This window comes from Neopsephotus bourkii, unplaced genomic scaffold, assembly GCF_033783945.1.
Source record: "Neopsephotus bourkii isolate Nb327-2 ecotype Australia unplaced genomic scaffold, CSIRO-AGI_Nbou_v1 NB_1600, whole genome shotgun sequence".
Lineage (NCBI taxonomy): Eukaryota > Metazoa > Chordata > Aves > Psittaciformes > Psittacidae > Neopsephotus > Neopsephotus bourkii.
In genome coordinates, this window is record NW_026902076.1 from 5,615,685 (window position 1) to 5,838,779 (window position 223,095).

The window sequence follows — 223,095 nt, forward strand, 5'->3', positions numbered from 1 at the left end:
CACCCCTCAAGTCCCCTCACAATTTCCCCTCATGGTTGCCCTTCCTGTTCCCTCTCCTCATGACTTCCCCACCTCTCTCCTCATGATCTTCCCTCAAGGCCACCTCTGCTCTCCCCTCACTTTCTCCCTTCACTCCTCATGGCCACCTCTCCTGTCCCCCCATGATCTCGCCCCATGACGGCCCCACTTCTCCCCTCATGATACATATGAAAAGTAGCTCCATAACACTAATGTGTATCATAATTTCTAAACCAGTAATGGTGAAAACACTGGGACTGCAGGTCGTTTGTATTACAGGTAGTGCTAACAATGGCCTAGAAAAAAATATTAGCTGAGCTTTTCTACCACGAAAACATGCAAGACCTGGTTTCTGGACACCATATAAACACTTGCACACATCAAAGCCAGCATTAATAAACCCTGTTGGATTCCCCCAGTGGTCAGAACTACTACGAGCATGCCTGCACTGTATTCCTGCTGACCCTGGTAAGCCCAGGGACACACTGGCAGCTGCAGCAGTGCAACACAACACCACAGCACCTGCCCATCTCCCCTTCCATGGCTGATTTAGAGCCGGGTGCTCTCTGGTCCTCCTTTTAGGTCATGGAATAGTTTGGGCTGGAAGGGACATGAAAGCTCATACAGTTCCAACCTCCTGCCATGGGCAGGGACACCTTCCACTAGACCGGGATGCTCAGCGCCTTGTCCAACCTGGCCTTGAACACTTTTTCCACACCCAAAACTCCTCCTAGGTAGGAGCTGGGCCGCCCCGCAGCCAGGTGTTGGAGTGGGGAAGCTCCACATGAGCCCAGGCGGGCCCGGCCCCTCACTTCTCCGCAGGCAGCTCCACGGCCGCGGCCCCGCTTCGCGCCCGGGGATAGTTTGTCCACCCTCGCTCGCCATAGCGGCTCTACGCGCACGCGCCACCGGGCCGGAAGTGGCTGCAGTCGTCATGGCAGCTGCCTGCGGGAGGCTGTTGCCGCGGAGCGCTGCCTTGTGCGGCAGTGAGCACCCGCCCTGCCCCTTACCCCGCCTGCCCGCTGCCCTCTTTCTTCCCGTCCGTGTCTGTCCCTGTCTCTTTCCATCAGTGTGCTGGAAAGCGGGGCTGAGAGGGGGATGCCCCCGGGGCCTACGGGAGGGGGGTCTGGAGCTGCGCGGCTGTTGGGGGCGGGTCAACTTGAAAACACGGGGTTTGATATTATTTTATCTTTTGCAGGGTATTTTTCTTCCTCGGGGTGTCGAACGGACAGCGATGGAAAACCGGCAAAATTTCAGCCGCCTCCAAAGCCCGTCATTGTTGACAAGCAGAAGCAGCAAGATGAGAGGAGGTAGGGTGTCCTGCGGCATACCGCAGCGGGCGTGTGTTCTGTGGGAGATGGGATTAGTGTGACCACCTCCTTAAAGCTGCAAGGTGTTGCTACACAAAAAGCATGTTCAAAGTTCTGATAAAGACTATTTTTGTTGAAATATGTTTTAAAACACCTTAAAATGCTGTGTTCTAGGGTTCTTGAAAGGTGTGAAACATGAAAAAACTGTATAGCATAACCACTTTTGCAAATTTGGGTTAATGTGTGCGGTTCTGTTAGAGGCATGCAGCCCCTCAGTATTCCACATGGTGGCAGAGACTTGGGTCCTGTGTCAGCCTTTGCCCTAGCGTTTGAGATCAGATGTGAGTACATAACATTGCTGTTTGTGAAATGGACCTGATGTCAGTGGTAAGCCTCCTGATGCATCTTTTGTTCTGAGTGGTTTTATTTTCACCTCAACCAGCTTACATTGCTTTAGATAGCACGGTGGTTAAAACTGCAGTGCTGTGTCTGGAAGGAGAGTGGTAGTACTGTATTGGTCATCTTCCCTTCTTGCCCCCCCAAAAAACACACCGTAGCATGTAGGCAGCCTAGGAGTGGGGAAGGTATTAAAAACCAGACTGCAAAAATTTCCTCACTGTGTTAAGATCTCCTTATGGAAACATCTTTTAAGAAGTGAAGAGTCTGTGTGGCTCCTGTAAAAAATGCAGTGTGTGATGCAGCAGGACAGGCAGTTGCATTTAAATGATGTTTTATTCTTCCAAGATTGTGCAGCTTTGAAGATCATGAGTAGGGTTGAAGTTATTTAGGCAGCAGCACGAACCACAGCCTATGTGCTGCCAAGCAGATTGCCCTTTGCTCCCCCCTGCAGCCCCTATAGGGTTTGTAAGGCAGGTTTGCATTTGTCCTCTTTTCTGTGTTGGGCACTTCTCTTCGGCCAGATCCAGAACTTTTAAGAAACATCTGTGCTAGTGAATTAGATGTGTCCAGCTTCATTCTCGAGCCCTGAGGCCAACTGGTCTTACCATCCAAACCAGAGTGACCACATCCAAATGGTCTGTTGGAAACAGTCCTCAGCCCAGGCCAGTACCATGTCAGGATGTGTGTTCAGCACTTGGATAACTGAGTTGCAGGGCATGAGGAAATTCCTTGGCATTGTTTTAATTTGTTGGAGCAGAAAATAGTTTTGAGAGTCTCTTTTAAGCCTCTCTAACACAAAAGAACATTTATGCGGTGTCTTGTGTAGAATTGGTTTGTAAAAGCTGGTAATATATTGTTCTGTATCTGTTACTATAAAGTCATTAAATGTGTAATTCATGTAATTACAGTTACAGTGACATAACCTATTCCTTAGCTGTGACAGCAGTAACTGAACTTCAGCTCTTTCAGTCAACTTGTGAAGACCAGCATTTGTTACTGTTTTTGAAAAATTGTTTAAAAGAATGAAATAAATGAGCAAAAAAAACCCAACAACAAAACCTCACAAAAAAAAAAAAATTTGGTAACTTCCTGAATGCAGTTTGTATCTCTGAAAAGGCAGCTGGTATCAGTGGTTAACAGGTGGCTAATTTTTAGGCCAAATACTTGAAATTCTCTGATACTTTTTATGGAAATGCTTTTGGTTCATACTTTAAGTTTGAATTTTCTTCAAGGTTCCTGAGCCCTGAATTTATACCTCCTAGAGGAAGAACAGATCCCTTTAAGTACTATATAGAAAGGAAGGATATGATACAGAGAAGAAAAGTCTTCAACATCCCCGAGTTCTATGTTGGTCAGTAACAGCACTAAACCTCTCATCAGTGTTTTATGGTGTGGGGGTGGGTAAAAAGTGTGGTCAGGTTTTGTTAAGTAGTGTCAGGTGTGTTAGATCAACTAGTATGTGTTCCTGTACATGCTACTTCACATTTTAATTTCATATTTACACCTGATTTCCATTAAAAATATAATACTGATGAGTTTCCTTTATGTTTTTTTTCAATCCTGGCACTTTAGCATACGGTTTACCAGTAAGGCTCAAGAAAGGAAAATACATTATTTCTATTCAATTTGGATAGTCAACAGTAAATGATAAAGGGGCAGGTGCAAAGGTGAAGAAGCTTCATAGTTAACCTGCAGAATCACTCTAACATACATTAATTCAGGGCATGTTAGAAGTTTATTCTGATTCTGGCAGTTTTCATGGAAAATAGAACATTTTCAGAACGTAACTGAAGGCATGTACTTTGTCTGACTCTCTTCCCACATTTTGGTATTTATTTGACCAGTCTTCTTTGTTTTCATGTGGTTTTTTTTTGGCAGGCAGCATCCTCGCTGTTACTACTGCAGATCCATATGCCAATAACAAAACCAACCGGTTTGTAGGCATCTGCATTCAAAGAGGAGGAAAAGGACTTGGCGCTACCTTTGTTCTTCGGAATGTTATAGAAGATCAAGGTGGGTTTTTAACTGTGGTAATTATCATGGAACCATAGAATGGTTTGGGTTGGAAGATCATCTAGTTCCAACCCCTCCTTCTGTGGTCAGGGACACCTCCCACTAGAGCAGGTTGCTCCAAGTCCCGTCCAGCCTGGCCCTGAACACTGCGAGTGAGAGGGCAGCAACAGCTTCTCTGGCCAGCCTGTGCCAGGGCCTTGTCACCCTCACAGGGAAGAGCTTCTTCCTACTATCTAATTTAAATCTCTCCTCTTTCAGTTTAAACCCATTACCCCTTGTCCTACTGCTACTACTTATGCTAGAAAGTTAAGCTAAAAAAATGTTGGAGGTGTATGTGAAGCGATACCTGGTGTAGAAATTTAGTCTGTGGAGAAGATGAAAAGAGGATAGTGCAAGTTTAAAACTGTACACACAGCGATGCTGATGTGCTCTATAATTGAAGGCATGGAACTGTGTAGTAATTTTTTTTCTACATTTAGTGATTTATAGATCTGTGTTCTGAAAGACTGAAGGCAATTCACTATGGTTGTGCTTAGATGTGTGGTCTTCTGCTAGCCACGCAAATACTAGCCCAGTTTGAGTGCTGTGTCTTTGCATGAACTGGGGATGTACACGTGAACTGTTTAACAAGCAACAAATTAGCAGCATTTATTGACAGGTTCTTATTCTGGTCTACAACAAAATGGGGGGCAGTGCAAATACTGATGTTTTGAGAATAAATATGCAAGGGGTGGGTGTCTCTTTATACACACTACACATACAGTGAGCTAAGTAATGCCAGCCATAGTAACCAAAAGGAAGTAAAGTTTAAAACCCAAGCTCATCTTCCTTAAATTCAAGCCATCCATGTCTCTTAAGACATTCTGTTATCAAAGACTTGACATGGAAATTGGTATTTGCCTGTGCAGACACAGTCACGTATACAATCACACATGCACACAGCGCTGTATGTTTAATTTTCTGATAAGTAGAAGGAAGTTCTTGAATAATACAGGAACGTGTAACACTGAATAGCGAATTGGTGTTAGTATTTCTAATGAATTTGGTTCATTAAGTCAGACTTTCTCTCTCCAAGGTGTTGAAATACGTTATGAACTGTACAATCCTCGAATCCAGTCGATAGAGGTTCTGAAGCTGGAAAAGAGGCTGGATGACAACCTGATGTACCTGCGAGATGCTCTCCCTGAATATAGTACATTTGATATGAATATGAAACCTGTGTCTCGTTTAGCCCATGAAGAAATCCCTGTAAACAAGGTAAGAGCCATGTGTTTCAGAGGGAAAGTGGAGGATCATTTAGGTAACTTTCATATCTGACTGATACACTGGCAGGCTGTTAACCAGCTCTGTGCTACATTAGTTTACCAGGGTGGCAAAATAAGGCGAGTCTTTATGCCATATCTGTAGTGATGAAATGTTGAAAATATAAATACCTGCCATCCTCCATAATTTCATGGAGTGGTGGCTTCCACATGCCTCTGTATAACAGCGTGCAGAGGGTAAAGCTCTTTCTTACAGAAACATTAGCGGTAATGTGGTTATGGATTTGGGAGTGCAAGGTGCCCAGAAGGAAGGTAAGACGGGAAGTGACACCTAAAATCTGCATTCTGGGAGAAGAGCCAGAAACCAGCAGAGCTTGTTGGAGTGTTGTCTGGTAACTCAGTAGCTTAGAGCAATCATTCCTCCCTTTCCCAGTAGGCTGCTCTTCTTTTTCCTTAATAAGGAGCAGAACTTCAAAAGATGATTTAACTTTACTCAATGTGTCACTCTAAAGACTGTATAATTAATCAAGACAGTTAATTAAAATTTTTCATAAGATACTATGACAATGGTCATGTAGACACAAAAAATTCCCCTTTGGCTAACAGAGTAAAGAAGTAGTTCCCTATAACTGATAAACTGGTCTGTTTTCTCTTATTTCCTTGTTAGGGCAATGGTCTCACCTTTTGCTAAACTCACAATCAAAATTGTGATTAATACCTTTTGGGTTGTTTTAAAATTTGTTAATCTTTCACCCTAGCTGCAGGTACGAATGAAACCTAAGCCATGGTCAAAACGGTGGGAAAGGCCACAGTTCAACATTAAAGGAATAAAGTTCGAGCTACCTGAGGAAAAAATGAAAGAAGCACAGAAGTGGAGCAAGCCCTGGCTGGAGTTTGATATGCTGCGGGAATATGATACCTCAAAAATAGAGGAAAAGATTTGGAAAGAAGTGAGCGAAGAGCTTAAAAAATAGTAATGGCTTTTGCACTTTGGGAATTATGGAGAAATTTAATACTTACTTTGACTTTAGTCTTTAGATTATCAGTTGTCAAGTTGGTTTGTTGTTTTTTTTACAAGCATAGGCAATGTAAGCAATAAAAGCAATGAAGTTAACCTTTCCAGAAGATTTTAAAGCATAGACTCTTGTGGTTGAGCAATGACTTTCTGTTTCTGGAAACAGCCATTCCTTTTGCTGAGCCTCATAGAATCACAGAATGGTTTGAGGTGGAAGGGAGCTTAATCTACTTCCAAAACCCCTGCCCTGGGCAGGGACACCTTCCACTAGACCAGGCTGGCTCAAAGCCCTGTCCAGCCTGGCTTTTAATCTGGCTCCTTTTTAAAATTACGGTTCACAAGATAGATGGGTTTGTATCACCCAGACAAGACAGGTGTATTGTCATTTCCGAATACATCTGCTGCTTCTCTCTTTGCAGACTAGGGAGGGGCCAGTTGTAGAACTGCTTCACTTCAGTAGTAGGCTATAGCGGGGAAGTGGAGATATTTGAGTCAACTGTATACTCTAAGCATAAGCACTGTTTAGTTTTCCCATTAAAAAAAAAAAAGTTTCCTGTTTCTGAGAGATGAGCATTACTGCTCTGCCAACAGAGGAGCAAATACAAATGCTCTGAAACCAGTTCTGAAGAACCAAACCAGATTGGACAGACTATGCTGTTTAAGCTAAATCATGTGAGTTAGTGTAAGGTTCAAGATAAATGCTCACAGAGGGTCAGAGCAGGTTCTCAGTACTGGGACAGCTGATTTCACAAAATTATACATCCACAGCAGAAGCACGCAGGTGTAAACTCTGTTCCTGTGCTTACAAGTCACTGCACAGGATCTTTCTTCCAGAAAGAACCACCTACACAGCTAAATTGTGACAGAACATCTATCACATTTTCATAATAGCATAAGGCTGGTTGCTTCAGGAAAGACAGCTGGGATGAGACAAGAACAAGATAAGCAATGAGGTCAGGAGCTGCTGGATGTTGCTGATGACCTATTGCAATTTTGTTGGCATTCTGAGAAGAAAAACAACAGAAATTCACCATTACTAGAAAGCAGGATGTGGAACATCAGCTCATACCTCCTAGAGGTAATGAAGGCTAATGGTGTCTGAGTTTTTTTTCTGCTTCTAGTAACATTCCTGTCACATGTTGAAGAACTGAATTGTAGGAGTCATTAACACAGCAAAATATTTTTACTTCATTAAAAAAAAAAAACCTTTTAAAAATCACCTTGTCTGTAACACTGATCAAAACTATTTACAGGTAAAACTTTACAAAAATACATTTTTAACTTAAAAAAATACAAAAGAAATCACAGGGATTAAGGCTGTAAGAATTAAAATTCTAGTCCCAAAAGATTATGGAGAAATAGAGTCCCAAGTACACACACAGAATCTGTGATGCACTACACAGTTTCTACAATAAAGCATCCTTCTTACTATCTAACAATATTCAGTGCAAATATACAAAGTTATACAACATTAGAAGTAAAAGGAAGACCTTCCTAGAGCTTCAGTTACTAGAAAGTAACTGACTTGGTTCCTGTGCTTGTCATCAAGGTGTCTGTAATTAAAAGCCTGACAAAACAGGACATCCAACAGCTCTGCCTGTACCACTCTAGCACAAGACCACACCCATCAGATGCTGTCTTCACAACGTCTGCTCTTCCCCAGGTGTTCTCTTGTGCAGGTTTTTCCCTCGCTGATTTACCATCACACTAATCACTGCCCACTGATTTCCCTTGTTTCTGTGTTACAGTCAAAACCCCTGCAACATAACAAATTCTATTTCACCAGGGTTGGCTGGACATTACTCAAAATCACTATGGACCACAGGTTAGAAGAGCTCAATGATGCCAAGTCAGAGTGGTATTTAGCCATTAATACTGAAAATAGCTCGTGAAGTTGTCTGCTGGTGAGCAGTGACAAATTGTACAGGCACTTTTCTCTCTTTTTCAGGAATCCTTCCAAAAAGGATAAATAAAACATTGTTATACATCTTAGAATGCCCAAAACCATCACTTTACTTTGACAACTGTAACTTGTAAAAGGAATCCTTTAACCTAGGAGTAGACAGCAGTAGAAGACACTTGGAAAAGAGACCTCATGTATTTAACAGTAAGACAGCGATTACCACTGCAACTTTGAGTGGGCAGGATTCACTAATTAGATTTCATATTAGAGCTGGTTTAGTGTGACTAGTGGGCTTGTTGCAATATTGGGCCTTCAAAATCTTCTACTTCCCAATCATCGACTTAAGGTGTTCAAGTTTATACTCTTCAATGAAGCCTTCAACAACATCCAGAGCCTTGATTTTCACCAGCAAGAGGAGGACTTCTTTTGTTTCATTGCTACAAAAAAACCCAAGAAAATATTATCTTGCAGCACTTCCATGTGCCTGCCTTAAGCACACTTTAATTTACTCATCTTAAAGAGTAAGGTATCTGTCCTCAGCTCCTTGTCATCAAGTGACCTTGGCTACCCTGATCACTAAGGGTGCCTAACTCTGGCAGCTCAAACTGTCAAACTAGAACTGCAGAAGCACTCCTTTACATTTTGGACTCCATCTTTTGTTTTATGTCTATAGAATACATGCAATGAAAACAACCTTGAAAGTGTCAAATACGTGAGACTTAAGGTATTTAAAGAAGTATTTAACATAAATTATTCAAGGAAGTGCCCAAATCCCCAGGAAAACCTTATCTATTACCTGTGGTTACTCTTGTGCAGCGTACGGGCACACTGGAGCAAGTACTGGCAGAAGTTCTGTAATTCAGGGAGGGTTGACCCACTTTCAAGATCTTGGAACCACCTTTCTGGGAGACACGCAACCACCTGCTCACACCAGAAGTTTATAAGAAGAAAATCTTTCAATATAATCAAGTCCCATCACTTCTGACAGGGATCTTCTGGCACATTTGGTTATTACTAGAAGCATGTGCTTTTTCTTTGAAACCAAGATTGACTATCCCTGCAAGGAGTTATTCATAAGAACCTATGGAGCAATATTTGCCCTAAAATGCTTTTATACACCAAGGTAATTAAAAAAAGTTAAATTTTAAATTATGTTTAAAATCTTTAAATATTTCCTCTTCAGTTTCAACCACTCTTCATAAAAACAACAACAAAACACAAGCTTTTAGCTTAAACCTTCCTCCAATGTACAAGTCACCTTTTACCTTATGACACTTTACTATACTATCAGGCCCCGGTGGTGTGTTTAAGAGGTTCAGAAGAAGGTAACGATTCAGCAACTTGCTCAGTCCCAAATCACGGACCGTATCTTCCTGTACAATTCCATCCCAAAGGAAAACATTGGAGAGCAGCTGCAATAATGAAGAAACAGAGTATGTATACCGGGTGGCTGGAAGCATGCTAAAACACAGTATCACAAGTTTTGTGTAAGATAAAGAACATTATCTTAAATGTATCATTAGACTTATCATAAACATTAAACTTATCATAAATGTATCATTAGACCAGGCTGATCCAAGCCCCATCTAACCTGGCCTTGAACACTGCCAGGGATGGGGCAGCCACAGCTTCTCTGGGCAACCTGTGCCAGTGGCTCACCACCCTCACAGGGAAGAACTTCTTCCTTATAGCTAATCTAAATCTCCCCTCTTTCAGGTTAAAGCCCAAGAATACACACAATGGTTATCCATACCCTAATACAAATGTTTTACTCTCCCAGGAGCCAGACTTGAGTGAAGATATCTTTCCTGAGTGACTATAAAATATTTTTTTCAATAAAATGAACTGCAAATTAAAAAAAAAAAAAAAAAGTATTTCTCTACCTTAGCAGCTGACCAAAACCGCCTGTCTTGAAACTTTGAATGTGGTGATGACCTGTCTTCCATAGTGCTGGTCATGGAAAGAAGGAAAAAAAAGATAACAGGAGGAGTTTGTTTGGTTTTTAAAGGAAGATAAACAGATAATTGAGCTCTTAGATACTGATGAATGTTAATTCTGGAATTGTTTCAGCAGTGACAGCCGCAGCCAGAATAAATGTCTACGGAAACAGCTGCCAATTTGAACTCATTGTAATACCACTACTATGAATTAACTTCCAATAGAAGTAGCAATTGGAAACACCTGTGTCTGCATTTTATGGCTAGGTACCAAAACAGAACTGCTTAGAACCAAACATCCTACCCCATCTTTAGCAAAGCTTCTCTCATAGTTGTATCTTAACCCCACATCTCCCAGACTCTTACTTACTCCCATCTTCGAAACAGTGCCCAGAAATAAGCATCCATCATAAAAAGCCCTATTTTTGGAACAACAGGAGGAAGTCAGGGGACACAGGTACACAATACCAGACAATCTGGACTAAGACAGGCCCTCACACATAAATTGCTATGCTAAAGCTAGACTGTAAATCTCATATATTGAAAAGCTGTCGGTTACAAGAAAAAAGAATTAAGACAGTGGAGTTACCCTTTTAGAAAGGGTTCATGAAGAGGACAAAGGCTTCATAACCTCTGCCATAATAAAACAGTAGAAGGCACGTTTGTTCCATAGGTGTTGATGGATGTTTACAATGCTTCACCTATAGCTGTGGGGGAGAAGGGTAGAGGAATTAAATTTGTATTTTTTTTTTTTTAAAGATTCCCAGAGTCAGCTTACCTTTTAGGATACAGAGGAATAAAGACATCTTCCTCTACTGATTTCTTCATTCTTAGGATAACCACATTCATCAAATCCTATTAAAAAAAGAATTATTAATGTGTCTCACAAGAAAGACTTCCTCTTCCATTTGTAACAACTTCACTGCTTATTTTGTTCATCTAGAAGTGTTGTGTTACAGCTAAGTACAGCTGCCACTTGTATATAAAACACACTGAGAAGTAATATATTAAAAACAGTAGACAAATCACAGCTATAATTACCTACAGGGTTAACCTAGTGTATTTAACTACCATAGCTAGGTTAGGATGTGTTTTTAGGCAACACGCTTTTAGGTGCCACAGATTGCCACCTAACTTTTCTAACATTTAGTTTACTTTCTGTACAACATAGCTAAGGTCAACTGTACCATTTGACTTCAAGTCATGGTTTCAAATCAGCACTTTTGGAAGGCTCAGAAGGGACAAAGATTTTCTTAAAATACTTCTTTTCATACTCAGGGCCTAAATATCCATTCTGTTTCACCAGTTTTATACTAAATGCACCTCCAGATTCACATCAGAGTAAAACCGGAATCAGGCTGAAGGGCATGCTAGAGTAACTATGGGTATAAAAATAATTATTAAAAGATTGCCAAGATTAAGAAGTAGCCTTTCTCCTAGTGAAGTAATTAACCTTTAGGGATTTTCATGTCTTAAAGTTTTATATCTACTTCATAAATAAAAGCTTAAGGAGTTGACCACTGAAACGTTATGAGCATGTAAAGCTCAAACTTGGAAAGATAATTAAATGCAAACATAAATTCTAACCAGTGCCACTGCAGTGAAGCAAGATTAGGTCTACAATCATCTTCTTGGTAGGTACAGGCAGAACTTTTCTAGAACAGAAGCTAATCTCTGCCCTAAGAGTGTCCCATCTCCCACCACCTTCAATAAGGACAGCATGAGAGAGCTGAAAGTTTAACTGTTCAATCTTGTCAAAACGAGCAAGTAATCAGAACCAAACAACTTCAGGACAGTGCCCCTAAGAGCACGCACAGAAAGCACACACAGTGGATGAAAAATTGTTTTGTTTTGTATTTTTACCTCTTTTGCTTGACTGCGCTTATTTTTTGAGAGGACTTGTTTCACAAAGATGTTGTTGCAAAGCTGTACGAGATTCTTTGTCTGTGAAGTAGATAAAGGATCCCACACACTCTCCACAAATGCTGGAAAATAAAGAAATTCATTTCACTCACAATACCCAAGTACATATCTGCTCTAGTTCAAGGCACTGCAACGTAATAGAAGCAAACACGTAAAAAGCTAAGCCTCCCTCACTAATCTTACAAAGTGGTTGCTTTAGTCCCACAGAGTGAGGCTATGTAACTGTTACATCTTGGAGCACCATTACATAACTAACATTATTTGAAAGCTATCGCTTTTATTTAAGGTTTGATTGCCTAGCTCAATGAACATTTTTGAAGACAATCTCACTATACCTGCAATTTTTGGAAGAAAAATTTTTTCAATCACCCTAGGCAAAACTTCTTGATCAGGATTATCATCCCTTGTTGATTCTGATACGGCTTTGGCATCGCTGAATTCTTCTATAGCTTTGAACCAGGGCATCTCTTCCAACTCTGTAAAATTCTGCTGAAAGACCATTCCTGTTAGTATTTCAGCTTGTCAGGCTTAAAAGAAAACCTCCATCCAATGATACCAGAGATTCCCACTTAATTTCAGATCCACCCTCTTCACTGAACAGGCCACAGGGGCAAACCAGGAAAACTACACTTAAGGGTGAAATCTAAAGGTGGGAATTTTAAAGTGTCTTCAAAAACCTCAAGAGAAGAATTCTTTTTACATGGGGCACTGCAAAAGGGTCTGGATGTAAAGGGAAAGGAGAAGGTTAAGAAGACTCCAACCACATGCTTCAGTTTCTGAGACCAACACAGTATCTTTCTATTCATTTCTAATGCACCGTGCTATGTACAGAAAAAGCATCTTAATTTTTCATATTGTGTATTAATACACAAACACGTGTGCAATTTTTGAAGAAAACAGTCAGCTGGTGCACCCACCTCAAGAGGATTCCAATTCATTAACTGAACTCTGATCAGTGGATTTAACAGCTTAGGCAGGCAGAAACTGATGTAAGCATCACAGTAAGAGTCAGGAAGCTTCTCTTTCCATTCCTGGAATTTCAACAGGATTTTTCTGATGTCACAAAAATCTGCATGTACATCTTCAAAGACCTTCCTACTATCCTCTAAAACGTTATCTATGGATAATATTAGTTGGAAATAAAAAGAAACAATCACAGAACTTATTGAAGTATAAGCTGAAGAGTTTATGCATCTACAGGACATGAGAAATATCTGTACGATATTTGTCATTTATCTTTGACACATCTGATACTGAAATGGGTTTTAAAACTGGCTCATTGGAAATCCCAGTTTCATAAAACATACTTTCAGAAGACCAAAACCAGGCAAGTTTCTTCATTATCTACTCCACAGACTTATACAGACACAATGTTTCAAACTTGACAACACTGATAAAACTTGAGACATGCAAACCCTTCTGCGGTTATTTGGGAAAAGGGTATTATGCCTTTGCCTGCTCCTCTTCATTCATTCATTCAAGATAACTAGAACACCAGCCTTTCATTCACACTATCTCCAGGAAACAAACTGATTATACAAAACACATTGTAGCATCACACTGAGTACTGTCAGATTAGCTTTGGCATGATCTAAAAGAGCTTACTTCCAGTTCAACCAGTCATGTGTGATGCCACCACCACAAGTCATACCAAAAGAAATCTACACCCATGCACCTATTCTTCCCGAGTCATTAGTCAGAACTGCCTGACTGCATTTCTTTTCTACAGTGCATAACCAGGAATATGTAACTCACAAGTATTCCTTTACCTTGAATTATTTATTTATTTACCGTTCCTAAAATCATCTAAAAAATATATCGAAAAGATTTTGTTCTTGAACATTACAAGAGTCACCAACCTTTGCTCTTCTGGAACTCATTAATCTCTGCTGGAGTCAGCTCATCGTCACTTGACATGCCTTCATGATGATCTGTTTCTCCTGAACACTCTCTTGCTTGCCGTCTGCAAGTCCTGTATTTTGTAATGAACTTGGGTGAGTGACCCTCTCCCATGTATGCAGAAAATCCATTAAAATGATCACAGAATCATATAATAGGGAATTCCAAGATTCTTGCTGCTTCAAAGTACAGTTATGAATTGAGGCACCAATGCAACTGCAAAGCTTTTAAAACTCCCAATACTTAAAAGAGTTGGTACCAATCCCTGAACACAGTCCTTATACAAAAAAGTAGTAACTGACCTACAGTGATAAGAGTGTAGATGTTGCTTTGCTTTCACTCACCACCAACTCCCAGCAGCAACAATACCACCTATTTTTGCTATCTATACAATGATACAAATATATATTTATGTATGAAGTCATTATTTATTAAAACTCCCCTCATATAGTTTTTCCTCACTTAAGACTTGTTAATTTAAAATAACAAGATCTATAAGCATTCAGATTCAAATCAACATGAACAGAATTATATTAACAAATAGATGGTTTCCAAGTACTTCAAGTTTTGGAAAGCAAGTACGTTATTTTTTGTGTAATCTCATTTAGTAATCCTACAGGTTTACATTAATCACTGAGTGACAGGAAGCGAGTGCACAGTACATTAAATTGGAGTTAAGTGCACCTATACGTAACAGCTACCTTCGACGCTCACACATTTCCAGAAGCTGTGTCTTCTTATGACCTTTTAATCCATCATTACCGGGTTTGTCATTCCCACCTATCAGAAAACAAAAACATACAAAAATAAAATGGTTTGATTTTAAAGTTTCTATTTTTTCAGTCAGGAAACACAGATCCTCCTCCTACCGGTCTTCATTTGGAAAACAGCAAATTAAAGTCAAACCTAATCTCCAGAGTAGTGCACAGTAAGTATTATATTTAACTGCATATAGTCAGATGTGGTTGTTTCCTTATAGCAGTTGATGAAAAGGTGAGTTTCATGACATTCCAGACAACCCTCACTGCTTACTAATCCTGGAAAAGCAACTTAATGTCTTCCATGATAGGTTCTCAGCAGTGTGAAAGGCAAGCATAGGGACTTACCTTCATCCTGTATATCAAAAATGAAACTATGTAATAAATTAAGAGTAACTTTAGATGTTCAGTTCCAACACTGTAATGGAAGTTAAATCCCTGATTTACACTATTCAAAAACCACTGCATTTAGATTTCAAGACTAGTCAGCCCCCCACTGTCTCCTGTTATCTGAGTGGTAACTGACCCCAACTACCCTTACTCTGATTCTTGAGTCTAACACAGAATTATAAACAAGAAGCATTCTCTATTTTGGCCATTCATTCGTAGCCCTATTAGCTACGTGGTATGTGCACAACATGCCAAAACAAGTGTACTACTACTACTGAAGTATTATCGTATATGAAAAGACAGCCCTTCCACTATATTAAATACAACTAGGACCATAAAAAAACAATTACAAGTGCTATTAAACATGCAAGTACAGTCTCATTTGCAATGAGCTTTAAGTAAAACCATTTTAATGCCAACTTATTACAGCACTACCCTTTTCTTCTTAACACCTGCTGTCAGCTTGCTACACCATTTTACAAAATCATACAGGCTGCTAGCTTCCTCTAATCAGCAGTTTATCCTGTGTAGTGAGAAAACTGAACCCATATGATTACTAGTTACCAGAAACTGGTGCATCTGGCCTCCATCTGTTCCCAGCACCTCCAAGCATACTGCTTTTTGCTTCAACTAAGCAGTTTTAAAGGGTTTGGTTTTGGATGCTTGGTTAGGTATTTTTAAATAGGAGCAGATTCATATGGCATACAAACAATACATTTGTGTGGGAAGAAAGTGAGGTAACCACAATAATTTTTTTCTACAGTGACTGAAAAACACCATTTTGGTTTAGATAAAACACAAAGGTGCTTTTTTCTTTATGCCCTTCTCTTCATGTGTCACCTAATATGGAATCTCCATTCTGAGTGCAAATAGCCTTAAAGATGGTCTCATGTAAAAGTGATGCTGCAAGTAAACACCCTGCTTTTCATGTCAGTTGAACACATCTACAGACAATGGAAAGGAGAAAGCAGATAAAAGTAAAAAAGGAACTGCAGAGCTTTACTTCTGCTCAAAGAGCGAATGTTTCAACAAGAAAATAACTTTTAACTTCATACTAACTTGTCAGATGCTGAATATAAGCAGATTCATCTTTCAGTTCATCCTGCCTTCGTTTCAATACTCTCACAGCTCGTTGCTGAAGAAGTACATGCACAGCCAATTCTAGCTCATTAATGGATTTCAGCTGAAATATAATAAATAGCAATCAGGTTTTCAATTAATTAAAATCCCCAAAGAATGGAAAAACCCAACTACTTCCATGGGTTTTCAATATAGCTGGGAAATTAGAACCAAACTGTCATAGATTATAAATAAGTTCCTGGTCATTGGAGTTTTGCAGGCTTTTTTATAAGGCTGAAAAAGCACAAACTAAATGCCAGTTGCTCACCACAGGACTACGTAAGTATCCCTACAAAAGGCTTCAACAGGGCAATATAATTGGTGTGCTTTGTTTGATTTCAGTTTGCCTTTGAGCCACCACCCATTAAAGAAAATGTATTTATTAAACTCATTTTTTCTTATTTAAAGTTACATACAGAAATTCACAATTGCAATGCAACAAAGTGACACAAATTAGATTTGATAGCACAGTCTATAGAGGATAAGAGCAGTTTACTTTCACTGAGGCCAAACTTCAGGTGGCACTTCCCCTTCTCCAAACCTTCATCTTTTTAAATACACAAAGCCTGCAGATCAGGAGACAGTTGCAGCCAATAATGTCCACAAATTCTCACACAGCTCTGCTAACTCAATCCCAACTCAAACCCAACGCAAAATCCTTACCACCTCTGTTATGCAACCCTGAATAGACATTCTGAGATTCCAAAAGTGAACTTAAATGCCACCTCTCATTCAACTTCAGCGCACTCTCATTACTAGACCTGCAGGAAAGTCCCTCCAATAACATTTTGGTTTCATCCAACAGAACCTAGCTGAGACCACATCTCAAGCACACATACCTATACTCGCTTGATCATCACTTGAGGTGAGGGTTGATATTTTTTCCTGCTAGTTTGTTTCCTGTTACATTAAAATTTCTGACAGAACTGATTTTTAACTGGATGGTATCCCTCCATTTCCAAACAAACCCCCCTCATCTTTCATTGACAGAATGCACCTTTATCATCTGTATTAAAAAAAAAAAAAAAGAGAAAAAATACATACTTTTTCATTCAAACAGTTTATCAAGTTTTCCACATATGTTTTCATGGACCTGTAGAATTTGTAATTCAGAGCTGCATCTGAAGACTTCTCTAGCACCTGGACAGTCACCTTGGAACTCTCAATGTCCTCCTTGTATTTCTCATACTCCCTCTGGTGGGCACGGTGCACATTCTGTAGTGATGTTATCCTAAGAGAGGAAAAACAGAAAACTAAACTATTGCCAAGTTAACAGCTGATGCATTTCTAAACATTTTTTCCATTATAATCACATATAAAAATCTTTGCTTCTGCTAGGACTTGCACATAAGCTGGAAGATTTACCCATGCCAGCATTTTCAGAAGTATGGGACTGGACAAGCATCATAGTTTGAAGATTCAAACACCATTTATGTGGTGCTAGTTTTGATATTTGACCTGATTTTTAACTAGATATTTTACCTGATATCTTACCTAAGTTGCTCAATGTACCATACATCCTAAAATCATAAAAAGCCAAATTTCATGGCATCCCATTAATTGAATTTCATCCAACGTAATCTGAGGAAAACTACAGCTCATGTCAGCATGTCAATATGAATATCAGTTCGGTCTAAGTTGCATGGATAGCAGTATCTATCATCATTCACCATGCGCTCGCTACAAAATACAAACCAACTGAGGACTCCTGCTGCTAGTAGTTGAAAAAAAAAAATAGGAACCTGTATCTATAGCTCCAACTATTAGACAGGAATGTTTGTATATATTACAACTCTGCTTCCTTTTTTTCTTCCCCCTTCCCTCCTTACACTTCCCAAGTGTTTGCTCAGCTTGAGCAAACTTCTAACAGAACCAAGAAACAGACCAAAACTTACTTCACCTCTCTGAAGCAGAGAACACTTTTCAATAAAGATAACTGAACTACACTACTGTTCTCTACCATGCTACAATAAAAAATACCCAACCTCATGAAGTTTAACCATGCCAAGTTCAAGGTCCTAGACCTGGGTTGGAGCAATCCAAGGCCCAGCTACGGGCTGGGCAGAGAAGAGATTCAGAGCAGCCCTGCAGAGAAGGACTTGGGGATGTTGGTCGATGAGAAAATGAACATGACCGGCTTCAATGTGCGCTTGCAACCCAGAAAGCCAACCGTATCCTGGGCTGCATCAAAAGGAGCATGACCAGCAGGTCGAAGGAGGTGATCCTGCCCCTCTACTCTGCTCTCCTGAGACCTCACTTGGAGTGCTGTGTGCAGTTCTGGTGTCCTAACATAAAAAGGACATGGAACTGTTGGAACAAGTCCAGAGGAGAGCCACAAGAATGATCAGGGGACTGGAGCATCTCCTGTGTGAAGAGAGGCTGAGAAAGTTGGGGCTGTTCAGCCTGGAGAACAGAAGGCTGCGTCAAGACCTCATAGCAGCCTTCCAGTATCTGAAGGGAGCCTATAGGGATGCTGGGGATGGACTATTCATTAGGGACTCTAGTGATAGGACAAGGGGTAATGGGTTCAAACTTAAACAGGGGAAGTTTAGATTGGATATAAGGAGGAAATTCTTTACTTTTAGGGTGGTGAAGCACTGGAATGGGTTGCCCAAGGAAGTTGTGAATGCTCCATCCCTGGTGGTGTTCAAGGCCAGGTTGGACAGAGCCTTGGGTGACACAGTTTAGTGTGAGGTGTCCCTGCCCATGGCAGGGGCTTGAAACTAGATGATCTTAAGGTCCTTTCCAACCCTAACTATTCTATGGTTTCAGCATTTACCATGTTAAACAGACCTACAAAGCTTACATTAAACAGGTCTCCCCTCCCCTTCTTGCTGTTTTCCAGATGGGTTTCCCACTCTTCATATCTTTATTCTTATTTTTCTTATTTGATTCTGTACCAAAATTCCTACTTCATTTAACTCAATTCCTTTAAAGTGATTATGGCAAAGAGAGCATAAAATTGACAAATATTTAGTCCAATTTAGTTGCAAATTTCTAAAAAAAGCAGGTCAGTGATGGTCTGTAGAAAGCAAAGCATATAGAGAGAGAGCAGAAAGCAAGTTCATAGCAGCTTCTTATGTCTCAGCTGTATAACGTTACTTGTCTAAACTTATCTGAGCAGCTGCTTCCTGATGCTCTGAGATGACAGGCAATGGCTTACCCTGGGACGTCTGACCACAACTGTCCTTTTCACACACCCTCTGGGAGGTTCCAATCTCCATCCCAGGATGCTTCAGCTACCCATATGGCAGCTGAGCTGTTAAAGAAAAGTCACAGCCTGGCTCACAACTAAGAAATATCAAGAAAGGTTCTAGTTTGCCTAAGCAGGCTGTACAGAGTTTACCGCTGCTTTTAGGAAATACTGGTGTAAGAGCCACTGTAAGGGAGCTAGGATTGTCAGCTTCACCTGCCCCACTTGAAGTTTTGCTTGCTGGGCAAACATAGCATTGAACCAATGCTTCTGTCAAATACTAAAAAGCATAAAAAGCTGTTGCCATTTAAATTGAAAGTCCAAATGCTCCCCTACACCAAATCATTGCCACTTAAAATCTAATAGATATTGTAACAGGAATTAGTACACATGAAACAACCCAAAAATCCTCCAATATTCTGGAAAAAACTTCAAACTTGTGTCTCCCATTCTGTGACAAACACTCAAGAGAACTCAAAAGTGAAGTTCATAAGAGCAGGATTTACCTTTCAGTCAGTCGCTTCTTCACAATTTCCAAGTTTACAGGCGGCAGAGAAACAGAGGGATCAAATTTTGCTTTAGCTGATTGTGATTCATACAGGGAAGTATCATCATAAGGTTCCTACAAGAATTTTAAGTGTTAATTTTTAATACACAGCTTACACAAGTCCTCCCTCTGCAGCTCTTCAGATCAACAAGATGTATCATTCCAATACACAAGGCATATGATATAAAGATATGTATTTCAACAATCAAATTAAGTACAGGAAAATGTTGTACAGAAAAGCACAACACAGAGGCAAGGAAAATGAAATACAAAACCCTGCATATGTATGTTGTGTAAAAACATATCGTGCATATACATATAAACAGCACAAAATAATCCACAATTTAGGGTACACCTGAGTTGCTGTTTTGGCCTGAAAATATTAATAGCTTTCAACAGCGCATAATGCAGAGCAGGTGAAAACTTTCTCAAACATTTAAATAGTTGTAGAAGCATTAATGTGCAAAGCACCCTATGTCTATTGGAATTATTATTTTCCATATCCTTTATAAAGCATAAGAAAAGCTCCTGGCAGTTGTGGGGTACTGGTTGGACTTGAGGATCTTACAGGTCTCTTCCAACCCAGCTGATACTGTGATTCTATAATGCTTCTACATTGACAACTGAGACTTCACTGGTATCAAAAGTCTAAATATAGAATGTGGAAATAAACTACAGCCAAGTAGTGATGGCAATACCTGATTTTATTATATCTTGCTCCTTTAAAGCTATTTTAATATATTTATGATTAATTATTTGCCATCTATTAGTCATTTAATAGTCTATTTTCTCATATCAAGCTTTCTGATTCCGCTCCCCTACAAATATGAATGCTATATTGTGACAAAGCCAGTGGTCAAGACGGAGATTCTCCACTCACCACTCAGCTTCACTGGAATTATAACCAAAGAAGGATTCCACTGAGTTTTACCTTGTAAATTAAAAGACATTGTTCTAAAACCATGGAAGGGTGTATATTAAAATCTAGCCAAAACACAGTCCACTCAAGCAAGCAAGTCCGTAACGAACAAAGCCCATTACTAAAAACTGCTGCAGTTCCCTGAACAGCAGAAATTAAGTTTCCCAGAAACAAGTATGAGGACCTAAGAGTACCAATCACACTGAATCTGGAATTCAGCATCAAAAAGGTATAACTTTCTCCCAGTCCTCTAACTGCTCCCATTTAAGAGGCAAAAGTTTCTACAGTTGTCTATTCAGACATAAGGAACTCGTTATTCAGATTTTCCTAATCTGACCCAGAGTAAATGATTCAAGCTAGAAACAAAACTTCCAGCTCATCAGAAGATACAGAGTTTATTTTTGTCAATTATTTACCAGAGAAAAGAAAGAAAACAGAATTCTGCCGAACTGCTGAAGAGAGCTCTCAGATTGCACCCAGCAGGAATTTAGCATAATAAAAGAATAATTTTTGTTTTACAACTTTTTACCATTGCTGCTATTTGAACACTTTTGCTTTCAAGGGTTCAGAATTCTATTCTCTGCTTTTCAGAGTCTTCCACCACATACAGGTACTGGCCTCTGATGTATGCAAGCAACAATGCCCTGCTTCTGAACAGCTATACAGAGATTACAGATTTTCATTATTATCTTCCCATATTTCTAGTCATCTTTTCCCTGAAGAATCAGTGTATAACTTCCCAAATCCTCTCTAGCAAAAGGACAGGAAGGAGACACAGAAGTACTCCACAGAAGCTCTACTGCCTATGAGCAAAAAGCAACTTCCAAGTGTTAGAAAAGCATGCATCACCTGAGAGAGTTTAATGGCTTTCTTTATTTGCTGAACTTCCCACTTAATTTGGGCTTCATCTTCACTTGATTCATCACCCTCAGACACTGAAAGTTGAAATAATCATTAATAGATATAATTACATCCTGTATTTCCCACCCCCACCACCAAGCAACAATGGATCTCCCCATCACTACTACACACAAAAAACAGCACATGAAAAATCTGCAGATGGAGGACTTCCAAACGGAAAGGCAAGGAAGGCTTGGCAATAGCTAGTGGGATCTGTAGCATTTACACCAATATCAATTTCCTCAACATACTGTTTCTCAGACAACTACTGTAGTAAGAGCAGCACAAACATCTTGGTTTAGGACCAAAGGCAAAGCTGTATATAATACACGTATATAAGGTTTAAGTGTAGACTCTAACACAGTGAGTGACATTATGCACAGTAAATCCTTGATTGTTCGAAAACATACACTCTACTAGATACAAAAATCTGATTAACATTAACTAGAATTGCAGAATCAGCTTGTAGTTATGCATTCCTCATAACCCTTCTTCAAATAATAAAGTAAATCCATGCTTCATAAGCAAAACTATAAGCAGCTGTAAGAGGACAAAAGCAATGGAAATGCCAGATATGCTTTGTGTGCAATAAGTTTGTTCACTTTTGAAGCCATGGTGTCAGTGCAGGGAAAGCACTTAGAAGACCAGATTAGATGCAGGAGGCAGGATTTACAGCAACTTTACTCAAGTTAAATGCTGTGACTCTTACAAGGGTTTGGGTTTTGGGCGGTTTGTTTTTTTTTGTTTGTTTGCTTCGGGTATTTTTTTTCTTTTTGCAGCCAGTATGGCCAGAAAATATTTTCTTATATGTGTCTGAAAACATCCTGCACCACATTAGTGAGACCTAAACCAGGATAATGTCCCACAGAAACCTCCAATACCAGCTGTACAGCATTTTGCCAAGAGCCCTGAGGGCCAAAGCCTTGCACTGCACAACCTTACTGGACAAGTCCCACACTATTCCAGACATAAGTAAAATAAAGCCACAACCACTAGCAGAAACAGCACAAACTCACCCATGTGTTCCGTCATCCTCTGCCTAAGAGTTTTCATTTTAGGAACAAAATCAAGATTCTCTGTATCAGACTCATCTTCACTCTCTAAACCACTGCCTTTTCTCCTCTGAGAGACCTTGTGACTGTTGGAAACATCCAGTGGAAGATAATCATCCTGTATCCTAGCTATCTGACGTTTCCTCCGAGCATCCTCAATACAATCTGCACTGAGGATGTGACCTGCGTTGAAGAGAAAAAACATCTAAGCAGAAGACTAAAACCAACACCCCTTATCACTCCTAATGTCAATAACCACCACTGTTCAGGATCACTGTATACAATTCTGAGTATAGGACAGAAGATGTTTACACTGTTTACCATGTTAATATAAGAAGCTGGAAATGAATCCTTGAAAAGTGGTTCTCAGTCTGAAAACAAAGCTCAAACTTTTTTTTCTTTTAAATGAATTGCTGTTAGACTGTCCTCCTTTTTTCCATCTCCCCAGAAAATCAGGGCTACTAAACTCAGAGAGTTACAAAGGAACCAAATGTTTACAAATCAGCACAGGTGGGTTATATTTTAATCTTATGAAGGGAACTTATACCACTGCCAAACAGGAATTTTTTTGCAGCCTTTCTTCTGAAAGCAATGGTCATGATTACTGATCCATTTCCAAAATTAACATGCAAATACAACAAATACCTGCAACCAAAAACTGCCGCTATTCTTTCAGAAGAAGGGTAGTCATAAGTCAGGACAAACAAGATGCTTACACATTACATGTTTTAAGCTGTGTGGGATTCATATCACCCATCCTGTCACGTACTTCAGACAAAAAAGACAAAATGTTTTGTTTTGTTGGGTTTTTTTGCGGTTTTTTTAAGTAACTTCCTTAAAAACAAACAAACAAAAAAAAATCAGGAAATTAACCTGGTGATCTATCCTTCCAACTCTGTGGAGAGCTGGACTCATTTTCAGAGCCTGAGCTGTTGTAGTCCTCACTTAGTGCAGAATGACTTTCATCCTCCTCCTCCCTTTCTTCATAAGGGTCTTTAACGCTGCCAGTTCTAGGCTCCAATGGGCAGATTTCTGTATTAGGGCAAAAAAACTAAGACTCATGATTTCAGTTTCAGCTGCTGGAATCTGATGTGCTATGACTGGTTACCAGTAATTATTTACACCTTGCTGCAGCAAAGACTTATCATGTATCTATTACCACTTGCCCTCATCAAAATACATCAAATTTTCTGATGCTCCAACACAGACATTTACAAGCTAGTTCTTGTCTCAAATCCAAGCATCTGTGATAGGCCTAAACTAAGATGTCATTCTGAGGCAAAGAGCACATATACATGCACAAGAGCAATGATATCAGCTCCCAGATAACAACTGATTAATATCCTAATAGCTCATAGCACATTTGGGTTCACCTTGCTTTATTTTACAAATTATATTGAAAAACTGCCTTATTTTGTAAGCATTAAAAATGAGGGAGTCTTTATTTACACTACAAACATTTATTTATGACTGTTTTGTCTCCAATTATCTTTGAATTCTTTAAGAACATTGAGTTCTCTTTGCTTGTTACTACATCTTCAGTAAATCATCAGATTACTGAACAACAGAACATGTCACATTCCATAAGGGTATGAGGTATAGTTCTATAAGAAGTTACAAAGAAAATTTACCATCTCGTCTGAAGCACAATCTCAAAAGGAATTACAGAATCACAGAATGGTTTGGGTTGGAAGGGACCTTAAAGATCACCTGATTCCAACCTCCCTGCCTTGGGCAGAAACACCTTCCACTAGAGCAGGTTGCTCAAAGCCAAAACATTTCTTAATCTAATTTATTTTAATCTAACAGTATCAATTAGGGTACATCTATGAATTGGTAGAGTTGTCAAAAGGGGATTAGAGGATTTCTGCATAACCAAATCTTCTCAAGAACAGCCTCGAAGTTCTGATACTTTCTACCAAGGTTATATGGAAAATAACTTCAGCACAAAAAGATGAAAATTTTAAACCTTTAAAATTTAAAGTAACATTGTAACTATAATCAGGACTCAATTAGCATGTATAAAACATCTAACGGCAGTATTTGTACATCACTCTTCACTTCTAATTTTTTAATACGTCTTCATATAAGCATTCCATTAAATATTTAACTGAAAAAAGTACTTACTTTTGCTTTCTCCGGTTTCTGTCTGGGCAGGCAGCAGGCTTTCCTTTCGAACTCTAAAGGTTACTTCACTGAAGGATGGCTTTTTAATTTTAAAGCATTCTTCACCTATTTAGGTAAAATTAAATTATTCCAAGTAACATTAACAGATAGCAGTATATGCGCATCCATCCCTGGCAGTGTTCAAGGCCAGGCTGACAAAGCCTTGAGTGACATGGTTTAGCGTGAGGCATCACTGCCCACGGCAAGGTGTTGGAACTAGATGATCTTAAGGTCCTTTGCAACCCTAACTATTTTATGATTCTATACACACACACATTACATGCAAAGTGTGTCCCCTCTCTGTGTGCGCACAGTGTGTTTTTGAAGTTCTGTCTGCATTAAGTCTAACTAAGGCATTTAGTTCCATATTCTAACTAGTTCCATGGCTTTATTGTTCAAGATAACTCCAGCACTTGATTAAAAATTCTGCAGCTCAGTCTCCTCAATACAGCAACACTGTAGTGCTGAAATTGTTATTGCAGTCTGTGTTCATCCAAGTTCATCCAAGTATGCTGCCCTAACCTGTTTTGTGTTATCAGCCACAAAAGCAACAGCCCAGAAAAGTCAACTAAACATTTAAGCTTCAGTTACTTAAATTTCTTCATCATTAAGCAGCCTAATCATGGAATCGTGTACTACACAGCTGAGAGAGCTGGATTTGACCAGCCTTGAGAAAAAAAGGGTCAGCTTATTACCACGTTCCAGTTTTTAAAGGGTGGATACAAGGAAGATGGAGACTAACTTTTCACAAAGTCACATGGAAAAGACATGGAGTAATGGGCACAAGTTACTCCTTGTAACATTCCAAGTGGACACTAGAAGAAATACTTTCACAATGAGAACAATCGGGATTGGAATAATCTCCCCAGGGCAGTGGCGGACTCCCCAGCACTAGACACTTTTAAGATTTGGCTGGGTCCAGACTTTCTTGGTAAAACATGACCTGGAGTACATATCCCAAGAAAGTCTGGACCAGGGTATCCAACCTGGGATTATGCGATTCTATGACACTTTTCTCTGGTTTTCTCCAGCCCTAAGAAGCTCTCAAATGCTTCCCGGCCAAAAGCACATGGCCATACATAATCTTTCAAAATACTTTTATATGGGTTTCGTTTCTAATCCCCACAACAGCCCTATCCCTGACGCAGAATCGCTATTTTTTGCTTACAGAGAAAGAGACGTAATGGTGACTCGCAGCTCCCCGCGCCAAAAGTCTGGCGCTCCGGGAAGCCGCGGACCGAATGCGGGGCGCGGAGGCTAGGCCAGTGCATCCAAGCTCCGGCCCGGTGCGGCTTCGATGGCCCTTAGGATGGTAGGACGCTGCCGGACACTCACCCTCTGGATCCTCCTCACTACCGAAACTCAGCAGCACCTTTCCCCCCCGCGAGGACCCGCTTCCGGCGATGCGCGGCCCTCGGACCGCTGTCGCCTTTCCGCTCTCCTCAGGGCCCCCGGGGTTCCCCACCGGCTCCTCCTCTGGCGGCGGCGGCGGCGGCCCCTCTCCGGGTAACGGTCCCTCCGCCGCGTGCGCCCTGGCTCCCTCCGGGGACGCGGCGGCGCTGCCAGGGCCTTCCTCACCCCCCTCAGGCTCCGCTTCCGGCTCGGAGCAGGAGCTGGAACCGGGGGCTGGTGACGGGGCAACGGCGGGCGCGGGCTCGGGCGCGGGCTCCTCCTCACTGCTGCTGCTGGAGGCTGCACGCCGCCGGCCGCGAAAGTTACGCGGAGGACGCCGGAACATTGCGTCCACCGAGCACCCGCGCAGCCCCACGCACACCTCTTCCCCAACGCGCATGCGCGAAAACCCCCAAAGCACCACCCCTCGCCAAGAGCAAATCCCGCCCCACGGCGAGGGACACGTCCATGGGCGGGGCGCGGAAACAGCCGTCCAATGAGGGCGAGGGGCGTATCTTGCCCTTACCGGCCGAGGGCCCGCCGGGTGGGTGGGGACAGGTGTTGTGAGGGAGTGAGGCGGGAGGTGCCTTACGGTGTTGGGGTCGGAGGCCGGGGACAGGGAGAATAATTACTATAATTAATAACGACCATTTCTATATCAAGTTTTTATAATTATTATACTTAATCATAGAAAGGTTTGGCTTGGAAGAGACCTTAAAGCTCATCCAGTTCCAATCCCCTGCCATGGGCAGGGACACCTTCCACTACAGCAGCTTGCTTCAAGCCCTACCCAACTTGGCCTTGAACACTGCTGGGGAAGGGGCAGCCACAGCTTCTCTGGGAAACCTGGGCCAGTGCCTCACCACCCTCACAGGGAAGAACTTCTTCCTTATAGCTAATCTAAATCTCCCCTTTGTCAGTTTAAATCCACTATGTGAATGAATAATAATATATAACCACTAATGTATAATTATAAAATAGTTAACTTAGAATTATTAATAATACAAACTGAAAATATATAAATATAATTTTGGTAATACATTATTATAATTATAAGGCTTATTGTGTAGCTTGTTCTCAAAAAGTGATCACACATTTTTCTTCTTTTCTCTGGGCTTAGCTCACTAAGGGAATCAGGTGCACGGGGAGGGGAGTGTATGGCTGGGAAGAGAAGGAAGCTGGCGTGTGGTGAATTGAATTGCTTTGCTTAGTGAGGAGTTGCAGCGTAGCTTGTGCCAGCCTCTGATTTCTGCAGTGCTGACCTGAGCTATGTATGGTGGGCTACATTGAAAGAAAGCACATCCACCTTCAAATGGAACCATGACAGTGGGGCAGAGCAAGTCTTTCAAATAAGGCCTTTGTGTCCCAAGAGAAGTATCGAAAATAGAGAATGTTTGTAATGTTCTTGCTGAAACTGTTCCATGTTTCTGTCCTTCATCTGTAAGATGAAGACGCTAATATTAACTTGCCTCAGGAATCTTTTGAAGAAAAAGCTGCATTTGCAAAGCATCCATTACAGTAAAAACAATACAAAAACCCAAGAGAAAAATCAACTAAAATATATTTCTGTTCAGCACTGCTTCTGAATGGTATACATTAAATAAAGCGCAAGGCTATACAATGAATAATCAACCTTAAAAACCTGTAACAGCTCAGTAAGCACTGTTGATCTTCCAAGCATTATTCATCTTCTGCACTGCAAAAGGTTGAAAAAAACTGGTTAATAAATAAAGTAGTTCTGCAAGCACTGGAATGAAACTTCCCTATGGATTTGTGCCTTAAACTGACTAATTGCAAGATCTGATTCAAAGCTGCCTTATTTCTGTGGACCTGATACATGCTTTCCCTTTGTAATTTCTCTGTCTGAATGATGAAGTCAAGAATATGCTGGGGATACAATAGTATATTGAGTTTTTTCATTGTAACCTGGACAATGAAGAGTTTGCTGACATAGATTGGCATGGAATAATCCCCATTAAATTACTTATTTTTGTTTTACCACTCCAGGACTGATCATAGAATGATTTGGGTTGGAAGGGACCTTAAAGATCATTTAGTTCCAACTCTCCTGCCATGGGCAGGGACATCTTCCACTAGGTGGAAGAGAGTCTTATGAGAGCAGAGCAGGGTGGGGAAATCACATCCCTTGACCTGCTGGTCACGCTTCTTTTGATGCGGTCTGATGGAAACTTCATGATGCTAAACAAAGGTTTTGTGAGTTTTACCAAGAACCTGTTGTTATCCTGATGTCCTTGTAACAGTGACAAAGCTCCTTTCCTTTGCTGTATGTATAAAAGAGTTTTTTTCATCTTTAATCTTCCCAATCGAGTGAGTGCTACTTAGGCAAGACTGAGCTGGCTCTTTGTAAGACAAGATGGATTTCACCATGGCAAAAACATGAGACACCACCATTGTATGCTTGCTATTTCTAGCAGGTTGAAACTGCCACGTTTGCAGTTGTCAGTCCAGTTAATATTCTCACTAAGTGCAAAGATATTAATCTAGGCTGTGGCATCCAGTCAAGATGATCCCAGTGCAGAAGAAAAACACATTCAACTGCAGCAATGCAGAACAGTATCCCTTTGGAAGGACTGCCAGTGCCAAGTGCCAATGGATTTATTTTATTAGGCAGTAAAAGCCCTTTCCTGACAATGCTGACATAGGACAAAAAGGTGTTTTTGCCTTGTATTATTTAGAGTTGAAGGTTAAAGGTAACAGGTGAGGATTATTGGTCAGAAATATTAGAATCATTAGTTATTAGACAACTGGTGGTCTTTCAGTGACTCTGTGGTCTACTATTAACATTATTCAGGCAAATGAATTCTAAGAAAGCCTCTGAGGAGATCAGTGAAGTAAACCAGCAAATTGTTGTACATTTCCCTTACCAAAGCAAGAAGCAACATGAAAGCAATATAAACTTTCCAGGAAAAAGTAAGTGAAGCATTAATGGCTGATAGTATGGTCTCTTTTTCACACTCCAGTGATTTCAGCTGTGCCTTGAGCTCTGTTGGTCTTTAATGTCAATGTAAGTTACAAAGTGACTTTCTTGAAAAGACTTCCCACTCTTCAAACACACCTCTCAAGCGCAGAAACCCCTACATCTAAAAGGTCAACTTGGTTTTGGCAAGTCTTCAAAACTAGATCCAGCCACCTGAATGCCACAACTTTAAGCCACAACACAATGTTTTTACTTGCAGCAGCCGGGGGAACACTATGTCTTTGCTTCTGTTTGTCATGGAAAAGTCCAGAGGAATGTCAGGCAGAGGAGGGCAGTAGTGCCTCAGACTGTCAGCATTGCATCTGGCAAGCAAGAGTCACAGTCAGAGCAAACTTCTGCGTTTCTCATCAACACAAAGCTTTTGGTAGACTTCCATAAGCTGTCTTAAAACCGGTGGGATCTGTTTGTCCTGTCAATGAATATATGATTTTATTAATTATGTTATTAACCATACATTTACTGTCTTACACTGTTTCGCCTATCTTATCATACTGCTTATTTTCTCCATACCATGCCTGCATCTTTCCATAAATCTGTGAATCTGTAAAACTTCCCTTTTCACAGCAACTCACAAAACATTCTGAAAGATCTGATAGAATTTATTTCAAAGTTGATTCTTACATCACTCAACCTTTAAAAGCAATATGTAATTCCAAGAGCCAAAAAAATTCGGGTAAGATGAGGTACACTACCTAACAGTACTACTGGTCCCTGGTTTCCAGTCTCACCAGCTGGTGGCACCTGAACATATGACCTTCCAATGCCCCTCCATTTCCCACACTTTTTCTCCCCAGATCACCTAAATCCCTCCCTTTTCCAGCGTTTGGTTCGTCCCTCAAACATTCCATGGTAAATTCTGTGAAACACAAAAATCACAGTTTCATAAAATCACAGAACGGTTTGGGTTGGAAGGGACCTTAAAGACATTTAGTTCCAAGCCCCCTGTCATGGGCAGGGATGCCTCCTACTAGATCAGGTTGCTAAAAGCCTTGTCCAGCCTGGCCTTGAACGCTGCCAGGGATGGGGCAGCCACAGCTTCTGTGCTGGAGGAGAATCACATCCTGAACCTGCTGGTCATGCTCTTTTTGATGCAGCCCAGCACATAGTTGGCTTTCTGGGCTGCAAGTGCACACTGCCGGCTCATGTTGAGCTTCTTCCCCTGCATCCCAACTGGTCTTCCCTTACATGACATAATGTGCAGCACACCCCCAAGGCCCCTTATAGTCCTGGAGGGCTGCTCCGAAATCTCACCTTGATGAGTCTCATACCAGGATGTTGGGACAGCCCTGGGTAAGGCTCAGACAAGGTGTTCACCCCTCAGGAGTCTGTAACTTCGATTGTTACCTGCTCTTGCGCCCACGTCTCCTCTGCATTTGTGGAGATGGATTTTTGATGGTCTTATAGCCCCTGTGATGGGTAGCTGGAACAGGTATCACTTGGTTATCCTCACCAAGTAATTGTCTCTGTGGGCATGCACATGAGCTTTTACCACATAACATAACAATACGTACCCACTGACAGGTTTCTAGCACCAAAACCAGAAAGCTTTGGGGGAAAAAAAATCCCTTATAATAAATGCAGTAGGGATACCATCTTACTGGTATTCAACTGGCTTCTTGGCTTGCATTGAAATGTGAGTGTGGAGAGAAAAATGCATCTGAAATGAACTTGCAACTCTGGCTTACCAAGGTATTATTTACTAATTACAGGATGAATATTGCAAATTGCTACAAATAACCTTGTTTAACTCCATTACTGTGTTATTGTCAGCACTTGAAGCCTGTGAAATTTACATGTACCTGAATGTTTCTGACTGCCTGCACTGCAGTTAGGTTTTGCAAGTAAAAGTCCTGTGTCTGCTCAGCAGCTGGCAAAATTTTATTTGCCATAATTCAGTCTGCATGAGTCAGCACTGCCTTCCTTCAGAACACATTCTGGCCTGTCTGGAAATCTGCTTTCTCTATGGTTACATAGATGTTCTACAAATCCCAAAATAATTCCAACGCAGTAGGCAAAGAAGCCTTTGCAACTCTTTGAGCAAATACCATCCAGCTCTCCATCCCCTACAAAATAACACCTGTGCTTGGCAGGGTACAAAGTTGGGACATGAATATTTTATTTTATACTATATTTTATAGCTATTAAGTAACAGAAAATCCTGCAAATGAATACAGTAGCATGTACCATTTGTTGTTTGAGAAACTGTGAGGGTTTCTGGTTTAGAAACCAAACGAGCATCTGTAGAAGTACTATTTCTGATGCAACATGTGCTTTGTGCCTTTCATACTCTTTGATAAATTATTCCTCAGAACCCACACCAGAAATGCACCACCTCTGTTGTGTTAGGTGTGAAAAATAAATATTAAATTGTCCTTCTGTTTATCCCATTGTGTTTTGTGCCTCCGGGTTTAAATAAACACCTAAGCTAAAGACAGTATCTATCATTTGCTCAAAAGGAAGAAAATGTTTGAATACTGATGTAAAAATGAAACCTGGCAGCAGTATCAAGTGGGGGTTCATTGTCTCTGTATTAGCTGAAGGGAAAAAGGAGGTGGAAAAGAAAATTTAGCATGAATAATAGAGCTGAATCTAATAAAAGATTCAGAGCTGTCAGTCATCAGGTAGGTGTGGCTATTTCTAAGTAGTTCCTTACAGCTGGGACAATAAGCTGGACTCTCCCAGATGAGGAAATGCCTACCATTAGCCAGCAGAATTAAACAGGACACCACATGAGGAATCTGTACACATCACCATCCTGCAACTACTGCTTTTTGACCATTCAGAAATACTCATTGCTTTACTTGACAGTCCTTGATCCGTAACTGTACACAAAGCATGACTTATTCTTGGCAGGAACTGATCTCTGCTGTTCACTTCTGTTCTGCCTTAACTTTATATTGTTTTAAACGTACACTTGCAGAAACACGTCTGTCAACAAGTTTAGGCACTGAGTGGTCAGAGGGTTTGGATAGGGAGAATGAAGAATTCAGTTCTGGTATGTTTTCCTGCAGTACAGCAGAGAAAATAAGCAATATTATGGAGTAAGCTGAGGAAAGGGAGTAAAGTCATATTACCTACTTCCTCTCAGTTCAGGCTAAGCAACTTTTCTAATGATCTCTTTTGCTGTCAGTGAAGATCTTCCCTTATTACTTTGAAGATAACAAAATTGCCTGTAACAGGAAATTGAGGACAGAGTATGGTTAATGATTAAAAAGTAAAGCCTTAATGTGAAAAATAATATTTATTAATTAGCATTTATAGTTTCTCCACCTTTGTTATATCTTTTTGCTGTCATGTGTTGGTTTGGGCTCAGATATGACAAGGAGATGCAGGATAGTACATGATAACATAGTAATACTAGAGGACAAGATATCGCTTAAAGTAAATTCTTCTTTTCTGCTTCTCCCACACTTCTTTTCTACTTCTCCCCATTTCATCTTAATGGGTCTCTTCTGGGTAGCTGCTGTGCTGCAGCCTTGCCCCTACATCTAGAACAAGCCTCTCTGCTATCATACCACAGTTTTCTTCTTTCAGCTGTCTTTCCTATTACTCATCAGTTATTATTAAGTAATTTCCCTTATGTTAATGGCTTTCTGAGACAAATATATTTGTTCCCCTATTTTAAGTTGCTCTGCCACTGTCTACTCCTTGCTAGAAGGGTACTATCTACCACCTGAAGGGACTTTTATTTCACCTGGTACTTGACATCAGCCCCCCCTAACTGCATATTGTAGTTTTAAAAAAAGCACTCTCCCCAGACCCTGACATGCCCAAAAGCAGCATCTGCAACAGTGCCTTTAGAAACTTCACCTTCATAGAAGTGGAGTTTTTTTCTTTTGAACCTACTTTAAGCAGTAGTCAAACTCTGAATTGAAACAAGTTTCATTCCAGCAAACCAGAAGAGAAAATTCTTCATTGTAAAGAAATGGTAATGCAGTTACTAATTAACACAAAGGAAAACAAAAAATTTAGACAAAGTAGATGTGCTTCAGGCATCACTAAAAGAACCCCATATCTGTAAGAGTCTTCTCAGTTTGAGTAAGAGTTCAGCTTCACTTTAAGGCAGCATTTTTTATAGCTCACTAAACTTTAGATTGCTCAGTTGCAGTTCCAAGGAAGAGCAACTGAGCGGCTGCTGCATTCAAATGTGTCTACACAGCAGCCTATGAGTCCTGTTCCTCTTCCTACTAATTAATTAATCTTAGAGATATTTATTGTTCTAATAGCTCTGATTACCTCTGGTTATAGTAATGCAGACAAAACAGCATTCAGTTTGGTTAGAATAAAAATACTTAAAGCTTTGATATGTTGATTTTTTTTAACACAAGGTTTTCTCTCTAAGGACTCAGCTGAATTTTGCATTCTCTCCAACTTCCAGAGAGAGTTCAGTGTTGGACTCTGGTGATAGATATGAATTATTTGGTGAATTATCCATGAATTATCTAGTGTAGGGGGAGTGGAATGTTTAACAGTAAGAACACAAAATGTTAAAATACATAAATAATAGTTGTGAACACTGTTAGGGTATAAAATTGCAGTGTTCTAAGGTGGTATTCAAAGCTAAGATGTTACAGCTTTCATGTGTTGACCTCATTTTCCTGTTGGAGTTTGCAACAGAGGGAATGGAGGTGTCAAAGCAGGTAATGAGAGTCACTAAGAGTCATATTCTAGCTTAGCCATAGGCTTAAGTAGTTGCAGAACTATATATAAAATTAAAATCAACTAAATAAACATTAAAACTCACGCCTTGTATGATTCATCTTCCTTTTTATCATGTGCACAAAATGCATGCTTGGCCCCTGGCACAGCTTCCCAGCTCTCCCTGTTGGCTTTCTGCATGGCTTTTTGACACATGTCACAAAGTACACGTCCCACATCCATTCACTCAGCAGGACCTAGTAGTGACTAACTATAGAAGAGCCATGAGGTCCCTTGAGAAGACGCCTGGTTCAATGTTCAAAGCAGCACCCACTGTATTTACTAACTCCTCATTAGTATCTGTCTAACCCGTTCTTAGAGACATTTGTTGACAGATTTTTTCCTCCTCCTTTCCCAATACTTAACTACTGAAATCAGTAACATGATCTTTTGTCTTCCTATGAGAAGAAATGTGTTTATCTGGCTTACAGTTATCTTAATCCTCTCTACAGTAGACTTTATGAACCTTTAGACTGTTAGGTTTGATGCAAGTGCCTATCTTCACTGCAAAATAGGCTGCAGGTGTTGCCTACACAACAGTCCCATTTAGAACTACACTCTCACTACAATGTGTACTAAATGGATTAAAGGATGCATTTTAAGAGACATTATAAAGTAATTCTAATGAAAAATTTCAGATGAGAGACACTTCAACTGGGCTCCGGAGGAGTCTGTTCTTGACCTGGGGCTGCTCTATTATCTCAGTCAATTATTTGGAATTAAATGAAGTACTGCTCATGGAATCTGCAGATGACTTCAAAGCATCTGAAGGCCACCTGGGCTGGGGGCCACTGAGTCATTTAAATCACAAAGTCAGCAGGTGCTCCTGGAATATGTCTTTTAATTCACCTACATGGCAAATGTCTGCCTCAAAGACAAGTTTGCTGGCTGCGCACAGGAACAAAACCACAGAGTGTGCTTTTGGGCTGGGAGTAAGGAAGGAGAACACTAAAAGCATCGAATCAGATGAGGGCTGAGGATATCCTGAGGGATAAATACATGAGTGTGAGCTGCCAGTGCAACATGGCACCTGTAACAACACATCTAAACGTTAGGTCTCTAGGCAAAAATACTGAAGAGTAGCATGTGCTAGTATGTGACCACCACCAAGGCATGGCACGGTAACATGACCGTTCTGGACTCAATGACTGATAAGATGTGCAACAAACTGGAAAGGCTCATTAAGAGCCCAGAAGAATGAGTCAGTGTAAAAATCTGCTCTCTACAAAGGTGATATATAATTATGTGCACGGCAAAAACATAGCAGAAAGGCGCCGTGATCCTCTGTACATAGCAAGATCCACTCGCTGAAGGAGGCAAACGGCAATGTTTAAAAATGATGGCATTTTCCATGCCTTTTCTTTCAGTAGGTTCTTGAACTTTTTAAAAGATAAATCCCTGAAACCCTCCATATTTCAGAATACTGAATAACGCCTGGTGTGAGCCAAATTTAGCTCCTGGTGCCAGCCTCCTCCTTCCCAGCATCCCAGTGGGACGCATTTCCCATTGGAAGCACCTCCAGGCACTCCCACGGGCACTCTCATCCCGCTGCCGGAGTGTACAGTGAGGAAAAATTAGCTGTATCTGGGAGCTCTGCCCGTGCAGAATGATCAAACCAGAGGCTTTTCAGCTTCCACAGGGAACTATCAGTCTCTGAGATTGTTTTAGAGTTTATTACACCTTTTTTTTCCTAAGTGTATACAGCTGGAAATCTAAAGAAAAAGTAATTCGTGGAGCAGATGGGGAGGCAGAGATTTGAATCAAGATGGAGAAACATTTTAGTAAGAAGGTGATAAATTTTCTGTCAGATGAGGTCTTTCAACAGTAGTTTATTACTTTGCAGACATCACCCTTTGGGGCAAACAACACTGATGAATGGACGGACTGGGCTTTCTGTAACCTGGTCTAGTGGAAGATGCCGCTGCCTGTGGCAGGGATGTTGGAACTGAAGGTCTTAAGGTCCCCTCCAACACAAACCGCTCTGTGATTTCGATGACGGGTGCCGGCAGCACAGCTCACTGCCTCGGGGGATCGCACAGATCCATCCAGGCAGTGGTGCCAGTCCATATCCCCCACCTCCAGACCTCAGCAGTCCTATGTGGGCAGCTCGGGCTGCTGGGAGGCAGCATCCCAGGGCAAGGCGACCCTTCCTTTAGCCTCCCGCCTTGTACTGCGAGTACTGACGACCTCCTCTGCCGGGGGTGCCCGCCAACCTCAGGGCTGCTGTCGATGCCCGCCCGGGGCACGCCGCCAGTCCCACGCCCTCACCCGCAGCTGCCGGGCGCTCAGCGGGCACCCAGCGGCGCCCTCAGCCCGCACCCGGCGGCCCCGGCTCCCTCCCCTTCTTCCTTCCCCGGCGGCCCCCGCCTCCGCCGCCATGTTGTGGGGCTGACGCCGCCGCCGCGGGAGGCGGAGGAGAAGACAGCCCGTGCGGAGCCGCCGCTCACGGGCAGCGCAACAGGTACAAGCGGCGCGGCGGCCTGCGACCCCCCCGCCTTCGGAGGAGCGCGGCCACGACCCGACCCGCGGGGTAGCCTTGTCTCCCGCGGGGCGGCCGGTGTAAGGGAAACGGGGTGCGGGGGGGACGAGCTCCGGCGGCGCGGAGCGAAGCTGTCAGCCTGGCCGTCCCGCGGGGCCTCGCTGCGAGACCGGGGCGGCCTCCGGGCTACCGTGCGGGGAAGTGCCTGCTCCTGCCGCCCTGTGAGCACGGCAGCCGCCCGGGCAGGGGCGGGCGAGGGGAAGAACAGTCGAGGGTTCTATTGCGCCGAGCCGCTCTGTTTATGTTTCCCTCCCGCCTTTAGGCTGGTGGGGTTCTTCGGTTGTTTTGGGTTTTGTTTTCCTTTAAAACAGCGTTTGGGTGCGTTCCGCGCTGCCGGAGCCCGGCTTTCCGCCAGGCTGCGCGGCTCGGCCGCAGGCACTGTCAGGGAGCCGGGCCGGGCTCCCACGCAGCCGCTCCAGCGTTCCGCTGGGAACTGCGCTTCCCGGGGCCGGCTCCCTCCCCGCGCCGTCAAGTCTGGCCGGTGAGCTCCGCTGCTGCGTGCGGGGCGGGGGAGGCGGCAGCAGCTCCTGCTGCTAGCGCGTCTGCTGCTCGCCCTTGCTTTATTACCTCCCTACGAGGAGGAGAAACACCGGTGTCGGTGCCCAAACAGCTCAGTGCCCAAAGGAGCGCCTTGGCGAGGGGAGGCGACTTGGATTTATTCACAGACCCCGGTTTGTGTAATGGTGATTTTGTTTCTCGTAGTTACTGTGAAATCCTGGAGTTTGGGGAAACTGGACTGATTTCTGCAGTTAAAGTTTGTAAAGTGTTTGTAAAGAGACTGGCGTTCCTCGGTCTCGACTTCACACTGCGGCATGTAGTAATTCAGAAAATAAAATGAGGCTGAGATTTCTGTTCCGTAAATATTAAGATGATTTGGTTCCCTAAATATTAAGATACTATTTTGAATGCATGAAATGGCTTTCATAGCAGTTGGCACTTTGACACCTGTCACATTGTAGAGCTTGAAAGTAGATTGTGCTTTAGATAGCACATGTGATCTTTAACATAGGCTTACAGCAGTTCTTTTAAACATTCAGCCTGGAGAAGAGAATGCTCTGGGAAGACCTTAGAGAAGATTCCAGTGCCTAAAGGGGCCGACAGCAACAACTCTGGAGAGGGACTTTTTACAAGGGATGCATGTAAATGCTGTGACAGGGGGTTGGAACTAGGTGAGCTTTAAGGTTCCTTCCAACCCAGACCATCCTATGATGATTCTGTAATTCTGTGATCAGTTGGAAATTCCCCATCTAAAGCTCTGAAACTAGAAGTTACAAGCTGCTTGCCCTTGCGTTCAGGCTGTCTGGTGTATGCATCTCTCGTTAGGGAACAAGAGGGTTTTTAAAGTTGTTTTTGTTCCTGCTTGCCTGTGGTGGCAGCAGCTCCCATGCTTGTATGTACACAGGAAAACGTACAAAGCATGTGAAACAGTATGGCTTTGCTGTGCAGAGTGGGTAACATCAGTGGCACATAAAATGCAGCTTGCTTTCAAGAAGCTTTAATTGTTCATCTGAAATGTGATTGACATTCAAAGGCTATAGCTGTAGCAAGCATCTATATCCACTGATGCAACAGCGATATTTAGAAATAATGAGCATTAGGAACTAATTGGATAAATTAAAACTAGCTGGGCTTCATTATCCAAATAAACTTTGCTCTTTTTTGTTTCCTTGTTTCCACTATACCTTCTTGTTTGGTTTGTCTGTATTTTTTCATTCTGCTTAAGCTGGGAGTGTCATTCACACCACCATACCTCAGGATATTTAGAGAAACCTAACTTCAGACTCTAGGTTCTGTATGATGTTAAGAGAATTGCATACATCCCTGAACATGGATTTAGGCTGCTCCACACTCTCTGCTGTACAGAAGTTTTGGTAAGTTTTGCTTCCTGAGATGCCTAAATTAGATCTAGTGAATCTGCTTATCTTTTTAATTACCATCCTGAGGGAATTTATTTTTTTCTCCTCCATCTGTACAAGATCGAGGGTATGGAATGTGGCTCTCACAGAATTGTCAGCTGCCTCTGTAATATAAACAGAGAGTATGTTCCTTTAGCACTAACAATAGCAAAAATGTGGTACCTATGGCTTGTTTGTGCTAATTGCCATATAGGGTTACCTGCCATAGGTGCTATCAGAGCTTTATAGCTGCTTATTTTTTTCATTGTTCATATGAACAGAGTGAGACAGGTCAAGGCAGAAGTGACCTGTGGGTGATTTTGAGTTGTGCAGTTGAGAAGGCTTTATTTATTGGGATTCAGGTACGACAGTGATTGGGACCACAGCAGTTTATGGTAGTTTTTTTACAGATATTTCTTGTTTAGTCTTTAATATTGAAAAGTGAACTAATTTTATGATATGGCATAGTAACAGCAGTGAGAAATGAAGGTGATGGGGATTCTTTACTGAGCTGCTCATCTGGAGCTGGTGGGGAAAATGGGGCAGCATTTGAATAGTAAAAGGTAATGTACATGCTTCACTTGGAGCAAAAGCTTCATACTCCCTAAAAACAGGTGTCTGTCAGGAAGACCTTGTGATTAGTTCCTGAAGAGCAGTGTAGTCCAGATCACTAGTTCCTGTTGCAATAGCAACAGAAGTTTCTGGTCTGGGAGAGAACTTGTTAATTGATAGTTTACAAATGGAAGTCCCTGCTCTTGTGTCAAAAGACTTAGTTCAATTGGCATGTAAAATTAATGAAAATGGCATTTCATGAGATTTACTTTTAAAGTTGAGATTGTTCTCTTTGGCTTTTTAAAATGGGTTTAAAAGTTGGGTATCTTTACCTTTTATGTTCATTTCTGTCCTATTTTCATTTTAAATGAAATCAGATATTTCCATTTTAGAATACCTTTTAAACTGTTTTCATTTGCTTTTAGTTACCTAAAATGTAGTCATAGAATTATATCGTATTGAAGGAACTTATGGAGGTCATCTAGCCCAACCTTCACAAAAAGCATGACCAGGTTTGATCAGGCTAGAGCCATGTCTGGTTGTGTTTGGACTACCTTCAAAACTCACTGGGCAGCCCTGTCTACTTCGATATCCACACTTGCTCATAGTGAATCCCATCCCATTGCCAGGGAGACCTTAAACTCTACTGTCTGTGATATCAACCCCTGGGGAACATCACTGATTCCATTTGCACTACTGGTCAGAGCCCTTAAGTCTAGTGGTCAAGATAAGTTTTCCACCCAGTTTACAGTCAAGCTATTCAAACTATACTTCACCAGTTTGCCTCTAAGGATACCATGGGAGATCTTGCTGAAAGTCTTCGTAAGTTCAAAACTCTGCTGCACTGCCCGCATCACAGATCCAGTCACCTCAACCTAGAAAGCTGTGAGTTGTCAGGCCTGGTTCATCCTGGCTAGATGCATGCTGACAGTTTTCTATCGCCTTTTTGTTCTTCAAGCATCTGTAGGTGGCTCCCAGGGGGATTTGGGCATAATCTTTCCAGGGACTGAAGTCCAATTTAGCAGCCTTTTGTATCATCCCTCTTGCCCTTCCAGAAGATGGGTGGGATGTTTGCCTTTTCCAGTCATCAGGATCCTTGACCAGTCATCATGACTTTCCAAAAATCATAGAGCTTGGTCTTGCAATGACATCAGCCAGTGTTCCTGGCAGCACTGGTATCATGATTTGTTCCATATATATGTATATGCCACTGCTATACTTCCTTGTTGTCAAGTTACTCTATTAGACTTTCAAAAGCTGCTTTCAGATTCAGTGTAATGCCATATCTCTTGGAAGGATCCATCATCTAATACACCTTGCCATGTTTTTAAGTTTTAGGGGGAAGCTTGATGTAAACATAGTCCTTTTGTAAAAATTGTGAGAGCAGTAGGTTGTTGGTTTGTGAATTTGTGGTGTTACTTTTAGATCACAGGGCTTGTTTCATATGGTTGGATGATGTGGGAAAGTCAAGGACCTTTCCTTACCTTTCCTATGGTTGGTGATTATAAAGATAACAAAGATAATGTAGAGCTAATTAGATAATTCTCCTTTTTTATGACTGGCTGACCTGTTTCAAGCGCTATCACTTATCAGTAGAACACTTCACACAAAGTGTACTTTCAGGTTCAGAGGTTGATCCTAAGTATGGGGAAAAATAGGGTAGTTACTGTATTCTTTTTAGCCTGAAAAGCACATTATCACCCTTGAACTTCACCTTTTAAAATTGTGTTTTTCTTGTGTACCCTGGTTGGTGGTAGATCATCACCTAACATAATGGTACACATTCATAGAGCAGTCTTTCTCATTGGTGGGGGCACTAAATTCGTTAGTGTCTTCTCTGTCTGGTTGCCTGTTTTCATGAATCTTGTAGGCAGTTAAGATCTGTGCAGTTTGGTTCATGTTGAATGATGAAATTCATCAAAGTACTTACTAATTACTCATGTCTCATACCCTTAGAAAGCCAAGCTAAGAACTTAAGCATACTGCTTACTTGGTTACTATACTAGCATGTTACTCCTTTCTTTTATTAACTTGTCTATCAGAATATTTTTTTAATTTTCAGATTTTTTAAAGGATAAGTCTTTCTCGGAAAACAAGATAGGGGTTTTATTTCATGAGGAGTCCTTGATTCTTCTTACCTCCAAGCATATTTGTTTTTGCCCATTGCAAGACTATACAGAGACTGTAGTAACTTGTTTTGCTGGTACTGTTGTGCCGTTAGCACTGAATGTTCAAAAGGTAACGATTAGGTCACATAAAATTCATAAAGTAAAAGTGGAGCTGATGAAATGTCATTGTTTTTCAAATTCAGAATGTTTTAAGACTTTGTCAGGATAGGAACTTGGTTCCCAGAGTTAAAGTAATCAATTGAACATTAATACATGAATGAGCACAGTGTCATATAAGTCTTATTTTCAGAACACCACATGAAATTCAAACGATGTGACATAACAGTAACAGCACAATGTATTACAATTGCCTGATAGAGGACAACTACCTGAGAACTATTTTTAAACATTTTTGCAGTTACAGATACTTGAAAAAAGCATGGTTGATCCAGATAAGTCACAGCTTCTTTGCAAGAGCAGTTCTGAGAGCAGCCAGTTTGACTTGCGACATTTTGATACGGGCTGTTGTTGCTTTAGCTTCTGAAGTAGCAGATAATAATTCTGAGCTGGCTCTTTCAGTGAAAATTTTCAAGGGTGATGCAACTGGAGTTTGTGAAATTCTGTGGCATCTGTGATGAGTGATATCTGCAGTTAGTGATTCAACAACACACACATGAAGTAAGAGAAGAACAGGAAATGGGAGTTACTCTTTGGTGCTAAAAATATTATGATTGGAATGCAAAAAATTACCTCTTATGGCTATACTAATAAATGTATCAGAAAACAGACCTGCCCTAAATAATGCTTTTGGTCTTATCTTTCAAAGGTCAAGAATTTTACTAATTGTAACTCCTGCTGTTTTCACTGCACTCTTAGTGTAGTCATACTAAGTTTGTTAAGATAGGGCTAGTGTCTTTCTAATGGAGAGGTATTTTTGCTCATGGGGACTTTATATGACATTGAGATATTTGTCTAACCCAGATGATAACCGATTCCTTAAGTTTGTGAAGTTGTCATGGTCAAAACATTATTGCTGTGTGCTGTGGAGCGCAGCATTACACGCTAAGAGACCAAATTTTTCAACTGGATGCTTTGAAGGACTGTTCTTGGTAGTATAGCATGGACAGGGCTTGTGGCTGAGAGCAGGGTCAGAAGCAGGAGGTTTCATCTGGGGTAGGTGGGAAGTGCTGTGGCCATGCTGGAGCCTAGGTCCAGCTCAGGACCAGTGTGCCTCACGGGGCTCACGTACTGGTCAGGATCTCCCCACATTCTTCTGTCTCATTTGGGGAATGCATTTTTACCCATCCAGAATAATGCTACCTAGCTTATTTTTAATGTTTTGATTGCCATATGCTGATCTTTGCTTTTTCTCCCATGAGGTTTCCCCGGATTTTGTTTCATCAAAGATAAACTACATTTCTTTGCTTTAAAGGCATCTTGTGGCCTGTCTCCTCTCTGCTTGTCAGCTTACTCAGTTTTGAGAAGTTAAGCCTGCAGTAGTTTTGTGCACCTGCCCAAGTTGAAAGCAGATACTTACGATGCAAATCCAAGTCTTAGCTGAATGTTTTACCTTCATTAGTTTTATAAATAGTGAAAGATTGTTTTCTGCTGAGCATAGAAGACTGCCTGCATTTTCTGTATCTTTTATGCTTAGCTATAGCAATTCATTTCATGTTCTGTATGCTTTGCATTGTTACCTGGAAATGAAAGCTGAGCAACAAGTTAACAGAAGCCCTTGCATTGTAAGAAGTTAACATTAAGAATTCTTCAGTTAGGCTTTTTTTTACTCTGGTAGGAGGCAGATTTTGCTTGTGCTTCTGATGGAAGGATAGGAGTGGGCTCAAAAACGTCCTCTAAGTTGGCAAGATTTGAAAAGGATAAGTTCTTAAGTAATGTGCTCTGAATTTTTCCAGTCACAGTTGAAGTAAGAAAATAACAGAAAAGTCCACATTGACATAAATTAAAAGTCACAATATGTAAGTGAAGAGCTGCAGGTTTCAAGGTTTGTGGACCTCACTGAACAGCATCTTGGGGCTTTTGTACAATGCTTGCAAATAATTAGATGTGAGGACTGATGTGTCTCAAACCAGGATCTAGAAAACACAGCATATGGAGTGGGGACTCATGTGAATTAGAAAGTAGGAAGCAGAAAAGACAAGAGTGTATTTTAAGTTACCACCCATTCAGGAGCAAATGTATCACTCAGCATTCTGGAGGGGTTGTGATATGCAGCCTAGAGTTCCTTCTCTGAGATAGAAGCTCGAAACCTTTTAAAAACGTATCTTATAAATAATTTACTGTCTGCTTTTTGTTTTCTTTTTTTTTTTTTTGCTTTCTTTTCCTTTTTAAGCAATGCAAGCAGAGGTGGTGACTTCTATCTGTGTCTGGGATCAGGTTAGTGAATATATGCTTCCGGGGCGTGACAGAGCTGGGTTCTATTCCCATCTTTTCCTGAGGAAGTTAATGTACACATCTCCTGGAAGAAGGGCCAGGGATCTAAATAGTGGACTTCCTGAAATGGGATTCTTATTCCCTCCTTCAGAGTTTCTTTTTCTTTGCTTCTTTCTCTTCAAAGAAGCAAAGCTGGAGGGGCATGGACAGAGAGGGACCTGTGGCTCTGTGGCTTAATGGTAGATAATTTAATGTAGGAGGTTGAAGTCCTGAGTTAGTGTTACTATTCCAGACACTGGGCATGAGTTTCCTGAAATGACGGTGTAATAAAATGCGGGAAAGCCTCCTCCTGGGAGGAAGGAAAGATCAGTTTCAGTCTCCAGAGACAGAGGGGAGAGTTGAACTGGGTCTTGGTATTTTGAATGGGTGCTTTCACAGCTGAGCAGCTGTGTAAGAAACAGAGTAAACCCATCAATACTGACCACACAATTATGTTTTTTACAGAAACAGAGATTCTTGTATTTCGTGTGGCATCCATTTTGCATGGTCACTATAGTCAGAAAGCCTGTTTAGTTGGGTAAGGTTGGCAGAAGGATATTTGTCAGAAAAAAACATTTTTTGGTGTTCTGTTTTTATTACTGTTTAAAAGCAAATTTCTCTGTAACAGCAAGCAAGGAAGGGACTTTGTACTGCAGGGTTAAGCAGTAAATATTTAACACTTTTTTCCATTGGATTTGCTGTTGGTTTTTTGTGGTGTTTTTTTTTTTTTTTCCCCTAAAACTGTGAAAATAAGGCATGCAGTGCTCTTACCCGTGGAAACAGAGGGGAGCAGGAAGAGCTAGCGTTGTGCTAGCTGCCTGGGTTTGACTTCGTTTTGTTACTGATGTCATTCATTTGCTATAAGTGGGTGGACTTTGTGAGGCTGGCCGCAGTACATTGTGAAAAGGCCAGGTCACTGTGTGTAACCCCACTGCATAAAGGAGGTAAATTGTTGGCTTGCCAAAATGTGTGGTGGGTTTCTTTTATTTTTTAATCAGTAAACTTTTCTACTGGTGTGTCTGAAACAAACAGAAATCCTGGACTGTGCTGGTTTGTAATCCCTTACTGATGCTTATTCTATGATTTTTCAAGAGAGTAATCCAAAAAAAGCACAGAGTAACTACATGGGTTATTACACTGTCACTGTTTGCTTTGCAAACACTAATAATACTCTGTTGTCCACATCTACAGGTGTTGCAGAGAGTAAATTGGTCAAGGAGTACTGCAGTCTCTGTCCTTCCTAACTGGTTCTTACAGTTCTTACATCCATAATGTATCTTCTTTCTGTCTCTGAGAAAAACAAAAGAGTAGTAGTGTGTCCACACAAGGTGCTTCTACGGTATTTGTTTTCTTCCAGTTAAAACTGGTGAGACAGATCCTGATGCACCAGACCTTCATTCCTGCTAAAACTATGTGGCTGTGGTTTTCCTGAGAAGTATTTAGGGGGAAAAAATGGATTCAAGTATAAATATTAACAAAGGTTGTGGTAAGGCTGTTCTTCATAAGATGGCAATATGCCTATGATGGAAAAGAAGCTTTTATTTTCTCTGATGTTGTCTAATGATTTCAGCATAGTTGTAAGGTCCCCCCCTGCTTCTTGAAGTCTTCTCATTTCTTTTCTCAACTTTTACCAACTATAATGAACCCTGAAAGAGGGAACAGAAGTGGCAGCTTGGCAGGTCAGTTTGTGAAAACAATCAGTGCTTGAAGCATTGAAACTAGTCATATGGTTTGTTTACAAGAACTTGGTGTTCTGCTATTTAAATGTGACATCCAAGTTTTCCTGTTTTCACCCTAAATGGCAACAGGGCTTAATGTCATCTGCAGTGTTCACATGTATATTTGATCCTGGTTTATTACAAAGTGGATTTTGTGCTGTGGCAGCCAGGGTTTCTTATGACTGATAACTGAGTTCACCAAGCACCCCTCCTCGAACTTTTCTCAGAAAGAAGTAATTTTCTGTGAGGGATTTTGGTTATGATGGCCATTTTTTCATCTGTATCATCTGTTTGTGATACTGATTATAGTCTCTTCCTGGTTTTTTTTCTCCCATAAGTGTTTTTATATGGCATTGGGTTCCTCTGTAGTACTGTATCATAAGGTTCCTTGGAAACTTACAACTTTCACCTTGATTAATGATTAAAAGTTATCAGAGTCATTAAAAAAAAGTAAGTTTGGCCTAAAGTGAGAATACTTTGCTGAGATGCCCTGTGGTAAATAAATGGTGCACTCCGGTGTCCTAAGGCTGCAAGGTGTTCTTACAGATGGCAACTAGAACAACTTTATTTGGAGTTTGTGGAAATAATGCTGCTTTAAACTTTGGTATATGCATAATGGCCAAGCCTCTAGAGCACACTGTAGAAACGTAGAAGACAAAATACTTGCTGAGGGCAAGCACCATTCTTTGGGAAGGACTGTTTCCACAGACCTTTGAAAAATGTGTGTTGACATTGAATTTACTAGGCTGTTTCCTCCTTCCCTAAAAGAAACGAATGAGGGAAGTTACATTGCAGTGATACTTTTCTTTTTCCTTTTTCTTTTTTTTACCTCTCGGCACAACATCAGAATCTGTCACAAGAGATGCATCGTGTGCATCTGGTGCACCATCTGTAACCTGGTGCCCTATCTGTGCAAAGGATAGGATGGGGTCTTAGTGCTGGTGCACTTAAAATCCTGTAAAAATACTGTTTATGATTCCTGGGTGTTTCTGTATTATTTGCGAGGGTTAATATATGAGGTTTTTGGTGTCCTTCAGGTCTGGTATTTTAAAATATGACAGGATCTGCCTATAGACATAATAGTGAGATGACAGAGCTGAACTGTGATTTAATCTCATCACATTGGTGTAGTATAGTCTCAGTACAGATCTGTTTGGGCAGTTCGTTCTTGGTTTTGGGCCTAAGGTTGGTGCATCTACATGCCTCAGCACCCTCACAGTGAAGAATTTCTATCTTACAGCTAGTCTAAATCTCCCCTCTTTCAGCTTAAAGCCATTCCCCTTTTTCCTATCCCTCCATGCCCTTGTGAAAAGTCCCTTTCCAGATTTGTTGATGGCCCTTTTATAGAGACTGGAAGCTGCTCTAAGGACTCCCCAGAGCCTTCTCGTCTCCAGGCTGAACAAGCTCAACTTTCTCAGCCTGTCTGCATAGCAGAGGTGCTCCAGACCTCTGAGCATCTTTGTGGTCTCCTCTGGCCTTGCTGCAACAGCTCTACATCCTTCTTATGTCAGGGCCCTCAGAGCATGATGTAGTACTGCCGGGGGGGGTCTCACCAAGAGTGGAGTATTGGGGCAGAATCACCTCCCTTGACCTACTGGCCATGCTTCTTTGGATGCAGCGCAGGGATCATTTGTCTTAGAGATCAGGGAAAGATAGATGCCTGTACGCGTAGGTAGCTGTTGGTAAGAGTGGAAGTGGGTATGGCCACAGGCCATGAAGTGTTTGGACAATGCTCTTAGATACACGGTTTAAGTTTTAGGTTGCCCTGTGTGGAGCCTGTGTACCTCCTGATTCTTGTGGGTCCCTTCTAACTTGGGCTATTCTGTGGTTCTGTGATTCTATTATAATTACTTATTTAAAAAAGAATAAAAATCTGAAAATAGAAAATAAAATACATTGGAGAAAAGGGCAAATGTGTAGCCTTTATCCAGTAAGACTGTAATTCCACAGGCAGTTGCATGCAAGTATGTATCTCTTGTCAAAGCAAAGCTCTATTGAGCTTTGTTCTGTTGATTCTGGGGATATTCTTTAGCATCCTCCTTTTGTGTCATGGTTTCAGGCTCTCCCTCCTTGGCAGAACAGCTTTTACAGAGAAACATGCTGTAGAAATGTTTAACAACATTGGAAGTGTTTTTCAGGAAGCCTATATATAGGTTTCAAATGTCTCTTAGTAGGTTGCTGGTAAGGCCTAGGAAGGGATGCTGGAAGCAGACTAAAAATACTCCCATTTCTTTTAGAATTCATGGCCTGGAATAGATCCACACTTCCTTTTTTTCATCTTTCTGCAGCTGATACCTAATGTCACCCTGAGAGACCATTTGGACTTGCCAATCATTCAATTTACTTTTTTTCTTTTTTTAACATATATGTATGCATACACAAATGTGCATGTGTATAAGGTATATAAAAGTCGGGAATGTCAAGTGTCTCAATAGCACTGCTCTGTAATGTGTCAGATTTAAAAGAAGTAAATCAAAACTGAATTGTTCATTCCTCACTGGACAGTTACATAAACAACACTGAGCAAGATAACTTCAGATAAAATACTGTTCATTCATTTGGGGGGGACCTGGTGCATGTATGGTCATGAGATATACAAATAACCCTGGGAAAATGAATAATTTGTGTCCTATTACAATAACATGATCTAAATATTATTTCCAGGATATATTAATAATAGTATAAATAATATAAAAAATAAAATACCATAATGATGATAATGATAAAGAGGGAATTGTTATCAACGGATCCCAGACATTTTATTTTTATTGCAGAAATGTGCAGTAGATAGAAAAAATGCTCTCCTGTCCGCACTTGAAACCAGAGGGCTTTCCAGCTGCTTGATTTTGGTGATGAGGTGTGCAGGAGTTTGCTTGCAGGGAGGGGAGTGGGGGGGTGTGTGATATTTCTGTACTTAATATTAAATCCCTGGTTTTATTGGGAGGTGAAGAGTTTTTTTGGGGGAGAAGGTTTGGTATCTGAAGAGGGAGTGACGGAGGGATCCAAGTTGTGATTTTTATCTCTTTTTAATTAAAATTTAATTTTTATGTCTTCATCCTGATCAGTAGTTTTGCCACATACAGCACAGGATAATGATGTATAAATTTCAGTATTTAACAAAATTATCTGAAGCAAAAGCTGGCGGTGTTATCTTCGCTCTTTTTGTAAAGGGCTGTATATGCTTGCCTCTCAGATGAATACTAGTTAATGTTTTGCTACTCTGCAGGATTAAAAGCATTACTACAGGTACTCTTGAAAGGATGCATACTAGGAAACCAAAATAAGTCTTAGTGCTTTTATATTTATTATGAAAGTAAGTTATTTTGAGACCCCTTTAAATGCTGCTTCTGAGTCTTCATGCAATACCTTAAGAGAAGGAATAACTTCACTGTGCTGGTTATAGAAAACTGGCTGACTACAGATTTTTATTAGGTCAAGTAATTTTCCTTTGGAATACATCTTGTAAGAGTGTTTTCCTTGTAAATAGTGCATGGAGTAGCAGAATGGATGAATTTGAATAATAGTTGTTCTTCCACTCTTCTCTGTAGAAGCATTCTGTTACGGAGATGTGCCTTGGACTTTTCTTATGATATGCATAAATATTTACCAGGGAGAGCTCATACCAGGGTCTGCTAGGACCCTGAGAGCCTCCTCCTGCTAGGAGAGGGCTGTTCTCCACGCCATATGTTCTGACATGTTGTCAACTGTTTGTGTACATTATGCAGCAGTTGCTAAACAGTTGGTACTGTTTTCCTTTAAGAATGTGCCACTAGCTTCAGGACTGCACTGCATACCCTATAAAAAATAATTCCTCCACCTCCTCCCGAATGTAGATTCAGCTTGTTCAGCAGCAGCCTCAAGCCTGGCATTGTTCACTATCAGAAGTGTGAGCTAAAGGGGACAGACATTCCCCCTGCTCAGCGGGAGCACGGAGCTACGTTTTGCCCTTGTTGCATTATTAATGGCACAATGTTTTTATGTTGCAGATGGCTAAGAGCTAGCAAGGCATATTCAGGATCATGATGGCTCAGTTTCCCACAGCCGTGAATGGTGAGTAGCTGGGCTGGGTTTGTTTAGTTGGGGTGGGAGCATTTGGTTTTGGGTTTTTATTTTTAAATGCTGATTTTAGTACCTGCAGCAGCATTATGGTCAGTTTGCAGCAGATTGCTTCCTGTAGCCGAACCTGTACTGTAATACTGGTAGAAATTCAGTAGAAGCATTACTGCAGTGTTATTTGGAGTACAGATATGCTTGGAGCATCTAGTAATCTTGCAGTATTAAAGGGTTGAGGAATGCGTGACTTGTAGTGTGAGCCCTGTCTGACAGCAAGTGGGGAATATGCTAAGTAATAGTTGATTAAACTTGCATACCTTTCCTTTTACGTAATTCAGCACAAAATGTGTTTCATTATAATATACTGTGCTAGTTATTTCAAACCAAAATATTTGAATGTCTTGCTACATTGACAAAAATAATTAGTCTTTGTCAAAATAAAAAAAGTTATGAATTTTCCTCTTGATTCTGTGCCCCATGTGCTATAGAAACTTTTGAATATGTTTCTTGATGATTTCCTGTCAAAGATGTGCGAGAGTAGAAACCTTAAAATTGCCTGTGCATGTATGTATGTGTTTGAGCTCTTTATTTCTAGAGCAGTCTTATTTGTGAAAATACAATTTGCAAATATCTGCTGAGAAATTTGCTGTTGTTGTTGTTTACAGAGCTTGCCAAAACAAAAAGACTTCAGATATTCCACATAGGGAATATTTCTCCTGATAAAAATAGGGAAATAGATATAAGAAGACCTATTTCTTACCCAATGTATCTGTAAAGGTTACTGCAAGAGGTCTTTATTTAACTAATTTAGAAAATCGTCACTGCTGAGACAGTTGGGTGAGTAAGACAACATGGTTGTTTTTTGCAGAACAACAGCATCCAGATTTCAGATTAAACCCGGTTTAGAGTTTCGCGTGTGCATAAACCATTTTGTGAAGAAATGATCAGTGTGATCAGCACCTTTGTTTTTATATTGTCAGCTGCAGCTTCTTCCAGACTTGTTTCACAGACTTAACAGTAAGACATAAGTAAAAGGAATCAATATATTGTATATAATAGGGAAAGACTTAAATACCAGGGGTTTTTTCCCCCCATTTTTTGGACATAATGTGAAGTTTTTTGTTTTTTAATTGCCACATGCTCTTTGCTACTTAGTTTAAAACAAACAGACAGAAGCTCTTGAGGGAGGATACAGGTTAATGTTGTTGGCTGTGGTTGATTTATGCATAAACTATTTGGGTTTGGCTTTTTAGTCCTTGGTTCTGTTGGAGGTCTGCAAGTGTATGAGCACTGAGCATGTACATCACTTGATCTCAAAGTCTTAGTTTGGGAACATGATGCTTTCCTTCATTTGAAATCCTTTGGGAGTACTGTCTGCTGCTCCCAAAAGGAATGGTGCCACAAGATGCAGCCTTTCCCCTCACAGCATTTTTACTGTGTTGAAAAACATAGTAGGAGAATGCAAGTTCCAGGGAACAGTTAAATTATTGCTTCTCACAGAATATTTGAATGACTGAGTGTATCTTTGCATTAATATCTCTTACCAGAATTTATTAAATTTTAAACAAGTAGGTGGGAAAAAAGTAGTTTTAATGTGATTTCTGGATAAATCCTGAATAACCTTTGCTGTTGAAATTGTAGTTCTCTAATCTGTGTTCCTCTTCCCTGCTGCTTACTACCACTGTTGCTTGTATTCAAAGTAGTTCACCTACATTTACCACTCATTGCTCAGTGGAAACCTCTAATTATATTGTTAGCCCTTGGTAGTAACTTCAAGCATGAGATGAAGAATGAGGTTATGCATGAAGCAACTAAACCATTCGGCATTGCTGCAGCCTGGGAGCACTGGCTGATTGCCACACCTTTGTATTAGAAGAGTGTTGACCCTTTTGTTTTGTATCCTACTAGGAGGAACTGGTGGTTTTCCTCTGGGGAAAAAAAACCTGTTACTAAGGTACAATATACTTAGCTTTTTGTTCATTATTAGTGTGAGGCATGAGATAGTTTCTGTTTCAGGACTACTTTTGTCATACAGTGTTAGAGAAAAGTGAATAAATAACATGGAGTAGATGGAAGCTCAAGTGTGTGATTATATGACACAGGGTGACTTGAGCATGATACTCATATAGTCTCAAACCCACACAAGTAGAAAATGCTGCAACGCTTTATTTACTAACCTAAGCAGAGAAAGAGAAGTCCATGCAGGACCTCAAGAAGAAAGGGTAACTGAGTTCTGTGCTTGAGTTCTAGTTGAGAGACGCTACTTCACTGGGGGCACCTTGAGCTCAGAAAGCTCAGAGCAGTCTCCCATGACTGTCCAGCCTCAGCATGTGGCTGATGGCTGAATTGTGTTATACTGAGAACTGGCATAGTCTGCTTGTGTGGCTGCATGTAAACTTCAGCTTGTTGAGGTGTTCGGTGCTCAAGGGGCACATGCTCTTGCTAGGCTGCTTATCTTTCTTCTCTAAAGTCATGGAAGGATGCAGTGAAAAGAAAGGTGGTCGCTTTGACTCTCCATTTCTGTCCAGTGTGACCTTTGTGGATGCCTCACCAACAGGGTGGAAATTTAAAGAGGAAAAGTAAGACTTAAAGAGTGCACGTTGTTTTTTTCTGCAACTCAGGACAGACCTGCTAGTTTTTATAGATTTATCTCCTGTGCAAAATATAAACGTTGTGATGACATTTTTATGAATAGGTGAGGCTGAGTAACATGTTTCTTGTTATGTAGAAAGGCTGCCAAATACAAACCACACACACAGCACCAGATGGAGAGCAGACATTTACCTCTGTGGAGTCCAGTTCTATCAAGAAATGGCTCCAGGCATATCCATCTCTCCAGGCCATAAACAAGATAAAGGATTCCCTACTGAGGATTTAGTTTTATCCTGTAATCATCTGAATATTGATCATTATCTCTGAAACTGGTAAAACGAATGCTGTTTCTGGTAGTTTATGCTCATTACATACAGTTCTCCGTCTGGACAAAACTTTCTTAGGAGCTCATCCCAAGTCTTGCAAAAGCTTTTGCAAATGGCATTTAGTTACACTAAGTAACAAATACCTTCAACAATTGTATTTTAAAGAAGGAGTTAATATATTAACCACAAACAGCAGTGAAAAGGATAAAGGCTGTAATAGACTAAAATGGACTTCCACTTAATTTGTCTCTGTGATTGCTGTCTTTATCACAGAGCAGGAAGAAGTAGCCCTCACTGCCACAGGATTGCCTTCTTTACAACTGGAGAGCAGTTGCAAGATGTTCCTGTTCTCATAACTCTCCTTCTTTTGTAGGCTGTAGAGGCTTTGAGGGTTTAATGGCCATACTGATGCTGCATCTTGGTTTGAGGAGATTTAATCTTGACGATCCAGCTGAAACAAGGAAAGCAGTATTTGCTGATCAGTATCTTTCACACTGTTTCCTTTAATACCATTGGAATTTTTGGCTGTGCATTTTTTTGTTTATATTTTTATTTGTCCTTCCTCTTCCCTCCTACCACCTGTTTCCTTTTGATACATTTTTTTGTGGTGCAGCATGAAAATACCTCTGATAAACTGAGGTGCAAAAAGCAATACTTGTAACTTATTTCACATGCTCCTCAACCTTCATAAGTCAAACTGGATTTTATACTGCTGTGAACAGAATTGAGTTTTGTGTCCCTGCACTGAGGTGTGTTAGAGACTAGGATAGGCATGAATGGGTTGAGTGAAGTCCTGGTTCCACTGATGTCAAGGGTAAACCACTGATGATAAGTTCTGCTGCATCTTCTCCATTAAAAAGTCTGTCTCGAGATCCATGGTCTGGATTTTTTTGAGTTAGGAGGAACCGTGGTCATCGCACTTCAATTAAAACCTACTTGAATGCAACCTGACTCTTAAACGTGTCTGTAGATAAGGAAACTGTACACTTGGGTATCAACAAATGTAGATAAAAATACTAGGCTGAATTAGACCTTGCAAAGAAAATACCAGAACTTATGCTTCCATCTCAAAGAAGGTAAAGGAAAGAAATTCTAAGACAAGAACAAATATTTTCTCTGTCCTTACTTATAAATTAATACTTCCTCTCACTTTTTAGTGAGGACAGTGGTGTCTGTTGGTATAGAGCAAAATTCATGTGCTGTAGTTAGAAGGGTGTCTATCTTCCACTGCCACACCCTGCAAAAAAAATAGATTTCCAACTGTGTGAACTTTATTATGTTTTCCTTGCTCCTAACAAGTCAGAAATAGGGCTATAGGATTACAGAACACAAAGTGACTTATTCATATTTAATTATGAGAATGATATGATTCACACAGAAAATGTAAGTGGAAATCATGGAAGGAAGAAATAATTAGACATGGAGGTAAATGTTAAATTGGAATAAGTTGAACTAAGTTTTTTAGAAAGAAAGGTTTCATCTTATGCCTTCTTCGGTAAGTGAATTCTGTAGACAAAGTATAAACAGATCCCATGTTTGGACTTCATTAGAGAAATAACTGGCTGGAGGGGAGAGAAAGTGCAAATTTTAGGCTGGGATGTTGTCATAGCAATATTCTTCTGGATTTTTAGCTTGAGACCAGTTTTAGTTGTTACTGTTTATGACAACATCATCAGTAAAAAGCAAATGTATGCTGGTTAAATTGATTGATGACACAAACTTAGGAGTAATTTGCCAGCCAGAACTATACAGTAGGAACTACATATCACTGAATTTCATCACACTTCTGTTGTGCTGTCTTCAAATAGCTTTTTAGTCATACCATTATGGGCTAGGAAAATTTTTGCTCTATGCTGGGGTCTCAGCAGTTGACTGTGACTAAGGAGGAAGACAACTGGATGTATTAAATGATCACGTAATAATTACGTGATTTGAGGGAAAAGGAAATGCATCCTAAAATGTGGTGGATGAAATAAGGAGTACTATGTGCTATTGCATAAGGTGCTGGTGAGACATCTTGTGGGATATAGGTTAGAATTTGAGTTATCTGCTTAGGAGGGAAAAAACCCCAGGAAGTGTAATAGGGGCACTAGGCTTCAGTGTTAATCAGAATAAATGAATGAAAAGTGTTGAGAAAGGTTAACAAAGGCAACCCATTTAGTCTATCAAAAGAAAAGCTGAATTTTTATTTTCATTTTGTTGTATTGCTTTACGGTAAATAAATTTGTTCTTTTTTCTTATTAGAGAAACAAGGAGGAAAATGCCTTTTTTAAAGTACATTATTAGCACAAGGTTAAATAGAGATGAATCAGCTCTTGGTACAGTTGGTTTGGAAATGGCAATGGTTCTGTCAGCAGTTACATTCTGGATCATGGTCAAGGAAAAGGTCTGATCACCTTAAGGCAGAGCTTAAATTTTAGGAAGGAATAAATGTGTTAAGAGTTTCTTGGAGTAGCAGCAATCTGGACACGGTGACCTTGGAAGTCCCTTCCAATCCTGTGCTTCTAAAATGTAAAAAATAAGCTAAATATAAAAGTAGGTAATAACATAATAAAGATTAATGTTAGATCTTCATCCATTGACTTAGTTTAAGCCTATAGCTGTTTTGTGTTGCTAAGATTTTATTTTATTAGTATCATATGTTAGCTTTTGTAAGGTAAGATTACACTGAGTGATGGCTTTTATCTGGAGTAATAATACTGTAATGTAAGCTGCTTTCTTCATTTTGATGTCAGTGAGACTTCCTGATGATTTTTCTTCAAAGCATACAAAAGCCTAAATAAAAAACACAAGATGATGTGCAAATACTGCCCCAAAGTGAAGCCACATTACTGAAGTCTTAGCAGAAAGGACTCAGAAACATGAATCTATCACATGGCCAAGCTTCAAAGGGGTTTGACCATTAAAATTTTCATTTTATTGAAAGTTTAGCTCCAGAAGTTTGGGAAGCTTACTAATCTGATAAACCGCTTGGTGTGGTTGTTATAATACATGGTTGATCGGTATTGTGTGAAGTGGTACCATCTTACTTACCATCTACTAAATTCCATGTCATCTGTGATCATCATGGCCACTTTGAACAGGCCATAGATGGTATTAATTAGTACTGGCAGAATGAGTTCAGGTTTAGGCCACTAATTACAATAGGAGGAATAAACACGTTTTTACATACTGTTATCTGTCAAAGGTAATTATATAATGCTGTGTTGCTTTACTTAGAAATCTTGTATGTGCAGGCTTTTCAATGTACTGCATCAGTTCTTTAGGACATCTTGTTTTCCTACAATGGAACAGTGTGGAGTCAGTGTTCTCACAGGAGAATGGATAATTGGTACATAAACTCAGAATAATCCTGAAAGATACAGCAAGGCCATGAGAGGCCCGAGGAAGCTTAAGCAAACAAGATAAGAAGAAGCTGGAATTCACTGAGTTATGAGAACTGTGGGCTGTTGGCAAGCTTTCGAGGTCAAGTTCTCACACCTGTGCTTAACCAATTATATCTTAGTCACTAAGGGTCTTCAAGACATGTATCCAATCATAATATGCCAAATCACTGTAAGTGCATGTAAGAAATAGTATATAAGGAGTTAAGGCTTTGTACTAAATGGCTTTTGTCTGATCATATTGATCTCTTACTGGGTCCATATATTTTCTGCAGCAGAACAGTAACCTTAAACCGTAAGTGAGACAGCTAGAAGGGGTGAAACCCTGGAAAGCTGAAGCAATATCAGTGTTCATGGGACTAGCCTTCTTATCAGGTACCTTCAAGTTATTAAAGTAGCTCAGACATTTGTGGTTTAGTTGGATGTGTAGTTCCTTGTGTGTCTCAAGAACAGGTAAGATGAACTGAGTATCAAGAGCTGTCTTAGTGCTCTTTATTGAAGTAATTTGTTTAAAAGCTATATGTATTAATAATGGTATATTTAAAGCATGTATGAACATTTCCCCTTGCATTTCTTCTCATAGCCATAATCTTGTGTTTAACTGTGATCTCTCTAGTACAGCTGTTTCTTTAGGAAGCACGTATTTCCTGAAAGTCATGGTTTCACTATTATCAAAGAACTCCACACTTGTTACAGCGTGTGTTGATTCTTGCGTGGTAGGATGGAAAAGAGCATGCTTATAATTTTCAAGAGCTTTAAGTAAAATTTCCTGTGCAACAAGTTATAATGCTTTCACAACACTGTATTTCACAAGAAATCTTCAAGTTTGGGGGGAAAAAAATACAGGTGCAAGTTGATGTGTAAACTGTTTCTGGTACAGATGATGTGAGTTGGAAAGCCAGCAGAATTACTTCTCGTATGTCTGATGTTCTCTATCGAGACTGGATTAAGAAGTACACAGAGTACTTTTTAACCGAACCTGAAGATAACTCAACATCCACAAGGCCCACCTTCCTTGAAATTATTCACTCTGCTATTGCCAGCATCTGTTACAGTCAAGGTTTTGGAAAAAGAAATGGGATTAGACACTGGGGATACCTGTGAAAAAAATGGCCAGGAGAGAACGTGGCTTCTGCATTAATGGCGACTAAATGGGTTAGAAATGTTTAGAGAAGAGACAGCTGAGGGTATAATAAAAATCTGTAAAGCCTTAATAGCATAGAAAAGGATGATAAGGGAGAGAATACTGGCTGTTTTTTCATAGATGAAAAGGGAAGCAATACCTAGTGAAACTATTAAACGTAAGGCAGGGAGAAGAAAATGGGTTGTTGGTTGGTTGGTTTTGCATAATGTTCTCTGTAAATTTACAGTTTTGGGGCTCACTGTCTCAAGATCTTTAGGAGCCAAAAGTTCCAAGTACATGGTATCAGAACCCGGGGAGGAAAGATCTATGCCATAGCTATTAAATGGCTGCTTTTCTTTTCTTTCTTTCTTTTTTTTTTTTTGCTCAAGAAGTCTGCCAAATTTCTGATTTCTCACCGCTGAGGAACTGTAACACCCAGGGAAGAGCTCTGTTCCTAACTCTGTTCCATAAGTGGCTCTATGAGCCACTGTGGAGGCAGGATTAGGGACTAAGGTATAAACTATGCCAAAAGTCTTCTGAACATAAATTAGACAGTTTTTAATTCATTATATTTAAAATCAAATCCCCTGGGGCACTCGGAAAGTGGTATTGTATGTGCATTGGATGTAGTTGGCAATTCTGCTAATTAGTAATTTAAAGTTATGAACAGTACTGTTTAAGCAAACTCTTGTTCTTGCTTTTGTCACCTTTGTGTTTTCTTCCAGCCTTTCCTACATGTTTTCTTTCTGTCAGGGCTAGAAATTACAAAGGGGAGGGTAACAAGAGTGATCAAAGATACAGAACAGCTTCCATATGAGGAATATTTGTATTCATTAGGACATTATAGCTTGGAAAAGAAACAGTGAGGATGGTGGATAAGGTAGATGTTGCCTTCTCAAGGTCATTCATCATTTTGTAGGCAAGGGAATTGTAATTAACCTCTGATAACACAAGAATCGAATGAAAATATCATTGGCAGGTATCAAACAAAGCACTTTGCACTGTATCAAATAGTAGGAAGCTGTAGATGACAAAAGGTTACTTAGATGCCTTAAGCAATTAGAGATAGGTGGATTTTCCTTCCATTCCTGAGTTACTGCTTCTGGTTCAGGAGCTGCACTGGGGGCTCAGAAGACATCCTGGGGAAGTACCACCATGTGCTGACCTCAGTCTGTCACTCTGCTGGAAGCTTAGCTGGTCAATATTCAGTCTGTGCTGGCAGATTTGTTACTGAGATTTGTTTCCAAAATTATCTCATAATTTAATTTTCTTCCAGGGATCATTCAGGAAATGGCTCCTCAATTTCCTTCTCTCCCACCCTTCCTGTGTACTTTTTTTTTTTTTTTAAATTTGGTTGTTCTTCTCTTTTCCTCTTTCCTTTCAAGTCTGTTTCCCAATTCTCCATTGTAAATGTAGCACATCAGGCTTCCTCTAGGTCCCTCCTGAAGTCTGAAAACCCAGAAATAGTGGTTTAATGGCCAGATAATGATGAGAACTACAAAAATTACTATAAAAGATCTAATATCCCTTGAACAGAGTTCTGCTCTGATTTTGTTTCAGTGTATGTCTTTATAGGACAGTCATTTCCTTTACTTCACATAATTTCTTAGCTCATTCTCTTGCCTGGCATTTTTCCTGCTTGCACTTCTCCTGATGTAGACAGATTTACTAGCTGCCACAGATGCAAAATCACCTGAATCTTTATTTTTGTGGCGTTCCCCAGAGATTTGCTAGATAATAATTAAATTATCCCTTTGTAAATTTTTAATTAAGTTGTAGGGGTTTTGGTCAATGCTGGTGAGCAGCATCATCATAAAAAAAATCAATTTTCAGAATGAGAAAAGTTTAGTATAACGTCTGGTGGCCTTTTTCCTCAAAGATGGTGACTAAAAACTTTATTTTCCTCATTAAAGACTATGATGCTATACAGGTTGACAGGACTCAAAAAAAAAAAAAGGCTTCTGACTTGTTTAAACTAAAGGGTAAGATTATCTTCCATCTTCTGTGTCATGCTGGAAAGGAAGGCTGTGGAGTCTTGTCAGCTGGAAGTATGCCCACCTTAACAAAGGGAGGCAGGCCTTGCACCTGGTAGTGGAGAATTCGGCAAAGCATGCTTATTTTATGCTTTGATAATATTGCTTACTTTGAACTTTTCACAGCTTCCATTGGAAAGATTCTTGTTGCTGTGACTTTTTTCTTCTCTCTTTTTTCTGTCTTTAAAACCCATCCAGAAGTATTAATTGCAGGATTAGGGCAGTGGTCATCCCCCTGTACTCAGGTCTGGTGAGATTGCACCTTGAAAAGTATGTTCAGTTTTGGGCCCCTCACTACAAGGAAGACTTTGAAGTGGGTCCAATGGAGCAGGTTCAGAGAAGGGCAGTGAAGCTAGTGAAGGGTCTGGAGCGCAGGTCTTGTGAGAACCAGCTGAAGGAACTGGGATTGTTTAGTCTCAACCGAAGGAGGTCCAGGGGGAGACCTTATCGCTCTCTACAACTACTTGAACAGAGGTTGTAGTGATGTGGGGGTTGGTCTCTTCTCCCAAGTAACAAGAGATAGGAAACTGTCTCAAGTTGCTCCAGGGGAGGTTTAGGTTGCATGCCTTCACTTAAGAGGGTCAAGCATTGAAACAGGCTGCCTGGGGAAGTGATTGAGTCACCATCCCTGGAGGTGTTTAAAAGATGTGTAGATGTGCTTAGGGTTGTGGTTCAGTGGTGGACTAGGCAGTATTGGCAGTATTGGGTTAATGGCTGAACTTGATGATCTTGCAGGTCTTTTTCAAGCTGAATGATTGTGTGGTTCTATGATTCTGGGCAAAGTCATGGCTGTGTCATTGGATAGAAGAATGGGCTTGTTTCATGTACTGCATCAGTGTTTGTAACTCAACAACTACAGCTGATTTCAATGGCATTGTTTTTCCAGAATTAGATAGAAAATACTTTTTATATTTGTTGCTAGTGTTGTATCTATGGGGAAGGCTTAGGTTAAGCCAAGTATGTGTACCAACTTTTTTCTGTAAGAAGAGAGAAAGCTAAATTAGCTTTCAAGATTAAACCATGAGTTTACCAACATTGTAGGTTATTGCAGTTGAACTTCTTAATGAAAAATAGAAAACTTGCTTCATTAAAACTTCAGAAGAAACTATTGAATGAGTTGTCATGTAACCTACAGAAAACTCATGTGAAAGGTGGCATGCTAGTATGCAGCTGACAGTACTGTCAGGTTTATACACGTTTCCTAATGTATGTTTTTACATTAGTGGAGCTCTAAAAAAACTTCAGAAAAATCTTTACATATCTTTCAGTAAACTTTGCTTTGATTTTCTATGTCTGTGGGTTTGGTTTGGGTTTGGTTTTTTTTTACTGCTTTGCTTGCTTGGTGTGTTGCTTTATGTTTCAGTGCTGCTTCACAATAATATAATTTAAAAATGAGCTTCTGAAAATGGATAGCCACAATGAGCTAAATGATTCTGTGTCCTCCTGTTACAAACTGATAGTTTAACTGCTTTGGAATCAAATTGTTCTGGAAAATTCACAAAACAAGTGGATCTTTACTGTTAGCATGGACTGGACTATTACGTGTCTCTAAATTGTTTTAGGGATTATACACATTCTAAAAGCAAGGATTATGTTTCTACACTGAGATCATTGCATGGGATGAAAAATGTTAATGTTATTCCTTTACAGATAGATTTTGTGTATAGAAGTAGAGGGATGCCACTGACCGTTATCGGGCAAAATACTGCATCTTACGGAGTTCTGCTCTTTTTAGGAGCAAGTGGTTAGTTTACATGAGCACAGCACTGATTTTAGTGAACTGCTGAACTTAAGGATTCCCAATACACCAAAATATCTAGAAATCCTGTACATAATATAGATATAGGAATTGTACTCTGAAATGCAGGGTTGCTGCTGCTGCCGTGTCCGCATTTCTGTGAGCATGCTTTTCAATTAAGCAAGCATTTCTTGGCCAAATCTGTGAAGCACTGCACTTGCCTGATGCTATTTACAGCCTGTCTGCAAGTAATGGTTATTTTTGGATGGCACATCAGAGACACTTGAAAATCTTTGAAGATTCTCTTGGCTTCAGTGGGCACAATTGTAATTCTAGTGAAAATACAAAAGTGAGGAGGTACGTGTTTCCACGCAGCCTTTAACTGAAGTTACACTGAAGTTGTTAAGCATGGAGATACCCTTTTCTTCTGCCAGTTGCTGTAGTGTTGCTTAATATGCTGAGAGCCTCTGTGGAGCATTTCTGGTAGGGCAAGTAGTATTGGGATGAATGTATGTGTTGTGAAATGAGTGAGGTTGCATGTGTCTCCTGCTGTGGCCAGAATACATGGGAGCTGAGAATAAGAGGTGTGTTCCTTAAGGAAGGGCAAGTGGTACTTTGAGATGGACCCAAAGCCACCACAGTAATAGTTCATAACACCCTTGCACACCTAAATAAGAATAAATGCTTTTTATCGGTGAGCATTTTCTCCCACTTTGATATAAAGAATCAACAACAAAAAAGGGAGGCAAATATTGAAAATAGCAAAAACACTGATAAGGATTCTGGAAATTCCGACTAATGGTAAAATGTTCTGTGTATTTTCAGACTGCTGGAGTGTTTATTCACCACTGAGGAAAAATCAGAAATGTGATTTGCCATCTCAAGCATTAAATATGATCTATAATAAATAATGTGGTAAACTAATCTCTGAACACAGACAGAGAAAGGCTGGAATTATTAGATTTATCCCAGTATTTCATACACCAAGCAAGTCTCTCATGGCTGCTAATGAGAGACAGTAATGTGATTACTGGTTGCATTAAGGAAACCCCCTTGTTGTGCAGCTTGAGGCATGCTGCTGCATGTCTGTGTTGAAATTTCCCCATCTTTAAACACGGGGATAAATATTTATTTAGGGTCATTATGACACTTAATGCTAGATTTTTTGGAGCGTTTAAAAGGTGGTGGTTTAATCACTCATCCTCGTGACTTATGTGTACAAGGAATGTTCTTCCAATTTAGGTTTATTATCTCTGTGGAGTTAATTAATTTTGTAGGTCATAGGAGCATAGTTTTTATTAGGGAAAAGCAGGCAACGCCTGTCAGTGAGAAAACAGTTCTTTGGAGAATGTGAGAAGTGTCTTGTGATTTTCCACAAATTAAAAGTTGCCTTTATCCTTTTCACTAGTAGTACTGCTCTTGGTACAACTACCTTTTGCTGTGGGTAGTGCTAACCAGGGGCAGAGGTCATACAGAGCATTTTCAAGTCCATTTACTTTTCTTCTAGGATTGCACTTTCTTTTCTTCCCTCTTTTTCAATGGCAACTTACGGTTTTAGGGAAAGAACAGTGTTTCCATTTCTGATGTTGGCAGCCCATCAAAGCAAGTCCTTTGTTTTCTTCAGGAGATTATCTGTCTCATGTGGTGCTGTAAAGACATTTCTGGAGCTGTCCTACTAAGTGCTGTGATCCTGCCGTAAACAGACTCACATACACTCTCATAGAAAGATGCCTTTTATTTAAAATGAGCTTGAAGGAACAGAAAATGTTTAATGCCCAGCGTGGTCATTTGCTTCCAACACTATAAAAGTAGTTGCAATTGCTACCACATTGAATTACATGTTGATATCTGTTGCATGAAGGTGAGGTCAGTATGCATTCTGTCATCTTTAGAGAAGTCTTGAAGGTGTGCCAACATGATCTTTAGCACTGTATTGTTCATGTGGATCTTTGTTATTCTGTGCAGACTTTCCACATGTGACTCTGAACTTAGAAGACTGGTTTTGTGACGTGCTTTGTGGAATTGCTAAGACATTTTGATACCCATTGTACAAAGTGTTAATTACAGATAGACCAATGTGGTAATTTTTGTTCGATATTTTGAGGAATCTTAATTTAAATGGCACTTCCTGTACCATTTCTGTAGTTTTTTTCTTTTCTTATTTTCTTATTATAGTTTTTTCTTTTCTTATTTGTATCACCAAATGGTAACATCAAGAGTCATGAGCACGTGGTTACACTAAAAACAAGCGCTTACAGTGCTTTAACCTTCCCTCTTCTGTTCTTTGTTTCTTTTTTGCACTGGAGTAGGTGTTGGAAAAAAAACCGAATCCTTTAATGAAGTAATGTTGGGTGGGCCTTGAATGCTCAGATTGTGAATCCCTCCCATAAATATTGGGTGGGGGTTTTTGAATATTTTTCTTTTAAACAGTTCTGTTTCAAATACTTTCATTATTCAATGGTCATTGACATGTATTCATAAAAGAATGAGCTGTTCTAGTTCAGGCTGAAAATGGCAGACAGCCTCTCTTAAGTGCTGCTAGGTTAAAACTTTCTCTGGGACTTTGATCAGTTGCAGACAAGCACCAAACATCTCACTGTCAGAGATGGGAGAGCTGTGCTGACTGGAAGGTATGCTGTTCTCTGGACCCTAACTCCGGCTAAAAAAACCCACAGCTTTCTACTTCCTAGACTTAGCATCTAAGGGATTGCAGCTTTGGCAGGACTTTGTTTGGATACTGCCTTGCTTGCCCTGTCCCTCCCCCATCTCATTTCTGGTTGGAATTTGGTCAATGTTTTCATTCAACCTTCTAAATTAAAAGATGTTCTGATATCTCCTTTTAAGATGTTTATCTTAAATTTCAGGGTATTATTGAATGTTGGTAAGTGTTAAGAAAGACGTGGCTGCAGTTGTCTGAACTGAATGTATTTTCTTTGAACGTTTATTTACAAAATATGTATATTTTGATATATTTAAAGAAAAACAGTCAAGTGATGTGGGAGAAGGTCTGCTTTGGATTTTAAGGCTTACCAAGTTATTTTCTTGTATGCCTGTAAACCAAACAAACAATGGAGAGTGTTTGGGGTTTTTTGATGGAGGCACCAGGAAAAAAAAAAGAGATTTTCAGTCTCTGTCTTCAGGGGTAGGGAAAATCTGAAACCTTTACCTTTGAAATAAATTATAAGTAGGTTGGTCTTTTTGAGGAATTACATTCAGTTTCCTGAAACATTCACACAATGCACATTTGATAATGTGTGTCCATAGTTGCCACATGCAGCCTACAAGAAAACCCTTTCATTGAGGCTACACTAAAAAAAAACAAAACAGGTATATCCTCAAGAGAGGGAACCAAAACACCAAAATGCAGGTGCGTAAAGGTTGTATCCTAATGCCCTTTCACCTTTTCTGTCATTCATATCCCCCATGAGTTTCTGGTTTGGTTTGGGTGTTTTCTTTAGGATTTCCCTAATGAGAGGGAATTGATTTGAGAGGAGGGTGACAGTCTTAACAGGACTTTCTTAAGAGGAGACATTTAGTCATTTTGGAAAATGTGTCTGCATAGATGGGTAAATGCAGGTGAGAGATGATGAACGTGGTTAGCATGTCTATATTAGCAAGTACGTCAGCGTGCAGTCCCTTTGCTGTGTTGCTGTTTTCTTAAAAACAGTGAAAACTGCTGAAATTTTGTAGATTAAACACTTTGAAATGAGGTTTGTGTAGGAAAAGAGGAAGCATTTTATAGTAACTTCCTTTCAAATTCCTGTGCGTTTTAAAGCAACTTGTTGAATTATGTATTCCCTCAGTTCTTTTAGTGAGCAATACAAATGCTTGAAGAACAGATTAACAGTTCTTTGGAAGTGGTAATGCTTAATAGAATGCATTTTAAAAGTAGTAATCTTTTAATACTGTTTTGGGGGTTTCCATTCAGAATTTTGGCCAGTTCTTGCCGATCTTATAGATTTGAAAAATTAGACACTTGTCAAGAACTTCCCAACTAAAACTTTCTTCCTACTTAAAAAGCAAATCCAGTTATTCCAGCAAGCTGCTTTCCTGACAACGGACGCACACCCTGACCTTTTATCCAGCAGGTTGGAGCATTTCTGAAAGTCACTTTGGTTCTGCCACCTATATCAGCACCGTTCTGTAAATAAGATTATTCCCTGCAGCTTCTCTTTGTTACTTTGAGGGTGTAATGTTTAACACTTTTTTTTTTTAGCCTTGAAAAATAGTAAGTGGAAATTACATGCTGCTTAAAAACTCAAAATGTTACTCCTTTGTCAGACAAACCAACATATTTCTGTAGCAGTCCCTGTTTTGATTTTAAAGTATTGGTAAAATGAAACATGAGACTTTTTGGCAGCTGTAGGGTGTTAGCCCTCTATATGAGAACCTTTAAGTGACTTTGAATGCCATTTGCTCATCAGTGAATCAGGGGAGCATTTGGTTCACACAGGGTATGGTGAGCAATGTGCATCCTGCCCAAGCTGCAGTCAGCAGCAGCAGGAAACTGCATTGCACCAGGTTTGAAGGACGACGGAGCATCTTTGAAAGCTGACTGTAAAGAGATCTAGCTGAGGAATTAATTGTCTCAGCTAGCACTTGCACATCTGGGAAGCAGGTTTGTGTTTCCTAACATCCTTGCCAAACTGGTAGGAGCTGGGTGTGCCTACATCTAATTTTGTCTCTTGAGAAACCAAGCTTTTATTTTGCAAGTGATGTGCTTGATTTTTAAACTTTTTCAGTTGGCTTGGTTGTCAGTGTTTTGTTTTTGCTTTTTGTTTCTTAGGAGGTCCAAATATATGGGCCATCACCTCTGAAGAGCGGGCCAAACATGACAAGCAGTTTGATAGCCTTAAACCCACAGGAGGCTACATTACAGGTTGGTCTGAGATTCTGGACTACACATTAACTTCCGTGTACTCATAAGTATCTTTGTAAAACAGTTTGCAAACTACATCCTATTTCTAGCCCTTTGTTGTGTGACTAATAACCATATTCTTTGGACAAACAGCCACAGGTTATTATTAAACTTATACAAGCTTTCTGCTAAAGCATGGCACAGGAACATTCTTTTATTAACCCTGTGACTTCTGCAGCTAGCAGTTATGTGCAGTCTAGGTTCAAAATCAAAGAGTATCAGGCAAAATCTGTGCTTAGATGGGAGGCTGCCAAGGAGCACTCACAGTAGCTATTATGGCAAGTGACGCCACAGACACCAGAAGTGTCTCTCCTCTGTCTGAACAGTGTTAGAGAATACTGTGCTGTTAGATAGCTTTGTTTTGAAGGAAGAGGCAGGGAGAGAGATGCTGACAGCTTGTCCTTGTTAATGACTGCTTGAAATTTATTAACCCTTGGGCCTTCAGTGAGTTCTGGATAGGCTAATGGCATTTTGCAATGGCCTGCTGTCAGTTTCAGTTGCATTCAGCTGCTTCTCTGAAACAATGGGGTCATGTTGCTGCACATCTCAGAATTTGCAGTTTTTAAGAATCTGCTTGTGATATCAAAAAAAGACTCAAGCTCACTGACAAAAATGCCCCATTCTTAAATCAGGTATGTGCATGGGCGCTAAAGACTACCCATAATTGTTTCTACCTACCTAATTATCTGCTGATGCCCTATCTGGTGACTCCACTGCCTCAGCTTTTCTTCTTTTGGGGCCAAAAAGGACTGAGGAGAAAGTGGGAAGTCATCTGCTTGGAACATGCACACCTTCTGGCTAAGTGACACTTAACTGCTGCTCTGGCCACACACCACTGGGAGGTTGTGTTTACCACTAGCTGAAAAGTATTCAGTCCCAGGCACTGCCTGTAGGCCACATCTAGCTTTTACCTGCACATATGTATGCAGGCTTCATTATTTATTTGGCAACTGCTTGAAATTAAAGGTGGTATATGAATATAAGGGAAGAAAGAGGTGAAAGAATAACCTGAAGTCTTAGCTTGAAGCATCTGTAATTCACTCATAGGTAGGCATTAACACCATTACCCACGTTTTAGTATATGTTTGTTTACAGCATGATCAGTGCCAATTGATTTGGAACTTGATATGAGGTTGCGCAATAGTTCCTGTTCCTTTCCTGAAATACTGAAACAGTGGATGTTCTCTGATGGAGCAGAGTATTACTCAGAATGTGATATTCTCCCAGACTTTCTGGAGAAACAATACTGGCTCAAGTTAGATTGAATAAAGGAGAAGGAAAGAAATAGCATGCTCACTGTTTCCTGTCAAAGCAGTTGGTTCAGGACTAAATTTTCAGTCATTTTTACTTCTCTAAATCTTGCATCTTTAAAACTGTTAGCAGCTGTTGACTTGTGACCTGTTAAAGCTTTTTATAACTATCTGAAATTACTTCTCAGAGCAAAGATTCAGGATTGCAGAATACATGGGTACCTGCCAATCGCTGTCACTAAGGAAGGGGTTAGGTGGTATGAAACTGGAAAGCTTGGTATTTAGCATGCTGGTTCCTTTTTGAAACTTTGATCCCACAAGGGAGTACAGGGGTCTTCTGAAAATCTGTGTCTATAGTGTAATAAAAGTCTGTCTGTCTTTTCTGTTTATCATAGGTGACCAAGCACGTAACTTTTTTATGCAGTCGGGTCTACCAGCTTCAATCCTTGCTGAAATATGGTAAGGTATTGGTTTTTCTAGGAGATGTGTAGTATTCAAATACTATCTTTAGGTAGGGTGTGTTGTCTCAAAGAGGCTTTCAGCAGTTGAAGTAGGGGTGTTGTCTGAATCATTATTTTAATTAAAAAGCAGTATCTTTTTAAATATTTCTCATGATGTTAATTCAGATTGTATCATATTGAAGACAGCCTTTTAAAACTGTACTAAGTGCTTGAAACAAAAACCGATGATAAATTGCAAGACTTTCATAAGAGGAAGTGCCTGGTGGACTGCCACAAAGGTTAAGCCCTATCTTTATATTTTTTATAAATACTTGTAAGAGCAAGTGGTGACAGGACAAGGGGGAATGGCTGTAAGCTGAAAGAGGGGAGATTTAGATCATATATTAGGAAGAAATTCTTTACGGTGAGTGTGCTGAGGCACTGGCACAGGTTGCCCAGAGAAGCTGTGGCTGCCCCATCCCTTGCGGTGTTCAAGGCGAGGTTGGACAGGGCTTCAGTAGCCTGGTCTAGTGGATGGTGTCCCTGCCCATGGCAGGGTGTTGGAACTGGATGATCTTTAAGGTTCCTACCAACCCAAGCCATGCTATGATAGCAGCCAATGCTATAATACAGAAACTAGAAAAACACCTGTTCTTTGCAGCATATATGTGGTGATTGCAATACTTCTCAGTCTTCACTGGAATATTGTGTTCATTTTGGGGTACTTGGTTGTTATGTGCTAAAAGGCACACAGTGGAGGCTCATAATAATTAAGAATAACTCCTTGTGTGGGAGTTGTGAAAGAATATTAACAAAACTAACTAAATGCAAACTTAGTTTCTTCTTCAGACTCTTAAATTGCCTAGAAAAGAATGGTAAAGGATTTTTTCCATAGGGTCTTGGGGTTTTATAATGAATAGTAACAGAATGATAGGCTAAATGTAGCTTAATGCTAAGTCTGATTTACTTTTTTTTCCCTTCCTGATTTTGTTTACACTCCTGTGCCCAGTCCTCACATCTACTAAGATTTCGTATTTTCTGTCTGACCAGAAATTCAGTCTTTTTATGTATGCACTGTTGTATATATTTTCTGTTGTAATTAAGTTTATTTGCAAAAGTGTCAGAGGAAGACACTGTGGATATCGGGCTTAAAAAGCCCTCATGTTTTGTGATTTAATGGAGTTTTCATAGTGGGTATATAGTGCCTTTAGCAGGTTTCTGTATCCTCCTATTTCGGATTCTTGTATTTCTTCCTTACATTACCAGACATAAATTTAAAATAATTAGTTTATCTACTACCACAGAAAATAGTCTAGCAGAGGCAGCAGGTCTATCCACTGAGCAGAGGACTACTGCTTTTCCAAGTGTCTTCCTTCTTTCTCAAGTTTTTAATATGCAGCAACTTTAAAACTGAACTCTGCAGTAGGCGACCAAGTGTGTAGTCACACTTCTGAGGATCTGAATGTTATCAAAAGTAGAAAATCTGTAAATGGTTGCAAGAATTTTCTTGTTTTCTCGTACAAAACCAGTATATAAAACTGATAGAGAAAAGCTTCTCATTAAGTGAAGAAGTTAAATTTACATTTTTTCCTTGTGGGCTTTTCTAATTTTATTTTACTTCGGTTTTAAGGACACTATCGGACTTAAACAAGGATGGAAAAATGGATCAACAGGAGTTCTCTATAGCCATGAAACTCATCAAGCTGAAATTGCAAGGACAGCACTTGCCTGCCGTTCTCCCTCCTGTCATGAAACAAACTCCAGTATTTTCACCGCTAATGTCAGCTCGCTTTGGTACTTATGAATACATAATTACTTAGTGTTCAGAGGTAAAAATCCACAGTTAATTGCAGCCAAATACAAGTGTTAATCTGACCGTGACAGTTGAGTGAATCAGTGAAAAAAAACCGAAGGATATTCTGATTTAGGAAATTCACAAAGTTACTTTCTTGACATTTTTGATAATTTAATTCTTTAAAGACAGTTATTGGTAAACCTTCTATTGAATTTTTGACATGAGGTGCAAGAAGGCCATTCACATCTGTCATCCAACTTACAGGCTCTTATCTTGTACTGATAGTCTTTTTTTGTCTCCCTCCTACTCATCTAGCTATTTATACTTGGGATTTTTAAAGTTAGACTTAGTAAAGGTCAAAGTTTTGGTGGAACACTGACTTTGAATATTTTTTCAGAATTAATCAGCTTGTCTGGTTTGGTTATATGATCAATTGAACAGAATTATTTTAACTTTTTTTCCCCTTTCTGGTGATGCTTTCAGATTCAGTGCATGCCTGTTGGTATTTTGTTGTTTTGTAGAACAAAATATATATGACTTGAGCTGTATTCCAAAATTAATGCATACTTCTATGCTGAAATGTATGCATATATGCACACATGACTTAAAATATCTGCCCATTGCTAAACCCTGTGCTTTTGCATACAAGTGCCTGCATTTATAGACAGCTCTGGTTGGTATATGATTACTTCCTAATAACTTTCTGTCATCTCATCAGCGTACGAGGGTTATCTTCCACAAGGCTCATCCAGAAATTCAAATGCCCTTAATCACTTCAGGCAGCTGCCTGAGAGAAACCATTTGCATGGGTCCCTAAGTAGGGACTTTACACTGGTGTGGATCCTTCCAAGGCCAACGCTTGGAAGAGGCTTAGTTCAGAAACATTATCAGCTTTTCCCTGTAGAGGATTGTCACAGCTTTGTGTAGTTTTTGCCTAGCACAGTGGACCCCATTTCTTGCTGGAGCCTCTGCAATATTAAATCATGAATTGTTGTCTTTTTCTCTAGGAATGGGTAGTATGCCAAATCTGTCCATGCCAACGTCTGTGTCTACGATCACACCATTAGCTAACATGTCCCTGACCTCCATGGCTTCTGTTCCTCCTTTGGTTATGTCGACTCCCCTGGTGCCTTCTGTCAGTATGTCCTCGCTGCCAAATGGAACATCTAACCTTTTACAGCCTTTGTCCATACCTTTCTCTTTAAGTAAGTACAGTGTTGTGGTTTAAGCCCAGCCAGTAACTCAGAACCATGCAGCTGCTCACTCACTCACTCACCCTCTTTTTCTTCCCCCCACTCCTGGAGGGATGGGGAGGAGAATCGAAAGATTGTAACTTCCATGGGCTGAGATAAGAAGAGTCCAGTAACTAAAGTATAACACAAACCACTGCTGGTGCCACCAATAATAATAATAATAAGGGAAGTAACAAGGGAAGAAAACACAACTGCTTGCCACCCACCGACCAATACCCAGCCTGACCCGAGCACTGATCTAGCTTTTCCGGGTAACTGCCCTCAGTTTATAAACTAGGCATGACATGCTGTGGTATAGAATATCTCTTTGGCTAGTTCAGGTCAGGTGTTCTGTTTCTGCTTCCTTCCAACTTCCCCTCCTCCCTGGCAGAGCATGAGACTCAGAAAGTCCTTGGTCAGAGTAAACATTACTGAGCAACAACTAAAAGCATCGGTGGTATCAGCGCTGTTCCCAGGCCGAAAGTCAAAAACACAGCACTGCACCAGCTACTACGGAGAAAAATGACTGCTACTGCTGAACCCAGGACATATAGTAAAGTCCAGTACTTTTTTTCAGAATTGTGAATATTATTTTCTCTATGGCTAATTCCAGACAGGAATGGTAATATTTGAATGCGAGTTTAAGAAAAAGTTACAAAAAGATGTGGTGTTTTTTTTCCCAGAGTTCACATTTGTCAAATTGGTTCTAACTACTTAACAACAAGGCACTGATCAAATTTTCTGATTTCTATCAAAACCTTGAGTGTTTGTTACAAAACATTACTTTATACCAGGTTGTTTTACAGTTTTTGTTTTGTTTTTTTTTGTTGTTGTTGTTTGTTTGTTTCAGCACTGCCTCATACTGGTTCTTTAGGTGCCATGGCAGGAGGGTTTGGTGGCACTAATATGCAGAAGGCACAGTCACTAATCGATTTAGGATCTAGCAGGTATGAAAGTTAAGTTTAAAATGGTTGTATTGTGAGTTGTATATCTTGCAAAACTCATGGAAGATTTCTATTTTCAAAGTATATTAAAAATTAGTCTATTTAATACAACCTGTCAGGTCTGAAAATAGATTGTTTTGATATGCACAATATTATTTTCAGTAGTCTGGCAAATCTGTCAGAAGTAGGAGAGGAGTTCAGATGTGAGAAGGCAGTGCCAAATAGAAGGGAAGGTAGCTCATTAGTAAATAGAAATAAAACTTCCCAAGTGGTTATAAAAGCAATGTTTATGGATTGATGTGCTCATTCATTTTAGAGGGCACCATGTAATGAGCAGGAATGTATGAACAGTATTTGTTATATTTATGCATTAATTTGTTTTATGAATAATACAAGATTATGAATCTTTGTAGTCAGCTGCTCTGCTTCACTGATTTTAGAGCTTTGCCATAGACAAAGTGAGGGATTAGACCTACCTATCCCATTTGGCATCAAGGGAACAGTCTCCCAGAAGGCAGTACTGGGGGCATCTCAGCCCAGCTGAGTTCTGGAAGGGGACTCAGAAAAGGTGCACCTTCATTTCTGTTGATACAAGGCATGTAGGGTGAACACATCTTACTTTGTGCTCCTCACGCAGGCACCTGATGTTAGCAGATGTTCAGTGAGATGATTGTAGACATGGTGTGTGCCTGTAATCATCTCTGAGCTTTTCTTTTCTTTTTTTTTTTTTAACAAAAGCTTTTCTTTGCTGGTGTTGTAGTGTTACAAAGTAGCTCTCCTTCAGTGTTACTATTGATAGCATTTTCACCATGGTGTTACCTAATTCCATGGAAAGGATGTCTGTCCAGCATCAGGCTGGAAAGGCTTTGTTTCTATCAGCATTCTTTATTGCCTTGAATAACACTGCAAATAGGTGGGGTTTTTTTTACTTGACAGAATAGGGGGTGCCTTAAATAAGGCAGGCCTGGTTTTGTCTTATCTTCAAAGATGGGACACTATGAAAATGCTGGGTAGAAGGTTTATAGGTATACTTAAACACTCCATCAGCACTGTTCTGCAGAAATTGAACGAGTTGGAAAACTTCCATTCAGCCTGTCATTGTCACTAATGGAAAGAAGAGATAGAGATGGAATATAGTGACTTTTAACACCATTAGAGGCTGGTTTTTGCGTGTCAGTGTATCAGATAACTTTTTATGCTTATGGTTATTCATTTGCATGCATCTTAAAATTGCTTAGACATCTGCCGAATGCTTCACTGCCCTTGTAAACATTCTTATGAAATTTGAGATGTTTTACTGTGGTTTTCTGTAGTATTATTTTGCAGTGGTGGACTAATGAATTAGGTGGCATTAATGCCTGTGATACTAAGGGAACAGGATCTCGATTTCAAGAGTTTTGGTTTAGATATGTGTCCCTATTTTCACAGTGAAATCCCACGGTAGTGTTGAAAATATTTATAGCACACTGTCAGAGGTGAAACTTTGTGAAAGTTTTTTCATGTTACCAGAATGTACTATATATCTTCTGTTTCAATGCCTGTTTATTAAGCCAAATAACTTAGAATTCTTTCTTTATCTCTTTTTCTTTCCTTTTCTTAAATTCTGTTTCAGTTCAAATTCTTCCTCTAGTGCTTCACTAGCTGGGAATTCACCAAAGATTGTATCCTCGGACTGGGCAGTCCCTCAGGCCTCCAGATTAAAATACAGACAGAAATTTAACAGTCTTGATAAAAGTATGAGTGGATATTTATCAGGTGAGTGTAGCATTTGATACGGAGTGGGAAAACCAGCAGTGTTTTCTGGGGGATGGAATTCCGGCTTGGGGTTTGACATGCATATGAAATAAAAAGCTGAAATCGTTGATATTTAGACCTATGCAGGAGAAAGTGGGCTTCAGCTGCTGGTTCCAATAAGGCAAGAAATGAAAATTTACTGGCTTGGACTCAGTGTTAGACCTGGAGGAGTCTAAGGAGACAGAAGTCTCCTCAGGTTGACTGAAGCTACAGCAGCTGTCAAGGGGAAGTCGATAAGAGTAGTAATAGTGGGATCTAACTAAAAGGGCCAGAGAACCAGACTGGGGAATTTAGCTACATGAAGTCAGCAGTCATTTTCCAAGCATCACTCTTTGGACTGAGACTCTTTCTTACGACTTTATAGAATGGAGGACATCTCACAATCATTTTTTGTGCCATGTGCTCCTATGTATGCATATTAGTAACTGCTTAGATACTTGGGCTCTATCTTTCCAAAGAAAGCAGTCTGGGGAAGACACTGGTACTGCAGCCATTCATTGGTACTTTTGAAAGGTAATTTAAGGGAGTCATTCCTTGCTGATTTTCAGTGACGTTTGTGCTGTGCCGCAGCATTATGGTCATTTTGGAAGACTCCACACAAAGTTAATATAAGAGTAGAGTTTTGTTAAAAGTCCTGATAAAACCAAATTACTCAGTGCAGAGTAGAGCACTTATGTAGAATTTAGTAGGTGTAAAGTCAGTGTGTATGTCTGCAGCTGACTACATTTCCTATTTTAAATAAACCCTTACCAAGCAAGGGACTCAGTGCTTTTTTATCTTATTCAGTTGATTTTGGGCTCAAGGTTTCCTTGACCTGCCCAGAAAGGTATATGGTTCTTTACTATCAAAGGAAGGCTTTCACGTGTGCTAGCTCAAGATCAGGTAGACAGTCAGCTGTGCTTTTTAAACAGCTGTGGAGATTACCATAAATACCAGTTTTTCATGTCAGCTTTTCTGTTAGGTGCTCGAGTGAAAAAACCCACAAATATTTACATCTTCATTGTGTTCAGGTTGTAAAGCCTGTTGTTAAGCCTGGAAGTAAAGCCAACTGTCAGCCACTGATGAAAGTGGATTAGATTAATATTAAAAATAACATGCCCCAGTTAATGACCCATTTTTTGCTACATGTGAATCTTTGTTCAAAGTGTTTATTTTTATTAAAATTCTACATTTTCACTAAGGATTTCAAGCAAGGAATGCCCTTCTGCAGTCAAACCTTTCACAGACTCAGTTGGCTACTATTTGGTAAGTTTAGTTACGGATTATGAATTCAGTGTGTTTATGGTGTTAAGAGAGGAAATGTACTGTATTAAATAAGAAATTACAGAGGGAAACCGTAGATTTAAAATCATAAACTGAAACTAAGCTGTTACTAAAACTAGTTTTTGAATTAGTTCTGTTTCAAAAGATACCTTGACTCTATATTTTTTCATTCTTTTTGTTTGTTAAACTCCATCTAATAGTGCTGATACTAATTTCAGGTTTTGATTCAGTGGTGTGCTAGTTTAACTGAGATGAGGGTCTGTTCATTTTAGAAGGATTCAGAAGTCAGGCTTGTCCGTTTTAAAACATGGAGGAAGATTTAAAATGAAGTTACCTTTCAGCTTTTAAGAATTTTACTGAGGTTCTTACAAAGATATCTGCATATTACATGTTCGTTAAGACTTGTCTTTACTGTGGTGGTGGAAGTGTTTACAGTTGTCTGAAAGCTTGAATAATCCACTCTGCTGGATTATGCCTTCAGACATAACTCAGATGTTACACATAAAATACACTGGCCGAGCAGACTTCACAATAGCTTGGTGCATTACATCCCTTTCTGAGTTCCCTTTCTTCTTCCTCTTTATCTCAGGACGGTCATTTGTTTGTGTCTAGCAGCAGCAAGATGAGATATTCCTTATATTTGTTCAGCTTGTTTGATTATATGTTGTGAAAGTAAAGATGGAATGTCAGGTTGTATTCCTCTACTCTGGAGTATGGGGAAATGAAACAGCTGTATAATGACTGTTTCCCTCCTGGGTGCCTAGCCTGAAGATATCAGTAACTCATGTGAGGAGGTCTGTGTACCCCTGTAGAGAAGATTAACAGCCCAAGTTTCAGTTTTGCCCAAAGTAAGGAATTACCAATATTTCTACTGGGGTGCTATATTCATGGTGATTACTGTAATGGTATTGTTACATGTGAATAGTGCTGGTCTGTGAACATAATAAAAATCCCATTTCATCATCTCCTGCTTTTGTTTTTCACTGTGGTGTGTGTGTGTTGGGTGTTTTGTTGTTTCCTTTTTGATTTTAGCAGGGTTTGGTGGTTTTTTTAGCTGCCCTTTTATTTTCTTTTTTTTTAACAAGCAGTTATTTTACTAAGTGTTAAACTTCAGTGAGCTCTAAGGACACATTCCTGCAATTGTATCGTCACATACAGTTCCTTGAGAAAGGTTCTTGCCTTTTGGCAGGACAAGGTTCGTTTTCTTTCCTACAGCTCTGGAAACATTTCACTGGTTTACCCCCAGTACACACACCACCCCAGCTGTGTGGAAAGCATTTTGTAGGCTAATCATACGATTGTGTGGTTTGTCCTCTCCTTAAAGAGGGTAGGTAAACTTTTCCTCACTCATTGCAAGGTACTCTGGGGCAGCTCACATCTTCCCTGTGCTGTTGAGAAGGTACAAAAGGAAAAAAAGAACTCTATGCAAAGTTTCCTGTTGTAGAATTTGCTGTAATTTTATGTAAATTTTTTTTATTTTGTTTAATTAAAAAAATTATGGAAAAGTGGTTTCTAGCATTTTGAGCTCTTTAAGAACAATGCTGGATTTTCTTCCCAGTTTGTCTCCTAGTGATGCAGTAAATCAAGAGATGTCTCTTAACCTTTCCTATCCTTTTGGTGTATTTTATGAAAACATGTGGATAGCAGTACATTATTTAAAAAAAATAGTATCTGCCTTCATGAAGTATTCATGTTATTAATTGTAATTATTTTTACCAGGAAATTTCACAGGAATTGCTCTATTTTAAAACTAATTTTTAGAGTAAATAGTTTCAGCTGTCATTTGTGAATGATTGTGATGCTTGGTTCTAATCATTATTGTTCTTAAAACTGTGCAGGTCACTAGCTGATATTGATGGAGATGGACAGCTGAAAGCTGATGAGTTTGTTTTAGCCATGCACCTAACAGATATGGCCAAAGCTGGGCAACCTCTGCCTCTGACTCTGCCTTTTGAACTGGTACCACCTTCTTTCAGGTATATCACTGAGGGCAGTGAAACATAATACGTGTTCAATTAAATTTTTTATTTATACAAAGAAGAGAACTGTGTTATTTCTCTAACAATGGTGGGCTGGTTTCTTTTTTCATCCAGGAGTGCAAAAAATACTGAAAATATAAATGGAACTCTGCCTTCTTACCAGCCTGTGCAAGAGGAGGAGCCACAGAAAAAACAACCCGGTAAAATAGGGTTCGCATTCTTAATGTATAAGGCTGTCTTTGAAGGGTATTGAAACATTTAGAAAGTGGAAGACACAATCAAATCGCTAGGGAGCTACCTTTCGGAAGATAGATCCTTTTTAACTTGGATGGTAGGAGGGTTGTTAAGTGGAAATAGACAGCCTATTGCATCTAATAGGATTGAGAAGGCAGAAATAAGGGCTGTTTTTAGCTGCAGGGAAGGAAAAGTGTGCTGATTAATAATGTATTTTAGATAAGAAATGCTTTATGGCCAAATACTGCCATGCTACTGCAAAATGTTTTTTCCAGTTTAAAGTTCCAGACATTACTTTGTTCTGAACATTTTGGAAGCAGGGGGTCCCAATGTAGATTAATTTTCTGGAAACTAGGTGCAACTTGCAGGTAACATAGTTTCTACTGTTGACTCCCTGATTCTACCAGCAAAGGTCTCTTACTTGCACACTGCAAGACATGACTTGCCTCTCTTTTTGGAAGGGTGATTGCTGGGAGCCTAAACCATTCCTTTGTATCTCTTTTATCCTATGCTGCAGTAATTGAACTTGATCCTGTTTTTTTTTCTGCTGTTTTTAACTCCAGGAACTCTTACAGGGAACACCCTTAAAAACTAAGCACTTTGCATTAATGTTTCTTGCACAGTTGAAAACCTTTTTAACAGAATATAGCCTTTCTTGGCTTATAAAATCTGTTCTTTCACGTTTCCTCTAAAATTCAAGTAATTTTCTTGGTTGGTTTTAAACTACTCTCCCCACATACATTGGAATAGTCTTAGGAAAATTTAAAGGTAGCTTTGAAAAGAAAAATTATACTTTAACAAATGCAACATGCGTATATCATCCATGACCCAACAACCTGAGCTTGCCAGAAAGTATCTATGTTTAGTAACATAACCAAAGTACTTGTCTGAGGGCAGTGTTTTGCACAGAACAGAAATAACTACCTTTCTGTATTTTAGTGACATTTGAGGACAAAAGGAAAGCCAACTATGAGAGGGGAAATATGGAGCTGGAAAAACGCCGTCAGGTCCTGTTGGAACAGCAGCAGAGAGAGGCTGAACGTAAGGCTCAGAGAGAAAGAGAAAAACAAGAGCAAAAAGAGAGGAAACGTCAAGAACTGGAACGGAAAAAACAACTGTTACTGGAAAAGCAGCTGGAGAGACAGCAAGAGTTGGAAAGACAAAGGGAAGAAAAGAGGAGGAAAGAAATAGAAAGGCGGGAGGTTGTTTTCTTGAAATTGTTTTTTTTTAGTGCTTTAAGGAATATGTGCATGCATATACAGTATTCACTTGACAGAGCATGCGGGGTTTGAATGCTGGCTTGGGTTCTGTCTCCTCACATGACCATTGGAAAGTTGTCTTAGAAACAGATCATAATTTCTGTCTGAAATCATTGTATCTGTTGTAAATGAATCAAGTATTGGTATTGATTTTCAGGACAGATGAGATTTTCTTTGATAGATTTCTTAGACTTACGCAAAAATCTGCAAGCTAGACAAGATTGTACTGAATTCATAATCGACAGTTGAACTTGGGACAGATTTGCTCCTGTTTGTTGTCTCAGCCATGCGTAAGACTTACTTGCATATTTTATATATAAAATACTCAAAGGTTATGAGAGTATCTGTCTGTGTGCTCATTTATGAGCATTATTTGATGCTAAACAGACTTCCACTCTGAATTATGCAGCTTTTCTTCATCCTGAGTTAAGAGCATGGCATGAAGAATCTTATGGGATGACTTCCTCCATTCTTTGATACTGAAATTTATATGTAAGAACACTTTCCAAAAGACACTGTGTTGTGTGGTCGTTATGCTATTTAGAAACAGAGCACATTATGTTAAATCATGGTCTCTGAGTTCTTCATCTCCGTTATAATTTAAGGTAATGTAATTTTTCTGCAGGCAGCAAAGCAAGAACTTGAGCGCCAGCGACGACTGGAATGGGAACGAATTCGTCGCCAAGAACTTCTTAATCAACGTAACAGGGAACAAGAAGAAATTGTCAGGTTGACCTCTAAAAAGAAGAGCCTTAATCTTGAATTAGAAGTCCTGGTAAGACAGAAGTTTCACTACACATCTTGAAACACTATTTAAAAGTATGTAAAGCTTAGAATCTACATTAATGGCCCATTAAGAGTATATCACTCTGTTTTAGATGAGGAATCTCAAAACAGGTAATTTGTGTTATTTTAAAGAATTGAACATAAACTAATCTGCCCATATATATAGTGTGTGGTATAATTGGTCTTTGATTTCCTTGTAGACGGACAAACATCAACAAATCTCAAGCAGATTGCAAGATATTCGAAGCAAAAAACAAATTCGAAAAACTGAGCTGGAGGCTTTAGATAAGAAATATGACCAAAGGATCATGGAAGTTAATCAACTACAAAACGAGCTTAAGGTTTGTAACTTCCTGTTAAGCTTGTGGTTTTCTTTTACTTCCTATTATGTGTTTCCGTAATGCTGTTCATAATACATCCCCGTAAGGAGGAACAGTGAATCAGATTATAGTGGAGAGAGGAAATCAGCAAGGTCATCAACATTGCAGAGGTTTTTAGTTTTATTTGTGTTAAAGAAATTATTATATGGATTGCAATAAGCTGATAGCTGAGGGAGGACAGTTGTCAAAACCTCAGCTGTTCTTTTATGAATCAGTAATAGTGATTTCTCTTTAATTAGAAATTATTTTATGGCTCCAGACTCAAAGTGTTATGAGGAATGTTTTTCTGTATGCAGAGCAAGTTGGTCTTTGGGTTGAATTACCTTGCTGTTCTTCTTTTCTTTGAATAGCAAGACATGAATTATTTCAAATTGGTTGGCTGCCATAAATCACCCTCTACTTAATGTGTTTTGTTCAAAACTCATTCAATTTTAATAGTAAATTTAATATTATACTATATTTATAATATAAATACTGTTAAAGTATGGAAGTAGTTTTTTGCTCTACCCCATAACAATAACTTGCATTCATGTCATTAACATGAATTGAAGTTATGTTTGAAAATTCATCTATTTGTTCTAACTGATTTATAAACAACATTAAAAATCAGTTATGTTCTCTTCAATATCTACAGGAGTATCAGAATAAACTAATCTATTTAGTTCCTGAAAAGCAGTTGTTAAGTGAAAGAATTAGAAATGCTCAACTTGAAAACACTCAAAGTAAGTACCTGCAAATGTATTCTCTTCTGTTTGATTTCTGGCTTTTCATCACTTGTAAAAAATGCTAAATGATGCAGAGGTGTTAATCACACCTTGACTCTTCAGCTAGTGCCATTTTAGTGTTGTTTCATCTGCATTCCCTTATTTCCTTCATGATCTAAGTAAGGGACAAACAAACACATTTATCTCCGAAAGCACAGTTTTTGCTTGAAACTTCATACAGACTGCAGCCCACAGATACTACACCTTGTCTGTTTTAATAGTGTAAACTCAAGGGGGTTTTATGTACAATTTCCACTGGTTCTAACATCAAATCCGCTAGAAGTCCCTATATAGAGAAGCTTCCTATGGATTGGTGTGATATATGGAAAAAAAATAGAAGGCAACTTGCATATTACTCTGTATTTGTTACATGTAATACCCAGATGTCTCAGTTAGATGTTGTAGAAGTTTCTTCTTTGTGCTGTATGCAAATAGAAAGGTAAATCAAGGCATTTTTGTGAGAAAAGAGGTTGGGAAGGTGTGTGTATATTAAAACAATTAGTGAAAAAAGTAGTGCTTATAAAATTGCTTGTCTTTACTTATGCAGGTACAGGAATCAGTTCAGTGCACGAAAAGTCCCTCAAAAAGGAAGAATTATGCCAAAGACTTAAGGAACAACTAGATGCCCTTGAGAAAGAAACTGCTTCTAAACTTGCTGAAATGGATGCCTTTAACAGTCAGCTTAAGGTACATGGATTATCTAAATACTTAGCCTTAAGTTTCTTTTATTTCTCCATCCAATCACAGAGATTGGCGGCAGTCTTACCAGGCTTCCAAAAAGCTTTCCCCCAGCCTCCAGTGTGAAATAAGAATTACCAAAGGGCTTGGAGTAAATAATGCAGTGAAAATGTACTTAAAACTATTGCTAACATACTAAAATATGAACCTCTTGTTAATCATCGCTTTGCATGAGTCAACTTTGCTCACCGTCAACTTTTGCCTTCGAGAATACCATTTGATGTAAACATGTTTTTCAGGCCTTTGCAGATTCTGTTCTTATAGTACTGTGGTTATATTGGCTAATGTTTTTGAATTGTGGACTGAACACGGAACTTTTATTGAACATAGTACATGGTTTCATAGTGCATTGTACAACATAAGGTAGCAGACTAAGGTCCTAAAAGTAAGCATAGGCCTCTTATTTATGTATAAGGTAAGAAATACAGACCACTAGACCTGAATTTGTTTTTGTTCCAGAGGCAACTCTTGACTTTTGTAAAACTGGGTATGACTCTCAGGCAGGGCAGCATGCATCCACTTAACTTTATGTGCCAGCTTACTCCTAGTGGCCCTGATTTGAACTTTATTCATAAGTTATGGATTTATGTTTGGTGAGCGTGAAGGCTCTGCGCTCTCCAATAAAAGAACACAAAGAAAAAATTCGTCAACATTTAAGGAGTTTCTTTTCTTTTTAAAAATGGCTAAATGTAACATGCTTTTTTAGTTACTTGTTTATTGCATGGCTTGCTGTGTTCAGTAGCTGCTTCCACAATTCAGTCATCCCTAAAATATGTTTTCAAAATACAGTGCAAAGATTAATTGGCTTTTTATCTGCCTTATCTTACAGTGTGAGAATATGGATGATTCTGTTCTTCAGTGCCTTTTGTCTCTGCTAAGCTGTCTCAACAACCTCTTCCTCTTACTTAAGGTTATTTTCTAATCTTTGGCTTTTTTGTTTTTTAATTATTTCGCAACTTTGCTCTGCTGACCCTTTCTGTTTGGATGTATAACTTCTATTAAATACATTTTCCTAAAAGGTAATTGATAGGCACTTTGTGTTTCTGCTAGCTTTCACATCCTCTTAAAAACTTTTCTTACCTGCTTAGAAATTCAAACTACAAAATACCGATAGCCATTTTATTTCTTAATAGACTATGTTCACTCGTTTGCTCTACCCAGGTATTCTTTTCTGTTCAGGTAAGATTAACAAAAAAATTACCGCCTTAGATGGAAACAGTGTCTCTCCCACTTTTCCATCTGTTGCTCTCTACCTATTCCATACATCTAAACCATGAATCAGGTATATGAATTCTAGTCCCAGTTCAAAAGTCTGGAAATAGCATCAATATCCAGAATATGATACAGCAAGCACAATGCTATTAAACCTACAATTAACCCAGTACTAAACCCTGCTTGCTGTTTTTCCTCAACACTGCTTTTGCCTGCCAGGATCAGAAATCTGACTTTGAGAATGATTTATGAGAAAAAATAAAGAAATCAGAATTACTGAAGTGACCTTTCCATTTTGGGTTATTCTGTCCTGAAATCAAAGATCTGAGAGTTTTTATAATGCAAGTTTATTTCCACAGTGGTCCTCAAATTCTATGCAAAATTGGAAGTATTGTCATCTGAATGTGTTTGGGGAAAAACTGTGGTCAGTTGCTTGATTTAGTTTGTTGCTACAAAAGCTTCCACTTTCATCTTGCCCTTTTCATATAAATTGCACTGTATCTCTTAGGCAGCGTGATTGGTAGAGGTGCATGTGGTAGTGGGAATAGGTTGTTCTTAATTGCTGTATTTGCGTTTATGAGATCAGATATGAAAAGTCAGGATATACATGTTGTATTTTTCAGTGTGTATCTGTAGGGTTCCCAAGAAAAAATAATGTAGCATCTTACAGATGTTTTGTAACATGGTGAAGTACACTCTGAAGTAATCCTATTAATGTTGACTTTTTTTAATTTCTGTAAATCTGATTATCCCAAAGATTCATGCTGATTTTTGTGCTGTGAAAAAGTTTGTTATCAGAGGGAGATGGAATGGGACTTGAAGGATGTATTTAGAAGAGAAAAATTGTGAAGTTTACAAGTGCAGGGAAACTCCAGTCTGAGTTACTGTCTTTAGGCTATGGCTTCCCACAGGGGTAAGCCTGCTGGATATTTCTATAAAGTTTTTCTGATTTAAACATGGAATTGATTCTTTAGGAAGCATCACAAAGGGGAGCACCCTACAGAAGGTATGCATTCTCACGTTTATGGTATTGTGTTGGTTTTCAGTTGAAGTCTGACTCCTATTGCTTATTTAAAATATGCTTCACTGCCTTCTGTGCCCTTAGATAATGTTGTGTTTGAGCACTCAGTTTTATATCTTTCCTTCTGTCATATTTGCCATTTCCAGCAGGTGTATGACTGGAAGGGCTCTTTGAAAGCCTAAGTTACATCAGAGGCTTTGCAAACCTGCCATCTACTTTTATACTTCTGTTGATTTGACTTTTCTTTACAGTGACCTCCAAGGACTATTAATAACATAATATTACATTGTCCAGTTGTATTAAAACTTGGTTCACAAAATGTTAAAATGCCTGAATGCTTTTCTTGCAAGATTGGCTTTGCTCCTTTTGATGTACTTCATTGCATTTCCTCCCTAGGACCTGAGAGAAAGTTACAGCACACAGCAATTAGCCTTGGAGCAACTCCACAGGATCAAACAGGACAAAATAAGAGAGGTAGAAAAACGAAGAGCTGAACTTGCACAGAAAAAGCGACTGGAAGATGAGGCTGCAAGGTACCATGTCTGAATGTGTTTAAAGCAAAATAATGCTGATTGTATTAAATGAGAGGTCTAATCAGTAAAAATTGAGTTCCCTTAAAGGAAATGTTTTGTATGGAATACCACTGGTATAGGATGGTTTGAATTTACTCTTTCCAATCTGTTTTTATCTTCTTCTTATAAAAAAACCTAAAACTTATAATTCAGTTTTGATGGATAAATAAACCAGTTAGTCACTTTGCTATTAAGGTTTTAGCTTCTTTAATAATCCTTACACATTTAAAATTCCTCATACATTGTGACTTGTTTTGTTAGCCTCTGAACATCTGTCCTTAAAAGTACTTCTGACTGAGCAGTTAATAGGCTTTTGTTATGTATATCTGGACAGTTGTGAGATTGATACTTAAGACAAAAAGAAGGTAATTGGCTACTTAATTCCTACATTAATCTTAAAAGCTGTATGAGTGATTGAGCTTTGAGTTTTAAATTTGGTTCTTTTTTCTAGGACAGTAAAATTCAAACGTGTTTTTGAGAGGATCTTGCCTTCACCTTTATGATGCTGGTTTTGTTCAGTCCAGCCTTGTATCAAGCACTCAGACTTCTACTGTCCTCAGCTTTTGATTTCACATGGTCTTGTTACCAACTGGTTTAGTTTTCTTTTGTTTCACTGATTAAGAAACCATAGTTTCTAGGGCTCGATTCTGGCTGTCTTAAAATGTCAGTCTGTCTTTCTTCTCTTCTGACCTTCTGCTATCAGCTACTTGTTTTGGGTTTAGCAGCCTTAGATTGAAATGGTGCCAGAGAGGGTGGATGGGTATTCTTAGTGAGCAGTCCTCACCTTAAAATTGCTTTGATGTACTAGTTTTGACTTCTCATTCAGAGAATTGCTGTTTTCTCATTTTAATTTGAGAGAGATTTTCAGTGATTCATATTTGCTTTGACTGTTTTTTAATGAAGTAAAGCTGGTGACCTTGTAGTATATGCAATTCATGGCCTCAAGACAGCATTTTTCTACAACAGTGTGGTGGAGTTTCATAACACTTGTGACAGTCCCTTTAAGAGAACCATTTACTGTATGTATAGGGATATCCCATTAAGGGTTAGGTCTGCACTTTTCAGAGGAAAGATCTTGACAGCTAAAATACAATGATTTTTAAACGTGTTGAATTGGGTAATAACTTCTTCAGAGAGATGAGGCACGGGATAAAATCTGAATAATTTCAGAGAATACAGTCAGGTTTCTTGATTCTGTCTGCTGAAGAGTGTGGCTATGGTGAGGATAAGTGTATTGAATGGATTACAGCTGTCAAAGGCAAAAAATTCAAGCAGCAAAGATCAGTAGTAGTCAAAGGCTATTCTAACTGTATCTACCAGAATAAGATTTTGTTACTAATCTGTTTGGAAATCATAGTTTCATAGGATTATAGAGTGGCTTGGACTGGAAGGGACTTTAAAGCTCATCTAGTTCCACCCCCCCTGCCACGGACAGGGACACCTTCTGCTAGACCAGGTTGCTCCAAGCCCTGTCCAACATGTCCTTGAACACTGCCAGGGATGGGGCAGCCACAGCTTCTCTGGGCAACCTGTGCCCGGTACCTCACCACCCTCACAGGGAATTCTGCCAAATATCTAATCTAAATCTCCCCTTTTTCAGTTTAAACCCATTCCCCCTTGTCCTGTCACTACAATCCAATAATGAGATACAGATACTGCCTTGGTGGACAGCTAAAAACCACCTTTGTTCAATTAACAGATCGTTTCTTCCACATCAGGATATAGGTGAGCAGAAGTGTTTGTGGAAGCACTGCACAAGTGCACACTTGCCAGTGTTTTTATACCAAGAGTTTTAATCTGTTTGTTATTTATATGTGAAGTATAGTGGCACTCATGATAAGACAAAGCATGGTCTCCTGTGGAACAGCTTATCACCCAGAGAGGAGAGCGATCAATGTCATAGGCTCAGTTTTACTGACAAATGCAGTCAATTACTCTATGAGCACAGTCTCATTCATTTTTGTCTGAACGTTCTGTGTCTCTCTCATTCTTTTCTTTCAGGAAAGCAAAACGGGAGAAGGAAAACAGATGGCAGGAAAACATCCGAAGGGAGGAGGAAGAGAAAAAGAAGCGATTGGAGGAAGAACGAATGCAGGAAAAAGTTCAAGAAAAGCTGAAAGCTGAAGAAGCAGTTGCTCTGATGAGGGAAAGGGAAAATAAACAACAGTTTTATGCAGAGGAAGAGAAAAATAGGCAAACTGCAATCTTGAGGGAGACAGAGCAGCAAAGGCAGAGGCAACTGGAAGAAGATAAAAGAAAGCAAGAACAAATTGCAAGAGAGGCTGAGGAGAGACGTAAGCAGAATGAAGAAATAAAGAAGATAAAAGAAGTGATGAGCTCTCAAGAGATGGAGAAACACACTTCTAAATTAAACATAACTGAGAAGTTTGCAGATCTCTTGAAACCAACAGAGGGAAAAAGTCTTAAGCCACCCTGGAAAAATGAAGGTAATCTTAGTCTGTTAGATTTTTGCTTCAATGGTTCTCATTTTCCTGAGCATTTGTCATTCTTAAAATGTATATTATTATTAATGTGGCATTATGGCAGGCGTATTGTCTAAAATATTATTAAAAAAAAAGAAACAATGTTTAATGTCCTTAGTTTGTTTTAAATCATCCTACTAATTTAGGTGCTGAAAACTCATAGAAGTAACCCGTGACTGATTACAAATCTTCCAGTGATCCTGATCAATAAATCACAGATGCTGGAAGCAGTAATAGGACCTAACTGTAGTTGTGGACTTTGAAAAATAGTGGTTTAACAGTATTTTTGCTAAAGGCAGTTTTGATTAGTTCCATCTTCTATTAGTTCTTGTCAGTTTTTATTAGCCACCTTTGTCGCTGAGCTCAGCAAGAACCAAATTAGGACAGTGCTGAAGGATCTTTGCACGCTTCAGCTACCTTGTAAAAACATCAGCAGTGTCAATCACAGACTTGGAGAATAGAGGTACAAAGAAACTAGAACTGATACTTTGCTATTCTAGGTTTCTTAAGTAAAACCTTCATACATGCTGCTGAACCCTTTACTGTTGCAACAGTAGTATCTTTTCAACTTGGATAATTACAGTTGTGTTAAATGCGACTATAGCAAAGCAGTGGGTTAGCCAGAGCAGTTTGGCAAGGAAAGATGAGAAGATAAAGATTTTATTTTTTTTTCTTCAGAAGACAGTGCATTTTAGTGCCTGTGTTACATTTGCTGTGATTTGCATGTTGAAGTCTTGCACTTAATGTATCCCATTGGCCTGCTGTAGCTGGTGATTTCCTTTGATACTTGCCTGGGGGCAAGAACTGTACTCTTCTTGTATTCATACCTGTTGCTTAGAATGATGGAGCTTCAACTGAGCGCATGTCTTTTAGCTGAGTTAAAATGATAACTAATTTTCTTACCCTTTCAGGCACTGCATTTAGTGGCTCAGAGTCTAGGAATTCAGTTGCCTTGGTAAATTACAGAGCTTTATATCCATTTGAAGCAAGGAATCATGATGAGATGAGCTTTAATACTGGGGATATAATTCAGGTAAGATCTGCCATTCACATTTAACTTGCAGAAGTCCTACCCTCTTCCTCGGTCTTGAGATACACAAGGTCTTATGTGTCAAAAGCATTACATTGGCACATTTTAAAGCTTACTCAAAATTTAAATTTGATTGCTTTTTCTTAAACAAGTAAAAGTAATGTTAATACATCCAAAATCTTTCTTTGGATTTTACATATCCTAGATGTGTTGAGATTCTGTTTAAAATAACAATAGTGAATGGTAAATGTACACTTTCCAAAATTAGTAGATCAGGAATGATGTAGTTGCTGCAGTTTATTGTACATGTATAGGTTGGCCTTTAAGTGTCTGCTTGAAATATGAACATAGTAAGTAGAGGCATGAATTAGTCATTAATGCATTTGAAAGAAAATAAAAGTAGTTACTTAACAAGTAGATGTGAAAAGTTCTTCTGAATCTTAACACTGTTTTCTAATATATTGTTAACATTGACTTCTGCCTCTTGTTGGCTGGTCCTTTATGCATGTTCCCTCAGCCAGACATATACAGTAGTTTATTTTGTGTCCACTCTTCATAGCACTTTTCTGGGTTCATCTGAATATGCTATCTGTAATATTACTGCAGGACTATAAGATTGGAAATGTTTTCTAACATCTCAGTTGAAATGTGTTATTTTTTACAATGAGGGTGGCAAAATACTGGAACAGGTTGCCCAAAGAGGTGGTAGATGTGCCATCCCTGGAGACACTCAAGGCCAGGCTGGGTGTGATTTTTGGCCATCCTGGTTTAGTTGAAGATGTCCCTGCTCATTACAGCAGGGTTGGACTATGTGACCTTTGAAGGTCCCTTCCAACCCAAACTATTCTGTGATTCTATGATTCTGTGTAATTATATCACTTGCCAGCATAGACAGTTTTGAAAGCATGTGCCTTCAGGTGGACTTGTGAAAACTGATTTACAACCGTGGGAGTACAATTAACATACATGTATCTAATATATAAGTACGTATGGTTCCTCCTCATTCAGACTATCAGCAGTATAGGCAGGTGATGAGGGAGAATTTACAAAGCAATGTAGTACAAAATATTAAAAGTGTGAAGTATTAGCCTTCAGTTTGATGGTGTTAAATCATTTATTTGCATTTTTTTATACCAGTGAAGCATGGAAGGGGAGCAAGGGAAGAAGGTTTTGTTTTGGCTTCTTTCTCAGATATAACTGTGTCGTTTAACTGCTGGTACCTTATTTCAGCTGCTGCCTCCTCCTCTTACCCTCAATCCTCAACTAAGCTAACTAGCTGATAGTATTTGATGAGCTGGTAATTTTTAGCTAATTTTGATGAATTTGCTAATTCATAGCATAGTGGAGGCTTCAGTATTGCTATGAATGTTTAGAGATGCTCTGTACTTGTCCAAAAATTCTGTTATTTACTATATGATGGTGTTCTGGATGCAGTCAAATGGCAGTTAATTATATCTGTAAGCAGAACTGCAGCAGATGTTTTCATGCACTGTTGGGCTCGCCAGCCGCTACCTCTTGGCTGTGCATTTGACAAAACAGAACACAAACCATCATCATTGCTGGCAAGCCAGAGTGGCTCCAGGTGTAGTACATGATCCCCAGTGTGCAGGTTTGGGATCTGTTTGAAGGAATATGATGTCTTTGAGGCCTGTCTCTACCTGTCTCTAAGTCATTACAGTTGTTGTATTGCATCACCCTGTTCCTTGAACAGAGTAAAATCAGCTCCATTCTGGAAGGGAAGAGAATGAAAATGCTGATCCAGTATGAGTGCTGCTCATGCTGTTCAGTTCAAATTGCTAATAAATGCTGACATTGTGATTAAAGGATACCCTTTTTGTTTCATGCTGCTGTTTTCTTTGTATTTATATGCCTGTACATAGGTTGATGAAAAAAATGTGGGAGAGCCTGGTTGGCTTTATGGGAGTTTTCAAGGACGTTTTGGTTGGTTTCCATGCAATTACGTAGAAAAAATACCAGAAGGAGAAAAATCTTTATCTCCTAAGAAGGCCTTACTTCCTCCTGTAGTATCTTTATCTACTACCTCAGCTGCTTCAGAGTGAGTTTTTGTTACATTTGTGTTCAAGTCACTTTTTCTAAATTTAGCAAAGACATAACGTGCTGTATAGTTTTTATTTGGTGGTTTGGAGTTTTTTACTGTTGTTTTGGGGTTTGGTGGGTATTGTTGGTTTGATTTGGTTTTGGTTTCAATATAAATGCAGAAAACTTACTGAAGAATCTACCTGAAAGTCTTAGCTTGGGAATTGTAAGTCTTTGATAGTCTGCTTCACAATGTGTAGAATATGTTTTATGTATGTAAAAAAAAAAACCAAAACTATTACTCTGCTTGAGGTGCTTTTAAAATAAAAACTGTAATGTGTTCAATATGCCTGTATTCAATTTTCAGACCACTTTCACAAAGTAAATCTGCAGAAGAATCTGACTACCAAAACATCCCTTTTTCTAGCCTGAATGTTAATACAGCATGGCAACAGAAATCAGCTTTCACTCGCACTGTGTCCCCTGGATCTGTTTCACCCATTCATGGACAGGTATATTGTGTGAGAGTGGAGAACTTGCTGTATTTTAGATTCATGTTAATGAAACTAATTTAAAGAAAAAACAATCCAAACCGCACCTTTTCTAATACAGGGTACACTGAACAGGCTAGACGATAAAGAAGCTAGTCTGAATGCTCCACTAGTGTGCTTTGACATAACTCCATAAGTTTCCAGGGACCACTGAGCAAAAAGGCTCATGCAGTATGTTTCATAATTCTAAAAATGATTTTCACCTGTAACTAGACACACAAGATATTTCTAACAAATAAGAAATGGAATTGAGAGATTGTTCCTCAATTAGCAGCTTGTATACATCAAGCCCTCATTTGCTTAAACTTCAGTAAAGGATACATCAATGTTTGCTTTTTAACACTTGCACCAGTTTGGGGTAGTGTGGTCGTTCAACATCTCCACTTGTGTCTTAACAGGGGCAGCCTGTTGAGAACCTAAAAGCACAAGCACTTTGCTCTTGGACTGCAAAAAAAGATAACCACTTGAATTTCTCAAAAAATGATATCATTACTGTCCTGGAGCAGCAGGAAAACTGGTGGTTTGGAGAGGTACATGGAGGAAGGGGTTGGTTTCCAAAATCATATGTCAAGCTTTTACCTGGGAGCGAAATCAAGAAAGAGGAGTAAGTGCAACTTTTATTTTTTGTTTTATTCAGCAGTTCACAAGAAGAGGTGGTTTTAGAGTGCAAAATTCTTGCAGTGCTTTAAAGTGCAGAATATAAACACCATTTACAGTTTAAACCATGCCACTTCAAGCTTTTATTGTTTCATTCTGGCAAGCCAAGTAATGCTGGGCTCACTACTGTGTAAACAGACAGTCTTCAAGGCTGAGTGCTGTGAAAAATCAGTGATGTTTGATTATTCATCAAGTGCCAGACTTTGTTTTGGTTCATTACTGAGTCAGCTCTCTTGCAGTGTGGCTACACTCTGCCTCTGAAGGTGTCAATTTTTAAGTGACCTACAAATAGCTATAAGCTTGTAAGGTATATCTTGCAGAAGTAGTGTATTTTTCTTTACTTGAAAAGATGTTTATATCTATTCTAATGATGCAGGGTAACTGTTCAGGTAGTAATTCAAAGTCAGGTAACTGCGGGGGGATAGCTGCACCATTGTGTGTGAATTGTTCTTTCCATGTGTTATGATGAAAGTTACTAGAAATTCTGTAGAATGAGAGAATTTAGACAAAATCTTGAATTTGTTCTTCTTTTGAATAGCATAATTTGCAGATAGATTTTCTCATCTTTCATCACTTTTTTTTTTTTTAAGTGGTATGCCTTGGATGACATCTATCTTAAATATCAGTAATACCTGTCACTGTTTGACAGTCAGGGGTGTCTTTGCAGTTGATTCAGAGGCAATACCAGCTTTGAGATAATCAAAGTCTTATCTTAATAGAGAGATCTGTTCTTGATCTACCTTTTAGTTACACAAACCTTTGTTTTTTTCTGCAGACCAGAAGCTATTTATGCAGCTGTAAACAAAAAGCCTAATACACAGTCTTACACAGCAGGAGAGGGTAAGATAGCATGAAATACCCTATTTAACGATACAGCCTGTTTTTGCTTCATGGTGTGTGAATAAGCTTAAATATGTGATGGGTTTCTGAACAGGCCTTAATGCTTGTCCAAAAGACACAGTGCAAATGTTGATTTACTGATATGAGATTTATAAAACAGGAGTGTAAGTAAAGCTTGTAACTAATTCAGGTTGAGCATAGGCCTGGTTTTTTCTTTCGTTTTTAAGACTGATGCATTAATTTATTTCTGAAAACTTAAATATGTCTCATACCCATGAGTTCTTTTCCTACTGTTCTCTACTGTGTTATGGTGTACCATAGACATGAGAAGGGAGTTTTAGTCTCCTGAGCGTGGATTGTCTGCTTTTAATCAGTAGGGAGTATATAAATACTGCTAGAGAAAACTTTGTGGGAAGCACTTTCTAAGCTTTTTAATCTAGTGTCTCTCCATGCTTCACCAATTATTTTTTAATTTCACTTGTGTTTTCATTTTTGCTGTGTTAGATAAGAATGCTTTTAATCAGGTTTAGGTGTGGAATGTACATGCTTGCTGTGAAACACAGAGGGAGGGTGGAATGTTTAATGCAGGAGATGAGTTTTCAAGCTGTGGTGTACAAGCCTCTGCTGATCTGCGGGATGATGGCAAGGTAGTAACTCTTACTGTGCCAAATTAACACAAACTTGTGTACCTGTAATTCAAAGTTGTAAGCATGAGGTGAGATGTGATTACGATCAAGCGAGTAGCTAGGTTGATTCAAAGACTTGTGAAGACATAGATACCTTTACTTGCATATGATTTATTTTTATCCTCCTATCTGAAACTGTTGTCTCCTTCTTTGTATGTGCTATTTGCACAGAGTATGTTGCACTCTATTCGTATTCAAGCTCTGAGCCTGGTGACTTGACGTTCACGGAAGGTGAGGAAATCCTAGTGACCCAGAAGGAAGGGGAATGGTGGACCGGGAGCATTGACAGCAGAACTGGAATCTTCCCCTCCAATTATGTCAGACCAAAGGATCAAGAAGTGAGTTTGAATTCTGACAGTTATGTTAAGTACAGGCTCAAAATTAAAATCTCCATGTGTTTTTTTGTCCACATGCTTAAAGTTGATGTAAATTCTGCTGGTTTTATTGCACATTAAGTGTTGATTTTTGTGTCTTTGTAGGCTTCTAGTAATGCTGGCAAAACTGGAACTATAAATAAGAAACCCGGTAAGTGTGTGATAGCTTTTTAACATTCAGGACTGTTTCGTAAGTGACTGTGAGCATTTAGGTTCATAGCAGTGTTTTAATGGTGGGTTATGTTCTTAGCTGCAAGATACGTACCAGGATATTTCTATGTATCTAGCTCTTACTGTAATGAAAATGCAGTTAATATATTTTCTTACTAACAAGTGCAATTCATGTATTATCTTTTCAGAAATTGCTCAGGTTACAACTGCCTATGCTGCATCAGGAACTGAACAGCTTAGTCTTGCTCCAGGACAGCTAATACTTATTCTGAAGAAAAACGCTAGCGGATGGTGGCAAGGAGAGTTGCAGGTAGTTACTGAGAGAGAAATAATTGTGACTTTGTGAATAGCAAGGAGGTGTTCTTGGGTTTAATTTGAGAAAACAACTAAGTATAGTGTTCTAAAAGCTGGGTAGAAATCATAAATGTGGTATAAACCAGATTTAGGGGGAAAGAAGGTTTTTATTTAAACCTTGGGTTGCTGGGCTTCTTGTTTGTTGCTTTGGGGTGGGCTTTTTGGTCACAGAGAACAGTAAAGCTGTCAATTAATGTGTGCTTGAGATGGGGAAGAGAGTTGTTGACTGTTAATAAATTGGTTAGGATTTAATTGGTAAAACATTACATTGTAAAATTATTCTAATGAAAGAACTGGAATTCGTGGAAGTCGGAGTTGGGAGCTAGTTTATTGTAAAGGTTGGTGATCCCACTTTTCTCCTTTCCCCACCTAGTGATGAATTTCTAGTCCCAGGTATTGAGGGTACTGTTACATGGCATTCTTCTTAAATCATGATTCATATTTTGACTTTTGGAGCCCTATGAATCTTTTCTGTAATAGCCTTCATCTTTGCAACCAGCGCAGAAAGTTTAATCGTGATCTTATAATGTCTTTTTGTTACCCTTTAGCTGAATCTGCAACATTACCCTGAATTCAAACATGTTACTTCCAGTAATGAAAGCTATTTCTAGTAGTGGGATTGAACATTCAGCACAATAGAATGTCCTGTCCTCTTAATATCAGTTTGTTGGCCTTTGCCAAGGTATTCTACAGCCACACACATTCTTGTTTTGAGCAAATACTCTTGCTAACACCCATCTTCCCTCTCTCACAGTTAGAACAGGGCTGGTACAACTATTCAGCATCAGTCTTTAAAACCAGCCTGCTTTACAGATACAGGAGGAGAGATCGCAGTGAGCAAGTCAAGAAATTGCTGCACTGAGTTTCTGTGGGTTAACAGCAGTGGAAAGCTTACTCAAAGCATGTACAAATACGTGAATAGTTTGTATTTGAAGAAAAGCAAGCCCAGCGCTTGTTCAGGAAGAAGCCTCAAAGAATAAAAAGACAAATAAAAAAGCGGAAGGGAAACTGTGATCCCTGATTGTCAGTTCTTGATAGTTTGATAGTAGTAGACCTCAGTTTGCAGTTAGTGTTTCTAAAATCTGTGCTCACTTTTACATCCAGGTTTGTGTGTATGTGCGTACTCTGAAGTATGTTTATTTCTTCAGTGTGTGCAGAGATCATTTTTACCTGTGGGACTAAAAAGGAAAACACTGAAAACTAAAAACCTTCTCCAAGTCTCACATGCTGCAGTAGGTAGGAAGTGATATCAAATACTTAGGTCAGGGTTTTCGAAAGTAGCTTATGGTAATTGTTACCTGTGTTGTGGATATCTCCTCAGAGACTCCTGGCACAATGCATAAGTGGAATGTTTGTAGAGCAGATTTTACGCACTGAAATCATTAGCTGCACTTGAAAATATGAGATGAACACAGTTGCTAGAATATATTCGGGTGCAGTTTTATTTTAATTGGGTTGTTTTATCCTTAAGCAGATTTTTTTTTTCCTTTTGAGATCTGTTTAGATGGTGTTTGGAATCCTGACTTTTTGTCTTGTGTTGGCATAACTGTGTGACATATTTGTTGCGTTTTTCCCAATCTATAGACTATTTCATTTCTTAGTTGTGTACTGACCATTTTAAACATCTACAGGCAAGAGGGAAAAAGAGGCAGAAAGGATGGTTCCCTGCCAGCCATGTGAAATTACTGGGTCCGAGCAGTGAAAGAACCACATCTGCTGCTCCCTCAGGTAAAAAAAAGAAAACAGCCAAAGAAAGACTTTAATTTAGAGTATTTTATGTAACTGCTTCAGTTGTTCTGCTACTAGTCTGAATTACATAACTACCATAATACTGTATCTAATGGCCTGTGGTGGGTTGACCCTTGTCTGGACACCAGGTGCCCACCAAAGCCACTCTGTCACAGACCTCCTCACCTGAACAGAGGTCATAAAATACAGCAAAAGGCTCATGGGTTCAGATAAGGACAGGGAGAGACCACTTGACATTAACATCGTGGCCAAAACAGACTTGACTTCGGAGAATTAGTTTAATTTATTACCAATAAAATTGGAGCACAGTAATGAGAAATCAAACCAAATCTTACACCACCTTCCTCTCACCCTGCCCTTCCTCTGGGCTTAAAAGGACTTCCTAATTGTCTTACCTCCCACACCCCCAGCATGCAAGGGGGTGGGGGATTCCCATGTTTCTGCTGATCCTTCCTCCTCACACTCTTCCCCTGCTCCAGCATGGGGTTCCTCCCACAGAAGACAATCCTCCATGAACTTCTCCAATGTGAGTCCCACCGGCAGGCTGCAGTTCTTCATTAACTGCTTCAGTGTGGGTTCCCCCCAGAGGGTCACAAGTCCTGCAGCAAACCTGATCCAGTGTGAGCTCCTCTCTCCACAGGTCATAGGTCCTGCCAGGAGCCTGCTCCAGCATGGGCTTCCCACGGGATCACAGCCTCCTTTGGGCACCCCCCTACTCCGTTGTGGGGTCCTCCACAGGGTGCAGGTGGATTTCTGCTCCACTGTCATCCTCCATGGGCTGCAGGGGCAGAGCCTGCCTCACTATGGGCTGCACCACAGGCTGCGATGGAATCTCTGACCCAACACCTGGAGCACCTCCTCCCCTCCTTCCTCACTGACTCTGGTGTCCCCAGAGCTAGTGCTCTCACATATCCTCACTCCTCTCTCCACCTGCAGTTGCTCCTGAGCAGTAACTTTCTTCCCTTCTTAGATACATAATCCTAGAGATCACTGATGGGTTCAGCCTTGACTAGATGTGAGTCCATCTTGGAGACACTGGCACTCTGTCAGATGTCTGGGAACCTTCCAGCAGCTTCTCACAGAAGCCGCTCCTGTAGCCCCTCTGCTACCAGAACCTTGCCATCCAAACCCAGTACATAGCTGCATCTGATTGTAGTGTCACTTTGGAAGGTATAGTCCTAGTTAGAACCTGGGTCTTTTGACAGACTTGACCATCAGCTGTTGTCTGTGTCCAAGAAAGGTAAAATCTCACAACTTCTTAATCAAAACAATTCTTCATAGGGTCCCTTCCTAGCATATACTGTTCTCTACATACCTTACAACAGAAACTCTTGTCATACAAAGATGTTTATATCCAGAAATCTGTGAGAATGAGCAGTCCATCTTCTATGGCAAGAGCTTTCTGGTTTTGCAGGGTGCACTAAAGAGCTGTACTCTTCTCATTTAGAAACTCCATGTTCTAAAATATTACAGAAAAGTAACAATCCTTGACAAACACCTTGGAATTACATGTACTGCTCCTTCTAGGGAAGGAGACTGAGCAACAGATTTCCACTAGATATTTCCATTTGAACAGCCAGGTACAAATGAGATTATTTCACTGATAATGAACTTTTTTGGTTCTACGTACCTAAATTGTGCTGTTCTCCACAGCTGTGACTTGCTTATACAACAGCTGCTGGGTGTTACTGCACCAAACTTCCCTTCAAATAAACTAGCAGCTCACAACTAATGCACATTTCCTCTTCCTTTGCTACATTTTTTTTCTCACAAGTACCAGGTGTAAGATAATCAAATTCACTTTCTTTTCCAATATAGTAAAAGAGATAGGAGCATGCTTGATTATATTTTATGATGTTTAGAAGTGGATTTGGCTATATGCTATATGCTAATTGAATCCATTTGCTACATAAGTGCATAGATACATAAAGTAGAACTAAAGATTATTGCCTGGCCTAATTGGAAAGAAAATAAAAGAGAGGTTAGTTCCACGTCAAGATCAGATCATGTGGCACTTTTCTTATGTAACAGTGTATGTGAAATTGTTGTTCCTTTCCCATGGTTATGTAAAGCACTGAAAAAACAGTTAATACTTGTGTAACTATTCTGGTATTTTGGTTTTCTCTTCATAGTGTGTCAAGTGATAGCTATGTACGACTACATGGCAAACAATGAAGATGAGCTCAGTTTCTCCAAAGGGCAGCTTATCAATGTACTGAACAAAGATGATGCTGACTGGTGGCAAGGAGAAATCGGTGGTGTGACGGGTCTCTTCCCCTCAAACTATGTGAAGATGACCACGGATTGTGATCCAAGTCAGCAGTGTAAGCAACTTTTATTCATTTTATTACCTTATTTCAAAGGTGCATTGTTATTCTTCTTTGTATTTGGAATTTGGAATTCCAGGCATCAGCAGAATTTATTGGTACTTTAAATACTCTTTCTTTAAATAATTTTAGTATAGTACTAAGTACTTCAAATATTTTTCTGTTCAACCTACAACCAACCATCATGTTACCAGCCAGCCCGGGGGTGGTAGTAAGAGTGCTCAGGTGAGCTAAAAATGCTGGATTTCATTAATGTTCCCCTTCCAGTAAGGGTGCTGATGTTTGATAACTGACAGAGACTGGGAATTGGTGCAGGCATTCTATGCTCCACTATAGAACTTCCTCAAGTTTTATAAAACAAGAAAAAGCGTCTGCTGTAGTCATCTTTAACTTACAAACTAAGTTACTAAATAATCAGTTAAGTAAAAGTAACCATAGGAAGAGTAGGAAAAAGATTCTAGCATTAGCGAGTGATCTATCCTGCGGTAAATATGTGTGTCCTGGCTCCCAGCAATCTAGCTGTCATCCAGTGCTGAGAAACAAGATACACATAAAAACATAGGTTAAGCTGAAAATTATCAGCAGCAGGCTGAGAACTGAACGCTAGAATATACACCTGCCTGACACTCAATTTTCTCTTTTTTGCACATGAACACAGTAAAGGCTTCTGGTGACCCACACACACGCACGCCCCATTTTTTTTCCCCTTTCTTCCACCATTATTACTCCTGAGACACTGTGATTAAACCAACTTTTATATCAGCCCATGCCACCAGTGGGTTTGGGAATATATCTTGACTCTCCTTTGACGTAACAGCCTTATCCCTTCACTTGCCTTTTTTTCCCTAGGCATCATTTGTAGTTTTCTCAATATAAAGACACACATCCAGAAGTCTGGTTCAGTTTCACTCTTAGTAGTCTATAGGTAGCGTGTAGGACCAGTTTGCACTTAAGATTTGATCAACGTAGGTGTGTTGTGACAGAAGGATTCACAAATGCAGTGATGAAGGTACCGCTTGGATTGGAAAGTTGAAATATTTAACCTGGGTGGCTTGTTAGAGTACCTGGGTAGAAGGCACCGTTCCTGAGGTGTGAGCTGCATTACATCTGTGCCCGCATTTCTGCTAACACATTGATTGGGGTTTTTTTCTCTATGTATTTTTTTTAATGCCTCTGGCCAGTGTGGCCGTGAGAACAAAAGCTTCTGCAGTTAGACTGAACTTAATCATTCTTTTGATTAGGCCTGTCTAAATCATTAAAATGATCCTTTGAAAGTCTTGCTGTTGTTTACAAAATCTCAATTTTGAAGAAATCGTGTAGAGTAAACCCAGATGGGCTCTAACATTAAGAGTCTGTCTGGGTGTTAGAACTTCCTGAATTTTCAAAAGCTATGGAGATACTGGCTTATCACACCAGGTGTGTTGTCGTATAAAGTAACGTTGCTGAAAGTCCTAAGAGCAAGGAGATTTACATACACCACTCATTTTCAACAGAAACAGTGCTGAGACCAAGTTGTAATTGGAAACCTTTGATATGATGGCTAGGTTTTTGTCATTATTTGCTGATATGTCTTTAGGGTGCTTCTCAGATTTCAAAGTTGTGGAGTAAAAATATTTCCACCCAGATCAAACTGTGCCTGTGTGAACAGAACTTTCCTTTGAAAGTATATTGACAAAAGGCAGGCAGTGGCAGTTGGATGAGCTGATGTGCACCATGTCATCCGTACTTGATTGTTAAACTTTGGTCTAAGAAGTAGTCTGTTTGCTGTGAAGCAAACCTACTGGTGCTTTATTAACAAAATCTTCCTGTTGGTGAATGGAGAATACATTGAATTTCATACGTTTTAAATTCTCTGAGCATTTCACATGAGCTGACTTACGTATCAGCTTTGTGCTGGGATTTGCCCTCTCTTGTGATAATAAAACATACACATTTGGAAACTTCAGGGAAAGTCTTGCTTTAAGTCCAGAGGCTGCTCAAAACCAGCATGGCTTGTTAGCTCAAGCACAGAGCTGTGCAAATACTGTTACACAGATTTCACCTGGGCTGCTTTCATATGGTGCAGAGTGCGAGCCAGTAAGTTATGTTAGCAGCAAGCTAGTGCTGCACCACTCTTCCGTAACCAGAGAGGTATGTACTGACTGAACTTTCAAACTTCCTTGGATTTCCTTACAATATGTTCTGCTCACTCTTAAATATAGTGCAGCTCCTATCACTACTATTCTTGAAGAAATCACTAAGCAGTTGTCCCACATAAATGTCGATGTGGCCCTCTAGGGACCAGCTTAGACATACAACAATATAATTTTTAAAATAGGTTGTTGTATTTTAAAGAATTGTTAATCTGAGCATTGTAATGTTTGCCGAAGAACAGCAGTTTCTTCCACTGTCTTTCTAGATGGTCAAATATAAATGGTATTTGAAAGGGAGCAGACAGATTTGGTTTACTCAAATAGGTTTGCAGCTTAGGAAAAATCTGCTTTTCCTGCAAATTTAAACTCTGCTGTACGGACCACCTTTGTATCTGGTGTCTTACCTGACACTTACTAGTTATAGCTGTAATGGCAAGCTTCTCTAGCAAAGAGGGAACTTAGATTAGTGAGGTGTTTCTTTCTCTCGGGTTGCTGAAATAGCTCTCTCAAGGGAATAAACTGTGCTAACAAAATCACTTCTGTTGGTGTAGCTGCACATCCTGGCCTAGAATCTCTACAGAGAAAAAGAAATGGAATCAGCTAAGGGTGTCTTAGGTCTGTCAACAGGCCTCTTACATACAGTTGTGTCCTGGTGTTTGCAGAACACACAATACTTGAGAGTGATGCTCTCAGTGACTGTGGTGATGGTTAGACTTACTTATCTTTTAATGACATTTTACTAGCCCTTACTCTGTTTGCACAGAAGTAATCGCAAAGAATCAGTAAGATATACAGGAGGTTTCAAAATATGAATAGGTATAGATTTAAAGTAAAGGAATGTGCATCATCTCATAGTCTCTGTTCTTTAAGTGCTTGCTCAAGTTGTTCAGTCAGATCTTTCTTGTCTTGCCAGTACCTGACTAGGACATGTCTACCAGGTTTTCTTTGCATTGACCCAAGGGCTGTGTAAGGCAGATAGGTTTACGCATCTGCCACATCCAGTTCCACCCAGTGGCCTGGTCTGGAGACAATTTCTCTGTTTCAGCCAATCTGTCTGCATTAAGCAGTTGCTCGTAGAAACTTGTTCCCTCCTTATCTCTTGCCTTTTGCAGCAAGAGAGCTTTTTTCCAATTTTTCATCTTATCCATGTGACCAATCTGAGCCTTGTCCTTGTAGTTTCCTTAGCTGAGATTTTCTCCGCTCAGGCGCCTCAGATGGAGGCAAGACCCATGTTCCAGCTACATACTTGGATGTTTTTCAGTGTTAAGAGATCAGTTCACTTCTCAGAGATGTTCTTGCTGAGAGCTGGACAGCCCAGCCAGGTAGAAACACTTATGCTCAGTGTGCAGAGGCTTCCAGTTCATCTTACCTGAGGTACCTGTTTCCCTTTGCGAGACTGGTCTTCCATAGAGGTGAATGTTGTACCAGTTCTTTCTGCTCTAATGTACATATAATTATTGTTTCTGTTCACTCTTTTTTACTTTTCTTAGCCCAGCATTGCTGCAGTTCCTCAGCCACCTAAGTTACCCCTTCAGGTGCTCAGACCTGAGTTTCTGGTAGTCCCCATAGCCTGATAAGCACCTTCTTCCCCCAGTTAAACCTGCCTGCTCTGCCTTCTGCCAGTGCAGTGGCAAAAGTTAGGCTGAGAACAGATTTCTCTCTGTAGACTGTTCTTCACATGTGTATGATGATAGTATGAATTTCCTTGGGTATAAACTTAAATGTTCATAGTAATATCACTAGATCTTTGTATTTTTTTCCTCCCCAGACCTTACCTGTAGATGTGACACATGAGAGACATGAGGCAAATCCTGTCCTTTCAACAGCAAGGATCTGTATTTCCTGAAGTTTATCTCCATGCACAAAAGATCATTAGGATTCCTATCCAGCACTGTCTCATGAGTGAAGCTGTCCAATTTTCAAGGATGTTGATAGTGAAAAAACAAGTTCTGAACAGACCTGCTCATGCCAGCTGCATTTGTGTGTCTATATATGGACAACACATTCAAAGTTCCCAAGTTACTGCCAAGTAACTTTTCTTTATGAGGATGGAGTAAGAGTTTGTGGTATGGCTTTGAGGTGCATGTTGCCAGTCCACATTCACTTTTTAACACGTGAAGATAATTAATTTGTTCTAAGATTTTACTCAGAAGCTCCAGAATTTTACCCTTTTACCAAGAATCAAATAGAGAATCAATCCCTTAGTCCATAGTGAACATGGTCATTTTGTATTTCTAAAACTATTTGGTAGTTTTAGAATGTCAGTCAGGCTTGATAAAGATTCCACGTGGAAATCCTGGGGTCCGGAATATTCTCCAGATTGCCCATGAAGTATGTGCAGCTGCAGCCCACAAAACACATCTGTCTTTAACCTGACTTCACAGTGCTCTTCGGGAGCAGGGAGACCTCTGTTTCTGATGGGCGTATTGAGTGATGTGGTACGTCCTACTTCGTGGACACATATTACAATGTTTTAATTCCATTCAGGCTTTGAGTAGAGTCAAACAGGTTAATTTTTGTGTGCCAATATGAGTAAATTCCAGTGTGGCTTTTCTTTACAAGTTCAGTTTGTATCGGATTTTCTGATGTTTCATTACAAGTTTCTCAGGAGAAATATTCTATTGACATCTCAGGGAATTTTACTGTTGCCTTTAAAAAAACCTTAGGGTTTGACCTTGTGTTGAGTCTACATAACAGAAGTCTTCCTTGGGAAGAAAGTGTATTCAAGTCAATCAGCTACAAGTGATTTCAGAGTCAGTGATGGCTGGTCACAGGTACTGTGTGTGTCTATAAATATGAAAATGCAAGAGTAGAAGCTCATGATGTCTGTTTTCAGAAAGCTGAATGTCTGTCATTCCTTTCTGACCTTTCTGGTGTTGTTCTGTCTGTGTCCATAGAACTCATGTGTTTCACTCTTCAAATTTATGTTCATTTTATCCTTCATTTTTTTTTGTTTTTTTTAGGACCCAATGTTGTCTTCCAGTGTGAAAGCTCCTCAGAGACCCACTATCCAAGTTTGACTGTAGCGTGGAGGCAGGGTGGCCAGCCCTGCTCACATTTCTCTTGACACAATGTTTTGCTTCGTTTGAACGTTAGATCCAGTCAAGAAATTAGGTTTTTGTGGGTTTTCTTATAATCTACACGTACAGTTGATTTGTAAAAGCAGAAAGGATAGTGGGTCTTTGTGTGGCTTTCACTGCTGTTCATTCTTGTTTCCTTTAGTATTTTTCTTTGGTATTGATAATCGTAGATCATTAGCATGCGTATCGAGTTATCGTTTGTATGGTGGGATTGCAGACACACAAAGACCCACTATTTGCATAGTTTATTTGAGCTGCTTTGAACGGGCAGTTGTGTTCTTTCAATGTTGTAATGTACATACTTTGCAGAATTAAAATGTTCATTGATTACTGTTCTAATGGACTTGATTTAATCTCTTGCATATTAAGCTTTTAAAATTGACAGCCTACAAGGCTCATCCAGAAAACAGACCCTACCTGTCTCTGCTGCTGATAGTCACTGTGATTACAAACATGCTACAAGATCTAAGATTTAGATCTGGCGTGGTTCATCCAGCCTTTTAATACCCTTTTTAACTGGGGAAAGTACAATTAAGCATGGAGTGGCGGATATTTTAATCTTCCTTCACAGTAGTACTATAGCAGGAATTCAGGTTGATTTGGCTCTCTATGTCCTATCCCTAAACAACCTCCTTTAAGTACTTTATTCTGATAATTTATATTTGCTTTCAGTTTTAGGAAACCACAAACATGTACTAGTTACTGCAGTTAAGTACTTATACTCTGTGCTACTAGGCCCTTTCCCTGCCCCTTTTCTGCATTAAATAGTTAATGGTACTAGAGAGTTCTATCTGGTTATGGTCTGCAGTGACTTAAATAAATACTATCTGAAAGGTGCTGCCCTTTCTGTTAAATAAATCAGCAGCCTAATACATAAGTAATCTTGGTAAATAGGTGTTGCCAGAAAAGAAACGCTAACAGATACCTGGAGCTGAAGGCAGAGCATTTGGGTTTAGAAATGGAACTACGCTCCTCAGCTCAAAAGTGATCCTTAAAAGTACCGGTATGGCACGTCAGCAATGTGGTCCAGTGAGGCTGCCCATGTTCTAGCAGTCTGGGGGAAGGAGGGACAGACCAGGACTTCAGGACTATAACCCTGATACCCTTTTAAATAAAAGAATTCATTTAATAGCAGATTACTTGTCTGTTTAAATAGTTCCGTGCTGTAACAACGGGAGAGATCTAGTAGACATGGTATTTAATCTAGTTGTTTTTCTGAACATGGTTATGAAACAGCAAAGGTCACTTATGCAGTCAGAAATGTTTACAGAACACTGCTTGTTTACTATATACATACATACATATATATATGTATATATATGAATGAATGTTGTGAAGGTACTATCAGGAAAAGGTTAGTCCAGTTGCAGAGATTTAAAAGCCTTTCTCCAAAATTTATATGTTATGTATTTAATATATTTGATCAAATAATGTATTTGTGCCCTTTACTTCAGAGATGTATCTTTTGTGCAATACGGACTACAGCAATGTGCCTACATAAAGCTACAAATGGTTTTTATTCTGGATGTATTTTGTCTAAACCAGTATTTTGTTATAGAGTGAAATCACGTTATTGTAGGCAAATAATGTGCTAGATAATTCCTCAGGTGTTCTCGCTGACTTGATTTCCCTATGAAACCTTAAGTATTTCTACTAAAATATGCTCATCACCCTGAATTGCCTTCTTTGAATTTCTGACTTTGAAAGCCAGTTTAATGCAGGCTGAAGTGTGTTGTGTTACAGCAGTGTCATCAAGCAGCCACAATAGTTTAATAATTAGGTGATCTTACAAATTATCCCATTTCTATAAAGGGTTAACCTGTGGGATTTGAGACAGACTGATTTCCCGATGCTCAGTGACAGTTCTCCTTAAATCCCAAATTGCTACTACGGTCTAAAAAATTAAAACCAACTTGCATCCTATGTGGGATGTTCTAGGAAATAGTTATGTGGCATTCTACCCGTTTTTTAACTGATACTGTTGAATTTTAGGGTAGTATTAGGTGAAGTGTCATTACTGCGTATGTAGATATGAACATTGATAATTAGTGGAACAGCTGTCCCTTAGTTTGAACTGATGAGTATTGAAATGAAGCATTTTGGGCTTTCAGGGTTACGTTTTCATGTCTCAGTATTTACCCAAGTACGCTCTAAATTTTCTGTGATCATAAAAATAACAGTAATAATACACCTTAATAATGCTGATTGAAAGAGGTATAGCCCCTGCCTTCAGTAGTTATCTCTGCTGCAGACGTCTGCCTAATACAGCTCAAGCACAGTCACCCAAGAGCTCTGCTCTGCCACTGCACACTGGTGCAGAAAGAAATGAATGCATACATCAGATCATGCTGAGGGTGTATTTAGGCCAAGATTATTTTAAACCATTGTCCCATATCAATGAAGAGGTGTCGCTGATAGACACTGTCCTTAAATCAGACTTCTATCATTTAAAAAAAAAAAAAAAAGTCTGATTTAAAAATGATGGTTTTTTTCTCTGGTTGTGTGCAATCCACTCTCTTGGTGATAAAAGTCCATAAACTGAGTTCAGCTCTCATCCCAGCTAGTGCTGTAAAACTAGTGTTGAAGCATTCATCCTGTATTTGGGTGAGAAAGGTTGGCTTTGGAACTAAGGACAAGGTGGAAAATAGAGGGTTTTTCTGAACTGATGGTCCCCATTCAAAAGCTGAGAGTCCACATGTTGCTCAGAGCTAACAGTTAAAACTGAAGCTAACCAGGAGAGCAAAATACAATATTGCCTGCAGTGTAATACTGCTTAACACTGTTTCTTGTGGGCCAGCAGAGAGCAGGGACCATGTTGTATCTGGGAGTAAGAATGTAAACGGTGCCGTAAATGCACAAAACCAGTTACTAAACACTTCCTGATTTTGTAACTGTCTGGTTTGCATAATGGACCAACAACCTACAAAAGCTTTTTACAGAAGCTTAGTTCACAGAGCTGAGCTCCTGCTCCAGCAGTTGGATCCGTGCAGGACAGTTGTGCCACCACTAGGACCCAGTTGCAGGACTGGGGTGTGCAAGTAGTCAGTGACAGCGAAGGGCTGTGAAAGCATTCAAAGCACTGTTGCAATGTCAGTGTTAATAGCATTACAGTTAGGAGTGCAGAAGGCATAAAGCTCTGTTGGAAAAGTTACATGCTAATAACTGGATATTTATGCCATCCCAATGCTTTGTCAGATCATATCCCTGTGTGATTGTCTTGAGTTGGGTTGACAACACCTGTACATAAGTCTGCTCGTAGGAATGCCAACAAGCCGTGGCCTGTAGTGCTGTTGGGAGCTGCTACAGGGTAATGCTACTTTAATGTAATGAACTAATACAACTGCTGCGTAGTGGTGTGTGCTGCCTTAAAATCTCTTCTTGCTGTTCTTTTCAAGCTAGAGTATTGATGTGTGGGGTGGTTGTTACAACATGCAAACGCAGGCTGTGCTTCGCATGAGGCAATTGTTCGTCTTTGTTTTTAAACAAAGTTGTAAGATACCTATGCAAATGTGTTTTATTAAAGGGACACATAAAATTTTGTCTGTTGTGGTTTTTTGGTCCATCTCTGGAGGATTTATTTTCCCCACGTGAGTGGCTTGGTACGAGCGTTTGTTACCTGGTGTGGTGACAGAGTGACTTGAGTTTGCTTTTCACCTCTTGCAAATTGAATCACATTTCTTCAGAGAGAATAAACTGCATTTGTGGATTAGGGGAGACTGGATGAAAATTTTTATTATTTTCCCAGGGCCTGGTGGAAGCTAACTTTTCCATGGCAAAAAAATTCTTGGATTAGCTCCTTTCAACAGGTTTCAGTAGGCACAGAGGCTACTGACAGCAGTACAGTGCAAGTGAGTTAGCCATATGTGTGACAGCAGAGACTGTAATTTGGCTGTGGGTGACCTTCCGTGATGCCATCCGCCTGTTCTGACTGGACCTAAAGGGATTATTTTGATGCCAGCCCATGATACTTAAGGTGAGGTGTAGTCTTTCTATGATAACCTGGGAAAATAGAGGCAGGCAAAGCAACCAACGTGCTTTTTGTGGGCACATCAGCTGGCTTGAACTAACAAACAAGAAGAAAAAAATAGTAACTAAAAAAGAAAAATGCCCAAACCACAACCAACCTGTTCTCCCTCCAAACAAAAACCCCACAACCCAACCCAAGCTATTTTCTTACACATGTAGTTTCTACAGGCTACCCTCTACCCTTAAATAGTTTTCACTGGTGACCCAAAGCAGTGATGGCTCTGGTATAGACAGATCCTTGGGACCTTCTTGCCTTTGAGGGTGGTGAGGCCCTGGCACAGGTTGCCCAGAGAAGCTGTGGCTGCCCCATCCCTGGCAATGTTCAAGGCCAGACTGGATGGGGCTTGGAGCAACCTGGTCTAGTGGAAGGTGTCCCTGCCTATGGCAGGGGGGATGGAACTGGGAAACCTTTGAGATCCCTTCCAACCCAAATCGTGCTGTAATTCTATTAATATATGACAAGTTCCTGAGCTCCTGTTTGAGGTTTAAGATGTCTTTCCAGAGCTGTAATTTTTTATGTTTTTTCATTGTTCATTGATTGGGGAAGTTTGTTGGGGAAGGGGACAAAGCAGTTGATGCCCAAGCAGATCTGGGCATCCTTGAAAGCCTTTTATCCATCTGGCTTTTACTTCAATTCTCTGGAATTGGCATTTAAGAGAAAAAGTGTAATTTACTTCCCCTTTTAACATCAGGATAAGCTTCTTTACTGTGAGAGTGACAGAGCATTGGAACAGGTTGCCCAGGGGGTTGTGGGTCTCCTACGTTGGAGATATTCAAGGCCCGCCTGGACAAGTTCCTGTGTGATGTACTCTAGGTTACCCTGCTCTTGCAGGGGGGTTGGACTAAATGATCTTTTGAGGTCCCTTCCAACCCTTGGGATTCTGTGAATTTTTCTTCAACAGTGATAGGTCTCATTCATCTTTCTTTCAGTGGAGGATTTCTTTGCTACATAAAGTACTGTTCTTCCCCTTGAATGTGCTTAAATCCAAAACAGGTCAATATTTGGAAAGGTTTTCTACCCTAGTTCCCCATGCTTCTCGGGCAGTTGACTCTCCTGCAGAGGAGAGCATCTTTTGACTCTGAACGCGGTAGTTTTTCACACAGGGCTAGTTATTTTAGTAGGGAGAAAGTATTTCTTGTTCAGGTATAGTTGGAGAGGGATGCACAATTCTAAACACAACTTTTAAGACTGGGATTTCCTGTTTATAAACTCTCTAGCTTGTTCTACCCTGCCCTGGTGAGACAGCTGCTTCCTCATCTTGGAGAGCAGGATTTACCACAAAAGGAACCGTGGTTACAGACAGCATCTCTCCCTTGCCATGCCCTCGGCTTGATAGGTACCAGACACCCACTGCTTGCTCCGTTAGATGTTGTCAGGAGGGAGCTCTGCAGATCATGCCGAGGTTGCCTGAGCTGCCCAGCAGTCCCCTGCTCTGGCTGTTAGGGGCAGGCTGGCTTGCCCTCCCAAGGTCACATAAACCTCTTGGCCTAAGTCACCAGAGGGAGCTGAGCTTCCCACTGCTTTTCTTCAGCAATCTGGGGAGTTTGGGATGAAGTTTATAAGGACAGATTGGACGGGGCTTTGAGCAACTTGCTCTAGTGTGAGGTGTCCCTGCCTGCGGCAGGGGGTTGGAACTGGATGAGCTTTAAGAACCCTTCCAACACAAACACTTTGTGATTCCATGATTCAGAAGAAAAAAACCAACAGCTTTCAGCTGTCAAAAAAAAAAAAAAAAAAAAAAAAAGGCAGTTTTACTGCTTCCATACTCATTCCTGGCTGCTAAACTAGCAGAAAACCAGAGTTTTCTTTTTCCCCTCAGAATTTGCTTGCTGTCAGGTAAGTGTCGGAATTGATGCAAGGAAAGGAGGGAACAGGAATGTGGGAGGAGAATGAGTAGAAATGTAGATCCACTCTCTCTATACCCTTAAGCCACTATGGCCACTTTGGAAAATATTGGCAAATGCATAAGGTAGGTTGTTTTATTGTGTCTCATTCGCCTTTCTTCTCCTCAGATCCAAATGCGACAATTCACCCTCTCAAATCAGATGTGTGGATTGCATACTGGGGATTTTTATACCAGTATCATCAGACCCATCAAAATCTGGGATGTTTTCACTAGTGCTTATTTAAGTATGAAATAGCACTCTCCCGTTCATCCCAAAAGCTGACAGTCCAAATACAAGGTTAGCACAGGAGCCAGTTAATTTAACTGCGTTTTTGTAACTGGTAACGAGCTTACAAACCAAATCTATTTTAGGTGCATAAAAAAAGGCCTGTTTTGCTTCCAGTGTTTGCTTCAGCTTTAAGCAGTCAGCATGAGAGAGACACAAAGCCAAGCGTGGGGGTTGTTGTAACAGCTGTGATAGCAGCAAACAGCAACAGGGCTTGGGTCCAACCCTGCTTTGGTTGCAGGAGTGCACCTTGCAGCAGGAAAAAGAGCCCCAAGGTCACTGCTGAGACTTCCAGATCTGGACAGTAAAGTCTGATTACTGTGCAGGCCCTCAGTTATCCTAAAATCTCATGTCTTGGGAACCAGGTGGGCTTAAACTCGGTTGTGGGTAGACTAAGGAATGATCCTAGAATCCAGAAGTGTCACTTATTGGCCTCGGTCCATCTTAATGGATTGCGATACTGAACTTCATAGGAATCACTTTGATCTGTAACATTACTCCTTATTCTCATCTAATTTTGGCCTGATTGTAACTTCGGGAATAACTAAGGGCAGAACCAGCATTCTGCACAATGAGAACCAGTGCAATCCCTGATCTCCTCATAAGAAATGGCATTTTTTCCAAATCTTGTCAGAAAGCTTAAGATCTGTGATCCTCCTTAGGGGTATGAAACAACTGAAGAGTCCCAACTTTAAATCTATCTCTTGCCTTTACTGTTTTACTTCCTTTTGGTGTTCAGTTTCCCTGTTAAAATACTTTGAATGGCATCATAAAGCTTCATCTGACAAGTATTTCTCATCTGCTGAAGGCTGCTGGTCCTTCAGAGCAGCCTGATGCCGGTGCAGCAGGATGCATGCCAGCCTGTGAGATTCCCTACAGCGTGAAGCTGTAGGGTCTGCACATCACTACAGAAAACTCAGGCTTTGTGTTGCTGAGTGTGTGTTCTGTGCATGATTGTGACTATTCACACTTGATGCATAAGAATAATTCAATGTGTTTCAGGTTCATTTTGTTTCTAAATGAGAAGAAAAAGTTGGGCAACTGTGAAGTTACACAACTCATAGCAGCCTTCCAGTATCTGAAGGGGGCCTATAGGGATGCTAGGGATGGACTCTTCATTAGGCACTGTAGTGATAGGACAAGGGGTAATGGGTTAAAACTTAAACAGGGGAAGTTTAGATTGGATATAAGGAGGAAATTCTTTCCTGTTAGGGTGGTGAGGCACGGGAATAGGTTGCCCAAGGAGGTTGTGAATGCTCCATCCCTGGCAGTGTTCAAGGCCAGGTTGGACGAGGCCTTGGGTAAGATGGTTTAGTGTGAGGTGTCCCTGCCCATGGCAGGGGGGTTGGAACTGCATGATCTTAAGGTCCTTTCCAACCCTAACTATTCTATGACCCTATAATTCTAACTGTAATGTTATGCATTCTAACTTTACAAGTTTGTACGGGTGGTTTGTGTCCTAAATTAAGAACCAAAGCACCTTAGAAATAGGGTGGAGATCAAAGGGGCAATGTCCTAAATCAGAACCAGACACATTTTAGCTGACTTCATCTCGCAGTAGACATTGTATAAGGCAAGAGAAAAATCAGTTTTGAAACTGTGTGACAGAAAAGGAGAAGAAATGAGAAAAAATGTGAGACAGATGGAGGGGCAGGAAGTTGGGAATTCTTATTCTGCATCACAGTACAAGAGCAAGGGTGTTCAAAGAAATAAAAAGGTGACAGACTAAAAAACAGCATAAAGGGGGAGGAGGTTGATCACTGCATCATTCAGTATTGAAACCCACTCCTGCTGCGGACAGGGTTTGGCTGTGTGTCTAGGCCAAACCACAAGCTGTTCTGTGTAGATGCAGTTTTGTTAATTCATCAGATCTGATGGCCTGAGTGGGATCTAAAACACTGGCTTTCTTTTTGTAGGGTGTGCTGATCTCCAGAGCCTTGACACTATGCAGCCAATGGAGAGGAAAAGGCAGGGCTACATTCATGAGCTCATTCAGACAGAAGAAAGGTATATGGATGATCTTCAGCTCGTCTTAGAGGTGAGATGTCTTGGATGTGAAAATGCATTTGGAAAAAAACCACCTCTGTCCTTATGAATAAAATGAAAGGATTCTCATGGATTGTGAAAGGCTTGAGGAAGAAAGGTGTGTGAGCATCTCCCTTTCTAGTGCGTGTTACGTGGTTGTCCACTAGGCAAAAACTCCACGTTGTGAACGCCATCATTTTACCTGGATCTTCCTATATTCCAAGTCCTGTTCTTAGTTGTTCAGGCTCAGTGTGCAGGTGATGGGCTGGGCCAGGGTGTCTGGCAAAGCTGCATAGGCTCATGACAAGCGGTATAAGCACCATGAAGTTTTATTGTCTCCCTTCATCTCCAGTTTTATTTCTGGAAGCACGAGCACCTCACTAGGCAGGGCAGGAACTGGCCAGCATTATAGGTGACCGTGGGCATCTGACATGACTTCTCCATATAAATCAGCTGTGTGGTGAAGTGTTAAAGGTGTTAAATAGACTGAGTTACACATGAATTCTGCTACCCAGAGGTACTGCACTGGGAGCCCCTGGAAGAAACTGTAGCTTTGCACATAGGTTTGACTGAGAGTGCCCTGGGGATGAGGATGGAGTGATGCCTAAGTGGAATTTGTGTAGCTATTGACTCCATAATCAAGGGGATGCTCTTTTGCCTGCAGGTTCTAGTGCTTGTCCCTGCTTTGCAGATGCTGATGCTGGTGTCAGAATGAGATCACACCCTTAGGAAAACTAGCAGCAGCTGTCACAAGTGCAGTAAGGAATTGCTTTTAACTTTGGAGAAGTTGGACACTGAGCATTCAGAAAAAGCAAAATCACTGCTAGGCTGACCCAGAGACTGGGCTGCTCTCGCCTCTGAAGAGCTGCTCACCTCTGATTTTTGGCTGCAGGTTTTCCAAAAACCGATGGCTGATTCAGGCTGTCTCACAGAAGGAGAAATGGGGCTGATCTTTGTTAACTGGAAGGAACTCATCATGTCAAATACAAAGCTACTGAAGTGAGTACATATCTGCATTTTCATGTTTTCCTCTTCATTTTCATTCCCCAGGAAGTTTTCTGCATTTACAGTAACTATTTCTGTCCTTGCCTATTATTTCCTGTGCATGCATGTATTCAGAACAGCTAAATACATTCAGATTACCTCACAAAGAAGGAGCTGTTATGAGGAGGGGGGAGGGGGAAAGAATAAGCACCAAGAACAGATGCATATTTGCTGTAATGACTTAGAGCCTACAGAAAAACCACATGCACCGGACGCATTCTTCTCCCTTTTTGGCAAAGCAACCTTCAGCTCTGTAAAGACAGAGACAAAGTGGCTAATACTTCATAGAAATGGGGTGCTGGTTGAACGTAGAGGTTGATGCCAGTTGTGCCAGAAACAGCATCTCAGTCCCACAGACCCCATCAGGCTCAGCGGGCTCTGGCAGTGACTGCCTGGGGGTACAGGCTGGACCCTGCACCACCTGGAAGCGCCCGTGCCAAGGGAGGGAATTCACCTCACTGGCTCACATGGTGGATGTTGTGAGGATCTTGATGTAGGCCTTGCAGACTCGGCAGCCAAGTTGGATGATGATTGCTTTCCTCTTCAGAGCCTTGCGAGTGCGTAAGAAAACAGGAGGAGAAAAAATGCCAGTGCAGATGATCGGGGATATCTTGGCAGCAGAGCTCTCTCACATGCAGGCCTACATTCGGTTCTGCAGCTGTCAGCTTAATGGAGCTTCGCTGCTGCAGCAGAAAACTGATGAAGATGCTGATTTCAAAGACTACTTAAAGGTAACTTACTCAGTAGCTTTTGTGCCTTCCCCTTTCCTCAGTGACAGGGGCCCATTTAACCAGCATTGACTGGAGCAAAATAACCCAGAAAAGTCTGTAAACAGCTAAGAACTTGCCAAGGTGTATTTGTATGATGACCATGGGTAACACTGTGTGTGCTTTTTATTTATATACCTGTCTTTCTAGCTGATTTATTTCTCTATTGCCCATTTCATTGCTTGTTACGTCAGTGTAACACTAACCCCACAAACCCATGGTGCCAGTATGTGCACCTTCCCAAAAATTCATGCTGGCAGAAGGGGTAAGAGTTTGTGGAGCTGAAATAAAAAAGCTGCTGTTCTGAATGCACTTGGAATTCAGTGTGTCTGAGCAGTGGGGCTGTAGTTGGGGTCAGAGGTATGCCATAAGCATCACAGGCAGGCACACAGCAGGAGTAAGGAACTGCTGCCATGCTGTAGCTGATGCAGTGGCTTTGAGGCCATGAAAGCAGAGATGCCAGAACTGTTGACATCAGTCATTTGTTTCTTTTATGGCTTTGTTTTGTTTTCAACCTGAGTGGAGCCTGTAATGCCAAAATAAAAGCTGGAACAGTTTTGAATGTAATGATTCTGCATGAACAATGACGCTACAGCTTATGCTGGCAAAGCGTCCAGGTACAGTGACAGCTTTCCTGTTTGTTCTAGATATGACTGTTGTTTGCTTTCTGAAAAACCTAAGATTTCTTGGAATGCCTGGAAAAATGAATCTGATCAGACAGTTTTTAGTGTGGTGAGGCAGCTATTTCTGGATGAGTAATACAATGTCTCTGTTAAATCTCTGGGTTGCACCACAGAAACTTGCCTTGGACCCTCGCTGCAAAGGAATGCCCCTCTCCAGTTTCCTCCTGAAGCCTATGCAAAGAATAACCCGCTACCCTCTGCTCATAAAGAGTGTGAGTATCCTGAGCAAGGTTTTATGGGTGAATGCTTTTGAGTTTGATCTCAACAGCAAAAGCAGAAAAAAAAGCCTCGTCCCTTTATAGGGATTTTTCTGAGAGCATGGAGGACTATTACCTGTGCTTACCTCTGCTTTTATCTTGCCTTCTCCCTTTTTGATCCATCCCAGATTCTAGAGAACACTCCGGAAAATCACCCGGATCACAGTAACCTCAAACTTGCCTTGGAGCGTGCGGAGGAGCTGTGCTCTCAAGTTAACGAAGGGGTGCGCGAGAAGGAGAACTCAGACAGGCTGGAATGGATTCAGTCCCATGTCCAGTGCGAAGGCCTTGCTGAGGTAGCTGTGTTGGCGTGCTGTATGGCAGAGACTTTTCCAAGTCAGGCTGGGGAGGGAATGGGTGTCCTTCTAACATCTCCTGTTGGAGCGTGATCCACTGTTGAGCTCTTGGCAAAGAAGCTTTTACTAAATTGTGCTCACAGCCAGAATGTGACGAGCTCTGGGGTTTGCAAGATTTTAGCAGTGGAGAAATCCTGATTGTAATCTCAAAACTGATACCATTAAAACCATTAAAGGAACAGAAATAACTGATCTCTGAAGTTCTGTTCATGCTGAGTCAGGTGTTACTAGGTGGAATTTAATATATTGTCTATTTCCCAAGGTTTTCCTTCATGCAGAAAAGTCACAGAAGCCCTCAGTGCCAGATCCTCAAAGATAAGTGGGGTTCAGGCTCCTGTACCTTTCAGGGCAGCCTTCAAAATGAGGTGTTGTGACAGTTCTTCACTGACTCATAAGGAACCATGGCTTGACACACCAGAAAGGTCTGTCCTAGTTCCATCACCTAGTCATGCACCTTTAAGAGGTGACCTGACTGCAGACTCTGCAGGCTTTTCTTAAACAAGGCTTCTGGACAACAGAAAAGTGCCCTGAGGTAAATGCCATCATCCAGTCAGACACATATGTGTGGTGTTGGTAAAGCTTAAACTGCTTTAAGTTGGGTGTAGTGCTGATAGCATGGCAGATCATAAGACAGTTTCCCTTTTCTTCATTTGTAACTAAATTCATTTAACAAAACAGAAGAGCATTTTGAGCAGCTTGAGCAACCTCTGCTGTGAAGAGGAGCAGGAACTGATCTCTGCATTAACTTATTGCTGCTAATGGATTTTATCTCTCCTAGCAACCTGTGTTCAACTCCCTCACTAACTGCTTGGGACCACGGAAACTCCTGCACAGTGGCAAGCTGTACAAGGCCAAGAGCAGTAAGGAGCTGTATGCCTTCCTTTTCAATGACTTCCTCCTGCTCACCTACATGGTTAAACAGTTCGTATCTTCTGGCTCTGATAAACTGTTCAGCCCCAAGTCCAACTCCCAGTTCAAAATGTACAAAATGGTGAGTGAATCAAGGTGGTCATGTTGATATAGTGGAACCTGGCATTCCGATGAGGAATGCTGTTCTCCTTGCTAGGATTAGCCACCTGGCCCTGTCTGATCATTTGCAGTCGTATGGGCATGCATGCCATTGGCTTAGTCCCTGGAAAAAAGGACAGGCTGCTGTGTCCTAGTTTAATAAGCACTTCCATCCATTTTGGTGTGAAAGGGCAGAAATAGCTTCGTGCCTGAGCAGCTGGGTTCAGAAGCAGGAACCTTGACTTAAATTTGCACAAGTTCCACAAGAAAATACCTGTCCTTAGAAATTAGTAAAAGGTGCAGAACTTTAATTGCTGTGTCTACACAGCGCGTGTTCTCCAGACTCTGCGGCTGGGGAGGTAAGTTGAAGGGCTGCTTTCCAACAGGGAACCTGAGAGATTCCAGGATTTCCAGACACACTGCAGCTCTGCTTACGCAGTCCTGCCCCTTTCACAAAGCTCTCCATCTAGGAAGACAGAACAGAGTGTATCACCTGAGTAGTTTTTCTGTCAGTTTCTTCTCACATCCTTTACACGGATATCTGATTGTTCATCCTGTGCCCTACAACTTCCATTTTCCCTGCAGTAATAGTGTATTTAAACATCCTTGTAGGGTTTCTACTTACCGTCAGAGTGATGCTGCCACAGTGATGTTTGCTTTTCTTTCAGCCTGTTTTCCTCAATGAAGTCCTAGTGAAATTGCCCACAGACCCTTCAAGCGATGAGCCAGTTTTCCACATATCGCACATTGACAGAGTTTACACACTTAAAACTGACAACATTAATGAGCGGTGAGTAGTGAGAATGTAGATCTGAGCTGAAACTTGTTGATCATGGCTGTGGGTTGGGTTTCCAGTGGGCAGACACAGGGGATCTCTGCGTTCAAGAACAGGGTTTAGTGTCTTGGTTAGGAAATAAATTAGTTTGACTCTCATTTGAGTTTCAAGTTTTCTGTGATTTTTGTTCTGCTTGTGCAGTGGATTCCAGTCACATCTACTGCTCCTTGATGTTACAGTTGTACAGAAGACTAGTTTAGGGCTGCAAAGGCCAGCATCCCATAGGATTCTTCCCCAGTCCTGGTCAGTCTTTAGTATGACCCAGTATGCTTCAATAAACCAGCAGTTCCACTTCATTTAAGCCCAAAATCTCCATTACTTTAGTCTTTAAACTAGCTTGGTTCCTGATGCCTCTGAAACCCAGTGGGGGGAAAAAAGTGTCAAAAAAGACTGGGGCAGAGTTGCTGATACAAAAGAATTTCCTGCCTGTGGTATGACCCTGACCATGGGGATTGCTCTTTGCAGTACTGCCTGGGTCCAGAAAATCAAAGCAGCATCCGAGCAGTACATTGAAACTGAGAAGAAGAAACGTGAAAAGGCTTATCAAGGTACCTACCATGTTCTGTATTTCCCTCTCATCCATGTGGACACGTGGGCAGGGCCTTTTCAGGAGGGTGCCACAGTGTCTGTGTAGGATCTGATCTCCCTCTTCAGATCTAGTGCTGGTTTTTACAGTTGCAGCCAATCCATTTGTTTCTGACTTCTTTGTTCCCAGCTCGCTCACAGAAAACCTCAGGAATAGGACGTTTGATGGTGCATGTGATTGAAGCAACAGAACTAAAGGCCTGTAAGCCCAATGGTAAGTGAAGGAAATAGTGTCAAATTGCTTTTATTCCTGAAATGCATGGAAAGGCTTGCTACAGCTTCTGAACAATTTAGCCATTAATTTAGCTTCAGAGGAGTGAGTGAGGAGCCAGCTCTGTGCTGCTGTAGGATGTATGGATTGCCTGCCTCACATCTTCTGGACAGTAGTATTGATCGATGTGTGTCCAAGCAGCATCCAGATGGGGAAGGATGTTTCTGTACCTCAGAGGTGTGTCATGGTTTGTTCTGTGTCTAGGGAAAAGCAATCCATACTGTGAAATCAGCATGGGCTCTCAGAGCTACACTACAAGGACCCTGCAAGACACCTTGAACCCCAAGTGGAACTTTAATTGCCAGTTCTTCATCAAGGATCTTTATCAGGATGTCCTGTGTATCACCATGTTTGACAGGGATCAGTTCTCACCTGATGGTAAGTGTGGACGTTTGTTTCAGGAAAGGAATTCCTTTTTGTGCCTTGGGCTACACAGTTCCTTGCCAGCAGTTCCAAGAGCCTGTGTGATTGCTTCCTGAGAAATGTTGTGTAGAAACAGCACTTCCTTCCTCAGAGGTTCAGTAGCCTTCCGGAGCCAACAGCTCTGGGCAAGTCTGATCCCACTTTTGTATTGGACACAGAATTATCTGTGAGACTTGAACTCTGTTTCACTTGAACATGTTTTTGGCAGCTAGTTGCTTCTAGTACTCTTCAAAAGGTTAAGTGCTTTATCAGAGCTCTGACACACAGTTGATTGTTGCACATTTGCACAGTCCTGCCTTGACCTGAGATACTCTGCATATAACTACAGCTCAGTCTTTTCTCCTGTGCGGTAACATGACTTTGCTAGGTTGCTTCTCCCCATTGGACAGATAAGGCTGTAGTTTTTTTTCAGTTCTTGATAAACCTTTTAATGCACATACCCCCCCAATATGAAATGGCCACAAAAGAGGATTTATAATTTATGAATAGGACTGTGAACCTACTAGTGGCAGTAATTGTTTGAGGTCGTTGTTCTTGTGAAAAGAACAGTCTATGAGCCTAACTAAAAGTCGGCTGAGCCAATATAGTTGATGGGTTTTAGCTATGTTTGTAGCATCACAGCTGACTTGTAAACAGGTTCCATCATCTCTGACCCTCCAGCTCTAAGGCAGGAGAACATTTGAAATTGTCTTTCTGAAGGCCTTAGATAAAACCATGACATAAAGGCATATTTTCCATCCTAATTCTGTATTAAAAGACCTGGCTGATCTACCCAGGGCTGAGGGCTAGCCAGTGCTCTGGAGCTAAATATTTACTACACAACATCGCTGCTTAACCTGACACTTTCAGATTTTCTAAGCTTTTCTAAGCTTTCTTTGCTTAATGAAATTTCTTATTTGCTTGCCCAACAGATTTTTTGGGCCGCACTGAAGTTCCAGTAGCAAAAATCAGAACAGAACAAGAAAGCAAAGGCCCCACGACTAAGCACTTACTGCTGCATGAAGTTCCAACAGGTGAAGTGTGGGTCCGTTTCGACCTGCAGCTCTTTGACCAGAAAACGCTCCTCTAAGAACACTTTCTTAATTTATGAAGGACAGCTGAAGCTGATGGCCTCAACAGCTTTTCTGTAAAAGATGCCTTGCCCCACGCTGATTATTAAGCAGAATTTCTGCTGCTTCCGTATTTCCTCTTAGTTCCTGGTTGTGTTTAGCTCCTTGCAGCATTCAAAGTTGTTGTTGATCTATGCAAACACAAGTGTTACTGTATATACAGTTCTATAGCTCAGTGCCTTTTTATTATGTTGGAATATCTTGGATTTGGATGCCAATGTTTCCACTTTCAGGGCCATAAGAAGTGTTCACTAGAAATGTGGCATCAAGACGCATGTATATTTTACCACTTAGTCTGACATCCAGACTGAGGAATGGTTTAAGCTCAGCACTAGAATCATTCCATTTGAAATCTGCAAAGTGATATCCACTGGAATCTTCCCGTCTCAGGATGATAGTTTTAAAGATTAAATGCTGAAGAAGCCTTAGCACTGGAGAAGTCTCTGATACCTTGATTATTCTTTAAGAATCAAGTGTAGTTCCTTACTTGACTTAGTTCTGCACTGAAATCAGTAACTGCTACTTGATTTTTCTTTCTGCTTCAGTTCAATTCCTCATTCTCTGCTGAGACAATGTGGTTGTGAAGAGTAACTAGAATAAAAGATATTTTAAATACTGTGACCCACAGTAATGTGGCAAAATGCTCCTCAGCGTTTGGTTTTTTCCTAAATATAAGTTATTTGTGTACATTTCCTTGGTCTTGCAGACCTCCAAGTGAATCTTGAAGCTTTGACATTGCCAACATGTATATAGAGAGTAAAATATAAGTTTATTAATGTAATTTGTTTACAGATGTTTATTGATGCAGTGATTTTTAAAAAGTATATTTTATTTTATAGGGGAATGTGAAATAATAAGAAAAAATTTAGAGGATTAAATTCAAGAAAAGTTTATTACAAGTTGAAAGGGTTTGCTGGGGGGAACTGTCACCCCAGTATGAATCTGTAAAACGAGGTTATTTGAAAGCAAAAACTTCCTCTCGGCATCAAAATCAAGGCTGGTTAAGCAAAAGAAGAGTTTGTTTATAAAGGGTTTGATACATTGTAACCATTTACTGCCTCCTTAAACTGCATTGTTGGAAAAGCACAGCATGGAATTCCGAGCAATGTGGGCCCTTGTCTTCCATGGGGACAGCAGCACCTCCTGATGTCTGACAGTTTCCCACCTGATTGCTGCCTGTACACCCTCCTGTTACGGGACTGAGTTGACCTGTATTTCTTTTAACAAGTTTTCTGTGGTTCAGTATTTCTAATCCTAAATAAAACTAAATCTTGGCAATTCTTGAGAGTCTGTGTCTGTACACTGGGAGTTTGGAGCTTCTTGTACAAGCCATGAGGAGTTCTGTTCTCAGGCTTCAACACCAGAGCTGCTGTGCAGCCACACACTGCACTGGAACAGGAGAGAAACCCATCTGCAGGGCACTGACAGTACATGGTGCTCAGCACTGGCTCTCCAAAAAGCTCTGTTCTGTAAAAACCACTTTCCTCCTGCTCTCCCCTCATAATTCCTGCCTTCTCAGAACACTCATCTGTATGTTAGTTTGATTTCCTGCTTGTACACTGCCTCCAGGGGGAAGTCCTTTGAAACCTTGTTACTAGCCTAGCATTATTTTGCAAATAATATTTTGCAAGACATTCATTATGGGAGTTCTTGTAAAGATTTGAACAAACAAAACCAAACCTTTATTTCCTTATCAGCGCTTTCTAAGCCACTCTTCTGCACACATCTGCTGATGAGGCACATAGCCAGGAGTGCCTCCTTCTCGTTCAAGAGAGGGCTTGTTCTAAATCTCAAGGTGAGGTCTTTCAGCTTCACAAAAAATTGCACCAGATGCAGCTAAAATTGTGCAAGCTTTGCCATTGCCTCTTCCCAGTGCTAACACCACACTTCCTGTCATAGGAAATACAGCAGCCTCAGAGCTGGGGATAACATGCAGAGTCTGAGGCCTACCAGACCTTTTTCTAACTTTTCTTTTTGAAGGAGATGAACTGGTGAGAAGACACACTATATAAACCAGAGGATATCAGCACTGTCTTTGCAGAGCTGAGCCTAAGTTAAATCTCCTAAAATAGTAGGGTTTGGCCTGTAGAGCATGAACTGGAGCTGGGAATAACAGGAGCAGCATCTCAAACATTTCTCTGGCTGCTGAGTAACTACTTCAGAATGACATGTTTGAGACAACAAGTTTATTGCAGTTTGCCAGACCTGGCTTGTTCCCTCTTGCTCTGGCAGGAGATAACAACATACTTTGCAGGTGGCACCTTCTGATGGCTGTGCTTGCCGCTGCAATCAGCTGGAGGACAGATGATACCATATGTTGTCTCTGTCGTGGTTGATGGCTTTTCGCCTTTAAACAAACAGAAGTAAAAATTATTGCCAGTCCATGCAGCACAAAGGCTGCTGGGGCCCAGCACAGCTTCCTGCACTAGCTCTTTCCCACACTGAGTCAGTCCAGGAAATGTTTGTCATTGTGACCAGTTTTCCTGTGGAATAAAGCTTTGGGCTAGTTAAAACCACACAACTCCAAGGCAGGGGCTGAGGGGCAGAGTGTGCCTGGCTCAGGAGGACATCAGGCTCTCAGTTCACCTTTGATGTTCTTGTCACTGGGGAGCAGGAGTTCCCTTAAGTGTTGTGTACTGCAGTGGCAGAACCAGAGAGCTTTCAAAGGGGTGAATGAGAGCCTGGACTGTAAAAAAAAAAAAGCATGAGAATTAAAAAAATAGGACCACTCTGATCCCAACTGCTTCTCTGTCAGGGCTGGCTAGCCCAGGCTCCCTAGTGTTCTCAGCCTAGGCAGCTGCATCACTGCTCCAGTTCAGCTCACCATTAGACATCTGTGCTGTAGTTTTGAGTCCAACCAGCCTGTATGCAGAAAAGCAGCCCCTCAGCTCAGCTATAAGATACAACTTTCTGGAGTGGTCTTTAGCTCCCTCAGCACAGGCTACTCCTTTGCAGAACCAGCATCATGGTTTGAGCCACGACACTCAATGGTCAAAGGACACTGGTTGAGCAAATACAAGACAAGGCTGAGAAAGCTGGGACAGTTCAGCCTGGAGAAGAGAAGGCTCAGGGGGAATCTCATTAGTGTGTATGAAAGGTACAAAGAAGACAAAGCCAGGCTCTTTTCAGTAGTGCCAAGTAGCATGACCAGAGGTAATGGGCATGCAGCAAAACACAGGATGTGTGAACATCAGGAAACACTTCTTTACTGACCAAGCACTGGCACAGGCTGTCTGGCGTGGTTGTGGAGTCCCCATCCTAGGAGATACTCAAAAGTTGCCTAGACATGGTGGCTGGCAATTGGCTCTCTGTGGCCCTGCTTCAGCAGAGGGGTTGGACAAGACCACCCCCAAAGATCCCTTCCAACCTCCACCAGTCTGTGATACAAGTATGACCTCCAACTGCTCCCAAAATCTAGAAACTAATAGAAAAACAAACCAACTCTAAAACCCAAGGCAAGTATGAACCTTGAACCTTTTCAGATCTTCCAGTAAAGCACCCTGAAGGCTTTTCCCTTCACCAACACTTCTTTCTCAGGAGAAATAACACAATAAAGCAGAATTCACTATGAAAATTAAGTTTTAACTAATGGTCTGCTATGCAGCCAAGAAGGAAAGGCCTCATCCACTGTACCTGTTGTGCTGCCTCTCAATATACATCACATTACCTCTTACCTCTTTGTTTGGTAAACGTCACTAGCAATGTAGGTGTGTGGTATCTTCAGCCACTCAATTGCATCCATATGCTGCCGGCTCAAAGGTAGCAGTGGCAGTTCTCTGCTCAGTTTGTTCAGTTCTCTGTTAGAGAGAGGTCTTCCTGGCAGGAAGTAACAAGTGCCTCATGTGAGCACCTACTGTCACAAGGAGGGCACGGCTCCAGTATGAAACACTTCTAAGGGATACCACTTGTTTAAAGTACCTGTCTCACACTGCTTGGTGATGCCTGTCTCAACCAACTTTCTTTGAATGTCTCTTAACAAAGGATCCTGTAAAGCTGGTATTGAAACCTGTGGCAGAGACAGTTATGTCATGCTTAAGCAGCAACACAAGCACTTTGTCAGCCTCAAAAGACCAAAGTCGGAGGTAAATGTCAGGATACCACTGGTTAGCAGGGAAGGAGCATCAACCTCATTCTTTTATGGATAAAAACAGGTGGCAGACTTGAGTGGCCTCAGAAATACTGAGCCTCTCAGATCCTCGGGCAGGCCGTATAGTGCATTCAACAACTGTGTCACAGAGTTAGACCATAGACATGAGATCTGATTTCCTGGAGGCATCTGATCTTGATGAACCCTGTAGGGGTTCACACATTGCAATCAGCTCCATCCCCACAGCTGCTGAGGGCTCACAGTGTCCAGAAGGGATTTAGAGAATTGCACTTCATGGATTTGTGTCCAAGTGCTCCCTACCTCTTCTATTAGCCCTTGGTGCATTTGAGTGAGCTTCTGTAAAGGTCATCTGAACTGTTAGATTGCCTCCTACAGAGCGCACATCCAGCTTGCCCATGAACACACCAATCCCTGTTAGACAGGATGCTTCCCACACTGCTACAATGAACTTCAGATGGGGTAAACAAACCTCCCCCCCCGCTATTGCCTACTGTGCCTCCAAGTCTGGGCTTAGCATGGATCCAAACTGTTTCCCAGTGAAAAACATTTTCAGACACACTTGGGCTTAAATGCAGTAGGAGCTGGGACCCATATTTTGCTCTATGCCAGCCCCATAGCAGCACATCAGTAACACACTCTGCCTCCTCTCCAGCCATTAACTTCCTGATGGCCAAAGAGTGCCCCTAGACCTCATGGCATAAATAATTATCATACCTTCCACCAGTCTGTAGATGTCCTCAGGAAGAATGGGTCGTATTCTGATGGGTCATAAGCATCCAAAATCACATAGCCCTGTGGGAGAAGTGGGTACTGTGTCAGGTCCCATAAGCTATTGGTGATAAAACAGCGAGAGCAGCCAGCTCAGGTATTACACTCCCAGGCGTGATATGAAGACAGCACCAGGAGTGGTGGAGAAAAGGAATCCTGAATTTTCACACACTGCACCTCAGAAAGAAGGTGACTTAAGTGTAACAGGAAAATTCTTCCATCTATTTTAATTTATTATAGGCATGAATATATAAAAAATGATTTCACAAAGCATCCAGAAGTAATTACAGGCTAAAATGCTAACCACAGCTAGGGCAGTGAAGAAAAAGGAGAAATTCTGTTCAACAGAAAATGTTTTGACAGAGGTGGGAACAGATATTAAAAAGAGGCTGAGTTCAGGTTCTTTGTGACCAGAGTTAGCTGGGGAACAGCCAGTACCACCACTTGGCATCCACTGTTGATGCCAAGACCAAAGAATACCAGATCAAACAGGCCATCAAGAAGCTGAACACTGAGGTTAACACAGTGATCAAGCCTGATGCTGAGAAAGGTAAATTCCAACTGTTTGTCTCCATGTTATAATGCACTGTTTACAGCCAGTAACCCAGGACTTACCTAAATTGCATCAAGTAAGAGCTGCACAGAGGAGAAAACAAAACAGAAGTAAAAAAAAAAAAACAACAGAAAAGAACAGAACACAAGTGACACTCTAACAACAGTAAGAGAAAGGCAAGTGTATTTATCAAATACTTCTCTCTAATACTCTTGCCATTCCACCAACATCTCAGAAATGAAGTCTTTCAGCTTTCTTGTGCAGATGGTTCTTCAGGGGTCTCAGGAAGGAAGGGAATGTTCAGCCCATGGTCTTTCAGATCTAAGCCCTAAACAGTTCTTTTTGGCAATCTGTGGATGTGATTTCAAGTTAGAGTTGGAAAAACCATGCTTTAACCTGAACAGTTCAGGAGCGCTGCAAGATGAGTCCAAATCAAACAGTGTGGGCTCTGCAGTAGGTTTAAGAGGTCACTGTGTTGAAGGTGCTCACATGGGCGAGCAAGCCATGCCCCAAGGGCCTGTGCTGTTCCGAGACACTCGGTGAGCACCCAGGCAGTTCCATGGGGCTTCAGCTACTGCTGAGTAGGAATGTTGTTGCATCTGCAGTGGCCTCTGCTCCCCAGGATCTGGCAGTTCCCCAGAGTGAAAGCGGCAGCTACATTCACCATCTCCCATTTAAGCACCAAAATGCCTCATTTTGCAGGGTTTTAGTGCCATCCCTTGGTTTACCATTAGACATGACCCCTATGTGCTCTCAGTCAGTTGTGCTTAGTGCTGTGCAGCACACCCATGTTTGATCCCTTCCTGCAGTTGATGTCTGGTGACTCGCACACCCCTTGGCAGAAAGCAGAGTAACAGCCTGCTCTTAATGAGTCAAAAGGGTCTCTTACTCTGCAGCATCTCAGCACACAACACCTGCAATATCCGGGACTTCCAAAAGATGAGTTGTGGCTAACACAGCAGCAAGCCAGGCCAGGGAAACTTCCCTGTCCTTGCAGGCTACAGTGTAGCACTTCCCTGCCAGTGCTCGAAAGAGAGTAGAGCTGCTGCCATCTTCACACTGTGACCAACCACCTCATCATGCATTTGCAGACCATGTCCATGGGAATGGAAGTAAAAAGGAGGTGAGAATGGGGACAAAAAGGAGATAGATTTAAGGAAAATTACATACACGAGCAGGTCACTTGGAACAATGGAGACACGGAAAGGAGGGAAAGGAGGAAGGCTACAATGGCATGATAAAGGAGGTAGAAATGCTAACTGACAGAAAAACTGAGATGGAGGAACCTGAAAGGACAGTGAGGAGAAAGAGTGTTACTAGAGAGGATGAGTACGGAGGAAATGGGGAGAAGGCAGCTTTGGAAAGCAAAGGACAGTGGAGAACTTGGAGGAGTCATCAGAAGCAACAAGGAGTGGGAGACACAGCACTGGGGAGTCTACAGAAGAAAAGGGGACAAAACAGTGACAGACTTGGGGATGGAGTAAAAGGGTTGCCTCGAGAGAGGAAGAGTGCAAGAAGCACAACTGGAGGAAGAAGAATACATATGGATAGAGGGAATGGACCAGTGACAGAGACACAGGAAGGTGAGAAGATCTGAGGAACAGGACAAGGAGAAGACTAATAGCAGTGAAGAGAGCAAGAGAAAATGGACAAAATGGAAGGGGAGGGAAATGCACAGCCAGAAGTCACTATAGTAATGACCACAAAAGTGTCTTAAGTTTTGCACAATCTATCATATGCTGCCACAATTAATGCAAACTTAAGCAAATCAATTGCCCTGTTTATCTGATGGGCTTTAGTCTGCTTTATAGACATGCTGATGAGAGAGCTGGCACCACAGAGAAAGGAGAAAAGGAGGAAGCTGATCACTGGCGCTGTGCTTATTCAGTGAGAACGATACATCCCACTACAGCATCATGACCTGCCACAGAAGCCTGTGAGATATGTACAGGACACCCAACGTTAATTCCTAAATCCCAGAACTTCAGCAGTAAGACTGGTGCAGCTCTTTCTCATCCCATGCATTTTAAATGTGTGGGTCTTTCACATCAGACCTTCGAAGAAAAGAACATTCGCTGTCATATAACAACACAGTTCCCATGACATTTTTATTTCTGGATGGGAAGCTTGTTTGCAGTCTCGTAACTCCTCTGTGCCATGGTTTCCACTTAGAACAAAAGCCTGCTCTACATAAAATACTATTTGTGACCAATTATGTAACTGCTTCTATTGCTCTATATCCACCCCTGACATGTAGAAAGTTGATTCATGGGATCTGATACTCCACAGTGGAGTGAAATTCAAAGCAAAATCAAGAAAACCAACAAGAATTTCCTGCAGTGACTCCAAGTTTTACAAGTATTGAAACACACAGAACTATAGAATACATGTGTCTTGCCCACAGCCCTCTGTATGCAGCCCTCTCCATGACAGGAATTTACTTCTCATTGTTACCTTCTTTTTACAGTAGTCTAAATAGAGAGAGAGTTGTTCTTCTTTCCTTTTCTGTATTTCTTTACTTGACTTGCTGTCCATTTTGCTCTTGATCTTCTGCAGCAGTGGCTCTGAAACATCCTCAAGCCATTTCTTGTAGAGCATCTCCTTCTTTCTCAGATCTAAGAATTCATTGTGCCTCAAATATCTGTCCACCTCCTAAGCAAGAAATGGAAAATAAAGCCCATACAACCTATTGGCCAACCACACTGAAGATTCCATGGGTGAAGCCAGGCAGCTTGGCTGACCTGATCTGTCTGGTCATGGCTGCAAAAGCCCTGGTTGCCAGCCCTTCTTTCTGCTACTTCCTCTCTCCAGCTCCCACCACTTGTTTCCAAGCTCTTCCTGGAACAAGCTCCGGAATTCAAACTCTCATTTTTTTAAGCTATAGTGCAAGATTGGCAGAAAACCATTCACTTTCACCAGGTTTGTGAGCTGAAATCACTTCAGAGTAAGGGTCTGATAAGCCCAAGACTGTACAAAATAGGTGGCAGGGGAAGGACCTTCTCCCTGTACCACTGACAACCCACTAGATCAGATCAGCCCTCCTGCCCTTTATTCCAAGGCCTGCCATCACCATCTGATCACACCCACAGAACAAAAGTTAGGTGCAAATAAGGAGGTAAGTCACCAAAGCCAGGTGATTCCCAAGCTCATATTTAGGGTTACCCCTGCAGCCCTATCCAAAGGAGACTGAAGAGGTCAGAAACTTGTACTTCTAAATTTAGTTTTTCAAGAATACAGACAACTGATATTTTCTCATGAATCACTGATGGAAACACATTGACATACAGGAAAGCACACAGGAAATGAGAAAAAAGATACCACTTCTTACCCTCACAAGATAATTTTCTCTGTCCAAGATGCAGTGAGCAGAAACAATGATGTCTTGACTTTGATCAGCTCCTGCCTAACAAAACATCAAAAAAACCCATATGAAGTAAAAGTAAGAGTAGGAATTACAGTTACTTTTGAATCAAAATAATTACTTGTCTTGTGATTAAAGGCACGCTACACCATAACAGCTGGGAGGATAGCACAGGCAGGCAAATCATAGAACCACAGAATGGTAGAATGGTTTTAAATGGAAAGCGCCTTAAAGCTCATCTAGTTCCAAGCCTCCTGCCACAGGCAGGGACACCTTCCACTGGACCAGGTGTTGCTGAAAGCCCCATCCAACCTGGCCTTGCGAGACTTCCTCTGAACAGTTAGGTTCAATGTAGCAACAGAAGAGTTTTGGAAGAACTATAATGCACATGTTCAGTGGTACCAGCCCATTCCGCTCTTTGGCCACAGCACCAGGGAGACACAGACATCTCTCCAGCTGAGAACCACGAGCAGAGTGTACTTAGAACACACATTAGTGAACAGGTGAAAATTCTTCCTTCCGCATGATACACATCTGAAGAATCCTTATAGAAACCAAACGAGTCTCCTTTGACAGAAGGAGTTAGGTCTCTTCTCCCTGGAGAAGAGAAAGCCTGGGGGAACCTCATGACAGATTGCCAGTACTGAAAGGATGGCTACAGAGAGGACGGAGGCTCTCTCTTCACAAGGAATCACGTGGAGAAGGCAGGGGGCAATGGGTACAAGTTGCATTGGGAGAGGTTTCATCTCAATATGAGAAAGAAATTTTTTACAGTGAGATCAATCATTCACTGGAACAACCTTCCCAGGGATGGGATAGAGTCCCCATATCTGGGGGTTTTCAAGATGCAGCTGGACAGGGTGCTAGGCAATCTCCTCCAGAATCCCTTTCCCAGGGACAGCTACAGGTTGGGCAGAGAAGAGATTCAGAGCAGCCCTGTGGAGAAGGACTTGGGGGTGCTGGTCGATGAGAAAATGAACATGAGACTGCTTCAGTGTGCGCTCACAGCCCAGAAAGCCAACCGTATCCTGGGCTGCATCAAAAGGAGTGTGACCAGCAGGTTGAAGGAGGTGATCCTGCCCCTCTACTCTGCTCTTGTGAGAATTCACTTGGAGTATTGTGTGCAGTTCCGGTGTCCTCAACATAAAAAGGACATGGAACTGTTGGAACAAGTCCTGAGGAGGGCCACGAGGATGATCAGAGGACTGGAGCACCTCCTGTATGAAGATAGGCTGAGAAAGTTGGGGCTGTTCAGCCTGGAGAAGAGAAGACTGCGTGGAGACATCATAGCAGCCTTCCAGTATCTGAAGGGGGCCTATAAGGATGCTGGGGAGGGACTCTTCATTAGGGACTGTAGTGACAGGACAAGGGGTAATGGGTTAAAACTTAAATAGGGGAAGTTTAGATTGGATATAAGGAAGATATTCTTTATCGTAAGGGTGGTGAGGCACTGGAATGGGTTGCCCAGGAAGGTTGTGAATGCTCCATCCCTGGCAGTTCTCAAGGCCAGGTTGGACGAAGCCTTGGGTGACATGGTTTAGTGTGAGGTGTCCCTGCCCATGGCAGGGGGGTTGGAACTGCATGATCTTAAGGTCCTTTCCAACCCTAAATATTCTATGATTCCCATGAAAGGTGGGACCAGATGATCTTTCGAAGTCCCTTCCAACCCGGGCTGTTCTTTAAGTCCATGATTCTAAAAAGTTATAAGCTTGTTTAAGTTGTTATGGAAAACTTTCACACACCAAATTGCATGGTGCTCAATAAACCTGCTCCAAAAGGATGCAAGGAAGGGCTTGATAAAACGCATTGGATTGTTATTTCCAGAGTACTTTGTTCCCCTTCCCAACAATAAATGTTATCTCAGTTTTTACAGGATTTTGCAAATCACCATTTTTCATTCACCCCTCCACACCTTCCACTGCATTTCGTTCCTCCACTCATACCTCCTCACAGCTGAAGTGTTTCTCTGTTAGCCAATCTTTGGTATTACTTTTCTCCTCAAAATTTCTTCTGCACTCGAAAGTATCTGCTGTGCCACTCTTTGCTGATGCTGAGGAGAACCTCTGGATAAATGTAAAAAAAAAAGAAAAGGTCTGCAAAGAAAGTCAACCTTCTCAAAGGTCAGGCTCTCATCTAGGTTCCACAATCAAGCTACAAACTGGGATAGAACAGTAGGAAGTTCACCCAACATCTTCACACCCCACTGCCTGGTAAACCTTATTTCTGTTCAGGAAATACAACAAAGCATCCCTTGTAGCAGTTGTCAGGAATACTTCAACATAAGAGATGAAGAGCGTTTCACACAGATGAAACAGGAATGATGGAGATTTGGGATATCCCCATTTAAAGCCATGATTTTAATTATTTGGGCACTCTTCTTTGAAGGAAGATGCATATACATACAGGTCCAGTTCTAGCCACTCATAGTTTAAGCACCCATTGTAATATCAGACCACTGCTTACTGAGTCAGCAGCCTCCTCATGCACATGTAAGAGAGGCTGCAATATGATTTCTGAATGTGCTAACACTGCTGACCAGCATTAACTTTTGGGATTCCTCTGGAAGATTCATGTAATACGTGAACACTAGACAGACAATTCACATTAGGCAGACTCAATCTACAACAGGCTGATCGGAAGGACAGGGCACACACATCTTTTTGTAATACAATTTTCAGAGCATGCCCTGGGGGACAGACTGAAGCACAGAGTTCCTGCTAAGGAGGACTCACACATGAATCCAAGCAAATGCTGGGGACAGCAGTCCTGGAGCACACACAGACCAACTGACCACATCACTGCCCAGAACTTCAGAAGCGTTAGGCTGACTGTTCCAAGACAGGAGCTCAATTGCACCCAAATGTCCTGGGATCCCAGTTACACATACTGGTTTCATGTGTCTTCACAGTAGAATCTACAGCTGAAGGAATGCTGAGAGTCACTCACCTGCCAAAGCCTTTGCTGATCACATTTTCTCACAGGTCTTGGGCACATAAATCTTGGTAGCCACCATGGAGTCTCTGAGCTACTCACACTATGGATTATTGGACTAGTCTGGGAGAAACGTTAAAATATTCAAAACATATAAAACTGTTGTAAAAATGGCAAAGCCCCTGGGTTTCTTACAATTCCCACAAAACAATGAAACAAATCTCTAAAGGAATTCTAACTGCTGATAGCAGCAGCATTTTCCTATCACACAAAATTAAACAGAGAGATAAAATATCAGATCCTCTGATAGTCTGTCCTCAACTCCATTAGCAATGGATGATTGTACACTTTGTTTCAAAGAACAGAGTCACTCACAAATTATTCCAGAATCCTCCTCAGCTTTGAAAATATTTCAGAGCTATCAAATTCTAGCTCCTGACTTTTTACTTCTTTCCTTTGTGCTTTTTTCAATTACATAAAAGTCACTTTCAAAGAACCTCCAAATTCCACCATAGGGATGGCTGAATTTTAGTGGGTTTTAAAGTTAGATCTATCTTACACTAAAGCACTAACTCTGAGCTCCAGCCAGAAAATTCCACCTCCTCTATTGTACTTGCTGCAGGATATCTGGATCAATTTATAACAGAGAGATATAAGAAGCACAGAAGCAAAATGCCCTTTAGAGGAACCCCCATTTAAACATTTATTTCCTTCAGATTCACTAGAGACACACTGCTTACAGGAAATGTTGTATTCACAAATTACTTAGGTAAAGAGTAGACCAAAATAAGAGCTTACTTCTGCAGATACTGACATCCACACTCAGCCAGATCTTTCAGTTATGAAACAAACTTGTTCTTCAGTTATTGGCAACATCTAGTTAAGAGTCTACAGACTCTCTGAATGTGTAGACGATAACAACATTTTGGTTTTGTACAAGACAACATTTAAGACTTTATCCAACCCAGCACTTCAGTGGTACTGACTCCTAACAGACCCCACTACACTGCAGATTCAAATCGCTTACCATTGGTTCAACGTTTAGTCTTTAAACTACATCCCAATTTGTTTCATTTCATAATCCCTGTTTTTAAGCACTAACAGATACATCTGCCTGGATATTCCTGCCTCCTCACACCAATGCTTTCCTGCCTTTTGTGACTGAGTCAAAAAACCCAGGAAAGCACTCATTGGAAGGGACTTCCGGAGGTGATTTGGTCCCACTGCCTGCTTTAAGAACAGCCAGTCTCACAGACAAGGTTGCTCAGTGTCTCACCCAGTCAAGCTTTGAAACTTTTCTTCCTCAAATTTATAAGCTCATGTCCTTCACTCCAACTACTTCTATGAAAAAAAATTCTCACTTCTGCCACATAATCCAGGACAAGGATAAAAGCCTATATAATATAAATGGTATGAAGGACTTCCCTCCTGCATAACTTTGCAAGATTTCTATTTTTCCATGAGACACAAGGTAAACAAAAAGATTTGCAGTGGAATAAGTCACAACATCCCAATTCTCTACTGTATTTTTTCAGCTCCTGTAAGATGGCTTCCAAACCCAGAAATAAATACAAGACTTAGCAGTGTGGCAGGCACTTCCTCTAACATGATCTTCTGCTTTCTCTGTACAGGGGAAACAAAAGATGCAGAATAAAACAGGAGCTTACAATTAGGACACTACTACACACTTTGGAGAGCAGGTACCCTTCCTCCCTCCATGTGAGTATGAAGATATTTTATTTGTCTATGCGTGCCTCATAGCTTCCGCAGTGTTGTGCCTACCATGGAGGCTGGCGTTCCTTGTGAGAAGTCCCCTGTTCTGACAACGATCTCCTCTTTTTCCAGACAGGCCAAGCCTACTAAGCTCCAGGGAATGCTGTAAAGCATATCTGACCTCATCATCTCTGAAGAGCAGGGGAAGTATTCCAACAGTTTATTCTGCCTCCTGCAATGACTGATTAAAGGAGGCTGTGCACTGTATTACCTACATAGATAAATAACAGCAACAGCACACTGATTAGCATTGAACTAATTTCTGATATCAAATAAACAGATGAACAGTGAGGACTGAGGAACATCCAGATACCTGAGGTGCTACAAATTTGGTATTAGACAACTCAATGTACCTTTCTATGAGCAATATATACTCCCTACCTGCAAAGATGCCACAGGCTTCAGCTTCAAGCCATCTTTTGCACATGCCCTTCCACTCAAAGTAGTTCTGCTCTGAGACAGGGATGCTGTAAATCCCTGGACAATGAGGAAAAATGTATATTTTAGTTGTTTCTACACTTGCAAGGCAAAAACAAACACCCCCCCACCCCCCCGGCCTCCTTTGCATCTGGTTCCAGTGTCTAGTACTAGAATTCCATCTTCCTCCATCTTACAAAGAAAGACTAAGCTCTTCTGTGAGCACAAGTTGCTCTCATGGAGAATTGGGACCCCAGGAGGGATGAAACAGATCAAACAGACAAATCTGCCTGCTGTAGCAATCTGCTTTAAAGAAATCTTAAAGAAACATGTGTTAAAGTCTCTAGCTGCAATTTTTCCCCCCAGTCTTCATACCTCAAGCTGCCAATGAATCTTAATCCTTTCTTTTTCCATTTTGCTTGGATTCCTGTTAGATGCCAAACCTTCATTGCTGACAAAGGCAGGGCTCACTTAGACGCTACCTGCTTCACAGGTCTTAAAACTTAATCACATGCTTGGACAGAAATGCAGTAAAGGATTTACAGAGTCTTGAGTGGTTAAATTAAGGTCTGAAGTTAATCTAACTTTGCTGCAGTCTGCAAATGCTACACCCCATGAGCAGGTTGGCTGTTCTGTGTTAGGATATTTGTTCTTATACGATCAAAACTGAGAATAACCCTCCTTATAATTTCCTGCCAGATATACCCATATCCTGCTTTGCTGTCAGCAGCATAACTTTGTATCAGTAATTTATTATTTTTTTTAAAGACAGGTTTCTCTTGCTTCATGAGGCCTGCTCAGCAAAGCAGAACATTCTCCCTCAAACACCCATCTGCTAAAGTTCAGTCTCTGCCCAAACACAAGCCTTTGCAACACCTTTGAGAAGACAGATTTTAATTGTTTCTGTGGCAAAAACAAAGTAACCTCAGACATGCCTCAGTCCTCTCAAAAGCCCCTTTCTGACAAAAGCCTTGATATGGGCCATGCCTGTAGGCTCACGTGTCACCATGACAGCACACATGGATGTCACCCCTTGAGAGCACAGCTGGCTTCCTTCACTGGAAGCTTGGTCCCCTCCAATTCCCTCAGGTGCCAGGACCAAGCGAGAGGAGTGAACCAGCTCCAGAGCAAGCTGGGCAGCTCTATGAACAGAACCTTGCAGTTGGTGAAGTCAAACTAACAGATAAGGCGCACGCATGCATCCACAGGGCCTGAAACGGGCCTGGCCCCTCCACCTTGGAGGCAGCGATGGGACAGCACCGCTCAGAGGGAGAGGCCGGGCCGAGGGGAGGTGAGGGCAGCCAGCAGTGCTCCGCGCACCCCCAGGCCGGGGTCCGCTCACCACGTCCAGCGAGGCACCGGGGAGCCGCAGGGCAGCCGGTAGGTAGCTGTGGAGGGCGCCGCTGCGGTGGGAGCCAGCGCTGTGAGGCATGGAGTCGCTGACAAAGTTCGGTCGAAGGCACGGCCGGATCCCTCCGCGCCCGTCCGCCTAGCGTCCACTGCTGCCATGGCAACCCAGACCTTGGCACCCTCCGCCGGCGCTCGTAGCCGTACGTAGGTCTTCCCACCAATCAGAAAAGAGAGCACCTTGGTGAGTGAGCCAATCAGGAGCGAGGACAGCCGGCCTCTAGGGCAGCAGCCCGGCCGCGCGACGGGATGTGGGGCGCAGGTGCAGTCGCAGTCGGGCTCACTGGAGTTGCGTTGGAAACGCATTATCGGGGCCGGCGGTCGTGGGCCCCCGCGGCAGAGGGTTGCTCGTTCGGGCAGCGGGGACCACCGGAAACCGCCCGGCTGGCGGCAGAAAGCGGGGAGCAAGCCGGGTGCACTGCCCCGGACTGTGAGCCCGCCGTGCCGAGCGCCGCAGCCTTCCGCCAGGCTTCGTGTAGGGCTTGGCATCTGGCCATGACCCCCGAGCTCCTTCATTCCTCGTTTGTAATTCAAATACATTCCCATTGCTCAGCGCTTATTAATAAACACTCTGTCTGATGACTTTATAACACGCCTGATAGCTGTATTTAACTGAAATACTAATGTCATTTCCAATAGCTTCATGTAAAATAAACCCTTCTGGACTACACAGCAATATAGCTACAGGGTATATACAGGTTTCGCTCACTGAATTCTACTGCAAGATTTCATATGTTATTGTGTAATACTGACTTAATGAAACTAAAATTGAAACTGAAATCTGGTGTACGATATGGCTGTACTCCAGTGATAAGAAAATACATGTTTTCTACTAATCAATTATAACTTGAGCACAATGGCACTAACAAAAGTGTTGGTCTGCAGTGTATTTTTTTACCTAGTAGCTGGCCAGGACTGCAGTAAACCAGATGAGATGCATGCTGCTACCTGAGGATTTAATCAGTATCTTGCTTCTCTTGTTGCCAGAGATACCACTGCACAAGAGAAATGTGAGGTTTAATCCCAAATGGCAGCGCAGTAGTGCCGCAGTGACCCAGAGGTCTAACAATAACCATGTTAGTGCTGACCATTTGAAAGTAAAACAATGTTTAGTTTAGGTCAAGCCTGGCCCAGAAATCCCAACCCTTATCCCCCTATTTCTGCTCTGATCTGCTGGTTGTAACAAGTTCTATCTCATTTCTTAGTGTTTTCACTGTGGACTGTTTCCTTAGTGAGAGGAAAATTAAATGCCAGGAAAAAAAGGACCCAGAAATACTTACACTAAAAAAATGTAACTGGACTTTCATGGCCTTTCTGAGAAAGGCGACCATTTCCCTCACCCCCAGCTCTCCCAGTCTGTTCTGCTGCTCTCTTCTTTTTAGGATTTTTATTTGGTTATTTTTCTTGTCTGAGGCCTAGCATTACTTCTGTGGCAATTCCACATGCAGTAAGATCTAAATTCCACATGCAGTAGGATCTAAATCTAAACCTGGAATTTAAATCTAAATTCCACATGCAGTAAGATCTGGTTTCCAATATTAAAGGGAACGGGAATGAACATTTACACATCTATTTCTCTTCACAGAGCAGAAGGAAAATGAACCAGCTGCAGGCTTTGCTGAATGACAGTCTTTTATCATAACAAAGCATGTGGAAAATGCAGCTATCATCAACATAAAGGAAAGACAAGTCTGTGCATCAACCTTTGGCTTTAATGTAAGAGATCAAAGAGTGTCCTGGAAAGCAGAGGTAGAAACTCTGGGAAGCTGGAGCGCAAAGTAGCAATAATGGCAGGGAGCACGGCACTCTACTAAATACATTGGCTTACTTCACCTCTGGGACAAAGTTACAGGGTACAGCCTAGCTGCTGTGTTGGGGGATACATATTGTTAACTTTAGCATGCTCAGAAGAATGTGTTCAAAGATGAAGCACTTGTTAAGATAGCCCCATCCCTGGGAACAGATTCTCAGAGAGTGGCATCGGTCCATTAGGTAATAGTGACATCATCTTTGATAGGGAAATTATCTTTAAGATAAATCACAGCTTTCAGAGGTGCTGGCCTGCTAACTTCAGCAAGGCAGATTACATACAGAGGTCTAGAGAAAAGTCCTCATCTGGTGTAAATCATACCCAGCTCCACTGACCTGAAAGAATTTCAGGCCAGAAAAGATCATTGGATCATCTTATGCAACCAGCTGAGTATAAATCTGCCAAACCAGTGATCCAGTTCTGTGTACACTGAGCCCAAGAGCATATTGACATAAATAGGTTTGTGACCTATGCAGACTGCACCATTAGGTGTGAGGATGTGGCCTGGACTTTATAAATGTTACACTTCCCCACTTATGACCAAGAATATTTGAAACTGGCCTCCTCGGGTGAGCTCTGCACGACCCGGGGAAGGCTGTGCCCTGCCCTGTATTGCCTTTCAACAGCAGGGTCCATCACCACAGGGCACCCTGCTGACCTAGAGGAGTGTCACTGAGAAATGAGACTATGCAGAGGGTAACCACAGACTAAGTAGGTTGTTTTAAATGAGTCTCTGAAAATACAGTGGACTGTATAGAAACTAGGTCTAGTTTCAGAGCCAGGCAGATGTATTTTGGTTGGTTGTTTGGGTGGGATTTTTACATTGTAATTTTAAGTGAGCTATCAAAGACACAGGGTGGAAAGCAGTTCATCATTGCAAAGAGGTGCATTTTTGGTCCATAATACTGCATTGTACTAACACAGGTGCCAACAGAAAGTGCTTTAAACCTTATCTATGCTTTCTTCAAGAACTTACTGAAAGTTAGAAGGGGAGGACTCTGCTTCAAGGAGAAGCACTATAAATGTGTCTGTGTGGATGAGCATTCCATCTGTCTTCAAAATGCGTGTTGATAAGAGCTGTGGCCATCCTGAGAAATCTGGGGACTTCCTACGTCCTTCCCTTGCTGTCTGGTTATGTGAACACTGTAACACAAGCAAAAAAACCTTCACATGCCTCTTTCTTTCCCTACATATCACCTTCCCAGCAGGTGTGGAGTGAAATCAGTTCAGAATACAAAGAAGTTTTAGCTGTATAATACAAATTTAATGGCCAACACCATTCATTTCCCTAACACCGCAACACCACCTGCAGGGCTTGTTATGTTCTCCTTTAAAACAGTTCATCTCCCTAAGTGGAGAAGAAACTATCACTGAATTTTTTTGCTGGATTGGTTTCTTGACTCATTAAGTAATTAAACAGGTAATAGAAGGCCCTGGGGAGCCCAGGGCCAGAATAAGGTAGCTGGGTCATAGGAGAAAAAGGCCCAGGTGAGCAGGACCTGTTTGACACCTTGTGGGGCTCCAGCCTCAGTTACTCACCTCTGAAATTCAGAAACAAACTGAGGACATGGCTGCATGCAGCCATGCTCAAGACAGCAGAATTTTGTTACTACAGCCAAGTCACACATCCTGAAGTGACACCCATTCAACTGGGTGTTACTGAGATCTTCTTAATTCTTCCCCTCCTGAGTCAATCCACACTGAAATGAGCTAAGCAACTTGCAGAAGAGGCTGAGCAGCTCTCAAGTTTGGATCCCCTCTCAGGAAAATGCAGTACTTTGCAATGTCTTTTGCCATTCCTTATTATAAATTGGCAAGGCAGAGTTTCATAAAACATTGGGCATGCTCTCACAGCAATACTAGTTATTCTATTTGCATTTATTGGTGCTTTTGCATATAACATTGAGCACTAGGATAACGTCTTCAAAATGCTGTGCAGTAATACATTAGTCAATGGAAGTGATACATTAATCAATGGAAGGCAATATAATAAAGCATTTGACTGACTTGCTTTAATAGTCAATAGTCTTCAGAATATGCAATGCCACTGGTTATCTGTGTCCTGGCTTATATTTTAAGACAGTATTTGCCCTTTCTCCCCCAAGAAAAAAGGTATACTGGCAAATAAAATGCCTCTAGTTGGCTCAGACTGACAGGCAGTAAGTGTATCTATGTGGGGTTTTCAGAGCCTTGTAACCTTATACCAGTTTTCCCTATTATCTACCCTGATGGAAGACTTAGAGTTGTGAAGACAAAGACACTCGTCCTGGTTGCTACTTACAAAGCCAGCATGTATCCCAGTGTGTGCGTGGAAGCTGTGGAGAAACTAGGTAAGAGAAACAGCTGTACCTGTGTGCCTGCATGCTGGCATCTCACCAATCTCACCATCTTCCTCCCGGCCTCCCTTCCTCCCTGGCAGAGCATGAGACACACAAAGTCCTTGGTCACAGTAAACATCAGTGTTATCAGCTCTGTTCCCAGGCTGAAAGTCAAAACACAGTGCTGCACCAGCTACTAAGAAGGAGAAAAATTGACTGCTACTGCTAAACCCAGGACAGGGTTTAAAACCATATTTGCCTGCTCGGCCCTCAGAAGTCTGGTTCTTGGCTGGTGGGTCTGTCCTTGGTGTCAGGCTGGCAAAGACTAGCCTTCCTTGCAGCCTCTTCACTTTACAGCCCCTGAATATTGTTTAACTAAAATGCATCTGACTGCAGATGGACCAGAAGAGGGAATTGGATTGCCCATGGTTTTGGACCTTCCTATGTTCGTTTCAGCCTTAAATATCAGAGCAACTTCTGCTTTGTATAATGTTCTACTTTCTCTTAGTTATGAGCCATTACTTTGTGTCTTGCAGCAGGTTGGACACAAAACCATTGTACCAGCACTGCACTGCCTAGAGAGCCTTCATTTTCTTGTGCTCCAGACATTCTAGCTCATGCCTGCCATAGCAGCTGTGATGGTTCTGTGAGAGCTTAGGTATTACAAACCTTTGTCACTGACATGCATGGCTAGCACATCAACTTCAAATGGTTTTGGTGGACATCTTTGTGCTGGTCTATGAACAGAGAAGCATGCACATTTCCCATTTTGATACTCTATGGCATAGATAAGGACAAAGAGCTTCCAGAATGTCCACTGGGTTAAGTTTACTGAGAGCATGACCAGGAGTTTTTATTCACTGGGTGAAAATGGGCATAGAATACCAAAGCAGAATGGTCCTTCCAGACGAGGAAGGTTTTCAAGGGAGTGTTTCCACCTAGGGCAATATTAATGAGACTAAATCTAAGAATTAGGCCTCATATTTTAAGATAACTTCAGACTACCTTTAGCCTAGTATTTTTCTGCAGTACTACAAATGGAGCTGGAGCAGATCCAGACGGTGTTATTTAGCCTCAGGTCTGGTTGGCTGGCTCAGTAATAAATTTAGGAGCCATATCATAGCTGATAGTAACTTCTTCGCTGCCACAGGAGGAAGGCAGAAAGAGTGAAGTTGGAAGACTGCAAAAAACTGCCAACACTTTCAAAATCCTGTAACAGTTTTCATACAAGTTATTTGGTCTTGCAAATAGTCATCTTGTCTGTAATTGGTCACTGTTCCTGAGTAAAGTGTAAGGTTTAAGTGTTTCCAGGGCCAGATCTGCAGTGGTTTTGACAACATACATTGTCTGGAGTTTATTCTTGCTTTTCTGGATAATTTCTTTGTGAAAAGAAAACAAAGCAGCCTTTCTTCACATGTTACAAGTGACGTCTGAAAATGATATAAAGTGCTCAGTGTTGATTCTCTGGAACAGATAATACCTCATGAATACATATATTAGTATTTTTAATTGTCAGCTAGAAATACTGCTGTCTGCTTTTGAGTACGGTCTAGTCTGAGGTGGATTTGAACTTGAAAAAACCCATCTCTATTAAAGGAATTCTGTGTATGATTTTTATTATTGTTGATTTTTTTTTATTTGTTTCCTTGTATTTTTATAGCAGACTACTTTAGAGAGATAGGTAGCTGAATGTGCAGAAAACCTGAACTTCTCCCTGCTCACAAGGAGATAAAGTACAGAAGTTTGAAGCATTATCCAGTTTAAGCAAGAAACTGCTGCTTTACAACATTCCAACTGCTGAGTTTCCTTCTGCTTTTACAAGAATGCTTGGGAGTTCACTGTTCATAAGAGGCCTATTCTCTAAGTTACTTAACTGAATTGAAAGTGATTTGGTTCAGGATGCTCTGCTTAATCTTTCCAATGTGTCTTTTCACCTGTTTCCAAGTAAGAAAACTGTTAATCTCACTAAGCAGAGTAAGTTCTCTAATAGCGTTACAGCTATGCAAAGCATCACTCACCCAAGGGACAAAGGAAAACATTACATTAACATATTTTCAGACTGTCCTGTACATCTTTGAATATGACAAATAAAACGCATTTTTAACATGACAGTTTGCATTGTCATTGAGTGCTATAAAGTTATTTTGAACTGTAGTGATTGCAAAGTTCTGTGAGGAGTGGGGAGGAGGGACAAAGTCACTACCAGGCTTGAATCACACTGTGTGTAAAGGACATCAAAGAAGATCAGTCTTAAGAAGACCAGGCTGCATGATTTTTTCATTTGCAGAAACAAATAAATCATTAGCTATTTGAGGCATGTGAGAAGAAAAGACTTTTTAGCTATATTTGATTCTGAATCAGTTTCATTTCAAAGAGGAGTTTAAAAGCCTGAATCCCAAAATCTCAAAATTGATAGGGTAAAAAATTGACAGAATAATCCCAGACATGGACAGACAGCCAATTCATTACTTTTAAATACTCTGAAGTGTCAGTTTTATTCCCTCAACTCAAATAGTCAAGAGCTGGTAACAAGGACACACAGAAAGGCACAATCTGATCCTTCTTCTGGAGAAAAGAGCAAAGCTTAAGGAAGAGGTGTGATCATGCACCTAAACCATCAGGTAGAAATGCATGGGGCTTGTGGACATAAGCCAGTGAACTTTGAACACCACTTACAGGAACAAAGCACAGTAAAGCCTCCTAAGTTGGTTGTAGAGCATAAGGACTGCCACAGCTCTCACACCCTTAACACCATTTCAGTATATCTGGTCACAAATCAAATCAGCAGTTCAGTGCTCTGCATAAGAACATAGAAATACATGCACATCCAGTGGATTGGCACAGCAAGGGCATTGGATCAAACCTCCCTCTGTGTTGGGATGTCCTAACTTCAGCTGTAACAGTTATTTTTCTCCTTATTAGTAGCTGGTGCAGTGCTGTGGTTTGGCTTTACTCTGAGAACAGTGCTGATAACACAATGTTTTAGTTATTGTTCAGCAATGCTTACCCTAATCAAGGAATTTTCAGTCTCTCATGCTCTGCCAGGTGAGGAGAAGCACAAGAAGCAGTGAGGAAGCAAAGACAGGATACCTGACCCAAACTAGACAAAGGGGTATTCCATACCACAGCATGTCATGCCCACCATAGAAACTGGGGGCATTTACCCAGAAGGCCCAGATCGCTGCTCAGGTAGGGCTGGGTATCAGTCGGCAGGTAGTGAGCAGTTGTATTCTCTTCCCTTGTTATTTCCTTTATCATTACTATTATTGGTGGTAGCAGTAGTGATTTGTGTTATACCTTAGTTACTAAACTGATCTTATCTCAACCTGTGGGAGTTACATTCTTCTGATTCTCCTCCCCATCCCTCCGGGACTGGGGGGAGGAAGAAGTGGGTGAGTGAGCGAGCGGCTGCGTGATTCTGAGTTACCAGCTGGGCTTAAACTACAACATGGGGGTAGCAGAAGTTCTCTACCTCAGTGCTAAAAGGGAAAGTATATTTGTGCCTCAATCGGTGGACTAGGTCCGTGGGTAGAAATAATGGCGAGATGTAGTAATATTTCTGACTCTGTTCATGCCTGTCCCTCCAAAGTAAAACACACCCTCATCGTGCTCCACCCTCTGACTTGCTCGGGAACAGCCAATTGCAAGAGCTGGGAGAGGAGGAACTGAGATCAGACTCTGTTCCTGAGAAACGCTGGGCTCGTTCCCAGTGCTGAGAACATCCTTCTTTACAGGAGAAAAAGTGAGACATATTTGTTCTCTGGAACTCCAATTGCAAGAGTTGGAAGAGGAGGAACCAGGACCAGACTCTGATCCTGAACACAGGCTGGGTTTGTTCCTGGTGTGGAGAACGTCCTTCCTTCCTTTACAGGAAAAAAGTGAGTCACGAATCGTGCTCAGGAACCACATAGCTTCTTTAAATTGTTGTTTTGGGCCATTGCTGGCAGATCTGACAGTTTGAAGTTGCTGCTTTTTGTTGGAAACTTGTTTTCCAAGTCTTCTGATCATTTGAAAGCAACGTACTGGGATCTTCATTGGTGCTTTCCTTCCACCTAGTGGACACAGGAAAGACTGCAGCAGGTTTGATTTTGCCAGGCAGGAGGAAGCTGGACCTCTCAGCCCCCCTCAACAACTGCTTGTGGCAAAAGGAGGGACCCCAGAACAGTGTCTGAGGAGTTACTTGAGCGACTCCTGCAGCAGCAGGACTCTCTACCAGTGCAAATTAGGCACACTGGAATCGCCTGCTGAGGCAAAATGGATAAATAAGAATTTTTAAAACCATTTGTTATCTTTTATTTGTGCTAGATCACCATTTTGCCTTTATGTATCTTCAAGTTGTTGTCTATGGGCTGAATTGTAAAGCAGCACTTATGTGATTTTAGATGTGTTCAATAAAGGCTCTTTCTGTTGAGGTTTTAAAATCCCATTTGTGTCTACCATTTTAAGAGGCCTTGCCCTTCAGTCAGTTGAGCACTGGAGCCCTAATCATGCACGGAGTTGAGAGCAAGGGAGGCTGTTTTCATTTGTGTGTTATATTTCACTGTTTAGGTGGGTGGTCAGCACTGCTGGCTCCACACATGGCTCTGTGCAGGATTAAAGGGTGTGCCTTGGTGCATCTTTGTCGTTTGTCAAATGGCTTTTGCAATGATACGTTGTGTCCCAACATTAACATGTTTCATTGCACTGTAACTCCTCAGCTTTCTCTGGCCACTCTCCCCTCTTCTGTCTTTGAACTGTGTCACAGTTCGCGTTCTTCATCTGCAAAGTGGAGTCTCTGGAGCTGTGGTTAATGATTACTGAGACTTTACAGCTGCACGTAAGTGTGCCTGCATTCATGCCAGGTTTTTTGGGTTTGTTTTTCTTTCTTTCAGGTAAAATGTTGGCTGCCTATTTTGATTGCCCAGGAGGCCCAGAAAATCTCTATGTGAAACACGTGATGAAACCAAACCCAGGAGAAGGAGAAGTGCTTGTGAAGGTCTCTGCCAGTGCTCTGAACAGGGCTGATTTACTCCAGGTATGTGTATGTTAAGCAGGTTAATGCACCAGAAAATGACACAGATTTTTTCAAGCCCCTCTCTGAGTTTTGACAAATCTGAAGAGTTAAACGAGAGACCTGGTGAGCAACGGGATGGGAGAGTTCAAGAAGTTATGTCTGTTGATTCAGCAGGTAAGTGTTTTTGTCTTGGTCACTGCAATGCTGGAGTGGTATGGAAAGGCAGCTGCCTTTCAAGAAAAGATACAAAACCAGAGCTCCGGTCTTTCTAGATGCTTAGACAATTCTCTGGGCATTTGAGATGAACATGAAATATTTCACTGACTCCATTACAGCAGGGGAAAATCACATTCAAATTGTTAAGTATGAGCTTTTTAAATTTGAGCTGAAAGCCACGCTCTGCTACTGGGGGCCATAATACTTCTCCAGTATGGACTGGCGTGGTCAAAGAGGACTCACAACAGATTGAATTTGCAGACAGAGTTTTAAAACTAAAACATACTTGGGAAACAGGAAGTGTTGCTAGAGTATAGAAGATGCTCAACTTACTGACATTTGCACAGTGCAAAAATTGGGATTAAATAAGTAGGAATTTTGGTTGGATGTGAATGAAATACTTGCAGGTCATTACACTCACTGATATGTGGCTTTTCTTTCCTTGTCCTCTCTTTTGTTTTATTTTAGAGGAGAGGGAAGTACCTTCCCCCTGAAGGAGCAAGCGATATTTTAGGCTTAGAAGCAGCTGGAAATGTGGCTGGGCTTGGACCCGGCTGCAGAGGCCAGTGGAAGATTGGTGATGCAGTGATGGCTCTGCTTTCTGGAGGTGGCCAGGCAGAATACGTTACAGTACCTGAAGGCTGTCTCATGCCAATTCCCAAAGATATGACTTTTACTCAGGCTGCAGCTATTCCTGAAGCCTGGATAACAGCCTTTCAGCTGCTGCACTTTATAGGTGAGAAGCATATTTGCAAATCTATCCCAGTAAAGGAAGTTTGTCTTCTTTTCTGTTCTGAAATCCTCTCTTTCTTGCCTCCACCTGTATGCTGTTTGTCTCCAAAGAACCTCTTTTCTGTCATTCCATTCACATGGGTCAGAATCTGGTATGCCAGATCCAAATCCTCAAATCTTGATTACGCGTCCCGAGTCACAACTTATTCTGCTGATTGCATATTTACAAGGAAGGATATGGAAAGATGGTCAGTTTTCTTTTCATCTGTATTTCTTAGCTTGAATGGCAATTTTCATTAAGCCTAATCCCTGAAATAACTTACATGTTCTCCAGACAACTGCAAACACATTCTACTTCTAGTGTTGCTGCAAGTATGACCATATCATGAACTTTCTCACTAATTGCTTGTGAATCTACAGTAGACAACATCTTCTCTCTTGTTTCGCAGAGGTATTAATTTTAGGTAAAATCCCCTCTGAGCTGATTTTAAAACAGATATAAGCTCACACTCTTCATTCTGAAAATGAGCTACCAAGGCACTAAAAGTAGCATTTGCCAGGGTTTTCCTCAGCTGACGAATATCCTTCTCCTACCCTTTTCAGCAGCAGCACCTAAAAGCTCCACTAAAGAACAGGAGTTACAAGCAAGTAACTGTCCTCATTACCCAAAATACAGACTTGCTGTGAGCAGTGCTGCTTCCTTTGGGCCTGTGGTCAATAAGGACCATGTCTTCAGGACTACTCAGTGCCTCACTTCCAGTAACAATCAGTGGAATACAAATGTGTTAGGGCAACTGGCAGATGGTAAAGTGATAATTAAAACTGCTTCTTAACACTATCCAGCACTTCTGGTAATTCTTCATTGTTGAGTGCCTGATTTCTCAGTAGTAACATTCTCCAAGTGTTTTCTGTTGGTGGCAGTGGATAGTCCCGATATAAAAAGGCTGACTTCACTAACCTCAGCAGCTTGGTCACAGATGCCCAGAACTGGCCAGGGCCAAGCTAAAGTCATTCCACTGGAGATGGTAAAATGGAGTCTTGTTAGTACACTGTGAGCTGTGTTAGTTCTGTATTTGTTTCTTTTATGAAGGATATGAAGATGCAAACAAAGCCCACTTAAGGGCATTTCTTTCAGCTTCCTCTTCAGTATTTTCCACACTGCTTGTGTTTTAATCCAAATGTGATGACAAAAGGGTAACTATTTCCTTTATGTCCTCCTTCAGGTAAAGTACAGGAGGGTGAGAGAGTGCTGATCCATGCTGGAGCTAGTGGAGTTGGTATAGCAGCCATTCAGCTAGTAAGACTGGCAAAAGCTATTCCCATTGTGACAGCAGGAACTGAAGCAAAACTGAAAGCAACAGAAAAAGCTGGAGCAGCTGTAGGGTTCAACTACAGGAATGAAAATTTTAGTGAAAAGGTCTTGGCATTCACCCAAGGTAAGAACCTCAATGTGAAAGACACTTACAGCTAAGGAGTGTGCACCGCCGAACCTACATGCACGTACACTCAGTTTCAACTGTCACCTTAGTTGGTGAAGGAGCAGACAATAATGACGATGTTGGAACAACCAACAGCCCAAGAATAGGCTGTTCAGCTCATTCAGGCTGAACATTCCTGTTCAGCCCAAGAATGTATCTTTCCTTAGTTTAATTGCACTCAATTTTCTGCATGGAATCTCTTTGTTTGCTTGGGGCATAAATATTGTGCCTGTGTTATTGCTGCCTCCACAAGGAACTGTGGGATCCTTGCAACTTGCCTTTTTAGGTGCTTGAATACAGGAACAAAAATTAGTTCTCTGTTAGAAAAAAATCAGCTTCTCTAAGCATTTGGGATGGTTTATGATACAGCCTGCATCTGGATATCCATATTGATCTATATCTATCTAAGTATATATAGATACCTGTATCTAATGATTATTTTTTGTCCCCAGTTCAAGAATTCCTCACAAATCATTGTGCCAATTCCTAGTTTCAGTAGAAAGATTTAAATAAGAATTGCAGGTTTGATTCTGTACCTGTAAAGTATAAGGTTTTAGTTCTGTCTGAAATTCTCCTGCCTTTCAACTACACTGTTGAAATATTTTCTGTTTCTACTTGAGGTTCTGGAGTAGATATTATTTTGGATCCTGTTGGTGGCTCTTACTGGGAGAAGAACATCAACTGTCTGAGTACTGATGGCCGGTGGATTATTTATGGACTACTAGGTGGAGGTGAAGTACATGGAGATTTGCTTTCAAGCCTGCTTAGGAAAAGAGCATCCATCCACACAAGTCTATTACGATCAAGAGACAAGAAGGCAAGTAATGGGTGTCAACAGTGTATACAGTTTCATCTTTAAATCAATGAGTTTTGAGAGCTTTCTTTTGATACCAATGTTAAAACAGAATCTAACACATTATAACCAAAAAAGCAGCACCTTGAACTGTTACTACATACTTTCGAAAATGCTGCAAAATTAAGTTGTAAATTCCCTTTTCTACCAAATGCATCCCTTTTACAACTGCTGAATCAGAGGAATGATGCCCAGGACTTACTAATGTACTTCACAAGTACCAAAGATTTGGCCTAAAAATAAAAAAACCCTCAAGTGATCAGGAAACTTCATCAAGTTGGGGGTGGGTGGGGAGAAAACCCCTGTCAGATCATTTTTCAAAGTAGAGAGCAAGGTCATTTGGATCCCTGTAAATTACCAAGGAAGAATCACCTCATGAGGAAAATTCTCAGATATTACAGTGAAAGACAGCAGTGCAGAGCCCTGGGATAGACTTTTGCATGGTTTAATACATAATATTCTCAAGAACTTTAATCAGTTTGAGTTTAAATGGTTCTGCACTAAGCTTACACAACTTGTTTTGGAGAATTTCAGTCAATTAAAGTATAATCCAAAAGTTTTCTTCTTGTTTGTAACTTGTACCTGTCAGTTGTTTACACGTCTATCTCACATGAAAATGTCAGGAAGCATCTCCCTGAGAACTGTGCACTGTGGTTAGAGATACCTCTGTGAATTAAATGACTGGAAATAACCTTCAAAATGCTTCTTTTCTCCTTCAGTATAAGGAACAGCTGGTGAAGGACTTCACAGAAAAGGTGCTGCCATATTTTTCCAGAGGAATGTCTCCTCACCTCAAACCAGCTGTTCACAGTGTTTACCGTCTGGATGACATTGCGGAGGCACACAGGACCATGGAGAAAAACGAGAACATTGGCAAGATTGTCATTCAAATACCTGATTTAGTTCCAGGGATGCAATAGTCAGGAGTGCTTGACAAGCAGAGAAATTGAACTTCTGCTTCCACATCGGAATGGTTTTATTGTGGGAAGGTGCCAAAAAGGAGGGGTAAAGCAGTGCCTTACAAACACGCTCACTAAAAAGAGATTTCACACTGCAGCTCTAGCATCGTGTCTTGAACACGGGAGGGAACTGCCAGGCCCAGCTCCGGGCTCCTTTACCGCCTGCTTCCTGGACCTTCCTCACAGGCTGTGAGGTATATAGGAATGATTCGTGTCAGCAGTTTAGGAGTTCTTATCATCATTGTACTTTGTGAGGAATCGAAAATCCTTGAAATCATTGTATCATGTGTAGAATGTATAAGAATGATCAGATTATGATAGATGTTCCTGTCAATACAATGATGAAAGAGAAGAAGAAACAAAGGAATAATCCTTCCTAATCAAACACTTTAAGGGGTTACTTTAAGGGGTACTTTAACTACTTGAATGTCTCAAACTCTTTGCTAATTACAGGGGTACTTTGTTTAACTGCTTGAGTGCCTTAAGGGGGTTAGGTAATCAAGAGATACCTTCTGCTACAGGAAAGGTGAAACTTGTGTATTGTATAAGTAACTATATAAGAAATGGAATTTAGGGGTCTAAGATGGTGGTTAAGCTTGTGACAGACATCCCCCATTAATGTATTGCCAAGGAATTCAGTAACTTTTAAAGAAGTTTCTTCATCTAAAGATAAGACCCCAGCAACAGGAGGAGAACAATGAAAAGGAACCACGTCGATATTTGGGTGAAGGAGACGACAGGATTGGTTGAAACCCAAGACCGAGGAGTATAAGAGGCTGTACCCCAGAAATCTCGGTGTGCGTGTTGGGTGAAGCACAGACTCCCCGGCGCACCCAGCGCTGCTCGCTTATTGCCTCTCGATATTAATCAATTGTAACAAAAAATTAATTAAATCAGATCATGGCCAAGACGGAATTTTTATAACAAGGCCAGGCGGCTGTATCCCGAGAGAGCGGCCTAAGACCCCCACTAACACCGACCCCAGGGCCTGGGCCAATGCCCACCCCACGAGGGGGCGGGGACAGGGCTGGGGGGGCGGGGCTGCACGCAGATCACGTGCTTCCCACACACCCGTGCGTCTCGGGCTGCTGTTCCGGCGCGGAGCACGCTGGGATAGCATCCGTTTCCCTCGCTGAGGAGAGCGGTGAACCACTGCCGAGGCTCTTTGCCCTGCCGGTGTTTTTCTCCCAGGCGGCAGCCCCCTCTTTCCGACCGGCGCCATGGCGATGCAAGCGGCCAAGCGAGCCAATGTGAGTGCTCCTCCCCCCGCCAGCTCCCTAGCCCGCCGCAGCCCTCCGTGGTGGTGAGAATTCCCCCGGCCCGGAGGCTGAGACCAGGCCTTCCCGGTTAGCCTGAGCACCTTTCCGCGTCCCCGGCCAAGGGAGCCCGTTCCCCTCCAGGCAGGCCTCTTGTTTGACAGAAACACGTCAAGCTTGTAGCTCTGAAGGGTTAAAAGTGGACCTGGGGAGCACACATACTGCCTCAGTGATGCTGGCCTAAAGATCTAGCTCGTAGGCAGCAGCTTTTAAGGTTTGAAGTGAGCACACTAGATCTAACACACCGTATGTTGTTTTTTCATCAGATTCGGCTGCCTCCAGAAGTCAATCGGATACTGTATATTAGGAACCTGCCATATAAAATCACAGCAGAAGAAATGTACGATATTTTTGGGAAATATGGGCCTATTCGACAAATCAGAGTGTAAGTATTTTAGTTCTTTGTGAAAACGATTTAATCAGTTTTAGTATCAGTATTCTTATTGCAGTAGATAGCAACTGGATTTTGTAGCTGAAAAAGTTAAATGCGCTTTAGCAATATCCATATGTGCCAAAGGTGGGTGTGATGATATTTCTGTGTGAATTCCTTAGAAAATAATATTGCTCGTAGGTAGGATGAAAAAGCTTAATTCTGATGTGGGCTTAGGTGTGCTGGTAAAAATATGGAAAGCTCCCCTAAGCAAGTGTTAAATATCTTTAACCTTTTATCTTAACTACAGGTAAAAATGAGAAAGGCAAAATCTGAAAACAATCGATTTTGATATTTAGTGAGTATTGGATACTTGACTGATGTGAAAATAGAGATATTACTGCTGCTGCTGGACCTGTTGACCAGAAACAATTCTCTGTGCTTCAAATACAGCTTGTCCCTGAGCCACACAGCTGTGAATGATGGTAGTCTGACTGAAATTCTGTTTTAAAATGCATAGAGATTATGCAGCAGATTCTGGTTTTTCTCTTAGTTACTTCAGACATTAAAGATGTGCATTTTGATGTTCCTTGTTACCCTGAGTACTGTCTGAATGCTACAGATAAAACCATAATTTCATCTGGTTAGTATTATGTTCCACTAAGGCTCTAGGGAAGAGTTGGCTGAAGCTGGAATTCAGAAAGCACTTTTGGGAACTGTAGTAATGCTGTTTAGAGTACTGACACTTACACAGAAGGACTGGGTTTTTTTCCTATTACGACAAGTATTTTAGGAAGGAAGGGGGAGGAAATTAAACTTGGTGTTCAGTACTTAAAAGAAAACATTGTAAGTCACATATCAATAGGTGTACAAATAGAAAGAAAATTTAGTTTATATTTGGCATAGGTTGTTGTTTGTTGGTTTTAGTTTTTTGGGGTTTTTTTTGTACTGGTGGCAAAATAACCTGCAGCATCTCTGTTACTGATGAGGTTAAAGTGGAACATATCTTTGTTATTCATTTATATCGCGCTCCAATTCCCCATGCTCTGGGACTGGAGAGGGTGATTAATCCACAGTTAACTGAATTGTTTCGACTGTGCAGGATGTAAATACATAAACAGTTAAACAGACCAAACTTAAGTACCCCAAATAGTGTACCCTGTTAAGTACTCACTATGGCTCATTTTGATGCCATAGTGTGGTTGTTCACTGTATATAATAAAATGAGTTTTACATCTGGAAATGCCTCAGTAAACAAACAAGAATGGGGGGGATCAATCATACTGCTGGTGCTGTGTTGGGAAGGTGGAGCTACTGAGATCCTTCTCATGCAGGGAAGTGCAATAGAAGTGACTGCAAAAGTGGCCAAAGTAAACTTACTGCTTGGCCAGATAGGTGGGATTCTTTGCTAATAAGCATAAAGAAGAACAAATACTAAAGGGTTCCTGAAAATTAGGTTAGAACAGCATGACAGTGGGATATAAAGAATTAAGATGTATTGGGGGAGCTTTCCATCAGTGGTGCCCTGGTGTATATGTCCAAAGGTTTGTTCAGAACTCCTGGCTCATATTTTCCACAGACACATCCATAATATGGAAGTCCTGTTATAGTCACTTGTGTGTCTAGTGTGGTTTTTATCCCATTCTTCTCTTTGCATTTGTATATATTCTGGTGTGGATATGCACGGTATCATTTATCCTCAGGAGTTCTCTTTTGAGAAGCAAGCACCTTTGAGACAGCTCTGGTTATTAGGCTTGCTGTAGCTATCTTTTTAGCTGAGGTCTTTTGGATCTGTGAACTCTGCCGTCTCTCTGGGCTGGTTAGGCTTATGTGCTCAGACGTGTCTCCGGTCCCTCAGGCAAAGGAAATTAGATTGATGGCCTGATAGGCAATGGTTGTGCACCTGACCTGGTCTTGCACTAGCAAGGCTGTTTTGACTCTTTTAAATTGACTTTGTGATATGCCCAGAGCTGTATTCCATCCTGGGGAGGCATCTGATCCAGACAGCCATTAACTGACAGCCCAGCCTTGTAATATTAAATAAACCAAGCTAATGGCTCTAATGAAAACTTAAAGTATTTCCAGAAATATGACAACCCCTGACAGCAACAGCTTCTGATGGCTGTTGTGGAGAGGTGAATTTCCCTTAAGGAGCATAATGCAGCACATGCTTCTCTTTCGTTATCCTGTCTCTGACTCTGGACTGTAAGTGGAGGTTGGTGTGGAAAGCGGGAATGTATTTTAACATCCTGAGAGGACATGGGGTAATGGCTTTAAACTGAAAGAGGAGAGATTTGGATTAGATATTAGAAAGATATTCTTCCCTGTGAGGCTGGTGAGATGCTGGCACAGGTTGCCCAGAGAAGTTGTGGCTGCCCCATCCCTGGCAGTGCTCAAGGCCAGGTTGGGTGGGGCTTGGAGCAACCTGCTGTAGTGGGAGGTGTCCCTGCCTAAGGCAGGGGGTTGGAACTAGAGGATACTGAAGGTCTCTTCCAACCCAAACCATTCTGTGATTTAGAAAAAAATAAGAATAAATGGTTTTCTCATGAAGTTGCATTAGTTAATTTAATCTCAGTTGGTGCTGAAGACCAATAGAACTATTTCTTGTTAATTTTGTTGAACATTAAAATTCATCTTGCCTTGCAGTGGAAACACTCCTGAAACTAGAGGAACAGCCTATGTGGTCTATGAAGACATCTTTGATGCCAAAAACGCTTGTGATCACCTATCAGGATTCAATGTGTGCAACAGATATCTTGTTGTTCTGTACTATAATGCAAACAGGGTATGTACACTTGGGTTTTTTTAAGTTACCTGTGAACACAGCTAGCACAAAAAGAAATTCAGTTTGAAAAGAAGGTGCTTGGGTAATCTTAAGAAATTAATCAAAACTGGCAGTGGGAATTGATTGGATAAATTGACAGGATTTCATCTTTACTTGGTGATCTGTGTGGAAAAAAAGGTGTTAAAAAACATGTTTCTGGAGACTGTGCTTTGGAGAAGAGGAAGCAGGGGCTTACAGCTGCACATTTGCCACAGAATGTGAGATCTTGTGTGCAGGTAAAAAGATGTTCTGCCTGTGACTTGGTGTGCAGAGTACTGAGGCATTTTCTGGGGCTAAGGATTAAATACTGCTGTTGGTGTAATTCCTAGTGATGTTGGTTGCAGTTACCAGGAAATAACATGCAGAAGATGAGATTTTTTTATTTCTCACATATTTTCTCTTCCTAATTCCAGGCATTCCAAAAGATGGACACAAAGAAGAAAGAGGAACAGCTTAAACTTCTCAAGGAAAAATATGGAATTAATACAGACCCGCCAAAATAAACTGCTCTTTTTGGTAAAACTGTTTTCAAGACCTGCCATTGAATTCTTGACCTAAACATAGGAATTCCCAATTAAGTATAATTTTTTCCTTTAAATTTTATAAGCTGTAATTTGAATCTTTAGATCTTTACATTAGAAGTAAATAAATGTAAAACACTGGAAGATCTGCTTTAAGATTACATTCCCATAAATAGACACGGCTTCTCCGTGTTGTCAGTAACAGTGCAGCGTAGCCCCAGTCCTGTTTCTAGCAGTACCTTTTAAGATGGGACCAAGCTGGTTGAGCATTTCGCACCTCCTGAAGTTCCACCCAGCCTCCAGGTGGCAGCAGTTAATCCAGAGAGCTGAGGGGGCTCTGCCTGAGCTGGCTGCGGGCAGGTAAATTTCATTTGCTACTTTCTGAAAACAGAGCATTTCAGTTAGTCTCCCTGTTACAGTGATTTTTGTCTGCTTTTTAAAGAAGAATGGAGTATGGTTTGATATTTCATACCTGTATATTTTACCCAAATTGTTGTGCATTTCTCCTAGGAGTGTTTTTGAGTTTTTGAAGGAACCTCACTTCCTTATGTGATCATTAGGTGGCTGCTTACTAGAAACAAAGCAAGCCTAAGTCCATGCTTGTAACAGTTTCTTTTACAAACTATGGAAAATCATTTGCCTTTTAAAAGAATCCAGCTGCTCAGGTTACTTCAGTCAGATCGTTCCCAGTGACTGAGACAAAGCTGATAAGCTGCAGTGAAATAATCTTCTTCTAATAGTGCATCACTGCAGGGTGATACAGGAAAGTTATCACGTACCATGTTAGGAGTGGCAAGAATAAACCTGATGCCTTTTAATGTTAAGTAGAGAACACCTGACCAAAACAAGGCAGTAGGTGAAGGTGGTAGTTTTCAATACCTGTAGTGTGATTGTTTTCTAATTGGTGTTTTTGAACTGTAATATATTTCATGTACAGAAATTCTTAGATGTAGCATCTGGTAGAAGATAAACAGATGTAAATTTTTGGGGGTTTTTTTAGCACTCTTGTCCTATGAATAAAAATAAGTGTACCACATGGGTTATGCATACTTTGTATTTTGGAAGTGGAAAAGAATCACCTCTACCTCTGTTCTGAACCCGCTGGGAGTTATATGAATGTTGGTAGTATCCTTCCTCAGGAGAATTTATCTGCTTGGATGTGATATTTAATTCCCTGAGCAGACAGCTTCCAGCAAGTGCAGAACATGGGCAGATGCAAACACACTTTGTCTGAGGATTTGGAATTTAAGTTAGGGTTGGGTTTTTTTTTTTCAGTACATTGGACTGTCATAAAGGAATATTTCTGTTTTCTTGGATTTTTTTTGTTTAAAATTGTCACTTAAAGAACCATGCTGGTTTTGGGTCCGTTGACTAAAAAAATAAATATTGTCTACCTTGTGGGTTGTTTGTTTTTTTTTTCCAGCAAGGCTTGCTTTATGCTGTGCTACTTTTGCATGCAAGCTTTCCTTTCAGAAAGCAAGTTGTGTTGCCTGAACACTCATGGTTCAGGTAAGACTTTGTAGAGCATCTGTTGCCATACATGAACACATATGTTCAGCATGTGAGTGATAGGGAAGAACACCCAGCTGTGGGTACCATGTCTGACACTTATGTGGAGGAAGTCCCTTGCAGCTGCTGTGTGCTGCACAGATCCTTTGTTCTTCCTCATCTGGTGAGGAGGAGTGTGAAGGGTGGCAGTGATGCTCTGAGCTGGCTCTTTCACCTCTGAGTGCCTGTCAGGAGGTAGCTGAAATGGCTGGAGTGTGATTTTAGCTTTGAGTGGGTCCTCAAAATCCCACCTGTTGCCTGACCAGTGAGTCTGCCTTATCCTCTGTTGCAGACCAGTTTTTGGGGGTGCAAGTGAGAATTACATCCAGTGTCTCTAGTAAAAAGTCTTGTACTCATTTTGTGGCTTTTCATACCCATGTACTTCCCTAAAACTATGCTGCTTCCTGCAGCCTTGCAGGCCCCAGAGAGCTGTCCCTGCAGTCAGGAACCAGGTGATGAGAGACTTGGAGCCTGTGAGTGGCTGCGGTCATCTCTGAAGCACAGAACAGTCATGACCTGACCTGTGCTGCTCCTCTGGTTGGGTGCAGGTGTGTCACAGGTACATTAAATGTGAAGCAGCTGTGATCTGCTGTTGTTCTTAGGTGAGCTGTACTGCTCCAGTGACAAGTGCCAGCTTGATTTTGGGGGCTTGTCTGTCAGATTATACAAACCTAAATTTCAAAAGCAAAACCCAGCTTGCCTTAAAAACATTTAAATGAATGAATTTCTAATGATTCTGTGTCAGCATCCATAGCTTTTAAATTTTAGAAATGGCCTCCACTGCATATGTGTATATATGTATCAATATATATGTGCCATTTATACACACACATGTGCCAAATAAGGGTCATTCACACAAGTTGGTGGGCATTTAGAAGGCCCCTTGCTGTAACAGAAACTGGAGGTGCTTGTTAGCATGCTGGATTTATGCTTCAAATAAGAATAAATACTGATAATAAACCACTAAAGTGCTGGTAATGGTGCCACAGGCTTCTGGCCTTGTTTAAAATCATGCAAATACTGCATTGCTTCTGTCAATAGCAGAGTGCGTGGTACTTGCACCACAGTGGCTGTTTAGATGAGGATTTGATGCTGTTTGAAAAACATATATAAAAAGCAATTCTTTAGGGTAATAAGGTTAATAAAAATGCCTTCAATGAATCCTCAAGATCAGCAGCTTTTGATTTCTCTGAGAGCTCAGCTGCTGCCTTTCATTAAATATTCCATTTCATACTTTTTCTTCTAGTGCCTGTTCAGGGTTTTCAATGTCCCTGCACATGTAAAATGAAATAATAATTTGTACCTGCAAGACAGAGGGAATGGAAATCGAATGCCTGGAGGATTGTTTTGATGAGGTCTGCTCAAGATTTTGTTTGAAATGTAGTATCAAAGGACAGGGAAATGAGATCAGTTATATGAATGGCAGAGAGGGCAGCAAATAAGGCAGATGTTACCAGCCTTGTACTCTGCATCTGTGCTGGTTTTTGTGTGTGCTCATTCCCATTTAATTTTTCAGGAAGTAGGGCATGAAATTAAGCCTGGAAGGTCATTTTTTTTCCATCGCTGCTGTTTAGAAATTAGTAACAAGAGCATATCTGATTACACAGGCAATGACAGTAAATTTCTTCCAATCCATTATACAGTGGTAATAATTATATGTAGTGTGTTGATCGATGATATAATTAAATAAATTAACGCATTTGCAGTCAAAGAAAGAGCTGGAGATTACATTTCCTTGAAGACTTAATTTCCCAAAGTATCACAAAGCACAATTAGTTTTCCTTTCGGATTTTTTTTTTTTTTTAATGAAATTGGCATGAAAAATGTAATACCCTCTGCTTCCAACAACGGCCTCTGCAGAGAAAGGGTGAGGAGGGGGAGCACTTCATCAGCCAGCTGTAATAAGGATTTTACAGATTCTGTAATGGCTGGGTAGAGCTGTTGAGGGCGAAAGGGAAGTGCGTAGCAGTGCTACAGAGAGAGACAGGGAGGCTGAATATGACCAGGAATATGTTTTTTACTGGCAGAGGGGCAGAACAATGCTCTTCTGCTCATTTTAGGTGTGGCAGAAGCTTGCTGGCTGCAGGACCAAGAGATGATGAACGGAATGCATGGCTATTCCAGGTATGCTGAGCCAATCCTCTGCATTGCTGCTCATTATCAAGGCATTCAGGAAAGGTCCCAAGTCGGATACTTGATGTTTTCTTTCTTTTTTTTAAAGGGGAACTAACTTAATCTGGGCCATCAGTAGGAGCACTTTTAGACCAATGTGCTGGATTGACCTGTGTTTGACAGATGTGACAGAGATGTGTTACATTCAACCAAGACCTCTATAGGAGCTCATACGTGCAACTACTGCGACAGCCTGTGATCTGCAACCCAGTGCAGATATGGACAGTGCAACAGTGGCTGGGTCAGTGGCAAATAAATTTGGAAGAGAGCTAGTGGGTATCAAGCCTTGACAGGGCTGATTCCCTATATATATAGGTATATATGAAATATATATATTAAGAGGAAATTAGCCTGTCCTACAAAGAAGAGCTATTGGTGAAATCAGAATGGTAGAATGGTTTTGTTTGTAAGGGGCCTTAGCGATCATCTAGTTCCAGTCCCCTTCTACGGGCAGGGACACCTTCCACTACAGCAGCTTGCTCCAATCCCTGTCCAACCTGGCCTTGAACACTGGTAGGGATGGGGCAGCCACAGCTGCTCTGAGCAACCTGTGCCAGTGCCTCACCACCCTCACAGGGAAGAATTTCTTCCTCATAGCTAATTGGTATCTCCCCTCTTTCAACTTAAAGCCATTCCCCCTTGTCCTATCCCTCCATGCCCTTGCAAAAGGCCCCTCTCCAGATTTCTTGTAGGTCCCTTTTAGGTACTGGAAGCTGTTCTAAAGTTTCCCCAGAGCTTTATCTGGGGATAAACAAGCTCAGCTCTCTCAGCCTGTCTTCACAGGAGAGCATAGGCATGGCCCCTGGTCATCTTCATGGCCTCCTCTGGACTCAGCCCAAAAGCTCCACATCCCTCTTATGCTGGGGCCCCAGAGCTGGATGCAGTACTGCAGGTGGGGTCTCATGAGAGTGGAGTAGAAGTGGAGAATCACCTCCCTTGACCTGCTGCCACACTCCTTTTGATGCAGCCTAGAATATGGTTGGCTTTCTGGGCTGCAAGCACACATTGTTGGCTCACATTGAGCTTTTCATCAGCCAGCACTCCCAAGTCCTTCTCCTTGGGGCTGCTCTCAGTTCAGTTTCCACCCAGCCTGTATTTGTGCTTGGAGTTGCCCTGGTCCAGCTGTAGGACCATGCACTTGGCCTTGTTGAACTTCATGAGGTTTGCACTGGCCCATCTCTCAAGCCCTCATCCTCTGGATGGCATCCCTGCACCAGCAGTGGATGTCTTTGAGAAGTATTGTCTTCCATCTCTTTGGCAGCCAAAATTTGTCAGAGGCTAGGGGCCATGAGGAAGGCAGGGTAGATGGAGCCACGAAACCTCTCTGTCCCAGCAGCCCTTACTTGCATGTAGCTGGTATCTCTGGTCCCACAAAGATCTTGCACTGTGCCACCTGTAGCTGCAGCAGCACATGGAAGTGTGTGTGTTTCATGCAAGAAAAGAAAGAATTAACAAAAAATGGGTTGATGGCTGGTAGAACTTCTCATACACCAAAAAGAATTCCAGTGGCAGCATAAAAACAGCAAATAGAAACTGTAAAGTATCAAGGTTTTATTGTTCTCTATATATACTTTTAAATGAGACAGTATTTTTAAAACAGCAGCAAGCAGAAACGTACAAGTTGAGAAAAGTGGCAGCGCAGGTAACTCGGTTTGGCTAATGCCCGTTCATGTACAAGTGTACACTGGATTGTTCTTTGAGCACCTTTTGTGTTTTGTTTTCTTCTTGGTTTAAGTGTACAGTAAGGCAGTGGTTTTTCAATAAGGAATATACATATATATTTATATTTATATATATTTTCAACCATCACTGTGAATTCTTCTTACATGCAAATTAAATAAAATGTACAACTTGAAAATGTTACAACAGTAGACATTTTTCCCAAAAGCAAAGCTTCTAATAAAAGGCAAATACGGACACCACAAAGTTAAAAAGAGAAGGAAGGCGTAAGAAACCAAACAGCAGGCGCTAGTGACAGGACAGCTTGAGCAGGGAAGATTGGGATTCCAGTGAAGGTTTCTCCTGCTGCTGGCAAGGTGAGAAAGGATGGATGGGTATTAACAGATGTATCCAGCCAACTCCCTTGAGAAGATTCACTCCAACCTGAGTAGCTCCACATCGAAGAGGAGCGTGGCGTTGGGAGGGATGACCCCAGGGTGGCCTGTGGCTCCATAGGCCATCTCAGGTGTGCAGGTCAACTTTGCTCTTTGTCCTAAGCTCATCTGGGTTTTGGATGTTGAAGAAAGGAAAAGAGAAGACAAAGCCAAACAGTATTAGGAGGAAAACAAAGAACAAATCACAGTGTGTCAGACAGAACTGAGGAGAGTCAGGACCACTGGATTCATGGAATCATTTAGGTTGGAAAAGGCCTTTAAGATCATAGAGTTCAACCATGGCTCAGCTCAAGCTGCCACACCCAGCTCAGACATAGGTCTTCTGACTCCTCTGGCTTCTCACAGCAGTTATTTAAGTTGCCAGAGCCAGCCTGGGAGCCCACCCTACCCATGCTGGACTGTAGGAGGTGTGAATTCCTTCTATGGAGTGCAGCGTACATGTAACACCAGCAGCAGTGGATGTCTTTGAGAAGTATCACTTTCCATCTCTTCAGGAGTCAAATTTTGTCAGAGGTGAGGGGCCATGAGCAGGGCAGGGTAGATGGAGCTAGTAACAGGACAGATCAGTGCCAAAATGCACTTTGGTTCAGCTTTTGAAAAGCATTCAGCAACCTTTTTCCTTCTTCAGCCACCACCAGCGATGCCTTCAAAGCCACTGCTCAAACACTAACGCTATGGGCACCGACCTTTCTGCTGCTGGGCAGATGCAAAGCAAAAAAGCCCTACCGAAAAGAGGTACTTACTTCTCTGACCTCATTCCAAACCTGAGGGCAGACATCTCACCTCAGGTGCTGCTTATTCTTGCAGAGGGCCTTTGCCCTGGGATGGACAGAGACTGATTTCTCTCACTCCAGACTAGCTCTGAAGGTGACAGTGTTCACGGAGATTTGGGGTATCAAGAATCAAATCCCTGCTCTTCCAACAGAGTACTTTGGGGTGGAGCAATCTCAAACTGCTGTTCATGCACCGTACATAGTGACTGAATACTGGCCAAGAAACAGTCCCTGATTTGAAGCACTGTTTTAACTCAGACCTCTCCCCCAAGATGAGGCACATCACTGGACAACACATTACATGATATCTCCTGTTGTTTTTTTTTCAGGTCCTATAAAATATGCCCAAGCTAGAGCTTTTATGACTAGGTAGAAGAAAAATGTGAATAGGAACTTCCCCAAGTTCAGGCAGTGTTCATACCATGGGGTGCAAGAGCAGGTGACCTCCCCTGGCCCCTGCAGGGGTCTGTGTGGGGCAGGCTGTCTGCTGCTCTGATAGGTCCCTGAAAGCCACACAGCCAGCAAGTCATGCATGGGTTTCAGGCATAGGGCAACCTTGAGCTGTCAGATGTTGAGTAGGGAAATGCAGATGCCTGTGGCATCTGACAGTCATTAAATCCAGGCTTCACGAAAAACCTGCATGCTAGACAGAGTGAACTGCCTTTGTCCAAATGCTTTGTGTCAAAACCCTCCCCGCAAAACCTCAAAACCCGGGGGGAAGGAGACAGATACAAGCTCAGCTTCAGCCAGCGATCCACTAGGAGGAGCAGGAGGGCAGCGGGTTGCAACGCCGATTACGGGACAGCTTTTTGGCCACGTATTGATTAAGGGACAGAAGTCAGGGAGTGAGAGTGGTCACAGAAGGGATAAACTGATTCACCCAGCACTTGTTGCTACTGTTTTATCTGCCCTGGCTTCTGGTTTCTACAGCACGCTCGGGCCCTGAGCTACTCCTTGGCCTTACTGCAAAGCAAATAAATAAGAGTCCACTCAAATCCACTTGGTCTTGCCACCATTACACTGGACATTGCTATGCTCACACACCCTTCAGCCAGATTGAAGTTCAGCTAGAATAATTTCTTTGTACCTGTGTCACACCTTCTTCAAATCCTTTAATGACTTCTTGCCTGCCAATCTTGAACCTGAAAGGCTTGTTTCTGTCTCTGGAGGAGTCAAACTTCTTTCCATTCTGTAGCATTCCTGCCAGAACAAGATACACAGTTTCAATCTGAGCTACATGTAAATTTAAGTGCTGAAGGATAGGGAAGGAGTGAAAAATTAGTGTCTTGGTCACATTTGCACTTTGAACCCTCATGCAGAATGGATAAGGCAGGAGACCCAAACACAAATACGGCACCAAAAGGTACCATATACCTTTGCCTTCTGGTAATTTAGGTTCTAAAATGGAAATATATTATTATTCTTAATGCTCTAGGCTATAACTCATGTAGTACCAAACATTACACAGACACACTCAAGAGCTGTTGCTTGCGCAGTGGAGCTTCCTGGCTCAGCAGATAAAACCAGGCAAGGAGCAAGTGGGAAGCAGCATAAGAGAATCTCAGCACAGGGGCCTGATCCAGGCCTGCTACTAAACACCAAAAAGCTCCCTAAAACCAGCCTACAGACAAAGAAACCAAATTTAACATAAATATGACTGGGTTTACTCCTCATTAAATACTTCTATTTTAAGGTATTCTTAACAGTGTAACTAACTAAAGGGAATAGCTGTTGTGAGAACATGTCGAGTGCCAAGGGGACTTCGGCTATGTGTGGCCCAAACCCACAGGAGCTTTCCACATGCTTCCACAGGTGGGGATGTAGCTTCAGGTTTGGGAAGTCTTGAACCAGATTTGGTGCCAGTTAAATGTCTGTAAGTACAGAACAGCTCCTTTGAATTGGTCCTGCAAATTTAAGGTCTCCTGGGAGAACCTTAGAGCAGCTGCCAGTACCTAAAGGGGGCCTTCAAGAAAGCTGGAGATGGACATTTTAGAAGGGCATGTAGTGATAGGACAAGGGGGAATGGCTTTAAACTGACAGAGGGGAGATTGAGATTAGGTATTAGGAAAAAAATTTACTATGAGAGTGATGAGGCACTGGCACAGGGTGCCCAGGGAAGCTGTGGCTGCCCCATCCCTGGCAGTGTTCAAGGCCAGGTTGGACGGGGCTTTGAGCAATCTGCTATAGTGGAAGGTGTCCGTGCTTATGGCAGGGGGGTAGACCTGGCTGATCTTGAAGGTCCCTTCCTACCCAAACCATGCTGTGATTCTATGATTTATACCAGAATATCTAGTAGGAATACTTTGGTAACTTTGGACAGTTTACCTTCCCTACTTTGATTCACTCAGGAGTACTAAGGATAACACGCATTACACAAATGTGGCTATTCCACAGCATGCATGTGGAACTTCTACATGTTACAATTGCATGTCTCCTCCTCCTCATACAGAAAGGGCAAAAAGCCTCTGCATTTAAAAATATGAAAATAGAAAGGGCATTTCTATGAATAGTACCCTCATTCGTTATATTTTCAAGAGATAGTTGAGGAACACCTTACTCATTCCTTTGAATGGGCACAACACTGTTTCCACCCATGTATTATGAACACACAGCTTCTACAGCAAGTGGATAAACCTTCACAGAGAGCTACATTTTTAGGTATTCTCATTCTCTTTTCAAACAGTGGATAATTATGATAGCTTTCTACTTAAAAGTACCTGATTAATTGCTCTTTCAATGTGCTATACTGTGGCTATTGTAAGGTTTGGCTGATATTTATATATTAGAATAAATGCTTTCTTTGTAATGCTGTAGTGCTAGTGTTTTGTTCATTAATAACCAAATATCTGAGAAAGTTTCTGGCTGAAAACAACGCTATCAAGCACAGCTTTGACAGAAAATGCTGAAAATCCTGCCTTTATGATCCAGTATGAAAATACAGTCTTACTAGTTTCTTTTCACTAAAGCAGTTGTATTAATAGATCAACTTGAGGCACAAGTTGTGTTTTTTTTTCAGTAAAAACCATTAGCTATTATCTAAACAACAAAAAGGCATATTCTGCCTGCTTAAAAGTTTGTGTTATGAATCAAAGGTAAGTATAAAGAGACATGCCAGAATAAAAAAATAAAGACTAAAATCATAGTATTCATCTTACCAAGCTTTATGCTTCTAAGATGTAGCTAGCTACTTTTGAGCTAATTACTCTGCTTCACTCTATAATCAAGTCAGAGAAAAATGTACTTTCAGGGGCAATTCATCTAACCAAATCTAGGCCATAATGAATTGCATCCTAGCAGTGCCTCTTTCTTTGCGATGAATATAAGCGAAGTCCAAACAAGTAGCTCAGACACAGATGTCTCCAAATCCATTAGTAGCTAAATCAGTGGTGGTGGCATTCTGGCCTTGCAGTCATGAGGACACAATTTTTGATTGGTTCAGTGGGATTCTGTGTCTAGATGTTTTACATCAATATTAAAGCCAAATGACAGATTAAGGCAAATTATCTGTTGACAAAGTCCAATTTTTGTCAAAGTCAGTACTTTAGAGATGTGTGTGCGTGTGCATACAAGGCCTTAGGAGGAAAATTATGGAATAATCTCCCTATACAGGCATGTTTCATAACCTTCACTTTTAGCACTTGTCATATTCCTTGAGTTTTTCATAGTATAGTAGTGAAGTACTTTATTTATGTTCCAATGCATGTACACACATTATGCAATATATCGACTCAATGATATCCCTAAACCCCTTCCATGCAGGCTGGGAAGTCACACCAGCTGCCTGCACAGGCTTTCTAGTGACAAACAAACATGGGTTCACCTGTAAGGTATAAAACCAGCCTGCATGCAGAGGAGGGCTGGCAGGGAGAAGCAGCTCAGGGGGAACTCTCAGGCATATTGCATAATCCTTTTTGAAATATTTGATCTTAGATTTAAATGGCAGTCCTTCCTCACAGCAGTTTTATTTTTAAACACATTGTAAAACCTTATGATTCTATGAAATGGAAGGAGACTATTACAGAATCCCAATATTTAATAGCTTTAATATTAAAACTTAGTACTGTCATTACAGTCTGCATGTTCAAAGCAGTATGCAAACATTAATTATTGCTCACAGCAGCCCAGGGAGGAAGAAGATATTTATTATAAAATAGCCTCAGTCTGGACGTTCAGATACTAAGTTCCACAGCACTTTAATATGCTTTCACTTCATTTTGTAACTAAATCCTATTAAAATATTTAGCTTAAAAGTCCGGTGGTTTACTAAATACCACACATCAAACCAGCAGCAGAACCAGAATTAACTATTCAGAGATCCTGACAACAGCTGCTGGACAATGCTTCCCATTTAAAATAATGTTTGTAGCTGTCCATGAGCTTGCTAGTCTAATATACATCATATAAAAACCGACTTCCATTTCACCATCGAAAGCCTATACAAGGTGTGTTAGGCCTATAGAAGAAAATGGGCTGCTTCTCCTATGTTTACAGCAATATCCTATTTTCAGCAATGGCTGAAAATTCATGAGGTGGTGAATTCAGAAAGGTAACCTCTCTAATCACCCCACCTTACTGCTTCTGGAGGACAAACTGGCATTCAGAGAGTCAGACATGTCCTTAATTGCTGAAGATCCAGCAGGAGGGTCAGTTTTTATATGACTGCCCTTTAAATACACATCTACTTTAGAAATGAGTCAGACTCCCCATGTGCCCTGGAGAAGTTCCGATCCAGATTTAGATCTGAACTTTAGATCTTTTTTATCTCTCTATTTCTGAAAGTTAGAGCTGACTGTTCAGGCTCCTGGGAGCTAAAACAACATAATGCTTTATTTTCTTTCTTGCTAATGCATCTATTGATTTTTCTTTTTGGTAAAAAAATTGATTTGGATTAATATTCTGCAATGAGGATGGATACCCATCTGCAGCTTGCTAGCACCTTTATTTATCTAGCTAACAACAAGGATTAAAAAACCCACAACCTGGAACTGAATGATGACATTACTTTGCAAAGTCACAGCAGTCAATAAGAGCTTTGTCTGAGCAAGGACATTTAGATGCCTATATGCTTACTCGTTATAATAACCTTATGTTTGATTCCGAAAGGGAAAAATTATTGTATTAAAATTATTAATTGCACAAACTTTTTAAAATCCATACACTATCCTGATAACTGAGTTTGTGAAGTTAGTAATGTTCTAAAAGTAATTCTTAAAATTAGGTGGCTGTAGAAAAGGAGGTGTTTCAGTTCATGAGTCCTGCTGAATCATTGTAGTTGAGCTCACTGAAGCTGAAGGTGAAAGAGAAGGCAAATCATTTTGGTAAGGAACGTGATTAGGGATCCATCTAAACTGCCAAAAAGAACAATGCCATTTGGGCTAAACCAGCAGTGAAAACAACTTCAGTCTAGGTTTAACACAAGCTATTATTTCTTACTAAAACACAAGTGTGTCTGCATTACTCTTTTAACATGAATCAACTAACTCAGGTCAGTCAACCCCACCTAAGTCTGTTTCCTAAGGGGAGAGAGCTAATGACACTGTCTGTACTTGTCTAATAACTTTTGAATTTTTAGCCAATTTCAAGCAAGTTTGATAGAGCAGTAGGGTTCCTACTGACAGAAAGATCATATGCATCTAATGAAAAGAAATCTGTGTAGGAAAAAGATCCTGTAAGTGCTTCTACAAAGAGAAATGCTCAATCTTGATTTGTTATCAAAGAACTTTTATTATTGAGGAGAGGTCAGGAATGGAAAGACATGAACACTGCAGTGGGATAACAGTCTAAGCTTCTTTTTACCAGAGGGTTCCTTCATCAGAGAATGATTCAGCAACCAGCCACATAACAAAGATCCAGAGCCAGCCCAGCTATTTAGGACACCTAACTTGCACCTACAGTCCTCCCCCCAAAAAATCATGCTCCAACCATTATACAAAAGATGTAGCTATACAAAAGATGGGGAGAGAGAACACCAAAGGCCCTCCATAGATCTTCCATCAAGCTTACAAGCCCAGATTTGGAAAATGTGTATGTAAAATTCCACTGCTAACCTTAGCCATTGCAAAGGTAGAAACTGTATCTCAGCCTGTCATCTCTAGGCTACACCTACAATCAATGGAGAAAGAGAGATCTCTCCAAGAATAATTTAAACCACACAGATTTAGACACTAGGACTAACCTCCTGGAATTGTTTATCATTCTCAGCCAACTAACTTACCAAAGTTAAAAGAGTTAACAACACTCGTTTAAAATGCTAGGCTGCCAGCTTTTCATAGAGCCCTAGTGAGGAGGTATTATCCATCCATACCTAAATGAAGTAGACCGGGCTTCACTGGCTCTAGTCTTTACTGAATTATTTGTCTTTGCAGTGTTTACACATTGTGGAAATCAGAAGACGGAGATCCTAATCCAGGACAAATCCCCTGATTTCACTAGTCACTCTTCTTTTATCCTGTAGAGTGGGACTCACCTCAGAAGTATTAAGGGCATAAATTGAACAGGCGACTTTCAAAAAAAAAAAACCACCATCAATATTTCTCTGCAAAGTATTCCATTATCTTGTGTTTTTAAACTCTAGTTACATAAAGAACTTAAATGCAATCCACACACTTGAAAATAGCTACTTTCTGAGCATACGTTGGCTGCAGAAAAAGGGGCAGACATTCAGAAGGTGTTTCTAGGACACTGTCCTGTTTCATTTTATGTACACCAGAGGTTCTTCAGGACAGGGACTATATTTTGATGCCCTTTAATGCAATCACCTTTCCAACTATGCCTTGTCATAAATCTCTGCTATTATGAACTTGTCATTCAGTTTGGTTCCTAGGATTCTTGGAGGCAGCATTTTCTGCAGGTAGTGTTGCTGTTGATTAAGAATTTTTGATCTCAAGTGTTTCTTTTTTTCCTTATAATACATTGTTTCTATGTCAGAATATGCCAATATTCTGTCAGGAGAATATCACAAAGGTTGGAAATCCCGATTTTTCTCCCATTTATAACTTAGATGATATTTAAGGTCCCTTCCAACCCAAACCATTCTGTGATTCTACAGTTCTATGATCTCACACTTCTTACATCTTCATTTGCCATCTCATTACCTCAATTCACTGTTTTCTCTGTCTCCCAGTAATCCACAGTTATACCTGGCCATGAGCCTCCTTCCAAATAACCATGCAGTAAATGGCATATATCTCTAATTTCCTTGATTTGACTTCAAAAGCAAAGTCTTTTCTGGATGAATTTGCCGTCTCATCAGTTTTACTTTTTATCAGCTTTTCATCAGCAATTATGACTGTTGTAATGGAAATAAAGAGTGTTGAATGTGAGCTGGATGATACTTTCATTTCTTATGTGTCATCTGAATAGTGGGCCACCTTACTGAGTCCTCTGCAGGGACTCTGGCAACTGAACCAAGAAGGAAAGCGTGGCTTGTCAAGGGAAAGGTTCCACAACAGAGATTTAGTACCACTATAAACACAAACTCAGTTTTCCACTGCTCCTGTTTCCTCTGCTTAATATAAACAAAGCCTTATGAGGAAAAAACAGGATTTGCTGGCTTAGACTGTGTTTTTCTGACAGTTTATAGCCACTTAAGTAAAAATGATCAATCTTTTTAAGGGAATTTTCAGTCTAGAGGGATTATAGTTGAAGAGAGTGGGGGGTGCATCTCTGCAGCATCTCAGCTTTTCACCACAAATTTTTGTTGTTTAAAAAGGCAATAGCAACGATTTGAATGTGCCATTTGTTGCCATGACAAACAATCACTGACTCAAGTATAGAAATGGGAAATGGATAGCGGTGATGGTCACCTCCGAGTTCCTGTAACCACAGCACACTTCAATAACGGTTGATCTTTCCAACACAGGTAGCCCTGCTGCTTCATTTTCTTCCGGTATTATATACTCATATATCTTTAATGTGGAGTAAGAGCAACACAATCAATTATTTATTATGCAGCTGACAGCATGCAATGAAGACACAACAGACAACTATTCAATAATGCATTACCATGCACTATGTATCTGTGTTGTGTACAACTACAAGACAATATGAAAGAGCCTTGCACTTAGCTTGACTTCACAGCCAAGAAAATTACATGCAATTGTCTGGTTCACTCTACTGAAAGGCATTATTCTGTCCTAACAGCTTTATAGATTTGCATAATTTTAAAAGAGAAGAAAAAGTAGATTTACCCTCAAGACACATATGAGGCTCAATAAGCATATTCTACATGAATTGTAGAGAGACCAAAACAATTCCTCTGGTATCCTGTTGCCTTAAAACAGTCATTTTATTTTAGGGTTTGATTCTGTTACCATTACAAGGTTCAGCTGTAAAATATACATGCTCTGCAGCATAAAGCAAATTTCATTTGAATAAGCATGGCAGAATTAGGTCAGTCTGGGTATGCTAATGAGTAGGACAATAGATTCTAAAGCAACATTTTAGAGAGAATATATTACTACAGAAATACTTAGCATCTCTTGCCCCTCTATCCCTAAATACCACATCCTGTAACACTGATTCTGGATGGAGATGGAATGTTCCTGGCTGGGCTAGGTCCTTCTGTCCCTGCCCTCTGGTACCAGCAAGGAAGCACAAAGAGCAGTTCAAGAGAACAGCTGTAATATAAAAAAGACATTTTGCAAGATTTCCCACTCAAACACACGCAGCAGAGCTTGGACAAAGACTTCCGGTCATCTAATGCATCAAGGTAACAGGACAATACAATTAACCTCTTATTTTCTTGTTTTCATTCTCAAGTCTCATCCTATGCTACAACACACACATATGTATTTCCTTTGCCACCATTTCTGTTTTATGTCTGCCTATGCAGTGGAGGTATTGATTTGGTATTTCAGCCTGTAGCACACATACCAATGTGCAGATGACCTTCTACTGGGCAGTTATGCACTTCAATAGGGGTTAAATCTCACTGAAACAGGTGAATATGACAGCAACCTGTCTTTCAGCGTATGACACAAGAAGGGCACCAAAGCTTCTGAACACAGATCTGGGTGCAGGAAGCATGGAAAAACACCATAGAAAGCAGGAAAGGACCTTCAGCATTCCTTGGGAAAGCTCTGAGCATGGCCCTGAGATTACATGAGAGAGGGGTTCTAGAAGAAAAGAGCCGCCTCGTTAATTCCTCCTCTGGTCAGGGAGAAAGGACATTGAATGATCTGCCAGAAGAAACACCTTCCTAACCCAGTGTTAATACTGCTTTAATAAAGGTGTGCTTTAATCATGAGCTGTTCCCAAATTAGGCATCCTTTAATTTTCAACTGTTTATACCTCCAGTATATGCCTCCATTTCCTTCTGAATAAAATCTGTGCTGAAATCTTAATTTACCAATGCAACACTTTGGATTCCTTTGGCTTAAGTGACAACAGCCTAGTGACAAATTTACCTATCTATCTCTAGCAGGGCATTGGATTAAGAGGCTATGCATACCCAGAAACAAGACATTTGAGCATGAAGAAATATATTCTTAATGTGTTACGATTTAACACCAATATGTTAAAACAGTGTGTTAGCCTTTGGGGCTTCTGGAGCTGAAAAATAACATTTCTCTCCCCATCCCTTGTGAATGAATGCTCTTCCACCCCCACAGGCCCCTGTTTACCCAGTTCTTTATCACATCCAACTTTCTTAACACGTAGGATGGCTATACCTCCTTCACAGAGACAGTGTTTTACTTCAGTGTTTTACTGAAACTCATCTTGACAAACACAGCAATCCTCTGACATTGTGCAAAGGACTTACCAACTTCTCTGTTCTTAAGTAAGGAGAAAAACACTCTTGGAAAAAGATACAGACACACATAAGATGGAGATGCTGCGCTCTCTCCATCAACGTGGACAGACCATAGACTTCTAGGTAGCCAAAGACAGTTGAGATTAATTTCACCCAAAATGGCTTGATCACAGTCAAGATTACTGAAAAAATGCAGTTTAAAGCCAAGTTGGTTTTGATTTGTTCACCAAACACTTTCCTGTGCATTATGTTGCTTAACGGCCCTTAGACTTGGTGACTGCAGATCTACCTAGATCGACCTAGTCACTTACTGTACAGTTATACACACAGTAAACCTGCTATAAAAATAACAGAAGATAAAAGCCACTTCCAGTCTTTGAATGAACTCTGAGAAGGGTTTATTAACAAGTTGGTAACCCTCATTATATACCATTAAGATCAGATAAAGCCATCATTTTGCTCAGTAGCCTGTACCATTTTCTGCAACACACCAGCAGAAGAATGTTTTATTCAGATACCATTATTTTTCTAGGATGTCTTTTTAAAAGATACATGAAACACACTCATCAAAGGAACCAATCTTTCTATAGATGTATAGTTTGTTCTTCCCACCTGCTAGGAATGCACCTGCTTTCACAAAAAAGGAGTACTTTTGCAGTATTGTTTTGAAAGTAAACAGTTTTCTGCATGCTCCAAGACAGACCCTAGTGGTGCCATAAATACCACTCTGCCCATGAACTATGACAGTATGTTCTGAAATAATACCAGCTATGAAATTCTTTTTTTGCTTTTTGTTTCCTTTTTTTTTGCCACATTTGTTTCCTATTTTTGTTCATCATTCTTGGTGTTGCAGATTCTCATTGGTGTAAACTGGCACAGTTCCCCTGATGAAAGTACAAAAATACATGTAGCAGTTTAAGACCTGGATCACAATAATTTAAAACTCAGTTGAATGATGCACTCGGGACTATTCTCCAGAACAGAATCCTGAAAGAATACAGAATACTATAGATTTGTGATCAGAGGAAAAAGCTAGATGCTAAAAAGAATGGGTTTTGCAACCACACAGCTGTGTAAGTATAATTCACCTTCATTTTATTCCCTGTGAAATGATGCCTGTAGTTTTACCAAGGTCAGAAGGAGAGTCACTACCATATCCAGCAATAATATTATTAATTAATACACTTTGCCTTAGGTAGCATTCAGTAAGCCTTCAAAGTATCTTCAGAGCTGCAGTGGAAAGGAGCTATTAACTGTGCAGTTTGTTATTATAAATAGGTCCTTTCCATCTCTAAGTTTTGATCTCAGTGATCTTATAAAGGAACTATGGAAAAAGTGGCAGCTGTTACCTTGACAGATGGGTTTCAGGCATTGCTCTGCTGGACATTAGACAGTCGTCTCTCTGGAGAACAATAGGAATTTCCAAGTGCCTGTATCTATTTTAATCTACTTAACAAGCTACTCATGTCTTGGACCAGTAAGAGGAAGAAGCAAAGAGAATGCAAAATAAATGTTTTAGGGGAAACAACTTGGGGAAGGAGGTGAGAATCAGATGAGTATCATCTATTAGTGACTTCCCCTTGAGTTTTACTGAAGTGACAGACAGAAAAAGATTTGGAAGTTTCTTACAGAGGCAATGGAGACAAAGAGCCGCTTCTAGAAGGTGAGATACAGAAGGCCTGTGCACTAAGTACAGCCCATAGGCAGCTAGCAGGACATGGCAAGTACAAGGATGCCCCTCAATTTTCAGCTCTTCCAAGAATTTAGCATCATCGTCCACTCCAGATATACAGCTTTGAATCTGATTTTAAAGACAGATGCGAGAAAGTCTCATCCTTTTTAAAGGGTAGTTGGTAGAGAGGGTGCTGCTGTCCACCTTTCCTATTATAAGCACTCATCAAGAGCACTCCAAGTTCAACTCCACCTCAAGCCTGAGTTTAAACCCACATCCTTCACCTTTTCTGATGGTATCCTCATCATCGGACAAACACCCAGTGGGATTGCCCTCTGTGCTCCCCCCTTCAATCTGTATAGTGTCTGAAAATGAAGAATGATGAAGTTAGGAGAAAACTAAGCAAGTAGTAATCAGAGAGGTCAGTGGGATGGGCAGAGACCTGGATCCCAATCCCTGGTCCTGGGATTCATTACATCAGCTGTGCCTGATGTTGTGTAGGGTTTATTCCTGCATTATTCCCATTGACTTTAGTAGGAGCTTGAGGATGGACTGCACAGACCATAATGTTTTTCCAAAATAAAAAGTATTTTCACACTCATGACTGCTGCAAACAAAAGACATTGTAAATTAAGCCAGTTTAATTACTACAAATAGAAATAGTAATAAGTCCATAGACACAAGCAACGAATATAAACACTGACAAAAACACAAAAGAAAATAGCACACAGAGTATGAAGAAACACAAGTTGAGAGCAGAGTGAACAGTAAAGCATCACATAAACAAATGTATTATTACACCAGCAATGGAAAGGTGGAAGATTTCAGACTGTGCTGTGACATGTGTGATATTATCATCTGTGAAAGCAAAGACAGATGTGGTGAATACACATTTCTCAGGAATTGCTGTAGACTGGACAGCTCTCTATCACAGGTCACAGGATCTTTTATCATCCTAGCAAGTGTAACTGAAAAAGTAGCATCCTATATGAGTAACTTGCTACACGTAGACAGTGAAAAGAATGTTCCTAACAATCAAACAGCAAAACCATACAAATCAGAGTAACAAAGGATGTTTTTCTGCAGAAGAATAATGGATGTCCTGTTCAATTTTATCCAAAGCTCCAAAGAGAATGTAATTTAGGGTTGGCTGGAATGAAATATTTGAGTTTAGAAAACAAAAAAAAAAAAAAAAAAGGAAAAGCCTTATGATCATCTGCAATGTTTTATTCTAGCGAGTGTACATTGCTTTGTTTTTGGATTACCACTAGGTACTATTTAAATTCAGCTTTGATGAGGCCTAGGGAGTGCACGTCACCACCTTTCCAATTATTTAATACCAAGTATTGTTTAGCTACATCCAAGCTACAAGAGACCGAAGCTATTAAGGAGAAAACATAAAAGGAAATGAGATAAGCTAAAATTCATAAGGAGCATGCTCAAGGGGAGGCATATTAGATAAAATGCAAGTGTCCAGATAGCCAAACCAGACAAAAGAAAGGCAGAACTGACCTAAAATGTACATCAAAGAAGCTGAGATTTATGTGAGAGGGATAGAGTTATCTGGTCTAAAATAATCACTCTCCCAGACACTGAAGTATTCTACATCACTGTTAAAAATAACTGAACAGATATTCCCTGACCAGGTAACAGGGTTTACTCCGTAATCCATAATAAGTAATCTTACAGAACATGTAAAAGCTCAATTCATTTAGGTGGTTGCTTCCATCTTCCCACTTTGCACAGCAAAGAGAAAGATTTGTGGGAGTTAATGTATCTCAATTTTGTCTGCCATTTCAATGCTTAAACATGGATGTGCAGATTTACTGGCTGTCTGCATAGGGAGTTTCAATGATCCCACTCATAGGGCAGAAATCGCCCAGGCTACTGAGCCTTTGGAAATCATCAGAATTATGAAGTATTCTGCTTGTTCATGCTATCAGACAGTTGTCAGGGGGGAAAAAAAAAAAGGAAATAAAATGGCAGGTTACATCAAAACAATTAACGTAAGCAATCTAAGCTTCAAATAAAAACTCCTGCTGATTTGACTCCAATCTGACATGGGCACAAATCTCTCTCCTCAGAAAACAAGATTATCTGTGGCTTTTTTTGAGAAGAAGGATGCAGAGAAGTTACACTTCGTGGTATGTCTAATCTGTGTTCCCCAGCACAAGTGAGTATCTGTGAGCTTCTGCCTGCTCCGCTAGGACACAATCAGGTATGTTTAAGCCATACCTTCATTTTAAAAGGAACAAACAGCATGAAAGTATGTCCTACACCTCAGTTTGCATCTCACATGTTCTGCACAGGCTGTGATTTCAGGCAGTATCCTGCACCACATATTGCACATAGCACTATATATATATATATGCAATATATTGCATTCTTCTTTTTCTATTATTCCTTTGTCTATACCACCTAGCACAGTAAATATCAATGTCTAGTAAAACTGCTATTTTCACTAAATCCACCTACCATTTTTGGCATCATTTTATGGCTTTCAACTTACTGATGTGCTCTGATGACAGAACAGTTTGAGCCCCAACACAATTACATGGACCTGTTGGAGCAAGTCCAGAGGAGGCCATGGAGATGCTCAGAGGGCTGGAACACCTCTCCTATGGAGACAGGCTGAGAGAGCTGGGCTTGTTCAGCCTGGAGGAGGCCGAGTTTGGATTGGAAGGGACCTTAAAACTCATCTAGTTTCAACCCCCTGCCACAGGCAGGGATGCCTTCCACTAGACCACGTTGCTCCAAGCCCTGTCCAACCTGGCCTTGAATACTGCCAGGGATAAGGCAGCCACAGCTTCTCTGGGCAACTTATGCCAGTGACTCACTACCTTCACAATAAAGGGTTTCTTCCCTATATCTAACCTAAATCTCCCCTCTTTCAGCTTGAAGCCATTCCCCTTTGTCCTATCCTGAACATCAGCTTGAACAGTTCATGAAGGAGAGATATCTAAGGCTATCATACTGTCCAGTGGATCACAAGTCTAAGCCAGCCATAATAATTCTGGTAATTCAATTCTTGATTGATGCATATTTCAGTGATTTTTGTGTGCTTGGCCTTTTCAAGTCAAAACGTCATCTGCCCTGCCTGTGCACTGTGTGCACCTGTGTTTACCTTCTAGCAAGAGGATTATGTACTTCCTTCTGCTCTTATGGAACTTCACTTTTCTACTTGTTGTTCACGGCCTTCTTAGAGAAGCAGTCACAGGTTTCAAAGCCCAGTATGTTTATATTTAGCAGCCAATTCTCCAGGCAAAAAAACTCATATATATTTTGCACAGCTTGAAAAGAAACCAGAGAGCCCATTTGTGATCTGCTCTTCATACAAAGGTCACTTCCATAACGTGAACAGACTTTTCTGCAAAGACCTGAACACCTGAGTCTGGAGATTATGACACCAGACTCTTAGACAGCAGGTTTCAAATTAACATTCTGCTAAGCAGTTTCAGAAATACCTCTTTCATCCGTTTTTTCCCAAAGCTTTAACAGAATGTAGTAAGATTTAGAAACAAAAACGGGATTTATAAACCACCTGCATTTGGATTGCACCATTGTGTTAACTGGAGAAGTCATGTTTGGAGCAAATATAACAGCTTGCTTCTGTTTAGGTGTAATATTTTTGCTACTTCTGTTAACACCAGATTATGTGTCTTAATACAGGCCCAGTGCACCTTGCAAGGAGCTAGAACTCAGAGAGTGTTTAGCTGCATCTGTTTGAATGGAATTGCCTTATAGGACCATGAAACCTAAATATTGGTGCATTGCAGACTGTCATTTTTAGCCGCTGCAATACCTCATCTTGTTTTGGTGCCTACTGCCAGATGACATCATCATGTAGGAACTTCTTCAGTGGAGCAGCCAAAGCTGCTGCTCCCAGGAGATTGTTGACTAGAAATCCAACAATGCCATATTTTCTCTCATTTTTTCAGTCTTCCTGCTGCAAGTAAGACTGGAAAGATGGGAATGAAGAGGAAACTGTAGAATCATATCAGCAAGAAAGATCACAGGTGGCCCTGGGGAAGGCAGTGATGCAGATACTGTTGTAGTACAGCCTAAAGATGGATCATATCTACACCCAATGAGCACAAAAGCAGTATCGGTTCTTCAGACCTGGTGCATGCATGGATACTTACAATTCTATTCTCTCACATTAGCTCAAGCTGTGTGTCAGGCTCTCTGTCTAGTGATCTAATAACGGTTGGAGGTGCAGCACCAGCAGTGAAAAAAAAATTACCCAAACAAAACAACAACAAATCAAAAAACAACAGAAAGGTCTTGTTAGCCATGCTGCAACGATGACTGCTGCTACGAATGCTTCACAGGCGAAGAACCTGACATCAGGCTGCCATGTAACACGGACTGCAGATCCAGGCTGCATGTCTAAATATCTTTGCCTTGGCCTCCACATCAAGTTTCAGTTTCAGAGACAGAATCATGGAATGATTTGGGTTGGAAAGGACCTGAAAATCATCCAGTTCCATCCCCCCTGCCACAGGCGGGAACACCTTCCACCAGACCAGGTTGCTCCAAGCCCCATCCAACCTGGCCTTGAACGCTGCCAGGGATGGAGCATTCACAACTTCCTTGGGCAGCCTGTTCCAGTGCATCACCAGATGCACTGTGCATGTTCAATACCAAACTTCCTCTGGGTAAGCTCCAAGACCTGTGTTGACTCTTGGTATTGCTTAATAAAGAGGGGAAGCCAATTTAAACTATGGATTTTTTGTCTTTTTTTTTTGTTTGTTTTCAGATGATCTAATGCTTTGCACAGCTATAAAAATGATACTGGTTTTCACATGTGACACGAAGTGGACAGTGAGCATTTCTAGCTATAGCACAACATGTGTTTTTATTCTAAGGCAGGCAGACTGTCCCAGTGACAGGGAAACATGTTATCTGATCTCTTATTTGTTTAACAGTCCCTAAGAACCTTTTTAGGCTGGTGCTCAGATATGATCTTTAATTCTGTCTTTGCGGTGACAGTGCTACCAGACTAAGTGCATTGGGCCATGTCTCAGTTTGGTTGCTTACATCTCAATCATCTAAGCTCTCTGAAGAGAACACAAATCAGTGTCGCCTGTATTTTTAAGGTTACAAGAGCATCTATCCCTTGTTCCAGTCTTATTCAGTGCAACTTCGACATCCTGCTCGCTCTGCTAAAGTGTTAAAGAATGCAAAGCAGGAGCACTACCTTTTTATCTGCTTCAGAAGCCTTCGTGGAGATTAGGAAGTGTTGCTCTGATCTCTCCCACCTTGCTATCTGGACACAAAAGCTCTATGCCACCTTGCTATCTGGACACAGAAGGCCAGATTTTAAGCTGCTCTGTATCAGCTGAACCTTTAAAAGGTCTATAGAGCAATGCTAGCTTGTCCCAGAGGAGTAATTCTCATTGAGCCATTCCAGAGATATGAGTGAGACTTCGGCAGGGCTCTTCCCACCACATACACTTCTATGACAATTTTCAACTCTCCTACACAGTTCCCCTGGATCCCTAGGTATTTTGTTCACTTTCTTGCTATATTTTCTTTTGTTCAATTTCTTGCTATATTTTCTCATTTGCTGTATTTAAAGACAATTTTTCTTCCTGGAAGCCAGAAAATTAACATATTCTAATCCTTGCACCACAAAGGTTTTCTAACATGGAATTACACTGCTGGACCCAGGACTAATAAACCTTGGTGGGATCACAAAAGATACAGTGAGAATATTTACCCCAAACTTCTTTGATAAACAGCACACCTTGATCCAAAGTCTTTCTTCATTTGTTCTTGCATCAAGAGCCTTCTAAGAGAGTAGGAAGAGAAATGATATAACCTCTCGCAGCATCCTTGCATATGCACTTTGAAAAGACTGGAATTCAAGAGAGGTCTTTGTGGCTTAATTTGTGTGAAGAAAAAGAAAAGAAAGACCTGTGTATGAGCCACGACAATAGTGAGGTTTCAACACTTTTTACTGCAGAAGCAGAAGACCTGATTAGTCAGGGGCGGTAAGAACAGAGGAGGATTTTGTACCAAATTCCCCACATAGACATAAAGGCCACTGTGCTGGCTGAGCACAGAATAAAACGAGCACGTTTCATTACCTTAAGATAATTATTTTTCTAAATACTTTTTTTTTGTTCACACAATTCAAAGCAAACTGTGCCAGGTTTAGTTTGGCTGTTCTGCTGCATTGGTGTGACTTTGCTAAAAATAGACAAATCAAACCAGAGCTCCCTACTCAAGTTTAACCCTATATTAATAGAAATATGCATGACCCCGAGACACTTCTACATTAAAGAGTCTGAGTCAGGACAGACTCCCTGACTCACCCAAATTGCATTTCTCCTTTTGGGTAACTTGGAAATAACGCAGATGTCACAGGAGGGGCAGTAAGCGATACTTGTATTAACACCTTCATTTTGGGAAATTTGGTGTGCCTGCCACAGACAGCTAGAAGGAGGGGGACAAAAAGGAAATAAATCAAATATGGGCTTGTATAGAGAGGCAGCCACCCTCCCGTGTGAGTGGGGAAACTGCCAAGGAACAAATTGGATAGTGTGTACCAAAGGAAGAAGAACCCTCTGTCCTGCTGTTTACTTGCATAGGCATATGCTAGTAAATGTGTATGCCTTGGGGAACTGCCAACCTACCCCCGGGGGAATTCTGGCCCATCCTGAAGAGAGTCACCATTTACTACTGAATAAAAAGAATTAGCAGGGCCAGTAAGAGGCTAAGATGAGCGGGTTTAACTTTCCCTGGCCCAAAGCCAGGTATGCAAGCAAAGGCTTAGGAGAACTTTCTTCTGATGCCCCTGTGCCAACAATAGATGTGGACAGGACAAATATTTACAGACCTAAAGTGGAGGGAGACTAAATGGGGGAGCCAGACTCTGCCTGAAGTGCTTATTATAATGATTAGCCGGTGGTGCAGTGACTGCTGCCCGCAGCCGCAGACAGGATGGAATGACTCAACCATGGTGCCGCCAGCACAAGATGTCTTTTCACACATGCTGTACCATGCCGTCCTCCCTTTCCCTGGGGGTGTATTAACAGCAGTGCAGTCATACTGTACATACTGAAGTATAACCACCTCTCAAGTGAGCACAGGCAAGGCTGCCGGTGGGCTAAAACACATTCAAAACTAACAAAATGCTCTTGGGAGACCTGGAGGAGGTGTTCGCTCTTGTGCTCCATGCCCTGAATGCTCTCTTTCTCCCTGAGCATCCCTCTGAGGCCACCTCACTCTATAAGCATCTCTCCTCAACTAACATTATAGAAAAACGAGTTATTAAATGGATGATTTGGCTGACAGACATCTCTTACTTTTTCCACATTTGAAAACAGAAAATAAATATAATAGTAATATATATGTATGTATCTGACTGCGTGTCTTCCTCCTCTGTTCTTTGTTGTTTACCTTCCTTAGCTGTTTGGGAATGAGAGTTTCTCTTAATCTGTTTTTTGCACAGTTAAGCACAGTGGAGTTCTTGAATGATGCTATGATACAAACATAATCAAATTCTCTTTTCTCTGTTCCTGGAAACAATGCTGATGCTATAAAAAACATAATGGTGGGAACATCTCTAGCAGGGGGGGCCATGTTTTAAGAGCCGAACTTTGTCCAAAAGCACCTGAACTGAAAGCAACCAAAGGATCATTAAAATGGTTGAGTAGTGATAAGTAGCTAGCTCATTTGTTACTTTTCCAGAGCTGAACTTGTTGCTCCACCCTTAAAATCCCTGTGGATGAATTCAATCTGAAGGTCTCCTCAGCTTTGCCTTCCTGAATATTTATGTCTGAAGCCCAAGAAGTGCCACTGAATGATCACTGCATCTTTAGCAAAAGGGACCTTAAAATGAATAGCCAAATCCTGTACCATCTGATTAAAGGGGTTTAATGGCATGATTCTCAGCCATTTGAAAGGCAATTATTACCCTCCTTCCTACACACCCATGCTTACCAGAATAACTGGAAACAGTCAGAGATGCACGGAAAAATACAGCATTTTTCTGAAAAAGCAGTTACGTTATAAAGTATTAAACAAGCTCTTCAGTGGGAAGTTAAATAACGAAGTGTCTCCTGTTTCTCAGCCACCTTGAGCTTTAATATAAGGAGTCCTGATGTCCAACACATGCAAATGCATGATTTTCTATTTACCTTTTCTCCTAAGAAAATAAATCAGTAACATATCCCCCAAATGTCACAAACTGCAGCAGTGTGCAGCTTTCAAGAGGGAGAGGAATATTCTTCCTACTTAGCCCTAAGGTGACCTATAAAGCACACACAACTCCGTGTCCTCATACGTAAAATACTGTATCTTGTGTGACTCTCATGTCACACTGCAGACTACCAGGAGGGTTTTCCTTGTGACTACTCTGCAGTGACCACTTAATTCCTTGCTTTCTCTCCCTCTGGCCCTGTCATAGTTTAAGCCCAGCTGGCCTCTAAGTACTATATGCCAGAATTAGATGGGCATGTCCTGACCATCTGCAGAAGCTAAATCACGCACTGGACATTCATGTCATCAGGCTCTCAGTCTGCCCAAAGTAGGAGTAAATAAAAGAAGCATTAACCTGCCCAGTGAGGCAGTAGCCATCCCTGTGGTTGGCTCCAGAGCCACACTTAGATTTGCAAGTCAAGCAAATGCTCTGATACACAGCCTGGATGCTGCTCCATGAGCAGTTTACATGGTGCCATCAGGAAGCAGCTCCCAAACACTGCATGTGTGTGTGCCACTGCCAAGACAAACGTGATCATTCTCAGTCTAATCCTAAACCTTCTCATTCTTTTCCTTCTGTTTTGAGCTCTGTTTCTGTTCCCCAGTCAGAAATCTCTAAGCAGGAGCAGACCTCTCTGATCCCAGCTGGGGTCTGAGCCAACATGGATTATCACCAGTGGAGAGCTACAAAATCATGGCTGGGGCACGCCGAGGTCATGGATGTTTCCCCAGCTGAAATTGCTCGCTCGCTCGCTCTCCTTTGCATCAGTGTATCTTCGACCTAACTTTCCAGCATAGAGAGCTGGCTACACTCTTGAGACTATGGGTATTTCCAGTTGCAAGCTGGGGTCACCCAAAGGCTGGCCTGTGGATCAGACTTACTCTATATTCAGACAGTGAAACTACAGGCGCAGCCCCAGGCACAGCCCACGGGACTCAACGCCTCAGCCTGTCTGGCAGTTTAATATTCTGCCAGGCACCTTGGTGCACGTGAACGGGCAGTCTGTAGAGTGCCTGCAGGGCAAGGCTGTGATCAGAAGTGGTGGCTCACACAACCATCCCGCTCCCAGCCCTTGTCAGCTGTAATGTAGACACGGCCTGGGGTGGTGTTCGAGAGTGAGAACGTGCTTGTCTCCAACACAGCAGATCCTCTTCAGCTGGAAGCTGAATGAGCCATGTTTCCTAAGCCTGTGAATCGCACGCATATACATAATAGAAGGCAGTCAAAATCTTTATTAAATAAACTATTAAGTACTTAAAATTGCAAGCCAAATGGGACCAATCTTCATTTAATGTGGCCAGAAATGCTTAATATTCTCCTGTCTGCCTGATTCATAACACTGAAAGCCCAGTACAAGCCAAGAAACATTTGGTGCCTGCTACAGAGCAGCACATGCAATCACCTTTTAACTGCAAATGTATACAATACACAGTATTAACCAGATTAAAAATGTCACACCTGCCAAGATAGCTGGAATGTAATATCCGGTCTCACACACACTTTCTATCATAAAAATGTTGGTTGAAGACAGACATTTCTCTCAATACCTCTGCAATGCTTGCATAGAATCCCAGAATCATAGAATAGTTAGGGTTGGAAAGGACCTTAAAATCATGTAGTTCCAACCCCCCTGCCATGGGCAGGGACACCTCACACTAAACCCTGCCACTCAAGGCTCTGTCCAACTTGGCCTTGAACACCGCCAGGGATGGAGCATTGACCACTTCCCTGGGCAACCCATTCCAGTGCCTCACTAACCTAACAGTAAAGAGCTTCTTCCTTATATCCAATCTAAACTTCCCCTGTTTAAGTTTTAACCCATTACCCCTTGTCCTATCACTACAGTCCCTAGTGAAGAGTCCCTTTCCAGCATCCTTGTAGGCCCCCTTCAGATACTGGAAGGCTGCCATGAGGTCTCCACGGAGCCTTCTCTTCTCCAGGCTGAACAGCCCCAGCTTTCTCAGCCATCATACATATCAACACATCCATGCCAGGAAACACAACATTAGCTACAAATGGCATAGTTTTTGCACACAAACACAGCATAAAATGCAGCTGTTTGAATATAAGTAGGTGTCTAAAGATGCACTAGTCATACTGTGGACATCTCAAGTGCATCTGGACATCTATCTCCTTTGATTTCAACAAAATTCTTTTAAAAACTTTTCAACTTTAAGTAGTTTCTTAAGTTTTCCCCAGACATCAAGTGTAGTTATCATGAAGCTGCAGTAGTTACAGTAATTACCATCACTTCAAAGCCTAAACATCTCATTTAAGAAGTTCAACTTCCTAAGTGACAATGCTGTGTAAAAACATTATGACATTTATCACCTAAAACATCCCAAGTTTGAAAAGTGAGGAAATGGACAGGTAAGAACACTGCAAAGTCTATCATGTCCACAGAGTACACAACATGTATTTTTACTATCTGCTATGGAAAACACACACTGCAACACAGCAGCAGCCATAATTCTGATCTGATGGTATCAGAAGTATTGCTCTTCTCAAATTTGGTGCATAGATATTGCAAGAAATACTGGGTAGTGGGAAATATCAGTTAATATGTGTATTAATAAAGCATTTCTCATTATTCACGCTTACATTTTGGTGGAGTATTCAGACATACTAATTCTGAGTCAGCTTTGACCTGCCAATTCCCATGGAACACACTGAGGCCCTACTTGGCTGAACTTGCTCAAAAGGCACATCTGTCGTTTTAAACTTAAATTTATTTCTGCACTTGTCAACCTGCTATCTCATTATCTCACTATTCACTGACAAAAGAAATGATGAATCATGAGCATTGGGGTACAGGGAACCATATACACTCAATAAAATTAACCTCATTATGTCAGTTGCGCATAGCATGATGAAACCCTCCGGTGGGACCTCTAGGGGTTACTCTTACACAAGTAAAGAAGAGCTGCATTATATTGCAAATAATGATGAATATACACTTCAATAATAAAACTCATCTCATGACTCCTGCACAGCAGAATCAGGGCTACAGGCTGAGAGCATGAGAGTTGCTGCTGTGGGACATTAAGAGAAGAGAGGGGAGGGCAAGAGAAGAAAGAGGAAAAGAAGGGAGATTTTGATGTCTTTCGCAAAGATTTTGTTGTGTACTTGGTTTGATCTCTAGGTCTAGAAAATAAACAGAGTATGTATCATTAGCTACTTAAACAGAACAAAACTATCACAAAATCAAGTTAAACATCCGATACCCAAACCACCTATGGGATGAGGCTGTATTTTACCAAAATATAGGCTGCAAGGCTATCCATGCCTCTACTATTTCTTGTAATGTCTATGACGCAGGCCTACATTGGGAAAGATATCAAGGTGCTCACTACCACCATGCCCAGACGGAGCCACTTCCACTGCCCAGTGATGTGCAGCCAATTCAGGGCTCTTGGTGTGTCCACACAGTCCCCAGCCACATTGTGGTTCTATCTACCTCTGCCTGCACCTTTCAGTATAGTCATAGCACAGGTCCTCCAGTAGCCTCAGGATTTGTCTCCAAAACACAAAACACAAGTCCAAGACTTCAAAATCAAGGTGAACCTCTGTGTTAAGCACGCATACTTGTAGGTGGGATCCTTCTATTTTACAGCCACTCTCCAGAGGAGGATTTTCGCATGTTCTGTCCAGGGTGGCTATTTTTATTTTCCCCATACACAGATGTCCTTGAGGTATGCTTAAAGCACAAACTGTGAACACTATTTGCCAGTGCAGGTTTTTCCTGTAACACGATACAGTTCTGATGCACACATGACATAGAGCCACACAACTGCACACCCCATGTGAGCACGCAGCAGAACCAGAGTCAAGCAGTCCTGTGGCAAAACAGGGCAGAGCTGAAGGTGGGACAGGGCTGCAAATGGCCAGCGTTAGCTCCTGAAGAAAACTGCTGTGGAAACTTGCTTTGCCTGTGCTAAACTGAGAAGGCAGGGCTTTCCAGAATACTCTGTCAGGTACAGCTTTTAGAGGGATGTCAATCAAATGTGACGCAATGACTGCAAGAGGAGTTATGCAAACAGCATTTGTTACCCTGAACAGCACACTGGCTTGTCAATCTTCCTGAGCTGCAAATATTTCTGTGCACTGCAGATCACGATGGAAAGCCTCCCTTCTTGCAGATCCTGCTGGCTTCTGCTAGGGGTTTCTAATACTCGCTTATTGTTATAGAAAGAGCCATTACAGCTATCTGGACAGATTCACAGCATTGGTCAAATGTTTCTGCCCAGTAATCCCTACATTAAAGGCATACCTTGAAGTCAAACATCCATCTGTTTCAATGCAACTGTTTCAGCTTTCATATACAATAAGCATTATCTAATAAAATTTGTATCAACCAAAGTGGTATAAAAACATAATTAAGGCCTCTGGATAAGTATGGAAAATGATTTTGAGTGAAACATGGTATTACATTCCATAATTGATCAGTTATTTTATTAATCACATTTTAATGTGCTCCAATTATTTTTTTAGAAAAGTGACCAATTCTAAGGATGCCTAATGCAAGCTGGCAAATCAAAATGCAAGTGGATATAAATGGTTCCAAAGCTCTGTACCAGCTTATTTTCCATGATATGAAGCATCTCCAATAAAATGCTCACTGTCCTCTAATGTCAGTGAATTCCACCCATGGCAGAGCATTTATTTGACCATCATAACCCCAAACAGTTGAAAAAGCAGGTAACATTTTGATCAATACCATTTTGAAGTTTTCATCCATACCTATACAGGAAAACATACCAAAGATATAAACACACACACAAAAAAGGAAGAAATGCTAAAAAAGAAAAATTGACATGATTCAACCTAAGGAAGCAAACAAGTTCAAGTTCAAATGTTGGTCTGTGAAGAATCACACTAATTGCCTATGAATCTAGGAAAGACCCGAAGCCTTTAGGGCTAATCTACATGAGGAAAAGACCACTGAAGGAGAATGCAACCAATGCTTCCAAAATACATGACAAAACAATTAATGCACCTGTATGCCAGAAGTGATCTTTGCCATCTCTTCATCTTAATTCCTACTTTAATGCAGGCTGTAGGATTTTCACTAGATAATTCCTGGTTGAATTAGAGCTGATTTAAAGATTTCTCAGAGTGGACGAACTGACTGTGATTATTGATTGGTGTTCACTTATAAATCAGTATTTCCAGTCCAAACGTATTCCTTATTTTAAGGTGAACTTGTAAACACTCACTTTCCAGCTATGATCTCTTAATGTATCTTGGTCCCATCAATTTTTTTGTTCCCCATGTAAGGAGCAAAACATCCCTTATCCTCTGCTGAATAAATTCAGCATTTTGTGTTCAGGAAGGTTTCCCAGCACTTCTACCACTCATGTATTTTTCTAGCATTATAGACTACAAAACTGAGCACACTATTTTTTACACAGCCATAGTAGTGAGAGGCCTCTGGACCTCCTCCTTTTCCTCAGTGCTCCTGTTCATATATTCATGGGCTGCAGTCAGCGTTTTGGCTAAAGGACAGCCCTGGAGCTTGTGTTCGGTTGATGGTCAACCGTGGCTCCCCAAGCCTTTTCCAATGTCACTGCTTTGCAAGGCAAAGTCCTCTTACCTGTAAGCACTGGCTTCATTCTTTCTTCTTCCACATAGAACTTTGTAAGGGGTTTTATAGAAACTGAAATGTATTACTGACTTGTGCCCATCTTACATAGTAATCCTTATTACACTGTATCAATGACTGATGAAATAAGACCCTTTATTTAGGATGTATTTGTTAATTTTTATCAGCTTGATATCTTTTGAAACTGATAAAAATTCACTTACAGTGGGGCTAACACCAGTCTATTTTAAGGCCTACTGGAAAATCCTTTACTCAAAAAGCCAATTTTATATCCACTGGCATGTTTATTTTTCCTCTTTTTTAGTTTGTTATTCAAGGTATCATGAATTCCTTGCAGAAGACCTTGTGATCCTCTGGAAACATTGTCCAGTCATCTATATAGCTACTCCCGGAGAGACAGCTTAGCTTAACAACGTTTGTCATCCACAACCCCTACATTGCCTGCCGGTGTTTAAGAGGCATTTGGACAATGCCCTGAATAACATGCTTTAACTTTTGGTCAGCCCTGATGTGGTCAGAGAGTTGGAATTGATGCTCATTGTAGGTCCCTTCCAATTGAAATAGTCTAGTCTATTTCTAGCTTATTCCATTCTATTCTATCCTGAAACAGAATTTTGCCACTATTACTGACCAAAAACACTGATGAGAACGACCAGCTGAACAAGGTATGATATAACATAATACATTTCAGAACTCCAATACTGAAAGAAAACAAGAACTGGAATTTATTTTAAAATGTTTTAAATACTGAAAAAACCTCACCCCCTTTGACCTGAAGTTTTTAACATTATGAGCTAAGGTCTTTTATACTTCATGAGTATGCAAACATACATACACCTGTATTAGAGACGTCTCATTCAAGAAAACCCAAGAGCAGGAAAACAGATGGTAAGAATCCACACTAATGAACCTTAAATACATAAATGATCCCATATTTAAGATAATACAATATTCCATGGTGTAGGAGACACACCACAGTTAGAGAAACATTAAATCCATGTACCAACTACTTTTAAAGTTGTCTCCCTCACTCTTTGGCAAACAGTGGGTACAAGACCATGGATGAGTTGTGGCTTCTCACTAAAAAAAGGCCCTAAGTGGCTTCCTCACATGCAGGGGCATCATCGAGTTCACCCCCACTTGGCTCAGTATTTCTAAGTATTTCTAAATGAGCAAACACTGCTTCATGAGGAGCAGTAAAAGAAAGGCTCAGCAAAACAGAGGTTCTTGACTTGTAAACCCAAAAGCCATGAATCTTTTGTGGGGTGAAAAAGGCAGGCAGATAATCTTGTGCAGCATTGCCACTATTTGAGGGTATGGTGTGTGTGTGGGGGGTCTTTAAATACATCGCTCTGGTAGGGCTTGTCCTATCCACATTGTTATCATTCCTTGATCACAAACAAATGGGGTTCTGGCAAATCGTGCTCGGTGACAGGTTTATGCAAGTCATGTATGGAAGTAACCTTGGCTAGAGGCATTGATTTAGTTTCTGATAAGAAGCTAATTATAAAGGGTTGTATTTGCAGTTGCTCAGGAGAAGGTCACAGTACTTCCTTTAACCAAAGTCATGTACATATGAATAACAGTAATTCTTTCTCCATGAAGAGACAACTTGTCTGCCTATTCAAGGTAAAATGCTCTCGTTGTGAATCATAATCTCAGCCCTGACACGTGCTGCAGTCACGTATTCTTTAGGATGCATTAAAACTCTTTCTGCTTCATCTCTGAGGAAGCAATCAGAAAAACAAGTTTAATCATTTAACGTACCGCTAGCACATGCTTCGAAGCTGCATGACAAGTAACACTGAGAACTAACACAACCAGCAAACGACTAAACAAACAGACTAGAAAATGTTTCTAGGAGTCTATTACAACTTACGGAGATGGTAATGAAAAACTAGAAGGGTGCCCCTACATGCAGTAAAAGAGTAGCAGGAGGTGCAGTGGAAGGGCACACTAAGGACATTCATTCATTCATGCATGAATGGCGCTGCCAGAGTATGTCCGGTTTCTCACAGATGGCAGGGCTCCTTGACACCAAATCCAGAGAACACTTCACATTTGTCTGGCTTTTATCAGCTGACACCTTCTTGGCCTGTATTTTACATCAGCTTCTCAAGGAAAAACAAAGATGTAAGATAACTATTGCCCTAGTACCCCCTACTTTTTCAACACAGCTACTTGTCCAAAAACAGAGGTGACCAAAATCTAAAGTAAGCGTGGCAAGCACTGAAGACTGGAAGCTATTCTTATCTCACTGCTCTCTATAAACACAATGGTTAACCATGTCCCTTATGGCCTAATACAGCTGTCATCATTTAAATGCTTTGTAGTCTGCAAATTGGCCAGTACTACAGTCACAAACTAAATAATAGAAAGATTACAGGTTGCATAACTCCATTACAGTATAGAGGAGTGTTCTAGTCAGTCAACAATTCTTCCCAAATTCATGCAGGGAAAAATCCAAGCCCAAGACTTCATTGCTGTTTTTCTACAAGGCAAATGATTTCTCAGCTCTCCATCACCTCTTGCAACCTGTGTTTATAGCTGCAAGCTCTCTCAGGTCCAGCCTGCTTTGTTTGAAGGTGCCATCCAGGGGGACTTTGACACGCTTGAGAGGTGGACCAATGCCAACCTCATGAAATTCAGCACAGCCAAGAGCAAGGTCCTACACCTGGGTCGGAGCAATCCCAGGCACAGCTACAGGTTGGGCAGAGAAGAGATTCAGAGCAGCCCTGCAGAGAAGGACTTGGGGGTGCTGGTTGATGAGAAAATGAACATGAGCCGGCAGTGTGCACTCGCAGCCCAGAAAGCCAACCGTATCCTGGGCTGCATCAAAAGGAGCGTGACCAGCAGGTCGAAGGAGGTGATCCTGCCCCTCTCCTCTGCTCTCGTGAGACCTCAGTTGGATTATTGTGTGCAGTTCTGGTGTCCTCAGCATAAAAAGGACATGGAACTGTTGGAACAAGTCCTGAGGAGGGCCACAAGGATGATCAGGGGACTGGAGCACCTCCTGTATGAAGACAGGCTGAGAAAGTTGAGGCTGTTCAGCCTGGAGAAGAGAAAGCTGCGTGGAGATCTCATAGCAGCCTTCCAGTATCTGAAGGGGGCCTATAGGGATGCTGGGTAAGGACTCTTCATTAGGGACTATAGTGATAGAACAAGGGGTAACGGGTTAAAACTTAAACAGGAGAAGTTCAGGTTAGATATAAGGAAGTTCTTTACTGTGAGGGTGGTGAGGCACTGGAACAGGCTTCCCAGAGGAGTGGTCAATGCTCCATCCCTGGCAGTGTTCAAGGCCAAGTTGGACAGATCCTTGAGCAAAATGGGCTGGTGTGAGGCATCCTGGCCCATCACAGGAACTAGATGATCTTCAGAAACTTCTGCATCTGAAGAGGAGCTTTGAATATGCATGATTGGAAGTCTTAGGGAAGCACTTCAGAAATGGTTCTGCAGTTTTAGTGAATCAATGTACTGCAGGCTTTAGTTACTTTATTGAAATAAAGTGAATTGTTACAATTAAATCTCCTATTATTCTTTATAGCAGAGAAGGATTGAGGCTTTAATCTGTTTACAGTGCTTATATAACCAATCAAATCAGTATTGGTTAGATCAAGACAGAAAACGTAACAAAACCTCAAGTCCTTCATAATTTTCCACTATTCATCTTAATTTAAATAGTTTGTTTTCAAAAGTTAAACACTTCTGGGGTCTGCTAGAAAAGAAACAGGTCTTCCACAACACTGATACAGGCTACTTATATACATATATAGAGATACACACACACGCATATATCTACATATACATATATACATCTATATGTACCATGTAGGCTGATAATGTAATAAATACATAGGTAAATATAATAAGGTAAGGACTTTAAAAGCACATTAAATTCTACCTCATCTTTATCAGAGGCTTGCTGTGTTCCCTGGACAAATCATTTCCCTTCTGAATGTCCCCATCTTCTAAAAGAAAATAAACAATGCTTTTCCCTTTCCAAATGGGTTTATGAATGAAGGGTATAGCACTTTGACGAGATTCAAGGTTTTAAGCTGTCCACAGGAGATTAATGACAGCAGCTCTTCATGACTGGATCAACCCTGAATTTGCACTTGACTAGTTTAAAACTCCTACACTCCGGGCCAGGAACTGGAATAAATGCTGGAAAGGAGATGAGCTGTATAAATGGTTTCACATAGAACAAGTCTTAATGGCGCAAGTGAGGATCATTTTTTAATGAGGCACTTCCATCCCATTCCAATGCCTTTACAACATCCCTTCTTATAGTTACAGGCTCTGCAAGTCCTCAGTGTTCAGATATAAAAGGTCATGACTTTTGAGTTCCAGCCAGGAGAAGGTAGAACATGACAAAATGCTCTCAACCCATGTTAGATGATAGCCCTCAGCTGTGCTGTGGCTGACTGAGCTAAGTAAGAGCTGTGAACCTGCCCCTGCTATGTATCTGACTGAAGACAAGGTGCAAACAACAGCAGAAGAAAATTCAAGAGCATAAAACAAAAGCTATTGATAGGGTTTCTGTGCACACCAAAAGCTGCCCTGGCAGGGCAGGACAGCCACAGCTTTTCCAGAGCTGTTGCCAGCTGTTGGACAGGAAGGGTTTGGGGAGCTGTCACACAGGCAATATGACAGAAGAACATGTTCTGCTCTAGTGAGTGAAGGCACTTGCAGAGAGTGATCTCAAGCCCAAGCCAAGGTCAGGTATTCCAGTGTGACACTGCAGTAAAAGGTAGCTCTTCCCCATGAAGAAGTTTTCTCCCAAATGGTTAAAGTTAGTCTTTCTGTTCCAACTTCTTCCAGGAAAAAGGAGAACAGTTTCAGAATGAGAGAAGATTACATGCAATTCTGCTTTTACTCTGTAATTTAAGTGTGTGTGGATAGTGGTCATGCACAGAGGTACTGCAAACTGTGGTTGGATGCTTCTGATGTGACTGCACATGTGAAGCAGGGTGACCATCATGTAATATAACCTACACGCAAGAAAGAACTTCCTAATATGAAAAAATAAATTTGCCTTAAGATGAAAATGGGCAGAAACCATGCAAGGCTAATTCAGGTTACAACCAAAGATAAGCCTGAGCTATAAAATACAGATTCACAACTGACACAAATTTTGGTCAATGTACATTCTTTATCTCAGACCAATATGACTAACCTGACTTTCTACAATGGAATGACTGCACTGGTGGATAAAGAAAGAATAACTGATGTCACTGATCTTGACTGCTGTACAGCCTTTGACATGGTCCCACACAACATCCCTGTCTCTAAATTGAAAAGGTATGGATTTTATGGGTAGACTATTTGATGAATAAGGAATTCGCTGACTCCAGATGTCCACATCCAAAAAGATGCAGTCAACAGCTCAATGTCCAAATGGAGATAGGTAACAAGTGGTTTCCCTCAAGGGTCAATATTGGGACTGGTACTGTTCAATATCTTTATTAATGACATGGACTGCAGGATCAAGTGAACCCTCCGCAAGGTTTCACATGACACCAAGCTGTGTGATGCAGCTGATTCACTTGAAGGAAGGGATGTCATCAGAGGGCCCTCGACAGGCTTTAGGAGTGGGCCCATGCAAACCCTGTGAAGTTCAACAAGGCACCTGGATTAGGGCAGTCCCCAGTATCAATAGCCTGAGGAGTGAATGGGTTGACAGCAGCCCTATGGAGAAGGACTTGGGTATACTGATGGATGAAGAATCATACAATGCATGCTTGCAGCCCAGAAAGCCAATCATAGCCAGGGGAACAGAGAGGGTCATGAAAATGGTCAGAGAGCTGAAACATCTCTCTTACGAAGACAGGCTGAGAACGTTGGGCTTGTTCAGCCTGGAGAAGGCTCCAGGGAACCCTTGTTTCAGAGTTCCAGTACTTAAAAGGGGATAAGAAAGACACAGAGAGACTTTTTACCAAGGCCTACAGTGACAAAACAAGGGGTAATGGCTTTAAAGTGACAGAGGAGAGATTTAGATTAGATATTAGGAAGAAGTTCTCCCCTGTGAGGGTGGTAAGGCGCTGGCACAGGTTGCCTCAGAGAAGCTGTGGCTGCCCCATCCCTGGCAGTGTTCAAGGCCAGGTTGGACAGGGCTTTGAGCACCCTGGTCTAGCAGAAGGTGTCCCTGCCCACAGCAGGGGGTTGGAACTGGGTGATCTTGAAGCTCCCTCCCAACCCAACCCAACCCATTCTATGATTCTACAATAGAGTTGGCAGCTAGCCTATGAATTCCAGTGTCAGATCCTCAACCTTCAAAACAAAATTTGTGTGACTTTTCCACCAGAAATACAGCTTTCACAATAACAAAAACTGGCTTCAATTCTTGAGGCTGAAAATTGTACATTCCAGTCTGGAAATGGCAACAGTTCATGCTGATGCCTTAGGAACTTTTCCACTGTGTGACTCGTCTTCTATTATCTTTTATGTGCCCTAGATATGGCTAGATTTCACCTTTCAAACTATGAGGCCCTCTTCCTTTCCTGGAAATCCCTGATTATAACAGAAACAGAAATTTGCTCACAGAGAAGAATGAAAGCATAAATTCCCATGACTATAATCCCTACATAGTATTAAAGTGTAATTTCCAAACACCTGCTTGTTTTGTTGCTATTTTTTTTGTTGGGGGGGGGGGGTGTTTGCTTTTTTCTTAATGCAGGGTAAAGAATTTCAACAGAAAGATGCTACTTTTAATGTTGCCAACAGCAGCAACTTCAATGGGTTTTATCATTATCACTTTGGTCATTTAAAACTAGACAGAACCAATGCATGAGGAAGTGTATTGTTTGTAGCAATCATAGATAGGAAAATGAACAAATTGTTAAGTCTTTTCCTCTGCCCAGGAGGAAAGCATGCTTACCAAACCAAAAGTCTTCAGTTTCTCACTGAGAACAGAATGAAAGATGACAACTAAGCTGCTAAATCAAGGCAGCTCCATCAACGTGCAAAGGGAGGTGATTTAGAGCAGCAAGAGAAAACTAAGAACCAGTAACTATGCAGGAGTAAATGGGAAAGTTTTGGAAGGGGAAACCAGACTTGGGATACCATAAGCAGAGACAGAGAGACAGTTAGAAATCAAGTGTGCCTCACAACCACTGCTGTAACACCGACTTACAGAAGTTCCAGGATGCTGGATCACAGTATCACAGTATCACAGTAGGTTAGAGATTGGAAGGGACCTCAAAAGATCATCTAGTCCAATCCCCCTGCCAGAGCAGGAACACCTAGATAAGGTTACACAGGAACGTGTCCAGGCGGGTCTTGAATGTCTCCAAAGAAGGAGATTCCACAACCTCCCTGGGCAGCCTGTTCCAGTGTTCCGTCACCCTCACTGAGAAGAAGTTTCTTCTCAGGTTTAAGTGGAACCTCTTGTGCTCCAATTTGTACCCATTACCCCTTGTCCTTTCATTGTTTGCCACTGAGAAGAGCCTGGCTCCATCCTCGTGACACTCCCCCTTTATATATTTATATACACTAATAAGGTCACCCCTCAATCTCCTCTTCTCCAAACTATAGAGACCCAGCTCCCTCAGTCTTTCCTCATACGGGAGATGCTCCACTCCCTTGATCATCTTAGTTGCCCTGCGCTGGACTCTCTCCAGCAGGTCCCTGTCCTTTTTAAACTGAGGGGCCCAGAACTGGACACAATATTCCAGATGAGGTCTCACCAGGGCAGAGTAGAGGGGAAGGAGGACCTCTCTCGACCTACTAACCACCCCCCTTCTAATACAACCCAGGATGCCATTGGCCTTCTTGGCCACAAGGGCACAGTGTCGGCTCATAGTCACCCTGTCGTCCACCAGGACCCCCAGGTCCCTCTCCCCTACACTGCTCTCTAACAGGTCGTTCCCCAGCCTATACTGGAACCTGGGGTTGTTCCTGCCCAGATGCAGGACTCTACACTTTCCCTTGTTATATTTCATCAAGTTATTCCCCGCCCAGCTCTCCAGCCTGTCCAGGTCCCTCTGGATGGCAGCACAGCCTTCTGGCGTGTCGGCCACCCCTCCCAGCTTAGTGTCATCAGCAAACTTGCTGATAGTACACTCAATTCCCTCATCTAAATCGTTGATGAATATATTAAATAATACTGGTCCCAGTACCGACCCTTGAGGCACTCCACTAGATACAGGCCTCCAACTAGACTCCGCCCCATAGACTACAGATCAGAGATAAAGGACTATACTGCCTGACTGCCTGGAATGGCTGCTGCCCCAGCTACAAAGATGCATTGGCTCTGCCTCATGACACCATGGCTACAACATTTAAGATCCCTTGCACTGAGTTATGTGCAAAGGCGTACAAACTTCTGCAGCCAGCAGTCTTGGGGGAAAAAATAGATTCACAATGCCCTTGAGCAACTAAAGCTAAATAATGTATCTCAATTGAAAAATGTCACTTTCAATATAAAGCCCCCTGGCACAGGTTCAGCAAGACTCAGCAGAACTCATGCCAACACTGAATCACTGCTTCCAGCAGGAGTACGTGTTTCCTCTGAGCATACCCATTCTGGCACCTACCAGCACCAAAAGATGGGCACTGTATGAGCATCTTGGAATGGTCCTCCCCAGGGATGTCCCACACACACCACTGTGGCACTCAGACCAACCCGTTTTGCTCTGAGGATCATAAGCCTGCAGAGATCTCTGCCCACACAGCAGTTGCTTGGGTAATACACCTGAAACGTGGCTGCCACATTTCCACTGCAGAGCAATGACACCACATATTGTGTAATTAAGAGAACAGTACCTCTTCCACAAGCCCTGCCTACCTGCATTGCCCGACTTAGGAACTGCATTAAGCTTTTTATCTAATCGATAGAGAGGCATATCCAAAGGCTAACTATTTAGGTAGCTTAAGGTAACTAAGCTCTCAATGTAGGCTTCTTAATTAAGTAAATACTATGCTGTCAGTTCTATTTTGTCAGTAAAGGCAGACGAGACTATGAGTGGTGCCAGCTGACAGTTTCTCATTCACCTGAGGTAATAAGCATTTGTACATTTTACACTAACAAACGCTATTTGTTGCACAGTTATTTCTTTGATTTTGGGGGGCATAAATTATTAGAAAATGATGTCATTCTTGTGAGGACCTGGAATCCTAATGATCACAAATTGATACAAACCTTTCAGGTCCTAGTCCTTAAATATACACGAGCTGTAAGGAGGCAGAGTGCCATGCTGGGATCATTAAAAATATGTGCAAAGAGGGCCCAGCAAAAATATTGTGTCTGAGAGCAGTGGTCTAATTTTCTAGAAGATGGCACTGGTTTGGAGTAGGTCTGAGCTTTTAAAAACTTGATGAACAGAGGCTGCAAGTGCCCTGCTACTTTCCATAATCTGTTTTGTGAACCCTTCTTTAACATCTTGAAATCCACTTCTTCAAAGCTTTTGTGAGGTAGGAGTAGGAGGTTAAATTATTTGCTATCAGCTTCATTTCTATGCACAATAGGAAAGGAAGGGATCATGATGCTACAATTCCTCCTCCTGTAGAGGCTAGTAGGTGCTCCAGAATCAAAGCCAGCAGTCACCAAATCATTCAGTGTGTTTTCTGCAGGGGAGAAAGTGTCCGTGTATCTTATCTCGAAGAAATCTTTTTATTATCTTCTTTACTCTCCAAAAAACTCATCCTGTCTTTTTCTTACATGAATATAAGACAGCATTCACACACAATCCTGAATTCTTCCCTTTCTTTGCACAAAGCGTATTAGCAGCTGTCCCAGTGGAGACTACCTTTACGCAGAGAGGCTTCAAGTTCCTAGTCAAGCCATCACTTCTCAGCTGAGGTTGCCAATAAGGATGTTGTTGGACAATTCCAAGCTCCTTTTTGAAGGTTTCGATCACCCACATTAAAAACCACTTAAAACCACAAGTCATCTCAGTGAAACTGATGGGCACAGTACATGTAATGCAGCGTTCAGCACAAAAGGGGAGCAACTGGGAAACTTGAGGCCACAGTTTATTACACTGATCTTCTTCCACCAGGCAACAATCTGGTATGTTCAGTTTAAACTCACCAATTCAGCTGCTGTAGCTGCTACATTTTTTCTCACAAATTTCTGAACCTTTTTATATTCATCAAATCATTTTTTCCATGTGAATAGCCTTTTCTTACAGCAACTCTCACAGTACTTGCAAACATTAATTTCATCACCGTTTTGAGAGGCACAGCCCCCTTTTCTGTCAAATGTAAAAAATGAATAATCAAGTAATATACTTGAATTGATCACTAAGCTGGCAGGAAAATACGTAGGAGAAATTTCTTCTCCTCAAACTTTTGCTTCTGGACTCCAATCACTATTGGGCTGAAGTCACTGCTAAAACATTTCCAGAGGTAACCAATCTACATTACATAAGCAAAGATGAGAATTTTACTCCTTTTACCAAGAGAGTTTTGAGACTTGCAAATCATTTCTGAGGGGCACTAAAAGACCACAGCCTTTACTAGGGACTAAAACGACTTTTTACAGTTATACTTCACCAAAGGAAAAGGATGCTCACAAGTGCTTAGCTGCCACCAAGATCTCTGCAGAAGTAAAAGGCTTTCATCCTTCCAAACCAGGGCATTTTGAAGAAATTAAGTAAATAAAATACAGAAAATTGGCAGGCCCCAAAAGCTGGACAGACATCACACTCTCCTGGTATAATATACCTCGGGAACATGCTTGATAAAACAATAAAGATCTGTCTAGGTAAGCAAGATTTAGCTGGTTACAATTAAGGCTCAATTGTAACACCTGTTACAATACAGTTCTTATTAATGATAACTCTTGATTGCAGTGTTCACCATCCTCTTCCAAACCCAGCTAGACAGCTTCCTGGAAACAAGGGTTTTTGATTAAATTCCTTCCTTACCTCAATTTTCCCCTCAGGTAAACATACACAGCTCCCACTGAAGTGGTAGAGATGTTTCTGAGGACCAAAGAAGTAACATTGTCCTGTACTCACCAGGTACAAACTGCTTTCACATGAAGCTAATGTACACCCAGTCATACAGATGCTGAAGCTCATAGACAAGCTCATAGACTCTGCACAAGTTACTCTGAATTTACATCAGTCTTTTTGAGAGTACATCAGTATAGAGAAATCTCTGGCTATTACTACGTATGCTTAAGACTGGTTTGATTTTGATCCAAGAAAAATAGGCAGATCTGTTCTCTTTTTAGCATGAGTTATTTCAAGGGAATTGCATTATATTTGTATTGTATTCAATAGAAAATGCTTAAAAAAAACAACAACATGATAGACCAAGGATATTCTATAAATTACTGCACCTATGCAGTACGCTTGTGTTATTAAAAAGAATTAAAAAAGGCTTTCAACTTCACAGAGTGAAGTGTAACTCTCAATGCTACATCACTGCCAAAGCTAAAGAAAAAATAAAGAAATTTTGGTAACATATGGGAAAATAAGATTATGTGTTTGTCCTCACATCACTAGATAAAGAACAATTAATCATTTGCTCTGTCTTAAATGAAAGCCTGCTTCCTAAAATGGAATTAATTTTACAACTCAGCTGAAATAAATGGAGTAGTATTCATTTATTTCAATAGGGATTTGCACTTTAAGCATTTTAAAAAAGCATAAATAAATGAACTTCTCAGTATTGAAATGCTGAAGTAGAGAGGGAGGTGCTGATTCTCTTCTTCCTGGGATCCAGTGACAGGACATGTGGAAATGGTTCAAAACTGCACCAGGGGAGGTTTAGACTGAACACAAGGAAGCATTTTTTTACTAAGAGTGTGGTCCAGCACTGGAAGTGGGTTCCTGGAGACGTGGTCACTCCCCCATGCCTGTCTGTCTTTGAGAGGCATTTGGACAATGCCTTTAACAACAAAGAATCATAGAATGGTTTGCGTTGGAAGGGATCTTAACGGTCATCTAGTTCTGCCCTCCATTAGACCAGGTCACTTCTGGCAAGTCCTGAAGTGGTCAAGCAGTTGGACTAGATGATTGTTGTAGGTCCCTTCCAACCTAAATAGTCTATTTCTGTTTTATTCTAAATGTATATGGTGTGATTTTGTAGCCATTGCTTTAGCTTAAGTCTATAGAAAATCTTCTCTGATAGAAGTCCAGTGTACTAAGCCATTAATGATCTAATGTGCCTTTATCATCTCACTATAACAAGTCTATTCCAGCACACCACAAATACTGATCACCAGTTTCATAAAAAGGGTATTGTATTGATATCATAGATTTACAGGTGGCCAAGGAGAAAGATTAAGAGGTTAAGAATTCAGCTGTGCCACAAGCCACATGGGACAACAGGAAAGAAAGTCAGATCTGAATAACTTGGAAAAACCCTGCCCTCCCAATATTAAGTGCAGATTCGGGACCAGTGCACACAAAGCTTGTTTGAGGGCACACCACCACCCGACAGGAGGGTTAGGAATGAGATCCAGTTTCCCGAGTGCAGGTTTTACCCCCCAGTCTCTAGACAGAGTATTCCCAATCTCAGCAAAGGTTTCATTTAGGCACATTTCTAACTGAAAGTCATGTTTTGTATCACCTTCGTAAATCTTTGAAAACTCTGCACTGCTAATTCCCATTGCCAGAGTCAACAAATGTAAATCACAGGAAATGAAGCTGCAGAAAATGCCTCAATTCCATTGATACACTCCAGGACTAATGACACTGTAACTTGTTTACTATTATTACTATCAGTACTGCAGTGTAACCTGAAGACCCAATCAAGATTAGGACACCATTACATTAGGCATGAAGAAGGAGGCAGTTTGTATCTCAAATTGCTTGCAATCTATCTACATGAGACAGAAAGTACAACTATCATTTTCCAGATGAAAAACAGAAGGAGTAAGCAGATTGCCAAAGGCTTTCAGAAGCTTGCTCAATGAAATCCCTGAGAAAAACAGGACACGAACCACTGCTGCTGGAAATACATTTTGGTGCCAATGCACTACCTTGTCCATTAATCCTATTATGTAAATATTGTGCCAGGTAACTTTTGAGACACAACACTGATGCTGGGTGATAAGAAGAAATTACTGTATTTGTTACGTTTCTTAACAAAGATAAAATATATGGGAATCTGTCCACATTCTTCCATCGCATACTAAGATCAGAACTTGTTTTCATGTTCCATCACGGTCTTCCTATCTAATCTTCCGCAATAATCTGGAGCAGCTATTTGTGTACTTAACTCAGGGAAGGCAAAGCTGAAAAATCAGCAGGTGATTTACAGTACCAAAGTTAGGCACTAAGGCATGTTATGCAGCCAGAAAGGGCATCGGGTACTTCTGAAGGGTAATCCAAAAATCCTGCTCTAATTGTAAAGCAGCCAAGAACTACTTCTTAAGGCAGGGAACAAGATTTACCTAAACTAAGAGGTTCCTTCTAAACCGTTCCCTGTTGAGGTTGCACCTTAACTCTTACGGCCATGGGAACTTAGGTCTGTCCATTGAGGCATAAAATGCATTCCAGAATCAAACACAAAGTCTGCTCCTGAGGTTATACATCTAGTTAAACAAGGAGAGAAAGAGGCGATGTTGCCACATGTAACAGCCTAATAGCTGGAGTGCTGACAGCAGAAGTGTAAAACTCAGTCACAATCCTCCTTCATCTTGAGGAGATTCCAGTTCTCACTTCCCACTTCTTCGGAATATGTAGGGACATCAGACTAGAAACTACCCTGCTGAATCCCTACCCTGGCAATGCACGAATCATAAGATCCTGGAGGATGAGCAGACAGGACTCTGAAGTTTTGCCAAATACCTAGGGAACCACCCTTTGGCACTCTCTGGACTTTTTCTGCATGGACTGCCAGGACAACACATCCAGACAGCTTGCTCCTGAACGCCTTTTTCCCCCAAAGACACTTCAGAAGGAAGCCACAGGCCTTTTACGCCTGTATTACGAGCAGTCCCCTCCTGTCCATGCTCTCTGCCGTCACTCCCCATCACATGGCGAATGCGCATCTATGACATTCCCGGAGAGGGAAGGCAAGATGGGGAAGTAAGATAAAACAGAGCCCACAGCCCACTCCTCATTTGAGTCTTCTTAAAAATTCCTAATTTGCTCTGGCAGAAGCAAGCCCTTTCTAGTCTCCTCTCAAGACATGAATAATTAGCATACAGGCAAAGTCTTTTCTATGTATGCACAAAATCCTAGCCCTTCAGGGACTCATGGAGCTAACCATGTTTACGCTAAGGAGCTGCATCGCCACACAGTGTGCGCGCTAGTAAGAGAGAGGTAGGGCCACTGCAGGAGGTTACATGACCTAACAAGCTGTCAAGACTAGGCACCACTGTATGGAAAAATCATTGGATTAAAAAAAGTACAAAATTAATCCCTAAGACAAGGACTGGAACACACCTGCAATACTCCTGCATGAGTGCTTGAATCAATTACCCTCTTGCCTGCTCCTTTTCTTGCTCATGACTCTTCCATTCTGCACTGCTGGATGTCCCGGGCTAAACTGGAGGGAGCAGGAAAATTCAGATTTCTCCTCCTCAGGAACATAATGGTTGCGATTAAGGATGTGGGAAACATGGCAGGGGTGCTGGAACTGGAAGATCCCTTCCAACCCAAACTGTACTGTGATTCTGTGGAACAGAGCTCTGACTCACTTCTGTTGGAAAAGGTAACTGAGCGTAGGTTTGCCATGTCCGAAACAACTGTTTGGTTATTATGCATGAAGTGGCTTCCCCACAGACAGTGTTTTTGGCTGAAAGTGGCTCTCTGCTGTGCTTGATGCTGGATTCAGAGCTGTGCTCAGAGCACTCCACTGAGGTTAGGCTTTTCTGGGAATCCAAATGATCTCTAGATATTGGTGCAGTTCAGTCAGGGCGTGGTTCCCCCATTTCCCAGACCACCACACCTCCCTACAGGTATCTGCCTAGCTCCAGAGGCACAAGGGCTGAACAACTTGTGAGCTTTACACACTCTCGGTACTAAGCAGCTGTGGAAAGCAGGATTCATGGATCATTTCCTTGCACTTAGGAGTCTTAATTTTAGGTGAAAAGACAGATGTTCTGGATATCTCTGCAGACATTTCTAACTTAGCTACCCACCTCCTAAAGTGGGACTCACGAGAGTGTGGTAACGACAAGCATTAAGTGCAGGGAAGCCTAAAAAGATTATATAAATAAGACAGAGATCATTTCAAGATGAATCCCAGACATTTCTGGAATTGCATCAGTATGAAAAGAAGTTATGTTGTATTCAGATAGAATAGTTTTAAATTAACCTTGACATTCATATGCCAGCCTTCTCACATGCTTCACAGAACACTGGAAGAAAACACTTTATCCACTATCCATGGGCCCCCTTTAAAAATATTACCATCAAAGACTGATTCAGTATTGCCACAGCACTGGAATTGAAAGGATGAGTTTTTTCTGATATCTGTAATCTGAGAGTTAGGGAGGTTGCATAGCACCAATGGCAAGATATATGGAGGAAGCACAGTTTACGCTGGAGTTTGATTTAATGAGTTTTCATAGTCTTTTATGTCAAAGCCAGCTTATGATAGCCTCATCTAAGATGGTATCTAACATCAGTAAGAGTATGCAGCATCTTGTTATCTTTCCACATTTACCATTCACACTATCTAGGAAGTTATCCAGCAAAACTGTGCTTTGTGGGAGCCATTGGCCTCATTTGGTGGTAGTTTTTTTTTCTCATTTCAGTTCTGTCACATAAATTTATCTCAAACTAACCGGGGGTGGGAGGTGACAATTTTGTTTCATAAAATTTCTGAGGTTTGGACAGGATCTGAAACATATCTTTCAACATCTTCACAAAAATAGCTTCAAAACATCTATTTCCAGAGCTAAGTTACAGAGGGACGTCTGTGAGAGCTGAGACTGGCATGGGTGACACATGTATTTAACTATTTGTAATTCAAACTACAAATCCTCATCAGAACAAAATACTCCGAATATACAAATGTACTAGAACTTAAACACAGACATCCTCAGAATATACAAATGTACTAGAACTTAAACACAGACATCCTCAGAATATACAAATGTACTAGAACTTAAACACAGACATCCCAAGCCAGTGCACTAACTCCCCGAAGACTGGTATAATTGAAACAATATCAAAAAGCTGCTTGAAAATACAAATAGGTTTATTTCATTAGTTACATTTACGGGAAAGTGTTCCCACCTTGTTCCAGCTGTAAGTCACAGAAATAAGCACAAAACTAAAAGCAAGCAACAGTTACCAGTGAGTACTTTCTTACTATACTGAATGCTATAAGGAAACTTTATCTCACAGATCTAGGCCAGGAACAGTAGCTGTCAATCTCCCCCATCACCTACATTTTGCCTTCTTAAGGAAAAAAAACCACATAAAACGGCAACTCTTGATGCGAACTTCCCAGCTGGGAATTAGGACTGCAGAGCCCTTTGCATTCTTTTGACAATTTACATAACTATGTACAGCACATGACATTATAAACTGATTTAAAGGACATCTTCTCTCTGTGCAAAGGTGCAGCACAAACAGCTCCATTAACCAACTCATCACTTAAGATTCATACAAGTCTGTAAAGCAGGTGCTAAATAGACCTTGTATTGATCTTTGCAATCTGGAATGAATTATACTGCCAATATATAGACACATGCTTTTAAGACATATATAATCATTAATTGTCTGTATCAAGATCAAAGGCTGGAAAAATATGGACCCAGCATTTTCACTGCTTCATGCTCCATTTCATTAGCTAGCACAATGGCTTAAAGAATCAGGTCCACAGCTTCATCTGTTAGCCTCTCACCACTGAACACCACACCTGGCAAACCTGCTAGCATGCAGATGTAGACATTGTAGCCTGAACTGCTCAGCTACAAGTGAAATATATTCAGGAAACCCACCAGAACATAACCAAATGGACTGAGGGACAGAACAAAGCAAAAGATGCAACGAACATCTGAAATGGGAAATCACTCTTGAAAGCACGGCAGTTAGTATCGAGAGAATAGTTAGAACATGCCTTACCTGTGTAGTGCACGACACACGTCTGACCCTTCTTTGGAAAGGTCCGTCCTGTTAAAAGCATAAAAGGTTAGTCTTTTATTTTCTCTGATTAACCTGTGTGTTTAGGCAGGTTTATCTTGCCAGAGGAAAGTGCTATGCTGAGATTTGTACAGACTATGTGTTGCCAAATCACTAATATGCAACACATTTTTCCCATGCCTTATACACACATTTACATTCTGCAGGTGCAGAAGGACTGTGAAAACTTCACAGATTATAACCTTAAAATTCTCAGAATGTTTTTGCTGTAATTTTTCAAATAAACATTTAGTTTGACATTGTGAAAATTTGCATTTGTATTCACGTTTCTAATGCCCTTCACTCAAGACAGCTCTAACAAGGGCTACTTTAATAAGCCAAGAAGGGGGTTAAAAAAAAAATTCCCATACAAAGGCAGTTTAATTTTGCAGCATCAGGCAACAATAAAGCAGTGATACACTGAGCTCTTCTAAAGGCCTGGTAGCTCCTCCTAAAATTTTCATACCGAAAGGAAAAGAAGGCTTCAACTATTTTATTGCCACTGGAAAATGATATTACCGTTTCCACTTTACCTGTTCTAGGTACTGCCAAAGGCACTAAAAGCTAGAGGAAGAATTTCCAGACTCAGTTAGGTGTCACCAGTGTATTAAAGAAGCTAACCTTGATTTCTCAGGTAAGGTTGGCCAGCGGAGGGCCCAGGCTGAGAAGAACTTCAAGTTTAAATCAGACTGGTTATTAATGAACATCTGTATCAGAAAGCTCGAAACTGGGGATTCAGGTATAAAGTGAGCCTCCTATCTCAGCTGGCTTTCTGGCCTCTATAGTTTGAGTTAACACAATACCAAGTTACACGTTACAGGGTGTATCACAGGGTATAACCAAGTGACGCATAAACTACATACGTGGGGCTTAGATGCCAAACCCACCATGAGCAGTAAATGGCAGAAGGACAGGCTAAACACAATGAACTTATAATATGAAACTGAGAATATGGTGCTTCTGAGTAGCATTTGAACAGCCTTGTTCATCAAGCTGGCTGGCTGGAATATCTCTAGCTACAATGGCACAAAACAGTATAGTAAGTACCCAGTCAGGGCACCACTGTACTGGCAAGTGGAATTTCTCTCATTTAACTTTAACCATCTAAAACACAGACAACTATCATATGTCAGTCTCCTGGGCCTTCCCTGTTAACAGTGCAGAATTAGCAGTGCCTGGAAAGAAACCCAGCCAATCCAGAGAGAGGCAAGACGACTTATTCTCTGGAGATGACTACAGAAAAACCCACAAGACTGCTTTAGACTATCACCCAGCCTGAGGAAAGTTACACGAGATGAATCCTACCCTGGGTAAAACAGGTATTATTCAAATGATGCACTATCGTACAGAGATTAAAAAAAAAAGGATTATCAGACCATCCTGACACATGTTCTGCTGTGTGAGTGTAACACTAAGTCAATGAGGCTGCATAATAAATGAGGCTGCATCAAAGATGAATTAAAAGCAGAGATTCTCAAGACCACTGACTAGCTGTTGTTTTAAGACAGTGTTTAAAGTCAGCTGATTCTGATTAAGACTTGCAATCAAGAAAACTAACCCATATAACCTTATCTGGAACAGCATATTGCTTACAAAGCCAGCCTTGATATACTTAATAGCTAGGAAGTACTGTTAGAAGGTTAAGTTGCACCCTTCTTTCTACTCTCAACCCTGCAATGTCACTTATACTCACACAAGCATTCTGCTTTTATATTTATGCAACCAAGACAAGAATTTGATCCCCAGAGCTAAACAGCACAGAGGGAGAAGCTAATTTCAAAGCACACACAAAGAAAGGATACCAGCCCAAGAAACTTAAGCCGAGATCAGCTTGAACAAACTATTTACGGCTGTGTACCACCCAAGGATGAATCTGGCCTTTTATATAGATAGATACGGCTGTATGTTAGAAATTACATCCTCTAAAAAAATTACAACCACCGCAACCTTATGAAATGGGGTTGTAACACCACGGGAAAGCAGAGCATCACGAACCGGCTCTGGAAAGGAGAGCCTGCGCCGGGCAGAGGCTATGACCACCCGCCTGCACCTCAGCCCTCAGCGGCACCACACTGAGCCGGGGGAAGCAGCCGCCCCCCGCTGCCGCGCCGGGAGGGATGCGGCCACGACCGGCCGGTGCCCCGCGGCGAGGCTGGCTGAGGAGCCGCGGAAAGTTTGCGGCCAGGCGCGCTGCCCCCGACCGCCGTGCTCCGTGCAGCTGCCGGCGGATGCCTTAGACCAGCCCCCGCCGCCCCTGCTGCCGCAGCCGCCGCTGCCGCCCGGAGACCCACCGGCTCCTCCTGCCGCTACCGCCGGGACCGCGGGGCCGCCTCTCCCCGCTCCCCCGCACCGGCGTTCCGTGCCCGAAGGGAACAGGGAAGGGGTGGTGCGGGGCTGTCCGTGCCCTCTCTCCTGCACCCTGCCGCCGCCCAGCACGGAGACCCCGCGCTCCCGCCTGTGCCCGGCGGCGGGGCCGGCGGCTGCCCGCGGTCTCGGAGCCCGGTGTGACACCCGCCAGGTCGGGTCGCCGGTCGGACCCGGGCAACCCCGGCCCCGTGTCGCAGGGCTTCGACCCCCCCCTCCCCCCCCCGTCCACCGCGGTCCCGTACCGTCCCATACCGTACCGTCTCCCGGAGAGATGGTCTCGATCTCTACCCCCATAGCGGCACTGGCGCGGCGCTGCTCGGTTCAATACCCCTCAGCTCGGCGCACCCGGACCCCCAGTGCAGGCATGCCCCGCCGCACCGGTTGGCAGGGGCCTCCCAGGCTGCCCGTCAGCCGCCCGCAGCCAATGCGGGGCAGGGGCGGGGAGGCGGCGGAGGGGAGGGAAGAAGGGGGCCGCCCGTCCCCCTTGGGGCCGCCACGGCTGGGGGCACCCACTGCCACAGCCCTGGGGTGCGGTTGTCTTCCAGCCGGCAGGGCCCGGCTTAGCGCTGCCTCCCCGGAGGTGGCCGTGTGTGGTGCTCGGCGGAGCGCTGCCCCCGGTCCTGCCACCGTTTACCCCCGCCCGGAGACTGCTCGGCCGGAGGGCTTCGAGCGTGAGCCCGAGTTGGGCAGAAGGGGAGCCGGGCAGCGGTCCCAAAGCCGGGCAGCGACCAGAGCGGGAGAGGGTCAACACCTTCCTTGTTAAGAGCAGCTGCGAGCAGAGCGCCCGTGCTTGCATCTTGCGTGTGCGCGGTGAAGCGGCGGTACTCGGTCCCTGCGGGTGAGCGGCAGCAGGGGCTGCGGTACCCATCGGCCATGCTTCAGCCCCCCCGCAGCGGCAGGCCTCCAGTAGGATGCCCAGAGGTACCCTGAGTTCCAAATGCACAACAGAATCTGTAATTAACTGTCCTCATCCATGTTCTAAATGAGAAAACCAGTGTACACGTTGCTCAGGTGCCCCCGTGATGTCAGATGACACATTCAAAAGCCTGTGCAAGAGATAGAACTGCTTCTGATGAGTGTACCTGAAATAGATGAAAAATACTATGTCCTCCTAAACTAACTGTGCATATGAATTCCACGGTCCCCACTGACTCTAAAGGAATCTGTTTACAATTCTGTGTGTTCTGGGTTGAAAAGTAAAAATGGAACCTCGACATCATCAGTTTTCCACCTGAAAGAGCTGTCTGTATCCATCTAATTCCAACTTACACTTTTCTGACTCTGCTTTTTCAGGATTTCTATCTGTTACAAACTGGATTCCACTTAGGAAAAACGATCTTCATCTACATGGGGAATTTGTCAGGATAACTGAGCAGGGGAATTCCTGTGGTGTTTTGTAATTGCGATGATGTGCCCCTTGCAGCTGCACTCTGTATTATACTCACCATCTCTCTGCTTTCCATGCTGTTTTGGTTGGACTATCTGTTCACTGCCATGCTTTATTGTATGTTTCATTGTGAGTTGGACACTCCAGAATTACTGGGGCTGGCTGGCTGAAGGTCCCCAAAATTGGCCAAGTGGGGAAAAGCATGAGTTCAGAAGTGGTAATGAGGACTGGATGGAGATCTCTTTTAGCCTGCCTTCATCCCAGTTAATTCTGCATTGATGTGTAGCATATACAGAATCACAGAATGGTTTGGGTTGGAAAGGACCATCAAGATCATAGGATCATAGAATCATAGAATAGTTTGAGCTGGAAAGGACCTTAAAGTCATCCAGTTCCAATGTCCTGCCATGGGTAGGGTCACCTCACACTAGACCCTGCCACCCAAGGCTCTGTCTAACCTGGTCTTGAACACTGCCAGGGATGGGGCAGCCACAGCTTCTCTGGGCAACCTGTGCCAGTGCCTCACCACCCTCACAGGGAAGGATTTCTTCCCTATATCTAATGTAAATCTCCTTCTTTCAGTTTAAAGCCATCCTCCCTTGTTTTGTCATTACTTGCTCTTATAAAAAGTCCCTTTCCAGATTTCATGTAGGCCCCCTAAGGTACTGGAAGGCTGCACTAAGGTCTCCCCAAGCAGGCACTTGCTTCAGTTCATCAGGACTGGTCTGTAGAAATGTAAATTCTGAAAAGGGATTTTTTTCAGTGCCACTCTCAGAACGTCATTTGATTTCTCATCAGTACAAAGATACTAAAAATGCATTTGAGGAACAGGAAAATGCCAGGAAGGAGGTAAGTGGCACAGAAGCATTAAGGACACATGAGCATTGCTAATTCCAGATGTGGCTCAGAGTCATTACAGGGTGGCAAGGACACCACAGCAATTGCTGAGCATGTAAGGGGAGCTATCAAGTGAAATGCTAGGTACACGGTGTCCTAGTAGGGCCCCTGACTTTATAGGAAAGAGTTGTTTTCATCCAGGCTCCAGGTAGATGACTGTGTCCTCTCAGACAATCAGAACATCAGAAGGCATAACTAATGAATAAAAGCAATTTATAATTTGCTGGGTTCCATTGAGCCTCTATAACTACATGATTCCTTTGGTCAGGGCTACATATCTCTCTCTATGATGGTGGAAGAATAGCTGTTCCTAAGTCATGTTGTGTGACATGAGGATGTTGGACTCAGTCACATAATATAGTTCAGAAGGGACCACAGATCCACATGTGATGGATCCATATTGTCATGACCACAGTCATCACAAATAATGGGCTATAAACACGGATTCCAGCATCCTCAGGCAGACATACAACCATAACAAAACAACAAAATGCACAAGCCATAAGATGGGATTAGAAGGGAGCAAGCAGTGACCTAGGTCTAAATCCACTGTGCTTCTAATCATCCCATCCATGGCCTCTTGCTCTGTGCTGGGTCTCTAAATGAAGACACAGAGCTTCTTTTGGGCATGAGCTAATTAGACTCCCCACACTCATATTCCCAAGCGCATGGAAAGAAAGGCGAGACCAAATTCCAAGACAGAACTAAGGATCTGTAGAGGGTATCTCCAAATTGTTGGGTGAATATTTTTAAAAGTCTTTGTCACCCCAAATATTGAACAACAAATAATGTTATTTTTCACCTCATAGTATTCACTGGAAGCATTGAGGTCCTCAAGGACACGGTTGTTAACACGTGCACAGCATATGAATATCTTGGAAGAGAACACTGAGACCAGGAATGTTCCATATCTTCAAGAAAGCCTCTGAAATAAAAGGGAAAGTGGTTTAGAATTGGCGAAGTATTGGAGGAGGGACAAAGTAAACAGAAATCCACAACCAAGCAAATTACTAAAACCAAATTATCAAAGCAGACCAGGAGATGAGTGTTTTAAAGAATGCTCTTTGAAAGCTATTGTATAACATCCACCTTCCCCGCTGTGGGATTGAATGTATCTGGATCAAGGGTAAAGTCCATTAGTCTCAGCTTTCATGGCTCTGTAGAGGTCACCTTCCTGAACAGTGGTTTACCACAAGACCTTCCTACAGTACATCTTTCTATCCTGGCAACAAAAATAGCATCCCGGAAAAGCAGAGGCTTCTCTGAACCCTCCTTCCTGAATGTTATGATGGAACCACATGATTCAAACATTTAAGATTCCTCAGTGGACAGGCTGATCATATTCATGAGGTTTTGCAGAAACCCAAAACCTGAAAGTTTAGCAGCTGAGTATCTTATTTTCTTTAGTTAAAACCCCTGCCGCCTGCACTGTTTGCAAACTATTTATGCATTTCCACTTTTAGGAAGACAAAGAGTTTTCATATTTTTAGGGTGTTCCAGTTTAATTCATATTTCCTATACTGTGAAATCCCATCTTTACTGTTTCTAAAATCTACAGAGGATCTACAAATCATGTGTAATAGATTCCATACGCACACAAGGAACAGCCCTGGAAAGCCAAAGCACTAAACTGTCCGTAAATGGAAAGCACAAATTCTGCAAACACATAAATACATGGAGGCCACAAGAAACCCCAGACAATACACATTTCCCTCACCAGCATCCATGGAGAAAGACTCGGCATTACTCTGAAACCCCAGCACTTTTCTATGAACAAATAACTAAAGCAAACTAAAAATGTTTGACAAATACTGACCTTTCCACCCACTGAATCAGCATACACCATCCAGTAACTTTAATCCGCAAGCGTACAGGACATGCAAAACCAGCATCACACCAGGAAAAAAACGACCAAAATAAACACCAGCCCGCACAGCTCAGCAGGTTGTGTCACTGCAAATCATAGAATCATAGAATAGTTAGGGTTGGAAAGGACCTTAAGATCATCTAGTTACAGCCCCTCTGCCATGGGCAGGGGCACCTCACACTAAACCATGTCACCCAAGGCTTCGTCCAACCTGGCCTTGAACACTGCCAGGGATGGAGCATTCACAACCTCCTTGGGCAACCTATTCCAGTGCCTCACCAGCCTTACAGGGAATGATTTCTTCCCTATATCTAACCTGAACTCACCCTGCTTAAGTTTGAACCTGTTACACCTTGTCCTGTCACTACAGTCCCTAATGAAGAGTGCCTCCCCAGCATCCCTATATGCCCCCTTCAGATACTGGAAGGCTGCTATGAGGTCTCCACACAGCCTTCTCTTCTCCAGGCTGAACAGCCCCAGTTTTCTCAGCCTATCTTCATATGGGAGGTGCTCCAGACCCCTGACCATCCTCATGGCCCTCCTCTGGGCTTGCTCCAACAGCTCCATGTCCTTTTTATGTTGAGGACACCAGAACTGCACACAACACTCCAAGTGAGGTCTCACGAGAGCAGAATAAAGGGGCAGGATCACCTCCTTCGACCTGCTGGTCACGCTCCTTTTGATGCAGCCCAGGATACGGTTGGCTTTCTGGGCTGCAAGTGCACACTGAAGCTGGCTCGTGTCCATTTTTTCATCAACCAGCACCCCCAAGTCCTTCTCCACAGGGCTGCTCTGAATCTCTTCTCTGCCCAGCCTGTAGCTGTGCCTGGGATTGCTCCAACCCAGCTGTAAGACCTTGCACTTGGCATGGTTAAACTTCATGAGGTTGGCATCAGCCCACCTCACAAGCGTGTCAAGGTCCCTCTGGATGGCATTCCTTCCCTCCAGCGTATCAACCGAACCACACAGGTTGGTGTCATCGGCAAACTTGCTGAGGGTGCACTCAATCCCACTGTCCATGTCAGCGACAAAGATGTTAAACAAGACCGGTCCCAACACCGATCCCTGAGGGACACCACTCATTACTGGTCTCCAGCTGGACATTGAGCCATTGACCACAGCTCTTTGTGTGCAGCCATCCAGCCAGTTCTTTATCCACCGAATGGTCCATCCATCAAATTGATGTCTCTCCAATTTAGAGACAAGGATGTTATGTGGGACAGTGTCGAACACTTTACACAAGTCCAGGTAAATGACATCAGCTGCTCTGCCCCTGTCCATCAGTTCTGTAGTCCCATCATAGAAGGCCACCAAATTGGTCAGGAATCATTTCCCCTTAGTCAAGCCATGCTGGCTGTCACCAAGCACCTTGTTTTTCATGTGCCTTAGCATGCCTTCCAGGAGAATCTGCTCCAAGATTCTGCCAGGCACAGAGGTGAGACTGACTGGTCTGTAATTCCCTGGGTCATCCATTTTCCCCTTCTTGAAAATGGGGGTTATATTTCCCTTTTTCCAGTCATCGGGAACTTCACCTGACTGCCATGATTTTTCAAATATGATGGCCAGTGGCTTAGCAACTTCATTGTTGTTCCTGTGCATCACAAGCCTTGATGAAAAAAAGCAGAGTCAGGCCAGAATCAGTGATTTTCCTCGAAGATGATGCCAGGGCAGTTCTGATGGCATACCCATGGTGACAGCTGTTTGGTAAATGGATCCAAGGGTACCAAAAATCATAACGTGCCTGTCATAGGAACCCTGTCTCGCTTCTCTCTACTACTGGCTACCACAGGTCTGTAGCACAGTTGCCTCCTCCCAACTGGTGCTTGTTCCAAATGCCCCAACAGAATAAAGCTTCCTCCTGACGCAACTATTCTGAACCCTCATCATCCTCTTGGAACTCCTCCTCCATATCTGTATCCTTCGTTTCCTCTTGCAGCTGTAGCTATGAGCTGGAAGTTTTCAATAGCAATGACGTGAAAGCTGCCACCTGTTCTCTGCCTCACTGGGCTCTTCTCACCTCAGATATTCATTTATTCCCTATCAGTGTATTTAGATGTGAGCCATTTTCCATCCTGATCATCAAAACCTTTTACAGTACTAGATGAGATCACCTCAGGTATGCACATGGAGGAGCTCCAGCTCATCAGGATATACTCCACCAGCTGCTAGAGCCATTGGTAGTTTAGGCTCCAGAATGTAGGCAAAAAGTCCACAAGGCCAGGACCTAACTAACAGAGCCCACTTCCAGAAAAGACTAATGACATTTATCACTTCCAAAAAACCCCATGGGTTTACACTAATGTTTTCAGGTGGACTCATGCTACTACAAGCTTCTATCCCCCCAGTACGAAAAAAGATACTGACATACTGGAGCAAGTCCAACCAATCCAAGGTGGTTAGTGGCTAGAGAATCTGGAGATGGTGAGAGAGCTGGGTTGCTTCAGCTTACAGAAGACAATGCTAAGAAAGGATCTCAGCTGCTGTCTACAACTACCTAATGGCTGGTGGAAATGATGGTGCCACAAGGGGACAAGAAGCAATGGACATTGGTCACAGCAAGGGAAATTCTGGCTAAATATAGGGAGAAAAGTCTTCACAAGATGGGTTATCAAACAAAGCCTTGAGAAACCTGAAATTTTGAAATCAGCCTGTTCAAGAGAACAGTTGGACCATGTGGCCTCCAAAGATTCCTTCCCCTAAAATGCTTTATGAGCCTGTAATATTTTTCCTACCGAATGAAGAAGAGAAGGAAATAAAGAAGTGGTAGTGATGTCAACCACAGTTTTGAAATCGACTGCATGACCCTAAATCATTTTGGTTCTGTTTGCAATGCATAATGCTCCAAAGTGGCCCATACATCCACTGGGCACTGCAGAACAGCATGTGTCAAAACTAGGTGTCATCTCAGATGCAATATAAATATGAAATGAAAGCACCTAACCAGGCTTAGTGCACATGCAGATTGCTGCACGGATGTTGCATCAGTGGCCACCATTTTGAAGGCAGCTTTCTGAACTGAAGATGTGCTCTGAATTTCTCTGTGCCTTGGTATTTCATTTATATAATGAGCATGATCATTCTGCCTTGTCTGTTTAGATTGCAAAGAATTCAGGGGCAGAGGTCCTCTTTTAATTATAAATAATGTAACACCTTGGGGCCCAGAGCCTAAACTCAGGGTCACACCGTGCGGTCTCAGGAATACAATTTCCAATAATAACAGCAATATCGTAAGCATACAGCCCAAGGGGATTTGTTTTTCTCTTCCATGAATCTTTCATAGCAAAAAATGGATTAAAAGATGTAAGCCTATCTTTTAAATGGAACAGAACAGTACTGGAATCACATTTATTAACAGGAAGCTAATTATTTCTGTCATTTCCTTGCCAGGGAAGTTGCAGAACAAAGTCAATGACTTTGAGAAACTTTGTATTTACAGTGCAACACATTTGCTGCTTTCTCCAGTAAAACTCTTTTTTTCTACAGTTTTGTTATTTATTCTGCTTGCTGAAGAAATGTCACTGGCAAGACATATTGGAAGCAGTTCAAACAACAGGAGAAAACCAAACAAACTGCAAATATTAGCTGCAAGCCTCTGATTAGTCTTTCGATGATTTTGGAAATGTAATGTGGAAAAGAAATTAACTGGCATTCTCAGTCCTCTAGACAAATGAATCAAGGGAGCTGGGTAATGGATTCAGAAAATTAAGGCCGTATTTGTTTTCCTTCATTCTGCATGTGCAATTATAACACTATTTAATGAGTTTCTAGAACCTCCCAACCAAAATGATCTGAAGTTACAATGAAAAGATGAGCAGGCAGAGGCTGGCTGTGCACATACCTGGGCAGCTGTGAGTAGGACAGCACAGACAGACTGTAAAGAGATGGGTTTTTTTTTGTGTGTGATACTCCAGGGACAGCTTTGACCCTAGGTAAGTGTCAACAGATTGACAGCAGCCACTAAAAACCCCAGGCTTTTTACAGTCATCTCTGGGACAAACACAAACCCTAATCTTCCTGGTATTCGGCTTCTCACCAGAGCTGACCCAGCCTTTGGCCTTCAGCTCTCTTACAGAAAGACAAGGCTGAGTCATCCTCCTGGGTTTTTCCCCTATGGAGCCAAGGTGGCTGAATCCTTAAGAACAAGTATTTAGGCTTAAACTGACCCTGAAGTGGAAAAATTTCAAATCATTCTTACTAATGAAGTAGAACAGTAGTTGGTTGTTGGGTCGTTTTTTTTAATTCTAAATTAAGGCCTTATCTGAGACAAAACGGAAGGCCAAAACAACCACTGAGGCCTTTCAGTAAAAATGTAGACATCAAAGGACCTTCAAAACAATTCTACCGAACACTTAAACTAGTTTAAAGATCATGGGTTAAAGTAATCAACCACTGTGGCTCTGTTGCAGCCTACACAGAAAGCTGTAAGTGAGGTGATTTTTTAGCAGGTGAATAGCAGCACAATGTTACCACTGCTTCGTGCTAATCATCAGGTTTGGGTTAGAACACATTTACCAGTTTATTTGTCTGTATCATGGGGGCAGAGGTAGGGATATCCTGCTAAGTCTAACTAGCAAGAAGAGTTTTAGGGAAGACCAAGTCAGAGATGAATTGTTACAAGAATTCCCAATCATGGCTGGGAGGCAGCCCCCTTCAGCTACCTCTGTAATTGTCCCATAGTCACCCCTACCTAAAGTAGAACAGCTCTACCAGTGTCAGCAGCAGCAAAACTATTTATGTAACCTGGCCATAGGAGGTATTATCATCATATTCACCCCATACTCAACCAAAATTAGATGCATGGTCTTTCTCAATCAGTATTCTCCACCACAGTTTAACTGCTTTAATAGATACTAGAATCCACATGATTCAGAAGCAACCAATTTTTATATACTTTGTGAAATTTGCACTTTTTGAAGCAGCTTTTGCTGCTGTAGACTCTGTCTACACTGTCAACCAACTAGTTTCAATAGAGAGTTATGTTCAGGTGACACTGTCCAGAGTTCCTTTAAAATAATAAATTCTTTACCCAGTGCAGACAGGGTTTAAGTTACCTTTACAAATTATCAAGCTGGGATAAATATATATCTGCTAAAATATTACCACCCTTTGCTCTTCTTCAAGTCACAATGAGCTTGCAAATGAGAGTGATCTAACTGAGCATGCACGCTGCAGCAGAGCATTTAGCCATGCAAGAAGGCCCTTAGTTATCTGATATGTTTGGTGTAAATGGTAAAAATATCACTTCAAAAGTACAAATTTACCTCATCATGTAAAGAAGAAGGTACTAATAAGAGATGTCTTGAAACCAAATCTATTTAATTTCAATGAAAGAAAAAGACTGGCATAATTTGAAAGCTGAATGTTGACTTACAGATGGAAAGACCTATTAGATCATTCATTCCCTCTCTTTGCCAAGACAGGAATGTTTCCTAAAGAACATTTCATACTCTTCTGCCTAGTATAATTTTCATAACTAATTTTCACAAGTACTGGAGTTCCTATCACTTTCCTTAAGATTCTGTTCCCTACAAACCCAGCTCAAGCTCAGGAAATATTCCTTTTTAAGTACACCATCAAAAACTTGGTTGCTTTATAAAGCAAGAGCAAGAGACTGGCATATGTATATGGGAGTATTAAGTCACAAAATAGCAGTTTGAGACAGAGAGGGCATTCAGTAGTGGGAAGGATGTGGGCAGGAAACATGTAGCTCTGGAAAGAGCTATCAGTGGGCTGAACATTGATAAATGTGCTGGTTATAACAGACACGTGTAATGACTACGCATTCCTTGGCATTCATCTGTCCATAACTATGTCCTATCTGAATACTTCTGCTAGACTCATTAAACAAGAAGCATTTATCTATTTTAGGTACTTTAGGATGGAATGAATCATGCCCTAAATGTATCTATTTCTCACCATTGACTTTTAAGCGAATCAGTAAGCAGGGTCTGACTTAGGCAACTACAGTGTATATGGCTAGTGATATGTTAAAGTACTGAGGCTCAACTCTGTTGCCCCCTGGGAGCTCAGATACTACTTTCATGCAGGCAGCCATATGCATATACCTCAATGTAGAAATGCTAATTTGTGAGATGAATCCCAACCTGACAATTAAATGAGTCTCACTCTCTGTGACTGTGTTTGCATAATTATTGTTCATGTGCTTTCCTTCCCAATTCCTCAACTATTTGCTTTAGCATTGTGAAAACCAGATAAATTTTGAGCCCAACAGTTTTGCTGGGAACAAGAATAAAGTGGCCTTCTGAAAAAATCTGGTTCTCTTCTCCTTACCCCAATGAACCACAAGAGTTTCACTCTAAAACACAAAAGGAAAGGTTTGGGAGATTAACAAATGCTCTGCCACCTGTACTCCCTCAAGCCTGCTGGATTGTGACGTTAGATGATATTTGGATGATACTTGCCTTGCTATTACAGGAGACAAGGAGTTCAAGAACCACAAACACCAAGAGGACCATTGACAACACTCCTACAAGACTGATGGATGGCCCAGGTTGGAATGATGTGATGGAGCATCTCTGGTGTCTTCCCTGAGATCCAGGGGGATTTCAGAGACTTGGAGGTCAGAGGAGTCATATACTGCAGTTAGTCATGTACTCACTACATTTGGAAAGCTTCCATCTACCAGCATACCACGGAGTGTGGAAGCGAGCGCAGAATTTGTGAACTTCTGCAAGAAGCTGCAAAACTTTTGTCTGTACTCCAGCAGTGTCTCCTCCATCATATGTGTCCCCACACTAGATGCCTCTATTTAGCAGATGGCAGATCAAGCTAGCCTGTTACATCTGGTCCACACAGACACTCTAGAAGGGTAAGACCCCTGCACTGCAAGTATTAAACAGGTAGTCTTAGAAGCTGTGACTTTCCTGCCTGAAGCCTCCTTAGTCTGAATATAGGCTGCATAGAAAAGATCGGGGCCTTATCTTTACATAATAATTTGCATAACTTTTTTTTTAATTAATCAATCTTCTTAACAGTTTATTGAATATATTAATACAAAAGAATACAATCTTCCATTAGATCTTCTCCACTTTACAGGACATACACACAAAAATGTGCTAGCTAGTGGGTTAAATCCCATTCTGAGTGCGTAACAGCACACGAACGTATCACTTGTCAAAACAATGCTGATTTACATAGTGTCATCGGTAGATCTGCTCTGACAGATTACGTATTTTGTATCTCTATTAACTGTGCATCATTTTCACATTCTGTTCCAGTTAGCTGTGACAGAGAACTATTTTTTAAAATCAGATCTCAAGGCAAAGAAATGTCAGGGTGGAAAAATAAATACATCAAGCTTCATGAAAGTATTGAACTAAACGACACCCTGACTTGAACTGGTGAAATCGTGGTGAGTAGCTTTAAATAGAAATATTTCTGAAGTAAAAATACCACATTTGGTGTTTCATAAAGTGAAGTTAAATTAGCATTAGAATAATTATTACTCTTTTTTTATTACATATTGAGTTGGATCTGTCTTCCTTTGAAGTCACCAGGAATATTAATATCAATTTAATTAACTTGAAGCAAGATCTAGTCTAGAAAGAGTTATTTTACTATGAATAAAGGAGAAAATGAAGTCTGAAACTCAGCTTTTCTAGCAAAGCACTGAACTCAGATCCCCAGAGATATTTAGATACCAATCTCCCACTGGACAAGAAATAGACAAATATATTTGAGAACCTGGAACTCATTAACTCTGATCCCTATTGAACACAAAATGCATTCACCATTTCCCAAGACAGGTGAATAGTAAGTATAGCAATGTGGGAAAACAGCAATATAAAATCAGTATTATAAAAAAGAGGAGCTCAGCCTCTGCAATGATGAAGACTGAACTGATTTTCCAACAGTCATTCCGAACCATGGGAACTATGGCTAGTACCTAACAGCTATGTGCAGCTTGCTGGGGGGTATTCAGTTTAAGGTTTTGCATACTACTTCTAACCACCAACTTCTCCAAAGGAATGGATACTGGCTGGCTGGAATCAGTCTGCAGGACAGAGCCGGACAAGATGCCACCAGCTGAAACCCCTCTGGTTTAAACCACAGGTGACATTCTGATCTAAGTTATACCAAAGTTAATCAGACACATGGAGATCCTAATAGGATCAGAATCTAGCTCAGGATCACTGTAAGGACTATGGTCACTGGAGTATCTCAGATTACTAACAGGTTACTCTGTATTGCTTTCTTGGGTTTTGCCAGAAAACTAGTATTGCCAGGACAATTTCCAGTTACCAGCCCTTATTGTGAGTGTTCTGTACATGCCAAGGTGACCAGAGATATTATTTACTCTTCTTTCCTAGAAAAATGTGCTAACTGAATGAGGGGAATTTTTCCCTATTTTTATCCTATTTTTGAAAAATAAGGCTATGCCAAGTGGAAGTTCATTGTCTCCTTCATTGACCTTGTGCTTGCATCTGGAATTTACTTTGATCCTGTAACTTGTTTGAATTTTATAATCATGGCATAACTTAAGGGTTTTTTTATCCTTTGTGTATTTTACAAGTCTTCCATTATTGACATAGTTTTCTAAAGATACACCCTGAAAGTTAATCTTATCTCAAATTAGTTTATCAGACATGATGTTTATGGAGGTACTAGATGATTCTGTTCTCACAGAAGTTTCTTGCCTACATTATTCCCTCCCAGTGGAAAAAAACCCCAAAACCCACAGAATGAATGATGGGAGGAAATTTCCCTTATGATCCTCAACTGTTACCCCAATGGAACCTGAGGCTCAATCTCAATTGCTACAGAATAGGTCTTGCGGTGTGTCCAAACCCTGCAGATTTCAAGGGACATTGAACCTTAGAGATTTCTAAAGAGGCCGCAGCAATCTCATCAAGGGTTTTGTGTCTCTCTGTGAGTCTGTTTTCTCAGTGGGTGTTATCTCACTTTCACTGAAGTTGTATTACAAACAATTCCATGTAGTCAGAGAGCTCTGAGCCTCCTTTGCTTTAAATGGACTGTGTAACTTCTTATCTGCTGAGCACCTTTATTGACTGCCTTCAGACTTGCTAGAGAAAATCTCCCACAGGATGTACAGATGTTATGTGGTAGGAAACAGGAGGTGAATTCTGAATTTTCCTGGCGAACTACAGGTGCTAGAGTTTGGGACAAAGAAGATCTTAACACTGGACAAAGCAGTCATCAGCAGTGAATGTCACGCGTCGCTACCTCACCACCTCACTGCCACGCCAGTGGAACTTTGTGGAGATGTTTTTTCTATCTGAGTATGTTAGAGAATTAACTACAAATAAACATAAGTGCATCAGATGAAGTCCTACTTCCTAATGCTTTCAGAGGTAGAGGACAACCTCACTGTGGCTCTGCTACAAGTATTTTTTCAAGACCTCAGTGTTTGTGAGACATCCTTAATTAAAAAATTGAGGATGATTCTGGTACTGAGAAATCTCACAGATTCAGCTTTGTCTCACCCTCTGATAATGTCGCAGACACTGCTGAAGAGCCGATGCATGCTATGAGAGATGATGAAATGAAGAAAAGAACAGGAAAGAACATCCAGTCTTCCACAAAAGTAGTCCATGATCTCAACATGTCTGCATCGCTGGCAGAACACACGTCATCCTTAGCAAAACATCTCTGAGCATTTCAATCCTACTAAAGCAGACATTTCTGCATCCAAAACACATTTTAGGTTGCTAGAATCCAGCTGCAATGTAGTTTTGTTACGACATTTAAAGCGCAGTGGTGCAGAATGTAGATGAGATGGCTGTTCTGAAGAATAGCTTTATCAGTTTCAGTAAAATACATCCAGAAGACAGCAAAGCAGCAAAGCACCATTATTTTGAATCAAACCAAAAATATCTTCTACAGACTCTGCAAATTTGTGGAGCTGCTGGGATTGTATTTGAATGTAATGTATTCATTATAACTACTATGTGTAAATAGCTACCAGTAATATATGACACAATAAACCTGCTGCCACTTTGAGGAAGTACAGAATAGTCAGAGCTCCTAGTGAAACAGGTATGTGTGGCATCTCAAGTGCGGCCTGGGCATCTCTGTCAGCACTGGGTAAGGTAAAATCATTAAAAAAAATGATTTCACTGCAAGCAGAGATGGGGACCAAAATTTAGGAGTCTTGCATAAAAAAGGATCTTCTAACCTGTGTATTTAGCCTTTTGATTTTTAACTATTCCAGTCACCACTACTGGCTTTTCCTTGATGAACAAAAAGAAAATAATCTTGCTTTTGAATGTAATTGCCATCAGTTAATCTACAAAACCCAAGTGGCTGTGAATGAGAACACTATACGATTACTTTGCAGGAATTTGGGAGCTCTTTAGTGGTACTCACCATCCTCAGTAAATACACCTGGACAAAGGATACTAAAAAAAATCTTATGGCAGAGATCCAACTAACTTCAACAGGAGATCTGTTTTTCCCACATAGTACTATGAAAATATATAAGTATAAATCAGCCAAAGATGCAGAATGCGTATAGTTAAGTCTTACATCTTTAACCATAGTGATTATAGCCATAATTTGTAAACCTCTGCCCAGGTTTGATTTACTCACATTATTTTTTTAATGCAAACAGTGATTCTAATGTGACAAAAATTACATCAAAGCAGAAAGGAGATGCTGGAAAAACAAGAATGATGAAGAGATGCTGAGGATGGGGTTCAGTTACCTGTAAATAAGCTTCTAATACCGTCTTACACCACCTAGGGACTATCTAGGGATCATCTCTTTGTTGCCAGCTGCCACTCCAGAATGGCACTACTCTTCTGCAAGTCCTGTGGCCATATCTGCCAGCCCAGAGTGGCTATCTCGGATATCCTAGGGCAACGAAAATAGTAATGATTGCTTGTATTTAGGTAATGAATTTCACCATAACAATTTCTGTTCAGTGATATGTGAGCTCTGTCCACAAAGGATATGCTGAGGAGGGAAGAATGGAGACACCTGAGTTGAACCAGCTTTTGTCCTGAAACAATAGAGCCAAACTGAAGTGGCATATCCTTGTATGGTCCTGCCATGTTAAATGAGCTTACTGGCTGGGTCTTTGTCAGCTCAAGAATCTCTGCGCAATGTTACACTACATATTGTAGAAACTGCAGAGTTTAGGAAAAGAGGAGAATGTTGGCTTTCTCTTTGCATTTTAGCTATATGAAGAGGGAACAGTCCTCAGGTAGAGGTGGCTGGGAACACCAAAAAAGAAATCAACATATAATTGTAGCTAGGAAATCTGTCCCAGTAAAATGAACACTAATCAGCTGTCTTTGCTTTTAGTCTATTTTGCTTTTCTTTAAATTTCACTTTCCTCCAGTTTTTGCTACTACTAACAGAACAGAGCATGATTTCCCTTTTCTACTTTCATAGGCACTTAGGATCTTGTATTTTTGAAAGATGCTGTCCATCAGAGATTGCAGTCTGTCTTGTACCGTTCTCAGGTATGTTTGAATCTTCTTTTATCCTTCAAAGGCTGGCTGGAAGAAGTGTCAGGTCATTATTTCAGGCTGTAGCTTAATACTTGGGCTTAACAGCATATGATCTGTCTCCAGCCTTCATCAAAGACCTTCATTCTCTGAAGGTCAAGGTATTAGAATGTTATTTTTAAATATACTCCCAGCAGTGAAGAGTTAAAAATAGGCTTCTACGAAAAGGTACAGTAATTGGTTAAACCTGTTAGCCATCACATGAAGATGATAACTCCTCCCAGGAAAAGACATAGCAAAAGCAGCTTTGACATGGATTTATACTTAGAGGACCAGCTGCAGGCTTACTGGGAAGGAGTTCACAATGTAGGCTCTTGGATTATCAGCAGAAAAAACAGCTTGATTCTGGAAGGGAAGGGAAGGAGATACAAGAAAAAATTTCCTTGTCATGATCTGCAAGTGAATTCCACGGATCCTCTACTTTGGAATAACCACCAGTAGACAGTTTAAAAAGATGGAGCTGGGAAAGGCAAAGCTGCTGAGAACCGGCCTCAATGCTTTGTATCAAGCCATCCACCCTGTGCATGGAATCGCCTGGACAGATGGGAAGCAAGTGATACTGACTGCTTTATACTATCACAAAGGAGAGCTAAAGTTTGGAGACTCAAGCGTTGTTGGTCAATTTGAACATGTTCATGGGCTTTACTGGGGCCCATGTTGCTCTACAGACACCCCAGCTCTGCTTGCTGTTCAGCATAAAAAGCATGTTAGTGTCTGGCAGCTGGGCTACAGCACTGCAGAGAAGAACAAACCCTTGATTTCCCAGACTTGTGAAATCAGTGAGCCGTTTCCACTGCTTTCTCAGGGCTGTGTCTGGCATCCAAAGAAGGAGGTCTTGGCTGTGCTTACGAAAAGAGATGCTTCAGTCCTGCATGCTGTTCGTACTGATAATACTAGAGTTAAGGCAGATATTAAAAGCAGTGGGCTTATCCACTGTGCTTGCTGGACTAAGGATGGTAATCGTTTAGTAGTTGCTATAGGCAGTGCCCTTCATTCCTACATATGGGATGATGCTCAGAAAACTCTAAATACCTGCTCCTTTTGCCCTGTCTTTGACGTGGGAGGTTATATCTGTGCTATAGAAGCCACACTGGATTTCCAAATTGCTGTAGCTACTGAGCTTCCTTTAGACAATATCTATGGGTTGAATGCAGGCATTGCATTTGATGTGCCACCTGGTACAGAAACTGGTTCTTTAATCTCTCAGTCTGCTCTCGTGCTTGGTGATGAGGAATATTCCATGGACCTGCGAAGAAAGTCCACAGATTCAGATCGATCAGGTGTTGATTCACTTGCTTCTTCTTCATCAGGTCCTGTGGATTTAACCCATATCCTTGCAAACCACCGTCGATCTGATCCCGGTCCTTTCATCACTCTGAAATGCAAAGACTCTGCTATGACAAATGGTCAAGATTCTTCTCACTTGATCTTGGTGACTTTTGAGAGGAAGGTAACCACCACCAGAAAAGTCACCATCCCAGGTATTCTGGTTCCTGATATAATGGCTTTTGACCTGAGAGCTCAGATTGTGGCAGTGGCCTCTAATACTTCTAACATTGTTTTAGTGTATTCAGTAACCTCTTCCTGCATGCCTCATATTCAACAAATCCAGCTGGAAAAAAATGAAAGACCAAAGGGCCTATGTTTTTTGACAGACAAACTCCTATTGATTCTGATTGGCAAGCAGAAGTTCCCTGAGCCTAGTCTCATTCCATCTTCAAGTTCAGACAGGTACGTAATGCGTCTGATGATCAAAGAACTGATGCTGGAAGAAGATTATTCAGCATTACCAGAAACTAAACAGAATATGTTCTATAACTTTGAATCCTCTGTTAATATCCCTGGAAAAAGGAAGTTCTTTGAGAATCTTGCTACAGGAGAGCAACCTCAAAGCAGGGAGATTTTAGTACCAAGAAGTACAGTTATTCAATCTCCTAGTGGCAGGAGAAGACTCATTGAAGAAATAAAGAACCCTATCTATGAGCAGGGCTCTTCATCAACTGTGAGTGACCTGGATGTAAAAAGGCTCCCAAGTGACCCCTCAGTGGCCTTGGAAACATTGGATGCTGAACCTACCAACCGTTCAGTGTCTGTTCTCGGTTTTGGAACACCTACCCAGCTTTCCAGTAGACCAACTTCCCCTAAAGCACAGTTGAATGTGATCCAAGAAGCATCAAGTTCTCCTAAAAACAACAATTTTTCAAGTGAAAGAGGAATGAGTCATATATCTAGAAATTTAGAGAGGCTTTGTGGCAGCTTCAGTGAATTACAACTGAGTCTTTCTGAAATAAAAGACCTTGCTAAAAATGGGAGGAGGATATCTTTAACCTATCCATGCTCACAGGAACCACCTGTCGTTCACATCACTTACCAGGTAACTTTTTTGTCAGCTCAAATAAATTGTGATGGGACACAGTTTTAGAACAATTTTGTATTTATTTATCTTTAAATCAAGAGGGTGCAGTTTAATTTTTAGCAACCCATGATGAGAAATATTACCTGAGTTCGGTATCAAGCTTAATCTGAAATGGTATTATAATGTATCATTGAAACAATAACTCAGGATGATGTGGGTAACTTAAGACTATACTTCACATGGGAGATTTGTGTCTGTTCTTGTTTGATTATGCACAACTGCCTTGGGTGTTTAATTTTGTGTGCACCTATCAAAGACAGAGAATAAAGCCAAACAGTTGCTAATGTACAGAAAGTTTATACATTTGTTCAGTGTAGAGATAAGCCTATGAGTAGGGCAGTACAATAGCCCACCAGAAACATAACAAATTCAAACCTCAGCTCAAATCCAAAGTTTGAAGATAACTAGACTCTCGTGAACACTGAAATACAGTATTGGATCTTCATTTATGGAAAATTTACATGGGTATGACATGAAGTTGGTCTATTTCTACTTTAATTTCTCACCACTAATCTTCACAGAGCTGGACATGCTCAATTTGCAAAGCATATCACCACTCCAGACTTTTGGAGGAAAAATATAATCTGTCAATATGCAATTATCATTTAATTAAATAAACAGGTGAATGTCAAACCGCCATGTTCCTATCCCACCCTTGTTTTGGCAAAATTCCTACTGGCTTCAGTAAGAATTTCAACTAAGGAATGTAGGTTGGGTAATTATTTCTGGTTATTATTCCTAGTATTACTTGTAGTAATACTAACATTATATTGATAATAGTTTTAGTCATGCTGAGGGTGGTGTTATTGTTGCTAAAGCTTTCAGGATGTAGATGTCAATTATAAATGCATTCTTATCTACTGCAACATAAGCAGCACTATGTCAAAGCAATATATTACATTGTGATGATGCTCAAGTATGTACTTCTCAAACAAATTTGACAATTTGACTTCCTTTTACTTTAAAGGAATCCATACAGACATCTAAGCACTCCTCCTTAAACACTCATTAAGGGAATGGCGACTCAATTCATCATATTCACTATGTTTTAGCAAGTGTTTACATGGCTTTTAAGCAGATTCGACTCTCTTAGCTACTCTGAATAAAGGCAAAGCTTTTGGTCTGTTTTAGTCAATAATTTAACTTGAATATATTATACAAATTCTGGTGAAAGAAGCAACATCTATTTTAAATAATCCAAGATTTTATTTGCCAAGAAGCAAGGCCTTCTGCTCTCCAGCATGTTCAAATTAATCCTGATAACATAAATCAACTTACTCATTGCAAGCGGGCCTATCTCTTGGATTTGATTGGATTAACCTTTCTGAAGAGAAGTGTTGTTTTTGACAGGTAGCATTAATCTAAGATCTGAAGTCACGGTGCACATTTGCTTGCACAAGCAGTAAGAGTTTATTATCCTGATTTTTTCCCTTTGAAGAAAAAAAAAATAATTAGTGCTTCCAAAATACTGCTAGACTAACTGCATTTAGAAACTAAGACTCTTATGTATCTGAACAGGTTAGTTTCACATTGAGCCAGCAGGAAACACTGCTACTACCACATTATAGTGACTCAGAAAGAGCCACTTAATGCCTTTCCGACGCACACAGCTTTTCTCTGTATGTCTCAACTAATGCCTTGCATAGCTTAGACCCTCTTCTGAAATCTTAACAGGATCACAGCATGATGCCAGAAAATAGTGAAAAATAGACTGATGGCAAAAAGGCCTCCAGACAGACAGGGGAATATTTGCTTCATAGGCAGCTAATAATTTTCTCAGAAAATAGTTGTTTTGATTAGTTTGGATTCAGACATCTGAACCTTGTTTCTCCTTCAGGACTTGATTAGTGCTTTGTGAGCTCAGAGACCAGCTGAGCTGTGGGTTCCAGCCAGGTTCTGTGTTCACAGTGCAAAAAGTCAGGAAATAGCTTTATTGCCTTAGGATAGAAATATCAGCCTGTGGAAAACATTCTAAGCTTTAGGAACACTGCAGTCCAGTCAATAATATGGCCATTATCTTTCAGGTTTTTGTGCCAAGTGCATGTCTTCCTAAGTGTTTATATAATCCCCAGGACAGCAGAGGCTCAATCTTGACTGAGAAATCTATTGTACTATAAAATATAATGATCACTACTGCATAACCATATTTATGCATTAAAAACATAAAAGGGAAGTTTAAAACATAATAGATAAAAATGTAGTAATAATTAACAGGCAATTATGAGCACTGTTGTGTGGAAGAATCATTGATGAGTTTATGTATGTTTTCAGTTCTCCTTAGAAAACCCTAATACAAAGCAGAAAGTATTACTTACGAATTCATAATGTCTGCTCACTAAATAGTCCTCAAAATCTTTGTTTATTATGTACTGCTAGCATACCTATAACTCCTCTGAAGTCACGTCCATGCAGCACAACCAGAATTTGGAGCCCATAGCTATAAAAGAAAAACATGGTCACTCACACTTTGGAAATGTCACTGCACTATCACTTGTGTATAGCATTCAACCACAAGAGGTGACTTGATCATTCAACCCTGAAAAGCAAATATTATTGCTTTTTCATCACATACACACCTGTGATTCAGGATAGTGTGGGAGGGCAGACAGACAAATACAGTAAGAGGATATTATTTAGAAAAAAAACCCAAGCCCCAAAACAAAGAAGAGATGAGGATCTGCCACAGATTTGTTTCTGTTTCATTTTGCAGAAGGATACTTTTATCATCCTTTTCCCCCAGAAAAGAAACAGCTGCAGAATATTTAAACTAGTCTCATTCAAAAGCTAATTACAGTGAAAATAAAGCCAATCTGGATTTGAAATTAATGGCATTTAGGCAAACTCTCCAGGAGGAGTAAGATTAATCTTAATCTGAAGAATATCTTAAAACTCCTACATTTTGCTCACAAGCAGTATTATGTCAAAAGTCATATGTCACTGAGAGCATATATTGCATAATTAAACAGGAAATAACTATCTTTTTAGCAATTAGTCACAACTATTTCCTTTTCTTAGCACTCACCAATAATTGTATACAAGTCAATTTATACTTTTATAGCATCTTCATACAATTCACTATGGGAAACTTTATTGCCAAGGTCAGCTATAAAAGAAACATTTTTTCTACACAGAGCTGTGAGAAAAATAGAAAGGATCCAAACATATGC

General features: G+C 41.3%; 8 protein-coding genes and 1 long non-coding RNA gene across 16 annotated transcripts in view; 5 read left to right on the forward strand and 4 right to left on the reverse strand.

Annotated features, from left to right (window-relative positions):
* Window positions 1-1,116: 1,116 nt before the first annotated feature.
* MRPL19 (mitochondrial ribosomal protein L19) lies at window positions 1,117-7,236 on the forward strand. The gene is made up of 5 exons (XM_061372149.1): window positions 1,117-1,328; window positions 2,960-3,078; window positions 3,606-3,740; window positions 4,816-4,997; window positions 5,761-7,236. Exons 1-5 carry the CDS (start codon window positions 1,117-1,119, stop codon window positions 5,974-5,976), a joined length of 864 nt encoding a protein of 287 aa, XP_061228133.1. The 3' UTR covers window positions 5,977-7,236.
* A 481-nt stretch (window positions 7,237-7,717) lies between these two features.
* GCFC2 (GC-rich sequence DNA-binding factor 2) lies at window positions 7,718-26,462 on the reverse strand. Of its 3 annotated transcripts, none has more exons than XM_061372321.1 (18): window positions 26,059-26,462; window positions 24,685-24,789; window positions 23,431-23,589; window positions 22,522-22,740; window positions 21,455-21,540; window positions 19,646-19,761; window positions 16,991-17,177; window positions 15,887-16,010; window positions 14,381-14,459; window positions 13,640-13,752; window positions 12,698-12,897; window positions 12,116-12,266; window positions 11,721-11,842; window positions 10,636-10,712; window positions 9,804-9,870; window positions 9,186-9,332; window positions 8,717-8,841; window positions 7,718-8,357 (listed from the first exon to the last, which is right to left on the reverse strand). In XM_061372321.1, the coding sequence occupies exons 1-18, from the start codon at window positions 26,459-26,461 to the stop codon at window positions 8,243-8,245; spliced, it is 2,595 nt and encodes an 864-aa protein (XP_061228305.1). In that variant the 5' UTR covers window position 26,462; the 3' UTR covers window positions 7,718-8,242. The 3 variants fall into 3 exon arrangements, 2 of the variants coding, with proteins under 2 accessions (XP_061228305.1, XP_061228304.1); XM_061372320.1 differs by having other exon boundaries at window positions 12,116-12,269; XR_009728307.1 differs by lacking the exon at window positions 7,718-8,357 and having other exon boundaries at window positions 9,186-9,381; window positions 12,116-12,269.
* Window positions 26,463-36,061: 9,599 nt separating this feature from the next.
* On the forward strand, window positions 36,062-118,192 carry ITSN2 (intersectin 2). 4 transcript variants are annotated; one of them, XM_061372323.1, is made up of 40 exons: window positions 36,062-36,272; window positions 49,040-49,103; window positions 65,088-65,180; window positions 66,865-66,928; window positions 68,540-68,703; window positions 69,712-69,909; window positions 70,787-70,883; window positions 72,493-72,635; window positions 73,856-73,919; window positions 75,776-75,913; window positions 76,031-76,116; window positions 77,090-77,352; window positions 78,035-78,184; window positions 78,396-78,536; window positions 79,210-79,297; window positions 79,887-80,026; window positions 80,907-80,987; window positions 82,707-82,843; window positions 84,884-85,329; window positions 86,277-86,398; window positions 88,276-88,451; window positions 88,800-88,944; window positions 89,382-89,587; window positions 90,416-90,480; window positions 91,338-91,504; window positions 91,646-91,691; window positions 91,900-92,021; window positions 93,697-93,793; window positions 95,947-96,138; window positions 109,468-109,589; window positions 110,469-110,575; window positions 111,168-111,351; window positions 112,184-112,282; window positions 112,456-112,623; window positions 113,462-113,674; window positions 114,360-114,481; window positions 114,992-115,074; window positions 115,242-115,325; window positions 115,587-115,760; window positions 116,717-118,192. In XM_061372323.1, the coding sequence occupies exons 2-40, from the start codon at window positions 49,073-49,075 to the stop codon at window positions 116,872-116,874; spliced, it is 5,376 nt and encodes a 1,791-aa protein (XP_061228307.1). In that variant the 5' UTR covers window positions 36,062-36,272; window positions 49,040-49,072; the 3' UTR covers window positions 116,875-118,192. The 4 variants fall into 4 exon arrangements, with proteins under 4 accessions (XP_061228307.1, XP_061228310.1, XP_061228308.1 ...); XM_061372324.1 differs by lacking the exon at window positions 80,907-80,987 and having other exon boundaries at window positions 36,065-36,272; XM_061372325.1 differs by lacking the exons at window positions 36,062-36,272; window positions 49,040-49,103; window positions 65,088-65,180; window positions 66,865-66,928 and having other exon boundaries at window positions 68,607-68,738.
* FAM228B (family with sequence similarity 228 member B) lies at window positions 117,788-132,322 on the reverse strand. Of its 2 annotated transcripts, XM_061372344.1 has the most exons (10): window positions 132,168-132,272; window positions 130,790-130,885; window positions 128,651-128,758; window positions 127,648-127,767; window positions 125,672-125,746; window positions 124,798-124,995; window positions 121,737-121,814; window positions 120,833-120,920; window positions 120,589-120,730; window positions 117,788-119,261 (listed from the first exon to the last, which is right to left on the reverse strand). In XM_061372344.1, exons 1-10 carry the CDS (start codon window positions 132,255-132,257, stop codon window positions 119,204-119,206), a joined length of 1,053 nt encoding a protein of 350 aa, XP_061228328.1. In that variant the 5' UTR covers window positions 132,258-132,272; the 3' UTR covers window positions 117,788-119,203. The 2 variants fall into 2 exon arrangements, with proteins under 2 accessions (XP_061228328.1, XP_061228329.1); XM_061372345.1 differs by lacking the exon at window positions 124,798-124,995 and having other exon boundaries at window positions 132,168-132,322.
* On the reverse strand, window positions 122,001-123,081 carry LOC133222553 (uncharacterized). Its single transcript, XR_009728310.1, has 2 exons — window positions 122,919-123,081; window positions 122,001-122,860 (listed from the first exon to the last, which is right to left on the reverse strand). It is a non-coding gene; the product is annotated as an uncharacterized LOC133222553 (long non-coding RNA).
* A 7,537-nt stretch (window positions 132,323-139,859) lies between the features above and the next one.
* On the forward strand, window positions 139,860-145,587 carry TP53I3 (tumor protein p53 inducible protein 3). The gene is made up of 6 exons (XM_061372346.1): window positions 139,860-140,238; window positions 141,232-141,374; window positions 142,038-142,305; window positions 143,525-143,737; window positions 144,400-144,596; window positions 145,352-145,587. The coding sequence occupies exons 2-6, from the start codon at window positions 141,237-141,239 to the stop codon at window positions 145,550-145,552; spliced, it is 1,017 nt and encodes a 338-aa protein (XP_061228330.1). The 5' UTR covers window positions 139,860-140,238; window positions 141,232-141,236; the 3' UTR covers window positions 145,553-145,587.
* Window positions 145,588-146,716: 1,129 nt separating this feature from the next.
* Window positions 146,717-152,016, forward strand: SF3B6 (splicing factor 3b subunit 6). The gene is made up of 4 exons (XM_061372353.1): window positions 146,717-146,841; window positions 147,174-147,292; window positions 149,924-150,062; window positions 150,515-152,016. The coding sequence occupies exons 1-4, from the start codon at window positions 146,812-146,814 to the stop codon at window positions 150,602-150,604; spliced, it is 378 nt and encodes a 125-aa protein (XP_061228337.1). The 5' UTR covers window positions 146,717-146,811; the 3' UTR covers window positions 150,605-152,016.
* A 3,862-nt stretch (window positions 152,017-155,878) lies between these two features.
* Window positions 155,879-202,324, reverse strand: FKBP1B (FKBP prolyl isomerase 1B). 2 transcript variants are annotated; one of them, XM_061372354.1, is made up of 4 exons: window positions 202,127-202,307; window positions 199,446-199,493; window positions 158,317-158,429; window positions 155,879-156,564 (listed from the first exon to the last, which is right to left on the reverse strand). In XM_061372354.1, the coding sequence occupies exons 1-4, from the start codon at window positions 202,161-202,163 to the stop codon at window positions 156,436-156,438; spliced, it is 327 nt and encodes a 108-aa protein (XP_061228338.1). In that variant the 5' UTR covers window positions 202,164-202,307; the 3' UTR covers window positions 155,879-156,435. The 2 variants fall into 2 exon arrangements, with proteins under 2 accessions (XP_061228338.1, XP_061228339.1); XM_061372355.1 differs by lacking the exon at window positions 199,446-199,493 and having other exon boundaries at window positions 202,127-202,324.
* A 15,634-nt stretch (window positions 202,325-217,958) lies between these two features.
* LOC133222552 (WD repeat and coiled-coil-containing protein-like) overlaps window positions 217,959-223,095 on the forward strand; it is a 16,608-nt gene continuing 11,471 nt past the window's right edge. Inside the window, exon 1 of the mRNA XM_061372356.1 lies at window positions 217,959-219,886. Coding sequence (XP_061228340.1) covers window positions 217,967-219,886 — 1,920 coding nt within the window. The 5' untranslated portion in view covers window positions 217,959-217,966. The remainder of the gene's footprint in view (window positions 219,887-223,095) is intronic.

Bases quoted from the DNA above. Each gene is read 5' to 3' on its own strand.
- MRPL19 (XM_061372149.1), top strand. From the start codon at position 1,117: ATGCCCCCGGGGCCTACGGGAGGGGGGTCTGGAGCTGCGCGGCTGTTG. The intron at 1,329-2,959 runs GTAGGGTGTCCT...ATTTTCTTCAAG, and splicing joins AAGCAGCAAGATGAGAGGAG to GTTCCTGAGCCCTGAATTTA. The intron at 3,741-4,815 runs GTGGGTTTTTAA...TCTCTCTCCAAG, and splicing joins GAATGTTATAGAAGATCAAG to GTGTTGAAATACGTTATGAA.
- GCFC2 (XM_061372320.1), bottom strand. From the start codon at position 26,461: ATGTTCCGGCGTCCTCCGCGTAACTTTCGCGGCCGGCGGCGTGCAGCC. The intron at 17,178-19,645 runs GTAAATCCTGCT...TTCCTCTCTTAG, and splicing joins AAGAAGCGACTGACTGAAAG to GATAACATCACTACAGAATG. The intron at 8,842-9,185 runs GTAAAAGGTGAC...TGGTGTGAGCAG, and splicing joins GTATAGTAAAGTGTCATAAG to GTGGTTGCGTGTCTCCCAGA.
- ITSN2 (XM_061372323.1), top strand. From the start codon at position 49,073: ATGATGGCTCAGTTTCCCACAGCCGTGAATG. The intron at 72,636-73,855 runs GTGAGTGTAGCA...ATTTTCACTAAG, and splicing joins TATGAGTGGATATTTATCAG to GATTTCAAGCAAGGAATGCC. The intron at 86,399-88,275 runs GTAAGATCTGCC...GCCTGTACATAG, and splicing joins ATACTGGGGATATAATTCAG to GTTGATGAAAAAAATGTGGG.
- FAM228B (XM_061372344.1), bottom strand. From the start codon at position 132,257: ATGCCTCACAGCGCTGGCTCCCACCGCAGCGGCGCCCTCCACAGCTAC. The intron at 130,886-132,167 runs GTGAGCGGACCC...CTCATTGTCCAG, and splicing joins CCGGTGCCTCGCTGGACGTG to GGATTTACAGCATCCCTGTC. The intron at 128,759-130,789 runs GTAGGGAGTATA...CGTTTCTCCCAG, and splicing joins AGCCTGTGGCATCTTTGCAG to ACTAGTCCAATAATCCATAG.
- TP53I3 (XM_061372346.1), top strand. From the start codon at position 141,237: ATGTTGGCTGCCTATTTTGATTGCCCAGGAGGCCCAGAAAATCTCTAT. The intron at 143,738-144,399 runs GTAAGAACCTCA...TTTCTACTTGAG, and splicing joins GGTCTTGGCATTCACCCAAG to GTTCTGGAGTAGATATTATT. The intron at 144,597-145,351 runs GCAAGTAATGGG...TTTCTCCTTCAG, and splicing joins TACGATCAAGAGACAAGAAG to TATAAGGAACAGCTGGTGAA.
- SF3B6 (XM_061372353.1), top strand. From the start codon at position 146,812: ATGGCGATGCAAGCGGCCAAGCGAGCCAAT. The intron at 146,842-147,173 runs GTGAGTGCTCCT...TTTTTTCATCAG, and splicing joins AAGCGGCCAAGCGAGCCAAT to ATTCGGCTGCCTCCAGAAGT. The intron at 150,063-150,514 runs GTATGTACACTT...TCCTAATTCCAG, and splicing joins TGTACTATAATGCAAACAGG to GCATTCCAAAAGATGGACAC.
- FKBP1B (XM_061372354.1), bottom strand. From the start codon at position 202,163: ATGGGGGTAGAGATCGAGACCATCTCTCCGGGAGACG. The intron at 158,430-199,445 runs GTAAGGCATGTT...TTGTTCTGGCAG, and splicing joins GTGTGTCGTGCACTACACAG to GAATGCTACAGAATGGAAAG. The intron at 156,565-158,316 runs GTACAAAGAAAT...TCCAAAACCCAG, and splicing joins TTGAAGAAGGTGTGACACAG to ATGAGCTTAGGACAAAGAGC.